General features: G+C 41.1%; 1 protein-coding gene and 1 long non-coding RNA gene across 5 annotated transcripts; one reads left to right on the top strand and one right to left on the bottom strand.

Moving 5' to 3' along the window:
* Positions 1-47,856: 47,856 nt before the first annotated feature.
* Positions 47,857-282,682, bottom strand: NCAM1 (neural cell adhesion molecule 1). Of its 4 annotated transcripts, XM_069948731.1 has the most exons (19): positions 282,174-282,682; positions 126,875-126,949; positions 126,506-126,715; positions 125,484-125,627; positions 125,151-125,288; positions 124,141-124,258; positions 122,071-122,234; positions 121,510-121,652; positions 95,576-95,726; positions 91,708-91,892; positions 90,925-91,021; positions 90,622-90,792; positions 89,630-89,761; positions 71,624-71,748; positions 70,154-70,334; positions 55,134-55,341; positions 53,449-53,565; positions 52,059-52,805; positions 47,857-49,713 (listed from the first exon to the last, which is right to left on the bottom strand). In XM_069948731.1, exons 1-19 carry the CDS (start codon positions 282,292-282,294, stop codon positions 49,593-49,595), a joined length of 3,348 nt encoding a protein of 1,115 aa, XP_069804832.1. In that variant the 5' UTR covers positions 282,295-282,682; the 3' UTR covers positions 47,857-49,592. The 4 variants fall into 4 exon arrangements, with proteins under 4 accessions (XP_069804832.1, XP_069804833.1, XP_069804834.1 ...); XM_069948732.1 differs by lacking the exon at positions 52,059-52,805 and having other exon boundaries at positions 282,174-282,669; XM_069948733.1 differs by lacking the exons at positions 47,857-49,713; positions 52,059-52,805; positions 53,449-53,565; positions 55,134-55,341 and adding an exon at positions 63,516-64,218 and having other exon boundaries at positions 282,174-282,672.
* LOC138770112 (uncharacterized) lies at positions 173,369-196,232 on the top strand. The gene is made up of 3 exons (XR_011359398.1): positions 173,369-173,454; positions 194,005-194,127; positions 195,971-196,232. It is a non-coding gene; the product is annotated as an uncharacterized lncRNA (long non-coding RNA).
* Positions 282,683-288,358: the final 5,676 nt, after the last annotated feature.

The raw sequence follows: 288,358 nt of genomic DNA, 5'->3' as shown, positions 1-288,358 counted from the left end.
TTATATTTCCTGTCAATCAGTTTTTCGACACTCCTTACAGGGTTCATTAATGGCGATAGCTGCACAACCCTGACCTATGTGAGAAAAGTTTATTGATGTGCACAGTTGGTACTTCCCAAAAAGCCTTTCATAACCATCCATTTTTATTGCCCATATACTTCCATAAGTTTTTACAAGATAAAGCACATCTAATCCAGTCTATTAAAAAGGCAAGTACTATGGTGAGTTATTGTGAAAGTTTCCCCACTGTTAAGGGGATGTATTCTACTCTGTACAAGTTAAGTTATTTTCTTTCATCTCTTCAAGGCTCCTCCATTGGGAGTCATAAATGTACAGTTCTGGGAAATAATATAAGAGCACTCAATCCTCCAAATGTATTATTAAACCAGGGTGAGGACTTTTAGCAGGTTTGCTACTTTATGAGGAAATGTTTCACCTAGGATATTAGAAAGAACAAAAAATGTATTTTCTTAAGGGGGGTACCACCATGATTGGTGTCGGTGGAGTAAACAGACACCTATGCACAAGGCCAGAAATAAAACTCTTAAATTCTAAACAGCCCCTTTTGAATTCAGTTGAAAAAACCCTAAGGCTACATACACACCTTCCATAGTTCTGTCCATAGCTACAGAGGTGCATCTATAGTTGTCTGCAATGCACAGACCCTGGACCTGACACTTTTCTTTGCAGCATGGATCACAGCCCTGTAATACGTACTGACATGTGAACAGGGCTATTCAAACTAATGGCTCCGTAGTCTGTCCACGATTGTGGATCTGCAATTATGGACAGAACTACGGTATGTATAAAAGCAGCCTTAATGTCAGTGACTTACCTTCCCTGGCCCCAGCGGCATTACTGGCAGGGCCCGGAGCGCTGCCTCCACTCACAGGGGCGCATCTCGTCAGCAACACGCATAGCATGCCCTATACCCTGTGTACCGTCTACGGAGCCGTGGTGCAGGTAACGTCATAGTTACTTAATGGCGTCCCAGGTTACCAGGGACACTGCGGGGTGTACCATCGCCTGCAACTCCGCGTAACTGCAACTGTACTGCATTAGTTTAACCCTTGACTGGCATGTGTCTCTGCGAGTCAGGATTACCATGTGCATACATGTACTGTCAGTAATCAGGGGCCCAATCCAATCAGCTGTGGACTAGACCCTTGGTATCATATCAGGAGCGTAGCTAGGGGTTCAGCCTAGGGGGGGGGCGAGTGAGTCTCAGTGGGCCCCCAACCGATTAGGTTTCCCATAGGGAACCTCATCAGACAACACTGCTTTCCAAATAATAAAAGGAATATTATGCTACATTATTCATAGTGAATAAGGACTGAGAGCAGGAAAAATACTCTCTACATCTCACATATAGAACCACATATATAAGAGTATAAGATACTGGTGGACCACACTATACTGAGTATAAAATACTGGAACACTGGAGGACCACACTATAAGATACTGGAAATTTGGAGGACCACACTATAAGATACTGGGACGCTGGAGGACCACACTATGAGATACTGGGACGCTGGAGGACCACACTATAAGATACTGGGACGCTGGAGGACCACACTATAAGATACTGGGACGATGGAGGACCACACTATAAGATACTGGGACGCTGGAGGACCACACTATGAGATACTGGGACGCTGGAGGACCAAACTATGAGATACTGGGACGCTGGAGGACCACACTATGAGATACTGGGACGCTGGAAGACCACACTATAAGATACTGGGACGCTGGAGGACCACACTATAAGATACTGGGACGCTGGAGGACCACACTATAAGATACTGGGACGCTGGAGGACCACACTTTAAGATACTGGGATGCTGGAGGACCACACTATAAGATACTGGGACGCTGGAGGACCACACTATAAGATACTGGGACGCTGGAGGACCACACTATAAGATACTGGGACGCTGGAGTACCACACTATAAGATACTGGGACGCTGGAGGACCACACTATAAGATACTGGGAAGCAGGGTGGCCTCTAACTGGCTGAGGTAGAGTTAATATCCCACTTGCTATAGAGCTCCTCTCTCCTCTTGCCCTGTACAATCTTGAAGTAACAGGGTTAATAGCACACCAGCGGCCTGCATTGGGGGTGGGGCTTGTGAAAACGGGGCAGGGCTTATCGGCACATTATACGGCCCCTTCAACTATGAACACAGCCTATCTCCCCTCTTCCCCCACCCCTGTAGGCCCCCCTGACCAGTATGTGCCCCCTCTATGCTGTGCAAGATCCCACCTCTCCTCTGTCCAGTGCCCCCTACTCACCTCTCCTCCGCTCCCAGAAGCTCTTCTCCTGGCCAGTCCTCAGCTCGCCCTCTTCTATCTTCCGGTGCAGGCAGACTGACATACAGGCTGCCTGCACAGGAAGAATGGGTCTCTGTCCCACCGTGCCGTCCTTTAGCTGTGCGTGCGTCTTAAAGGCGTACGCTCAGCTAAAGCTCACTATTCCGGGAGGCTAATATCACCCTGCCACCCAGACCAACCGACCTCTATCAGTGGGCCCCCAGCCTTGGTGGGCCCAGGAGTGGCCGCCCCCTTTGCCCCTCCCTATTTTCTGACCTTTGCTCTGTCCCTGACTTTGCTTGTATTCCGCTTGCCCTGACCTTATTGCTCTGAATTTTAACTATGATTTGTTACTCCGATTTTGTACTTTTGCAGGCCGCAAAAGACTCATTCTTTTGCGCTTGTCCGTCTGTCAGTGTTTTGTGTACCACCTCATACCAGCGCAGGGACCGTCCTCGTGGTTGTCCACCGCCATCAAGGGCTGTTAGTGGGAAGTAGGCAGGGACAGTGTGTGGGAACCGCTTAGGGCTCACTGTCCATGTCTTCCCATCTATTCACCCGTGCCACTGACCTGAGCTAATAAAATAGCCAGCAGGGAACATAGGACTATGTAGGGGTATGTATATATATATATATATATATATATATATATATATATATATATGAGACCAGGGGTCTGGTTCAGAGCTGATCCCTGACAGTACATACATGCACATGGTAACCCAGACTGCCAGAGGCACCTGCCAGTCAAGGAGTAAACCAGGGATGGGGCACCTTTGGCCCTCCAGCTGTTGCAAAACTACAATTCCCATCATGCCTGGACAGCCAAAACTTACCGCTGGAGCCAGGGAAGGTAATTCACTGACACTTTTTCTACAGCCGTTACTTGGCCGTGGTTTAGCATGTTTTGGTGGCTGTCATGGCAATGCCGGCCGTTGGAACATTATACTAGTACAAAAGAGGTGGAACGGTTATAAAACTTTTCGATGTGTGTTAGTTAAGAGGGAAAAAAAAGCGCTGGAGTTGTCTTTTTAAAAAGGCCCGTTGAATGTAATGCAAAAGAGGGTGAAAGGACGGTAAATTTAATAAACTGTTCGTGAACAATTTAAAATAACGGCTGCTGTTTGCGGCCAAAATTACAGATGCAAATTAATGACACAATCATTCATTTGATGGCCGCTGCAAACAGCGGGTGTTATTTTATACATTGTATGAACCAACAGCCCTTGTTTCATTGAAGACGTTTGTTATTTTAGATTCAAATGGTGGCCGTTATTTTCCAGTGTGTGAGCTTGGCCAAAGGCTGTGTTGACATAAAGCATTTTGTACATATGGTTCATTCCTTTGCCAAGACGAGATATAAAACTTCAATAAATCTGGAGTACCAGTACTATGGATGTGTCCTTACTATAAATAACAGTTTCATTATATAGATACAAATCTTATCCTAAACACAAGCTGTGACCTTTACCCCCTCCCCCTTCTATAAATTGAAGTCTATGGATTATAGAGGCCATAAAGGTCATAATAATGTACAGAGCCCATGTGTTCTTAAGTAGCTCCATACTAGAGAGTAAATCTTCATACCCATGTAGCTGAGATAATTTCAAGTGTCCTCTTCTTGCCCTACATGTTTCTGAGATTTACAGCTCTAGATTGTACAACCCATAAATGCTTTAGTAGATTACGGTGTGATATACTTATAGCCTTCTCTTATAAACTTCATTTTATCTTCATGGGTCAGGGTTATCATCGTTGCTTCCATCTAAATGGAATATGTTCTTACCAGAATATCTGAGGGGTAACCCATATCTACTTAAAGGAACTCATACAAAGTGCTATGATTGTTTTAGTTTGGCGTTTGTATGCTTAGCCATACACCATCCCTTTAAGTCTTTAGATATAGCAATGACCTCGGCCTTTACCACGAGCATGGCCGACTATTTTCAATTAAGATGAACACTTTCTGGTCAATATTGCAATTTATTCTTTCTATATATGAAAGAATAAAATGGTGTAAGACCAAACAACTCCTCCCATTGGGCACAGCTACTGGGGTACCTTCTTAACATGATGCCTGGTCTGTGCTATCTCTCTCTCTCTCTGCAGTCTCCATCCTTCTGTTCCCAGGGGGGAACTTAGACTCAGAGTGACCCCCAGCCAAACCATTTAGTGGCATAGCAGTTCCATATCCAATGTCTATTTGTTTGTTCATGCCATAGACCCTGCTGGCAATCATAGTTACATAATTAAGAAGGTTGAAAAAGACAAGAGTCCATCAAGTACACTCTATAACCCTACTATGTTAATCCAGAGGAAGGCAAAAACCCTCATGAGGCGGATGCCAATTGCCCCATCACAGGAAGAAAGAGTCTTTCCCGATCCCAATTTGGCAATCAGAATAATCCCTGGATGAACGTCCTAAATCCCTGCATGAACATCCTACTTTTGGTACAAGATTTATACAAAGAAATACAGGACCAGAAGGCCCATCAGAACATCCTGCTGTGATCTATAAATGCCATTATTGCCACCTGGATGTCATGTTTCCACCTACACCAATACTTAAAGTGTACCTGTCATTATAATTTTCAAAATCTAAATCAACAGTAGATGTGAACAAGTTTGCAATACACATTCTTGCAATATAGATACAACTTACCAGAAATCCAGGTCCAGTCTCCTGAAGGCAGATTTTCTGACTTGTGCTGGTTAAAAAAAAAAACATACTAAACACAGGAATTCCGGCCAGTACAGAGAGTCACGGCTCAATGTGTCCATCAATCACATGACTGCCTTCTCTCTGTGAGCGTTTAGATGGCCTGGGACACACAGGACTTCCTGTTTTCTGACTGTTTCCTGTTTTTGAGTAAAGAAAGAGTCAGAAAACAGGAAGTGCCGTGTTTTCCACGATAACTAAAAAAATAATGAATGTAAATTGCAAACTTGCTTTATATCACATCTACTGTTGATTTAGATTCTGAAAGTTATAACGATAGTTACACTTTAAAAATAGAGATAAGCAAATCTACAGTAGGAATGAAGTGAAACGTTTCGTTCCCATGTGCATTCTGCTCATCAGGTTGCGGGCTTTGAAGTATGTTCCGCTCCCTGATGCTCCTCCCCAGGTACTGGAAAAAGATGGATCCAGTCCTGGGAAACTTCTCCCAGTTCAAAGCCCGCAGCCTGATGAGCAGAATCTTAATAGGAACTAAACGTTTTTTCTTCATTTCTACCATAGCTTAGCTCATCTCTACTTAGGAATCCATTAGGCCCTTCTGTACCTCAATATGCCCTCATTTCACATTATAGACTTTACCGACAACCACTTTAATATGGTTTATATTGCCCAATAAGTTAGGGGTGTAGCTTTAGTAATTATATCCTGGCCCTCGTGCCTTATGAAAGACAAAGCCCTTCTGTCCCATAAAAGAGATCAGCATTGTAAATGTCACATGGCAGGTGTTGGTGGCTTACTTATAGATCTTGCATTGGGGCCCAGTTTCCCCAAATTACTTATTTGGTATCAATTCTAATTTTTAGTCCGGGTCATGTGTGCAGATTTCCATCCTTTAGGATACCCAACAGCTGGAGGGACCATCATTTTACATCACGTACCGGTATTTTTCTCCTTCTTGTAGTAACTTTTTGCACTTGTTTAAACCTTGTCACATTTAGTAACTTACATGTTAAAGTTTATTATTTAACAAATCAAGTAAGAAAATAAGTAATGTTTTCTGCCATTGTTACATAATGAGAAGAGGCTACAAATGTTTCTAAACAACGATTTTATTACTCCGAGGTGTTGCCAAATATATAAATGGAAATGCATTATTATTATTATTATTATTATTATTATTATTATTTTACTGCAAGCCGCAAGAGTTATAAGGATGGGCATAGCAGTTATCTTACTCATTATAACTCTCAGTACAGCTTTATGTGATATTGCATGTATCCTGTCTTGATTATGAATGTTCAGCGATTGCTCTGTGCTTGTTTGCAGAAGTTCAATTTCAGATGATGCTAATGTTACTAGATAAACATAAAACTATAAAACACGGAAGACAGTGTATAAATAATTCATACTAAATGGAATAAATCATGGTGCAGTTTTTATAAAATCATGATTTAAAGGGGGTTTCCAAGATTTTATAATTGATGGTCTATCCCCCATGATAACATCTTATTGCTGTGGTAGTGCAGTGCAATCACAGACTTGCTGTTGAACAAAGCCAATGCACCCAGATGTACAGTGTGAATGGAGCTGGAAACCTCAACTTTGTTAGCTGTCTAGTGGCTGTGCCAGGCTACAGCAGCTCAGATCACTTTCACTTCACGGTAGTAACCCAGCATCAACATTACATAATAAACAGGGCCTAGGCTTCCAGCTCCTTTTACCATATACATCCAAGCACAGTGCCTCTGCTGAACTAGGGAGAGTGTCAGAAGCAGGGTCCTTGCTAATACTGATATACTGATGGCCTCTCCTGAGCATAGTCAAAAAAGGTTCTTTATAGGGCCTTTCCGGATAAGTAAAATAGATGTTCAGTAATCCCCCCCCCCTTCCTCCTGGAGACTAACAATCTGTTCCATACTTATTACCTTATCAGTCTCCTTCCCTGAGTTCTGACTGTTCTCCCTTCTGTTTAGGACACAGAAAACGGTTTGTATATTCCTCTCCGTCCTGCCACTGAACTTCCTCCCCTTTCCTCCCTCCATCCCTCCCTTAGAGGACGCTCTCATGACTAGTGTCCCTGGCCAGCTGTCTCTTTACTCTGTGATGCCAGCCACCCCTCTACATGGTCAAGTTGCCGATGACCTCACTGTGAATAACTCTCCCAGGGCCAGCAGGCATCACAGAGTACAGAGACAGTCAGGAATGCAGGTCATGTGAGTGTCCACGAAGGGAGGGGGAAGAGGAAGTTCAGCAGCAGGATGAAGAGAAAAGGTGAAAAACAGTTTGAGCGTAAGGAAGCACAGTCAGAACTCAGGGGCGGACACTGATAAGGTAATAACCAGGTCAGGTTGCAGGTCTCCAGAAGGGGGATTATTGAACATCTTTTTTTTTTTTTTTAACCGAATAGCCTCTTTAAATTCTGTGAAGGGGGTCCTTCTTAGGTCCGACTTGTTAATACAAAACATCAGACAAATGTTTAATCAGGGAATCTAGAGACTAAGTCAACATCTTGAACTCTTGGTCATATTCCTCAAACCCTTCTTGAATATTTTTTTTTACCAGTGTATTATCTTACTAAAATATGCCACTGTCATTAGAGAAATCTACTGCCATATAGGAGAGGACCTGATTGGCCACAATATTCAGGTAGTTAAAGGGGTACTTCAGCGGGGGGGCACTTTTGTGCTGGGACCAGGGAAAAAGGTGGCCTAGGGAAAAGACGTCCACTCACCTCCCCGGTTCCAGCGACGGGTCCCGCATTGCGGCGCTCCGCTCCGCTCAGGAGGCGGGATCTGAGTCATAGTTCTATGACTAAGGGCTGAGTGCCAGAAACGCGTCAGATCGTGCCTTGTACATATTTTTGGATTTGTGACATGGATTTTAAAATGACAAAATAAAGCTATGTTTTTTACTCTTGAAAGTGCCGACCACTACTCTTTTCCATTGTCTGCTGCTGTTGAGGATTTGGATGCCTCTAGGTCATAGCACTAGCCAGGTGAGCTGAATGAACTTTCTTTGCTATTGCATATACATCCAAGAGAGCCACAGGCACCTGGACATCTGTAGTATACCAGAGCGTAATCCCTGTGGCAGGGCTGAGGATGGCACCTGTCCACAAGTGTTTTACTGTATATTTTAGGAGTTAATATGTTTTATATTAAACTGTTATGTGTATTTCTCTGTACCAGTGTAACTGGCAGGCAGAGAATGGGTTACATGCTTATCACTGCACACCACACAACAGCAACACCTACTGTCCTTAGTGTGAACTGCTTCAGTCAGTGTTGTAAGCTTAGAAAGTCCTAGCAAGTGGGCAGGGTATGCAAATAGGCCCCCTATATAAGGTTGGCAGTTGCAGTGTTTAGCTGAGACAAGTGACTAGCTGCTGAGGGAACAACATCACCTCATGAGAGACCATCACCACAGAGCAAAGCTGCTAAGTGGAACAATAGAGATTACAAACAGAGCAGTCTAAGAAAACAGCTGGAGGTGAGAGGAAAAGAGAGAGACTTTGTGAGACAGTTTGTCAGGTGCCCCCTCAGTCAGTAGGAATCCTAAAGACCGACACCCTAAGTGGACGGACTTGGCTGTAAAAGGGAGCAGAGTTAATGTAGGCCTCTGCACCCATCTTCCTGAATTCGAGGGGTAAGATTTACTAGGACCCCTGGATACCTCTGGGACCCGAAAGTTGTGGCCTAAGGCCCGGCCCAGTAACCTAAGCAGGAAGCTCCCTAGCTGACAGGGAGGGAAAGACAGATGCAAGCACCATTGGGGAAGAGGTCCACAGGATCACAGTGCCCACCAGCGTCCCACACGTACTGACAGACCAGGATCTGAGGCAGATCATCTCTCCACACACCACCAGACTCTCCACAAGCGCAGTAACCCAGCCAAAGCTGTCAGTATTCACCGCTGTATGCCAAAAGACTGTAAAACCACCTGAAAGTCTACCAGTAAAGGAGTTATTGTTACACTGCCTCCCTCCTTGTCTCCCTGTTGTTCTGGTTATCTGCACCACACCACCATCAAGGGCCATTGTGGCGGACAGCAGTATTTGGGGTTGGCCCCGGGGGAACTACAGGTCCACATTATTGACCACCTTACACACAGGTGCAGCCCCCCTACAGGAACCTCTGCAGAAGCCCACAGAAGAGAGAGAGAACTCAGGGAAGCGCCAGAGGGTCCCCCTGTACCTGCAGAAGCCCTCGCGCCCACCTGTGACCGTGACAAGATCCAGCCATCCTGCAGATATAGCACACCCTCATTCTGCAGCCCTTGGTGCGTCCCCTTACTGAGGAGCTCAGTGCCACACTCAGGAGAGACTACTACCACCATCAGCCTCTCCTCATTCCCCTCGCTCTCTTCCAAGTACACCGGCACGCTGCACATCCACATCATGTCTAGGAAAATGAGATTCCCCAGACTAGGTCACCATCTTCCATTTCTTCAGGGTCCACTGTTTCTTTTTCTTCCTGTTAAATCTATTTCTAGCTTAGGCTCAAAAACTTCAGTGGCATTTTTCCACTAAAAACTGCCATGTATCACAGCATCCTTAAATGGGGTTGTCGGGGAAAAATGAATATTTGACCAGGCTGCCGTGGCTGCAGGGGACATGTCCATAAAATATTTTTACCTGTCCCGTTCCCTGCATCTACCAGTTCCCGGGCTGTCTACTCTGCACCATTGCCTGCATTTCATAACATTCATGGCATTACGCTCCCACAGGAAATGGCCACTCAGCATAGACTCTATACTGAGTGTCCGCTTCCTATGGGAGCGCAACGTCATCAGATATTCTGAAAACACATGCAGCTGTTCAGAACTGGCCACCTGGGATCCAGTAGCAGGAGGGGACAGGAAAGGTAAGCATATATCACAGACATGTCCCCAGCAGCCAGTGGCATAGCTACCATGGAGGCAGACCACCCAACTTCTACGGGGCCCATGTGGCAGGGCCCCCCCAGCTATACATAGTCTGCCTCCTTGGTAGCTTGGTACCAAACACTGCTGATGTTTGGTAGTAGAGTTGAGGAGTGCGTCTCTGGCTGGAGCAAACAACTACAAATCTGAACAGCGAAAAGAGACTGCTCTACAAGAGCGGATTAAGTGATAGAGCCACGGAGGTGACATACGGCTTCCATATTGCCAGAGTGGGCAGCACTTATCTAGGTAAGCAATTTTGTATTGCAACCTCTTTAAAGATTTCTCCTTCTTGGACAAAATGATGTCCTTTTATATAGAAATTGGTTCAAATTATTTTATATTTTTATACATTGTTTTTTTTAATGTTAAAAAAAGTATGCATTGAGCTACTAAGCACCATGGCCTTAAAAGGTGGAAATTCCCTGACAAATTTATTTCCATTCAAAGCCTGAAAAGTCAGCGGTAAATGCTATGAACCCTAATATCCCCTTCAGCTCATGTCACGCTCATAGGGATCCAGCAAATTCACAAATGTAAGAAATCTATGAAATAATACTTCAATACTTGCAACTAACTCTTAACAAAGTGCTGGAAGGAAACTCCATAACATAATAATCCAAATCTCCATGGGAATAATAAACCGATTCAGTAATCAGAAACCGGTATTGTATTTTCCGGCGTATGATTTTTCGCCAAGAAAAAGTAAATTTGAATTAAAATGAGATTTCTGGAGTAAGATTATATATACCAGTTTCTCATATACTTGTGAGCACAATAAAAAAAAATCTGATTCTTAAAGATACATAAGCAATATTTCATGATTTAATGTGATTTTTTTCTACAGATTAAAAAGTCCTGTGGTTAGGAATAATAACCTGGACAGTGTGGACTTCAAAGTGAAGATGAGTCAGTATCCAGCAAATTGCATGGGGTTCCATCTCTTTCTTTTTCAAGCTGGTTTCCATCTATTACTTGACAAATACAGACCATTGTAATTCCAGCAAGCAAGTCTTAGCGGCTGCAATTCTCATTAGAAGCACAGGGGCTCAGCAGTTATTTGCAATTTCTTTTATGTACCATTTCTTTAACATAAAAAAAAAATGTAAATAGAGTTTTAACAGTATTTAACCCTCACTGTGAACGCTGCAAATGTAAAATATGCTCAGTGCCAGAACTGCCGATACTTGGTCACATCACATTACTAAAAAAATTTAATGAAAAGTCATCAAAAGTCCCATCTAGACCAAAATAATATCAATACAAACTACAGATCACTGTGCAAATGCCAAGCCCTCATACAGACAGATAAAAATGATAGCGGTCAGAATATGGATAAACAAAGACATTTGTTTAACCCCTTAATGACCGCGGGCGTACATTTACGCCCTCACTGCCTGAGACTTAACGCAGGAGGACATAAATGTATGCCCTGGCGCAGTCCCGGGCTATGGAGCGGGCTCACGAGCTGAGCCTGCCCCATAGTGGGTGAGGACCGGCTGCTATCTGCAGCCAGGCCTTAACCCTCAATGGCAGGCCGCCACGATTGCGGCGTTTAAGTATAGGTGACCAAAGCATCTCTGGTCACTTAGCGATCGGGACCCCCGCAGCTGTTGGAGGTCCTCTTCTTACCTCCGTGCAGTCTTCTGATCAGTGTTCTGATTCAGCCTGCCACAGGCAGGCTGAATCAGAAGATCACAGATAACACTGATCCCTGCAATGCTATGGCTTAGCAGGGATCAGTGTATGTAATCCAATATATGTAAGTGATTAGAGATGAGCGAACCTGGAGCATGCTCGAGTCGATCCGAACCCGAACTTTCGGCATTTGATTAGCAGTGGCTGCTGAAGTTGGATAAAGCCCTAAGGCTATGTGGAAAACATGGATATAGTCATTGGCTGTATCCATGTTTTCCAGACAACCTTAGAGCTTTATCCAACTTCAGCAGCTCCCGCTAATCAAATGCCGAACGTTCGGGTTCGGATGGACTTGAACCCGAACTTGGTTCGCTCATCTCTATAAGTGATAGTTCCCTAAGGGAACTATAAAAGTGAAAATAAATTAATAAATAAAAGTTTTACAAAATGCCCCAAAGTCCCTCCCCCAATAAAAATGTAAATCACACCCCCTTCCCATTTCATACATACAACACATAACACACACGTAATAAAGTTAATTAACATATTATATACCGTAGCGTGCATAAACGTCTGATCTATTAAAATAAAACAATACTTTTCCCGCACGGTGAACAGCATGAACAAAAAGCGATTAAAAATACGCAGATTGCTTTTTTTAATGACCTTTTATGTATAAAAAAAAAATTATAAAAAGCAATCAATATGTTTGAGCTAGAAAAAAATGTTACTAATAAAAACTAGAGAGCATGACGCAAAAAATTATGCCCCATACGACCCCGTAAGTGAAAAAATAAGTGCGCTATGGGAGTTTAAACAGGACCAGTTTAAATATGCCTATTTGCAAAAATTTTTTTTTTACTGCTAATAAAAATAGTAAAACGTTAGAAAACCTAGTAAACCTGCCTATCGCCATGTTCAGAACGACCTACAGAATAAAGGAAAAATGCCAGTTTTACCGTAAAGTGCATTACGTAAACATGGAACCCCCCCAAAATTTGCGGAATCGAATTCACCCCATAAATGATATTTTGGGGGTTCCTTCATTCATTTTATGGCAGATTGAAAGATGCCATTACAAAGTACAGTTGCTCCTGAAAAAAACAAGCCCTCACATGGCCCTGTAGGTGGAAAAATGAAAGCGTTATGGGTGTTAGAAGGTGAGGAGGAAAAAACAAAAATGCAAAAGTGATAATTGGCCCCGTCCTTAAGGCCATTTCAGGCTCTGTCCTTAAGGGGTTAAAGTCATACTGTCACCCTGTGTGCTTTTATTATTGTTAGACAGTGTCTCTAAGGTGGTGCTTAGAGTCTATTGAACCGCCTCTTCCTACCTTATCACAGGACAAGCGTGACTTATGGCACTGGACTGAGATAGAGAGAGGGGGCTCAATGGACGCTAAGCACCGCCTTAGTGACACTGTCCGCAGATGAACTGAAGCGATTTTAGAGCATAAAGAAGACACAGAAAAGTTTTATAACATCATGTATGAACTGTGCAGCACTTAAATAGGTATTCCAGGAAATGTGGGTGGTGCGACCCCTGAACCCCCCGGCGATCTCCATATCCGACCCTGCCAGCTCTGTTATGAATAGAGCCCCGGGTTGGCACGTGACCCGCGTCTCTATTTATTTCTGTGGAACGACGGAAAGGGCCGAGAACATCGCTCTTCTGGCGTACTCGGCTCTTTCCATCGCTAAATAGGAATAAATAGAGGGTCCAACTGCACCGGTAGGCTAGATGGTGGTAAACCACACCGATGCACGCCAGAAGGTCATCAATCCTAGTAGCTGGCCATAAGAACATCAAATGAAGGTATAATCCGACAGCATCCAAGGTAGAGTTTCAAAGGCTTTATTAGCACATCAGGTACATGTAGCTACATGTACCTGAAAGTACTGTCCAGGAAGATAGAACACTCAGGTCACCTTCACTATTGCTCCTTTAAGAGACAACGGGCAGCTGTATCACACGATCAGCAGCTTGGATCCAAGCAAGTAAAGGGTCCATTTAAAGAACAATTTACTTTTGATTTTTTTTATGAATTTGAAGAAATGGCTTCGTTTTATAATCAGAAGTATTTGTTAGCCCATCTAAGCTGACATAAAAAATAACTATATTTTTACATAACAATCTGGTGTTAGAGTCTGGAGACAACTCTGCCTGCGGGACAAACGGCGAATCTGAAGACATATGCCAGCAGGTACTGTTAGGCCATTTTAACTCTGAAACTTGCAGCATTGAAAATGCAATTTTAGAATATGATTCCTTCTGTGACCAACTATAGGATGAGTAATATATTTACAAAGTTGTGATGTAATTCTATATATAAATTGTAACATGTGGCTTAAAGCAAAAAAAAAAAAAAAAAAAAAAAAAAAACAAACAACATATATATGCTTTAATTTAATTTTGGATAAAACAAAACCAAAATCTAGAAATCTAGAGTGACTTCCCAGTCCCATCCATGAACTGATTTCTATTACAGTAAGGGCAGAATGATTAAATGGCTCATATCATTAGAAAAAAAATAACTTTTGACATGTCATACAGATATACCAAAAGTTTTGATCGGTCAGGAGCTGAGTGTTTAGACTGCAACAGTGGGCCAGGAGCAGTATATGCTTAGCCTGTTCTCTGTATCACATGACCGAGATGGCCACATAATGTAAGTCTATGTTCCGTCTTGCTCACACAGACATGGAGCAGGAAGAGGGGCACATAAACTGGTGTCGGAAAGTTATACAGATTAGCAACTTTTAACATTTAAAATTCTCCAGTCTCCCAGTATTTATCAGCTGCTGTATGTCCTGCAGGAAGTGTGGTATTCTTTTCAGTCTACAGAATATGCGCAGAGCGGCGTCCGCTTAAATTTCCGCCTGTTCCATAGACTTTGAGACTTTGTCAATTCTTTGGGCGGATGGCGGAATACTCCAGCAAGTATCATTGAGTCTATGGGAAGGGTGGAACTTCAAGCGGAGGCCGCGCGAGGGAATCCGCTTGAGTCTCCGTGCATATTCCGTAGTGGGAACATACCCTAACACAGTGCTCTATGCTGCTGTCTGTAACAGAAGTGTCCAAAGCAGAAGAGATTTTCTATGGGACTTTGCTACCGCACGTGCTCTGGGCAGCTCCTGACAGGCTGATCTCATTGCTTTGAGAGGTTTGGAAATCTGTACCTGGCTGCACATCACCCTGTGGAATGGCGATAGGCAACCGAAAAATGAAGGAAGTAAAGGGCCACACAAAAGATTCAGTGGTCATATGAGCAGCCTTGTCAGACAGATAACTGTGTAAGAGCCTCCTTAAACGAGTGCTGATCTTCTTGACCAGCACACCTATCTGGCAGCAGTCTGCCTGTCGAATACAACTTTAAGGCTGGCATCACACTGCCTTAAAATCTGCCTTTTTTTGCAAAAACACCAGTGGCCAGATGTTAGCTCAAGGTCAATAAAAGTTTGTGATTTGCCTTACACACATGGTCTTTTTTGGGGTGGAATTTTCTCTCTCCTTTCTGGTGTTTTTGAGGCTTTGAGGCAGTTTTTCCAATATGCAGTATGCTGAGGGTGTGGCTTTTTTTTTTTTTTTTTGGCAAACTGGCGTTTTTTCTTCCATAGACTTTTGTTCTGGCATTTTTGTCACCTTTTGTGAAACCTTGTGGTCCAGCAACAAGGTTATGTGACGTCAGAGGAAAAAAAATATCAGCACACTAAAATGCCTAAACGACAAAATAGATCAATCTCACGTAAAGTCAAAGAAGCCAGAAAATATGCAAATGCATGGGGAAAAAAAAGCATTGACAGTTTTTCTGGCTTTTTTTTTGGAGACCTGAAAAACGCCACAGAAAAAGGATGTGTGAGGGCACCCAAAGGGTTTTGTACATGGCTTTTTTTTTATATATAAAAAATGCAGAAGACAAAAACCATGGATCATGTATGGCACGTTTTTCCTGCAAGAACAGTTTGACTATTGTTAGCTCAGAGTCAATAAAACGCGAGGTAGCTTTTGTGTTTTTGTCACCTAGCTTGTACCATTTTCCCCATTTATGGTGCGTTCACACCTACAGGATCTGCAGCAGATCTGCAGCAGATTTGATGCTGTGTTCAGTTATTTAAATGAAATCTGCTGCAGAAAATCAGCTGCAGATCCTGTAGGTGTGAACGCACCATTAAAATAGGAAAATAGTTGGAAAAAACACTTTATAAAAAGCATGTTTGACAGTGTTTGACAACTAAAAGAAAAAAAAATTTACTCATAAGTAATGTCCTGGAGAAAAATAGCACCAAAATTTTTATGGCCAAAAAAAAAAGGCTATGCAAAAAGTATGTATTAAGCCTTAAAGTTGGAAAAAAGTAGGAAAAAGGCAAAACAGAAGAAATAGGAAAGTAGAAAATCAAACAACATAGAGATGAAAAACAACTTGTTTTCTTTCCCATTTTGCTTTCCTTGTGCGGTAATATCATCTCTGGACTCTGAACAACAGGTAATAGAATATTCATGACTGCTGGATGATGGTTATATTTATATGACACAAATTACCCTGACATTTTCCTTGTTTGATGCAAGTGCTAATTTCATTTACATTACAGGGAAAGAGCTTATGGCAGTAGGTGTGAGCGGTGTGAGAGCGGTGTGCGAGAGCGGCTGACGGCTCCCTCTGATGGATGAGAGAGGAAATAATTAGCAGGTAAAGGAATAGCTCATAGAGAACTACAATAACAACTGTGCCCACCGTCCGAGCACATGCAGCTGCAGAGACATGGCACACGTGGTCCTATATAAAAGAAGCCTAAGGCTCCTAACAAACACTTATTTTGTTTGGCATTTGGGGGCTAAAAAACACTGCAAAAATGTTTGTTTTCTCTGGAAATACTGTGTATTAGTATAGGCAATTTTTTTTTGCGTGCCATTTTTTCACTTGCGTTTCTCACCAAAAAAACACCAACTTACATATACAAGTGCAATTTTTCAGTCTTTATTGTAAACTATGGCGTCTACAGGAGGACAAATGCTACAAAATCAGGGGGATAAAAGCCAAAACCGGAGCAAGCTGCAATTTTGAATAACGTCTACTAAGTCAAAAAATAAAAAAAAAAAGCCTAAAAAAAATGCTGCTACAGAAAGAGCAGACAGAGAGTGATCGCAGTAGGTGCTGCAAGCTTAGCGATTGTGCTCACAGACAATAGTCAGCAGTGAAATGAGATGTCCTGCATTATCTTTGGGTGGAAAACTAGGCAGGAGTGCTGTTGGAAGGGGTAATGCAGGGTGGGAGGACGGTGATGAAGAGCTTAAGGAAATTCTGGGAATTGTAGTCCTGAACGACTTCTCAACCAAGAAGTACTGAACTAAGACCCCAAAATAAATGGATTTATGGTGGTTTCCGAACTAGGGCAGACAGGTAAGCAATAGAGATGAGCGAACCTCGAGCATGCTCGAGTCGATCCGAACCCAAACTTTCGGAATTTGATTAGCGGTGGCTGCTGAACTTGGATAAAGCCCTAAGGCTATGTGGAAATCATGGATATAGTCATTGGCTGTATCCATGTTTTCCAGACAACCTTAGAGCTTTATCCAAGTTCAGCAGCCCCAGCTAATCAAATACCGAACGTTCGGGTTCGGATCGACTCGAACCCGAACCCGGTTCGCTCATATCTAGTAAGCAATGATATATGCTTCAGCAGTAGGCATGATTTGTTTTTTGCCTGATGTCCATATAACCCTTTAAACGGACTCTGTCACCTTAAACCCAACCTTATCAAATTCCTAAACTAAAGTCATCTGTAGGATAAAGGATGCTGATTCCAAATCTATAATTTGTAACTGTCTATTCCTTTGTATTTCCTTGTTGTAAGCCTACACACTGGGCATGTTGCTGCATAGAGAGGACTACTTAGCTTAAGAATATAATGGAGAGGACTGCTTAGACTCCTTCATTTGTGGCTTATAGTAAAGGAATGAAAGAACATAAAAAGATATACATTGCAGATATAGAATCAGCGTTGTATACTCTACTGATGTAAAATCTACTGATTAAGTTAAGTTTAGTGGGTGTTTTGGAGGTTACAGATTCCCTTTAACCTCTTAACGATGCATGACGGGTATACCCGTTATGCGGCCATTAAGGGTAAACAGAGAGGGCTCCCGGCGTGAGCCCTCTCTGCAGCGCGCGGTCCCCGGTTGCTATGTGCAGCCAGGGACCGCGTGTATTAGCCGGCGCGGCTGATCGCCGCGGCCGGCTAATTAATCATTCAAATGCAGCTGTCAAAGCTGACAGCTGCATTTGAACAGTGAATGTGGCCCCTTTCCCTGGTGTCTAGTGGGGGATCTCCCCCCCGCGATGCGATCGCGGCGGGGAGATCCGTTGTACTGAGCCGGCCGGGGCTCAGCGTCGCTCCGACGCTGTTCCCGGATCGGCAATCTATTTAGATGGTCTGCAGCAGACCATTATAATAGAGCCATGATCTGATGGATCATTGCTCTATTATATACACAGGATTGATCTCAATGGGAGATCAGTTCTGTGTATATAGAAGTCCCCCAGGGGGCTTCATATTACTGTAAGGGAAAGTAAAAAAAAGTGTTTTTATTAATAAAAAGCCCCCTCCCCTAATAAAAGTCTGAATCACCCCCCTTTTCCCATTTTAAAAATAAAAATAAATAAACAAATAAATAAACAAACATTTTTGGTATCGCCGCGTGCGTAATCGCCCGAACTATTAATTAATCACATCACTGATCTCGCACGGTAAATGGCGTAAGCGCAAAAAAATCCCAAAGTGCAAAATTGCACATTTTCGGTCGCATCAAATCCAGAAAAATTGTAATAAAAAGTGATCAAAAAGTCGCATATGCGCAATCAAGGTACCGATAGAAAGAACACATCATGGCGCAAAAAATGACACCTTACTCAGCCCCATAGGCCAAAGGATAAAAGCGCTATAAGCCTGGGAATGGAGCGATTTTAAGGAACATATATTTGTTAACAATGGTTTTAATTTTTTACGGGCCATCAGATAAAATAAAAGTTATACATGTTATATATCGTTTTAATCGTAACGACTTTAGAAACATATATAACAAGTAAGTTTTTCCATAGGACACACGGCGTAAAAATGAAGCCCCCCCCCAAAAGAAAAATAATTGCGTTTTTTTTTTCAATTTCACTGCGTATATAATTTTTTTCTGGTTTCGCAGCATATTTTATGGAAAAATTCAGCCTTTCATTGCGAAGTACAATTAGTGACGCAAAAAAAAGGGCTCATGTGGGTCTGTAGGTGTAAAAATGCAAGTGCTATGGCCCTTTAAGCACAAGGAGGAAAAAACGAAAACGCAAAACGAAAGTTAGCCCGGTCCTTAAAGGGTTAAGTATACTCTGTAAGAAAGCAGCTATGTTCTTCTTATTCTAACTACCCCTGAAGATGACACTTTAATCTCTCCGTTTATGTGGCTCCTCATGGTAACTACAGTACCTACTGTACACCGTGACTCCACCAGTTTAATGCCGGGGTGGTCATTATATTCACCTGACAAACCTATTGAACAGTGGAAATACAGTGGAAAGTCGTGTGTTCTCTTCTTGTGTCATTCCTTTTTTTCCGATCTGTTCATGCATATGTGACTTTTTTTTTTTTTTTTAAATCACATAAAGTATTTGGTCAAAACAAGGAGTGGAACCGGCAGAGAAAGACTATAATGGAAACCGGTATATCTTTTTCTGAGGTTTGGACACATAAATATCCCAGATCAAGAAAAAGAGACAGTATCAATATATTCTACAATGCTGCCACCTAGTGACTATTTATAAAACTGCATGGTGTTTGTAGTAATTTTAGTATGGATACTAGTTTATATGAAAATATTACTTCATATGCACATTCAGGGCCGCCATCAGGAATTTCGGGGCCCCATACAACCAAAGTGTCTGGGCCCCCCACATTAATAGAAAAAAATTGTGTGTTCGCCCCACGCCTTGCTGGGAGGTATAATTTGGTTCCAATCAATTCTAGAGAACTGGCTCATATACTCCATTTTCCCCAGTGGCTTAAAATGTAACCTCTGTTATACAGTTATAAAATTGTAGAAACTAAATGTGAACAAGGTGCAATTCAAACAGACACTTACTTGTATAGCTGCCTCTTGTGCTCTGTATGCAGTGCATTATATTCACCCTTGCAACGTACAATTTATAGCGTGTCTACAAGCCCAGCGGGGCTCATTATGATGGAGACTAAAACTTATACAAGAGTGGGGTAGGGGTTCCCCTGTATTCAGAATGCTGTTGAGTACTAGGCAATGCCCCGTGTGGGGTTACTGAATTTCGAGGGTCTGGGGGGGCTGTTTGATTTGTATATGTTCACCAATATCCCCCCCCCCCCCCCCGGTATGCTCACTAACATAGAATATGTTGATAAGGCTAATATAATGAGGCTGTTCCATGTTAGTGAGCATATACAAATCCCACCCACCCCCAGGCAGACTAGTTTAGCTCACCCAAGCCAGTGATAGCGAATACATGGCGATGAGAACGCTTTCTAGGAGATCCTGTTTGTGCAGCAGAGGTGTCTTTATCCTTCTCTGCATAGACCCTCGAAATTCAATAATCCTAGACGGGGCATTGCCTAGTACTCAACAGCATTCTGAATACAGGGGAACCCCTACCCCACTATTGTATAAGTTTTAGTCTCCATCATAATGAGCCCCGCTGGGCTTGTAGACACGCTATAAATTGTACGTTGCAAGGGTGATTATAATGCACTGCATATAGAGCACAAGAGGCAGCTATACAAGTAAGTGTCTATTTGAATTGCACCTTGTTCACATTTAGGTTCTACAATTTTATAACTGTATAACAGAGGTTACATTTTAAGCCACTGGGGAAAATGGGATATATGAGCCAGTTCTCTAGAATTGATCTCACACACAGACACCAGCACACATGTATACAGACACCAGCACACATGTATACAGACACCAGCACACATGTATACAGACACCAGCACACATGTATACAGACATACAGACACCATCACACATGTATACAGACATACAGACACCAGCACACATGTATACAGACATACAGACACCAGCACACATGTATACAGACATACAGACACCAGCACACCAGGGCACGATGAAGTTTGAACTTCTGCAACCTGGAGAAATCACCTGATATCACCTGCAGTCCTATGTAACACCACATAACACAGTGATATCTCTGAGTATAGATCATGTAGTAGATGTCACCTGCAGTCCTATGTAACAGCACAGATAACACAGTGATATCCCTCTGAGTACAGATAATATAGATGTCACCTGCAGTCCTATGTAACACCACAGATAACACAGTGATATCTCTGAGTACAGATAATGTAGTAGTCACCTGCAGTCCTATGTAACACAACAGATAACACAGTGATATCTCTAAATACAGATAATGTAGTAGCTGTCACCTCGGGGCGCCCCTACTAAATGATGTTCTACAAAATAAGAAAAGTGTCATACAGTGACTCACAGGTGACGTCTTCTTTGATCTGAGGCATCACTTTCCCTTTTCCTCTCCATCCGGCCCAGACCTCCATGATGATTCCTTCCAGATACGTTTCATCCCCTTAGAACCTGCGAGACAAACAATTTAGGCTCCGCACATTTCTAGCAACTTCCTTTCCTTTCTCCCCCTGTAGGCTCCCATAGTAACTGCGCTGTGTGGGATGCCCCCTGTATGTAGGATCCCCTGCTGTGCCCCCTGTATGTAGGATCCCCTGCTGTGCCCCCTGTATGTAGGATTCCCAGCTGTGCCCCCATGAGCTAATAATGCCCCCAGAGGTGGCCCCCATGAACTAATAATGCCCCCAGAGGTACCCCCATGCACTAATAATGCCCCCAGAGATGCCCCCATGAGTTAATAATGCCCCCAGAGGTGCCCCCATGAACTAATAATGCCCCCAGAGGTGCCCCCATATACTAATTATTCCCCCAGAGGTGCCCCCATGAGCTAATAATGCCCCCAGAGGTGCCCCCATATACTAATAATGCCCCCAGAGGTGCCCCCATGAACTAATAATGCCCCCAGAGGTGCCCCCCATATACTAATAATGCCCCCAGAGGTGCGCCCATACACTAATAATGCCCCCAGAGGTGCCCCCATATACTAATAATGCCCCCAGAGGTGCCCCCATATACTAATAATGCCCCCAGAGGTGCCCCCATATACTAATAATGCCCCCAGAGGTGCCCCCATAAACTAATAATGCCCCCAGAGGTGCCCCCCATGTACTAATAATGCCCCCAGAGGTGCCCCCCATAAACTAATAATGCCCCCAGAGGTGCCCCCATATACTAATAATGCCCCCAGAGGTGCCCCCATACACTAATAATGCCCCCAGAGGTGCCCCCATATACTAATAATGCCCCCAGAGGTGCCCCCATACACTAATAATGCCCCCAGAGGTGCCCCCCATATACTAATAATGCCCCAAGAGGTGCCCCCCATATACTAATAATGCCCCCAGAGGTGCCCCCATATACTAATAATGCCCCCAGAGGTGCCCCCATATACTAATAATGCCCCCAGAGGTGCCCCCATATACTAATAATGCCCCCAGAGGTGCCCCCATATACTAATAATGCCCCCAGAGGTGCCCCCATACACTAATAATGCCCCCAGAGGTGCCCCCCATATACTAATAATGCCCTCAGAGGTGCCCCCATATACTAATAATGCCCCCAGAGGTGCCCCCATACACTAATAATGCCCCCAGAGGTGCCCCCATATACTAATAATGCCCCCAGAGGTGCCCCCATACACTAATAATGCCCCCAGAGGTGCCCCCATATACTAATAATGCCCCCAGAGGTGCCCCCCATACACTAATAACGCCCCCAGAGGTGCCCCTAAAAAAAAAAAACATCCTACTCACCTAATCCGCGCTGTGCAGGCAGCATCTTCCTCCTCCTCTTCGGGCTCCATCTTGCGAGCCGCAGGGACGGGACTTCCGGCAGACGTGATGACGTCACATCATCACGCCTGCCGGAGGGGCACATGATCACGGCCCGGCCTCCCATAGGCTGCTGGTATGAAGTTCTGGCAGCCTATGGGAAAGAATACAGGAGGAGGACGCTGACAGGTCCTTCTCCTGTATTCTGATCGCTTTAATGTTCCGCCCGCTGTGCGGGCGGAACATTAAAGCGATCAGTGCATCCCGAGAAGCTGCGTGGCCGCAGCTTCTCGGGATGCTCAAAAACAGGTGGCAAGGGGGGGGCCGTGCGGACCCCCCTAGCGTAGCGGACGGGGGGCGGGGGGCGGCGGGCCCGCCGGGCCCCCCCCCCCCCGTGTCTCTTAGGGTCCGGGCCCCATACGGCAGTACCACTTGTACTGCCCTATCGGCGGCCCTGTGCACATTAGGCAGGTATGTGCCCTTGCCGTGGCCTGGGGTTGCTAGTTGGTAACAGCAGTGGGCTTTCTGGTGTTTTAGTTGGGCACTTGTCATGGTGGGTGGGAGTGGTGATACCCATCCCTGGACACATTGGCACTGGGCCTTGTAAGGGTAGCACAATTGTGGGTGCAGATGCGACGGGGTAATAAGCACAGAGACCAGAACTTAACCAGAATGGCATTTACTTGAAAAACTCTTCAGTGCAATACAGTGATAGGAAAATGAGTGCAAAAGATAAATACAGTATAGGATATAACAGTGTCCTTTATCTTAGTGGATAACATGGAAGCTGTAGCTGGGGGGCTTGAAGTATAGATAGTAGGTTATAGTAGTGTAGTTGAGTTGAGTAGGTTAGAAAGTGTAGCTGAATTGAGTTGGCTAGGGGGCTGTCTTGGGGCCTTGCCTATGTAGTGCAGTACTCTGCCAGGATGACTTGTAGTGTGATTTGTATAAGACAAGACTCTCGAACTTACGGTTGGAGATACGTAGATAAAAAGAAGACCGCCTTCTGCCAAACCAACCCAGCAAGGGTCAGGTTTGGTAGTACGATGCCCAGGCTTGAACAACTGGGTGAAGCTAACCTCTCAGGATTAGAGTTGATCGAACCTCGGAAAATCCTAGGTTTAATCGAACTCAAACATTCCCGGACCTTGCGCATTAGATTGCTCGATGTCTTCACGGTCCGTGCGGAAGGAGGAGAGTGCCCGGTAACCGCCTGAAATTCGGGATTCAGCCTAGGTAATAGGCTGAATCCCACAATTCCAGGCGGTCCCCCGGCACTCTCCTCCTTCCCCACGGACCGGGAAGGCATCGGGAATCAAATGCGGAAGGTTCGGGAATGTTCGATCGAACCTAGGATTATCCGAGGTTCGATCAACTCTACTCAAGATTACCTGAGTAGACCAAACAAGATTCAATGGAGTACTTTGGCTTATGGTATTTGCTCCCATGCAGACTAATCCTTACTTTTGGGATAGTCCTGACTAGCTGAAGAATTCCTGGGGTAGGCAAGGTTGAACCCAGGTTACAGTTACCCCATCTCTGGGTTTAGCAGTGCATAGTAGTTTTCTCTCGGTGTCTCCTAAAAACTGTGCCTCTGTGTCTCATACAGAAGACGACCATACCAGGGTCCTTGCCTAAGCCAAGCCTGGCTATAGACTGCAGCAGCAACTCTCTCTTTGTATCTCCTTCACTGCAGAGAGCTGAACAAAAGACCCCCACACACCCACCCACTCACACACCAGAAACTAACTCTCTTATATAGGGGTGACGAGACAAACCTCCTATTGGTGGGTAAAGTTCTAGAAGAGGCGAGGTGTAAGAGTGTGATAGGTGCAGAAGTGTGAGGCGAACAAGATGTTGATTGGAAAACACATAACAGTGAAGAGCGTTAACCCTCAGCATACCTTCAGCTGTACCAACAGACAGGGAGAGTGAGACACCAAGTGGTGATGGTGCTGAAAGGAGTTGACACCTGACAGAGTTACCTTTGGACAGGTAAATACAGGACTTAGTGGCACACCTGTACTGGGAAACTACACCTTTTCTTCCTATCTTGATGCATTGCCCTTGCAGCATACATACTTACTGGTATCAAGGACAGATTATTAGGTGTTAAAATTCTTGGCACAGACTTGGACCCACAGGCTTCTTACTCGTATAATTCAGCATTTGTTGAATCAGCTGATGGCTGCAGATTCTGTCGGGTCTCATGTGAGGTATTGTTTTACATATCGCTACTCACCACAGTTCAGAATATTACATCGCGAGGTAAGATCTGCCAACTGTGCAAATAATACGATGACAAATAGTCCCCACAGCCTTTAAAACAAAGCAATTTTAGAATCTCTGCCTGCGCATGAGGGAGCGTGTCTGCAATAAGCAGAAGTCAAACACAGTACGATTAATGGGACCGGCTGGATTATCGGATGTTCTGGATTATTGGATGCTATTGCATAGCTTTAGGCTCGGTGGTGATGCAATGCTATACATTACAACGCTTTTATATAGAAAGAGAGGTTACAGGTGACTAATGCAAGGTCCAACCGCGTCCGACTTTATTCTATGGGAAAACGTGAAGGTCATGGTTACAGCAGTCCAGCAATATTGCTGTGACTTAAGGGCAATGTCATGTCATCGGACCCTAACCTTAATCAGAGGAGCCTTGGAATTCATTACATATACCTGCATGTATTGTCCGCTTAGCGTGAGGCTGAGGACTACAGTACGTGATGTGCACAGAATACTCAATGTAAATATCCCTTCTCCCTTATGTATATAATTGCGTTACAGATGCAAGCTGAACAATATGCAATATTAGATATATGTCTGTTTCCCAATTTGTGCAAGCCTTATCTTTTGCTGGGGTGGTCACATGACCCATAGCGATAAAGCATGCCAATGCTTCAGGCACAGATGGGTGGCAAAAGATTTGGAGCCTTTTTACTATCACATTTTTCAGCTGCCAGTTTAGTTGCCTTATTAACATCGCAGAAACCTTCTTAAAGTGTACCTGTCACGTAAAAAAAGAAAAAACATTTGACATGTCACACATGCATGTAAAAAAATGTGATTGGTCACGGGGCAGGGATGTCAAATTCAGGCCCTCCAGCTGTTGCAAATCTACAATTCCCATCATGCCTGGACAGCCAAAGGCTAAAGGGGTTGTCCAGCGGGAAAAAAAAAATCTTTCAAATCAGCTGGCATCAGAAAGTTATATAGATTTGTAATTTACTTCTATTTAAAAGTCTCAAGTCTTCCCATACTTATAAGCTGCTGTATGTCCTGAAGGAAGTGTTGTTTATTTACATTCAGAAACAGTGCTCTCTGCTGACATCTCTGGCCGAGTCAGGAACTGTCCAGAGCAGCAGCAAATCCCCATAGAAAACCTCTCCTGCACAGGACAGTTCCTGACTCGGCCAGAGATGTCAGCAGAGAGCACTGTTTCTGAATGTAAATAAACAACACTTCCTGCAGGACATACAGCAGCTTGTAAGTAAGGGAAGACTTGGGATTTTTAAATAGAAGTAAATTACAAATCTATATAACTTTCTGACACCAGTTTATTTGAAAGAATTTTTTTTTCGATGGACAACCCCTTTAAGCTTTGGCTGTCCAGGCATGATGGGATTTGTAGTTTTGTAACAGCTGAAGGGCCTGAGTTTGACACCTGTGGTCTAGGGTATTCAGACCACCACTGATCGCTAGATGAAGCTGGAAGAAGAACACAGTTGAGCTATTCAGGCCCCTATAAATCTAGTGATTGGTGGTAATTTGAAATAACAGACACCAACTGATCAAAACTTTGGACATTTCTTTGGAGTTTTTTTTTTTATGTGACACTTTAAGGAAGCCTGATAGGTGTCCAGGTGTCACTGTCAGTTATATACACATCTTATTATATCTGATAACATACTCAGCCCTACTACATCTCTGACTATTGTAAGACCATCAGACTACATATACAGTTCTAGCTGAGTAAATACTTCATATGCTTAACAATGGCACCATCTAGTGGAGAAATGAAATAATTACATTGCAGAATTTCCTATCAAGTTGTTTTCAGGATTACAGCCAGTCAGTCACAGCAGAGAATTAATCATGCCATCATTATCACATGATTAAATAAATCTAGATAGATATATACTGAACGCTATAGACAGAAGTGACAATGGCAATGCTATTGAGGGAATACGATGAGAGACTTTCTACAGTTATCATTCTCTGTCTCTTATCCCTTGCTGCTCCACTATAGTGAAGTAACATGTGATAGTAAAGAATAAGAAATATTATGTATTAAACGTAATATAACATAATTTTAAACACAAAGGATACAACTCACAGATATGGCGTCCTTATGACTGCACCATGGGCTAACAATGCCCTCCTTACTGACATATAGAATTTAAAGGGGTTGTCCAGCGAAAAACCTTTTCTTTCAAATAAACTGATATCAAAAGGTTATATAGATTTGTAAGTTACTTCTATTAAAAAATCTCAAGTCTTCCCATACTTATCAGCTACTGTATGTCCTGCAGGAAATGTTGTTTTATTTTCAGTATGACACAGTGCTCTCTGCTGACACCTCTGGCCAAGACAGAAACTCTCAGTTTTCTATAAATCCCCATAGAAAACCTCTCCTGGTCTGGACATTTCCTGTCTCGGCCAGAGATGTCAGCAGAGAGCACTGTGTCAGACTAAAAATAAAACATAATTTCCTGCAGGATATACAGCAGCTAATAAGTATGGGAAAACTTGAGATTTTTTAATAGAAGTAAATTACAAATCTATATAACTTTCCGACACCAGTTGATTTGAAAGAAAAAAAATTTGGCTGGACAACCCCTTTAAGCAGGAATCTCTACGGTATTAAGGGTCGAAACCTGTTTGCAAAGTGAAATTGATTTTGCTCTCTGAATCAGTTGATCAGCATTTGTATTTCCCTCTTGTGATGAATGACGCTGGGTCACTAGAGGTGATTCCCCACCTTACAATATCTTCCAATGACAAGATGTTTAATTTACACTGGTCTTTGTACATTATCTTGACACCACACTGCCAGAAACACTGCTGATCTGTGGCACATGTCATTAATGGCATTGATGGGAAGAGCCAACCATTGCATTCATTTCACAGTAAATAGGTGCATCACACTGCAGAGAAGTAGCACTAATAAATGGACACTACAGGATTACTATGTGGTTGTCTAGTGGAGCTTCCCTACTATACATTATACTGTTTTATTTTCTGCACCATATGACATTTGCTCCCCTGCTCCACTGTGTTGCCACCTGTACTGCATGTACTGCCCTACTAGTTACCTGTATCCTTTAGTTTGTGCTGCATATACTCCACTGCTTCCCACCTGTGCTATACGTAATGTGCTGCTCTACACCTGCCCTATATGTCAGGCACTATGCTCTATCTGAACTGGATGTACTGTACTGCTCTATACCAGTATTATATTTACTTCTCTATTTACTTACCTATACTGCAATACTACCCGTACTGCATGTACTTTACTGCCCTCTACCTGTTAAATGTACTGTACTGCTCTTTACTGGTGTTGAGTAGAAATGAGCAAACCGGCTGTGGTTCGGGTTCGTATGAACCTGAACTCTCGGATTCTGATTCCCGCTGACTGTCCGCTCCGTGGAGAGGGTGGATACAGCCTGAGGACCGCCTGGAAAACTGGGATACAGCCATAGCCATATGCTGTAATGCAGTTTTCCAGGTGGTCCTCAGGCTGTATCCACCCTTTCCACGGAGCGGGCAGACAGCGGGAATCAGAAGCCGAGAGTTCAGATTCCTACAAAACCGAACCTCGGCCGGTTCGCTCATCTCTAGTGTTGAGCGAGCACTAAAATGCTTATAACACGTATCAAGCATTTTTTAAATAACAAACCCTCTTGAAATCAATGGGAGACTTGTTCATAAGTCCCTTGAAGGGATGTTTCAACTAAAATTACAACCAAAAAAGGCAACATGTTACTGCAAGACACATTAGAACTCCGGCGGTATACCTTCAATTGGCAGCATACTGTCAATTGAAGGTATACCGCCAGAGTTTTAATGTGTCTTGCAGTACCATATTGCATTTTTTGTTCTAATTTTAATATATTTAGTTTACACATCCCTTCAAGAGAGGAAATATAAGAAATCAAAAAGGAAAAATGCAATCTGGCATACAGCAGGAGTTCTAATGTGTCTTGCAGTACTCTGCCCAGCATGGTGCTCGATAGAGCATGATAGCTCAACACTACTCTTTACTACATATCTGCATATACTATTAAGTTATATAGTTTTACCTGTACAGCACCTACTTTACTGCTCATTACCTGTGCTACATATACTTTACTGCTCTCTGCCTGTACTATACTGTATGTACTGCACTGCTTTCTACCTGTACTACATGCACTGCACTGTTCTCTACCTGTACTCCAAGAATTGTACTGCTTTTTTTCTATACTACATGTACTGCTTTGTCCCTTTACTATATGTACTGCCCTGCTCTCTACCTGTACACTCTGCTTAAGAAAACACTGACCCAGTTTGATTTAATTTAGTCCAACAACCCATTCCTTCTTTACTTTCTTTCCCAAAGAGGCTCATCAACAATGTCCCCAGGATAATTGATATTACCCATAATCACCATTGTACCAGCCTGTGCTTGCTCCATTTTCTTGTGCAGCAATGATCCAAATGAGCGCTGGTGTGCAGCTATAGGATATGGCACTCTAGGACCATTATCAGAAGTGCATGTTATTATTAATAGAACAGAAATCACTCCAAAAATCTGCCCCGCTGTTCACCTGATCAGGCATTGGATTTAGAAAGATTATAAATGGCTACTGTAGCTATGCTGCCTTACTGAATAAACCCTAACATTAACTATATGTGACAACATCCACTGTCACCACTTTTCAGCCAACTTCTCTCTTTCTGCCTCACAGCACTATGCAACATCTTAAAGGGGTAGACACACGTCAGCTGGTTTGTGCATATTCTTTGCTTGCATGGATGATTTCCTTACTTTTCATCGTTCCCTCTCTTAGGTCAGCTAGGATTACGACTATATTCAAGAATGTAAAATGCCAGAGTAATACTAGAGACCATTATATGTCAGCTTCTATTTCTTTCATCACGTTCCCAGTGGTTCACAAGTTTACATACTGTACATGGGGTTTGCATTTGGCAGTATTGCCTTTCTATTGTCTTACTTTAAAAAAATATATATTATATTCATATAATTCTCCTTATATTGTCATCTATGTATTTTGTAAAGTGCACCAGTCCCACCTGCACCAAAGCACTCCTAAACTCTCCGCCACCGAATTCCGCCTGCCTCAGTCTCACACAGTGTGTCAATGGGAGGGCTCGAGCGCCTCCGTTGCCGTCGCTCTCCGCTAAAAGAATTGATCTCCGTGTGAACTGGTCCTTATATTCTTTTTCGCCGACATCTTCATTAGTCATAGAGAGAAAAAGGAAGTGGTTTCAACAGGTGCTCCTGTCCAGCTTTAGTGTTACCATCAGGATCACACCATCCGGCAGACACCAAGGGTAGATAAGTAGATAAATTAATTAGGGATGGTCCGAACCTGCCGAGGTTCGGGTTCGTATGACCCGAGCGGGCGGATACAGCGGGAGGAACACCTGGAAAACTGGGATACAGCCTATGGCTATGGCTGTATCCTAGTTTTCCAGGCGGTCCTCCCGCTGGATCCGCCCGCTGCACGGAGCGGGCAGACAGCGGGAATCATTACCGAGGGTTCGGGTTCGTACGAACCCAAACCGAACTCGGTTCGGACCATCCCTAAAATTAATTCTTTATTTGCAGATGAAGTGTTTCAAAAGTGAACTACCTTCTTCCTCAGATCTGAGTAGTGTGGCGGAATTGCATAGTACTGCAATGAAACTCCAACATGTGTGAACATAGCTCTAATTTCACTGGACAATTAGTGAAGTTGCAGTCCTTGTCTGCTCAGGTGTAGGCTGGAGAGGCTGGTCAGAGATAGTAATTCACTCAGGGGAGTGGCAGAAACAGCCAAGCCACCTGTTACATCAGATGATATTGCTTTTTTTATGGGAGAGAGAAGCTGGGGGTCAATATAATTTTTGTAGTACCTCTATTTTTTATTTTCTGGGTTGAAGTGCAGAAAAGCCACTGACTAGAGATGAGCGAGTAGTGAAATATTCGACTTTTGAGAATTCGAATGGAATAGACACCGAGATTCGACTATTCGAACGAATATATTCGATCCCATTATAGTCTATGGGAAAAAAAATTCTCGGCACTTGGAAATCAAAATTTGACCACTTGGAGGTCACCAACTCCCCCATGAAACCTCCCTAAACGATGCGAACACCTCCGGAGTGACACTGGGACATTAGAGGGAGCATGCCTGGGTGCACCCAACACCCCAAAATCGCAGTATAATGCCACTCTCCCCATTTGCGAAGGAAAAATATTTGCAAACACTTTACGGCAATGTTCACACATTTCGTCCGTATTTCTTGCGCAGCGTTACATACATGATTCCAATGTGCGTCTGTAGAGCTTCATGTTATCATGCTGTACGAACATTACTAGAACAGTATGTATGACGTGCCTTTTTTGTGGGCTACTGGAACAATATGTATATAATATATATATATATATATATATATAAATATATACGTATATATTTTACTGGGCTACTGGCACAATAGGTATCACTTGCCTTTTACTCGGCTACTGGCACACTAGGTAAAAGGTTAACGTGCCCTTAGTGGGCTAAACCAGGGACACTGTAAGTCACTTGTACACACAGGGTACTGGAATGAATACAGCTGATGCTGCTGTTATATCATCTATTTCTTAGCACTGAGAAGTGCTTTGGATGCAGACTCCAGAGATGACTTTTTCGCTGGATCTTAGCCCTGAAAAGGACTTTTGGGTTCTGTAGTAATCCTGCCTGACCAAATTGCTATTAAAACCTATCTCTCCCTGCTCAAGGAATTCTCCCTGACTAGGTTGAAAGCGCATCTGCGGTCGAGAGGCGGAAGTCAAGTCTTAAATATTTAAGGTCATGTGTTTTAGCCATCCAATGAGGGTAGACGCTGTTTTCGCGCTGCGTGCGTACTGCCAGGGTCCCTCATGGCCACCCTGCGTCGTGATTGGATTAAAGAAAGCGCCAAGTGCAATGGGAAGGCTTTCTAATGTTTGCCGCGTGTTCGACACACTACTCGATTGTATTCGAATCTTTCGAATACCGCAATATTCGATCGAATACCTACTCTATCGAATTGTATTCGGTCATCTCTACCACTGACATGAGGACTATTTGTAATAAAATTTTATTAAAAAGATACGTATCTTGGGGCGATAGTTTCGATACTGATATCAAAATTTTGATACTAATTTTGATTTGATACCCCTGGAGTACCCCTTTACTGAATGCCATTCATTCATCTCTTATCTGCTGGACCAAGTGCTGTGTGCTTTCAAATGTAAGTGCTTGTTTTCTAGAGTATATACGGTATGAACAACAGATTACTAAAAGCAGTATGTCTGTCCCTATATTGGGGCAGCATAACTAAATTGACAGGTTCTCTTTAAATGTTTGTAATTTATGCTTTAAACCTTATGATATTCCATGAACTGGGCCGTCCAGGTCATTGGCCATGTATAACCACACGTCTGTATATCTATTCTTGTTCCTTAAATTTGCGCACAAAGCTGATCCCCATATCACAACTGTCTTTAAAGGCTGTCACCGCCAAAACACCCACTAAACTTAAGTTATCAGTAGATTATACATCAGTAGAATATACAACGCTGATTCTATATCTGCAATGTATATCTTTCTATGTTCTTGAATTCCTTTACTATAAGCCACAAATGAAGTACAGTAATACCTCGGTTTTTGAACGCTTTGGAACTTGAACTGTTTGGTATTCGAAGCAATCAATCAGAAGTAGTGTTTGGAATTCGAACTTTGCTCGGTTTTCAAACGTTTTTCGAGCGTTTTTGCGAGCGTGGATGGTGGGTTGTACCTGGCGAGTTAAGCAGTGGTGAGGCTTCACATACAGTACAGTGCTGTATAAGACTGCTGGAGTGCATATACAGTGCAGTAGTAGTACAGGCAGTGCACCACCATCTCCCATACATTACAGTGCTTGGATGGGGGGGGGGGACGCTATACAGTAAAGGATGGGTGAGGAGTTGGTGACTACTGTACTATAATTGCTGGTTCTGATGAACATTTCTTATGTTTAATGTCCTGTACAGTATAGTGCTGTTCTGTACTGTACTGTAGTGATTATACTGAGCACTTATCAGTGTAATAAATGAGTATTGTAGGTAATTATTGGTGGCAGCTGGAACCAATTAATCACATTTACATTATTTCCTATGGGAAGACACTGCTTGGTTCTCAAACTGCCTTCCGGAACCAATTAAGTTCGAGAACCGAGGTACCACTGTAGTCTAAGAAGTCCTCTCCATTATATTCTTGAGCTGAGTAGTCCTCTCTGTGCAGCAACATGCCCAGTGTGTAGGCTTACAGCAGTGAAATACAAAGGAGTAGAAAGCTACAAAAAACAGATTTGGAACCAGCATCCTTCATCCTACTTACAGATAACTTTAGTTTATGATTTTGAGGAGGGTGGGTTGGAGGTGACAGAGTCACTTTAAGGTCAGAACAGCATAATTCCTTCAACTCCTAACCCTGCTGGACACTGTGGGCCCACACTCCTGTCCTCCGACCTCACTATGACCCCAAAACTTTATTTTAATACCATTTGGCAATAATTTCTCATCATTTAGTTTTACTTTGGAGTAGTTTGTCCTTCTATGTAATCTTGCTTCTATTAATGATTAACGGGCTGGATGAATTAACAGAGAGAAGTAATGAAGGTAACATCCTGACAAGTACAAGCTTAATATGAAACTTTATAGCCTTGCATCAACTCGTGAAGATATGATTTTAATTAAGGTGGAGGGTAATGGCTTCATATATTTCTGTCACAGTTTATCTTCTTATATTAACTAAGTGTCCTAAAATATTGATACAGACTAATTTATTTTGCTTCTCATTAAGCGTCATTAGCAGGATGGTAATTTAACTCAATGAAATGTTCTTAAAGGTATTTGCCCCTGTTTTCATCATAGAACATGGAAATTTACCTAATACCCCAGGATGAAATGCGTTGTATAAACATATTCTGCGTATCTTTCCGGTGGGTCCATAAGGAGTTTCAAGATAAACTGTCAATTTGTCCACTAAAGTACATTCCCAAAAGGCTAAGTTGACATCATGATTTTGCTATCCATTTAATGTATCCGTTGTCAGAAACCAGGCCACGTGCTCGTCTCTCCACACTGCCGGAGCGCGTGGCCGACTCTCTGGCAGCGCAGATGGTGTCCCTGGTGACGGGGTCCTTATCAGCCGGCCAGGTTGCTGGGGGTGCATCCGCGCTTTTCTATGATATTGCTGCACCCGGGGCCTCAACTACAGCCTGTTGGCATCAGGTGTGAGTTGTTTGTAATTAAGCCGACTGACGGCTGTTACCGCCAGTCAGTTGCTGGACTTGATCTAAGCTGGGGCTTCTGGTCCCATATGTATCCTGCACTTTTGTTCATGCCTTGCCTAGTTTACTAGTATATCTTGACCTAGCATTATTCCTGCATTGCAATTCTGGTTATCTGACTTCTACCTCTTGACTATTTGACTACCCCCTCTGATTTTGTATTGTACTGCGCCACTCTTGTGTTATTTACTTGGACCTCTTACATTGCCTTATTGTGTGTGTTTGTCTTGTTCTGTTCTGTTCTGTGTTGCACTTAGTAAAGATCAGAGTTTGATGCCAAGGGGTCCTGAGGAAAGTAGGTAGGGACAGCGGGGCAGGTGCCAGCTTTAAGGCTCACCTGTCCTTGTTTCATCCTGTCCCTGATTTCTAACATCCATTCTATAAAAAAAGGATGCAAAAACGGATGGTAAAAACAAATGCTGTTGTATGCCATACGTTTCTATCCATTTTCGATTGACTTATAAACAATGCATTTTGTAATGTACACAAAAATGTGGTTGTCCATGTTTACCTGTACTTTTTCTAAAATGGATACAGTGAGACAGAAAATCATATTGTGAACCTAGCCTAAGGTAACTCAAGAACAACTTGGAAGAGATCCTTCTGACAACAGTGTTTTTTTTTTTTATATATATATCATTGAAAAGTATACCCACACATGAGGTTATATCTGACTGTATATTATATGTCATTTTTGACCTCTGACCTACGGAACTGAGAAGTTCTCCCCTTGCTTTTCCCTCTTTCGTTCTTACAACAGCACTTGATCAATAGAGGATTATGATATTCCTTCAAGGTAGAAATCCATCACAGAGTGTAACAAAAGATGATAGTTGTTCCTAGTCCGCTACGTGTAAAATTTTGTGTAAAAATGGAAAGTTGATAAAAGGAAAACATAAAGGCACAATAATAGAAAACAAAATATGCCTTGAAAATAGAAAATGAAAATGAATACAAATAAAAACAGTTAAGGTTCAATAGTTGTGAGCTGGAGTTACTGTTTGTGAAATTGGCTAAATAAACATGGATTTACATACAGAAAAGTAGAAAAGAAAATAGAAAAAAAAAACGACCATACAAAGAAGAAAACAAGGTTAGGCCATGTTCACACAACATGAAACACCGTCTGTTTTGTGACCCTAAGGTCAATAGGAGTTACGTAAATTGCATAACTCCCAATGCTTCATCTGTTTTTAGTTTCCAACCACCTCCAGTGGCAACAAACAGTCCTGAGAGAGCCAGGAAAGTATTATTAAACTATAATAGTTATAATAATTAAACTATATTATTAAATCATTTAATCAGAAAATAGGTCTGGTGATGATGAAGTCATTGTTTACATAATAATTATTTTCATTATATAGCACAATTTATTCTGCAGCCATATTGCCAAGCTATTTTTAGCAGCATTTAGTAATATGCTTTACTGGAAGCCACAAGGACATAGACAACAATAGACAAGACCTGTCCCTCTGACATGAACGGGAAACATTACTGTGCATACTCTAGCATGCTTTTACTTATGACCTCAGACTGAGCAGGAAGTCTCAGCTTAGCTTTAGGTCTAGTGGTGAGAATGGAAATTGCAAGATTTTAATATACTGTATATTTTATACAGATCAAAATAGTACAATTTACTATCTATGCTGCCAACTCTGTCTAGAGGGGTAAAGGTTTTCTATGGCGATTTGCTACTACTCTGGGCAGTTCACGTCATAGACAGAGGTGACAGCAGAAAGCAATGCGTCAGACTGGAAGTACTTCCTCCTGGACATACAACAGTTGATAACTATTGGATAACTTTGATAAATAGAAGCAAATTACAAATCTATACATTATAATTATAAATCAAACAATTTACTTTTTTTTTCCTTTGGAGTACCCCTTTAAGGGCCAGACTGCAATGCACTCCTAGGAAATACAGCTGCTTCCTGGTCACATGATCACAATGGGGCCCACGCACAGAAAGTGAAGAGACCAGAGCTGCAGAGAGGTGAATAAATAATGCTGTCAAAATGTTGTGGTATGTATTATTCCAGGAAATTTTTTGTAATTTCATGGGATAAGTCCTTCATATGATGTATATATTACCTGCCTTCTAAGGGTGGGTTCACACTACGTTTTTGCAATCCGATTTTTTCGTCCATTTTTTGCAAAATGGATAGAAAAACGGATGCAAGTGTGTGCATCCGTTTTTCCATTGACTTCCATTATACAAAAAAAAAAAATGGATCAAAACAGATCCGTTTTTTTCGATGGACAAAAAACGTGGTCGATCCGTTTTGATCCATTTTTTTTTATAATGAAAGTCAATGGAAAAATGGATGCACACACTTGCATCCGTTTTTTGCAAAAAACTGATGAAAAAAACGGATTGAAGAAATGTAGTGTGAACCCAGCCTAACCATATCCCATTCATGTACTAACCTAGTCTACACTACAGTAAAAACACTAGTAAAATATCAAAATTGGTGTATGCCTTTTTCTTTGGGGGGATAAAAAAAACCTGTGACCGTATGTTAGCAGAAACTAGTGAGGAAAAATTAAAAGCAACAGACCAAGGCTGGGTTTATTTTATTTTTTTTGTATAAACAAGTTTCACATTTGTTTTACTGTTTATTTTTTATTTAACTTTTAATATACTTGTTGGGGAGTAGTTTTCCACATTCTGCTTTTATAATTTTTCGTGACATTTTCCTTGTTTACAGCTTGACAATTTGAACGTGTGTTTTTTAACTTACTTTCTTAACATAAATGTGAAGCACATATGGTTTGATCTTTGGATGTATTTGGAGGATAACTGGCAGGTGAAATTATTTAAAATGTCAAATGTTCATCGTGTCCTTTTAACAAAAATAAAAACTCAGAATATTGCCGGCAAAAGTGATATCAGCTTGGGGTAAAAAAATATGTTTGAAAAAATGTTTGCCATAAATGCATTGCGTTTAAAGTATCTAACCTGCTGATAGCTCCTTAAAATGCACAGGGCGCAGAAGATCAAGGTTCATTTCTTACCTCCATCCTCTGCACCGTTCCACAATATTAAGAGTTTAATCCATATACAAATATGTTACTTTGGTGCACTAGGGGTGGGGCTACCATCAACCTGCCTACCCCTGCTAATAAATATCAGCAGATCATTCCATACAGGGGTGGATCAGTGCACTGCGGCGGTAGTTCCATCCCACTGCACCAAAATGACATATTTGCATTTATTAAACTCTTAATATCATGAAACAGTACAGAGGATGAAGTTATTGTGCCCCTTGTCGTGACTTTGAGAACGCTAGCAAGGGAAGTGAAACATGTTAGTCGATACGGACATCACTTTTTAATTACTGCATTTCAACTTCATAGTGTGTTACAGCACAGAGACAGACCAACAGATATGGGACAAGGCGGGGGCATATACCAAATTGCCCATACAAGCAGAATTAACAGGAAATACTGTACACCACTGATTAGACTGTAAGGTGAAAGATGCAGAGTTTTCTGTTTGGGTTATACCACTAATAAGGCACTTTTAAGCTAAATTAACCCTTTGAGGACCAGGCCCAAAATGACCCAGTGGACCGTGCAAATTTTGATCTTAGTGTTTTCGTTTTTTCCTCCTCCCCTTCTAAGAGCTCTAGCACTTTCAGTTTTCTATCTACAAGCCATGTAAGTGCTTGTTTTTTACAGGAATAGTTGTACTGTGTAATGGCGTCTTTCATTTTACCATAACATGTATGATGGAATTCCAAATATATTATTTATGAAGATATAAATTGGTGAAATCGTAAAAAAAAAATGCAATATGGTAACGTTTAGGGGGTTCCTGTGTCTACGTAATACACTATATGGTAAAAGCGACATGATACAATTATTCTATAGGTCAGCCCGAACACAACCATATGCAGGTTATACAGATTCTCTAATGTTATATATTTTTTAAATGAAATCCTTTTTTTCGGCAATTAATTATAAATAAAATGGGCCTATTGTGACGCTTATAACAGTTTTATTTTTTCACCTACGGGGCTGTATGGGGTGTCATTTTTTCCGCCATGATCTCTAGTTTTTAGTAATACCATATTTGTGAAGATCGGACGTTTTGATCACTTTTTATTAATGTTTTTTTATATATAATGTAACATAAAATCGGTAATCCGCGCACTTTTTTCCCTCTTTTTGTGTACGCCGTTTACCGGTCGCAATGACGCTTGTTATATTTTAATAGATTGGACAATTACAAACGCTACGGTATACTATATGTTTATTTGTTTATTTATTTTTATATGTTTTCTTTATATAATGGGAAAGGGGGGTGATTTCAACTTTTATTGGGGGAGGGGTTTTGGGGTAGTGTGTTAGTGTTTTTAACTTTTTTTTTTTTACACATTTGAAGTCCCTTTGGGGGACTTGTACATACACTAGTGTGATTTCTACACTGATGATTGCTATGCCATAGGCATAGCATTGATCAGTGTTATCGGCGATCTGCTCATTGAGCCTGCCTGTGCAGGCTTAGTGCAGCAGATCGCCGATCGGACCGCACGGAGGCAGGTGAGAGACCTCCGGCGGTCTGTTTTGCTGATCGGGACCCCCGCAGTCACACTGCGGGGGTCCCGATCGGTAAGTGACAGGGGACTCCCCCTGTCACTTACACTTAATGCGCGATCGCTGCAGCGTGTCATTACCGGTGAGGTCCCGGCTGCTGATTGCAGCCGGCCCCCACCTGCTATGAAGCGCGCTCTGCTCCGGAGCACGCTTCATAGTGGGAGAAACACCCAGGGCGTACAGTTACGCCCTAGGTCGTCTGGGGACAGACTTCCATGGCGTAACTATACGCCCTGGGTCGTCTAAGGGTTAATAGAAGTTTTATTTCAAAACCTTCAGGTAAATTTGGGTATTACACTGAGGTACTACCTCAGTCAAAGCTATTTATGTCTATGCATAATCACTAGAGATGAGCGAACCGGGTTCGGGTTTGAGTCGATCCGAACCCGAACGTTCGGTATTTGATTAGCTGGAACTTGGATTAAGCTCTAAGGTTGTCAGGAAAACATGGATACAGCCAATGACTATATCCATGATTTCCACATAGCCTTAGGGCTTTATCCAACTTCAGCAGCCACCGCTAATCAAATGCCGAAAGTTCGGGTTCAGATCGACTCGAGCATGCTCGAGGTTCGCTCATCTCTAATAACCACCTTTAAAGCGACTCTGTACCCACTTTTGCCCCCGCCCCAATTACCTATACCTTCTTGTAGCTGCAAAGCAGTTCTTTCAGATGGTATCTTTGTCCACGCTTGTTGTTCTTTCCTAAAGGCGAAAATAAGACTTGAGTTGAGGTGCAGTCATGCCCTAGAGCGCTCAAGCCCAAGGCCAGTGCCACCTTTGTGGTGGTTTTTCAGTCTCCCCGTCTCCCGTACCGCCCTCTGTCCGCCGCAGTTCTGTGTAATTGTGCCTGCGCCATCTCCTGACCCCCTCGGTGCCAATGCAATGACGTAGTGCCATCCCCGCCCCGTGTTCCTGGTGCTTATGGCCTTCCCCGTCTTTACTGCCTGTCACGCCCTTGCCCCCTTTCCCCCCATACCATGGTGCCTCCGCTCCAGGATCCAGGAATCAGCTGTCCCACTATCCTGGTGCATCATTGCGCCTGCGCAGATGAATCCTGGGTCCTGGAGCGGAGGCCACGCCTCTAGGGCACGGTTGCATCTTAACTAAAGTCTTATTTTTGCCCTCAGGAAAGAACAACAAGCGTGGACAAAGGTACCATCTGAAAGAACTGCTCTGCAGTGACAAGAAGGTATAAGTAGTTTGGGGGGCAAAAGTGGGTACAGAGTCGCTTTTTTATATCATAAGACCCGTGATTGAGTTGAAAATTGGCTGAGGGGATGAATTTATATGGTGGTTTTGGTGATCTCCATACAGGGCCCATCTTTTTCCTAGGTCCTTCCCTGGAGGAATATTTGGCTAGTCACGTGTTTTAAGACTCGTAACTGGTACTGTCACAATTTATCATAATTTTGCAAAATTGTACCATTTTTTAAACCAAAATTTAAATAATTTCTGTTAAATTGCACAAATTACCCCAATTTTATAAAATTGAAGTGAGAACATGATTATATTGTGCATTTAATGCAGCAGTATGCGCTGATACGCAGGGGCAGTGAGGCACAAGTGCAAATTTTCTCTACATAACAGCACATGTGCTCTTATAAAGAGGTATGTGGGTGGGGAGACATGAAGAAGTGAGGCTGCAGGTCAGTGTCATGGCTGTGAGGTGGCTGAAGATACCTGTGCACGGGCTAGCAGGGAAAAAGACAGTGACATGATGTATTATGAGTGCAGAAAAAAAGGAGGTGGGAAGGGGAGTGCAAAAAGGGCGAGGTAGAAAGACGATAGTTGTGGCCCACCTCCGCCTGTGTGAACCCAAACTGCATTGAAGGACAATCTCACCTATAGAGTCCCTAGAGCAAAGAACCCCTGGATCTCACCCGGAGTCAGTGTCTCTCAGCAAGGCATAGTACTCTGGTATCCATCCATGCATCCTTAGTCTTTGTGAATGTCATTAAGTGAAGTCAAGGAGCAAGGAAGTGAGGTCTTTTATAAGCATGAGGTCATTTACCTTGGAGACCACACCCACAGAGAAATGGAAGGAGGCACTGCTTTCTTCCAATATAATGGAATACCGGCCTGTACAGCCATAAACAGAAAGCGTGTATTTTGTAACCCCAAAGTTTGTTGCTGCACAATTAACCATAAAACTCGTACTTTATTTCATTTCCATGGGTAAAATCTTGTCCACACAAGAATACACGATAGACCAGAAAGTCCCTGGGTGTTGCCTGCACTTCATTTTAGCCAGGGCCAAGGTAAATGGTGTACATGGACGAGATAGCATTAATATGGTTGAGCAGCTTTTCTTTGGCTCTGCTGAGTATTTTGTACCAAGCCTCCTGATAGCCCGATATGGATGGCTTGTGTACCAGCATGAACACTCTGTCCCATTGCAATTGGGTAAATGTGAGATTCAGGTTCGCTTCTAACTTAGTCAGGTGGCAAGATCAACAAGTATGTTAGCAATAAGAAAGGTCTTAGTAGGCCCATGTCCAGGCATACAGATTCAAAGGATGTCCTGGAGGACCGATATGAAGGAGACAACAAGGTGTGCAGATAATGTTGCATTCGATAATGAGTAATTCGTCAAAGACCCAGAGTGGAGGGATCAGTCATGTCACCCAGTGCAGTTGTTGAGAGTCACTCAGAACCTGTGTGGTATATGCCTATGCAAAACTTGTCCACTCTGGACCAAGCTAAGAAAATAAGATCCTCCATCCCTGAAGGGAAAGCAGGATTCCCTAGGAATGGGAAACTGGAGGATTGGTGTGGCAAGAGATAGGAAATGCTGGTTAAAAAAATGCTTAAAGTCAGACCTATAGTGGGATGGGAATGTAGAGAGGGTAAATTAGCTGGATGTAGCCACGGCTCTACTGCATAATTTTATATTTAATCCAGGATAACCCCATTAACTAAAAACAAGATTTCTAAGTTTGTTGTTGTACCACTATGAAAACTAATTTTATTCAACCACCAGTCAACTTTGCTTTTCAAATACAGATGGAACATAACTTACGTGTCAATACTGGGTTTCTTATTGCAGTGTTAATGGAAAGTTGTTCAATGTTAAAGAGTAACTGTCATGTTTTTTTTATTGCAGAAATCAGTAGTATAAGCGATTTTAAGAAACTCTGTAATAGGTTTTATCAGCCAAAAAAGCCTCTTTCTGTATTTAAGAAGCAATCTCCCAGCCTCCCCCCCTGACTTCTTATCTGTGCATTATCAGGCAAACACGTCTTCATTACAGAGAAGCCAGTGAAGACGGGCTCTGCTCTCTCCATTGTAAGCCTATGAAGGGGGGAGGGGCTGAGGGAGATGAGGGAGCAGGAAGAGGTGACATGAAGGTCAGCTGTTTGTAGACTCTCTGGGCAGCTAAAACGCTAAATTCAGGTGTCAGAAAGGTCAGTGCTTATCTATGAACTTACTGACAGAAGATTGCAGGGTGGTGTGCTGTGCAGAAATCCTCCGTGCTCAGTCACTCCTAACAGCCCCTCCCCTCTCCATAGCCACATAATGGAGACAGAAATCCTGCTTCATTTGATGTGAGGGGGAGACTGGGAGATTGCTTTTTCAGTACAGAAGGAAACTCCTTTAGTACATAAAACCTATTACAGAGTTAGTTAAAATCGCTTGTACTGTTGATATTTAATGTTTTCAGAAAAATGACCCTGAAATGACAGTTACGCTTTAAGTTTCATCGACTTGTAGAAAACTACTTTAGTAACATGGACTCCATTATTGCTACTTGTATATATTGCTACTTGTTGATGACATTCTCAAAAAATCTAGACCTAGAATGTCACATGATACTACTAAATAAGCATGATGGCTTTCATATGTAAAGCTACTTTAAGGGTCACAAACATGAACTACTTTATCCTACTGAATAGTTCAAAGAAGTTTGTCAACTGACAATTCATCTGCATCTTAGGAAATTCGACACAAAACGAGAAAAGAATCACGAGAACTTGTTCATTTTTTGTAACTTTTATTGAACACAAGTATTTTGACAGAATGCAAAGTTCTCCGTTAGTACTCAGTATTTACAGCAGTGAGAATGGGAATAAAGTTGGTAGTCAATGATTCACTTGGTAAAAAGTTTTTTTCTTTAACAAGAGAGAAGGCCCCAGAAGTAGGGAATATTGGGTAGGGATGTGAATGGAGGCATCTGAACTGCCAACAATTGCCCAACAAAAAACATGGGTTTAACCCAGGTGTCATATACAAAACGTCTCAACTTAAATCTCAAACCCAGCTATGAGGGTACGCATTTTGTCATCACAGAAAAACAGAAGAACGATTGACTAACCAAAGGATGCAAGGCAAGCTTGCTCTCCTCTGCAGATAAATATACAGTGCCTAACATTAGAATAATACATAGGTACTCATACATGACAAGTGTGTATATACTCTTGGTCCCTAAAACCAGTGTCAAGATTCCAATTCTAGTGCTTACATTTTATGACCCAAGGCTCAGCTTAAACATTCAGTGTCTCATTTCCTATACTTGGTCATACAAAAAAAATAACTTTTTTTTTGTCAGAACTGTATAACCTTTTCAGATTTTGTGAAGATCTTCTGTTTTTTTTTTCCTAGGCAATATATGGCACTCCAACAGCTGCCTAACTACACACCCCAATATGTTTTATTAGACTTTTATTTATTACACTTGGAGCAAATAGTGTTGTACTAGTCGTTTTGTTAAATACACTAAGAACTAATCTCATCTGTAACCTCTACTGTAGATCCGTGCTTCTTCCTTGGTACTAATGAAGTTCCTTACAAACTGGTTAGACGTTCCCCTGAAGAAAGCAATGGCAAGAACTGTAGGGAATTAGGTATAGGGTTCCCCAGTGGGGAAAAACATTCCTAGGGGTTACTAGTCTACATGACTGCCCACATCTTTGCAATGTTGTGGGACATGTAATGTTACTTCCTTAGGAGAACATGAAGAACATAACATAATTAAAGCCTATAGACCCTACTTGGCATTGAGTGTTAAGCAAATCCCTCCATTTTCATCCCTATAAGCATAAGTGAAAAAGCAAAAAAAAAAAAGAGAGAAATAAACAAACAGTAATAAACACATAGCATTGTGACAAGACCTTTTTTCACAGTTTAAATTTACTTAGCGTTGTTCACTTTCCAGATGCAATCATAGAAAAAAAAAAGAAATAAAAAATGACTATTATATTTTAACCAAATGTTCATTCACTGTTAAAGGCATGGAAACACACTGAAGCAGAACTTTGTCATCTTGACATGTGAAGGATTCACCAGGATTTGCGACTTTAAAAGTCTTCTAGGCCGTAATTCCCACCGACTATTGTTCCACCACCAGAACTAGACTTTTTTAATGCTTTTATTTATTTCTTTTTAAATTCTGATACTATGACAAAAAACACATTTCACACTAATATTCACGCGTTTACTGTGCACAAGCTGACAGCAAAATGGGAAAAGGGGTTTCCTTGTCGTTATTTTAATACAAATTTTAGTTTTTTTTATTTTATTTTTTTTTTCCAATTTTTTTTCCTTACCAAAGATAATTTGAAACAAAATGAAAGTACATAGTATGAATCAAACATACTCAAATTGTTTATATTTAGAGATAAGCAAATATCGAGCATGCTCGAATTTGTCCGAACCTGAGCGTTCGGCATTTGATTACTGGTGGCTGCTGAACTTGGATAAAGCCCTAAGGTTGTCTGGAAAACATGGATACAGCCTATGACTATATCCATGTTTTTCACATAGCTTTAGGGCTTTATCTAACTTCAGCAGCCACCGCTAATCAAATGCTGAACGCTTGGGTTCGCACGAACTCGAGCATGCTCGATATTTGCTCATCTCTATAGTATGAAAAAAGGTGTATCTGAAATGTTTTCAGCATTGTTGTAAAAGTAGTATGAAGGAAAAAAAAAAGAATAAAATTGGATATTCAAGTTTATAGGACTATATGAGTGAGCTGGCACTAAATGAAAAAAATATTTTGGCAGATATAATGCATAAAATGGTTTGTGTGGTTTTTGAATCGTCATAAACAGATGGGGTGGCAAAGTAGGACTTCCCCTCGCGTTTCTCACACACCTCTCGTATACAAAGTATCCATGCAAGTTTTGTAAAACAAACACAGTAACTTTCTGCACTCACTTTGAACAAGAATACAAAATAATTAAAGACTCTCTCATCACAGAATACCCCCCTTTAACTTCAGTGTCGATGGCAAACAGCTCATTTTACCATGGAAGGCTATGTACCCCCAATGTTAAAACAAGGGTAAATAACGGCTGTTAAAAGTTATCATGATATCTGTTGTTTTGTAATAACAGCCGTCATTTGCCTTAATTTTTACATTGTGGGAGCAAAGCCGAAAGCTATGCAGTTCCTCTACAGTGAGAATGTAGCGTTACATGGACAGACTGGATCTACCAGAGTGAGAGTTGCCAAGGAGGTCCCAAGTTGCAGAAATTGCCCATGCGCCTTAGTTTGAAAGAGGTTATTGTACAATTTAATTCCTTCTGTAATGCTGATCCAAAGCCAATGCAGACTTTAACATTCACTGCACTGTCCTCAAAAACATCAATAGTTAGAAAATACTTATTGTAAATAGTATTTTCTATTGAAAAGAAGGATATTGTCTGTTGAGTTTCCCGTATTTGTAAGGTACAGGATTCAATCTCACTTTCAAGTGATAGAAACATAAAGAATGTCTTTATACAAGGGTCATCTTCATGGTGAACATTCATATAACGCAGCCATATTAGTAAATAATACAACCATAGTGCACCTCTTTCGTATTACATTGGTTGCATAAGCTGTGTATAGCATGTATAAGCTAGCCATTAAAAATCATTGTCTTGACCTATAATTTTTGGGTTACTTAAAGTGTATGCAGAACCCCAACATCTTATACTTATCAGGGCATATAAAGGCAAGTGTGACTCAACAAAAATGGGGTCCTCCTCCTGGACCATGCAACCACAATTAGGGACACAAGACTGCCAATAAAATTTGTGTCCAACTTTTTTATTCGATTCAGAAGGTTGCTCTCCTGTTCCCTTATTTCTGTTGGAATCCAGTGGATGAGGAATCTAAGTTCATGGGAAAATAGAAGAGGTGGATATAGGAGCTTACCTTACTATCCAAACAACTGTACATGACAAAATTATCTGGATTTAAAAGTGGAATTTTTACGTTGAATGTTGAGCTGTGTGATTATTTGGACTTTTCATTAGTAAAATTAGACAGGATCAAGTCTATTGTAAACATCCATTTCCCCTCAAAATATCTCATTGCAAAGCACGCATGCTAATTATCTAATATATATTTATATATACCATTGACTATTTAAAATAAAATGCAGATACACAAACCCTCGAAAAAAGCAAATGTTGAAATGTAAAATGATGAGAAAAACAAACAATAAAATGTAAACTTGGAGAATAAAATATAAAAGATTATCTAACAAAATGTGCATGTCAATACTGCAAATTGAAATATAACAGAAAAGCAAAAATATACATTTGGCATCCTAAATAAGGAAACAGAAAATATACAAATCCCCAAAATGATTCTGTGCAATGCTGAGATGAAGAGAATGTGTGACCATAAGGTTCACATTCACAGAATAGCTAAATCTCCGCAAGCCAACTCTCTAAGTTGAAACTTTTGGGTATTTTTTAATTACTATCTATACTTGCTTCACAACGGAACCGCTGCTCACACCCAGAGATGGTAGCAAGTATGTGAGCCGAAATTATACTTCTGAAAGAAGTCTACTGAAGGCAATGAAGGTATAGAGACTATGGCCCAAATTGATCAATATTTGTATTATAGAAGATGGTATAAACTGCACAGAACAACCAATCACAGCTTAGTTTTTATTTTCACCAAAACTGAAAACTAGCCTGTGATTGGTTGCTTTGGTAAGTTTACATCGGCTTCTATTATACACACATTGATGACACGTTATAGCCTTGTCTTCATAACTGTTTTTAAAGTTATGGCTTTGTCCACAATATATGAACCATCAATGGGTGTCAGTGGTTCCATCATAAGCAAAGAGAAGTACATTTTTGACAGTTGTAGAAGTTTGAAATCTGGATACAATGGCTAATCATATGAAGAAATTGAATACTATCACTCAAAGAGGTTGATAAGCACTGTCATACAGCATGAACTATAGAAAATATAACATATGTGCAAAATGATGGACCCAAAAACAACTGAACAGTTTTTGTATTTTATACACACATCATATTTATACAATAGTACCATTACCAATGGGAAATAATTACAAAGACTTGTCTTTCATTGACCGGTTGGTTTTAAACTGCTGAATCATCAAAAACAATTTTCTGGAAACCAAAGACATAGTCAAGGTTCATATCTGAAATCCAAAATGCCTGATTCTTCTTCCGAGAGTCAAGAGGCTCCCTAACATATTAGACAGACGACTGGTACTGCCTAAATTGGTGGGTTCGGCCAGCTTTTTTTCTAATATGTATGTGGACTTTAGTACTAAACAGAGGTATAGCATGTCTATACCTTGAACTGACGAAATGGCTTCACCTCTATGGTTGAAAAGCAAGTCCATGTGAACAGTACTGACTTTGACCAATGCAATTCTTCTTCAGGTACTGCATTAACAAAAACTGAACCATGGAACATAAATGTCGGGGCTTAAATATAACTTTAAATGGTGTGCTCCATTCTTTATTTAACATCACAGTAAAATATTTTACTTTTTGTTAATAGAGTATCCTATGTGGCTGGGGTGAAGATGCAGAAGTTTAAGTTAACTTTGGATTTAGGAAAGAGGTTTAGACAATGTAGAGGTGTTTCCATCAACGGCATGAATTTGACTTAAGCTTCTATGGTTTTACTCATCCAATAATACAACACAGCACAATAACCTAACTAACGTGACTGATGGCAAAACCAATGTTGGTATACCTGTGGTTCAGATAAGCTGTTCTTTTATAAGAAGATAGATGTTTTGCATTTAAAAAAAAATATTGTTCCTTTGCAGTTGTCATTTGTGGGTTAGGAGCCAATGGTGTCAGGTGAAAAGTATGGGGAGATTAATTAAAGGGTGTAAAATATAGACTGGTGTAAACTGCCCACAGCAACCAATCACAGCTCACCTTTCATTTTACCAGAGCTGGAAGCTGAGCTGTGATTGGTTGCTGTGGGCACTTTACACCAGTGTATATTTTACACCCTTTGATAAATCTGGGTCTATGTTATTACTTTACTCCACTTACTGCCTTGGTGGTACCAATGATATTCGTGAATCCATTATTGATTTCAGGAATGTTCTTTCAGTCAACAAAATGACTGCCTTATTTAATGATGTCTTAAAATACTGCTTTAGAAATTTCCTATGGAGCCACTACACCGCTATTGTGTATGTTTATATGGAAAAAAGCGCGTTTTGAAGCAGTCATATCTAATACAGCAACAATATTGGTGCTAGAGTGCATACACAAACACTTTGCATGTGAGATATATTGTTACTGGGATGTACAAAAACACATTTCAACCCCAAACATTTGACATACACATCCGTTAAAGACACATCCAAACCATACAGAATTATGAAGAGCAAAGATTGGCTGGATTATGCCAGACTCGAGGTCCTTCATCAGTGGTGAGATCATATACACAGAAGAAAATATATTGGATTACACTGTTTGGGGTCTATGACCACAGCAACAGATCATTGTCCATAGTCCATTCTGTACACTGCAAATCCTGATTTCTCAACCATGCTTAACATCATTATCAGATTGTAAGGGCTACTTTTCTGGTCAGGCTTCAAAGTAAGAACCAAAACGTTCTATCTTTCTCCTATGAACAGTCTACTTTTTTCAACTGGTTTGACATAAAACTAGTGTAGGCACCAAACCAGGGCCTGTTGTGTATTTGCCACCCATTCTATATACATTATACCACTAGCCCCTTTATTTCTAGCCTGAGTGTTCCCACACGATGCATGTTATTCATGACGCCCAACATGCTGGACATCAATCCTTTCTTGCGACTTTTTAGAAAATGCCCACCATCATTTATTATAACCAAGTATAAGGCATTGTTGCTTTCTATTGGATAAAGCTCAAATAATGATGATCGGGTACAGCTAGAAACAATATCTGGGACATCTTTCTGTCAACTCTGAAGAAATGAGACAAGAAATTAACCATACACAATTAAGCCATCAAGCAATTTTGTTTCAACCATGTACTATTAATAACCATTCAGTTAATATAATAGGGTGAAAGACTTTAAGACACATACAGATTACTTTCCATCTTCTCCAATTTTATTTTCCTATACAGTGGTAAAATGTGACAGCCAACATGTAAACTTTCTCACTGCCAGCCATGCAAGTAGAACCGGCTTCTACAACTCAAAAGACCAAATGTTCAGGGAAAAACTTACAAAAACTTTTCACATGGTGTATTACTTAAGAACAGAATTAGGCTCTTAAGGGTTGCGAGTCCTTGACATAGACAACCCAGATTGATAAAGGCCTTAACATAGCTACATGCATTGTTCTTAACTGTCTAAACCTTTCCCCTTTCCTGCATGATAAATAACTGGGGAATAGTAATTTTAATTCGGGACATCGCATGGGAAATCTCAATGAAATGCTCCCACCAGGCTTTGTTCATAAAGAGTGTGTACACAAGAGATGAACCTTTTCTACAGTCTCACAAAACAAACAGGTTTTCATAAAAGAAAAAAAAAAAAAATAACGAAACAAAAGTAATAATAATTATAACAACAAAGGCCAAGATTTGAGAGGAATGATGACGTGTTTGTGTGTATGAACCTCACTCTGTAAATGGCGAGCATGAGGCTCTTCAAACATTATTTTTAGTATCCACTTTCCCCTTCCCATGTAACACACCCGCACCCTCTAGGAGGAATCATGCTTTACTCTCGCTTGCATTTGTTTGAGTGGCTTCATTAGGAACTGTTTTCACTTCTGCAGGGGTGCTCTTGCTGTCTGATTCCTCTGGCTTGGAGTTCTCTTCTACAGGGGCCTTCCTGCGAACAGATAAACAACTGTATATGAGATCAGCAAGAAGGCATGGCATCAGTAAATATTACATGTGATCGTTCACTAAGTCACAACATTTGTTGAGAGATTACACTTAAATGGGCAGTCGTAGAGTAGAGTAGAGTAGAGTCTTCTCTTTTCCATGGGCTGTGTTTGGTATTACACCTCAATGTCACTCAAAGGGGTTATCCGGCTTTGTAAAAGTGAAGGCCTATACCCAGAATGGGCCATCAAAATTAGATCGGTAAGGTCTGATCTAAGGGGCAATGGTGCTTGCTCACAACGTCTTTAGTGTTAACTGCTGCTTTCACCTGCAACAACATATCTGTACTACCAGCGGTACAAGGTACTGCAGCATTCAAGTGAACCTAGAATTGCACCACTGCAGCAAAGGGGAAGGCAACACCGATCCCTGCTGATCTAATATTCATGGATTCCTGAGCCATCGATTTTTCAAAGCTGGTTAACCAATCTAAATATGGCAGAAGTTAACCACCTGACATAGCCCATGCACAAGAGAGCCGCTGCTTCTATCTCTGACAACCCCTTTAAGGGTAGCTTCACACGTACCGTATCGCAGCAGATTTGATGGTGCGGATCTGCAGCAGATCTGGTCTAAATAACTGAACAAAGCATCAAATCTGCTGCGGATCCTGTACGTGTGAACGCACCCTACACAGGCTCAAACATCAGCAGATTCCATTTGAATGTGTTGTTCATTGCGTTGGCAATCTGCCCCTGTTGGTGCTAGGAGATGTCTAGTTTTACATCACAGTGTGACTCAATATTCCCTGACCATATCAGCAGGCAGAACATTTTATCAGGTGGAGACTAACCAATTCACACCTGGAAAAATAAATCATAATGCACCCCTGACATACGCAACGTAAAAAGCGTAGCGCACACCAGCTGGCAAGGCGGGGACGAGGTGTGGCCCCCTCCTGCACCAGATTTTAGCATGATTTTTGCCCGCTCACAGGCGTAAATCGTGATACAAATCTACACCTGCTTCGGAGAGCAGGGACGACCAGCTTTAATAAGAGGCATAGTCTTGATAGATGTACCCCCAAATATAGTGTAATCCCCAAAAGCTTGACTTGCAGTCTCCGCTGATTTTTTTCTTCATCGTCATCACCATCTTCTGCAGTTTTGTTTACTACTGCAGCCATTGGTTGAAGATCACAATGATCATAAACTGGTATAATTTTCTTTAGCAAAGTTGCAAGACTTCATTGCCTGTTTTAATGGTTGTTGTTTTTTTTTTTTTTTTTTTTTTTTTTTTTTTTAATTTAACAAAATGCAACATTAAGGTAGGAATAGTGGTGGCAGAACAAGAGGTTAAAAAAAGGTTAAAACAGAAGGTTTTTTTCATAGCACTTCTTTCCACAATATTCATCTCCTCCAGAAGGAAGAAAGCAGTCTCTCTAGCACCAACAATAGGTTGCTTTTTTTTTTTTTTTTTTGTAGCTACAGCTATTACTGGTGAATAAAGTAATATTAATAAACCGGTAGAATAATTAGTTGTGCTATTTTCTCACACACTTCCTTACAGTTTAAGATCTCTGCTCGCCGTCTTTCTATAAGAAGTTTACATTGCTGACTTCTGGAGAATGAAAATCTGTCCTAGTCGTGTGATGGTCATAGAGGTGAATAGCTTTTTACAAGACAACATTCTGATAATCTAATACCCATTAAACAGAAGTCAATATAACCTAAGGGCAATAGGTGCCATTGTTAGATATCTGTTTAGTGGATCTGTCACCCATGAGATATAATGGCCTCCTTTTAAAGGATACTCCATCATAAGCTATGTGAGAGCTCCCATTTTGTCATTTTTAATGGATGCCATACAAAGGAACACACAAAGCTTTCCATAAAGTGAACATACATTTAGATCATCACGTGACCTAGACACAGAAGTTTACCGGTAAGTATGTAATGAAGGTTCCCAATGAACCAAAATGGAAAGTAATACATTCAGAAGTCAGTATCTACTTCCTACTTTGTATTAATCCTTTATTTAGATTGTTGAAAGGAATACTTGGAATTTGGTTTTGATATATCTTAGGGAGGGCATTGACTGCTAACTAAAATATATTTAAGGGATACAGGAGCTGAAATGAAATATTCAATTTTAGGCTATGTTTCCCCCCCAAACTCATTTGTCAAATCATTAGCAAGAATTGGGATTGGAGTAGTACAAGATCCACGTTAGGAAACAATTGCAACATGTTTAGCTAGTGTTAGAGAAGACAAGCACAACTTAAGAGCACAACACAGCAAAATGACAACACAAGACACAACAAACAAAGAGGATTAAGAGAGGCCATACTCGGTGTTGGATGAAGCAGGCGGTACAGAGGTGTCTGTAGTGGAAGAAGCCAGCTCAGGAGCTTTCCCACTAGCCACAGCGGCAGAAGAAGAAGTTCCAAGAGCTGCAAAAACATCCTTTGCAAGGTCAATGTCTGGAGTCTTGAAGGTCCCCCCATCAATTTGAAAGTCCTCACCCTGGGCGGGTTTTGTGTTGCTGAGGGAGGCTGCCTCATTCTTGGTAGCCTCCGTTGGACTTTTCACTGTGCTGGGTTGTACTGCTTCCTTTTCTGGGCTTTTGGTGGCGGATGCTGCCTGCTTTACTTGTTCGGGAGTAGCTGGGGGGCTTGTGGTACTGGCTGGGACTGTCGCTGGAGGCTTAGCAGTGGCTTTGGGAACCTCAGCTGCAGTGGTGGCAGAACTGGGATTCAAAACTCCACCTTGACTGGCTGCAGCATTAACTGAATTGTTAGAAGTCGGGGTATCACTTAGATCTACTAGAGGGGCAACCTTTGGAGAAGCGGCAGGAGCAGGTGAAGGGGCAGCAGGTGCCTCTGCTTTGGAGGGAGTTGCCTGCGCAGACTGTGTTGAGGTTGAGTCAGGAGCAGAACTGGGTGGAGGGGCAGTGCTAGAAGTGAGGGTGGTGGTTTCACTTGTGGGACTGTTTTGAGCAGTGGCAAAGGTTTCTGTGATAGTATCAGAGTTAGTGGTGACAGTGGTGACAGATGGCAGCATATCCTCAACGGTAGCTGTGGTATCGGCTGGATGCCTGCGAATAGCATAGGAGCAGAGAGAAAGAAAGTAGACAATGAAGAAAACATGTGGCAGATACCCGAGAGAGTAAACCAGACAATCGCATGCACATTACACACACACACACACACACACACACACACACACACAAAACAGTATAGTAACACTGAAGTGATTATTACTAGATTTAGACAGGTCAATACTGTTAATAGCCAGACTGAAGAAAGGCAAGATGGGAAAAGAAAGAGGAGATCTATTAGCTCAGGTTAGTTGGCATCCCTGAGGGTATTCCTTCCCTGTTAAGTTTTGGGGTGTAGTAGCTGTATACTTTAAATAGCATTACCCTATTGTGAAAATGGTGCTCACAATAGTGAAAAATAGTAAAAAATAAAATAAAATTTTTTATATATATATATATATATATATATATATATATATATATGATAAAAATGCCACAATTTTTAAATTGTGTTACTATAATTAAAAAAAAAAGTTTGACTTGACGGTCAGGTTCCACCTCACATTTCTAAAAGTTCCTCTTTGAGAATATAAAAGAAATTATTATGATTTTCTTCTGCACTAGTTTTCATACATCAGATGAGGAAGGGTATAATAATATGGTTCTATTCTGCCTCTAAAACATGACTGTTCCCACATACTCAGGTCCTGTTAGTGGAGTGGTCTCATTGGGTTCTGTCTGGTTGCTTCCATCATTGTTTGGTGTCCTCTCTTCTTCTGTTCGTACCTCAACAATGGGTTCTTTAGACTCATCTTTTCTGTATAGAGAAACCACACATTACATTATTAGCTCAAACACGAGAAACAAAAGCAGCATCAATAAACTAATTTTAGGACTAAGAGAAATTAGTAATTATAGTTGTAGTAATAATGTGCCCTCGGCAAGCTTGTGTCCAGCAGTGGAAGAGCTGTATGAGATGTAACCTAACTTAAACAAGACAAGTTGACAGGGCCTTTACATGGCTAGTTTAGTCACATGGCCCTTTGTTGCAATTAGCCATACATGCCCTATCACACGGGAAGATGTGCGTACAACGGCCAGTGATTTTTCAGCAAGTCATGTTGGCCCGATCAGCCGATGAATAAGCATTTGGATGCCCTTTATAAACCAGACTGAAAAGTTGTATGTATTCCAAGGATGGCCATTCAGTGAGTGGTCTGTTGCATCATACCCCAGCAAAATGAACTTTTTCCTAAGGTCTTGGGGACCGAACTAACCATGATGAACAGACTATCAGACGGTTCTCAGATTAAAGGACAATCACCTGGCCATATATATAAACTATCTGGCAGCCAAACCTTTAAACCACCTACAGTCCCAACTCAGACACACAAAGAAGGCCACCATTTCCAAAAGATAAAAATTTACTTTATTTAACCGGTGTGGTTAACAGCAAAGTGGTAGTGAGTAAACACACATAACACTCAACTGATGCCGATGCATTTCAGCCATGTCCGGCCCTTAGTAATGACGTATGAATTCATCAGAGCCGAACTGTGTGCCCACAAAACATCGGCCTTAGTTAAAGGAAAACTAAAAGCAGGTTTATAGGCTCCAACCTGCTGTTATGTTTCCATACCGCATGAGACACCTAGCTGTAACCACACCTGTTAAATAAAGCCAAGGTTTAGAGATGAGCGAACCTCGAGCATGCTCGAGTCCATCGGAACCCGAACTTTCGGCATTTGATTAGCGGTGGCTGCTGCAGTTGGATAAAGCCATAAGGCTATGTGGAAAACATGGATATAGTCATTGGCTGTATCCATGTTTTTCCAGACAAGTTAAGCAGCCCCCGCTAATCAAATGCCGGTTCGCTCATCTCTACCAAGGTTCATTTTCTGGAGATGCTGGACATCTTAGCTTGCCTGCAATGCAACATTTTGTCTGCACCTCTGTGCACTCATATGGCTGCAATAGTGAGCTGGATATACAGCGTTTATGTATTTGCAGCTCCAACTCCCCCATAAAAATATACACTGGAATTTATTAAGCATATAAATTTACTAACACTGTGAGAGGTATTACTATTAAACACCTCCAAAATACACCATAACCAATGCTTGCCCTGGTAAGACAGTCTTTTCACAAGCATATTGGATTGACTGCCAATTCCACCCAACCTTCATTTGCAAGCTGCTGTTCAATTCACACCCAAGGTCAGTGGTGTCATACTTTTATTTAGCTAAAATCAAAATTAAAGGCACCCTTTAAGATATAAATGGCACTACTATAATGTTTTCCAGCTTTTACAAATAAACCTACTGAGATATAAGTGAAATAATACATTTTCTATATAATGAATACAGCCATAAATGGTGTACTTACGAAAATGCTGCCTTTCCTTCTTCAATGTCTTTGCCTTTGGCACCTGGGCCAGCCTTCCCACAGAAATTGACAGCAATACACATGAGCAGACCGCATTTGTTAAGGAAGTAGCATGTGACATCCACCGCGACCAACAGAAGAACAAAGACCACGATGAGGATGCCTACAATGGCTCCGGTACCCAAACCAGAAGTAGTACTTGTGGTGGCTTTAGAAACAAAAAAAAGTGGAGACTGTGGTTAGATATGTTTATTCAAAGGAGTTATAATGCCAAATACAGCAGATGTTACGCTTCCACAAACTTTGCAGCAAATGCTTTTATATGACGTTTAGTGCTGGCTTTAATGGACTTCTCATCATAATATGTTTAACTGAAGTTGAAGGCTTAACCTAAGGGCATTACTCTTGTCAGAAGAGAAAAATAAGTCAAAACCACATTATCATAATTTGTTGAAACTCTTTAGTTAACTGAAGAGCATAAGGCTGGGAGAGACAATAAATCCTGCTCAATATGTATGTGTTATAAGCTATACTCATGATTCCAGAACTCATAGAAATTATTTTGAGCAAAAGAACCACTTTAAGTTGCTCTAACCTGGACACAGAAGTGGACTTACCATTAAGGCAGTGTATAAGGACTCATGGTCGATAGTTGTGTCAATAGAGTCATATGTCATATACGAGGTCTAATGCTTCTAAAAACGATTTTAATAGCAGAGCATAGGCATATTATAATTATGGTTGGGAAGATGTGCTCGTGACCATTACCACTCAGGGGCCAAGATCACTTTTTGAACTGGGGTGGAGGAGTGACAACTGAGCTCACTTATTTTATTGTCATCACATCTACCATCCAGCAATTTCCCTCTGGACCCACTCTTTGGAGGTATTATAGCCTTTATTCCCTCAAAGTCAGTAGAGAAAACTCCGACTTGAATTATTAAATCCCAGTCATGTTCTATAGCTTCTCATTGGAAGCTTGAAAAGAAAGCTGCCTCCAAAAGATGTCATCATATAGCTGATGTGCATATCCTTCTTCCCAGAATTCCATGTTTAACATGAATGGTCGCTAGGTCTCCACATATCCTTATCAAAAAGAAGCATCACACTATTGGACATGAACACACAATTATATAATGTCTAGAGATGAGCGAACCTCGAGCATGCTCGAGTCCATCCGAACCCGAACTTTCGGCATTCGATTAGCGGTGGCTGCTGAAGTTGGATAAATCCCTAAGGCTATGTGGAAAACATGGATATAGTCATTGGCTGTATCCATGTTTTCCAGACAACCTTAGAGCTTTATCCAAGTTCAGCAGCCCCCGCTAATCAAATACCTAACGTTCGGGTTCGGATGGACTCGAACCCGAACCCGGTTTGCTCATATCTAATAATGTCCCCTGATTAGTAATGTAAAGTGAAACTCCAGTGTATCTTATACTGGCTACTGAATCAGTAAAATATAAAAACGATCTATCATATTTACAGAATGTATTTGTTACCTATTAACTGAATGCAAAACAAATAAGATCATAAACAATTAAAGTACTCAAACTGACTGGTTAAATATGCTCTTTGTTTGTAATGTTCTTATGGCTGCACTGGGTTTAAATAGCATTTTCTTATGAAAGATTGTGAGAATTTTTTTTCAACAATGTTTTTACTGCAATACATATACCATACACTATGCAAACTCAGAAATAGTGTTCATCAAAGTGAACCTGTTAGCTGAATATGCTGCCCTAAGTATAAGAGGAGCATCTTACAGCTACAGGCCCATATTCCCAGTAGCTACCAAAAATACAAAAATATATACGTTAAATATGGCTATAAGGAGCACTGGAAGAATATAGTGCATTTATAGCCATGAGTGTGGTGTATTCTTGAGGGGGGCATTGCCCTCTCCCTTCTGGGTGGTGATTGACAGGCTACAGCGTATACAATCATAAGTCACCTCTAAGTCACCTGGATCTGTAGGTCTGCTGTATTATTTCAGTCTTCCTATTAAACATGCAATTTTTGGGGGCTATTTTGGCTACAGACCTGTACCTGTGATAGGCTGCTCTTAGAACACATAGCTGACAAATCCTTTGAAAACTTGAATAATATCCTACAGTTTTGTGTAAGCTGCTATATTTTCCTATGGTTACAGCCTACAAATAAATGCTGCGTCCTATAGTCATGCAGCTACCCCTCTGCTACATTTTTAAAAAACAGAAGGGAGTAACACACGACTGCAGAAGCAGATGACATATGTCAGAACACAAAAATGTAGCATTAGGCTATGTTCCCACAAACGGTAAAACTAAGGGAACATAGCCTTAAAAAAGAAGTCCCACCAGATTTAAAAAAGGGCAGAAGACAGGGGGGTGCAGGGTAATAATAACCTATACTGACCCATCCCCATGCCTCCGTTGCGTCTTTCCAGGGTCCCGGTGACCACAGCCAGAAGTAATTTTTTGCTGGAAAATGGGTACATCACGTACCTTGCTGTTCCAGCTGCAACATCATGGCCCAGCCGAGCATCATGCTCCGAGGGTGTCCTGTCCCAGTCACTGGCTGAGCTGGCAATCACTAATCTGGGTACATGACTTTGCAGCTAAAAGAGCTGAATGTCACCAGTGGCTGTAAATGGGACCTGGGAGCAGCTTTATGGGGCTCGAGAATGACTTCCTGACTTTTTAAATTTGGTGGGACTTCTCCTTTAAGCTAGGTTCACACACAGAGTAAAATACAGTAAAATAAAAGCTGAATACAACCATAGTTTTGAGTAAAAATAAGGCGAAGTGTGAATAGATGAAAAAAGTGTCTGTATTTTGTAAAAGTAGGTGGTAAATAAGGAGCATGATCATTATTTGGACAGTCCTAATCAATGACAGCTGGTATTCTATACAGTGTGTACACTGCTGGCCATTTTCCCACTGACTTCAATGGAGCGCATTATAAGGCTATGTTCACATTAATTTTTTTTTATAAAAAAAAACAAAAACTGATGTTTTGAAAATAACCGTTGTTTAACAATGACGGCTATCAATAATGTTCATGATCATTACTGATTGCCATCAATATGAAACAAAGGCCGTTTTTTTTGCTTAAAAAACACAATGTGTGAAAATATGTCATTTTATGGTGTGTGAACATATAGTAGCCTTAACTTACCAAACAAAGATGGTCTAATTTACAGTTATTATAAATTATTATTCATACATATTTATTAGGTCACCCTCTATTGTCTTTCTTCTAAGTTAAGTAACTGCCTTACACTGGTTGCTATAGTTAAAGGAGAAGTCTGGCCATACCAAACGTTTTGTCAGGTGGCAGGGGAAAAAATAACCATAATTGATTTCTTACCTCTCCCTGTGCCCACGATGTGCCGCCTGAATGACCCCGGGACCCCCAGCTGGAAGGCATTTTCACTCCGAGTCGTGATAACGTCACAACGTCAGGGGAAAATGCCCATCCCGTGACTGCAGCGTCCCGTTCTAGTCACTGACTGGCTGAGCAGGCTGTCAATCAGTTGGGTCATGATGTCAGCTGAGCAGAAGATCCGGGGGTCCTGAATCCATTGCTTCGAGAGGCACGGGAAAAGGTAAGTTAGCATTGCTTATTATGTTCCTCCTTGTGCCCTTGCTGTTTGGTATAAAATGCTTGTGGCTGAACTTCTCCTTTAAATTTACTGTCATCTAAGATCCCCAAGTGCTTTTCCACGTCAGTTTTACCTAGCCCTTCCATACTTACAATGGGCTAGTAGAACCATCATGTGATTAAAACAACACTTTTTGATAACTGTTTACTTGCCTTATAATGCAGCCACAAAATCCATGTTTAAAAAAAAAAATGCAGAATATTTTGCAACAAATAAGCTTTATGTTGTAATTGACTATCCATCATAACATTTTTATTGTCCCATATGCATAATGAAAATTATATTTTAGAGGAAAGCTCTTATGATGGTAAAACATTGTTCTCAGGTCATGCTTCTGTGATATCTCAGGTGAAAGTAGAGGTTGGAGATCACACCAGAAAAATATTCCTGAACTACAGATTATATTCAACTAGCAATTCTGTAGGGAAGGCATCATTTATATGGCATGGAAACACCTAAGGATCTTACTACAACTTGTACCGGCTTGTACGTTACCAGCTTTAGGCATGTGGGCATGTGAGTATCGGAGTAGAAGTGGGCCCCCTGTGTAAGCTTCAATAGATTTAAAGTGCCTGCTAATCTTTTCTATTTGCAGGCTCATGTCCTTCACCGTGTACTCACACCGTTACTGATCTATAGTTGGGCCCCGCTTCAGATAAAAAGGAAACAGCAGAAAGCACTCCAACATGCAATGTTTTGTAGCTGTAATTTTCGAACAAGCTGGAGACTGGAAATTCTATAGGACAACAGATCTAGTTCCACAGATAAAAAGTGTACAGACCATGTATCATGACCAACAAAAGAAATGATTAAAAAAAACAATCCACACTCCTTATCTTTTTTTTTTTTTTTTTCTAGAATTTTATTAATAGGAAATTCTCCACCAGTGAAATTAACTGTACAAGAGATACAAGTATATGGCTTTTGGCTTCGTTCAATGTTATACATACATGCTCCATCCATTCCTTTTAAAAAATATCACTCATAAACAAATCCTTTCAGCAAGCAGAAGAATGGACAAGCCAAGATACAGCAAAGAAGCAGAGAAAGTGTTAAGGTGAAGCTGGGAACATCCTATGCAATGCATGTTATCACGTAACTAAAGCTGCGTCAACTAAAAAGATGTGCTGATGTTCATCCCTTCCGAAGACCAGATCATGAAAAGATATGTATAGACAACAACAGTGACAACATACATTGAGAATTACAAGGGCTAATACCCATTACTAATGCACAAGGGTTTTTGATGATACAAACTCCTACAGAGATATGGAGCCACAACATTCCCTGAACATCTCTAAAGATTTAGTATACAGGGAGCTAAATGTATCTGGTAACTTTTATTTCACCTTTATGGTTGTTGTGTTTGTTGAGCAGCCTCATGGAAGGGAAATTATATCTCTAGTTCTAGAAAAAAGGCTGGTATTAAAGGAGGAGGGGGTCACATGACGATTGCAAAAGGGTAGCTGCCAGTTACTTTTTTTTTAACTTTATATATAATCATAAATCGGCACCACAATGTCCTTATGAGCCCATTAAATACCTATAATAAACCCATTGTTGTACATTCATTGACTATGCTCTTGGTTCTTGGCTGAGAAATGATATGGTGCATGGAGATTAGGAAAATAATCAACCAAAAAGTAGCCTTACATTTAACACTGGGATGAATATGTAAATGTAGAAGAGGTGAAATATTTATATCTGTTTCTTTTAGTTCATTTATTTTGAACTGTTCACTTCTACTTTCTCAGTTTACTTTGGGCTTAAATTTTATTATCCTAAAATTATTAAAAGGGATTATCCCAAAATCCCCTATCCACAGGATGGGGAAACTAGCTGATTGTTGGGGGTCTATCTAGCTGATCTTTGTATCTCTTCTTTTGATACATTCACATAAATGTCTTGAAATTTTCATTGCAGTGTTCAATACAGAATGTAACTAACAGGGTTATCAAATAAAAAATCATCAACATAATTATACAATATCATCTCATACATTTTACAAAACAATGTCTTTCTATCATTGTTACTACATATGTCTATTACCTTTACACAGTTGCCTGCAAAAATAAGGGTTGAGCGGGAGTGTGATAGTTGGCACACTGGGTATGGGGTACATAATGTGCTTAGTTTAGGCTGAAATCTGATATACTTTAATAGTAATTTTAACCCATGCCCTACAAGTAAAGGTAGAAGTCTACTATGTGAGACGAATGTTTCTGAGATACTTTGTAAGAGCAACCTAACTAGGAACCAGTAAAACTTGTGAGTCATCAGGCACTAGCGGTACATTATTCACGAATATCCAGTTTATCATGGCTCTGAGATTGCGCTGGTTCCTAATAAATTTTTAGTCTGTACAGTGATAATTAGTGTTACAGCCTTGGTATTGACTTGCTTTACAATATGTACATAATAGAAAGTAAATTATACAGTGACCAAATTAAGAAGTTCTTCTGATGTTTACTGAATAAATTTATCTTTGTGACTGCATGGCATCATGGCTGTGTCAGGTATTGCCATTTATTCCTTTTCAAGTGAGTGAGACTGATGTGCAATACTAGACAGAACCCATGAATAAAAGTGTTGGAAAAAAATAAAATATCTAAAAACTGTTGTTGCTACTGACTCAGCCATTTGCTGTGAACATGTTATACATGGTATTTTGTAACATTTTTAAAACACATGTCTATCTGTCGATCTAAAACATGATAATAAATTTTAAAGGAACTGCCATGGGTCAGCCAACAACCCCTATTTGGCATCTTTTCAGGGAGTGGAATATCTACAGGTTAACTAGACCTCCATCCTGAAAGATCTCTATTCTGTCATGTTAACATTGAAAATATTACTGAAATGAGGGAGGCAAAGAGTGGAAAAGGTGAGAATTCCTCAAAGAGAATGCATAAAATACTAGTTTAAAATTTCAGCAAATTATTTCATTCTAAGTACCCTGAACTATATCAATACCCTTGATTTAGGGGTATATTATAATCAACATGATATGGCAGAAACAATAAAATCTATATAATTTATGCAATGCTGTGTTATGTGCCTCCCATAGGAATGATGTATACAGTGGCTGTTTCTTTAACATTTTAATGTACGATGTGTGTGAACGACATTTTCATAGGTACTAGTTCAACCCACAAAACTAGGTCTACAATGCAAACAACTCATGTGCACGCTACAGCTAGAAGATAACTGGTGGGTTGTGATGTGATCTGGAAGGAGTAGTCCCATGAGAAGCATTCAGTCCTGCTCTCGGGCTCACAGTGCAATATGGGTTCTTTGCTTGGTGATGTGGTGGGTGCAACCTATTATTTGTGGCTATTACTACCTAGACTTCTTACAGGCAAAGTCCTGTAGGAGCTTGTTTGGAGTGGTGTCCTTTTATGCATCTAGATTTAGGAGGCTGTGAGTAAACAGTGCCGACCACTATATTCTCTACTACTAAAAAGTTAGTAACTATAGGGTGACATGATTTTTGTTAAACATTTTCACTAATCTCTAAAGGGTGAAACAAAAAGCCATGCGACTCAAATCCCACTACCATTGCATTGTTCCTATTACACTTTTGCATTGGACTGCACACAGCACAACTTGATCTCTTGCTCAAGCCTTGGATATTCATTGAAACAGCTATTACATTTCCTAAGAAATATCTGTACAATTCAGAAAGAAAAAATGGCACTTTCCAAATAAGTTTGCCATACATTGGTTTATGTGTGCAATGTGCCTCTGTATCTTTAGAGGATGGCAATTCATCAAATTTAAACATAATGTAACACTTTTGGTGGACATTAATGTGTTACTTTCTATCTAATAAAAAGACATTTCAAAAGTTTTGATGAATCAGGGTCTGGGTATTCATTAAAAAGACACACTCGGGTGAGGACTTCGCTTCCCATCTTGCTGCAAGAGATAGATACCACAGTCTCCTGCAAATCAGAAAGAGCAACAAGCCAGGAAAAGGACCGCATCATCCGGCTTCTTCTTGCAATTGGTGGGAGTCTGAACACCAAGACCCTGACTAATCAAACCTTTTAAGGTGTCTCTAAGAAGTGTCAAAAGTTTTCTTAAATGATACGTAATATTTTAACTCCTCGTTTTCTTTGTCTACACAGAATGGACAGCACACAATATTACTTAATTTTAAAGGGGCTGTCCAGAATGAGAAAGTGTCTGCTTTTCCCCCTAGTCTTGGCTATACACAATGCCTTGAATTTCAGGCTAGCACCATTCATATAATTGGGATCAATCACCAGTACCAGACTTATCCCATTAAAAGGAGTGGCACCATTTTTCAAATCCAAGACAATCCCTTTAAGGTCACTATAGTCAGACTATATGTTTTATTAACATAAGCCTGCTTGTTTAGGCTATGTTTATTCGTTTTGCTGCGTTTAACGTACAAAAAACGTGGTCAACCACATTTTGTGTATGTAAAAAAAGGGATCGGTTTTGATCCTTTTAATAATGTAAGGCCCCGTTCCCACTGAGCAAAACTAGCGGAATTCCACGGTGGAATTGTCCGCCGCGGAATGCCGTTAGCCTCCCGCTCATAATGGGAGTCTATGGGAGGTGCGCGCTCCTGCTCTGTCCGCGCTGAAGAATGAACGTGTTTATTCTCCAGTGCGGACAGGGCAGGAGCGCGCGCCTCCCATAGACTCCCATTATGAGCGGGAGGCTAACGGCATTCCGCGGCGGACAATTCCGCTAGTTTTGCTCAGTGGGAACGGGGCCTTAGTCAATAGGAACCGAATTCTGCGGTATGGTGTATAGCAGTATCTGTTTTTACCATCAATTTTCACTTTTAACTCATATGTTAAGCGGACAAACAAAAAAAACACTTTGTGAAGCTAGCTTTAGTCTTAGTCAAGAGAGCTCATAGTAATGGGATTTACAGATGATCCACACCATTGTAAAAGTGCCTTAAAAGCATTCATATGGATGCACTATTTGATATGCTCCCACACTGACATGTTCCCCATTTGCTTCTTAAAGGAAAATAAATAAAATGAACTGAGGTGACCTTATTTGAGGTTTATTAAATACTAAAAGGTTGCCCCAATTTCCCCTAACCATATTCTACTAAGATACCAGTTGCCCCTTAATTCAGTAAGACATCTCCATCCACTGACAGTGTATCTCCACCTACTAAGGCCACCCTTCCATTCAACGGTGACTACATTTTGGTGGAGGACATGAGTTAGAAATGAGTTTAATTCCAAAATTCTCTATACTTAAAAATAAATGTAGAAAATGAAATCTCAGACACATGACATGGGGTTGCTTAAATGGCTGCTTCTCTCTGGATGAGAGAAACATCTAAAGGAGCAAAGTAAAAAGTAGTTTAAGAGAAAAGTACAGTCACAAATAAGGCGAGCAAAGCTGCGGAGGTGGATGACACAGTATAGTTCCCGATATTGGCTGCTGATGTAATGATTCCAAGGGAAGAGGTTGTTGGCGAGAATAATTGGTGCATGTAGAAGAATGGATGTCCAGGGGTGGTTGAAGTGACATATAACAGACAAGGGAGAATTTGGGGACAGAGGAAGGAGGTGGGAAAAATCATAGGAAAAAGAGGAAGGAAAAAGAAAGAAAGAGAAAACAGATAAGAAAATGAACAGGTTCACAAATACAGAGAAAAAAATGTAGCAAAACTCAGCATAGCCAAACAAGAAAAAAAAAAAAAAATGGCGGCTGTTAAAGGAATTGCATTGTTACTGAGGCAAGCCAAAAGCAGAAGCTGTTAGCAGCAAATTAGAGCTCACACAGGAAATAAGCGCAAGACACCAGAGCAAGAAACAGGTAAAAAAATATATATATATATGCGCAATGAGAAAAATGTGAGCAACAACCCCAAAGGACAAGTATGCTTAACAATAAGTAAGGAGAGATCAGTGTCTTGAACAATGCTGTTCTTCAATACAAATATAGCTGATGTATACGTTCCTTAGATGTCCTCTTCCACAATGTCTTAAATATCGCTGAAAATAAGTTCCTGATTAAAGATCAGGGAACTTGCCGAAAGTCTTGGACTGCATCCACCTTCTCCAGACAGTGGGATTCAAATACCGATTGTGCAAAACTAAAACTTCGGCAAGTTCGCTCATCCCTATTTCTGAATTGACCTCTTTCCCAATGACTTGAATGTATTGTCTCTTGAAGACAACCCCTATTAAGATGAGGCCAGCCCAGTGATCAGCTATAGCGACCACATTACATGTCGCTGAGGAAATCTAGTATGCCATGGTGGGCACACAGACAGGATCCCAAATGAAGGAACCCAAATCTTTCTCACCTAAATACACCCTTTTAGTATTACTATATATTAACTTTCAGTTTCTTAGTAATCTTGGTTTAACCGAAACTTTATCAAATAGTATGCCAATACAGTGCAAAGAGATGATTGCCACCAAGCTTTTAAAATACCCCGAAGAATTGTGCGTTATTATGTAGCGTTGCATCAAACCCCTACTCTCCATTTGGATAATTGTTTTTTTTCTTCTTCTTTTTTTTTTTACTGCAATTTTGTTTTTTAACGTCTACAGGAAAGAAGGCTAAAATGTACCATCAATCCTACACAGCTTGTAAAGTCAATACCAAAGAATACAGAAATTTAGATGTTTTGAAAAGCCATCAAGAGATGACAGAACAATTGATGAATGTGAAACTGCTACTAAGAAATGGATCAGGGATGTTTTAGGAGATAACATCACATCTATATATTACTCTTTTCAACTGATATTCTAAGTATTATTTAAAACTTAAGTAGTCATGGTTACACAATGAAGTATCCATGTAAACTAGCAAAGCACATACAGTGCTTACACTTCCTAAATGGGGTATTCCATAAGTGTCTGTAGTGGTTTCTCTAACAGAGGAAAGGCTGTTTGTCTGAAATGGCCGTCACTACAGGGCACACACTCGATCCCTATGTCATACTCTCCCTGCATTAGGATGAATATAGAAAAAAAAATCTTTATGCTATACCTGCGGTGAATGCTGGACTTATTCTCTTGTGGACATAAACTTTTTAATATGTTTTTCTAAAATTCAGTACTTAAAGGGAAACTAGAACATGCTGATATGTCTCTATAGCGCACAGGAAGTTAAAAATGAAGGTAAGTTTCCTATCTTTATCCCCAGAGCTGTTTTCGTATACTTTTCTAGTTAAATCCATATGCTAATGAGGTGGATTGGTGCATTAAGGGGTGGGACTACCACTCTCAGTACACCCCTTTTAATTAATATTGGGATGGCGTTCTGCAGTTATGTCACCCTGGTGCTCATTACTGCAGAGTGCAGGATGAATATTCATTAGAATGGATGAGCCTCCTGGGGCAAATCGGTGCACTGAGGAAGATGGCCCGCCCCCAGTGCATCAAATCACCTTATTAGCATATGGATTAAAGTACAAAAACACTGTGCTGAGGATGAAGGTAAGAAAGGAGACCCTTCTAACCAAAAAACACTGAACAAATCATTTAAGCTTTAGCTTTAGGGAATGTGGCTTTAGCAGAAGGGTTTATGTTAAAGGAGAAGTCCAGCAAAAATTATTATTAAAGTATTGTATTGCCCTCTAAAAGTTATACAAATCACCAATAGACACTTATTACAGGAAATGCTTATATAGTGGTTTTTTCTCTAAACTTACTACTGCATCAAGGCTTCACTTCCTGGATAAAATGGTGATGTCACGACCCGACTCCCAGAGCTGTGCGGGCTGTGGCAGGGGGATGCTCAGTGTCCCTCCAGTGCCCTGTGTCCCTCAGTGTCCACCTGCCATTATCCTCTCCAGCAGCCACAGCCCGCACAGCTCTGGGAGGCGGGTCGTGACATCACCATGTTTTCCAGGAAGTGAAGCCTTGATGCAGTAGTAAGTTCAGGGAAAAAAGACTTATATATTGGTGATTTGTATAACTTTTAGAGGGCAATACAATACTTTAACGATAATTTTCACTGGACTTCCCCTTTAAGGTTAAGCTTATGTTTATACACATCTTAACTATGGATATTGAAGGTGTTAATCTACGTATTTTATGTATGGTGTCCCTATGGGATAAGCACAGCATTCACTGGAAGAAGCAATCTGCAGCACTGGCTCTTGGGAAATTAATTTTAATAGTGAATGTATTAGGGAGTTAAACCATGAATAATGTTCTTTTATTTTACCCTTATTTGTATACTTCCAGAGAAACCCTTTATAATAATACAACAGAACTGAAAGCATCCCTGCTAAATATCAATCTAGAAGACAGAAAATATGTCAGGCTATCGCTACATAGTAATTGCGGAAAAGTCTTGTTCAGCATTTACTGCTGCCTGTTTTTTGCAGGGAGCAATGGATATTCTTTTTCACTCCCGGTAATGTGAATAGCTCATCTCCAAGGAAGCAGGCAACATGTATATCACTATTTAGAGAAATCAACAGAAGGTATTCTCTATCAACGGAAGAAAGAAAAGTACTATTCCATTCAGTAATTTATTCTACAAATGGGCTGGGAGCATAGATAGCAGAAAAGTACATTGCAATTCAGCTACAGGTACCAATACAGCCTTCTGAACATAGATTGAATACATTGGTCTATAAGAGGAAATCACATTAAGACCACCAATTCTAACGCATACAAGATATATGGAACATTTGTCTAGCTTTCCAAAACCATGACAGTATAACATAGCATCTGGTGTATAAAATGTTGTAGAATATAGACTGAATGAAGCACCATGCAGAATCCAAAATGCAGTACGACTCCTGATGTGGCTCACTAATACCAAACGTGGCCCGCAGACACTATAAAACCCATAATTAACCAGTCAAAGCCACCAACCTCCTATGTCTAAAACCACTTACAGTATATATTAACAAACTCAAAGGCCCAAACTACACAATAACAGTGTTGTGTTAACTATGAGCTCAATAATAAATAAAAAAAACACGAACATCAAAGACAAAATTCTCACTTTTTGTAAATCTCAAAAATGTAGGAGGAGGTTGAGTTAACAAACATACTGCATATTGGTGGACATCCAATCTGTCACTACGGTGAGACCAGCAAAAATTAACCTATTAACAAGGCAGGATACTCCCACCTGTGTAGGCCTCTTCCAGCCCTGGTACCTGAAGTCACTGCATCTATACAGCATGGTGCCCACCACATGCCTAGTTGGGTAGCAGTGATCTAATCTAGTTAAAAGTAGTGATTCTATGTTGTACCCTGCCTATGATGATGATTACACCATTTGACTTTACTGTCCACAGGCACAGGTCTCCTATATCAAGGACTAATACTTTTTTGTCTGTTTTTTGTTAAATACTTTTACTTTTATTCTAGTTGGGATCTAAAGTTTGACCTCCCCATCTTGCCTAATGGCAAGGGGCTTAGACCCACAGCACTATCCATAAATCATCCATTCAGCATTCATCAATCACTGGCTATGCATGTGCCTCAACCACAACCACAACCTCAACCACAATCATTAATTTAGTAGATTTATGGTCACTTTATTCTAGACTCCACACTACATATCCAGGTGTGTACCCCCCCCCCCCATGAAAGATCCCCATAGTTGTTTTCTTAAACAATCAGGCTCTATTTTCCTGGGTGCTAGAATATACTGACCCTAAAACCATGAAGAAAAATAACTTTGTTCTGGTTGTTATATACCCCATCTGCACATTTAAGCCGGTCACTCTCTATCAGGTAGACAATTTTATTTTCCACATGGAAATTAAAAAAACTTTTTTTATTCCTAAAAGTAAAGAAAATGCCATGCAGAGGGTCCCTTTTGGAAACGCAAGCACAGTATACAGTATAACCTGTTGGTTTATCCGACATGCACAACATTACCAAAGCATAAAAGCGTATAACAAGGACTCAAAACTCAAGACAAACCATTAGCTTCCTACATACTTGGGACATGCTAGCATCATGTAGTTTAATTCTCCTAAATCGCTTCTGTAATTTAAGAACATTTTTTACATGTCATAGAGACTTCTAAAAAGTTTATATTGATTGGGGTCTAGTGTTCAGACTTCTGTGATTGCTAAAACCAGCTGGAAGATTCTCTCCTCGTCTCGCTGTGTAAGATGCATTGTATAGTAAGTCTATGGAGCCATTTCCTTCCATCTGGAAGGAGGAGAGCCGCAAGCCCATGCCTGGCTTCTTCCAGCAATCAGTGGGGGCCTAAATGCCCAAACCAAAACCAAAGAAAACTTTTGGCATGTCTCCATATATCAAAAGATTTTTTTTTAAATAACAGCAATACTTGAAAATTCAGCCAAGTAACATTTTAGTACAATGAAAAAAGGCTAGACTGTCTTAGTAGTGCATTTAAGAAATGGGCTTAAAGAGAATCTGTCTTAGTAAATACTTGTATTCCCCATGAAATAATAATTCTGGAACATACTTACTTACCGCTCTGTGATGTGCCATTATTTTATTATCTTTAATAGAAATGTATGGCTGAATGAACAACTGGGTGTTACCACTTGTGGGGTGTATACCTACAAAGTTTGACACTGTCAGCTCGGACTGGATAATATCAGACAGTGTAGGGACTGGTAACACCCTGTTAGTTATGCATTTCTAGTAAGAATAACAGGAAAGGCACATTAACAGGCTATAAATATAGGTCATCCAAAATTCTTAGTTTGTGGGCATTGCATGTATTAGCTTAAATAGAAAGGCCAGGGATGGTGTTAGGTCCTGTTTAAGTATTTATTCTATTATTCCTCCAGAATACATGTAAATAAATTGGCAAATGGGTGTAACCATGGGGTAGGGTGTGTCCCTACATAGTCTGGCACTGTCCGCACTGACTGGACTAAGAAATATAAGACTGTATAGGAATATACCCTAATAAAAGGGCATGTTGTCACCTAGCTGTAAAGTTCTACAGAAAAAAAAAGCTCCAGGGTAGTTTTTTCTTTAAAAAAAAAAATGTAAACACAGTTTTCAATTTATTCCCCCATTTCCAGAAGGAGTAAAATAGGAATAGCATCATGAAGAGTACTAAAAAAAGATACTCCAGAATTGTTATTTTATGGTAAAGGCAAGGAAATGGGGAACAATTCAGGAAACCTTACTTACAGAGTACTTACAAGACATTTACAAACATCAACAAAACCCACAAGCAATTTAGTGTCACTCCGTAGTAATGTTTGCAACATAGTCACGTTCAGCCTACTGCATCAAGACAAGGTCCAGGCACAACACAAGCTGTGCATGCAAGACCAGTTGTGGTGGTTGGTTATAAGCAAGCAGCTGGTCAGGGGCATATTCAAGCACGTTAGCTAGAAAGCAGCAATCTTGCGTTAATGGTTAAGCAGAAAGGAGAGGCAATAAGGCATAAAAGGTACCTGGAATGACTGTGGGCTTTGTGGTGGTCCTGAAGTTGAAGCGAGCATCCTTTGACTTCCCTTGTTGGTTCTCAGCTACAACCACCACCTCGTATTCAGCATTCCAATCTAATGAACGGAGCATAATGTGATCGCTGTCGGATGATATCTTCATTTCGGGTTTCCAGTCCACTGAATTTTTCTAGGAAATAAGCATCGACCAATGGTTGACAGTCGGCCTCAGGCACATTACATAGTAATGCCAAATTTTACAAACTATCAAGGTACATAAAAGGTGATTTATGAAACCTTGTGTAAAGAAATAGTGGAGCAGTTGTCCCTAGTCATTTAAAAAAAATAAAAAGTAGCAAACTGGATGCTATGGGTAACTGCTCTGTATTTACTTTGCAGATGGTTCGGTGAATCTCTTCCACAACATGATACATGAGGAACACCTACTCAATAATGGATTGGTCTTTTTTGTGCCAATCACAGTTTGCTGATGTTAGGGCACAGATTCCACAAGATAGCAAACATCCTCCATACGCAATTCGACCCATGCTTGCTGCAGCAGCTTGATCAGCTAGTGCACCTTTTTCTTATGAGTGGGAGCAAACCTCACAGCCTATTCTTGCTTATCACAAAAATATTGTTGTTCCCCGCCCACTGTTTGTGCTATTACATGGACAGGCAGCAAGTGGGGAGCAGCGGGAGGGGCTGCCTGAACATACCATAGATCATTTGGGCAGCCCATTGTAGTAATGGCGATCCTATTACATTGAGTGACACACAGCAGACTTAACGAGAGACCATGATCAGCACAGTCATGCATGTCAGCTGATCATGGCCTTTCAACGTGTGGTATTACACTAAACAATTATTGACCTGAAAGGCCGGTTATCGGCCAAGTAATGCTAATAATTATTTAGTGTAATAGGGCCTTAAGAGTGGATGACAGACAGACAAAAGGAGGGAAGATACTTAATAACAGTAAAACAAAGCATCTTTGTCTGATAAGATATATTACAAAGTTATATTCTCTTTAACTATCAATGCAAAGTTTTCTGAAAAAAACTGTGTCTATTTAAATTCAATTACTGTGGATTTACCAACCACAACTTCTAGAAGTTTGTTCCAAGCACCTACTATTATTTCAGTAAAATAATATTTTCTCCTGTTACTTCCCCTACTAATCTTATATGGATAAAAAAAATTTTTTTTAATGAACTGCTACTATGTAATTCCTTTACTGTAACACTTATTGTTTTGCGTATTCCACCGTTCATCCCTTGTCCTTCACTATCAGTCCCTGTTACACATGTTCAGGTTAAGAGACTATTTAAAAAAACTGTTCCAACCCTGATGGCTCCCTAGAGCACCTCTTTTATTCTATTAAAACATAGCACTTAATCAGTTAAAAATAATTACTCCCACAGGAAGCTTTGCTATAAAAAAAAAAAAAAAAAGTCACTTCATAGTGAGTGTACTTACAGCTTTGTAGCGGACCAGGTAGTGGCGGATAGGAGAGCCACCATCATCTTGCTTGATGAGGACAACTTTAAATGAGTTTCCATCTTCTCCAACACGACCTGTCAGCTTTGGAGCACTTGGTTCTCCTGGAAAGAATTAGTGTTTCTCACAGTTAAATGATTGCTGACAGAACTTGAATAACTAACAGAAAGGAACTGGAAGCTTTGTGCTGTACACAGCCCAGAACTTGCATTAAAGGGGTAGTGCGGCGGTAAAGAATTATTCACAGAATAACACACATTACAAAGTTACACAACTTTGTAATGTATGTAATGTCTGTGAATGGCCCCCTTCCCCATGTCCCACCACCCCCACGTGTACCCGTAAGTGTGGTGCGCTATACATACCTGTCACGTGCTGACCCCGTCTCCGATCTTCAGTCAGTGACGTCTTCTTCGGACGGCGAACAGCTCCGACTGTCCCGAATGCCGGCCGCCCTCCGCAGCGGCATCCGATGCTCAGCCGCAACTGGCTGAGCATAACTGTGCTCAGCCATTCGCGGCTAAGCACAGTTATGACGCGGCATAGGGGGGACGGCGGCAGCGATTTGGCCGGCTGGCCGAAGATAACGTTTGGCACAAGATGGAGGACATGCGCGACACAGATCAGGTAATGTATAATGCACCAACACTTCCGGGTACACGGGTAGGGGTGGGACACGGGGAAGGGGGCCATTCTCAGACATAACATACATTACAAAGTTGTATAAAGTTGTGTTATTCTGTGAATAATTCTTTACCGCCACACTACCCCTTTAAGGTGAATGCAGGTAAGATCACTTTTAAAGTTGTTAAACGAAGTAGCTTACAGGTTGAAAACAACCCAACTAAACACACTAATAAGAAAAAACACAGGAAATATTTTTGCCATGGGACTAATAAATTCACAAGATATAGTATATGGTAGGTGCGCTGTAACAGCACAATTTAAAGGGAACCTGTCACCCCCCGTGCCGGGGTGACAGGCTCCCGACCCCCCGTTAGAGCCCCCTATACTCACCTAATCCCGCCGGGTCCCGCTTCTGGAGGTGGTCGGGTGATGAAGATCTCAGCCGCTGCAGAGAGATGAGTCCAACACCCATAGAGAATGACAGGAGAGTCCAGCACTCAGTCATTCTCTATGAGCGTTGGACTCATCTCTCAGCGCGCGCGCCGGGCTGCAGAGGCTGAGATCTTCATCACCCGACCACCTCCAGAAGCGGGACCCGGCGGGATTAGGTAAGTATAGGGGGCTCTAACGGGGGGTCGGGAGCCTGTCACCCCGGCACGGGGGGGTGACAGGTTCCCTTTAAGGCTGGGTTCACACACAGTATATTTCAGGCAGTATTGTGGTCCTCATAGCAACCAAAACCAGGAGTGGATTGAAAGCACAGAAAGGCTCTGTTCACATAATGTTGTAATTGAGTGGATGGCCGTCATTTAAAGGGAAACTCCGGATAAGAGAAACTTGTTTTCTATTAAAAGTACATTAAAAGTTATATAGATATGTCTATACAATGTATTACCGTATCTATACGGTTCTGCCACACTGGTAGCTGACAGAAATCCAGGAATTGAAAAAATATGGCCTCTGTGCGGATCCACATTGTCTCTTGCTCCCACTGTTCTCCCACCTTAGGAGACAAATCTTCCATGCCTCTGTCTCACACTGTGTGTGTTTGCTAGACACAGGCTAATGATGCAGAGAGGGGGCAGGGCGTAATTTAACATCTCTGACCGGCCAGAAGAAGGTGTTTCAGCTTCGCTGATTGTGTAAAAGTCTACAGAGAAATTAGGGCTATGTTCACACATGTTGGAGTGTCATTGCAGTACTGCAGCAAATGATGCAGTAACACAATTAGATAATGCTAAACAGCAGAGAGGATAAGAGCCAGCACTGCCAATCCCTCCTGCACAAAAAACAAGGCATAAACAGTATATCCCATGTAAGATAATAACGGATAAAGTCCTTTTTGTGGGAATCAACTTCAAAGATAAAAGATGCTTGATCATAATATGTGCGTGGAGATATAAAGAAAAAGAAAATAATTAAAAAAGTTCTTTGCTTTATTCCAATATCAGCATTACAGGTAGAGAATACAGTGTGCTGTGCGGGTGGGACCACAATGAAATTATAAAGTACTGCAAATAATTCAGTAACAGAATGAAACTGCAATGTGCGAACACAACCTAGATGTTCTGCAACAGCTTTGGGCGGGGAAGAGGCAGTGTGGGGCACTGTGATAGAACAGCTGAGGGAAAGCATTGCATTCTGGAACCTGTAGTACTGTGTATAACTGATAAACCAGGAAGTGCAGAAACACAAAACAGAACAAAGACCCCCCCACAGCAAATGGATTTTTGGTAGTTTCAAAACTGGGATAGATAGGTAAGTATTGTTATATGCTTCTGCAGAAGGTTCTTTTTTTTTTTTACCTCTACCCAGAGTTTCCCTTTAATGGCAAATATTTGCTGTTATCTTAAAACAACGGCCGTTGTATTGAAATAATGGTAATTATTTACCGTATATATCGCGGCCATCCACTCAATTACAACATAATGTGAACAGAGCCTTTCTGTGTTTTTAATCCACTCCTGGTTTTGGTTGCTATAAGGACCTGACATGAGGACCAAATACTGCCTGAAATATACTGTGTGTGAACCCAGCCTAACTTCACACTACGTATATTTCAGTCAGTATATTTTAGTCAGTATTGCAACCAAAACCAGGAGTGGATTAAAAACACAGAAAGGATCTGTTCACACAATGTTGAAATTGAGTGGATGGCCGCCATATAACAGTAAATAACGGCCATTATTTCAATATAACAGCCGTTGTTCTAAAATAACAGCAAATATTTGCCATTAAATGGCGGCCATCCACTCAATTTCAACATTGTGTGAACAGAGCCTTTCTGTGTTTTTAATCGACTCCTGGTTTTGGTTGCAATACTGACTGAAATATATGTAGTGTGAACGCAGCCTAAGGCTGGGTTCACACACTGTATACTTCAGGCAGTATTTGGTCCTCAAGTCAGGTCCTCATAGCAACCAAAACCAGGAGTGGATTGAAAACACAGAAAGGCTCTGTTCACACAATGTTGAAATTGAGTGGATGGCCGTCATATAACGGTAAATAACTGCCATCATTTCAATATAACAGCCGTTGTTTTAAAATAACAGCAAAAATTTGCCATTAAATGACGGCCATCCACTCAATTACAACATCATGTGAACATAGCCTTTCTGTGTTTTCAATCCACTCCTGGTTTTGGTTGCTATACAGCCTCACAAATACAGCCTCAAATATACATAGTGTGAACCCAGCCTAAAGGGGTATGCGACTCAAACATTTTGATATGTTTGATATGTTGGTGCCCATGGTGACACTAACAATTTATTTCATACTTGTGATTCTCTATTCAGTCTCCCTCTCCCAGTTCTAAACTGTTGCTTTCTGCTGAAGACACAAAAATCTTTGTGTGAGCCCTTCTCTCTCTCTCCCCTCCCTTCTGAGACGGCTGATGTAAAAAGTCCCAGACTGGCTGTATCAGCAACATTGTAGCTTCTTTGTAATGCTAGGAAGGATAATCTGACGTAAAGTTGCTAATGAACTCACAGTGATTAATCCTCCAAGCATAGCAAAGAAGCTACATTGTTGCAGATAAAGTCAGGGACTTGTTTACATCACCTGTCTCAAAAGGGAGGGAGGAGGAGGGGGGGACAGAGAGAAAAGCTCACACACAGATTTTTGTGTCTTCAGCAGAAAACAACAGCTCAGAACTGGGAGAGGAATTGTCGGTCTCACCATGGTCAGCAACATATAAAAAGTTATGCTTAAATGGAATACCCCTTTAAGCGCTGAACACACACAAAAAAATAATAATAACTGGACAAGGACTATATTGTCTTTATACAAAATAGTAGGTTGGCATGTAATATTCTAAAAACTTACTATAGGTATTATTTGACCATAGGGATTATTTTGAAAACTTTATTAGAAATACACATGTATTTTATTTTCTATCACTAATGGTCTATGTTACACTAGTAGTATTATGTATTAGATATTAATTTAAAAAAAATATATAGTTTATACAATGTCATTGGTTAATTATTGCATCTATTCAAGTAAGTTTTCTACAAAAAACATAGGTTGTTAATCTGCTGAAAACTGACTTATGCAATGCAATTAAACTCTTTAGAACAAAGGTAAGTTCCACAATAAACACAAGGCTATATTCACATAATGGTGAGTGAGATATTGTTATCCATATTGGTATTCAATAGCAAAAATAAAAAAGATTACCACGTCAAATAATATAAATGAAGAACAAAACTAGAGAAAATTAATATAGACAATAATAAGTAATAATTAATATCTTGCTCAATGAGTAGGTATATTGGTCCAGAAGACAAATCTGAGTATTACTATTGATCCAAAGGCATTAGTGCAAGCATTTTTTTCTGTATGAGTTTTGGTGTATTACACTGAATGGTGACTTTATTAGAGACACAAACATGTACAGAAGGCTATGGCATAAAGTGAAGTAAGGGGAGAGAGAGAACAGCCTCATAGGGAGCACCCACTAAGTGCTAAACTTGAAGCTCTACATGCAGCCCTATCAGATAGAAGTTTATAAAAATATAAAAGCAATACAAAAACTAGAGATGAGTGAACCTGGAGCATGCTGTAGTCGATCCGAACCCGAACTTTCAGCATTGATTAGCGGTGGCTGCTGAAGTTGGATAAAGCCCTAAGGCTATGTGGAAATCATGGATATAGTCATTGGCTGTATCCATGTTTTCCAGACAACCTTAGAGCTTTATCCAAGTTCAGCAGCCCCAGCTAATCAAATGCCGAACGTTCGGATCGACTCGAACCCGATTCGCTCATCTTTAATAGATACATATAATTTATTAATAAACTTCAGATTTATCTTCACCATTGCACCTACTCAGTGATAAATATATTCGTAGTCACTTGTCTATATCAATTTGTCTTTGTATCTGTTTGAATAATATTAAATAAAAAAAAAACATTTATATTCCTATTTTAAGTACAAATTAAAGTGTACCTGTCAAGACGGCCATATATATGACAAGTACACTTTAAGCAGGATTTCTAAATTCTTTATATGTCAATTCAATGACTATTTTTCCCCAGTTTTCAAAATCATCAAAAACTTGGACCTGTCCTTATTTGCCATATATATATATATATATATATATATATATATATATATAACTGACTATTTCCCTAATAGATTCTTATAAACCTTTTGAAGTGTTTACTTTGTACAGCACAAAGGCAGCTAAATGACCCTTAAATATTGATAAGAGCCTTAGTGGATAATCCACTGTTTCTACACGGATTAAAATCATAATTCTTATAAACTCCAATTTCATAAGTGGTCGCATTGGTACTTTAGTGTTCCATTTCCGAGGACTGAAGAAGAGTGGAGTTTTTATTATGGTGGAAAAAAAAAAAAAAAAGATGTACACTGCTCTCTACACGGAGATTACTCAACAAACGGGACCTGCCGATTTTAGGAAACAAACAAAAAAAAAAGTATGAAACTAAAACAAAAGCATAAAGAAATAAATGATCTGTAAACAAAAAAAAAGCAAACTAAAAATGCAGGGGGTTAGTGATGAATGCAGCTAATAAGAAAAGAGGATTAGTGAGGAGAGAGTTGAAGATTAGTCACTTGAAAATACATCTGGCATAGTCACTGAGGAAAAGAAAATCGTTACAGACGACGTGGTTAAGTGAAGGAGATGGAATTGACAGGCTGTTGTGAAATTCTGGTGACAATATCTTTGACTGGAAATAAATGGTGTCAAAACATGCACCCAGGCTTTACAGACGAGCACCGATTAGCATTGATAGGCAGGAGACATGCAACTTCATGCATCATGCATTAGGAAGAAAGGATCAAAACAACATGGCTTTCATTATCCCAGCTCCGTGTTTCCCACAGTCAAATAAGCTTTCATTTACTTCTTTGTGCCTTCATGCAACTTTAATAAAGTGCACAGCTTTCTTCTTTTTTTTTTTTTTTTTTACTATTATTGTATAAAATGTATTCAGTCCAGTAAGTAGCATTATTATTTTATTATCTGCTGGCTCTTGTATAGCACACTTGAATTCAGAGGACATCGTTGAAGTTGAATGAAGGCAAACACATGCCAATGTCATCTCAAGGTGAAAAATGTCACGAGGTTGCTTTTTTGATTATAGGTCATGTATTGTTGGACATACATTAGCCTGTGGTCAAGCAGCAAGATAGGTTCTCAATTAAGAAACACATGGTGATCAGACTGAATAAGATGCAAACAGGCGGAGAATAAGCATCCAGCTTCCTGATCAATGTAACCTCAAAGGCTTCTGTAGGCAACACCTGTCCTCACATTCTAATAAGGACAGTCAACGATTATCCCCCAACTCTTATTTTCCAATATGTTTACACTACTTATTATTTAGAGATTTACTACTGGGAATAGTGATGACTTTCAGCCCATACTTACTACAAGTACCATTAGTGTTTTGGCTCTTCTAGATATTAGGTGACCTAATTTTGAAAATGCTTTTAAGAACAGATCAATGTGTGATGAATCCATAATTTATGATCGACAACTTAAAGTACAGATTGTTTTTAACAATAACATGCCAGTTATCTTTGCCATAGGCTTTATTTTTCAGAATACAACTGAATGGTCAATATTTATGTCGTTTCTTATTGGAAGCTGGAATCTGCAAAAAAGCGATTAGTTAAAGTGAATCTTTTGGTTGTAGATCATGTAAGAAACCATGACTACTTCAGGTAAGGGGCAAAGGAATTAAGAACACTAGCGCAGGTTGGTGTATGGGCTGCAAGTCTGTTGGGACTGAACTAGCATTACACGGGTGACAGCAAAAGTAGAGTAAAGACAAATCAAACAGAGCAGGCGGTTTCTTTGTTCTTTCAATTTTACATGTACAGGTTAGTATTGCTGGTTTATTAGGATTAGTGATGCATCTAAAGTGAGAAATGCCACTGTTTGTGCAATGTGCTAAAAAAACATACTGTGCCTCAACAACCTAACATTTTTAGTTTTTCAGGTTAAGTTTTGTATACAAGTGTTGTTAAATATGTTTGTGTTATATAAAATTGTAAAATAATGCTATTTTAGAAACAGCGATGGGGTCTGAACTGCTCCCTGTTTTTTAATATAATGATTTGAAAAATATACTATGAATTAACACTGAAAATAGTATACCCTAAAGCATCTGGAACTGAACATAAAAACCACATATACTATTATTATTATTATTATTATTAACCGCATCACTGTCCATTGGTGGCTTTCATATAGCCAGACAAGGGGACATAGTCATAAATATTCTAGAACATGATGCTATTTATGTTACTTTGCAATTTTGCATTTCATGTTTTTTTGGCACATGATTTAGCACTTATTGTATAATTAAGAAATAGAAATACAATGCAGCATTCAATGCAATGAGACTGGAATGAATGATTTATTTGGTAACAGACTACACTGTAGTAGTCCATTGTATCTGCATGTCTCTGAAAAGGTGACATGTATTTCAAGCGTTACACCTGTTCAGTGGAGTATTATATTTTTATTTACTGAATGTTTTGCATAGTATTTTACTAAGACCTGGCTGTTTTCCTCAGTAGACACTTTACCGACCATAATAGACATCAGCAAATTGAATACTTAGATTGGTCCACATGAGGATTTCTTGGTTTGTTGTTAATAAGTGATAGGAGGAGCATTAAAGGGGTTGTTTGGGGATAGGGAAGTTTTATAGTTTGTGGGGCGTGTCTTGTCTGACAGCTCTTAGTCCCTGCTGCTTCCTGGGTCCTGTTACCTCACTGTCTCAGCAGGAAGTGCCTGCTCATCCAATCAATGACTGAGGTGTGACACCTCTGCAGCCAGGGTTGTCAGGACAACAAAATGACAGTAACCATGATGCAGCAGTGACAATTGGGGATCGGGAACCATCAGACAGGGAGCTGCAAGGGATCAGGGTCAAGTGAGTACAGCTTCTTTTAATCTCCTGTCCCCAGACAGACCCTTTAAGTTGCAATGTTTAAAAAAAAAAATGTTGCTGTGAAAATATATTATTTTCTTACAAAAGCCACTGCTATGACTAGTGGTAGCCTACACAGTTTGCTTCCTATCATATGACACCTATTATATTACCACTTCACCCTTCTGGGTAATTTATTCATTGGATTTACTTCCATGCAAAGCAATCACTTTACAACAGTGTTGAAATCTATTTGGTCTATCTATGTTTGGTGTGGGAAGGAACCTAGTAAAGTCGTAACTTTTTCCTAGAAAGAAAAGTGCTCCCGACTATGCTGCAAAACCAACCAGAACAAAGAATTTTACCTTCTGTTCACCAGCGAGGAGGACATCAGCAGCACCATGCAAGTCACATGACAATTCACATGATAGCACGCACATGATTGGTTGAAAGGAAAGTGGAGGGAGGTCACATGAAAAATATAAAAAGAACGTAAACGATGAGAGAAGGGGAAAAACATTTAAGGGCTAAATAAAGGGAAGGTAACATAAAACATTAGGTGACAAAAAGCTGGAAACATATAAAACAAAATTACAGCTGGAAATGGTAAGCGGTTCATTTTTGGAACATTTGGCAGGGAAAAAAAAATGCATTATTACGTTAATTACAATCACAGTAGGACATGATTATGTCTGCTGACACACTTAGGAGGACCAGGTTGGCAAAAAGCTGAAAGATAAAACATGTTAACAGTTGCCAAAGGAAAAGGGAGAAATATGTTACTATTATAGCGGTTAGCCTCATAGTTGTAGTTTATACCTGTAGAAGAAAATGCTGCTTTAATTGTAAGCTCTTTGGACCAGTAACAGTGGCAAAAACTTTTATTTGTATCAGAAATAAGCATAGCGCACAGTGTCTCCAGGCACTTGAGGATTACTTGGCTATGCTAGATGTAAGCTGTAATAAAGTGGCAGAAAAACGTAAAAAAAAACAAAACTATATATTTATTTATGCCAGTACAGGTTGGCTAAAGGAGAGAAAATTGTTAATTCAGGAAAAGCTTATTGGGTCAAAGACAAAGTGATATATAATTTTTTTTGCTTTATTTGTGGTATGATAAAATGAGGTAATGCTTGAAGATGGCAGGACACAGAAGTGATGTAGAAGCAAAAGAAAATAATCCATGCCAAGATCCAAGAATACTTCCCGAAGTGGTCAGTGGAGTACCTCTTTCAGTACATTGTTTTCTTGACTTTAGGTCCCTCATTCCATAAAATCAAGCTCTGTTTTAGCTATATGACCAAGGGGGAGTGAAACAAACAATAACCTGAACTCCCCTTCCTGGCTCCTGTGCTGACGTATCATACAGGTTCATGATGTTGAAGGCCCCCCAGCCAATCAGCGACTGCAACGTTTTCTTGTCTTAGCTGCTGACTGGCTGAAGAGAAGTGAGTTTATTGTTTTTAATCACACAACTCCTTGGGCATATACCTAAAAAAAAACTGCCAAAACTAAATGGGCACTGTCATTTAAAGTGAATGTACCATCATACAATGTAATTTTTATATATATTTTTGGACATCATGCACCGTAGGCACTGTAGGCGGGCCTAGCGTCCCCCAGTGTAACAATATCCCCTCCCTTTGGTGATGCTTTCCTGCTTGATTCTAATGAAGGCACACCACCGAGGGTAAAGGATATCATTACACTGAGGGGCATAGAGTAGGGTCAGTGCACAAGAAGAAAACGCAGCCGAATGAAAGAACGAGTGCAGCATTTTGAAAAAGGGACTGCTTCACCAGTATCACCATGCTGGGGCAGACACGGTAATATAAAAAAAAAAAACATTGTGAGATGGTACATTTGCTTTAAATAAAAGCTTAATGGGCTCTGTCCTGGCTCAGCGTCATGTGACCAGGATGGACACATTTAAGTCTATCTGACCATCCTGGTTTTATAGACAGAGCAGGGAGAGTAGCTGGCATTTTCCCACTTATTCTTATAAGACAGATTCTCTAGTAGCTTAAGGACTGAGGTTCTTCCCATAGTCTACCAGTAAACCATAAGCTTGTATTTGAACTATCCTAGTCTTTTCTTCATTGTGCACTTATGTGCCATACTTATATATAATTTGTAATGTACATGGTAAAACACATTATAACAAAGATTATTAAAGGCTCTCTATACACTTTAATAAAAAGTCGGCCAACTCTGATGGTTTTGCTGGACCAGACAAACACTCTAATGTGTATGGGGATTTCTCAACTCAACCTTGAGTAGGGGAACAGAATGGTCCTGAGGTTGGACTTAACTACCTGGCCATTTGTTTTCCGGGAGATTAGGTGAAGTTTAACTTCCCTCATTTGTAATACATGAACATTTGCCTAACGTTTATGTGTATTGAGTAAACAGAAGAGATAGCTGAATGGGATTTGTCATATAACACTTATAGAAAATGTATGAGCACCTTAATGGACCTTGTGAACTCTATAATAATGATGTACTTATCAACTGACACCAGACCATATACATTTTAGAATATAAAGAAATTCACAATTCTTTCAAATGACATGGAATTCTGGGGGAATATGACTTATTGATGAACTATAACACAAATAGAAGTTATAGCCTGTTGGCCAACAAAGAGGCAAGGGCTCAGATTTCTTATAGTGTCTACGTAAAGGGAAATTTAGCATCATACTGCTTCTACTAAAATCAAAGAGTTTTCCTCATAATACAAGGACATTATGGCTCCTTGCATGATATTCACCCCGTATTGCTCATTTACATTTGACTTGATTTAAGGGAGGCTTCAGTGAGCTAGTAACCGCACCTACTCGGTTTTAATAACTGTTGTATGCATGTTGTAACCCTCTCTGTCTGAGAACAGTGATACCAAATCCATTACTACAATAGCATTACTAACACATTATGAATTTTTTGGGGGTGAAATTACTCATGAAATAGGCATTGCAAAGTCCCCGGGCCCCCGTTTTTATGATTTTAGACACATTAAAAACAATAACTATTAAGTAAAACTTCAAATGAATTTTCCTCTTAATCAAACTTTAAGCATTGCACATCCTAATTTCGTAACATCTGTAACACCATGTCTTCACCCTCATGCAGCTAAGATCAATCACAACAGTCCCAGTTGTCTGCCCTATATCTTCACACCAATGCTGAACAGAACACTCCATGCGTAGCTCACTATACGGTTCAATGGGCTCATTATAACACAAGCATATCGTAAGATCTAGAGATGAGCGAACCGGGTTCGGGTTCGAGTCCATCCGAACCCGAACGATCAGCATTTGATTAGTGGCGGCTGCTGAGCTTGGATAAAGCTCTAAGGTTGTCTGGAAAACATGGATACAGCCAATGACTATATCCATGTTTTCCACATGGATATGGACATACATCTCTAGTAAGATCCTAATAACTCACTAACTAGTAGAGATAACAAAACGGGGTAACTAGCAAGACTAGAAGATCAGAAACTCAGAACGAAGAAGTCATGCTGAGGGTTTTATTAGTAGTACGTTTTTTATGTTTCTACATTGCTATAATTTTTCTCGGCAAGCTCTTGCAGTTAGTTAATTCTCACAAGCACAACAGCAACAAGGATTAACTGGGTTAACAATACTGGGCCTTGTAGTATCTTAAAGGGGTATTCTCATTTCACAAGTTATCCCCTATCAACAGGAGAGGGGAAAAGTAGCTGATCAGTGATGGTATGACCACTGGGACCCCCACCCATGTAGAGAATGCAGGAAACTTGAACACCCAAAAGAATGTTGCAGAAGTGCAAAAGGCAAGTGCAGCGCAAGACTCATTTTCTAAGGGGCTTCTGAGCACTGACTGACCACCTAAATTCAATTTGTATTTATGTATAAGTTTATGTATAAAGTTTAAACTGCTCAGCTTACTGCAAGCCCTTACAGACAGGGTCCTCGCTCCCAATGTACCAGTCTGTCATTTACCTTATTCATAAAGTTTTTTTCTCAATTTTCTGTCATATTATGTGTGTTAGCCCCTTGGTCATATGTACTACACTCAAGGGCACCTTAAAAATAAATAATAATAAAATACTAAATTAGAAAAGGGCTCTGGTACCAAAGCTACATTGTGACCCAGGAGCTTGAAGTCTCCTTTTATGTAAGCGATAAAGTACTCAGAAGGCCAACACTAGTTTCCAGTATGCAAGTACATGAAACATTATTAGATAATACTGATGCATGCACACAGCAAACAGCCCACCTTCACGACCCTCTACTCACTAGAATAATCAGTTGTGCTGGCAGGCGGCAATGTTCCTAGAAGAATACAAGAGTCTTGAACCCCATTGTAACTGAATGCATGAACTTTATTTACATGTTATTAGACTCTTTACCTTTTATAGTTATTAACCCTTTGAGGACCAGGCCCAAAATAACCCAGTGGACCGCGCAAATTTTGATCTTTGTGCTTTCGTTTTTCCCTCCTCCCCTTCTAAGAGCTCTAGCACTTTCAGTTTTCTATCTACAAGGCCATGTAAGGGGTTGTTTGTTACAGGAATAGTTGTACTGTGTAATGGCGTCTTTCATTCTACCATAACATGTATGATGGAATCCCAAATATATTATTTATGAAGATATAAATAGGTGAAATCGAAAAAAAAGAATGCAATATGGTAATGTTGGGGGGGGTTCCTGTGTCTACGTAATGCACTATATGGTAAAAGCGACATGATACTATTACTCTAAAGGTCAGCCCGAACACAACTATGTGCAGGTTACACAGATTCTCTAATGTTATATATATATTTTTTTAATGAAATCCTTTTTTTGGCAATTAATTATTAATAAAATGGGCCTATTGTGACGCTTATAATAGTTTTATTTTTTCACCTACGGGGCTGTATGGGGTGTCATTTTTTCCGCTATGATCTCTAGTTTTTATTAATACCATATTTGTGAAGATCGGACGTTTTGATCACTTTTTATAATTTTTTTTTTAGATATAATATAACATAAAATCGGTAATCCGCGCACTTTTTTTCCTCTTTTCGTCTACGTCGTTCACAATGACGCTTGTTATATTTTAATAGATTGGACAATTACGCACGCTACGGTATATTATATGTTTATTTATTTATTTTTATATGTTTTATTTATATAATGGGAAAGGGGGGTGATTTAAACTTTTATTGGGGGAGGGGTTTTGGGGTAGTGTGTTAGTGATTTTAACTTTTTTTTTATACATTTTAAGTCCCTTTGGGGGACTTGAACATACAGTACTTTTATTTTCTACACTGATCATTGCTATGCCATAGGCACAGCATTGATCAGTGTTATCGGCGCTCTGCTCATTGAGCCTGCCTGTGCAGGCTTAGTAAACAGATCGCCGATCGGACTGCACGGAGGCAGGTGAGAGACCTCCTGCGGTCCGTTTTAACGATTAACGGTTTAAAGAGTCGTCTGGGCACAGAGGTCCTAGATCTTCTAGGGGTTAATTCATTTTTTTTTTTTTTAGTGTTCTATATTTTTTTTGATCTTCACCCTTTAACTGCACAAACCAAATCTCTGGGAATTTACAGAGGGCCCTATTACACAGCACGACAATCTGCCAAACCGAAAGATTATCGACCCATGTAATAAAGACAATGATCTGCCAAAGAAACTAATGGTAGTTGCTTAAATGCTCTTAAAGATCTGAGGAATGCTGAGGAATATGAAAGGAAAATAATAAACCTAACACTTTCCTGTCCAGTCTCTGGAACGACAGGCCACTCAACCAATCACTGGCCACTGCACTGTCCCGCCTGCTTGAGAGAGGCTACTTGTTTCAGGCAAAACTCAGCATACATGTGAATAAGCTCCAAAAACTCCACTGTGGGGAGTTGGCAGAAGGTAGAAGGACACCAGGGAGCGTGGACAGGTAAGTATAAAGTTTATTATTTTGCACTTTTAAGGCAAGAGCTGCACAATTATTGACCAGTGTAACAGGCACAGTAGCAAGCGCTGATCTAGCAGATCGGTGCTCGCTTAGGCTCCGTTCCCACTGAGCAAAGGTAGCGGAATTCCGCGACGGAATTGTCCGCCGCGGAATGCCGTTAGCCTCCCGCTCATAATGGGACTCTATGGGAGGCGCGCGCTCCTGCCCTGTCCGCGCTGAAGAATGAACATGTTCATTCTTCAGCGCGTATAGAGCAGCAGCGCGCGCCTCCCATAGACTCCCATTATGAGCGGGAGGCTAACGGCATTCAGCGGCGGACAATTCCGTCGCGGAATTCCGCTAGCTTTGCTCAGTGGGAACGGGACCTTACACTAGTCACGGGGCTGTGTACAGTGTACAGATATAGGCCACTGCTACAGTAGAGGGAAAGTTGTCTACATATACAGTATCTCCTTGTAGATACCAATGTACACATCAGCATATGATCTCTTGCACAATAACTGAATCGCTAGTTGTCAAGGACTGAGACTTTTCATGACATTAGTCTTTTTTTATTTTTTATTTAAATAATTGTAATGTTGTTTTCTCCAGACCAAAGGCTATACACTGGCTTGTATTCCACTGTGGAGAGCAGCAGTAACATTCGAGGTATTCTTAAAAAAAACATCAATGATTATTCTGACAAAGCAGCAGAGCTTGTGTCATTTATCACTCAGCCTGGTATCAATGAATAAAAAGTTATTATGTACTTATAAACAAGTCTTGCTTATTCATTCATTCATTTATTAAAAAAAAGTTAAAAAATACACACACTTTTTTATTTAACCTTTTCATGACCATGGGTCATTGATACCTCAATGCCGAGGTCGTTTTTGGACTTCAGTTTATGGGATGATAATGATCCCATAAGCTGAAGTCCCTAGTTCTGCCCCCTCTCCTCTATCCCCTGCCAATGTTAGAAGCCTGTAACAACAGCAGGGGAGAGAGGGGAGGGGGCAGAGCTCGGCAACCTCAGGCAACCATGGCTACCATCGGGGATCACATCGCAGAGCCCTGATGGTTATTAGACAGGGAATTCTCCCTCCGTAGAGGGAGAATTCTCTGTCTGAAGCCCTATAGATGCTGCAGTCGTGCCAACCACAGTATCTTCAGGGTTAGCTTCCAGCATCTGAGCTCGGCTATAACTAAAAAGCCAGGACCCGCCGTGGATAACACAGCGGCAGCTTCTGTGCCTGTGTAATCCTGCATCGTAAATTAACATTGTTGCAGCATCGGGCATAGGCTGAAGCGATGTTATTTTACAGGAGGGGGTTAATCTGGCAACAAAATAAAGCAAAAGGAAGGGGGGGAAATTTAAGGGTCCAAGGGGCCTATTGACGGCTTTGGTTACTGCAGCATTGTTTCTACAGGCTTGCAGTTACTGGCTGGAGATGCTCTATTGCTTGCACTGGTATTTAGAGGAACAATCCACCAGGGTAAGGGGAAAGCAGGTTTATAGAGTTCACAGTGTTTAAGTAAGAACTTCACATGCATAAGACCGAACAATAATAAACCTGTGCAACAATAACAATAACTGTGCAAAATAAACTTTCTATTTTTGAAATGAAACAAAGAGTGCCAAGTTGGCCTCTATAACTATCTATCTATCACCTATCACTGCTTGGTGAATATCCATAAAACAGACTTCTTTCCTCATCTATAAAGCTGACAATGTCCTACAACATGAGGGAATATAGCTCAGTTTATGTGTGCCATGATCCGAAAAAAAGAAAAAAAAAGCCTTTGACTCAAACTGAGACTGACTCAAGTCATCTTAAATTGTTTACTGGAGTAAGACATCATAAATCTCAGTTCTCTGTAGGAGGCTTTTTTTATTCTTTACGTGAAGTTTGGATGCAGCCACATTGTTCATTGATCAGGACTTACAAAGGCCCTGGAAGGAGAGCTGTCTACACCTTTCTTGTATGGAATCAATGGCTTCTCTGCTTTGGAGATGGCAAAGAAAACCTCGAGCCAGAACCCTCCTGTAGTGACTACTCCTGTGGCAGGAAAAGACTGTCCTTTTCTAATAGATCAAAGGGAAAACTTCAAAGATGGTAACTCACACCAGCCACTTCTGTAGTGAACGCTGCCCTTGCATGGCTCTGTAGGAACTGCAGCTTTCCTAGGTCATTACCCTGGCTAATGCCTGCACTAAAGTAACTGTACTTAGTCTGAAATGTAAGTCCACGGGAGTAATGTTTGTCAAATTTATTAAGTAATGCACATGTCTTAAGAAATTTTCCACATCTGTGACTGTCTCTGCATCAACATTTTAAAGGGGTATTCCATGCTCAGAAAAAAAAAATAGAAAGGGACTCTCACTGCTGCTTCCTGGTTCCTGTAACAAATTGACTTTGCAGGCACTGCCTGGTCAGCCAGTTACTGTCTAAGACGTCTCTTCTTCTGTCAGAAGCTGTTAATTTGGGTTGAATTATCACAAGAACCAGCAGTGAGTAGATGAATCTGGCAACATCAGAGCGTCAGCTCTTTAGCTTCTTCTTTTTTTTTACCCTGGGGCTGAAATAACCCTTTAAATGTACACCAGCCAGTCAATTTCTGATACAAACATAATACAGTTTCTAACATAAGTTATAGTAAATCCATTGGGCTGTGGAAGACCATGACCCTCCAACCCCTACCCCAAAGTATCCATTTTAAGAATATGACCTGGTTCACCACAGTTTGGAACTGCAAAGCTATAGTGACTCAAGTCTAGTGACTCAATGAGTCAACTCTTGGTCCCAGAAATTATAATACACATATTCATGGGATCTGTAAAGGCTGTTACTTTCATGAAGTCTCCATCAAGCAGAACCTTCTAGGAAAATCTACCCATACAGAATATACATTTTTATCATGATCCCAAATTGTAGTTTGTTTATTTTTAAAAAAAATCTATGAATAAATATATTTTTGGTGGCAATGTTCTTTCACTATCCTCTGTTGACCTCTGAATAACAAATATTAACACTCTCCCAAACTATAGTCCCTTTCCTTACCAAACACTGTAGTAAAAATCAATTGTATGCACATAAACCCCTCAATGGCATTGCATGTCAAGCTCTCCTAAACCTTGGCAGCAAGTGTGCAACAAGAAGAGCCAGATTCAGAGATGCAATGGATGTCATGGAAAGAAAGAGAGAGATTGCAAAGAGGCACTTACGTGGACGTGAAAAATCTGTGGTATTCCAAAGGGTGGCAGACAGATGGAAAAGAGAGAGATGGTTCGAAATAAAAGAGAATGCAAGTGAGATGGAGCCAAAGAGACAACAGAAGAAAGGATGAACTTAAAGCAAATATGTCAACACACAATGTAATGGAATCAGATGAATATGAGACCCACACAATATAAAAATCATTGTGTTTATGCCAACAGTTAACGTCGCTCATGGCACCAAGGGACATTTGTAAGAAAAGTCTGAACTTAAATATGTGTAAAAATTTGTGTTGAAATTAAAAAAACAGGAAACACCCAAAATTTTTCTGAAAACTAACATTTCAAGGTGGATTATAGAAAATTACCAGAATTACACGGGATACTATTTAATGTGCTTACTCGGCTAAACCCCCTCCCAAGATTACCAAAAGTGAAAAGTGAACTGTTTTCATTCAATTGCATGAAAAATTATAAATGTTAAAGGGTTTTCTCGCCTAATCCTACACACCTCCTAAAAGATCAAGAGGGGCAGCAGTGATGAGTTTTTTAATGCTCCCCTACAATAAGTGATATCTAACGTATACAAATCTTTACCCATATTTTAGGCTTTTCCGATCATATATTAAATTAGCTTTTCATCATTACACAATCCATAGCATCAACATCACAGAGTACATACATTTAGCATTTGTAATACTTTTGATTTTATACTCGATCTCATTGAATATAATGCACTGTTGTTTAGAGATAAGATCGGTGGTAATACACACACATTTAGCACATTACTATAAGGCTCCAAATTTACTTACGGACTGGCTGAGTCACAAATGAAAAAGTTCTTGATGCATCTCCAATCCCTTTGCCATTGATAGCTGACAGTCTTACAACATAGGATGTCTCAGGCCTAAGACCTCCGATTGTGATTGAGCTCTCTGAACTTTCTGCAAACACAAAACATTAAGAACGTTGACTAATAATTATTATTTAGGACATTACTGTAACAATATCAGGGAATAGGAAACATGAAAGCTTATGGCAGTGGTTTTGCTGCTACCATTTGTTTGTGCCTTGTTTGAAGTGAAATTTTGTTGCCTCTTATCGACTACCGTCTCAAATGGGGGGTTACTACTTTCAATAGCAGCAGCAGTATAAGGAAACAAGTCATAGTAGCGTGTTATAGTAGCAACAGCACTCCCCCAAAGAGTTGGGTGGCACAGGTCACCGTGAGTGTAAGCTTTAAAACATTACGCTGAAAGTTCACAATTACAGATGAGCGCAACTCAAGCATGCTCAAGTCCGATCGCTTGGAACTTAAATACCGGTGGCTGAAAAAGTTGGATGCAGACCTAGGGCTGCCTCGAAAACATGGATACAGCCATAGGCCAATTTCTTCAACCACCAGTATTCAAATGCCAAACAATTGTACTCAAGGATCCTCAAGTTGCGCTCTTTAATCATGCTACGTTAAGTAGCTAGAACTACATGAAATACAGATCCCATTTAAGGGTTTTACATTATGCTCTGGCTGTGTTTATAATGCAATCCATAGGTAGATGGGCATATATATATATATATATATAAAAGACCATTAGGGTCACAACAAACGATAAATACAAATTGAACTTATTTTATAATGTATCAATGTAATTCATGCACAACATTCAACAATCTTAACAATTTAACAATGCGTGGGTTTCCTCCGGGTACTATGGTTTTCTCCCACACCCAAAGACATACAGATAGGTGAAGTGCTACGGAATCTGTGTGCGCTATACAAGTAAAAAAAAAAGCATTAGATTACCATCCTGGGCACTAAAGTTAGAGGTTTGCCATGTCTCTGCCCCTGTAGGTTTCCATTCTGCCTTGTATTTGAGGATGGGTACTCCACCAGTTGAGTCTGGTTCTTCAAATTCAACCATAGCAGTGCTCGAGTAGGACTCCACCCTGACGATGGTTGGTGATGAAGGGGTTTCTGACAAAGCACAATAAAATAAGTAGTTAATAAGAAGAAAGGCAGAATTAAAGTCCTCCATAATCTTATAAATTGTTATTGGGAGGCCTCAGTCCACTTGGACCCCCAAATATTTCTCAGGTTGTTACTCACCGGCTTGTACAAGAATGAACTCAGAAGACTCCTGTCCAACACTGTTGACTGCGGTGCAATTGTAGTTTCCAAAATCACTTTCCGAGTCAGGGTTTATCTGTTGATGAAAGATATTTACTTCAGAATCTGTCTACACAACAGATGAATACCATGAATTATAAAATATTATTCTATCTTCGGCACAGAAACATCTTCATTTATGAAACCAGAAATTTACTTTGTATATTTTATTTCCCTAAAAATTTCAAATCACCAGTTAATCCAGTATCATCTGTCAAATCATTAGAATCCCCTACCCAATTTCTGTATTGTATTGTGCTGTATTGGAACATAAAAGCTCAACAATATGGCGGACATTGACTGTGCCTAATGGACCACAATGACCCCCCTGGGTTTACATCATGGTTTTAGATATAAAATACAATAGAATGGTGCATGCTTCGCTATGTTGTCATGTATTTTGATGTAACCTCTAATCCAAACATGAATGAAGGCTTCAATAGAAGGGTCTGTTTAAACTTGCATCATGGTTTCCGATCAAAATGGAAACCATGATGCATTGCTGGATCCATTACACCAAAATATCTTATAATAGGGTCCATGCCATGCATACTGCACTCTTCTTCTAGTTAGGTGTTACAAAGACTGTAAAAGAGGCTCTAAACGAAGCCTCCAATGCTAATGTGAATGGACCCAGAGAAACTTCAGGACTTTCAGAACATCCAGTAAGAGCAGTCATGGCAGATATATTCCTCTTCAGATGATTTGGTAATATATTAGTACCTCAAGGCTGCTGGCAAATTGAGTATTGTAGATCTTGATGTTGGAAGAGTTAGAACTTGGCAGAAGTTGTCCATCCCTCAGCCAGGACACTTTTGCGGTAGGATAGGCGAGGACTTCACAGGTAATGTTAACAGGATTTCCTTCCCAGGTATAAATAACCACTGGGCCTTTAATTTTTGGAGCATCTAAAAAAGTAAGGATAGTATTCTCATTAATACTCATATAAAATAAGAAATAAGAGGTATGCCACTATTATAAAGTTTTTTTTAAACTACAGTTGCAACTATTACTATATATTATAGCTTCCCAAGTTACACTACACTACACTACGCTACACTAAAGGAATTTGTACTTCTTGTTCCCAAGCTACATGTGGGCTGTGTTTTCCCAAGTTTAAATGCTATAGAGTGTCAATCACACTGATCAATGTAATTAAATAGCAATACAGTATCTAATTTATGCTTCTGAAAGTCCCCTAAGAGACCTGAAAAGTGTAAAAAAAAATAAAAATAAATAAATAATAAATAAATGAATATATAAATTCTTAAAATATATTCAATCTTTCCCTTTGTGTACTGTGAATGAATGACCAGAATACAATCCTCCATTAATTACATAATAGGTGACTGCATTTTTAACTCTGTGTCCCCAGAAACTGAAGGAACAGCAGCTCTGGAGCAAACTGCTGCTTTAAAAGAATGGTAAGGGTCCTTTTACATGACCTGATCTTTGGCCGCAAACGTTTGCAGTAACTTTACAGGGCACAATTAGATGCACAGCCGGGCTAAACGAACGTTCCCTGCATCGTTCGTACAGCCATTTAAATACTTTGCGATCGGCTGTACATGCCCTGTTTACAAAGGGAGAGGTGTGAACAATAGCAATAAGTTTTTGGCTCCGCGCAAAAGATGCTATCAGCCAATGAGTGGGCATTTTCCCGCTCATCTGCTGATTACTTTTACACAGGCTGATTATCGTCTGAATTAGCTTTTTAAGAAACGCTTAGTCATACATGACAATTAATAAATAGGTATCTGTAAGGTTTAATAACTTGGGTGGAGAGGCAATATAAATACATAGTGTGCCCCAAAACATGATAGGAGGAGAGTAAAAGAGGTACACACTGCTCCCCTGGATGTTGTCTTTACAAGTTTCAATATAAAAACACTTTTATTCTATAAGCTTTCTTACTTTTCCCATCTTTAATTTAACCACCCGCTCATTCTGAGCAGCAGCATGAAACAAAATCAAAGTTCAGCAGTGCAGAAAGTACAGAGCGCTCCCACAGCATGAATGTGCATTAAAATTAGACCTATTGTTTACAATACATATTCATGCTCAGTAAAAGTTCCCTCATGATCCGACCTCATTGGGTATACTCTGAATCTTCCATTGTTCTGTACTATACACCTGGCAAAACGATAATGGATACAATTGTGCCCCTACGTTTAGATTTTATAGGATGACCTTAGAAGGTTTCAAAAACAAGCGGAAAGAGAGATTGGCTGTTTGCCATGGGTGCAGATTTTCTAATACATGTAATGAAGGGCACATCATTTTGACTGCATAGTGCCCCACTACCCCCACCAACTAACCATGCGAGGAAGAGCAGAGCAACCCCAGATGCTTGGGTTGCTCAGCCCGGGGATCCCAAAATGGAAACCACAGCATGGTAAGCCACTGAAAACATGTGAACCAGATGCAAAATAATGTTGGCCCCAAATGGTTTTGCCACAATAAAGCCTGTATTAGTGTGCATTTATATTAAACTCCTACTATAGCATCTGGATGAACTTCTGATGAATTCTTGGAGCTTTATTGTGGTGGCAATGTTTGGGACCAAAATTCTTCTGAATCTGGTTCCCATGACATAAAGTGATGGCATATCCTATTGCTTTATGAGTTGGAAATACCAATTTAGGCTACGTTCACGCATCATAATTTTTCTATTTATTATGGCCGTTGTTGCAAGTTGCAACATCAGCCGTGATTAATTAAAAATTTACATTGCACTGCACTGACATGTCAGTTTTGTGCGGCCGCTATTCATTGAATAGCAGCCGCACAACACTGACGGTTCAAACAACTGTGGCTACAGCTAGACTTTACAATGTCGGCTATAGGTAATTGGTATGCGGGCACACACAAATGTGCCCGCATCCCAATTCTAAAGAAATTAAGTTCATCTGGCCGGTACTGCACAGAATGTCCGGTGTCATACATAGTTTGAACCCGGCTTTAGGCTATGTTCACACTATGTATGAGACCGGCCGTTCCATGACCCCGCGCCCGCATCAGAGCTTCCCATAGCCCACAGTGAAGCAAGCGCCCGGAGCCGCTAGCTTCACTGCGTGAACTGATAGGACCTGTCATTTTTTTTCGGCGCCGCACGGGATCCCGGCCAGAGCGTATACGATGTGTGTATGCTCCGGCCGGGATCCCATTGAAAATAGACTATGTCACACACCGCAAAACTACATCCGTAGTTCTGCGGCGAGAAATACAGCTGTAGTTTTACGTAGTGTGAACATAGCCCAAGAGTGCATCCACACGTACAGGATCCGCAGCAGATTTGATGGCGCAGATTTGATGCTGTGTTCAGCTATTTAGATACATGCGGATCTGCACCATCAAATCCGCTGCAATATGGTATGTGTGAAGCTATCCTTAAAGGGAACCTGTCAACAATCATCTTCGACAGTGGCCTCTCTGCTTGTCGATCATCCCCGTCTGGCTAGTTGCCGCCCCTCTCCCAGCCTCGCGCGGCATGATACATCTTCTTTTTCACCTTTATAAAGCCTATGCTGCAGCCGCGAGGTATACTCCATGAGGTGCATAGTAGATCTATACTGTGCAGCTGGGAACCACATCAGCACAATATTGCAGATTGGTTCCCTTTAAAGGGGTTATCCAGCGAAAAACTTTTTCTTTCAAATCAACTGGTGTCAGAAAGTTATATAGATTTGTCATTTACTTCTATTTAAAAAATCTCATGTCTTCCCATACTTCTTAGCTACTATATGTCCTGCAGAAATGTTTTATTTTCAGCCAGACACAGTGCTCTCTGCTGACATCTCTGGCCGAGACAGGAATTGTCCAGGGCAGGAGAGGTTTTCTATGGGGATTTGCTGCTGCTCTGGACAGTTCCTGTCACTGACAGAGATGTCAGCAGAGAGCACTGTGTCAGACTGAAAATAAAACAACATTTCCTGCATGATATATAGTAGCTAAGAAGTATACGAAGACTTGAGATTTTAAAATAGAAGTAAATTACAAATCTATATAACTTTCTGACACCAGTTAATTTGAAAGAAAAATATTTTTGCTGGATAACCCAGCAAAGAACACCAGAAACCAGGCAATGATGTAAAACTATATACAAAGATGAAGTTCTTCTCTAAAAAGGTTTCCCATTAAAAAAAACTCAGTAATAAACCGATTTCCACAGGACAGGCCTCAGAACCCCCTAAGAGGTTGTCCTCATAAGGATCACTTTGAAGGGGTGCAAAGAACTGGAGCATAAAACAGATGTTAAAAATAGAGATGAGCGAATTTAAGTTTGGGTTTGCAAAAATCCGAATGCTTAGACTCCTGGTGGCTGGAGAAGATGGATGCAACCCCAGGACTGCCTTGAAAAACTGGAGCAGCCAAAGGAGACCTATGGCTGTACCGATGTTCCCCAGGCAGCACTAGAGCTGCATCCATCTTCTTCAACCACCGGGAGTCAAATGACAAGAGTTCAAGGTTTCACAAACCCAAACTTACTGTAAATTCACTTATATCTAATTAAAAGAACACTACAGAGAGAAACCTTGTCATGATGGGGAAAAAAGTACATTCTTTGTAGTTAAAAACCAAAAAGTCTTACACTGCACTTCGAAGTACATGGCTTGTGTGTCCTGGCCGATGGTGTTGCTGGCAACGCAGAAGTATTCTCCAGCATCGGTGTACTGAATGTCCTTCAAGGTGAGAGAAGACATCCTGATGTGTCCCTGAACTTCAATACGCCCATCCAAGGTCTAAAGAAAAGAGGAAAAAAAGAAACATATCAGAACACCAGAACATTTACTAAAAATCAAACTTTACTGTCCCAGGCCTAAGGAAAGCTTACTAATAGCTTTGATCCATCTTATGCTGGGAAACCAAAGGTCCCTGATCTTAAATTTGGCAACATTACCAAATGATTAAAAGCATATAATTCCTAATTGACATGAGTATAATTTAACAACTATCCATTTCATTGAAGTCATTTTTTGGCATAAGCTACTGTAATATTTGGAGCTTTGCTCAATAGCATGACCCCTGATAGGCTATCATGGCTCGGGGCTGCACTGCTCTCTATGTTCTCACAGATTGATAATTGATGATAGTTTTCACTGTGTGTTAGAGAAATGGTACCATGACTGATTTATTTATTTTCAAGCATTGATAAACGTTGGACATTTCCCCAATGTAAACCAGGTTTTCCAACTTCTTAACCAATTTATAGATCTTTTGAAAAGCCCCTCAAAGAAGTTGTCTCAAGACATCTGTTTCTTGAAATCAAAGAAGTGTTGAGTTCCAGCTCATGGTTCCCCTGAAAAAATTACTTTTGAGCTTTTGTTCACACACCATCAAAATGACAGTCATTTTTATTGGATGAATGTTATTTAACAAGAAATTATTTTATAACAACGGCCATTATTTGTCGTTAAATATAAAAATGGTCATCATTTTGATGGTGTGTAAACATAGCCTTGGCCATAATTCTGGCGAGCTTAATCAGATAAATGGTTAACCGACCTGATCTCCTGCAGGTTTTTTTTTTTCCATGCCGCCCATCCCGCTCATCCGACACCCAGCGGCGCCAACTCTAAACAGCCGCCGCACACATGCCACAGGGGACACTGCCGCCAGCAAGTGACCAAACACCTGCCTATTATCCTGGAGGATAAAGTCTAAAGTCTCATCGATGAAGAGTCCTCCCCCCGACCCTTTCCTGGTGTGGGGGTCATATACATGCAGACATGTGCATCATTGTTATTGGGAAAGACAGAATTTTAGGTGCAAAAGATTTGATGATGGTTCTGATAGGAACCACTTTGCCCACCAGTCTGGAGCTGCTCAGAACAACACCCTGGGAGCAGTATCTGTGGTGCGCTTACTTCACCACTCTGGGGAGGAAGGGGATAAAAGAGGCTCTCTCCACAATTATGGGGGGGGAAGGGAAGAAGGACCCCATTGACACTTCTGTTCATATTGGCTCCTGATATGTCAATTTTCTATAGACCAGGTTATTACTGTCGTATTTTGGAGCCAAATATACCACTGTAGTCTCCAAATTCTAACAGAAAATAACCACAAATTTGAGCAGCTGGCAGCAGCTCTTTGGTGGTCCTTACATCGGGGATACCTCCAGCCCTGCTATATAGGGTTGTAGATGTGGTTATGTCTGGCAAAAGCGTCCCCCAAATGGGGAGCAGACGTTGGCATCGGGGAGGTCAGAGGAGTCCAGCACTGAAAAAAACAATTCAGCAGTCTGCCACGCCCAAATGGGTGTGTCTTACAAAATGGGAGTGGCTGATAAAAGGGACATTGTATAATATTTGTTTAATAATCATAATCAAGGTTACATGGTCAGTTAATTGTGATCTCGATTTAGCTCATAATCGCCCAGCCCTAGTCAACTTATTTTTTCTAGAAACAATATCAGTAGTATCAATCTTGTCTGGTATTTCAACTCATTCCTATTCACTAGAACTGGCCATATATGTTTTCAATATTTGGTACAATAGTTGTTAGTTACGATCGTTACTACAGTCGTTTACTCCTTCTGATCCCAGCAAAAGAAGGAACGAAGTGCACATACACGGCAGATTAGTGAATATTTAGCAAACATATAGTGAACAATTAGTAAACGATTAACGATTTTATGGTCGGCTTAAAAGATGGGATCAAAGACACAAGAATGATTGTTCGATCGATACACACTAAATGATTATTGTTTAAAATCGAACAAAATAAGGATTTTTCATACGATAATCGTCCCGTCTAATAGTGCCCTTACTCTGTATTTACCTTATTTGTTCGCAATTCATTCATATCACAAGAGATTACATACAAAATTCGCTAAAATGAGCATACAATGTAATCTAATCTGAATAATCTGGTGTTATTTTGGATAATGTGGACAGCAGGTTTACCGAACAATGTTTTATCTCCATCATCATTGTAGTCACAGTCCAAGCAACGATATATTGCCTCTATAAAACCTTGTGCCATTATAAAGCTATATTTGTTATGTAACCTGCAAATTGTTAGTATAAAAAAAACAGGAAAGGTAAGGTAACAAATGGGCAAATGGAGAGGAATATCGCCTCAGCGTACGTCAACATGGTGACTTTCCATACTTCCAATAATTTTACTAAAAGGATATGGGGATTTTGGGGTATATACTGGCTTAGTAGCAGAGCAGTATGCTGACGTATGGTAAACCATATGTTACTTATGCCATGTTCATTAAGTTCTATGGATAGCACACAGTGCACTAGTGACTATATTCAGTATACGTAACTCAATAACCCCAGCAAGACTACGTTTAATTGTCCACTGGCGTGCCTTTCTCCTGAGTGTAAGACCTTTCAATAATCTTGTCATTTGCTGTTTGTGCCACAACAATATAGCTTATGTAAAGAAAGGTCAAGGTTTTGTGAATACATGAAGTACTTATAGAAACCATTGTTAGGATCTTTACTAGAGTTCATTGAACTTCTGGAAAATGGAAATAACCCAATGGAAAGCCAACTTTCCAAACTCAATGGTTGATGACCACACTAAGGGAAATAATATACTCTATATGAGACATATTGTGGCCAATCCCATTTTTAAAAAGGCCAATAATTCACCTCAATGCCAAACTTCATTTATAGTGTATTACTGCAGGCTATAATATTTGACGCATACGGCAGTAATCTCCCGTAATTAAGATGTGGAGAGATATGATGTGTTCCTGACTGGTCAACCTGCTTCGCCTCTAACCAGTTCTAATTACAACATCCTGATGCTATAAAGGTGCCGTCAACAGGCAAATGACTGTAAACAATTTAACAATTTAATCTAATTATACCTTAAACTAATGTCCTGAAACCATTCGGAAATGGAAAGCAATTGCAAATTACATTTTTATGGTCTCCTGAATTGGGGAGTAATTGACAGTCATATGTTCTCTTTCCTTTAAGTGTCTTCTGAGTTTATAATAAAAGCAAAGCAGATCCCAGCGAAAAAAAATGTAGCCGGATGTATAACTGCACAACCTCAGATTTATAGTCTCAATACAGGATGAAACCTCCGCAGTAATGAATCCTCTGTCCACATACATGCAGAGAGACAAACTGGATGAGTCTTCCTAACACTAGAGTCAAAGACTTCTCAGAACGCATGCCGTTTAAAGTTTCAATTTATTTTCATAGCACCAAGCTTCTTCTTAGTGTCAAAATAACAGAAATGAGGCGTAAGGCTATGGGCCCTATTTATTTGTCAATAGGGACTATTGGGAACTGGTTGGATATGTTGTAAAGCATTATGGTGTGTGTTATCAACACAAACCATGTTGTCAGATGGGATGTGTGTGACTTCATAATACATCATAACTTGCACCAGAGATGCCACATAGCCATTGATGTCACTTGTCACCCAACACGAAGGCCCCCAAGCCCTTTAGACAAAAGTGGGAAGAACCTATAATCTCAAAGGAGCAGTCAAAAGTGTTTCATGGCCTCCAGACTCGCCCCAACAGATCATGGGGGGGGGATAGGTTGGGAATGTTGGATTTCAACTGCTCAACCCTATTTTTCTTAGAAATAAGCTATTGCCGAAGACGTTCCGGAGCAGCTTACCCCGACTCTCCCTGAGCTGGACCCGAGACCGGCTCACAGCTACTAAACGTTAGGTGTCAGTATGTCCATAACAACTGACTGAACTTTATACAGTACACATACATGTGAATGTTATTATCACTTTAGTCTTGTAATAACTAACACCATGTTATTCTGTATTTATTCTATTACAGATTGGTCTTTGGAGAATTATACAATTTCTCAAAATCTAGCAAACCCCCCCAAAAAATATTTAAGTATACTTAAGGATACTTAGTAGACTCTACTCTTCTCTCCAGAGCAGTTTTTTTTTTCTTTTTTTTTTTGCGTTCTGTTACTTGCGCATTCTCCCAAGTTCAGACATATGACTGTATTAGAGAGGACCTTTTGGGTTTGTTTAAAGGGAACCTGTAACTCTGAAAATGCTATCTTATGGCAAGATGTTAAAGAACAGGAGGTGCTGTGCAGATTGATATAAAGTTTAGTAACAATTACAATTATCTGCCAATGTGCCAATCTGATGCTTAAAGGAGCACCCCATATGTAGTATGTTTTTAATTTAACTGGTGTCAGAAAAATATGCGGATTAGTAAATTACTTTTGTTTAAAAATATGGAGCCTCTAAGTACTTATCAGCTGCTGTATGTCTTCCACTCTGACACAGTGGTCTCTACTGACATCTCTGTCCGTGACAGGAACAGTCCAGAACAGGAGAGGTTTTCTATGGGGATTTGCTACTGATCTGGACAGTTCCTGTCACAGAAAGAGGTGGCACCAGAGAGCCCCTATTTTAGAATTCTGAACTTATCAAACTCTATAAGATGCTGATAACAGTTTGAACTAAATGTGCAATGGGACAGGTTTTTTTTTAATTAAAGTATTCACATATTGAGTAATGATGAACTCTATAAATGTACTTACCTGCAACTCTGCTGCCAAAAATAGTCATTGTATGAAATGTAACCAGCTGCATAGCTGTTATAGGATCCGTTTTTCATTGAATCAAAGTAAATCGATCCTTTTTTTTTTTTTCCTTAATGTATTGTACACAAAGAAGCGGTTGAACATGTTTTTCTATACATTTACGCACTGAGGCCAGGTTCAGACTATGTAACTGTGCGGCTGTATTTGCGGCTGTAATTGTGCGGCGGTATTTTTGGTGGTTCATGCGTACGCTGGAAAGTATAGGATATACGGCTGCACAGTGCACACTATGTATGAATCTACGGCCCTATCGTAAACGGACCCGTAAAAAATGAACAAGACCATTGTTTGCGGCTGGAAACGCGGCCGTGGATTGACAGGCGGTCCGTACGGAGTAGTTAATATATTAAATTAATAAAACACATTTTCTTTGTAATAAAGTCCCTTTCGTTGGTCAATAATTTAATTCTAACTAATCCATAATTTTGCAATTAAATATACTGTTAAAATAAATATATATATATAAATAAATGTATATTTATATATATATTTATTTTTTGACAGTATATTTAATTGCACAATGATGGATTCGTTAGAATTAAATTATTGAACAACGAAACTGAATTTATTTCATCGAAAATTTGTTTTATTAATTAAATATTAATTAGTACAGGAAGCTCCATAAGCCGTTAATTCATATTGCCAGCAATAGAGCATTCTGTACTAATCATCACTTTACTTTAATGAAAACATCAAATGTTTCTTCTAATTATGTTATCACAATAGCATTATTAGAAGAAACATTTAGAATTATATGTGCGCTCAGCTGATTGGCTGATCAGCTGAGCGCACATATAATTAGCGGGTCCGCAGCACAGTGACTTCATTGCGCTGCGGACCAGCGAAGAGGACACATCGGGTTGAGTATAGAGCTCTCCCCACCCCCTCCCCAGCACTGCACCCCTCCCAGCAAGGAAGGGGGGGGTCAGTTAACCCCTTCCTTGCTGGGATGGGTGCAGTCTGACATCAGTCTGGCCCCCAAGGGGTTAAGGGGGATGCAATACATCCTCCCTTAACCCCTTGGGGGCCAGACTGTAAGCAGCGATCTGTAAAGATGCTGCATACTGTAAGGTGCACAACACCGCTCACAATGATGGGTGTTGTGCTCCTGTTTGTGTGTTTTTTGTGTGTTTCTCCCTTTTTGTTTTTCAGATATCGGTATCCTGGGGATTACATCGGATTCCGTGGACTACGTCGATGACCAGCGTTTTTTTTTTTTTATAATAAAATGGTCAATGAGGGGTGTGGGGGTGTTTTTATTTGAATAAAAAAAAATTTTTAACTTGTGTCTTGTCTTTATTTCTTTACTTTATAGACTTAGTAGTGGAAGCCGTCTAATAGACGGAATCCATTACTAAGTTGGGGCCTAGTGTTAGCCGGTATAAAATGGCTAACACTAACCCCCTATTATTACCCCAGTACCCAATGCCACCAGGGGTACTGGGAAGAGCCGGGTGCCAGTGGTCCCGGAGCGTCAAAATTGGCGCTCCTGGACCGGGCGGTAGCAGGCTGGTAAGATTTAGGCTGGGGAGGGCCTAAACCAATGGCTCTTCCCACCCTGGTGTTACCAGGCTGCTGTCGTTTGGTTTTTAACCCGGCTAGTTATAAAAATAGGGGGGACCCTATGCGTTTTTTTTAAATTATTTATTTATTTAAAAAAAAAAAACGCATAGGGTCCCCCCTATTTTTATAACCAGCCGGGTTAAAAACCAAACGACAGCAGCCTGGTAACACCAGGGTGGGAAGAGCCATTGGTTTAGGCCCTCCCCAGCCTAAATCTTACCAGCCTCCTGCCGCCTGGTCCAGGAGCGCCAATTTTGACGCTCCGGGACCACTGGCACCCGACTCTTCCCAGTACCCCTGGTGGCATTGGGTACTGGGGTAATAATAGGGGGTTAGTGTTAGCCATTTTATACCGGCTAACACTAGGCCCCAACCTAGTAATGGATTCCGTCTATTAGACGGCTTCAGCTACTAAGTCTATAAAGTAAAGAAATAAAGACAAGACACAAGTTAAAAAATTTTTTATTCAAATAAAAACAACCCCACACCCCTCATTGACCATTTTATTTAAAAAAAAAAAAAAAAAAAAACGCTGGTCATCGACGTAGTCCACGGAATCCGACGGAATCCCCAGGATACCGATATCTGAAATACAAAAAGGGAGAAACACACAAAAAACACACAAACAGGAGCACAACACCCATCATTGTGAGCAGTGTTGTGCACCTTACAGTATGCAGCATCTTTACAGATTGCTGCTTACAGTCTGGCCCCCAAGGGGTTAAGGGAGGATGTATTGCATCCCCCTTAACCCCTTGGGGGCCAGACTGATGTCAGACTGCACCCATCCCAGCAAGGAAGGGGTTAACTGACCCCCCCTTCCTTGCTGGGAGGGGTGCAGTGCTGGGGAGGGGGTGGGGAGAGCTCTATACTCAACCCGATGTGTCCTCTTCGCTGGTCCGCAGCGCAATGAAGTCACTGTGCTGCGGACCGGCTCATTATATGTGCGCTCAGCCAATCAGCCAATCAGCTGAGCGCACATATAATTCTAAATGTTTCTTCTAATAATGCTATTGTGATAACATAATTAGAAGAAACATTTGATGTTTTCATTAAAGTAAAGTGATGATTAGTACAGAAAGCTCTTTTGCCGGCAATATGAATTAACAGCTTATAGAGCTTCCTGTACTAATTAATATTTAATTAATAAAACACATTTTCGATTAAATAAATTCAGTTTCGTTGTTCAATAATTTAATTCTAACGAATCCATCATTTTGCAATTAAATATACTGTCAAAAAATAAATATATATATAAATATACATTTATTTATATATATATTTATTTTAACAGTATATTTAATTGCAAAATGATGGATTACTTTAAATTTAATTATTGAACAACGAAAGGGACTTTATTACAACGAAAATGTGTTTTATTATTTTTATAGATTAACCATGAGAGACATCGGCATTAGTGCAGAGGATCGCAAACCCCCGTAATAGCGATTCATGTAAACTGTGTTCCCTGCTTTCCCAGATGCATCCAGAGGTGTTTGCATCACTTTCTTAAGATTTTATTTGTTATTTTTAGTTGAACCAGATTTCCAAGTAAATGACCGTATGTTTTGAGCCGCATGTCTATTTTTTCCCACGGCCGTAGTTTCATCCGCACATTTACAGCCGCATAAAAAATACAGCCGCACAGTTACATAGTGTGAACCTAGCCTGAAACTGAAACTACAACTAATCCTGGAAACTTGAAGAGGGACTATCAGCAGGTTAGAAGAATCTAACCAGCTAATAACCCCCTATATCGCAGGACGCGCAAAGGATGACAGTACAGTATGTCTCTTACCTTCCTCTTCGGCACCATTACCAAGCAGTTAATCATTTACTGGGGCACCATAAGGAGCACTGCCCCGCCCCCATAGTGCAGATCCACCCCTGGGCAGGCCAGATCAATTATATGGGTGCGGGAGGTGCTCCTAACGGTGCCCAAGTGCTTACCGGACAGAGGAGTAATAGACTAACTGCACCAGAATGGCGCCAAGGAGGAAGGTAAGAGACATACTTGAATTGCTCCCATTTCTAATGTAAAATAGTTAGCTAAGTTAGGGGAAGAAGTGAATACAAGTTCCCTGTATTACAGTAGCTCTCCCAGTGCTGACAGCACAAGAAATGATGTCTATAATAGAATAACAGTAAGTGACACATGATGGGGGTGCATAAAGCCTTGCAAAACGTATACAGTCACCTGTTAGCTAAACAGTAATTGGATTGACAGCTATCTTCCCCAGACCTTTGGTTAAGGGGAGAAGGCTATTGCCAGACACCTCTGACAGCAACTTAGTCATGGCATGCCGGAATCCAAAATGCTGAATAACTGTACCAAGAAGGAGCAGATTGACTTCCCCGTGGCTTCATCTCACTAATACAAAAAACTTTTACAAGGAAGCAATTCAGATACCAAATTAAACTAACTAGTTTAGTGTTTGTTACATGAAATAGTGAGTCTAACACTGGAACTAAATGCTTTCTTTGCAGCAACTAGATAGTAATTTGTAGTAGTAGGTTATGGACTATGACAAGGAGAAACAAGCTGGGTTGGTGCAAGCTTGGTTAATGTCTAAATACATTTTACATCTGATATAAAAGGAGTTATATAGGATTAAAAAGGAACAGCTACTTTCTTGCAAAAACAGCGCAATCCCTGTCTCCAGGGTGTATGTGGAATTGCAATTCAGTTCTATTCACTTCAATGGAACTGAGCAGCAAAACTGAAGGCAGGAGAGGTGCTATTTTTCTAAGCCTGGGCAACCCCAATGGTTGCATTTATTTATTAACATTCACAGGTATATGCAGATGTTCTAGAAACAAAATTGAGGTTTTCTATGTAAATTTTAGTGTTTTCTTTGTATTGTTTTTGTTTTTAACAACCATGGCAAAGATTATGGAATTATCACATTTAGATTATGTTTCAGGTGATTCCATAATTTATTCCTTTGCTTGATCTGGAAAAACATAGGCCATTATTAGTAATCATTTCCTTTCACGTGTTTAATCAATGTTTCACAAAGCCAGAATGCCCAGTTATTGGAAGCATTGGGGGGCATTTATTAAGTTCAGCATTTGTCGCGCCAGCAGCCCCCGCAGCGCAATGGCTTGCAGAATTTATGTATGGGCGTAATGCCTCTACTAAAGATGAGCGAACCGGGTTCGGGTTCGAGTCGATCCGAACCCGAACGCTCGGTATTTGATTAGCTGGGGCTGCTGAAGTTGGATAAAGCTCTAAGGTTGTCTGGAAAACATGGATACAGCCAATGACTATATCCATGTTTCCACATAGCCTTAGGGCTTTATCCAAGTTCAGCAGCCACCGCTAATCAAATGCAGAAAGTTCGGGTTCGGATCGACTCAAACATGCTCGAGGTTCGCTCATCTGTGCGCACAAATTGAAGCTTACAACCTATGCCAGCTGTGAGCTGGTGTAGGTTTTACTGACATCTTTCCGGCGTAAAAATGTTAAAATGCATGCTGAGGCCATGTCTCCTCCACGTGCAACCCCCCCAATTCAGCCCACCCCTCTGGCCCAAGCGGTGCAGAAGGACCCGATGCAAATAAAATATTTATAAAACCAGCGTCTGCAAATATATGTACGGGCATCAGGCTCATCAGCGCCATAAAATGTTATTTTAGCCAGATAATAAATGTACCCCATTGTTTTTTGTATTTGCCACAAATAAAGTAAGCTTATAATTTTTTCCAAGGGTTGCAGACCAAAAAGACCTAAAACATGACATTAATGAAAAGGAAATGTAGTCTTTATACTGTATGCATCAGGAAGTATACCCAGAAAAACAGGGAACAATTTTGATCAAATTGTAAGGAAATTGTAAAGAAAAATGCTAAAAAAAGGACCGCCAAATTTCCAATTATTAAAAAACATACTAAAAGCTAAAACAGCCCCCCCCCATATCATGTGATGATTGGAAACGGCCCCTTTAACCCATGAAAAACAGGAGAGGGCAGAGAGAGTAGTCTTGGCATCTATATAAGCAAACAGTAGAATAATAAATGAGAAGGCCCGATAGCTACACATAACACCTCTGATGAAGAACTTAGTACCTATTAGAACCTGCAGGACTTTGTGGAAACACCATATTTTAGCACAGGGTACTAGGTGGAATCTTAGGTTGCAGAACAACATCTGCATTTACTTTTGCTGTTATTGCCTGGCTCATGTGCAGTGGAGTACATAGAATATGGAAGCAAAATGGAAACCATTATGGTGCTGGGTTTGGCTAGCCAGGACAAAATGGCCTGGTGTATGGCCTTGTGTCCCTCCTATACATTCTTTCTATGATCTTTGACTCAATAGACCCCACCATCATTTGTTAACATGGGGGTTCCAGTGAAAGGGAGTCTTGCAAGTTCCTGTCACCTAGTGGGAATTGACAGGAAGGTTCTCTCGCTTCAAGGACCCTAAGGCTATTCTTTATACAGGATTTCTCTAGATTCTTCCGTAAAGTATGATTCTTAATGGACTCCCAGTATGAGTGAATAAAACTGGTGTTTAAGTGTTACAGGATATGCAGTATTACCTCTGATCACATGTTCCCCTATGGTGTCCTGTATGGCTGCCATATGAGTTCTGAATAGAGATGAGAGAACCTCAAGTATCAGTGGTTCGCTCATCTCTACTTTTGAATGTAAAAAAGTCAACCTTGACAAAAAGGAGTGAAAAAAAGCACTTACGGTAAAATACCAGTACGAAGGTTTTTAACAAATCCATAAACACAGACACAATTTTTTAGTCTCCAATGGGTAAGGGGAAAATCAGAACTCATGTGGCAGCCAATGGAGCATAACACGACTCTCATATAGAGAATGAACACAAACACCTCCATGGGCAAAAATAGGTGGAAATGCTGGTATGAAAAAATGGACAGGATAACATTACAGCAATAATATAGTCATTTGTCCTAATATTATTTTAGTAACTTAATTTATGGCATAGATTTAGAATATGACAAGTGTCCTACTTAATGCTGACTTGTGTTTATTAGCCCCGATAATTTGTGCGCACAATAACCACTTGCTATATGTACCCCGTACGGTTGTTTGATTCAGATAGGAAAGTAAAAAAAACACAGGGAATAATGGACATTTCAATAATTCAGAAAGTCTCGTAAATGTCCTGGTGAGTGCTATGAATTATGTAAGCTGAACAAACCTATTTAAAAAATCATAAACCCTACAACATTGAGGGAGGATTTTATGTGTGTGCTGTGGGATAACTGGGCCACAGTTTTATGAAGTCAATCTATTTTTAAAGGACTCGATATTTATTAAGAGGCTGTTATCATCTACCGGTGTGAACGTGGACATCAGGCGTCTTGGGGTTTTTATGTTACAGTATAGTATTGTGATGTCTTTGTTCTGTTAACCCTTTGTCTTCTATTTGCCAAATATATCGTTTACGTAGTGATACAAGATCACTTTTATTATTATATATATGAAAAGTTGACCTGTTTGGTTTCCTGATAGGCCTGTTTTGGTAAATACTTGCATTCTATATGACGGACCATCTTTTCTTAGAGATCTGCTGTTCCTCTGCTATTCCTCCATCAAATGTATGTCTACAGTGACAATTGAGAATTTCCTCTTGTCCACAGGGTGTGTCCTTACAACCTGACACCATCAGTACTGACTGTACAGCATTGGAGTATGTAGGGACACTCTCCTATGACAAAGAACATAGAAATACCCAGTTGTCAATTTATTTGCACAATTCCAGGAGGCTTTGATATTGCATGGCATGATGCAGAGTAACAAAAGGTATACTACAATTGATATTTATGTGGAGTACAAATCATATATTACTACTGACATGCTATACATTACTAGGTTTAGCCAGAAACAACTACTAGGTTCGGTGTTGCAGCTGTGGGAATGGTAGTGTAACCAGGAACTGCACAGCAAAACCTCATATGGTTTACTGCAATTTTTATGCAATTTTTTAAAGCAAAAGAAAAAAGCCCATTAGGCATACCTAATGATGGAATGGGTGGGGAGGAGGAACGGAGAGGCAGTGCAAGTCTAATGCACAGACACTCTAGGCCATGCCAATTTGACACAGGGCTGCAAGTTTAAAAGTTGTTTTTTAGGACAATAACTGCATCACCTGCCGAACGGACCCCAGGACAGATCTTGGATTAAAAGCAGCTATCTGTAGGTACAAGTGGTTAGGAGGGGGCAGATTGTGGGTACAGAGTTGCTTTAAGGTACAGGTGAAGGACATGAACTGCCATGGCTGCAGTGCCTGCGAACCCAGCCCTATACTCCACAGCTGAATGATTATTGTATCGCTTGCATACAGCAGCTTGTAGATGGCAGTGATCGCGGTTTGTTCTACAAACTGCCTTTTATCCATACTGACCATTCACAACTGGTTCAACAATAATGCTAAACAATCCTAAATGCACATGAAACCCCCAATACAGTGATACAGGGCCTAATACTTGATGTGCTGAATGGATCCTAACTAGAGTTGAGCAAACTTCAAGTCCGTAGGCTATATCCATGTTTTCCAGGACTCCCTAGGGCTGCATTCAACTTTAGCCACCACAACTAATCAAATGCTGCATGCTCGGGTTCAGAGGCTCAACTCTAATCATAACAGATGAGCAGCATTCAGTTCCAGGCTACACTATGATGTTCTGCAACTGTTAAAACATCAAATAGCCACATAGTGACATATCTTGTCAAAGACTAAGGCTTTGAAGACTACCAAGATATGACCAAAAGCCATTGACATAACCCTATATAGTCCCATAAGTGAAGACAGCATCTATCGTCATATTTCCCTTCATATATTGTACTCGTCAGCCAGAAGTTTTCCAGAAAAGAAGCTGAACAGATCAAGAGCTTTTTCTGCAGAGCCTGCCCAGCTCCCCTATAGCTTATCCGATAGATGAACAAAAATATTTTAATAGTTAAGGCTGGGTTCACACTACGTATATTTCAGTCAGTATTGTGGTCCTCATATTGCAACCAAAACCAGGAGTGGATTAGAAACACAGAAAGGATCTGTTCACACAATGTTGAAATTGAGTGGATGGCCACCATATAACAGTAAATAACTGCCATTATTTCAATAAAACACCCATTGTTTTAAAATAACAGCAAATATTTGCCATTAAATGGCGGCCATCCACTCAATTTCATCATTGTGTGAACAGATCCTTTCTGTGTTTTTAATCCACTCCTGGTTTTGGTTGCAATATGAGGACCACAATACTAACTGAAATATACGTAGTGTGAACCCAGCCTCCAAATGTATATTAGGATAAGATAATATAAAAGATATGATGTCCTCTTTTATGGTGTTTTCTTCTTAAGAAATTCATTTCTAGTATGGCCTAAATAAGGGGCTCACCAAATGGGTGTCCTTTAATAAGATATTGTATGACTACAAGGATGCAACACTATTGATGCTTTACCATACTATGGTTTCACTGAAAAGAAAATGGAGGCGTTTGCTTGGTGGATTACCCATAGATAACAATTTTTTAAGGGATGCACAAGCTGCGGTAGAGGAGATGACATGTACCCTGTCAATTCATCCTGCATGAAAAGCAGATGATACTAGCATAAGGTGTCACCATCGCCTGAACTACAAGTTACATCATGTCCTAGAGTAAAATGATTATATGAAACATACAACAATCATTGTTTGTACTTTTACAGCAACAAGATGAGTATTCTTACAATTTGTGGAGAGACTGTAAACTCCATTTTATTAATAGGGATCAACGACAAGAGAACTCATGGTATATACCATACTGTACATTTCCTTTAATTCAGAACCTCAGTAAACCTGGCACTAGTTTGTGCAATTGTCAGAAGGCTGGAGGACGGAGATAAGCTCTGACTTTGAAAACGAGATGCTTTCATGAAGGCAAATTTTATGGCAGACGTATTTTATTTTGGCCTGCATGCTAATGTTCATAGGGCAGCTTGGTTGCTTAAGATTTCCATCTATTCCTATGATAAAATGCCGGTTTAAAGGAAATATATAGTTAGTATTCTGTCCAGTTCACAAAAACATTCTTAAAGGGGAACTCTTGGGAAATCTAAAAATCCAAGGTCGGCAAGGAGGAACATAATAAAGAAGTTATACTTGCCTGTTCCGTGCCTCCCGCAACACAGGGTCACCAGTTAACACCGGGTTCCAGTCTCTCCTGGCTTCCTGCATCGTCACATTCCAGAGGGAAGTACCTGCTCAGCCAGTGAGTGACTGCAGCGATGCCCCGCTCAGTCACTCAGCCAGGACATTGCAGGAGTGACAGTTGAAGAAGGCTAGCGAGGCACAGTAACAGGTAAGTATAGATTCTTTATTAAGTTGCCCCCACCTCCTTTCGGCCCTGTATTTTTACATTTCCCCAGAGTTCTCCTTTGAGGTATCCTTATGGCTTAGTCCAAATTTACAAGATTTCTTTAATATACAGCGTCACAAACAGCTAAGAACACAAATAGGTGGCCATGTTATAATGAACAAGCCAAAACATCAGACCCGTCCCAATGTAAGATCATTACTATCCCAGTAATGGTTGTTTATGTTTAATATCTGCATTGTCCTAAATGAAAAAACTCGTAAAGCCGTAACAGTAGCAGTAAATCACTGAGCACCACTAACCTACATTACTGAGGCTGACCACATACTAAAATAATAAAAATTCAACCTATCAATTCACCTTGAAGCACCTTAGGCCTGATGGATAAAGAGTTTAGTGAATTGATGGGCTCAATAAACCACCTTTCAAAATGATCACTGTTCAGGGGTGCCATGGACATGATACTAATTTGAATGCGTTTTTATTAAATATTGGGGAAAAAATTACTTTTTTCCCTTAAACTTGTAAAACCAACCAAGCTTGTTTGAGTGTTGTTATAATAATAATATAATAGTCTCTACGGGTCATCTACAGCTATCCTTTCATCACTATGGACATGGGTTACGTTAGGCAGCGTGGTTCTGGAGCAAAACTAAGGGTTAGGTATCTCATTCTCTGAGTACAGCATTTCACAGCTAATAGGTTTTATACCTCTTGTTTGTAAGTCCGAGTCCACGAAGCCTGGAGAGAACAGATATAAAAACACAACAAACACAGAAAGCAATAAAACATTTTTTGTGGTTATTGTATGTGTGGAATTATGCTATAGTCAGCTGTCCGTGCAGTGCATGCAGTTACGTGAATTGCTTGGGTGAGTTCTTAGCAACCTGGGGCCCTCTGGCAGACAGCGGACCACAATCCCAGCATGGGATGCCAAATTGTACACGATGGGGCATGCTGGGATATGCTGTTACGCAGCTGCCGGAGGGCATCGGGATGCAATCATTTGGTTGAAGGTTATGGCACATTTTCTCAACACAACAATAACTTAATCTCACATGAATGGAGAACAATTAAAAGCAGCAGTACTCTGAAGTATTCATATAGCAACTGTAAAAAAAATATATATGACTATATTGCAATGCACTCATAAAGGTTTCTCAAAAACTCCTACCCTGGCACAAAAGTGAGCGGATTTACCTTTAATGTGTCAAGGTATTTGTGGTGCTTTTACAGAAAGTGCACATCATAACCATATCAGCTTTTATTCAAGGGCTCGTTCAGCTCCTTTTTATCCCTGAAGTGAAGTTGATCATGGGAGATCATGCTGCTAGGACCTACTGTGATCATCTGTGATCACTAGGTATTCATAGTGTAATGCTTGTTTTCCCTTCATGATGCCCTTTTAAATCGACTGGAATCCCAGTCCTCCAGAGCAGAAAGACAAGTCTGACCTTGCTCTCTTTCTTATAGGAATGGATCTTATATTATCTTACTATCTATCCAAATTAAATTAAATTTTCTAAAGATGAGTGCGACTTGAGCATGCTCATGACCGATTGTTCGTCATTTGAATATCGGGAGCTGACGAAGTTGGATGCAGCTCTAAAGCTACATCCAAATTCATCAGCCACCTGTACTCAAATGCCAAATGGTTGGTCTCGAGCATGCTCAAGTAGCACTTATCTCTAAATTTCTGTAATACTATGATAAACCAAGATTTGACCAGTTGGTAGGCATATTTCAGCAGCATGGCATATACACAATGTAAAGCTAGGTGAATTATGGTTTTGGTGTTATTAGTTTTAAAAAATAGCCAACTTTGGAAATGGTCCATAGATGTTTAGGTAATAGAGGGTTAACTCTGGTCATTCAAGCATGTATGAGACCTAACAATGTAACGGTCCAGAAAGGACTACTATAATACTATTACTTTAATGAACTAGAGAGTGTGATATTGCAAACAGGCATATCCCCATTTTCAATTCTATAGTAACAGGATTCCAAAGTCAGTGAAGACATTTCCATACTGACAGTACTGCTGCTTTATCAGATGTTTCACCTAATCCATTCACTGCTAGGCGGCGGTGAATGGGTTACGATCACAGAGGTAAAACCTGTATGGTAGCACCCATGATGGAGAAACATTTCACGCTTGAACATGCACACCCAAGCAGTTATTGGTCACATACACACAGTGGAGTTCAATGTAGACAAGGATGGCACATCGTTCCACATTACATGCAGGAAATGCAATGGATTGTCATTACTACCTAAAATTTATATAATTTAAAAAATGTAAAAAAAAAGTCTACAAAGTAGTTAAGTAGGCAGAAATTCTTACCAGATCTAATAAAGGTAAAAAAAAAAAAAAAAAAAAATAGTGTTCACAAATTTACCAAAAATAGCACACTTTCTGAGCTTAGGGCTAAAACCACAAGCTTTTCTCCTGACGTATAGCTGGCTGCACTCTATGGACTGTTTACACTTGCTCATTATCGTCTCCTTTGAGATTCTTTGTGCTTCCCTTTGTGGAGCAATGTGATAGCTTGGCAGGAAAGAACAAACTACCCTGGTTTAAAGCTGATCAGGGGAATTAACATTTTTTTTCTGGCTGCGCTCTGTCCCATTCTGACACTTCCGTAGCCATAGACCTCAAACTGCCAAGTGTTGAAAGAAAGAGACTTTTTAGTTCAACATAAGAAAAGCTATACAAATTGCATAGCTAACACCACCTAAACATGCATACCTGGCTAAGGCTAGGTTCACACTGCGTTTTCAGCATCCGTTTAACGGATCCGTTTTTTTTAACGTCCAGAAAAATAGGGTCACCAACGTTTTTTGGTCCGTTTTGGTCCGCCAAAAAAAACGGATCCGTTTTTTTTTATAATGGAAGTCAATGGAAAAACGGATGCACACAAATGAATCCGTTTTTTGCAATCCGTTTTTCATGCGTTTTTTTGCAAAAAAACGGATGCGTTAAACGGATGCTGAAAACGCAGTGTGAACCTAGCCTAAGCCTCCATATTTATAAGAGAGGAGACAAGCCACTGCTAGATGCTTTTACCAGTGCCAGATCTCCAATAAAAGAAACGGATTAGGCACGTTGGAACATATCTGACATGTTGCCCGATCCTGGTTTCCTGTGGCATCCAATCAAATGTCTCCAATCACTGGAAATCTGTTCCAATAGATCTATGGCCTAAAACAAATAGTTTCCAAACTAACCCATTCCATTATCTCTCTAGCACCAAAACAATTGCCTCTAACGTGAAAATCATTCAAAGGGCTTCAATAATCCTGTTTTAAACTAAAGTATGTCTCACAAGTAAAACCTGCTATGGTTTTGCTCCTAGTCATGTAGGTGTTCTGTATTTTGAATATAAGGCCCATTCATATCACTTCCACATACTGCCAGTATGCATAGGCAACCCATTATAAACGTTTTGACGACTCATACCGGATCATGTTCCTGGCTAGCCCATAGACTTTAAAAGGAGGGTGTCATCAGAAAATGACCTACTGTTTAAATCAGATTTATGTTAAACTTTTTTTATAAGAATTTTTAGTGATGTGTTTTAAAATTTCCCAGTTTATACCTATATTGTAAAAAAGTGCTGACATCTTCAGTTTCATCAAGAAGAGGTGGTTGAGAAGAGATGTCTAAAGCACTACAGCAAAATGTGACATCAAGTAAATAGAGTTTTTAGTAGAAGAAGCTCACAGCTCAGCCTCCCCCTTCCTGTGTAATGACCTCTTTAATGGTCACAATGTACGCCCAATAACCTATCCTGTTCATGTCAATTGAACAGTTCCTATCCATTGTTGCCTTTATCCATGGGGCTTGCTGTAAAACCTTACTCTAAATGCTGGCAAAATGGCTTAGGAAAGATGGCTGCCCCCATAATAATGTACAAAAACATGTTTTAGCATATTTGGTAGTTTTAAATTAAAATAACAGCCGTTGCTGCACAAATTACATGTTACTTTTTTTTATTTAGCGGACATTATTTTTACATTGACAGCAGTTATTATGAAAGATGGACGTCATGAACTTTGGCTTTAAGGAGAAAAAAAATAGTTATACATTTCCTTTAATGGACCAAAGCAAAGTCAAATAGTGGCAACATTTGATCTACCATGTATGGGATCTGAATTAGGCTATGTTCACACAACGTTTCTTTCAGCTCCGTTTAAAATTACGTCCTTTATTTTGAGTCTAAAATAACGGACGTTTTTCGAAGCCTGGCATCCCCTTAGTGCAATGACGGGTGTTTGCACATTATCTTAGTTTGGGGTTACTTATTGCCCTTTGGCTGTGGCTTAATTGAAAAATCTGTTGAATTTAGTATTAAAAACGGAGAAAGATTGGTGACAATAGAAGAACTGTGTGTGAACAACTAATATAAAACGTCCGCTATTTGCAAAAAAACGTCCGAAAATAATGTTCATGTTTATTATTTTGTCGTCCGCGGCAAAAACGTCCGTTTTCCAATGTTTAATGTGCATAGGACGTCCGTCTTCCTATTGACTTCAGTTAAGTCAGTTAAATTGCTGCAAAAACGGACGTTTCGGAAATCGGATGTTTTTTCTCCATTTTTGACGTTGTGTGAACATAGCCTTAAACTGAATTAAAATTTCAGTATTAGGATATGTGCAGATTATTAAAGTCAATGGGCCAGTATTTATTAGTAAGCGCTTTTAAAAGGTCGACAATGTATACCTGCAATGTGTGGCCAAAACGCGATGTGAATGGCCCCTAACACTGAATAATGCTATCTGATGGTGTGCAGGAAAAACACTGGAAAAAAAAACTAAAACACTGCCAAGATATCTTAGCAGCAAATCTGCTCTCTACTTTTCTTATCCCTGTTTTGTGCTTGACTTTTATGGATAATTTTAATATAGCACTGTTCAAAATTCTTTTTCTGCATTTTTGCTGCATGCCGGGATATACAAGAGCATCACTGTCAGATGTCCTGGATAACAGGTTGGGGGTGGTTTGGAGGCCTACATCCTCCTGAGTTTCCCTATTATATAAACAAATAGATCCTCTTTAATATGTGTGCTCCTACCAATAGGTTTAAAAGCCTAATAACACCACTTATGTTACAATAATGCACTTCATACATGTCCCGGCTTACACTGCCCAGACTCTGAATCATCTCTCAGCAAAAACAGGAACTAATCTTCATTCTTATGAAAAGGGCTTTTTCTGCAGGAAGCATCTTAGCAGTTAGAAGCAGTTGAATGCCTTCATAACTAATTATAATTCTGCTGTAATTTTGGGGCCTGTGGCTGATTATAACAGCGCTTTGTTCTGTAGGGGCCGTGCTACCCCAAGCGTTTAACAACAAATGCTGTAATGTGGAAGACCGATAGAAGAAAAATGAGGATGAATATTTATGCTTTGACAAATGCCATTGGAAGCTGGCAGAAAATAGTTATGCAAAATTCTGTTGACTGGAATATTACACTTTAAAAAGAAATATATAAATAAATAAATGAAGAAAGAAAAAAAAAATACATAATAGATCAAAGTAAAGCTTCACCAGTAATTTTCTTTTCTAAACCAGACAAATATTTATTGATTTTTATTTAAATGTACTGTTATAATTTTCTTTAGTCTGTGAGACAAGCTACTGTATTCGAAAACCTGGTGACCTATTTTCTCAAGTATCCAATGGCAATAGTCATAGGCAGAGTAAAAAAAAACAAAAAAAAAAAACAATGACAGCTCTCATTGGATTCAAACTAAATGCTTGAAAGAATGACTCTGTCTGTAACTGACTGATAACTAAAAAAATAAATAATAATAATAATAATAATAATAATAATAAACAAATTAAAAAAAAAAGAAAAACTAATCCTCTCTAACAGATTTTTTTTTTTAATTTATTGTTTTTAATTTGGAGTTTAGAGTAGGGCTCCCCAAACAAGAATACTAGAGACGGATTATGCCTCTCGAATTACTGAACAAGGCCGTATACTTATTTTTCAAATTTTTAGGTCAAATTTCCCCTTGCTCAACTAATGTTCTCTTTATCTCATCGTACAAATCTTGTTTTATTATTAGAAGGTGGAAATTGGCCATATGCATTAGATAAAAGTAGCTGGATGGTTGAGCAACCACCTTTTTGCCAATGGAGCCATATACATTTAAGTTAATACTGACAATTCCTGCTGTTCCAACAATCACACAGGGAACGCTCTGCCAATGTTTGTGGGTGAAAGATTTTCCCTGAGCAAAAATTTTTTTGTTTGACTGTCAAGACAAATAATTTAAAATGGTTAATTTAATGTCTTTGTTCAACTAAAATGATCATGTGTTGCTGAATTTCACCCACTGAATGATCATTTTGCTCGAAACAATGCACAAAGGAATCTGGACCAGTCATTGGACAGACATCATTCTTTGCAAACCTCTGGTTAAATCCCCCAAAGAGAGCTGAGAAAATGTCATGGAGTATTGGATAATAGAATGAGGTTGTCTTTGTCCCCAGGGCCATCTTCTTTTTGAAGAGTTCAGCTAAATGGTAAGTGATTAGCAAATATTAAACACGTGCAGTTACAGGTTGACATGTTTGATGGGTCAGCCACTCCGAAAAAAACAGTACGAAACAAGACAACCAAACACGTACACTGCACTGAGACAGAGAAGCCGGAACTAGACCCGACATAATAAAATCAGGATGTGGAATTGTGCTTGTCCTTGGGTAGTACATTGGTATCTTTCTATTCGGGGAAACTTCTACATGGACAACGTTAATATGTTTTCCGTATATAAAAATCCTCCAACACCAATCATTTTTAATCAACCGTTTAACAAAATATAAAGACAAGCCAATAAGCTTTATAATGTCTAACACCAATGTAATTAACCATCTAAGGTGTCTTCTTAAGGGTGCACAGATATAAATACAAGAAATGTCTATTTCTTTCTTCTTTTGTGATATTTTGGGTACTGTAAAAGATAATAATAAGCCAGGGTATATCTTTAATACTATGAAAAACTTTTTATACGACTTCTTTGAAGGATCCCTTTAAGTTTGGTAGGTGGAAGACTGACCTACTATTTTTATTTTTTTCTTAATTTTTTTTGCTACTACTTTATCCATTATTATTATTTTTTTTTTTTACATTGCATTATCTCTAGGAACTTACTTAGTGATAAACCTGTTGATCATGTCTATATATCCATTTCAAAACCATCTACAGTACCGTATTTGATCTACAATACAACCAGAATATTATTTTAGCCTAATGTGCTCTGGGTATTTTACAGTTTAACAGTTTTCTGAGGATGATAACCTCAATTCATATCCCCTATTAGGGTATAAAGACATCATAGCTGGAGTCCCAGTATCAAAAGATCCTCTAAAAGAGCAGCACCCGCCCTGATGGATCTGTTGGGTCTGTACATGTGAAAGACTAGTATTCCATTGCAGAAGAATGGACGACCTTAGTATGTGAGTATTTCCTATGACATAAAAATGTATGTAAATAACACGTCATTAAATTTTATAACTCCAGAGGCTCTGAGGTATGGAAAATAGGTTACACGATACCTATTGAAATAAAAGTACATAACTAGCAAGATTTATTATTAGTACAAAGTGTAAATTAGAGTCGTTTTCTATAGCAACCAATCGGATTCAATCTTCCTAACTACTCCACTTTTCCATTGGACCATCTCTGGTAAACCTTTCCCACTTGGTCCTTACAGTAAACGCCACTCTTTTCAACTATTCTATGCCTTGGCTAACTAGACTTTCGTATAACACTCCAATAGTGCACTCACTATGCCGTAATAAACAGATCTCCTGATGATTTTTTATATTTTTCTTGAGCTCTAACTAGCCGTCACCGTTAGATCTGTAAATTGCAGTACCACTTGTCACCACATACTTTGCATTATGAATGTATATAACAGCGCCCCTGGGCCTAAGATGGATGAGATTTCAGCTATAATTATCCCTCAAAATATCAGCCCTGTTGCCAACTCCAGGTATCCTAATAGAAAGAGGCTTACTTTTCCTGGAATATCGGCTAGTAAAACAGCAATGCATTCACCTTGTAGTGAGAACAGGCAACACTAGCCATGACGACAGCTCCGAAATAAGTATTTATGGCTCTGAAATAAAATTTGTGCTAATACTTTATACAGGTGTGAGCTAAAACACAAGGGACTATAAAGTGAAAGACCAAAGACAGTAACTTAAGCAGAACACAGAGCAACAAGCACTGTATATATCTCATAGGAACAGCGTTCTGCCCCACAATTACACCTGACACGTTGTCAGGAAAACAATGCCAGACAGGAGAGGTGAGAGTATCAAAAATAGTCAGCAGTTTTGCAGATTTGCATGGAATCTGAGGAGTCTTCCAGCTTTCTGATTTTGTCTCCTTTTATGCTACTTTGTTCATTGGGATGTATGGTACAGTTTAAAGGGGAATTCTACCATCAGGAAATTCAAGGCACAAGTGTCCTTTTGTACACGGTGGGTATCTGTGCGTCTAAACAGCTCTTCCTAAGAGATCATAGTCTCTACAGGTAGAGTTTCCCTTTAAGGCAAACTGCTGTAAAACAAGTGCCATGCCACTTTATTAGATGAGACTAAACCATTTACTACAAGCAGTTGATAAGGCATGAACGACGTCTCCATTTTCTTAGAGTAGTTCAATGATGACAAGTATAGGGAAGCTATAAATAAGAATAACAGGGAAGTACAGGGAAGATAAAGAATCTACTGGAAGCAAGGACAAAACTACTGATTATTTTTGCCTTTGTCACAGTGACAATCCATCCGCACACAACTGCTGTGGTGCTTTCAGTGTATACTTACATTTGTTTGCGCAAACAAATGGCGGCCATTGAAGGACACCAAGCTCATATCGCTCCATTCTCAGTCCAGCGTTCAGACACCAGCTTTCCCCTCCTAAGACCCAGTGATGATGTCACTGCACACTGATTTAATGTCATTGGACAGACCCAGATATGATGTCACTGCACGCTGCCTTATTGTCATTGGTTCTCATTACATAATATAAGCCTCAGGAAGGTGTCAGATGCATAATATTTAGGCCCTTTTTATAGTACATAGTACATAATTATTTGCCATAAAATGAGACTATAAAACTGCTGTAAAAAAATGGAGGACCAATAGCTGGTACTAAAACAACTTTGGAGTCCAGTATTTTGGAATATAGCATTATAATCTGGCATACTGGCATAGAACCAGTATAGCTGGGGGTTTCCATGGCTGTTGGTGTCAGAAATAAAGCAATCCAAACATTGCTTTACTTTGTAATGCTCAGGCTTCTGTGTATACTACTGTCTAGCAATATAGGCCTTGAGGATCTTACCTATTGCTATTATTTTTACTATAGGATACGGACATCTCAGGAATGTATTTTTTAACTACTGAATTGTACTTATTTAGATGTAAAAATATTTCCCCATAGGTTTTTGCTCCTTTTCTCTTCTGCAGCCTTCATGTCTTCCATACACTGCAGGCTGCTCTGTCCCGTTCTACAGTGCTGATACTAGAACCCACAGATATATTTTGATAAACACCCTGTCCTCCATACATATTGTTCTGTCTGGGGGAGTTCTGCACAACTTGGTAATGTCGTGCTGATACTAGATTTGATCATACATCAACTTGAAAGATCATTCAGAAGACAGAGGAGCTGGAGACCGGGTCAGTTGGATTGATATCACTGTGAATTAGGGATGGTCCGAACCTGGTTCGGACGGGGTTCGTACGAACCCGAACCCTCCGCAATGATTACCGCTGTCTGCCCACTCCGTGCAGCGGGCGGATCCAGCGGGAGGAACGCCTGGAAAACTGGGATACATGCGTTCCTCCCGCTGTATCCGCCCGCTGCACGGAGCAGGCAGACAGCGAGAATCTGATGCCGAGCGTTTGGGTTCAGCCGAACCCGAACCTCGGCGGGTTCAGACCATCCCTACTGTGAATGCAATCTGCACAATATGTGAAAACATGCAGGCTGCAGAGGAAAAACTAAGCAAAATCTTTTATAAAACACTAAATGAAATATATTTAAAGCGTAACTGTCATATTTTTTTTTTATTGCAGAAATCTGTAGTATAAGCGAGTTTAAGAAACTCTGTAATAGGTTTTATCAACCAAAAAAGCCTCCTTCTGTACTCAAGAAGCAATCTCCCAGCCTCCCCCCCTGACTTCTTATCTGTGCATTATCAGGCAAACACGTCTTCATTACAGAGAAGCCAGTAAAGACGGGTTCTGCTCTCTCCATTGTAAGCCTATGAAGGGGGGAGGGGCTGAGGGAGATGAGGGAGCAGGAAGAGGTGACATGAAGGTCAGCTGTTTGTAGACTGCCTGTGCACCTAAACCGCAGGATTCTGGGGTCAGAAAGGTCAGTGCTTATCTATGAACTTACTGAGAGAAGATTGCAGGGTGTTGTGCTTTGCAAGACTGCTCTGTGCTCAGTCACTCCTAACAGCCCCTCCCCTCTCCATAGCCACATAATGGAGACAGAAATCCTGCTTCATCTGATGTGAGGGGGGAGGCTGGGAGATTGCTTTTTCAGTCCAGAAGGAAACTCTTTTGGTTTATAAAACCTATTACAGAGTTTCTTAAAATCACTTGTACTATTGATATTTAATGTTTTCAAAAAAATTACCCTGAAATGACAGTTACGCTTTAATTACACCAAAATAAGTACAAAGCCATAAAATAATGCCTTTAAGTATATTCATGTTAGCCTAATATGTCAATGTTTCTATGCTACCCTATGTAACAGAGAGAAGGAGAGAGGTTGATCTTGGAGGTACATAGTTTTCTATGACTAAATTCAGTTTATTATGGTAAATAGAGAGTAAATACAATCCTTCAAAATAATAAAATCAACATCCAAACATTCCAGAGGCTGTAGTAATAATATCCAAGCACTTGCTTGTTCTTCTCAGAATTATTTCATCCTGCAAATCAGTTGTCATCCAGTGACATCATAAGCCAGAAGTCCAGTGACATCACAAATCAGCGCCCCATGGGAAATAATCAAGATAACCATACCTTGTCCTCCTCACTGATGTTGCGTGTGGCTGTTCTCCAAGTGATGCTGGGCAGAGGATCTCCTGATGCCTCACAGGTCAGGGTGATCTCATTATCCAGCTCCACGGCAGTCTTGTTTTCAACATAGGTAATCTTAGGCTTGGCTAAAAGGGACACACAATATTTTTTATAAATAGAAAAAATATACAATTTTACATTTTAAGCATAAACAGGACGAGAGGACATTTTACATTTTGAGAGCTCGACATTTGTGGACCCTTAATTTCCAAATGATTCCCAGTTTACAACTGTCCCCTACTCTAATGTCCATTCACACCTGCCAACATGCTTTTGCACTTAATAGCGTTATCCCAATGTTACAAGGCTGATGTAAACTATAAGTCACTTGTATACCTGACAGCAAAACATACAGAATTTGTTTTCTCTAGACTAGGGGAAGGCTCACCTAACAACAAAGAACTAGACCTTTCTCCGAGACCCTTGGTCTTATAAGCCATTTAAAAAATCAGGTCCAAAAAAATATTTGCCAGCTAAAGCTTATGCAGAATAATGTATTCTCACCATAGACCTTGAGAAGAATAATGGCCTCACTGTCACCAGCTTTATTTTCGGCAATACAGTTATATTCGGCCTCGTCATCCTTTTCGATTCCATGAATGGTCATCTCTGACATGTCATCACTAAAGGAGTATTTGTCATCTCCATCCTCTATAGTTTCTCCTCTCCTGTAGCAGGAAAAAAAAAAAAAGTTATTGCTAAGTATGTAAACTGGAAACTTTACTGTTGATTTACAGACCAATAAACATTCATAGGAACTCTCTTTCCCGATAAATAAAAAGGTCAGCGATCAGCCAGAGAATGAGAAAAGGCTTCTTTTTTTGGCCAATTGCATCTTCTGGGTGGCCAATAAAACCATCATTATTGACCTCAGATCATCCTGTGAAAACAGGATGCGTGGTCAATAATAATAAATTTAAAGGGTCACATGAGTGATTCAGCGATCGTCCACTAAGCCTGGCCATGCCCATAGTTAACACATTGGAAGGCTCTTTAGATAAGTGTTGATCAAAGAGATTGGCACTTGATATACTATCCCTGTCAATCTTAAAGGTCCATTAGCCTAATATGTCAACACCTACTATGCAGATAAATGTGTTTCTACAGTTACATACTACAAAAGCTGTGCTTGATCAATTACCCATGGTTACCCAAGTGTGGAGAAAAATAGGTCTGCATAGAATCTGTGGACATAAAGACCTTTTCATTCAAGACTTTTTGCAATGATGGTATAGAGAGCCTAAAGATGAGAGATCCTTGAGTGCAGCATTTGACCGGTGGCTCAAGAAGTTGGATACAGCCCAAGGGAGTTGTGGAAGACATGGATACAGCTTTCAACTGAATCCAACTTCTTCAACCACAGGTAACCATACAGTGCATGTTCGGGTTAACTTATCTGTAATAGAAAGGTAAACAAATTGAAAAGCCTTGAACAGCAACTAAAGATATAAATATGTTACCTATGCAAAGCTCACCTAGAAAGCAGATGTTTTTTCAGGCTTCCATAAGAGTGGCATAGTGTAAGGGCCCTATTCCACAGTAACGATAATCGGCCGTATCGGCCCCATTTGGCCTGATTCGGCCGATTATCGTTCGGTGAAATAGAGAGAACGATCAGCCGATGATCGTGTCATCGGCTGATCGTTCATTTAGGGCCAGACCTAAAATCATCGTTCCCCCACCACGCATCGCTAAAGTTAAATAGCGGTGCGCGGCGGGCGACCGACGATTTGACAAGCAGCAGCAATACATTACCTGTCCAGGCTTCTTCTCCGCGCTGTCTTCATCCCCGGGTCCCGCGCACTCTATCTTCAGAATGGCCGGTCAGCTGACGGAGCGCTCAGCCAATCACAGGCCGGGACCGCCGCGGCCTGTGATTGGCTGAGTGTGGCCTGTCAGCTGACCGGCCATTCTGAAGATAGAGAGCGCGGGACCCGGGGATGAAGACAGCGCGGAGAAGCCTGGAAAGGTAATGTATTGCTGCTGCTTGTCAAATCGCTAACCATGTCCTTGCAGCCCTCTCTCAACGATCATCGGGCCGTGGAATAGGCCCAGTAAACGAGCGGCGATCTAGCAGATCGCCGCTCGTTTACATCGTTGATCGGGCCCTCCTCGGCCCGTGGAATAGGACCCTAAGGATGCTATTACACAAAGCGATTATAGGCTGTATTTGGCCAATTACTAGCCACTCCGGCCGAGTAATAGCTCATGTTGTAAAACAACAATCAGCCGACATGCATGATGCTGGCTGATCACTGGTTTACTACAGGAAGCAATATCCGTTGATGCAACGGTCTACTGGCTGTTGCTCTGATAGCGATGGTCTGCTGGCTGCCGCTATCTCCAATGGGTTGCTCCTCCCTGCTCTTACCCACTCGCTGTCAGCATATGTAATAGCACCAACAGCGAGCCGGGAATGAGTAGCAAGCAAGCGCTGACCTGACAGGTTGGCGCTCACTTGCTCCTCCAGATCGGGCCGTGTAATAGATCCCTAATTTTAGGATATGATGTGCCCCTGTGTGAGCTTCTTGGCATATGTCATTACCATGCGAATCACATTCAGTCATTACTTACTTTGTCCAGCTAATTTCAGGCTCAGGAAATCCATCAGCCTCGCAGCTTACAGTCACTGACTCTCCCATGCTGGCAGTGGCATTGACAGTCTGTTGTCTGGCTCGCACAGTTGGTGGAACTTTAGAGGAAAAAAAAAAGACATGTGGATCATGATTTTTATGTATACTAGATGATAACTGTGCTAGGTTCCAGTCCCAGCTGTTACTGCCACAAGAACCCAATTCTGGCTAGATATTTGTAGAATTATATGTCAGCATTTAAAATGAACATATGACAATGGTTCATGGTTTATATATACCCAGAACTTTAGTATAACAACATGAATGAACAAGCTCTAGATTTCAGGTTTTTACACCAACACCAGTAAAGAAGGGGTTTCTTTACTGTAAGAGCATTAAGACGAATGAACTATCTGCTAGAGAAAGTTGGTATGGTAAATGAATTTAACAAAAAAAAGTTCAAAGGGGGCCTAGATTCCCAAGAATATTACAAGTCATAGTTAGTAATTGTCTGATTGATCGTTGATCCAGGACTCATACAAGTTTTCACTTATTCTAACCCAACATTGCATTGCAAGACAATAGGCTGAACTGGATGGACTTAAAGGGGTTATCCATCTTAGAAAAAAACTTTATAAGGGCCCAAAGCCCATGTAAAACACTTAGCGATCAGTCAAAGAATGAGGACTCTGAGAACCGCACACTAGTGCTCTCTATTATGTGTGTGGGCTCATTCAGTAGTCCTCAATATTTATGAGCATCAGCACATTAGTGAGCTCTGCCCACCGACCACTGATTGGCAGTTGTTTATCTATACATATCTATTGTGTATATATATCCTGTGTATAGGCAGATAACTGTCAATCAGAATAATGTAAGTAATGCACTGTAATGTTTAGCCTTTCCGTCACTAGTTTATGCTGCACTCATTTAAGGCAGTGTAAACCTAGTTACAAAATTCCCTTTAAAAACATCAAAGTGTAGAAAAATTTAAAGGTGGATTAGCCTCACCATTGACTATGACTTGAATATCTTTGAAGTTAATCTCTCCTCGTGCCAGGATCCGGCCCTCACATCGGTATGTCCCTTCATCAGTTCTCTTAATGCCTCGAATTTGTAGATAATTATTGGACAGCATATTAAAGCGAACTGTGAAGAAAAAAAATACAAATATCAATGCTTCAAAGACTATAGAAGTAAATTTGGGCGAAGTTAAAGGCCGTCACACCAATATGTCTACACATAAAAGATGTAAACAGCGAGTACTCTAATATTATATTGTATATATAATATACAGTGTGATGCCATATATTGCATTCTTTAATTCATACCCTAATTTCTTACCATCCTTCTTGAACTGCACATCTCTGCCTTTGTGCTTCCAGATGATGACCGAGGGCATTGAGCTTGAGACATCACAAATGATAACGGCGTCTGTCCCTTCAGTGAACTCCTGAGGGGTGGGTGCATTCTTAAAGGTCAGCTTCTCTGTAAAAAAAAAAAAAAAGAGAGAGAGAGAGACGCATATTAGGAACCTAGACAGACAATTTTTAAGACCCAGTGTATCTTACGTGACCTGCCTTGTGGGGCCTATTTTCACTGTATGGCGCAATGTTACATTTAGAGCTTGAAGAGGATCTGTCAGCGAGCCTCATATGTCTATTTCAGTAAATCTTAATATTGCTCATGTAATAACATAGGTGGACCACCTTTTATCACAGTGTCAGCACTCCCCTAGACATCTTTTCCTGGAGAAATCAGTCTCTAGGGGTCTCAAGTGATTACAGAGGTGGAATTCACTACAAAGGGGTTGTGAGAGATTCCCAATACATTATGCTGTCACAGCTGTGGTGGCATCTCGTGCTCCGGGCCGCCACTGCACCCATTCCCCTGCCAAGTGTTCTCAGCAGATGCCGGAGCCCACAAGCTGTTACTTCGCGCAACCCCCTCCCCCCTGAGGCCTCACCTGTCCACACTCCTGCTCCATCCTGCACTGGTCATTGAGCAGGTCCCCATCTCCTAGGGCGTGCTCTTAATAGCTCATGCAGATTTAAAGGGGCAGTAGGCCATTAATTGGCTGCATGCATCAACCACTTCCCTATAAATCCTTGCCCCTTTCCTGACCCCGCCGTTGGAGCCTCTGCATTGCTACCCTAGCATTGTGGTTCCAGCTTTAATGCCTGTGACTCCAGGTTCTGGTCTGTGAGTCCTGCCTCAGCTTCCTGCTTTGTTCCTGCCTGCTGTTCTGTCTACATGGTTAATTGCATTTACTATACCCCCTCTAATATGCCACGGTGGAAGTGCTGTTCAACTTATTATCTCATTCTCTACTTTTATTTCTTCAGAGAATAATTAGGAAATCTTACGATATATCTGGAGTGTGACAGTGCTTTCCGACCGCCCCTCTTCTTCGCTGGTGGCGATGCATTTGTAAGTCCCGGCATCCTGAATGCTGGCATTGTATATGGTAAGTGTCGATGAATAGTCGTCACTTTTCACTACCGAAATCTGCTGTTGGTTGTTTAATCGCTCACCGCTTGGAGATTCCCAGTAGATCTCATTTGCTTCACCAATTACTAAAGGACAAAATAAATAAATAAATAAATAAATAAATAAAACAGGAAAAGAGTATGGGTAAAGACAAACATAAAATAGCAAAACAAAACATAAAATTATAGCTAAAAAGTTAAATGTAGTTATATTTATTCTTTCAAATGCAAAATTTAATTAATCACCTTGACATAAGAAGAATTTGGATTCTCCAAGGCCTATTTCTCCTTGATCAGGGACAATGGTAACTTCTAGAGCTGCTGTGAATAGAAACAATAAAAGGAGGATATTATCGTCACACTTCAGTTTTAGATAATAAAAAAATACAAAATAGTGAGCTGTATGTAGAATGAAAAAATATAAATGAGACAGAAAAGATTCTATCCAGCACATTAACTCTTGATCAATAATGTGTACAGTCTCCACAGAAAGTTCGGGCTGTAGATTCATGTCTAGTATTGTACAGTATATTTTTTTTACACAATTTGTTTTAGCTTTAGGTTTAAAAAAAGCTTAAAATATGTGAAAGAAATTTAATAATTAGATGCATGTTTGCTATTTTTTGCCCTAGGTTAGAAAGGTTTATGGAGAATGCACTTACCAGCTTTCTGATTTGGATAAATATGTTAAAGAGGACCTTTAGGCAACCCTCAAAATTTTACTACCATAAAATAGCTTACGGTGTCCTGAATACAAACCTTTTTAAGTTTCTTCATACGCTTCTTCTGTTCCCAAGAAATGTGGGTTTATAATTTTACAGACAACTTAGTTAATAGTCAAACCGGCAAGAACTTAATTTAAATGATGGGATTTAATATAAGATGATGGGCGCAATTAGAGTCAGCAGGTGTGAATGTTTTACATTGAAGGGTGTGTCTAATACACAACCCCAGACTGTATAGTCCCACCAATCGCCAATCACACCAGTCACCAGTTAAATAAAAATTAAATTCACGCCCATCTGTTAACTGAATTGTGAAACAGATAAATTATGAACCCACATATCGTAGGAGCAGAAGGGCATATCAAGAAACTGTAAAAAGTGTGCAAGCAGGGCACCCCAAGCTATTTATTGATAAAAACATCTGATTATTTTGGATTGTATACAGGGCCTCTTTAAGGCTAAGTTCAGATTTGCAACAACACCCGTAATTAATAGAAAATTTATGCTGCTTTGCAGTCAATGGAATCCCGGACGGAGTGTATACACAGAGTATACACTCCGGCCAGGATCCCTAAAAGGGAATGAGAAAGTAAACAGATTTGATTGCCGCATCTTCCCCTTTTGCATTTGTCAGTCATATTCACATAGACCTTATACACTGCCATTTGTCAGGACCCTGAACATAGCTGTGTTAACTGCATTTATCTGTGATAAACAAAGAACAAGCTGGTAATCGAATGTTTCCTTTCCTTGACTTTGTCCAAGGGTCAAGGGTCATAAATGTGTCAATAAATTAAATTCACTAAGAATGGCTGTAGTCCATCTATGTCAGTTCTTTACCCATGGGGACGACCCTGCCAAACAGTGACACATACTGTAGATTTATAAAGTTAGGATTTTTTTTCTGTGATCAAAATTACATCTATAAATACGTTATCTTGCCCAATGCTATTTTGTTCATTTACTTAAAAGAAACATAAGAACATTTGCAGAGAATTCATATGATCTTCACTCAGCGCCATCTTTTACAAACAAGGAAGGCAAGAACAATCTTTTCAATTTCCCTATGCCACGCTTCAAATCTCAGAAAAATTATCTGACAACTAAAACGAGAGTGCCCTTGTGTCACGATACATACTTTCTGATATGCGATGAATAGAAGCCTCATGTTGAAGATGGGGAGACTATATGAATTTTAGCCAAGTGATCAAGAATCCCCTCAACAATAAAAGACTATGAGCAAAAAAGCAAATTGGAAAATCAAAATGATTTAAGTGGTTCACGGAGAGTCATTCGGCAGAAGTGACTCTGAGCCGGGTCACCTTTTGCGACTCGTCTACATCTAATTTAATGAAAGTGTACTTCTTCCTGTCCTTCTCTGTATAGTGAGGTGAAAGTGTTACCAAGTACAATTACAAAGGCACTTTTATATTAGCGCACAATGTGGCTTAAAAGAGAAAATGGAAAAAGGTTTAATTCGGCGGCATTTATATTCCCAGAGTTATTTTCTGCAATCACATTTAAGTTGGAGATAAAAAGCAATATAAAATAATATTTAGATTATCAACAATGGAACCATTATCCTTATCTGCTCTGCTTACTCATCTACTGTATCCACTTTTTTCTGATAATCCAGTCCAAACAAAGGTAAAGTATACTCAGGGGAAGGCCAAGTCTAAATGCAGATAGATAGTGGTCTGCACTGAAAAGCAACAGTCCAAGGGTATATTTAAATTGCTGCAAATAGCAATGCCAAACAATTATTATGTTTTGTCTCATGATGGCAACCTCTTTCCTTACGCCATAGTAGGACTTATAGGCACCATAAACGGGAACCAGAATGAAATGAAACAGGCCTGGCTCTGGCACACTGCACCGAGGAAATGTATACCAGACATGAGTTCCACAATATTATTATGCTTGTTAAAGTATCGCCATGGTCCGGGGTCTGATCTTTGAACCCCCCCGCCGATCTCCGTATCAGGTCCCTGGCTTCTCTATTATTATGAATAGAGCCGCGGGTACGGCATGTGACCCACAGCTCTATTTATTCCTGTGGAGCCGATGAAAGGAGCCGAGTACTGTACATCTTTCCGCCACTCCATAGGAATGAATAGAGAGGCAGGTCATGTGCCGTACCCGCAGCTTTTTTCATAATACAGAAGTCGGGGACCCAATGCGGAGATTGGTGGGGGGTACAGAGGTCGTAGCCCCCGTGTTCTCTTACTTTTTCTTGGATTACCCCTTTAACTTATCCATCGCATCCTGTGACCTTCACCCATAAATATGTAAGAATGGAGGTCCCATGACACATTGTCTATTTACAGAAGACCATTGTAACCCCAAAGCCAGCACAGATAGTAAAAAAAGTAGCAGTATAATGAAATTCAGCAAAGCATATGCTACACTAGTAACTACATTCTAAAAGAAGGGAACTAAATTATCTAAACAACTTTCAAACTCCATGAAGTTTTTGTTTTGGTGGATTCAACCCCCATAGCCCCACTACAACAGGGTAGTAGTGTTAACCAATCAGCCACCATGCCAGCTAGGTTATTCCCAAATAGGTTGAGTGATCTAAAAAAAAAATTGTACTTCTATTATTTTTTATAATTTCTAAACTCCCCTTAGGCCTCTAAACTTTTTATTAGAATAGGAAGATAATATGGTAGATCAAATGAAAATAATAAGCAATCTTATAAACAGAAAATCGATGAATATTCTCAATGTGATTTTGTCATCCACAGAAAGAGGCTGTGTAAGGCTATGTTCACACAACGTCATAGTTTAGTAAAGAACAGACGCTGATTGCAATTGCCTCAGCGTCCGTTCCTTACTGCAGGGGCGGCATTGCATTGAAGTCAATGCAATGCCGCCCGCTGTGTTCAGACATCGTTCTTCTAACGCCTGATCTTTAGAACGGGCATTAGAATAATGTGCCTGTACTTTATTTCCAGATGCTGTTCACTGAACAGTGGCCGGAAACATCAGCTGTTCACACAACGCAGTGTGCAGCGCGGCCCCACATTGCGTTGGAGTGAATGGCTAATTGATTTGCGGGCACAGCGGCCGGTGAACGCAAATCAATTGGGAAAAAAGAACGTTCCTGCAGCTAAAACGGAAGTATCGGCTGCAGGAACGGGCTGAGCGCAGCCCGCCGGCCGGCTGTTAAACGTTGTGTGAACATAGCATAACACTGGATAGCATTGTTTTTGGCTTTGCAAAAGTGCCTGATTAGTTAACCCTCAGAGGATCGGGCCAATTTAAATTTTAGCATTTTCGTTTTTTCCTCCTTCTGCTTAAAAGGCCATAGGGCTTGCCTTTTTTCACTTAGAAACCCACATGAGCCCTTATTTTTTGCGCCACTAATTGTACTTTGCAATGACAGGCTGAATTTTTTCATAAAGTTAACTGCAAAACCAGAAAAAAATTCAATGTGGTGAAATTGAAAAAAAAATAAAAAACACACACACATTTCTTTTGTTTAGTTTTTTTTTTGTTTTTACGCAGCTCACCCTGGGATAAAACTGACTTGTTATATATGTTCCTCAAGTCGTTACAATTACAACGATATCTAACATGTATAACTTTCATTGTATCTAATGGCCTGTAAAAAATTCAAACCATTGTTAACAAATATATGTTCCTTAAAATCGCTCTATTCCCAGGCTTATAACCAGGGCTGTGGAGTCGGTAAGCCGCAGCTCCGACTCCTAAATTTTATCAGGACCGACTCCCGACTCCTTCATAAATAGCTGGTCATATACCAGGGAAGTTATTTATCACACTGGCTCAGCAGCTTCTCCCTAATGTCCTACATGATCCTGGGGCGACTTCTGAGGGAATAAGGAAACATATAAATCAGCTTCTCCTATGTGTGCAGTGGATGCAGCCAGTCTCCAGCCTCCATGTCCTGAACAACTCAGAACTAGATTAGAAGGAGCAGGTGGTCTTTTCCTGCTGACAATCTTCTATGTTTCTAACTAAATATTCACCATACTTAAAGAAACACTGCTAACAATGCCAGATACCTGTAATATAAAGGTCACACATAGTGATATACAGGGGGTCACACATAGTGATAGAGAGGGGTCACACATAGTGATATAGAGAGGGGTCACATATAGTGATATAGAGGTCACACAGTGATATAGAAGGTCACTGTGGGGGCACGCAATAGCATGCACACACACACATACAGCCTGCTGCAGCCATAGCACACATACACACAGCCTGCTGCAGCCATAGCACGCACACAGCCTGCTGTAGTCATAGCACACACACAGCCTACTACAGCCATAGTGCACGCGCACACACACACACACACACACACACACACAGCTGCAGCCATTGAACACTGAAGAAAAACACACAATCTTCTCCCAGAGAGAAAACACCACACTGAGGACAGAGGTTACTGCTACACTACTTATGTCTTCTCCTCCTTCTCTATATTACACAGGGTATCTTCATATTACACTGCTGCTCATATACCGTCATCCAGCATCCAGGAAGAGAACAGCACAGATCTCCCCCCACACAATGGACTCTTCCAGCTCAGAAACAAACTGCCAAATAGTGACTGACAACTTTTCCATGACTACCCTTATGTAATAAGGCCAGTGTCCTATTACTGATATATTCCCCGACCACCCTTATCTAATAGGGCCAGTGTCCTTTTACTGATATATATTCCCCGACCACCCTTATGTAATAGGGCCAGTGTCCTATTACTGATATATTTCCCGACCACCCTTATCTAATAGGGCCAGTGTCCTATTACTGATATATTCACCGACCACCCTTATGTAATAGGGCCAGTGTCCTATTACTGATATATTCCCCGACCACCCTCATGTAATAGGGACAGTGTCCTATTACTGATATATTCCCTGACCACCCTTATCTAATAGGGCCAGTGTCGTATTACTGATATATTCCCCGACCACCCTTATGTAATAGGGACAGTGTCCTATTAGAATGTTGCTCATAATATATATTCATGAGCAAAACTTGTAAAATTTGTATAAAAATTCAGTTCTACATTTTTAAAAGATTTTTTTTAAGGTGGAGTTGGAGTTGGTGTATTTTTTTCTGACTCCGACTCCAGCCAAAGCTAGCTCAGACACCAACTCCGACTCCGACTGCAGCCAAAACTAGCTCAGACTCCGACTCCACGACTCCGACTCTACAGCCCTGCTGGGGCAGTGTGAGGTGTCATTTTTTGCGTCATAATGTGTTCTTTCTATCGGTACCTTGATTGCGCATATGCGACTTTTTGATCGCTTTTTATTTAATTTTTTCTGGATTTGATGCAACCAAAAATGCGCAATTTTGCATTTTTTTTTTTTTTTTTTTACGCTTACACTGTTTACCGTGCGAGATCAGGAATATGATAAATTAATAGTTACGCACGTGGTGATAACAAACATGTTTATTTATTTATTTATTATTATTTATAACATGGGAAAAGGGGGGTGATTCAAACTTTTATTAGGGGAGGGGGCTTTTTATTAATAACAACACTTTTATTTTTACTTTTACACTTATACTAGAAGCCCCCCTGGGGGACTTATAGTATAAGTACACTGATCTCTCATTGAGATCTGTCCTGTATACTAATACAGGATAGATCGATGAGATAGGCACTTTGATTGCTTCCGGCTCGAGTGGCGAGCCGGGATCAGCGCCATTACGGCACTGAGCCCGGCGGCAGCAGGATGTGTGGATCGTTCCTCCGGGACAACGTCCTGGAGGGGCGATCCACCCCACTAGACATCAGGGAACGGCAGCATCAAGTAATCGGATGCAGCTGTCAACTTTGACAGCTGCATACGATTACTTTATTAGAGGGCACGGCAATCGGACCGTGCCCGCTAATAGCCGCGGTCCCGGGCTACATGCCGGACCCGGGGCTGCAGTGGTTCAGAGCACAGCCGCTGCGCGGCCCTGCTCTGATCACACGTAGGCGGCCCTGGACGTACAGGTACATCCAGGGTCGCCTAAGGGTTAAAGGAGAAGTCTCACCAAAGTTAAAAATCTCAGACTGGCAAGGGGTGCGGGAACATAATAAAAAAACATACTTACCCATCCCTGTGCTCCTTCAGTGCTGATTTACTGAACCTTTCCAGCTGCAATACAACGTACCCTGCTGATTGACTCACTGCGTTCGATGACTGGGGCTGGACCAGCTAAGTGGGCAATCCCTCACTCAAGCCATGACATTGAAGCTGGAGGAGCAGAGTATGTGACATACCCAACCGCTTGCAAAAAATTACATCTGGCAGCTGCGGGTGAGAGTGATGTGATAGGGCTACTTGGATGGGTAAGTGTGCTTTCTTTATTATGTTCCTTAACCCCCCAGCCTGCCTGAGATTTTTAACTTTGGTAAGACTTCTCCTTTAAAGGGGTTTCCCAGGTATGAACATTTTTCTTTTTATAAATGCCCTTGAGTGTTGTCAAAATAATATTAATAAAAATAACCAATACTCACCTGCACTGATCCCCTGCTGCTGTTGTTCTGCAAATGTCTGTCCCTCCCTTCTTCACCCTGCTTTCATGTACATCTGACCCCACAGGAACTGTACTTGGCCAATCACTGGGCCCGTAAGTGGTTGAGTGATCAGTTCCTGTAAGTTCATGGTGTCATCGGTAGCAGGAAGAAGCTTAGAGGACTGAGCAACAATAGGGGATCAGGGCAAGTGAGTATGAATTTTTTTTTTTTTTTTGGAAGCACCTGGGGTCATTTCTAGAGAAGGATTTGGATGCACTTGTAGATCATAGACTAAAATAAATCATGCAGTGCCGTTTCAACCGTTTACTTTGTAACATGAAACATAGTTATTCTTTAAATGTCAACTACTGTAACTGTAATTTTAGGAAACCTATATGAGCAACAGTTTGGTTCAACATTTTCTTTTTTTCTTTTCTAACAAAAGGGAACAAAACGTAATAATGTACACTTTCCGAGGACAAATCCAACCCGAAGACCTCTGAACTGAATAGGCATGGGATAGATGTTACAGCAGGTAGTGGAAGAAAAGGTCGTAGTGATACAAAATGACTCATCAGCAGGATCTAACTAGAAGGGAAAGGATTTATAAGTGCACAGCGCGATGAACGCAGTGTCAGCTGGTGACGCTCCCCCTTAGGTCTGAATAATGGGGATCACCATGGTGATGGAACATTGAGTTAAAGGTTCTGTGTCTGTTCTGCCTCTCTGATCTCATCTCGAGCTGACTGCAAGTAATTAAGGTTGTACCCTGTGGGATGCTGCCGAAATGACAATATCATACAAACATGGCTCCTGGGCCCTCAGATCATTGCAGGAGAAGTCATTATATGTTACTGGTGACTCCTCATCCTGAAATTTTCTATTCTTACATGCATTGTAAAAACACTCCTTCATCTTGCCAGAAATGCATCAGCCAGGCTGGTGTCACACGAAATGAAAAGATATTATCATTATCTGTATTAAAGTCTGGGATAAACTTGTGTGAGTAATGTCATCTGTGGTTATCAGATTAGATAGATGAGTACAGGTAAATTTAATTATAGGGAGAAGGTGGAAAAGGAGGAGTATAATGGAGGAGTCTGATAGAGACAAGCTGTCTGGGTCCTGTCATTTTAATGGCATGTCAAAGTATTAACTGTTTGTGGTGTGCAAAGAAAATGGAAAAATCTTACAAAATATTAGGAAATGACTGAAAAAAAAAATAAACCTATATATACCTATATAATAACTTGTACTACTGTGTAGTTACTGTGTAACTACTAATGTTAAGAGTCTATGGGGAGATATACTATTATGAGTTCCAGTCTGCTAAAAATCATCTACAGTGAAGAGAAAATAAAATGAAATATCTTTTATGTGGATGGGAAAAGATTACATTGATGACGTCCATCACCTTGGATCACCCAAGATTTCTAGAATGATTGAAGCATTTGCCTCTGAGAATTCTCAGGCTGGAAATCCAACAACAGCTCAAGGTCCAGTCAAATCAATACTTTGAAATTTTTATTGAATCCTGTAGCCATCAAAGTCTTTGAGCAGTGCTAAAGGAGCTTGAATTCTCCGAAGGGCTGTTAGATGTCCCGAAGCAATGTATGGACTGTGTATGTTGTTCTCATGTCTGACAAGCTGGTGAATAGCTGTGCCCAGACAACATACGAACAGGTAATTCACGCATTGGTCATCATGTTACTGGCATATATACAGGGACTTGCATGTAGACCCCATATACCTCTTCCGTCAGTTGGCACTATGTTTAATCGGAATTGGGTGTGAATCTGAGAGACAGCAGAAGCCAAGAACAACAGCAAGGATGAAGCTGTACAGAGACCTGTGAGCAACTAACCAAAAATCAGTCTGTCGTTTAAAAGACGGTGTCTTATCTTGAAAACCATCCTACTCCACGGAGCGACGGCAGCAGATCGCGGCTATCACAGTCGTTTGTCTTACAACATGTTGAAAGACAAACGAAAGCAACGATCAGCCAACATCATTCATGTAGGCTGATTGTTGCCTTCTATTACACAGGACGATTATTGGCCGTAACGCCCGATATTGGCCGATAATCATTCCATGTAATAGGGCCTTTAGTTCCCTCTTGGTTTTAACCCTCTATTCCACTCGAGCAGCCGAAGTTCAGCTTCTGTATCCCAGAGGCTGCAAGGATGCTTCCACAAGTTTGGTCCTGGTGTCAGTAGAGGATGGCCTAGGGGACCAGATGGTACCGGTGCATGGCACCAGGAGGGTTACACAATTAGGTATAGCCAGGAGTTTGGGTCAAGCACAGGAGAATAGGCACAGTAAAACAGAATCAGACTGGAGACACAGCTGGTTACAGGCAAGGAGGTCAATAATAGGAGAGGTTGAGTGGGATGGGGGAATAATGCACAGACCTAAACCAGAGGATGGACACAGGTCAATATACACTGGGATGGAAATGGACACTGGGAACCACAACAACACTCCCGTAGGTTTGCAAAGTGGGCTACAAGGCTGGAACCAAAGGGAGAGGAAAGTGACTAGAAGTTGGTGAGAACCAAAGACCATTGTTATATACAGTAATTGAACATTATACTACCCAACCCTTCACCTTCCACATGCACCCAATAGCCTACCGATTCTTACAAAACCACTTTGTTATGTAAAACTGGTGACCTGGGATTTTGCCAATGTGATCTTTATTAAACTCAATGGACCTGCTGTGAGTATTTTTTTCTAATAGCTCAACATATACTGGCAATGTACAAGAAAAAAGTGGTGTGAACAGGGCCTCATACACTACTCTTTAAAATCAATAGCTATGACAGTTTTTCCTAGAAAAAGTAAAGGGTTATTTAATTTAATCTGAAAGTAATTCTATCTCTAGGTATAAATAGTGTATCTTATGTATAATACTGTCTTTTGGTTCAATTTTTTTTTTTTTTTTTTTTAGAAAGGCCAGGAAATAATTCTGCTCTATCACTATGACAACAGAATGTCAGCTACAGAAGAGGTTCACCTTGATGGTTTTTATGATGCCTGATGAGAAAATACTTCTACTACATGGAAAACGACAAGGAGGTCAAGCCAAGTGGCTGAAGGACTAATACTTCTGATAAGCCTGACCTTCCTAACATCACCCCTATCCATCAAAAAACAAAAGTATTATTTTTTTGCTCTTATATAATGAATTGGACAAAAAGTTAAGATTGTGAACACGTCAGAGCTTTATCATCCTGCTCATCACCGTAGCTCTGATATCTACGTGTGTGGTCACCATGTTTACTAATCCATCCTTATTCTAATCAAATTGTTGTATGCTCATGTTAAACATCCAATCTATTGTGTGTAGGGGGGAAGCGTGCACTCCGTATCACTCTTTAAAAAGACTGCCGTAAGCATTTAATTGAAGTTCTGGGAAAAGGAAAGAAAATTCAATTATTCAGCTATTTTTTTCTGTTAAAAGTAAGTTCTTGACCGAAGGACAATTAAAGCTGATAAGATCAGGCAGGCAATCCCAGGGAGCACCGACTAATTTGAAAGTTACTTTGCCACTCTCCTACTAAAAAAGCAACCTGTAGAAAGGCGATCGATGCCAGGACAATGGGTCAAATCTCTGCAGCAATGTGATTGATTAGTTAATGAGTTACTTGAGACAAGTCTCCAAAAACACAAGCGGATCATTTGTGATGTTCCTGACTTAATTACCCTACGGTAAACTCTGCTAGTAGTGCTGGTTGGGAAGCGCTTTTTGTGGTCAATCTTTAGCAAAGAAATTAGGAATATTAATATGCAAACTTAAAGGAGTTATATACAGCGTTAGAAAAACATAGCCAATTTCTTCCAGAAACAACCTGACTCTGTCTCCAGTTCAGGTGTGGTTTGCAATTAAGCTCCATTCACGTCAATGGAACAGAGTTTCAAAACCCCACCCAAACTGGAGACAGGAGTAGTGCTGTCTCTGGAAGAAAGTGGCCATGTTTTTCTAATGCTGGATAACCCCTTTAGCCAGTATCTACCTTCTAACACCACCGTTTTTAAGGCCTACCCCTAACTTGGGTGTACACGAGGAGTGAGACCTTACCCCCACACTCTGTAATCCGCAGAAGCTACGGAGTGTGAAGCTGCGTGGTGGACTCGCAATCTCCCAGCATCATGTATCACTATGATGCCGGGAATGCCAAAAGTGTTCAAAACTTCACGGTACTGTACTGACACAACTGTGCAGCTGTGTCAGTATAATCCCACGAAAATGTAAACACTTTCTCTGCTCCCACTATCATATGATACATGATGCCGTGAGGTCTGCAAGTTCACTGTGCAGCTTCATACTCCGTAGCTTGCATAGATCATGGGAAAAAGGCTTAACACTATTTCTAGCCACCATATAACTATATCTCTATAGTGTACCCTCGGAAGACATATTATAGTGCAAGGAGGAGACTTGTACTTTGACCCAAGTACCACAAGGTGTTCGGTTGAGTATAGAGCAGTGCTGAGCAACCTGATGCTCGATTGAGAGCTATGCTCGCTCAACACTACTGATGACTCATGGTTAAGGCTGCATGACAAGATTTCTTTAAGTTAATACATAAGTTGCATGCACCCCCAAATGGTCCTGCAAATAACATGCCCATATATCGCTTCATTGATGGAACAATAAAAAAAGTTATGGGTCTTGGAATGCAACAATGAAAAAAAAAAAAAAAAAAAAAAAACGACGGTATTTAGTCAGCAAAAAAATCAGTTGGCCATAAAAGAACCTATAAATTATTTATACTGCTGTTTCCATACCGACCCACTTCAATTATGCTGCACAGTGAATCGCACAAAATTAAAATACAAAAAAAAACGATGATTACATTGTGTTTTTACCATTCCTCCCCACAGAATGAGTATAAGGTTAATCAATAAGTTATGTATTGAAAAATACCACTTATCCCACTAAAAGCAAGCCAGTATACAGCTACAAAAATGGAAAAATAAAAATGTTATGGCTTTGGGAATGCAACAATAAAAAAAAAAAAAAAAAAACAACTGGTTGACAGGGTTATCCAGTGGCATAAGATAATTGTGCATTTACTTTGCAATAGTTTATACTACAACAACACTGTAATGAAAGCTGTGGAACTAAAAAAAAGAGAGAAGGAAGATCACAAGGTATAAGTCATGCCCACAAACTGGGAGATAAAGCGCATGTCTGCTGATTCTGTTAATATCAAACTTTGTTAATGGGTCAGATCACTGCTTGAATTAAAGCTCACTGGAGCCCCTTACTGGCATATCTATCTTTATCATTTGAACATTATGTAAAACGAAGCTACTGTACCTGTAGTGTCCTTAAAAAAAAAAGTCTAAAAGTCCAAAAAAAAAGTGTCTACCCACATGCTAACTACTTATCTCAATGTTTTACATTTTTTATTAGAAACCCTTGAAGAGGACCCGTCAAAGGTAAAATAGGGGTGTAAATAAGTCCATGGCTAGATAATGCTAATTATCAGGATTCCAGACATAACTTTTTCTATTTCAAAAGCCTTTTCCACTGGCAAAATATAACCTTTTTTATAAATAAAGTTAAAGTCCCTGTCCCCTGTCCCTACCTACTTGCCTCAAACGGCCCTAGGCAACCACGAAGGCGGTTCCTACTCTGGTATAGGTGTAACACAGAACGAGACAGACGAACAAACACAAAGGGAGAGTTAAACAAGCCAAAGTCCAAACCAAACGGGCAACACAGTAAAGAATCAGTAAACAATCGGATAGTCAAAGGTCAGGTGGGAGGTCATATAACAGGTCGAGCAAGCAGAGGAATTAGGAACGGGGATCGCAAGAGTTGACAGGGGGAGCTGGGATCAGGGTGTGAATCTTAATAGCCAGCGATAAGAGACTGGCTCATTCTTTTATGAGGACCATTGGACTGACGCTCTGATCCTCAAGGTTCCAAACAGGCAGAGAAAAACGTCAATCAAAAAGACTTGCTCAGCTGCAGCAATCAAGTCTAGCAGAGCTCAGTGTAACTCCTGCATTGCCGGAAGCAAGCGGGTGTGTCACACAAAAGCAAAAACCAGGTCCAGTTCACAACAGGCTACCTTCCTGACACTGTTATACGATGAGTTCATGCCCCTTTAAGTTAAAATATAAAAGCTGTTCATTACTGGTGTTCGAATACAGTACAGATCTCTCAAGGACAAGGGTGGTTTCTAAGGAAACTTCTGACAGAGTTTCAATTTCAGAAAAATCAGAGACAGCAAAATGTGATTTCATTAGACAAAGAGAGAGGTTTCACAGTTCTGGAGCTTCCCTGCTAAATCCAACATGAGAAAGATTTATAGGTGGAAGTGACAGGGCTTTGTGAGTGTGCAAGCGACCCGCAAATGAGATCTTTATATAGGTGACCTCCGGGCGCTGATGTCTGGGAAAGAAATAAAGCATACACCATGACTTTGGGGTAAAACAATATACATTGGAATACTTGGAACATTTCACAATGAAATATGTCAGGCACCGGAGATGACCAGCATGGATGAGACTGATAGCGGCAATTATAAATGATCAGTGATGCACGGTGGGCCAGCCGCTCCTCTTTGTACGCCATACCACTCGGATATAATTACAGCTTAAATTAAGCTGTGTGAATCATAAATGATGCCATGGATTTGGATCCAAAACGTGCAGATTTAGGCACACTTCTAGCCATTATACAACTGTAATTGCTCTACAACTTTCACTTATTACCATGCCAACCATTATCCTTCCATTGCTATTTTTTCCTCAAGATATTTTCTGTCCTTTTACTGTCTACTGAGATGTGGGATAATGAAAACTACCGCTGGTGAATTCACAATGAAGACATTCACTTGACATACAAAAGCAATTTCAAAAATTCTCCTTGAACCTTGCCAGCTATGTTTTCTTGAATTCTTGCCATGATTTGCATATGGTAAATTACCGCTACGTGAGGATAAGAAAATTGTGATTTGACAACCATCTTGGAGAACTGCAAACTGCCAAGACAGTTGATATTTGACCATTGAGATTAAGGAAGGGAATAGGCTAGATCAATGTTTCTCGACTCCAGTCCACGACATGAGTTGAGAAACACTGGGCTAGAAGGTCTGAGCGTTATTTTAAAAATCTTGGCAGTGGTCAACACTGTTGTCTTGCTTGGGTTCAAATCTAACCAAATTTACACTAGATATTCTGGTTTCCTTCCACGTTTCAGAAATGTACACATAAAATAATTTGAAAATTAGAGGTCAGAGTGATGAATGTGAAGAACAGCCATTTCTAAACAGTGCTGCAAAATGCATGGCTAAAATATACAAATTGATATGATTTGCCTTTGGCCTTAAAGGGAATCTGTCAGCCATAATTCACATTCCAAACTTTTGACACTGTTAGATAGCTGTTAGGTCAATGAGACACATGGTACCTTTTATATATCTGCCTGCGCTCCCCGTATGTAGAAAAATGCTTTTATCCTACAGAATGAAGGGTCACTTCCACTCTAGATTCTTGAGCGTGAGGTACACGGGAGTGTGGCAGCGATACTTCTGCATGGTAGTTAAGCTACGAATGATTAAGGTAATTGTATCTAGAGCCATTAATGTTGTTTTACCCCTCTATTATGAGTTTATGTGTACAGCTGATAATGTATGACATATGTTGTGGATAGTTCGGCGTGTAGACCGGAAGTCCCCTTTAATAGGATCTGGGTTTTTGAGTATTTAAACAGTGTTCTGTGTACCTGTCTTCATTACTTGAGAAAGGCCCCCATGTAATAGGAGGCTAAATACGCGTTACACCATTTATTTATATACATCACCCCGACTTCTTGATTACCTGCGCCCCTTTATGAGGACCGTACCTTCCCTCAGGTCCGGTGAGGGTATTGGATTCTTATCTCATTTCACTGTTCTCGGTGGATTACCTCAGTTGGCTGCGGTGATACAGATATATGTGCAATAGAGTTGTGCCTATTGTCATTGCACAACTTTACCAGGTGAATGCATTTTGTGGTGGAGCACTCCCCTGCTGTTTATATTAGCCGCACTACACGCCCCCCCCCCCCCCCTTTCTTTATAGAATGAAGGGTCAAAGAGGTGTTCCTGAGCTCCTGAAGTACCGCAGGCTATAACGCCTTCTTGCTCCCCCTCCCATCCCTTACCCTGCTTGGGACTCAACTTCCAGGTGGCAATCAAGCTGACAGATTCCCTTTAAATACTCTAGAACTATCAACTAATGTACTGTTTCTCAACTTTAGGGCACAAATACCCCAAATAGTTCACAGACTGAGGATATCCCACAGACAGAAAGACATAGACAAACACTATATCACCTGTGCAAAACCCAGGAAATTCTGAAAATAGACAGGTGGGTGTTGTGGATGTGCTGCTGACAGAAAATGATTTGGGGAATAAAACTCGTTTTTCTCCGATATAAAGCTTTTGCAGCAGCTGCGGCCGGTATGTGCTGTGGCTGCTGCAGGAGCTTTATACAGCGCTCAATTGGGCTGATAGGTTCCCTTTAAGGAGTGTGGATAAGCCACCTAAGCCCTTCTGGGCATTTTCAAAATTTTTTGGTTGGTTCATCTAACTTTGAATCTGTTTATCAACCATAATCTCAGTTTTATTACTGTATGCCTTTTCTAAGAAGAACAACCTTTTAAGTGTTTGCAAAGTCAAACCCACACCAGCCACGGTCAAACACCAGCCCTGGTTATAAGCGCCAATGTAATATTATCATACATACAGCAGGCATTCCATGTACTGTACTGTACGTGTGTCTCTATCGCTAGTAATAACGACACCATTAACAACCCCTTCTATTATTTTTTTACTAAAACAACCTGAATTCTAGAACGCCTCACCCCGCAGGCTGTCGCTATGGGATGTGAATGCCAATTTACTGTTCCCTGTTAGAAGCCAATAACAAGGCTATGCTGACTGTAATTTTCCTCATTACTGATAGGAAGTCCGCAAATCTTCCTGCCCCCATGATCTCTACTCCATAGCACCTTTCTTCATCTGACAACCCCGACATTTACATACATTTGTGTGGGAGATACTAGCAGCTCATTTAATAAGGCGCACATCTAAAGGCATAGCAGTCGAGGCAAAGTGCTCATTTAACTTTAATACATTCTCTAGCTTCTATAAAGATCAATGAACGTGCTGTCGTATTAATGAAACAAGCAACAGTCGAATTATACAAGACGTATAAATTAACATTTATGTATCCACATTATTTTGGCTTGCCGTTTATACATCCCGCTTTCCCCCATACAATTTCCTGTTCAATATTAATTGTACTCTTTAATCTTTTTCATCCGTCTATCCCTTCTGCTTTGCGATGTGCAGCATGCAGAAGTAACATTCATTTACAATGTTTTCCTGGGATTTTTTTTTATCTGTGGCTGCTTTTCCTTTGTTTCACCACCAGGGGGCAGCATTGAAACGCTTACATTTTTGCATTTTTATGTTTAACATGGTGAAGGCTAAGAGAAATCTGCAGTAATACAGTTGTGCTACTGTGGGAAGCCGAAACAGGGGAAAAGAAGCAGCTCTAGTCACATCCATTCACACACACGAAAAAAACATGTCTGCCGAAATAGGGAATTTTGCATGCAGTACATGCTATTTCATAGCTATCAGTGGACTGGCATTTAACTAAAGACATTCTAGAATTATCTAAATGTAGTTTGTTGATCACATAGAATAGTGTAAATGCTCAGCTACAGCCTCTCCCAGTTCTGACCACCATCTTTACAGGCCATTGTATTAGGATGTTTGTTCATCTACTGTAGCTTTCAGCCATCAACTATCACATGGGGAAATCGATAGTCAAATCTTCCTTTTTGCACATTATGCTTTGCAGCATCCCATTAAATAGTGTTAAGTGGTAGCAGTCTGTAGTGTTAACTAAGAAGGCCGGGTCCTTAGCTGGTTTCTTTATGCCTATTACTAGAGATGAGTGCAACCCAAGCATGCTCGATTCCGATTTTGTGGCTTATGGCTGTATCTATGTTTTCTAGGACTTACTGGGGCTGCATCCAACTTCTTAAGCCACCAGTATTCAAATGCAGACCCATGAGACTCTAGCATGCCGAAGTTGCGCTCATCTCTACCTATTACCTTTTAGCACTGTAGGGCATAGAAAACCAGGAATATTCATGTATATATGGAATAGGGTGAAACACATCTATAAAAGACCACCTCGTTTAGAGAAGATCACCCCCTTATCAAGACCAGACCTTGTGTGACGGATTTATTGTTCACCATGCATTATGTATAGAATCTTTGATAATAGGGATGATCGAACAGGGCCGAGGTTCAGGTTCATATGAACCCGAACCATCGGCATTTGACTCCCGCTGCCTTCCTGTACCGCCTGGAAAACAGAGATACAGCCTATTACCTAGGCTGTATATCTGTTTTCCAGGCTATTACCTAGGCTGTATCCCTGTTTTTCAGGCGGTAATCGGGCTGTCTCCACCTTCCCCACAGAACGGGAAGGCAGCAGGAGACAAATGCTGATGGTTTGGGTTCATGCGAACCTTAACCTCGGCCCTGTTCGATCATCTCTATTTGATAAGACCGCCACATTGAAGACAACTTAACAATGCAATTTTGGAAGGTCTTCTAAAAGAAGTTTCACTTAACATGAAAAGAAATCTCCCTACTTAGCCATTCACACGGCAGCAGAGATTGCAGAGAGAACAGGAGCGCTGAAGACATCTACTCAACTACTCAACGGGGGGAGTAGACGAGTAGTTATCTTCTGTGCTCCTGTTCTATCTGTGATCTACCCGCTGGCGGCGGCATGGGGGTGGGTTGGGGTACGGCTGCATTTCTATTGGGGGATCTGTGCCTTGATCCTCCTCCAGCCATCGTGGCGCCGATCGCGGTACAGATCATGTGAATAAGGCTTAACTCAACATAGAGGTTTTACTGGAATGTATACATTTATTATTTATTTTACCAATATTGGAACAAATTACCAATGGAAAACCATTTGGATGATAACAGCAGAAAAATTGGGTATGGCAATGACTAAACACTGGTAATTTTTTTTTAATGGTGGAACAAACATCTATTGGTCTAAAACAATATGTTCTTCAACAAGGAACCATGTGTGCCTATAGCAAAAGAGTTATCGTCTTGATTGTTTGACCACAGGGATGACATATTCATTGTGCTAATAATCAAATAAAATGGCCAATTCCATTTGCTGCTATTTTCTACTTTACATGTCGATGGTATAGAATTATAAGAAGAATAAAAAAAATAGTCTACTTCCCTCAAAGGGGAGATTCTGGTGGCATCACAAACATTGGCATCTCTAGTAATATCAATGGGTGAATATGTTTCATAGACCTCTAAATGATCTTGCGGAATCTCATCTACGAACTGCAACTTCTAAATACAAAGTCTCCCTAAATCCATATAAATCCAATAAATAAGAGGATCGCTAATAGAAAGTGGAGAATATCATGGGGCAGAGTGAGATATTTCATCCAGTGATATCAGCCTCATAGGAAAAGAGGTGTTATCGGGATGATTATATAGCTATAATCTATAGCTATTCCCTTCCAGCTGCCAAGGTGCTGCAAATCACAAGGATGCTGTAGATCTTCAGGATGCTTCAAGGAAACCTAATCGCATATTTAACAATCCCTTCTTGTCAAGGGCATCTGCAGCATTTTTGGATCGTACTGTTCACCAAATTTTCGCTGAAGGTAACAGTTTCTACTTCTCCATGTACACTGTAACACATATACAGGGGGTCTTTTACATATTGTACAATGCCTTTAAGTAAAGTGGCCATGCATTATAAGGCTATGTTCACACTACGGAAGTTCCATGGAAATCACGGCCGTTGTTTCAACAGCCGTGATTTCCACGAAACTTACGTAGTGCTGCAGGCTGAAGGGATCCCAGCCGGAGTGTATACACATGGTATACACTCCGGCCGGGATCCCTAGTGGCACCGTGGAAAACTGACATGTCAGTTTTCTGAGGCCACTATTCAGTGAATAGTGGCCACAGAAAACCCTGTCAGTGCACACTATGGAGCGAGCAGCTCCGGCCGCATGCTCCATTGTGTGCTGTGGGGAGTTCTGATGCGGGCGCGCATGGATGCGACCACAACAGAACTCTGCGGCGCTAAAGATCATTCGGCCGTGACTGCAGTACCGGCCGGGATGATCTTTTCAGAGACTGGCCGTTTCGTGACCGTCACAGAACGGCCGGTCTCATAAGTTGTGTGAACATAGCCTAACAGTTGAGACAATGGGATGGATACAGACAGGTCAAAATAAGTTTGGAGGATAGAAAATTTGGACTGCAAATGGACCAGGAATAAAGAAATTTCTAGACATTAAAGATATCTATTAACAGATATAGCACAAGAATGTAAGAATACGTCCTGGTCTAGATTTTGCTTTTGAATTCTACTTTCTTGAGGTGTTTGCTGACTTAAAGGGCTTTGCAGAGTTAATTTTACTTGTCTCCTATCCACAGGATTGAGGACAAGTATGAGATCACGGGGACCCTGACCTCTGGGTCCCCCAGGATTTCTAGAATGACACCCGACTGTTTTAAATGGAGCCATGGATCAGTGCAGGACCCACAGCTCCATTCATTCACTATATAGCCGACTGCCAATAGACATATATTATGATTTCTTTCCATTAATCCAGATCAATGAAGAATGATGACACTGTTCAATTGCCTTACAAAATTGCCAAGTCATTGTTTAACCCAATGAAACTTGCCAACAACAGTGCAAATGAAATGTAGAACTGTAGAGTACACATATGGCACTATGGTGGCTTTATTGCACTTGGCAAACTCTAACGAGAATGCAACATAATCCAGTTAGTAAAGCAGAGTTTAATTAAGTTTTCTGGGCCAGAATTACCTACTCTAAGGCTATAAAAACCTTTTTTAGAAAAACGGTCTGGAAGTAGCCTTGAAAGATATTTCAATCAAAGTGGAAAGAAGTCCTGGACGTGATAACACAAAGTTGCCTGAAGGTGAAAAAGTAAGTAAGACCTGAATGCAATTAACCCACTGAAGAAGACACAGCATTCCCTGGAATTATAAGAAGCTTACATATTAGCCCGGTAACACAGATGACTTTGGCTTATCACATTTTTGACAGGCACAACTGTGAAACCTAAACTTGCAAAACATAAAAAAGTGAAGACTTGAGGTGTGAGAAAGGAGTGCCAGAGGAACCAAGTCACTAACTGTGAATGTACAAGCAGTTACTCTGCTAGATCTATGAATTCTCTCATTGTAAGACAACACAAATTTATGGTCTATCTTAAGAAGTTAAAGAACACTTAAAGTGAATCTGTTACTAGGTTTATGCTGCCTAAAAGTAGGGCACGTAAACTAGTGACAGAAATTCTGAACAAATCGGTGTATTACTTACATTATTCTGTTCAGCCGTTCTAATATGCAGAAGAATGCGATTCTTGCCGCACCCCTCCCCCGCCCTCCAGCTGCTGAATGACAGTTGAATGCCCATACACAGCATGGATAGATAACGCCAATCAGAAGCTGGTAGTTCTAATTTTCTGCTGCTCATGAATGTCCAGGACTACTGGGCTCACTCTTATAATGGAGAGGACTACCTATTGTCCATGTTATTCAGGAGGATATCCCCAAATCAAATTGGTTTGTGAAGTTTGCAAATTTTACTGTAAAAATTAGTGAACATTGCAAACCAAATTTTTTTAAAGATTTGCTCTTTTCTAGTAATGAATGTATTCCTTGGCTCTCTATGGCTATGTTCACACATAACATTTAATTAGCGTTAATTTGCACTATTTTGCCATGAATTGCACAATTTGATCAAAAACAGCAATATTTTTTGCAGTAATATTGATGGAGGTGCAGCAAAAGGCTATGTCCACACAACGTTTTTTCAGCTCCGTTTAAAATTACATCCGTCATTTTGAGTCTAAAATAACGGACGTTATTTAGCTGTCTAGCCTTCTCTTAGTGCAATGACGGCTGCTGGTACATTATTCTAGTTTGGAGTTACTAATTGGCCTTTGGGGTGCGGCTTAATTAAAAAGTTCTTTTGAATTTAATAGTAAAAACGGAGAAAGAACGGTGAGAAAAGAAAAATTGTGTGTAAACAGATAATAAAAAACGTCCAAAAATAATGATCATGATAATTATTTTGACGTCCGCGGTAAAAGTGTCCTTCATTCAATACATTGTGTGCATTGGACGTCCGTCTTTCCATTGACTTCAATGCATTGCCATTGCAGCCAGTTAAATCGCTGCAAAAACAGATGTTATTTTAAATAGCAAAATTGGACACCTTTTCCCTATTTTTTAAGGTTGTGTGAACATAGCCAAATAGTGATATTTTACCACAATTAAGCGCTATGTGTGAATATAGCCTATGAGGGCCTAAGATGCTTGATGAATTACATTGCATTCATTGCTTGTCACAATCTCTGGATGCCCAGACTGCCCACACAATAAATTTAGAGGTCGCACCTCTGACCTCCTACAATCTATAAATATGTTTTGGTTAGAAATGTTGTATATATCTCATTAGTCTTTTATTTTCCGCCATATTTTTGAGGTTTTGATTTGACCTTGGGTTTCAGGGATGGGGGAGAGTGGTGGCAAGTTTGTAGGTGGAGTATTTGGATGCATGTTGGTTTGTTGCGATGTCCAGATATCTTATCTGAACATGGAACTTTTCTTCCCCTTTACAGCTTCTAATTATTTTACTTTTTAAATTTCTTTCTTTTTATATTTTTAATTACTTTTGTGCCTAATTAGCTTGCCTGTGTGCAACTTTTTTAATTTGTATTTATTTATACAAAATGTTAAATTAATTTAAAAAATTCTACCTATCTAGTTGAGAACTAGATGCATATATTCAAAAACTGAAAGAAAAAAAAAAAAGGTGAAATATTCCCATCAGCTGCAGTTCTAATACATGGATTTTGGTAGTGTGCAAGTGTGCATACCATTCAAGTCAATGTCAGGAACCATTATGGAAAATAATTTGTTTGATTACTAAATGAGCCACAGACTGGGCCTCCTAATTGGGTTGTTCCCTGTTTTTGTTCAACCACTTCTAGAATGGAATGTGTGGGAGTCCTGCCATGAGCGAAGCTATTCTCTTAGGTGAAGGTTTGACAGTCAGCGCAAATACCCTTTTATTTAATTTTACAAAATGCCACCAGATATTATATCAGAAGTGTCAAATGGATACAAATAAAGGAGTTGTAAAAAAATAAATAAAAAAAATTGCAGCTTGTAGAAAGAAAAATGTAAATGAAATATATAAACTATTTAATACCTACTGTCTGATGTTAAGGATGGCGTTGTTTGCAGGGAAAATTGCATTGAAATCAATGCACAACGGCCGGAAATAATTGACACGCTCATTATTTTGGCGGCCGTGTGAAACAACAACGGCTGTTGTTCAATACATTCAAAACAGTTGTTTGCATTGACTTCAATGCAAATAATTTCATTATGAAAAGAACAGCCATTGTTTTACTAGAAAACAACGCCTTTTCTTGTCATAAAATGTACGTTGTGTGAACATAGCCTATGGCTGTATCCATGTTTTCCAGGATTCCCTAGGGCATCATTCAATTTCTACAGCCAATGGGAATCAATGGTGAGCGTTCACGTTCAGAGAACGTGGCCGAAACCGAACATTTGGCAGTCTTGAAACATAGGTTTTGTTACAGCAGTCATATATACTCAAGCTTTTCCATACACTGGCCCGCCTGCCCCCAGTAGGACGAAACCCCCTCCCCTCTGTGACACAGCTACAATGCCTGGTCCCCTTTCCCCTTAATGAATTGGTGTGGGAGAGTGAGGTGACCACCATACACAAGAGACAGTCAGTGCCACTGAAATTTTGGATGACTTTTCTTCTATGTGTATGGAAGGCCTAAACAGTCAGAATATTAACCCTATAAATAAGGGCATATGCCTCATCTAAAATATGTGTTTGCAATAAAAGTGATGTTCCCATGTTCTGCACAGCTAAATCTCCAGATATTTCCTTCTAAATGTTCAAGGTTGTTCAATAAAAATAACAGATTTGAACTTGTATTTAAAGAGAATCTGTCAGCATTCAGACACCACCTGAGTTACTGACAGTGTTATATAGGTCATAACAACCTATTCAAAATGGTACCTATAGCCTGACAGTGTTATATAGGTCATAACAACCTATTCAAAATGGTACCTATAGCCTATCCATCCATGTAGCAGAAAATGTGCAATCTTGGGGTATGTGCACACTGAGGAAAAGGCGGGAAATTCAGCCTGAAATTCAGCTTGAAATTCCTCCCGTAAAATATGTACAGAGCAAAGTCCCATTGTGTTCAATGGGTTTTCTGCTCTGTTGTTCACACTGCAGAATTTTCTGCTGTAGATCTGCTAGAGGAATCCTATAGAAGTCAATGGGGGGCTTAAATTCTGCTTGAATTCTGCCTGAAAACTTTCAGCTACAATTCCTCGAGAATTGCTCAGTGTGCAAATACCGTTAGTGTGACCAAGTGTCAAAGAGAAGTGACGACTCTGCAGCTTTGCCGCTCTCTGTTATGCCTCCTTCTTGGTTTCTTCACTTTCCCCCTTTTGAATAATAATTTCATATTGGTCTCTAGTTTCCGCACCGCTGATGGCGTACACATCCTGTTCTTAATTCATTCAAGCACTGTAGCAAGGAAGAGCAGTGCGCACACATTGACCAAAGTAAGCTTGACTGCTCAGTGCACATGCGCACGTGAGCGTCGTCAGCAGTGCGAGAACTGGAGACCGATATGAAACTATTATTCAAAAGAAGGAGAGAGGAGGCACCAAGGAGGAGGCATGACAGAGCGCGCCATGGCCGGAGAGCCGCAACTCCTCACTGACACTTGGTCACACCAAGATTGCACATTTTTAGCAATATGGACGGATAAGCTACAGGTACCATGTTGAATAGGGTGCTGTGTTCTATATAACACTGTCGGACTGTGTCCGAGTGTTGACAGATTACCTTTAAAGTGTCACGTGACATAGAGCCGGGAAAGGTATGCGCTTAGCGCAGTCTTCTCGTGATCAAGACCGATCAAAACTTTTTAGATGTTTCAAAAGTTTTTCCAAATGTCAGCGAAACTTTCAAGAAATCAATAATTTTACATAAAGAATAATGATGTTTCACGATTTGAGGGGAAAATCTTGATTTGCAGGCAGAGTAGACTGTAGAAAGCTACACTTGTCTATAGCTCTATGGATAGCTCTACAGATGTTTATAGAGGGCTATTTACACCTTATTGCCATTCCGTTCTCATAGAAACACTTCAGCTATCTCCTGGGAACTAAAGAGTGGACACAGGGGGGGATAGCTGAGAGGTGAAATATAACCTTTTAAATTCACAGTGTAGTACTTCACATGGCAATATTCTGTAAAAATGTTCTCAGTTGTAAAAGAAAGGGGAAAAGAGACACGGAAATCATAAGAGAAAGTTCTACGATCAAGCCAAAATTGGTAGACAAATAGGTTTATCACTAATGGGGAACAGTCTTATGCATTGTGCGATATCTACTGTATGACTATAAGGCAGAAATGATAAAAAAAAATGTCCCCAGTCGATACATGTTAAAGGCAAAAGAGCTTAAGGTGGCCATGACCTTCGATTGTTCGTCTGACAGTTACCTCTACCCGTTCTCCCCATACACAGGCAGTGGCAAATGTCCCTGTGTTCTCTACAGGGAGTGGTGGGCCACAGCCAGGCTGCTCTGGCTGCAGCTTATCTCTCAGAGAAAAAAGGGGTCAGGCAGTGATTTTCAATTATGCCCCAACCCCTATTCCCACCGACATCATCTGTCGGTAGGCTGTCAGGGGAGACCCATAAACCTTATACTGATGGACATACTCAACTGATAAAAATCTGCAAGCTTATTCGACTACCTAAGTTGGCTGGCTAAAGGTATTAAATACTAAGGACTTTCAAATTTTTAATTAGAGAGATATCGGTCCTTTTAAAAGAGTGCTTAATTTAAAGGACAACTCCGGCGAAAAAATTTTTTGGCTTATTTAACACACATTACAAAGTTATATAACTTTGTAATGTGGTTAAATACCCGGTCTGGCCCCCTTCCCCCACTTTCCGACCCCCGACCCCCCACCCCGGAAGTTAAAGAATATATACATTACCTATTACGGTCGTCACGGTCCTCTTCTCTGGTGTCGGGTGATGTCAGAGCTGGGGGCGGTCCGGGTCTTCTTCCTCCTCGGCGTCTTCATTGAGAGTGAATGGGAGAGAAAAGGCTGCTGGTGCACATGCGCACCAGCAGCCTTTTCATTGGCTGGAGCGCATCACATGGCTTCCAGCTTGCTCAGCCCTGATTGGCTGAGCTTGCTGGAAGCCATGTGATGCGCTCCAGCCAATGAAAAGGCTGCCGGTGCGCAAGCGCGCTGGCAGCCTTTTCTCTCTCATGGACCCGGAAGAAGGAGACATCGCTGGACGGCGGACGCAGGTGACGGTGAGGCGGACGGCGGCCGAATGGAGTGGCGATCGTCACCGGAGGGATGGTGAGTATGGTGTCTGTGTGTGTCTGTGTTTTTTTTTTTTTTTGGGGGGGTCCCGCCGGAGTTGTCCTTTAAGACCGACATACTCGTAAATCCCCCCCAAGAGTTTAAAAGGATCCATAATATCCTTTCAATGGGCCAATGAAGGAAACCCCTCTACTCTGTGGGCATTGAGGCAGCCACGATGTCCGCTTCCAAACACACTGATAGAGAAGCTGGGACTGTGTCTCACAGTCAGACTGCAAGCAGTCCACGCTAAGGCAGGCTACATACCAAGCCATACTAGAGTCACATTAAATAACAATCTTCTAATATAATCTAATTATTGAAAAATCTATTTAGCCTTGGGCGCATTCCAATAATAACAGGCACGTGTGAATAATTTTCTAGATCAGCTTGGTTGCCCTGCAGACTATTATCACACTATATATTTCCCTTTTAATTCCGTAAGTTGCTTTGTCATATGATATAGATTAGGTTTATATAATGTGAACAATAGCGGTGGTGCTTACAATGTCTCCATTATTGTCTACTGAGGGCATGGGCTGTCATAAATAGATTAAACACTGATATAATAAATATAATGATGTCTGAGACCTCTTCATACCGGCAGCGCCTCCGTCTCATGGGACAGTAACTAGTTTGATAAAAAAGCAATATTTCTGCTTTAATGGACAAATCCCTAACACACTGAAGAAATCAACAAATAAATCAATGTGGTTTTTGATGAAGCCAAAGGATCTAGAGTGTTAAAAGCTTTGAAATGCGTTGGAACCATAGAGTGATGTTGGTGAATAGAATGGAGATCGATGCTTGGAGCAGGTTCTAGTTTTTTCATTTATACTGTAATCCATTGTGCATCTGCTAGATTAAAGGTGCTGTGTACATAGCAGGCATCGGTGAAGCCCTCATTATGATCATATGTCACGCAGGGGGCGGCCAGTAAGTACATAGGATCGATGACTTATTTGGTAGCGTTCATATTTATCTCCATCGAAGTGATTGTTCAAGTGCTAAACGTAATATTCTTTATTAATGTTGTATATAGAAGCCTTTATAGGCATAATCAATGAATGGCCAAAATTAAAGGACAACTGAAACTAGAGGTTCTTAGAGGGTTTGGCCACTTTTTACAATTACTTTAGGTAAGGGACCCTTTTACCTAAAGTAATTGTAAAAAGTGGCCAAACCCTCTAAGAACCTCTAGTTTCAGTATTCCATAAATGTATTCAATCAAAAACACTGTATATTACATTTGCATACACAGCCATCGTAATTCCAATGGAGTGTCCAGCAGGGGCACACTATATATAGAAGTCAATGGTACTCATTGACTTCTATATATAGTGCGCCCCTGCTGGTCACTCCGTTGTAATTACACCCCCGATTCGTGAGGTCACGGTTTTTTAGAGAATCTGAAGTCTCCCTGATCTACTAAATTAAGGGAAATAGCCCTATATGTGCATTTCCCATAATTAATGTACATTAGAAATTTGTCTAACTTTCCATAAGTAATAACATATTAAAAAATAGTTTTGGCCGGAGTTGTCCTTTAACTTAATTTACTAAACAAAAATGTATTCTTTTTCTAAAATATTAGTCCCCGAGGATCCCACACAAGAATTTTCCAGTGCCAGAACCTGCAGTCACTCACACCCTGAAGCCAGTAAATAAAATGCATAATTTACATGTTATTGATGGATCTAATTGGAAATACTTAGTAAACAAACCATGTGGTTCCATGTTATACTACGTAGTGGAAACAGGATAGGTCCCAGGGGGGAAAATGTCACAAATAAGGATCTGTACTCCCATGATAAAGGAAGCACTAGACCCTACTGTAAACTGTACAATGTTCTACCTGGCTAGCACATAGCTGGTCAGGCACCAGGGACCGTATCGGTGTGGGAGCTGGTGATTTAATGAACATCATGGAAGAATATTCAGCTGCAAACCTTGTCCCACCCTGTTTTAAAGAGGCACTTGAGGTTCATCACACTACTAAAAATGTAATGACCCGCTGTTGAGTCAGACAGCTATTAGCCGATGACACATGAGGACTTTTCATGCTCGAATGTGTTCAGCTCAGCAATATTTACGGCTTCTGGTAAGACCCAACATTTGCATATCTTCGATTGCTTCTTACTTTCTGGCTCATGCATCACCTCCCATCAGCTCTCCTCCGATTACTATGGAAAGCTGGTGCTCAGCTGATACACACCATTTAAAGCTCTCACATGAACAGATCTCATCTGTCATGGTCCTTAGGAACCTGAGCAGACTTAATCTTGCCACTGTGCACCCCTCACCAACAATTAAATATTCGGAGTGAGATCCTCTTATTGCACATGGCAGCATGAAAAGCTTGTGAAGATCAGAAGAGAAGACCTCTTAATTCTGTAGTGACATGCTAAGGGGAGCTGTCAGAGAAGAGCTTTGGGAGAGTCTAGATAATTCATCAATCATTGCTAAAGGAAGGCAAAAAAAAAGTTGTATCATGTAATCCTTATATTAATATCTGTATGTTAGTCATATTTAACAATAAGTAATAGTTATAAGGAGGTGGTTATTAAAAGTAATGAGGCATCACTGTCTCTCACTACAATGGAGTGCTCCAAAACAGTTTTCTTCCATCTCATAAAATGACCTGACATTGCTAGGATACGTCATCACTTTATGATGGGTGAGAATCTGAGTCTCAGGACCACAGCCGATCAGAAGAATGAAGTTGATGCAACTTAATTAAGTTTTTCTTTTGTGTAGTGGGGTTGGAAATATAGTTGGCTGAAATCCCAACTAGAGTGTGCAGCCTCTTAAAGCATGTACACTAGACAGGAAGTGTACATGAAAAGAACAGAGCAGACAGTTTGTATAAGATGTAGAAGGAAAAGTATGAAACATCACAGAAAGGTTGTAAACTAACTCTATTTACCAATATATGTTCATTTATTAGACAGCTGATTTTATAACCAGAATACCCCTTTAACTTCAATGAAGCTGGAATGTCGCTCCCTGCACAGCAAAGTGGCCGGGAGAACTGTAAAGGGTAAAACAGTTACATAGTTACATGGTTAATACGGATGAAAAAAGACACATGTCCATCAAGTTCAACCAAGGAGGGGATGGATGCAGGGAAGGGGGGGGGGGGTATACAAGGAGGGGATGGATACAGGGAAGGGGGTAATACAAGGAGGGGATGGATACAGGGAAGGGGGTAATACAAGGAGGGGATGGATACAGGGAAGGGGGTAATACAAGGAGGGGATGGATACAGGGAGGGGGGTAATACAAGGAGGGGATGGATACAGGGAAGGGGGGGGGGTATACAAGGAGGGGATGGATACAGGAAAGGGGGTAATACAAGGAGGGGATGGATACAGGGAAGGGGGTAATATAAGGAGGGGATGGATACAGGGAAGGGGGTAATACAAGGAGGGGATGGATACAGGGAAGGGGAAGGGGTATACAAGGAGGGGATGGATACAGGGAAGGGGGATATACAAGGAGGGGATGCATACAGGGAAGGGGGATATACAAGGAGGGGATGCATACACGGAAGGGGGATATACAAGGAGGGGATGGAAACAGGGAAGTGGGTATACGAGAAGGGGATGGATACAGGGAAGGGGGTTACACAAGGAGGGGATGGAAACAGGGAAGAGGGTTATACAAGGAGGGGATGGATACAGGGAAGGGGGTAATACAAGGAGGGGATGGAAACAGGGAAGAGGGTTATACAAGGAGGGGATGGAAACAGGGAAGGGGGGTATACAAGGAGGGGATGGAAACAGGGAAGAGGGTTATACAAGGAGGGGATGGAAACAGGGAAGGGGGGTATACAAGGAGGGGATGGAAACAGGGAAGAGGGTTATACAAGGAGGGGATGGAAACAGGGAAGGGGGGTATACAAGGAGGGGATGGAAACAGGGAAGAGGGTTATACAAGGAGGGGATGGAAACAGGGAAGGGGGGTATACAAGGAGGGGATGGAAACAGGGAAGAGGGTTATACAAGGAGGGGATGGATACAGGGAAGGGGGTAATACAAGGAGGGGATGGATACAGGGAAGGGGGTAATAAAAGGAGGGGATGGAAACAGGGAAGGGGGGTATACAAGGAGGGGATGGAAACAGGGAAGGGGGTTATACAAGGAGGGGATGGAAACAGGGAAGGGGGTATACAAGGAGGGGATAGATACAGGGAAGGGGGTAAACAAGGCTTGTCGCCTCCGGAGATTGAACCTTTTTTTTCTCCAGGCGGGTTTAAAGAGTTTATCCAGGATTAGGAAAAACATAGCTACTTTCTTGCAAAAAAACAGCACCATCTCTGTCCTCAGGCTGTGTGTGGCATTACAATACAGCTCTGTTCACTTCACAGGAACTGCAAAAACACACTGAGCACATGAGTGGTGCTGTTTCTGGAAGAAAGTAGCTATGGTTTTGTACCTGTGATTAACCCCTTTAAGCGGATGCAATGATGCATGCTTACAATAGGGGGAGGGGGTCACTTTAGTCTTCAATTGTTAACAATTCTATGTAGTTCTAGCAACAGTATATCAGTAAATAAACAAAATAATAGGTGATAGAAAAGTGTGTTTCAGAGAACACAATATGAGATGTCACCATTTATCTGCTCCCGGTTCCTTAGTTTACAGAATCGGCGCGGCTACTGTCTTTGTGTGACACGGCGCTTTGCCAAGCATGAAGCTAAATTGTTCTCTTATTATATTACACTGGCAGCTATGCGGAGGAATGGATTCAGGAGCTGCTATACAGACACTTTAGTGAGATATGATGATTGCTAGGTAAACCATCTGTGTTAGGAATATGCACTGCTTTCTGTGTACTGTAGATTTGGCTTCATAAAAAGCAGTTACAGGCAATCAGGTGAGGTCATAAAACATAAAAAATGAGCAATCTGTGCACTACAAATATCCTGCCCTATCAATGAGTCAGTCTGCAAAAGCCATAAAGTCAGGCCAGTGACTAATGTACGGTATTTAGAGGTGAAATGCTGGGAAGGAATATGGAAAACTAACATTCCGGCTTGTATCTTTTATTTTTTTCATTCTCAGTAAAGTGATCTTGGGACCATTTTAACAATACCGTTGGGAAGGGTGATGATGCGGTGTATTAGAGCTCAACAGTGGAGATACATAGTGCCGATTACTAAGCAGATATTGATTAATCGGAGCCGATACTCATTGTTACCAACAGATGCAGTGAATTCTTTGACTGCTTTTATCTTAAAGGGATTGTCCATGCACACCTTCCTGTCCATTTGGTGTCAAGAGATGCAAGTGCATGCAAGTAAACTGAGTTTTGCCACTGTAACCATGCAGTTCCCAGGATGCACCCATTCCCAGTTTTTAGCAGTGGATAAACTAGTCTCATGGCACTTCCTGGTGACTGTCTAGACAAGCACATGATATTTATTCTGTGAAACTGGGAGCTCATTCACCAAGTCCAGCTCTTGTCTCTGCTGGGATCCAATCCCATTACAATGGGAGAGCAGATCACACACACAGCTCTGTGTACGACTCCACTTTTGGAAACCTAGACACAGGATATGTTACGCATGAATAACAATTTATAACAATTGAAAGTAAATTTACGAATATCCTGCAAGGAATCATCAAATTCCCCAAAGTTGTAGGAACAGAATACCCCTGTGGCTGATGGAAGTGATTCTGATAATAAAACAGGATCATTTCTGCAGAATTGTCACCTAAAATAATGTCCATTGGAGTTCTGAAAGTAGTAGGCTGCTTAAAGGGGCTATCACGCCTTAGAACATATGTCTGCTTCCTTCTAGAAACAACGCCACTCTTGTCCTCAGTTTGGTTGTGGTTTAGTTTTGCATCTCAGTTATCTATTGAAGTGAATGGAACTGAGTTGTAATATCACACACAAACTGAGGACAGGGGGATGCTAATTGTGCAAAAAACTAGCTCTGCTTTCTATAAGGCTGGACAATCCCTTTAAAAATAGCAGAAAAAAGGACGAAAGAAATGCATATGGCCTTACCTTTTATACGGTTAGGTTAGGCTTGTTTACCCCCTGTCTGAACCTTGACATGCACCAACACACGCTGTGTATATAGGGCTAATCTTGCCTAGAAGCATTGCTCGACACAGCATATAGTGGCACATAGCAGAGATCTCTCAATATAGCCTCCTTCACAATACTCTGACACATGCAGACCAATTCCTTAGCAATAAATCAAACTAATGCTAAATAGCAGTGATCTGCAACCTATGGCTCTCCAGTGGGTGCGAACTTAGAACTGCCAGCATGACTGCACAGGCGATGTCTGGCCGGGCTAAGAGTCGTAATTCCGGAACACCCTGAGAGCTGCAGTTTGGCGTTCACAGCTACTGTATAAGACAACAAAAAAGTGAGCGCTATGTTTGAAGTCTGAAAATTAGATTATGTTCATACATCATTCTTTTCCAAAACAGACGTTTTAAAGCTCCAAAAACAAAGAAAAAAACTGCCTCATTTTGCTATTGAACATATAGCAAAATAATTTTTATGGTTGTGAAATTAAGTAGATGGTTATACTTTTGGTCATCTTTTTTTAGGACTGTATTTCTTCTCTGAAAATAAACAACCGTTTTTCATGCATGAAAAGACTTGCTCAAATTTTTCAGCCAATTTTGCAAGAAAAATGTCCACTTTTTTTAAAGGGAACAAATCAGCACCATTGTGCGGATATGGTTCCCAGCAGCACAGTATAGATCTACTGTGCAGCTCATGCAGCATACTTGCCACGGCTGCAGTGGTACCTTTAAGAGGGTGAAAAAAGTTTTATTATGCTGTGCAAGGCTGGGAAAGGGGTGGCAACTAGTAATCTGGGCAGTGAGCCGCCCGTGACTAGTCACAGCTCTATGCCTGTCAGCGCATAGTGCAGGGATGATTGACAGGCAGAGAGGCCACTAACCAGTCTCTGCCTGTCAATCATCCCTGCACTGGGCACTGACAGACAGAGAGACTAGTCACAGATTACTAGTTGCCGCCCCTCACCTTTCATCGCACGCTGGAATTAAACATGGTTTTCCCCCTTTATAAAGCTACTGCTGCAGCCGCAGCTGGTACTGTGCTGCTGGAAACCATATCAGCCCAATTATGCTGTTAAGTTCCCTTTAAGGTTGAACATACGGCCAAAAAAAAACACACTTTCACACTGGAGTATTTTAGACAGTATTTCGAGTGGGTACAAAATATTGAGATGCTAATCTTTACATTATATGGTTTATGTTCCAATTCTGGTTTAGACCAAACTTTTATTGAGAGACAGCGGCCTACATCAAGGTACCACAAGAGTTAAGATCCTTTAATTATGGCCGAGAAGCAAGAAGAGGGGCATAAAATATTCAGATCTAATGCATTGCTTGCTCATAACTGGCTTAGCTTAACTCGGGATGATTAATCAATTATTTACTTAGGGTAGACCATTCCTCTGTCATATAAATTACATTTAATACCGATCCATTACTCTCCATTATGAAGGTGCAGTTATGACTTCCTGGTTTGCTGGTGAATGGCATTAATATCAATGTGTATATGAAAAGCATAGGGTACCGTCGCTGCATTCTCACGTAGCTTTTGTTCCCTTTTCCTGGAAAATTACACAGCGGGGAACGGCTTATTCCACCCTGCCAATCATAACATAGTAACAGCTCCCATACTGTAAATGGGTCAACACATCGCCTGCTACAAAGCTCCTGCGCATTTCACATTTTCCCAGTTATTTGCTGCTGTAGGTGTAGGTTAAACCATTTCAGGCGATGAAAAGCTGTGGTTTAAGTGGGTTAAACCATGTTGCGAAAAAGAGGCTGCAAGCGTCCTATGTAGGTCAGCGATTTGCTGCCAGCAGGATGCACACGGAGGGGCTGCAGCCGGCCGGATACAGAGTGAGCCATGCAGTGCTGGAATGGCTGGGATGCATGCACTCATGGAGGAGATGAAGAAACTGCATTAACAGCAATACCTTAATATGTTATCAAATGAATCACTTCCATTAGCAGCAGCAGCAGGAGTGATGTGAATACAGAGCAGCCGAGGGAATATAAATTACACTAACAGACTGAGGCCGGGCTCACGAGGAGATCGCATATATGATGTGATTATTGCTACAGCTTTATTTTAGGAAACCGTTCTGGGAAATAGTCATAGAATATGTATTACTGTTTCTATGAAGAACCACATGTACAAACTGCACCTGTTTTATCTGTTCATTGAATAATTTATTGTTTTTGTGGGTTGTTTTTTTTTTTTTTTGCTAAAAAAGAACAAACAGCACCACCTAATCCAAGTTTATTATTGCATCCTTTTGGCGAGTTGCAATATAACACGCAGCCTATAGACAACAATGGCATTTCTAGGGGGGGAAATGGTTTCTAAGCTAATACAGGTAAATGTGGAAAGACAAATACCGTCCAATATATGTGTACATATACCGTCCAATATATGTGCCTTATAATAAGACTACAACTAGTTGCCGGGGGGGAAAAAACTGTTCAGAAAAAAAATGCTACATCACTTACTGTATGTATGGAGGTATCCTCCTCTAGAGTAATCCCTTATAAAGAAGAATACCAATAAAAACACCCCACAAAGGACCACACAGTGTCTGCGTCTCCATAGTACAGGACAGGGGAGAGGCTTCATGTGCCGCTGTTTAGCCTCTTTTGAAGGGACAGTCCCTACTTTTGATTCTGTACCTCTTTGCTCCTTAAACAGGTACTCTGGAGAAAATGTTTTATTTATTTATTTCTTTAATTAACTGGTGGCAGAAACTTACACAGACTTGTAAATAATTTCTATTTAAAAATTTCACGCCTTCGAGTACTCATCAGCTGCTGTACGTCCTGCAGGAGGTGGAGTTTTCTTTCTAGTCTGACAGTGCTCTCTGCTGCCACCTCTGTCTGTGTCAAGAACTGTCCAGAGCAGCATAGATTTTCTATGAGAATCTGCTACAACTCTGGACAGCTCCTGACACGGACAGAGGTGGCAGCAAAGAGCACTGTGTCAGAATGGAAAGAATTCACCACTTCCTGCAGGACATACAGCAGCTGGAATACTTGATATTTTTTTATGTAAAAGTAATTTACAAATCTGTATAACTTTCTGACACCTTGATCTGGAGTACTCCTTTAAATGTTCCTCTCTTTGACCTGGGAGATAGATTGGAATTAATAAACTATGCATATTGCTCCAAAGCCCGTCTAGCTCCTATCTGTTTATTAGATACCAACTTCCATATTATTTCATTATCTGGTGTAATCTGATTCTTAACAATGGTTATATTGAGATGAATAGTGTGATCAATGTTTTTGTGTTGGTATATGATAAGTATTTTAGATGACCTGTATTCATTCTTTTAGACATGTTCTTTCAAGATGGATTGAAGCTTGTAACCAGAACTCTAAAAATATGACTTCTACTGACTGCTGGGATCACAGCTTTCATTGTGGCTAAATATCCACCAGAAGAAAACATAGACCAGCAAACAAAATCCAGATATAATATAACCCCACATGTGCTACAGTATATGTGCTGTAAAGCTGCTTCTAAAAGGAAATCTGTCACATGGAAAAATGCAGTCCAATCTGAAAGCAGCAAGCTATAGAGCAGGAGGAGCTGAGTAGAATGATATATAGTTCTATAGCAAAAAAATTTTAACTTGCTATTTATTAATTTAAATTTCAGCTCATTCTGGGCTATGTAGTCAGGTGGGTGGTTGGTCTTCCTCACTTGACCACCCACATGACTGTTTAGTCCTGAATGAGCAGATGTTTACATAAGGAAATGTCAAATTGTCCTGGAACTTTTCCTTGAAAGCTATATGCCAATCTGCTCAGCTTTTACTGCTCTGTAACATGATGCCTACAAACTGAACTGCATTCTCAAAGAGACATATTTCCTTTAACACTGCTTTAAGGAACTATTCTGGACACTAAAACATTTTTATGCATTGTTGTGGCCACAAAGAAAAAAACAAAACAAAAAAAACACTTACCTAACATGTTTCCATAGGGGTCCCCTGTGACATCTCCAGGTCCCCCCCCCCTCTGGCCACTGCTCACCTCAGCAGTGACAGCCCACACAGCCAATCACTGACTGAGGCAAGACAACACTGTGGCCAGTCATTGGCTGATTTAGTTTTGGACACATTGGAGAACCCTGAAGACCTCACAGGAGGATCTCAAAGGGGGGTATGGCAAGTGAGGAAGGGTTTTTACTATTTTCTTTGCAGCCCCAGAAATACTGTATATTTTTTAAAAGGTTAGTGTCTGGAATTCCTCTTTAACAATAGAAAAAGCCAGAAAAATAAATAAAGCTAAAGTAAAACCGAATAGTATCTCTTACCTTAAAATTTTCAATAACATTTTCGATACATAGGACAAGGCGAGTGAAGAAAAGGTAGAATGAGAGGGAGACAAAAAAGAAAAGAAATTGTTGTTAGTTATTTACTGTAATATGATCATTATTTATCAACTACATAAAGTTTCATTATAGTAATAACTGAAAGGGTGTTTCCTATGTGGACAAAATCTACATGGTGGTACAATAATGCAATATTAATGTGCCTCCCACAAAACCACTTTAAATAGAAGAAACAATGTTTTGAATACAAAAGCGGAGCAGTTATTGATTACCGTAGACTAATTATAGCAATCGTTTTTTCCTTTCCTTAACTGAATATGCTAAAGAGAAAGACTCTGGAACCTCATAAATATGGTGTAATTATTGAGGCTACACCTGATGATACATGGGCTGTCAGGAAGCTCTGCACCTGCGTAGTCACGACAAGAACTAATTACAAACCCTGGTTATCCATATATAACCATCATCCAGATTTATGCGCTTCATGCGATAGGATTATCTTTTGTACATAGGATTTTATTCTTTACAAGCCTGCTCATTTAGGAAGGGGAAGGACAGGGGCTCTGTGGTCAGAATTTGTTGCTTTTCAGTACTGGGATCTTGGGGGCCAACGTGATATGTGCTGATCAGTGAGATTAGCATTCGTTTGCAGATCCCTTACAAGGCTCAACCAATCAGATGGCCAGGCTGCACAAATGAACGCTGGATTGTTCGTTCAGCCTATTGACTTCTTTAAGTCGACTGCACATTCCCTTTACTTTACTTTTTTTTTATTTTCCACACTTGAGCTGGACACACAACCTCTCAAAAAACAAATAATTCCCAAATATCCTTTTATACTTTATCTATATAAAGTATTACTGTCATTTAAAAAAAATACCTGACATGTTAGAGCCACAAAAATAGTTTCAGAGCAATTTTCCATTAAGTTCATGTCAATTCTTTAAGCGGAGAGTGGCGGAAGCCTCCCACAGAGACAGTGCGTAACACAGAGGCAGACGGGATTACGAATTCCACCGCTTTTACTCAGACAGGCCCAAAGTACCGAGACCCCCACAGAACACTAGATGGTAGCGTATGATAGCGTGCCTTACTCCCCAGTCTGGCAATAGATCTGACTTACTGCAGGAATGGGGTTCCATAGACTTTAGTAAGACTGATCATCGAGCTGGAGAGGGAGCTGGTACCACACACTCCTCCCAGCTATGTCTCGAAATTAAGTGGTGGGGGTGGGGGCTTAGCACTAAGATCCCGACTCACATTCTAAAAAGATGTTGTTGTTTTTTTTATTACAGTAAAGCCTGTCAATACCTCGATTGTGATTGCTGTGACAAAGACCATTCCTAGATTTTCCTTGGTTGTCTCCTTTTATCCCTCCCCCTTTTCAATCAACTATAATTGTCCTTTACAATGAATGTGCAAAAAATGTGCACAAGTCCACGTGTCTTCTAATCACATATTATGTCAAGTGGCCAACTGCTCGGTTTGAGGACAAAAATGGAAAAATAGGGGGGGGGAAATGTTAACATTGACCTTTGATGCACATTAGAGATGAACACAATTCAAGCATGTTCAAATCTGATCCAACTTCTTCAGCCACCGGTTTTCAAATGCTGAACGATCGGAGTCGAGCATGCTAATGCTCTAATGCACATTCTCTCTGTTTCTAGGCTACATCACCCATATTTAGCTAAGGTGCCCATGCACACTCCATATCGGTAGTCCATAAATATGCATTTATTTTTAATAGTAGGTAGTGAGATTTCCATAAATCTTTGTTGTTGGGTTATTTCTTAAGCGAACAAAAGGATTGAGCGTTGAAATCCACCATGAAAAATCCTTCTCTCCTTTGTCATCATCTGAGAAAGTCGAGAAGCCAACATAAATACACCGACTTTTCTCAAACGTGTATAGGGGGCTTTTTGCAACAGAAAAGATTTACGTTATGTTTACGCTTGACCACTCATCGATATTTACAGTCTTTGAGACGTTCCACGTGGATTGGTTATCTAATGAGTTTTCTGCTCAGCTGTTTCCTTTGTGCTTCCTCTACTTCAGTGTGACAAAATCCGCGATTAATGATATTAAGTGCTGACTTGGCACGAAACAGGTTATATTAAATGTAACCCAGTTCTCGATGACACAGCTAATTTATCCAAGATCAAATAAACGTATGGTAACTGAGCCCTAAACCTATATAGTAAAAGCAAGTTCACAACAAACTCCTACTTGGAAATAATTGCTTCTGTCCAGTCCGCTGGGTCTACGTGCCAGTATATCAGCCTAGATACACTAAATCCTGACTCAAAGGTCAGCCTGACACCAAGGCACTCATTTCCTCTTCTCGAGTTGCCACCTTGGGAAAGAGATGCTCTTAATGAAGCGTGGAAGACTGATACACAGTAGAGAGCACATTGAAAAAACAATAATTTATAGAAGAAACCTGAAGATCCTCCACTCCTTCGTGTTTTGTATGTCGGCTATGTTCTCGGTGCGTGCACTAGAGGGATGGGGACAGATGTCTGCACCCCATAAAATTAGCATGTGTTTATTTCTGTGACGGTTTGGGCTGATCACATGGCCTGTCTATTAATCTAGATTCCTGCTGGTCCTTCCTCTAATTACAGGCTTCCCGATTATTGCCTGTGGGCTCCCGGAACATAGAACAGCTGTAGTAATGGAATGTTACCAAGCAAAATTCTAATCCAGACTCCGCACAGTCGCTCAGAGCAATCTACACTTAGTAATACTCAGAAGGGCATAATGCATCTACTTTGACCACAAATATAATATCGCAAAAAGTTATTAAAAACTGAGGGCTTGGTGGCTAGATCTATTTTTTAATTATTATATCATATTACAGCTATCAAGCGAGGAGGCTCCAGCTCCAAAGCATTCCTTTGCACTAGTACAGTAGGACATCTCTGTCTTCCTTCCCATTAGACCATGCAGCTGTCACTAGGATAAATTATACCCCAGACAGCTGCATGTTTTAGGGCGGCAGGCAAGCGGTCTACATGTGGTATTACATTCTAAAGCTCAGAACTGATTTATACAAACATATACTATGAAGCACCATATATGAGCGAGGGAATGAATATAGAAAAATTACTGGTGACAACCATGCCCTTATTATAGAGAAAATAGTAAAAGTCACCAATACAATATAAATATGAAGGCAGCAGAGGTTTGGAAACCATGGCTGAGCACAGATCCTATACATTAAAATGAATGGCCGTCCATGTAAAAATTGAAGTTGTTTGACCTTTACAGTGGGAGCTGGTCTTAAAAGGTATCTTTCAGGAGCTGTAACCCATTGTGCTATGCAGGCAGGGTTCTCAAACAGGTAGGCCCGTCTCCATGGGCCCCATTGCTTTAGTAGAGTATATTGACAAGAACTGTCTTCTTGAGATACAAAGGTATGTAACCCTTTAAGTCCAATATGTAACTGTACCCAAAATGTAAGTAAATGTAAGTAAAATGTAACTGTACCCAAAAAGATAGAACAGTAAAAGTGACCCTTATGCCAGTTCAGTTCAACATCTCATTGTCCCATGCTGACAGCCAGGCAAAACCTTTAATAGTATACTGTATAGTCACTGGCTAAATTGTATTCTTTAATAGTGTGATCATATAAACAGGCCTTCCTCCAGGTGTCATCTTTATCTATTAGAACAATGGGTGCAAAAAACACTAGAGGGGGGAATATGAGTAATGAGTCCGGTGATCTCCTAATGCTCAGATGTAGAAATCAGTAGTGACTGCTGGAGAACAAATGCAGCATTACATGGCACCCAGCCTTTGCAGAAACCAGCGGGACAGAACTACTCTTTATAAGGACCCTCCACACTGGCTAAAAACTGGGGATCTCACTTTTTTTTTTATCCTTATGTCCTAACAGTAGGTATCCAAGGGTGCTGTCTCTTTAGAGCTTTGCACTATTGTACTGCCCTACATATCCAAAGTGGCTTCTAAAAAGAAGCCACATACTGTACACGTTTGTATGGTGCCTCACATGCATGTTGCAGGTTATTAGATGCATGGACCATTATCCAGCATGGACTGATTCCTACACAATAACCTGGATTGCTTCAGCAGAGAGAGAGGACTAACTCTAGAAACTAGCTGCCTATCCGCTGTGATCTATAATAAATAAAAGCTTATGGCCTGACATCAACAACAGACAGTTCAGAGCCAAGCGTAATTCAATAATGGCTATGCCTTGCTCCTTCTTTTCGTGGACTCACAATTTATTCCATACATCAGTTCACCTGGAATGAAATCACACGACCTAATAATAAATTATTCTGCTCGCCTCTTCAGCTGAGCCAGATAACAGACACAGGGAGACGGGCTGAGATAGATGGACAGGTCCTGTGAGAGGACAGAGGCTGCGCTACGCAAGGTCAATTTCAAAGAACTCGACATAAGATTGGAGAAGATGACATAAGATGACAGAGAAGTCAAGTGTTCTATATAACCACCCAAAGTATAACGGACATATACCACTACCACCCCCAGCATCCTTTCACAAGGATTATATACACCTCAGCCATGCAAAAATGTTCAGATTATGTGACATTGATTCCTCTTCAAGCATTCAGCTACGAAGCCCTATGCAAATTTCCTCTGTAGTTATGGAGGGACATCAGATTTGGCACGCCTAAACTAGCTATAAATTGTGATAAATGCACTGGTACAGCCGTGATCCTTTTCTTAAATAAATAAATAAATAAATTAATTAAATAATAAATAAAAAACCTACTACAATTATAGTTTTGGAGCTATCTATCAGTAAAATACTAAATATATATATATATATATATATAGAGAGAGAGAGAGAGAGAGAGAGAGAGAGAGAGAGAGAGAGTGAGTTTTAAGCGTGCCCTGAAGACCCATCTCTTCAGGCATGCTTATAACATTTCGTAATCTCGTCTCCCTTTGCTATCCTTTCTCCATCCTCTCTATAACTTCTTTGGTGCTAGTTACACTGTCCTTGTTATCTGAGCTTAGAAAACGGCTTGTGACTGGCTTTCCCAGTCACCTATTGGCGCTTAGAGATTCTATGTACAATGATTGGAACATTGACAAATAAAGCACTTGTTGCCTCTCGTGTTACTCCCAGTCATCGTAGTCTGTAAGCTCTTGAGAGCAGGTCACTAATTCGGTATTTTAATTTATTCATTGTATAACTTAATATATAACCTGTAATGTATTTATATATTTAAATAAGCGCTGCGGAATCTGTTGGTGCTATACAAATAAATATATATATATATATATATATATATATATAAAATCAACTTATGGGCTCACATACAATTCTCATCATGCCTGAAAAGCCTAAGCCAAAGCTTTGGCTCTCCAGGCATGATAGGAATTGCAGTTTGTCAACACCTAAAGGTTCACGGTTCAAAAAAAAGGACCACGGCACTGGCTTCCCGCAATGGTGCCGTTCTATTCATGTGCAACACTTAAGGCGAATGTACTGAAGGTAAGTTTGCTATAATAATAGAGTACAGGATCTGCAGATCACCCAGTTAGACTTCAGTGAACAGGCTGCTATTTATAGCAAACTTCAGTCTATAGAGCAGCAGACTTTGGCTCTTTGTGGGCAGGCTAAGAGGGAAGCCTTAAGCGTAAGAGCAAGTGGAAGATATGTTACCTATAACTGGAACACTTCCATACAAATACTGTGTTTTTTCTAAAATAAGGCCTAGTTTTATTTTACAGGCTTTTTGGAGTAGGCTTAAAATATAGCCCTTCTACAAAAGTAAACCCTAGTTAGTCAGCTGACTAGATCCCTGACACTGGGCACTGAGCATCAGCCAATCAGTGCCAGATTTCTTATGGGAGGCAGGAGTAGTAAGAAGATGCACAGTACGGGACATTGGATATGGGTGGGGGGAGAGGGTAGGTGGGCCAACAGAGGGAGGAGAGAGGAGTAAAGTATGGAGGCCTAATTACAAAGGAAAATAAGACCTATATATCTTGAAGAAAAACACTGCGGCACTCCAACAGATGAAATTTAAAAAAGACAAAATAAAACCTGCACCCAAAATTAAGACCATTTTAAAGCAGTGCCATGGCCTTAATATTATACCAAAACATTGCATTTTGGGTGCAATAAGTGTTCTTTTTATTTATTTCATCTGCTGGAGTGCCGCTGTGTTTTTCTTGGATATATTACAGCACTTGTGTGTGCTTATCGCTGGCACACACACCACTGATTTTTTATTTTTTTTTAATATCTAGCTATCTTCCACACTGTACTAGAATATGTATTAAAAAAGAGTATGTCTTGGGAGCTATGACTGCTGGCGGAGGGTGGTGTTTGTTGTCGCCATGCAAGTGTCTATAGAAACCAACATATAGATTCTCTCCACACAGAAGTAAAGATACATCCATTTACAGGAAATCAATACCTAGACAGAGGATGGGAGGGGGTCGCAGTGTAACTTAGCAACAGGTTTCCACATCTAGTTCTTAAGTGTGTCACTTGTTACTGTATGCAACTAATTTATGCAATAGAGTGTGTATCAGGTTGGTGCTACACCTAGATCTTGTGAGACCAACTTATCACACTGCTGAATATTTCACATAGTTTTCACAGCTATGAATCTGTAGCGATGAACGGCTGTTGTAGGCGCAGCAGAAGACAGGGAAGACCTCTAAAAATGTAGGGACACCACCAGCCCATGTATAGTCAGTGAGTCTCTTCACTTTGGCATTGCCGAATTTGGCCATTTTAACAAATGACCATAAAAACTAATAGAGATCTATAATATTAATTGCCACTGTCAGGAGCCGGTGTCCGCTGATGCTCCTGCAGACGTTTACGGAAGCGGCAGAGGGCCCTACTGGTTGCAGAGACGCGCGGACTGCATCCCTAGGAACCAGCCCCGCTGCTATGAGGAAGTGCCAATGGCGTCCCTGGTTACCACCGCCGTGCCGGAGGCTGCATCACTTCCTGGCTGCGTCGCTCAGCTGCTTCCATTTTATGTTATGCTGACTTGCAGGTGTCACTGCCAGTCAGCTCAGGTTATGTGGGAGGAGCTGAAAACTTTGCCCCAATCAGGATCTGGGGTCGGGATTCCAGTTCCTATATACTACTTCCCCCACCATCTCTAAGTTGGCGTTACATTGGTTGCCTTTTTTTTTTTTTTTTTTTTTTGGCTTAGATTCTTTGACCTTCCCTCTGCCTTCTGACTTTGTAGCCCGACTGTTGCTAACCCGGTTTGCTGACTTTACCTTTATTGTGTATTGTTAGCCCTGTCCTTGTCTTGTGCGTCGCGCCTAACCACAGTACAGTAGTTGCAGTCTTCAGTTTGTGGCCTTACACTGTCCTTGTGTCGGATTGTCACTGACCACTCATTCCGGCCATGTTACCTTATGGTAAATATTTTATTTTGCAATATTAGAAAATTATAGAATGGAATACACCCATATCATTGTATAAAGCCTATATAGAATTTCTATCTGCCTATACACTCTGTACGGACGTCTCAGAGCCCTACTGATCAAAAAATCTGAAATGTCAGAAAATTTCCAAAATGATGGTTATCCTTTAACATCCTTTTAAAGAGACATCTAAGCCCTGCCACAGGAAACACCTCTGTAAAGGTCCCAAAACAACCTCAAGGAATCCAGGCCTGGGCAGGGTTTTCATAACTCCCACCACTTTTGCAGCCTGGATTGTTAATACATAAGATCGGACCCAGTCATTACTGAGCCAGCTCAATATAGTCTATAGGAATAAAATAAGTTCAGTCTCTGTAGAGCAAAGCTCTTTGGCAAATATGTCAAGAATGGAAATACCACCGTATTACTGCTGCCACAGCATTTAATATATGACTTATGAAAAGCAAAGTTTTCTAGGGCAGGCGAGCAAAGGATATTATAAAGGAACTACCCGAACCTCCGGCAGCACAGAACACTGACAGGCTTCCTTATCACAATGATCAATGGTCACTCTACGCGGCGGTGCCGAATCACAGACATAGTCATAACTTCAGCCGCAAAATGGGCTCCAAGTCAGTAGGGTGGTCCCTGTCGGCTTGCTTAATAAATCCCTATACACAAACAGGGAAGATGTCAGCCAGGGCTAGAAGACTGTCCCAGTGACTCAGAGCCCCTTTCCTGGCCGAAGTTACTGATTCTAAAACAGCACAGCCATTAAGGTGAATCATAGATGGTTGTGATATGGGATATTGTCATTATTCTGCTGTCAATATATCATACTACCCATGGTTTGGACAGCATGAAATTAGTGACAGGTTCCCTTTAATGCTACACTGTTTATCAGTACCACTATATACAGTCTCTCTGGGGGCCAATTTAACATTTAGTGCCCTGCCATGAACGGCCATTAAACAACAGAAATCCCAATTCTATGATCCAATATACAGTACATGACCTAGTGCACCCTATATTGCCAGACCTGTAACAGTCAAACATCTCCTATGATAACCATGGTGAAGGACAAGAAGATGCCTTCTAAATGCCATTGACTGAGCACATTGGTTGCATTTGGCTTCAGCCATTTGTTTCCTTACTTTGTCAAAGTCTAGTGGGGAGACACAAATGTAGAAGAAGCCATCAATCACTGCTGTAGAAGCAGCAGCAGGACCCAAGAGGACAGGGGTGGTGCTGTTTGTGCAGGAAGGTAGCTGTGCTTTTTCTAATCCTGGACAACTACTTTAGGATTTAAATTTCACCAGATGATGAAATAATATGGAAAATAAAATTTTGTAGCAATATAGAATGTTTATTCACCCAAATCTATTTCCTAGGTCAAAAAGATTTAAAGTATACCTGTCGTTTCATGTTCACCCGCCGGTACAAGTCCCCACCCCCAGCAACAACGGACGTAATTTATACAGCACACACGTTGTATGTGAAGCATAGAATCATAGTCGGAGTGTATACACATGGTATACACTCCGGCCCGGATCCCTAGCGGCGCCGCAAAAAAACTGACATGTCAGCTTTCTGCGGCCGCTATGCATTGAATAGTGGGCGCAGAAAACCTGTCAGTGCACACAATGGAGCGCGGCATCGGCCGCACACTCCATTTCGAACAGCAGGGAATTTGGATGTGGGCGCACACTGATGCGCCCGCATCCGAATTCAGCGGCAGTAAAGATCAGGATGATCTTATATGACACCAGCTAGGTCACGGAATGGTCGATTTTTTACAAAGTGGGAACATGACCTAACAGTTAATAAGAAACAATGTAAACAGTTCCCCCTGGTGTTAGAATGTATAGGCTAGGTTAAAAACACATTATGGCCAAAATATATAATTAAAATATATTACAAAAGTGTCAGTAAGTCCAGGATCTATTTTTTTTTTTTTTTATTATAATGACAGGTACTCTTAGGAGCAAAGAGGGACAGAGTAACTTGGGTTAAAAGTAGAAACTGACCCTCCAAAAGAGGCACACCTGTGATGCATGGTCTTGTAACTATCATTTTATGAGATTCTAGATTGTCTTTTATTTGTCACTAGAAACAAATGGTGGACAACCAGATTTTTGGGACTATTGCATCAATACCAGGTGCACAACCTACCACTTTTTTTTTCACCCTCTACACTAAGGGCCCTATTACAGGGGATGATTATCGTTTGAAAAATCATTATATTGTTGGAATTTAAACGATAATCGTTCTGTGTAATTGCAGGCAGCGATCGAAAAATCGTTCGTATGTCGTTGATCGTTAACCTAAAATTATTGTTAATCGTTTGCTGTAATTCCACATTCGTTCGCTCAAGTTCCGCATTTTTTCACTAATCGTTCAGTGTAATTGCACATTGTTGATTGTTTTGCTGGGACCAGAAGGAATAAACGATCATAGTAACGATCGCAATAACGATCATAGCAACGATTGTAACTAACGACCATCGTTCTGTGTAATATGGTGACCGATTTCAGGTTAATGATAAACAATCTCGTTTGCGATCGTTTATTGTTAGTCGTTAATCGTTAAAAATCGCTTTGTGTAATAGGACCCTAAATTTGTTCTGTTCTGCAGGCCAGATCGTAGGATTGTCTTACACCTAATAATAATGATAATAATAATAATAATAATAATAATAATAATAATAATAATATCAATATCTGGACTATTGGAATGTTATTGGGATACATACCCGTAGACACTATAATATAGCATAGCTGTGTTGCACTTGGTAACCAGTGTAATACGGGGACACACTGGTCGCTATGAGCAACACAACTATTCGATAAGAATTATAAATCCTCGGATGTAATTAATAGTGAACATCGGCGACACCGTAAGCACATTTTCCCCCTCTTCTTAATTTTTTCTCCCTTTTCAGCCATGCACCTGGCTCTTCTCTTTGTGGGTTGAATTAGCATCTGAAAACAGTGGTGAACCTCACAGATGCAAAGTGTAGACAATAAACACCCTGTGCGCGTCCTGGGGATACACAAACAGCTTTCCTTTTGTTCGCTCCACCACCAGCCTGCCCATTGTTATTCACCAGGCCTCTGCGGCTTTCTTGTTGCCATGGCAACTCACCAGCATCCTCCCATCAGAGAAGAACGAGGTCTCAGCCATAAACCGGCTGCATCATAAAAGCAGCAGGGAGGACCGAGACCTGGGAGCGTCTTCATTATAAGGTCCTTTGGTTTTAATAGCGTTTCTTTTTTAATTGCCTGCTTATGGCGGCTGAGTTATTTTAACGGCTTTGCTGGGAAGACGAAGAAATGGCGGTTTACAGTGAGCGCAGCCCCCGCCCTGTACTGCACCTTAACACGAGACAATCTCCAATATAATAATATTGCACAATGTAAACGCACACATCTGAATTTCATGTGGAGAACAATTATACTCATTGTTATTATCTAATAAGCAATTAGAGAACTGCAGGCGGAAAGCTAGACGCGTCCTAATGATAATCACTGGTGACTTTCTCCAAGGTTACATGTAAAATGGCTACTTTAGCTTTGTAATGGTAATTCGGATTGCTCTGCAGACACCGTGTCAGGCTCTCCTATACAACATCAGTCACTAGTGTCACTAGTGGGTAAAGATTGGAATAAATAGATATTGGGCGCCTTGGACATGCATAATAAGGGTTTCCGAGCCTATAGCCAATTCTAATCAGCATAGACTAAGCAAAAATAATATGACAGTATACTAATAGGGGTGCAACAAGAGAAATCCTCCTTACTGGATAAGTAATGTGAGAATAAGCGTCAATTCCTTTTCTTTAACTACCGTATTTTCCGGTATATGAGATGACTAGGCGTATAAGACGACCCCCAACTTTTCCAGTTAAAATAGAGAGTTTGGTATATAATCGTCGTATAAGACTACCCCTCTCCCACCAAACACCAAATTAATAAAAAACATCAGAAAGCAGTGAGATCTGAGAGGCAGAGAAGGAGGTACAGTAATACCGATAGGATACAAGGGCAGGCCAGACAGGTGAAAGAGGTGTGTTATTCTGGGAACAGTGCCACTCTACCGTAACGCTTTTTTCCATACCCCGGGCGCCTGCAGCTTGCTCTTACCATCATACCGTAAAACTTATTACATAGGACGATGAAGGCTCGATCAATACTGTAATTGATCTGCTAGATCGGCGCTCGTTTATTGGGCCTATTACATGGCCCGATAATCGATTAGCAAGGGCTGTCGGGACCATCACGGCCAGGGTTTGCCTGAGCAGCCTGTCAGCTCAGACAGGCCGCTCTGAAGCTGCAGTGCGCGGTGCCAGGATGCATACAGAGTGCAGGAGAAGACCAGGAGCGTGGTTACGTAAAGTATTAACTGTCTGGGCAATTGTCAGCCATCGGCCATGCATCACTATAACAAGTAGCGATGCGCAGTCTGGATTTTAAGTCTGGACCTATAGAAACAATCAACTGATCGCAGTCTCTGTTACACGGAGCGATAACCAATCTGTGTAATAGGACTCTTACAAAGTTACACTTACACCTCTGTGACAGACTATCACATCATGACGGTGTGCATGAGCAAATCCCTACAGCTGATGTTCTGCTATTGACATTCCTGAATCCTGTGATATGTTGACTCTACAGAAACTAGCTGATCGGCTAGTCACTAGCCAAGGCCAAGGTCACTATTGTACTCAGCGTTTGGTTGACCGCTGTTCACTGATTGGGTGGGTGGGACCTCCGTGAGTCTCAGATGCAGCCGGAGTGCGGACCAGTAAAAGTATGCTCCGGGTGGTGGCTGGTTAAGGGGGCTGGCATTTACATACTTGCAGCAGGATGACAATGACAAGGAAGGTATCCACTGCGGATACGGTACGTGTGAACCCACCCTTAAAGGGGTTATTGGATAAACACTACTTGCATAGTTAGCAATTGTTCTAGCGATCTAGAGTGGTGATGACTGCAAGGAGAAAAGTTAGGGTCTTCCCAAGCATTTTCTGGGTGTTCATGACAGTTCTGGGAGTGGCCCAAAGGCAAGGTATGAATATCTTGGGATTATGTCCTTGACAGAAGGCAAAATGCTTATTACTGGGAGCCCCACTGCAGGGACCCAAAGCAATCAACTGTTATTTGGCAGTAAATGTTTAATTTCCCAGTAGCACCACAACAGGGGAAATAAAGCATTACACAATGCCAACTCAATCTATGCATTGTCTGTGTAATGCAGGATGGGTCCTCCAGAGAGTGTGTTAGCCGAAGAGGCTGACATTGCCCTGTGTAATAGGGCCAGGAAATAACAAACACTCATTCGTTGACTAATCATGGTAATTTTTACCTATTAAAAAAAATTCTTGCTCATCAACTGCCCATATCTCTCCTCATATGTCTCTCCATATAATAGAGGATGCGCAGCTGATCAGTAATGGCACAAAGGGCCTCTTGAATGATCCAGTGATCATTCATGTGGTACTTCCCAGGGCGATGCTCGAGCCCTGTTATATGTTCTGTAAATAAGAGTTTCAGGTCATCTAATGGGGCCATAACTCTCCACTGTGGGGATCGCACTATTAACTCAGAATTGCTTTGCAAGGTATATGGCAAGGGTTATCTAAACTGGTAACCCCTTTGATCAGTTTTTAAACAATGGGGCATACATGAAGGAGGGCCACAACTATGGAACTTACGATGCACAGCAATACATATAATGTTATTAGTTTAGGGCTATCTACACATATATGGCTCTTCCGATGTGACATTTTAGCGAGAGTACTAACGCACATTTTAACATAACACCTCACGGCACACAGTTGTTACCCAATTACCTACACCCTAACAGTAGGAACAATTTGGGCCCCAATCATGCACAATCCCTATATTGAGTTTACTAGTTAAATAAGGATAATGGCCTTATAAAGGGATATGTAATATGTGGAAACATTAAAGCGACTCTGTACCCACAATCTGACCCCCCAAACCACTTGTACCTTCGGATAGCTTCTTTTAATCCAAGATCTGTCCTGGGGTCCGTTCGGCAGGTGATGCAGTTATTGTCCTAATAACAACTTTTGATCCTACAGCGCTGTGTCTAAAGGCCGGGGCTTACATTTGTATATGCATTATCTGGCACAACCTCTCCGTCCTTCCTCCCCACCCTCCTCATCATTAGGAATGATCCAGGAACATTTACTGCTGTTTGAGCTTTGCACAGGTGTCTTAACGATCCAGCCCATGTTCATTATACACACAGGTGGGAAATAGGAAGCAATCTGCCTGGAGCATTCCTAATGATGAGGAGGGTGGGGAGGAGGGACAGAGAGGTTGTGCCAGCCTAATGCATATACAAATGTAAGCCCCAGTCGTTAGACACAGCGCTGCCGGATTAAGTTATTTTTATGACAATAACTGCATCCCCTGCCGAACGGACCCCAGGACAGATCTTAGATTAAAAGCAGCTATCTGAAGGTGCAAGTGGTTTGGGGGGTCAGATTGTGGGTACAGAGTCGCTTTGAAAGGAAAATCCCACCATGAACTGCCATCTGATGTGTAAATCGGATTTGCAATGTTGGTGTTCTTAGTGAGGTTGATGTGGTAGTTATAATCGATGTGTAGATAGTAGGTAATTGAGAAGGGACAAAGGTCCCAAATCTAACTTACCATTAGAAGATTATACAAACAACAGGATTATCATTAGCACATATTCTACAGTATATAATTTTAGGCTGTACTTCAATCACATCCTCAGAAGACTCTTTGATCTGAATTATTTAGATCTAAAGGATTCAGTTTTCCTGTAAGAAGATCAGCCCTGAACTGGAAATGAGATTTCGCCAGCGCCTGAAATACACTGCGGCTCCCGGTAACACGTTTAGTTTAGGAAAGTAATGAAAGGACTGCAATGCACCGTACATTCATTTAGCAAACTTGCCTCCTTCTCCTGATATGTTGCTTCTTCCCCCGCACTGTTGTCAATCCCCACTCTGCTCTAAAAGCAGTGGTTGGACTGCATGTCTGCCCGTCTCAATAATGGGTTCATCATAGACATTCTAGTTTATGAGCTGACATAACTACAGTAAAAACTGCCAGTTATATAGACAGTTTTATGGTAACTCAAATATTTTTTTTTTTTAAAAGGACGGAAAAAAGTACTCAAAATGTCATTTTTTATTCTCCCACAGAGGAAAAATATTCTATTTATTGTCATAATAATGTTAAAGCTACTGCAGATCAATAAACTGATATAATGTAAGCCAATGGAAGTCTGAATTTCTTGATGCCCACTAAAGCCTGAAATTCAGCTTGCGCATGTATGTAAGTAAGCCAGTCCTAACCCCTAAAGTCTTACACATAAAGAGGTTGTGTATGATTAGGCCGGGTTGCACTATAGCTTTCTCTGAAGGGTGGTTGGATCAGGTTCTAAAATGTCACCTCTTTTTCTGCACTGTTCTCCCTCTCTGATTGACATCAATGAAAGATGAGTTTGTGAAACTGCTATGGTTTTTTGACCTGAAATTCAGCATGGTTTCCACATTAAAGTCCATGTAGATTTTACTAGTGTGCAGATGCGATACTCTTAGATCGCTTTCCTCCGGAAATAGAACCACATATGTCCACAATTTGAGGCTGAACGTTGGTACGAGACCCAATATGAGGGCAGATGGGGCATTATCTGTGCTCTTTTTCTAACCCTGTATAACTCTTTTAAGAAGAACCTGTCAAATTGAAAATGCACTCTGATATGCAGGCAGCATGTTATAAAGTCTTTTATATTTCTCATATATTAAGATCAAGTAGTACAGTAGACACTCCTAATCTGTGATCGACTGTTCTTTGTGAATAAGTGCGCCTGTAGAATGCTGCCAATCACTGAATAGGACCACCCACTTGACTACCTAGCTTATAACAAGCAGAAGTAATGATTGGTCCATGTCAAGGGCCTTAATAATAGAGAGGATTAACTGCACTTGCTAAAGTCTTCTCCAGCTACAGGTAGTATACTTTGCACTCAGTAATGTCCAGAAATTAGCTTGCAGTTGACTGTATATTGAAGGCCATGTTTTGCAGATTGTATTGGCCGACCAAATAGTAAAAAAAAAGAAAAAAAAAAGAAAAGCAAATTATTTTCATAGACTTTATCCCGTTTAAAGCCAGTTTTTCAAGTCGACTAGCACTGCGTGTGTTCCTCCATTTCATTTCAGTATGTAAGATTACATCACGTAACATGACATTTTCACACCGTGATATGGAAACAGCAGTAAGTGGATGGAAATCTCAATATGCAGGGTATAATTTGGTTTGTCGTTTAAAACTAAAGTGTGATTTAATTCCTAACGTACAAAGGTTTAACAGATGACAAGCTAAAGGGAAAAATGGACAAATGAAATCACCCAGGCTCTCGTGGTAACAATGCCTAAAAATATACCCATAAAAATATCTGCAAATGCTTCAAAATCAGTAATGACAAACTCCCGAAAGTTCGGATTCGGCAACATTTGTCCCAACCCAAAGGCCATTTGATTCCTGACAGCTGGAGAAGCTGGATGCCACCCTAGCACTGTCAGGAAAACCTGAATACAGCCATAGGCTGTATCCATGTTTTCCAGGACGCCCTAGGGCGGCATCTGACTTCTCCATACGCTGGGAGTCAAATGCCAAGCGCTCGGGTTAGGACGACCATTGCCAAACCTGAACTTTTGGCAAGTTTGCTCATTAATAATAACACTTTTATTTGTATTGCACTAACTAATTCCGCAGCACTTTACAAAGTTTGTCAATTTTGGTCCCTGTTCCCATTAGGGCTCACAATCTAAAATCACATATCTGTATGCTTTTGGGTGTGGGAGGAAAACAAAGTACCCAAAGGAAACCCACGCAAACAAGGAGAGAACATACAAACTCTTTGCAGATGTTACAAACACTATTCACAATGTGTTACTGCTGGCCATAGGAAATCAAAATTGGGAAAAAATAAAAAATAAAATAGAGCCTAGGTTCTATCTGGTGAAAAGGCAAAAACAAAATTGTTCAGTTTTACTAAAACTGTCCAGTTCCTAGAAAGGGTTCCCTAGAACTCATAAGCTGCAAAACCTATTGATTTTAGTCTATGTTCCCACTATGTAAACATGATGGCCATCATTTTAGCGTCAAATGACAGCCCTCTATCGGTCATTATCAAAAGATGGCCCTCCAAAAAGATGACTGCAAAATACTGTTGTGGGAACATAGCATTATAGTTAGGATGACAAATTCAACGTCAAAAACCTCAAAGATATTTACTAAGAAAATTGTAGAAGATTATAGAATGCTACACCCACACATATATCAATCTTTTTTTAGCAGTGGCAAAAACCTGTTAAGGGTCCCTCACCCACCACCATAATAAGACTGGGAACAAGTGGTCTACATGAATGTCTGCCTCTGTTTGGACTGCAATAATGTATGGGATGAGATATTTTTGTGGCTATTCTATAAAGATACATGCAAATGGTTTCAAGTACTATGCATACAACCAGACAAAATGTCCAATATAGTTTATTATTTTAAAAGTAATCAGTAAACCAGTAGGCTAGGTCACTATTACAATAGCTTATATGATAATCATCTGATATATCTATAATCTAGTCAAAATATCACTTTAAAGAATCTTAAGAGAAACAGTTTTCTTCCTACTACTGTATTATAGTCAGGACATGACTATGACTTTTATCCAGCACACCTGTCATCATGTTTCATACCTTTTACAACGTTCTAACACTTTTACTTACATGCCAACACAATACGATACTGGAGCCAAGTGCTTCTAGCTGCTAATACAGCATTTGCTGGGCATTCACTATTCTGGACCAGATAGAAACATTAAAGATTGCAACACTAACATTTTTTACTATGCCCTACCTGTTGTGCCGGAGCTTAGTGTTCCTTCCTCGTTGACCATCAAAACAATTCTAAATCACTTTAAATTATCTCCAAGGTTGGCACTGAAACAATGCTAAAAGCTTCCTATTGTACACAGGGTAGAGGGTATTTGACTTTCAAAGCAAGAGATTTTTCACAAATGGCCTTATGTTGCAGTCATGCTTTAGCAGCCAAGAAAAGTTCCATTTAGAGACCTTGTTACAAGCATCAGCCGACTCTCCAAGGTGAAAGACACCATTTGTCGTTAGCACCAAAAATAACAGAGGCCTGAAATTCATTTATCATCATAGGAAGAGACATATGGATATAATAATTCCTGAATACAGGGGGGAACATTTTGTGCACTGTTCAATGAAGCTACTGGGGTGCCACTCACACATGTGCAACACATACACATTCTATTCAGTAAAATCTGTTCCTGTAAATAGAAAACTGCCACTCACTGCCTATATATGCCATATAGTGCAATGGCAGAGAGATTGGTACAGATTTTTATTGGTTAGGACATGCCATTCGTATCTAAAGGCCCTATTACACCGAGCAATTATCGTTATAAAAATTTGCTATAACGATCAAAAATGAGCGATTATCCGCCAGTGTAATAACACCCAAGATCAAACAACGAACGAAAAATCTTTCATTTTTGTCTTCCAACGTGTTAAAAAATTAACGTTGGTAGTTCACCTACCGTTCGCATATCTGTTCGCGTAAGTCATTCGCCAATAAAACATGTTGTGTGAGTTATCCTGAGGAACGATTAGAGACCATATAACAACGTGAATGTAATAACCTCAGAATCGTTTGCCACAAAATCACTCGTTTTCACTAGCGATCAATAGCACAGACTTTAGTGTCCTAAATTGTCACAACACTAATTTGTAGCTGGAGAGCTGAAGGTTCCCCATCCCTGCTCTAGAGGAAGAAAAGATGACTAGTGGACCCTACTCACCCCAACTCCTTTTTCTTTCGTACTTGTAATAGACAACACACTGCTCCACACTGATGAGAGACAACACCCCAAAACAGCTGAATGTGGATGGTTAACTAGCCTTGGTTTTTCCCTTGTCATTACATTGACTTATAGGGCTACTTAATATGGTGGTTTTGGTGGTTTCCTTACAGGAGCAACCTCTTGGCTGGGTCCTTCCTGGAGGGATATCTAGCTAGTCCTGTGTTTCCAGACTCTTCAATGAGGCTTGATGGAGTCCTCTTTTACATATTGTAAAAGACAACAGTAAACAATTATGGCAACATGAGACTGAAGTACACAACCATCAAAGACAACACTGCCCTTTCTTGAGAGCAGATGGCTATTGGAGGTGGTATTCGCTACTACAGTAGATGAAAATCACCATGAATTTGTGATGCACCTAATAGAAGTAAGATTTCCAGCCAGAAGACTGTCCACTTCTTGCTAGAAACAATGAAATACCTACGGGGGTCTTGAACTGTGCCATTTTAAACAGTGTATAAATTAGAGCAGTTTGGTGACAGTCCAATACATTTTATAGCTAATACTAACAACATTTCTAAGACAGAACAAAAAAAAACCCTACTAATCTGCCAACCATGAAAACGTTACACTTCAATGCACAGTATTGTGTAGCACAGAATAAAAAGGGAGGGTATGTTACAAAATATTAACATAAAGTCTTCCTCCTTGGATGTAATTTCAACGTACAACATATCTTCAGTATTTTATATAATAAATTACATTATATATGGAAAAAAAAGTTTAACTCCGGCTCTGGCAGACATGGCATATAGGAAGTAATGGCTTTAATATATAATGTCGTACTGAGGTCTAATAAGCCTCATACAAAGAATCTCACTAAACCTTGAAGGATTAGCACTCAACCTTATTAAATTCCTTCACTGTTTCTTATATAAAAGGGCAGCGGAATTAATTTCTAGTTGGTATCATGCAAGACAAAAGTTCAGAAATGTATTAAATTTAGTGGGATCGGCTCTGTGTATTATTAGGATCTACAATGAGCAATGATCAAAATACATTACTCTCGGACACAGCAAAATGAAATAATTATTATCCCAGGAAAGATTTCTATGGCAACTACCTATAGCTGACGTAGTCGCTCAGCAATAAATTGTCAGTCTCACTTAGAGGGTGCTAACATGGTGCTCCTGGGTACAAAAACCCATCCTTGTGTTGCTCTCTAATGATGAGTTTACTGTTCATTCCTTTGCACCTTGTATGACCTGTGGATCAAGGGCCAACCGGAAATTCTTAATTAGTGAAGAAAACACCAGAAGAAATTACTTTAATGATGGCCTATTTCAGCAATATTATCAAAAGGAATTTCCATTGGGACTGCACAGACTACAGTATTATGACGCTGTGCAGACTCCAAGAAATCTTTGGCACCCTACTTTACTGTAAATCCATATAACTCAAGTCTTATAAAGAGGTTTTTCCATATTACAGATTTTACTCTCTAAGAAACATCTCCATAATATTGCAATGAACAGAATCCCCATTTCTACATTTTGTAAGAGTATGTCAAGAGAATGTCCACATTGTGAGATCAGACACTGATGTTTGATGATGATGAGAAGACCTTGCTCCAAATCTCTGTTCTGCTTTATCGCAAAGTTTTTTGATGGAGTCCAGATCAGAACTCTATGCAGCCAGTCAAGTTCTTCCACACCAAGCTCCCCCAACTACGCCTTTATGGATCCCACTTTGTGCAATGGGGTACAGTCATGCTGAAACAGAATAGGGACGAACCCAAACTCTCCCCTCAAAGTCAGAAGTATACTATCGTCCAAAGTGTCTTGGTATGCTGAAGCGTTAAGCTTTTACTTGAACTAAGTAGCCTAGGCAACTTCTGAAAGGCAACCCCATAGGAATATCCCTTCTCCACCAAATTTTATGTACAGTTGATCATAGATTATCTAGGAGGGAAGAAATTTCATGAACTGACGTGTTGCATTGGTGGCTCCTATTGCAGTACCAGACTGGGATTCAGTCAGCTCTTTAGAAAAAAACATTTGTGCACAAATGTTTGTAAAGGCAGAATGCAATGGCTGGTGCTTGATTTTATACACCTGTGGCACTGGGACTGGGATTGACAGCTGAGGTTCAATATGTTTTTCTATAATGTGCTATAAATGATCAATGTTGACTTCAGCTGCTATATATGCTATAGTGCTAAACTGTACATGGCCCCTTGGATCGACGTTCATGATCATCCCCAGTATAATCATTATTGTATTTCTGCGTATGACAGACACTAAACTGGTTAATGTTTTATACAGATAAACCGCTATCATATTATATCTTATTTTTTCTACAATAGGTCATCCACCTTGATTCTTGATGGATTATAAGGTTAATTAATTTTTTTTTCCAAAGCCTTTGGAGTTCCGAATTACATGACCAGCAGATTTTTCATCTGTCACTGACCTATTTTGCATTATGTTCTTGGTAGTAAGCAGTAATTTTACCAGACACAATAGAAAGATCAATCACCTCCATTGTCCTGTACACAGCGTGATGTGCACCTACAAGGCCTTAGCATTAGCAGACAGGATGCTCAAATCTTGTGCCTACAGCTTCCAAATCCCCTGCAAACAACAGGGATCCTTGTCTCTCTTACATTTTAATCTACTTCAAGAAGTGCTCAGCACTACAGCTTGTGCTGAGGACCAGACCACCACTGCAATCCGGATAGGTGTATATTAATTACCACACAGAAAACTTATCCAAAATTGCGCCTGACAGGGTGACAAGTGCACATGAAGAGGCGTATTATTCCACACAGTGCATATGCGGACCTGTATAAATGTAAAACACAGTTTAACAACTGCATATCAAACAAAGTTGCCGATGGCATAGTCATGTCTGCTGGTGCTCCCTAGCATTATGAAAACCATCTAAATGCATGCAACAGAACAGATTAGGTTCACAATATGACTGTGCTTTCTAAGGGACAGTTCACACAGAGTAAAACTGTCGGAATTGCGCGGCGGAACTCTCCGCCAGCCTCTGTGTCATACAGGCAATCTATGGAAGGGTCGCACGCCTCCTCTCTCCACTCCTCTCCATTGACATTTCAATTCTTCTGAGCGGAGAGAGGAGGCTCACAAGCCTCCCATAGACTGCCTATATGACACAGAGGCTGGCCAGTTTTTACACAGGCCCCGTTTACTTGGCCATGACTATTTTCTTACAGAAACAGCACCTCTAAATTTGGCTGTGGGTTTTGCAGCTTAGTTCCACTGAAGTGAATGGAGCTGAATTGTAATACCACACACACAGCCTGAAGACAATGGTGGTGCTGTTTTTTTTTGTTTTTTTTTTCTAGAAAATAGTAGTGGTTTTTTTCCCTAATTCTAGATAACCCCTTTTAGTATACAGTCATTTTGCGGGTACACCAAGAGGTAGGTAAGAATACCCTTCTGATGTAAATGGAACATAATACAATCTTTGCACAAGAAAGTGTCATTTTACAGACAGGACAAACTAAGCCCACTATTTTACAAATTATATTTATTTGCTATTAAAATTCCCATTTTTCTTTGCTATTTCTTCCTCCTAAACGACTTGTCTTAAAATAAGGTATTGATCCATACGTGATGCAAACGTTAGAAAAGTGGCTGGGAGCTGGCGAGTGTCCTGTGACTGCTGTTAATGTGAGACGTCTTTCTGCTATAATGCAGAATGCATGTAGCAATGTCAGATAGGATAGGTGCCATTTACAGCTCAGAGTGGAGTATTGATCTCTGTAACGGATGTAGATTGGCTTTAAAACGGCAGTAAAAATAATATGGGTAAATGTAATTAAACTACAGGAAAAGACAGTGACTCATTTTAAAGTGCAGCTATTATTGCGTTTTAAATAGGAGAGATAAAGTAATAAGAAATGGAATCCCCCACCAACTACAATTTAGTGGCTTTCCACTGCTTCCAGCTGCTCACTCAATGGCCTTAAGACCCTATTACACCAAACAATTATTGGCTGTATTCGGCCGATTATCACCTGTTACGGCCGATAATCGCTTAGTGTAATAACTACTGTTAAAAGCTGACAATCAGCCGACATACACGATGTCGGCTGATCCTTGTCTTTCAAGACGTTTTTAACGATAATAACGGTCTGCTGGCCATTGCTCCGTGCAATAAACCGCCGCTATCTCCTATAGGCTCCGTGGACGATCTTAAGATCACCCCTCCCGCACCTTCCCGCGGCCCGCTCGTACCTGCTTACTGTCTACGTGTGTAATAGCTCCGGCAGCGAACAGGGAACGAGGAGCAAGCCAGCTCTGATATGACAGGTTGGCGCTCACTTGCTTCTCAACATCGGCCCTTGTAATACTTTACTTTCTGATCTTGAATCATGCTGAGCTCTTGATTTACATACATTGTCCTATTTTCATCATACTTCCCTTATAATAGGGTGATCATAGGGTGTCCTGTGGCTGGAACCCAATGGAATCAGCTGTTATCTATGGGATAACCTGGCAGCACGCAATCATATTCCCAACAGTGCCACCACAGGAAAGATGGAGTACTACAAAATGGCTACTAAAGTCAGTAACCTATAGGTGCAACACACAGAAAATGTAAATCCTCCAGGGCAAGATGGGATCTTTGTAACTGCCCAGCAGTGGCAATGGTTAAAGATCCAGAATGATAGTTCACAATCTATTAGCTCTGTATCCTTTAATGGAGTTTCTTAACCAAGCAACTAATACCTTTTTCTTTTGGATAATTATATATAAAGTTCATCTGTTTGTTGGCATATCCACTGTAACATAATTCTGCAAACTTCTGAATAAAATATTACTGAGAATTCTGCATGCGGATAAAAACCGACAAAGTGTCTCTGTTATTGTGTCATGTAATTGTTCTCAAGCCTAATTGCATCTAATTTGCAGCACATTGAAAGAAAAACGTTTGCCATTATGATACTTCACTTAAGAGAAAGAAACGGAGGAGGTAAGGTGACGGACTGATAAAATTACATGACAAAAGAGGGGTTTTTTTTGGCATGCAATTCAGTAATGCTCCTATACTGGCAAATATGGATGCTAAGGTTTAGTGTCAGGACGTTAGGTGGAGGTTGGTAGTAGCTGCATTCCCTCCTTGCCGTGTAATCTTCTTCTGCTACAAAGTTTATACAGTTGATGGCATCAGTGTTACTTTTTGCCAGGGCAATAGATCTATAGTATGCCAGGTTTTTATGCGTGGTGTGTGTTTCTTTCACGACTGCTGATGGGTCCACTATTCTGCCCTACAAAATGTTCTGGGGGCATCTGGACCCAAGAAAGAAACCTGGTAGTCTAGCATCCCATCAGCACTGTAAAAATAACCCATTGAGAATTTTAGGCTTTATTTACCTGTTGCAAACCTGGTGCTGATCTAGCCCTGTATCTAAATATCCTCACCAAGAGGGGTCTGGTTTGTGGGCATTTCCACCCAGGCCACTTGACCTACAATCAGCCCCACAATCTTGTATGAGCCTAATCAATGTATTTTTAAGTTATATAAATGACAGTAAGGACACAGCATATGATTAAAAAACATATAGGCCCCCATTCGATCCTGCAACAGCTGCTGCACCAATGCCCCTGGTCTGCCACAGCTCTCTGCTTTTTCAAGGTTCCTGTGACGCTCCAACCCCCTTGGACTGACCCGCTGAGACAATCACTCATTGGCTAACTGGGCCAGTTCTTGTGGGGTCAGAACATCACAGGAGCCTGGAAGAAGCAGAGACATGGGGCATCAGCAGAAGCTTCCAATATGGTACTCCCAGCTCCCTGCTATCTGGTTTCTCTGTGGTCTCTGTTCTTATTTTCTCTTCAGCTAATGGCTGCAAACAAAAAAAAAAAAAGGGAAAACAAACATGGTTATAAAAATAAATTAAACAATTGATGCCGCTGTGAATCCATTCACACTCGAAACAGAGGCACAGTAATATGTCTGGTTGGTAGTGTCTAAAGTGGTGTTGTTAAGGTTGAGTTCACACATAGTCACTATTTAGTCCTTATTTTGCTCAGTAATTACAGTTAAAAATCGGGAGTGGGTCCAAAAAACATAATAACATGCAAATCCTCCCATTATAGTTGTTTTTCTGTGTTGGTTCCACTGCCGGCTTTGGCTAAACAACACTGACCAAAATGAGAGACAAAAAACTATGTGTAAAGCCCCCCCCCCCCCTTTTTGGACTTTCATGATGGATATATATACACCTGCCTCCTCCTGGGGGTATCCCTCTAAAATGTACTGTACATAAACAGGAAGTTAGCGCTGGGAAGCAGAAGGCTTGAGCCGCCCCTGCTTCCTGCACAACTCCTCACACATGGCGAGCTGCCATAAAAAAGATGGTTGCTCTGGGTGCAAACTTATTACACGGGTTTCCTTCCTTCCTTTGTTTACAAGGCTGTAGTGATGACATGCCACTATACACACCATCAAGGCCAGTGATTGAGTATATAGGGGCACAGCATTGTCGGTATAACCTGTAAAGAAGTAACATCCACCGAAGGATATTGGCCACATCTCTCCATTTGTACAGCTTTTCAGAACTTGTACATTTTGTACATTTTAACATAATGATCCCTGAGGACTATTATACCGGTAAGTAAGTAGTACAATTCTCTAGATGCAGTCAAGTTGAGTTTCACATCATATAGTCACAGCCTGTAGGGTTACTATATTTTAGCACAAATGAGGGAACTCTGAATTTGACCCTGCAGCACTAACATGAAGACATAGCTTATCATTAGTGTGATACAAAACCCATAATTCTCCCCGAGGTGAAATCCAGAATCCATTTTAGTGTGTTAACAGAAAACCAAAGGCGCTTCAGCCCTGGTATAGACATTTTTTAGAGAACATATGCTACCTGCATGTGATGTTAGATCAATAAACCCCAATGTGTCCGTCAGTAAGCATCCAGCTAATTATTCTCACCCAAAGCCAGGCACATACTGTTTAACGTTGTGCACAGAAGAAATTGCAGAAAAACAACCTTGAGCAATGTAACCATAAAATGTAGAGATTCCGATACTGTTCTGCACATTCTATCCGCTCACAAATCTGAGCATTGGCCCAGAAATCTAGTTGTATGTTAATTACTGTCTGCTTACAGACGTAGCACTGGCAGCAAAATGCTCAGAACTACTCGGGTTTGGCAACATTTTCCGAACCTGAACGCTCAGCTTTTAACTCCCGGTGGCAGGAGAAATTGGATTCTGCTCTAGGGGTGCCAGGAAAACATGCATACAGCCTATGACTGTAACCATGTTTTCCAGGGTTCCCTAGGGCGGCATCCAACTTCTCCCACCACCAGGAGTCAAATGTTAAGCACTTAAGGCCAGAGAAAGTTGCCGAACTCAAACAGTTTGGTAAATTTACTTAACACTACTCAGGACTGAACATGTGATATTTATTATCTATCCACAGGAAATATGATAAGTTGTTCATTGAGACCCAATCAACAGAATGGGTCCCAGAGACCCCTGTTCTTCTACACTGTTTAATGTCATTTGTAGGACACTTTCATACGGCATTTATTACTCAGTATTCTGCATTTGTCAGCCAAATCTTGGAATAGAATCATTGAAAGAAATATTATTGACATATTGTACTTCTTCCTTGTTCTAGAACCACAGAAATTCTGATATTTCAAAGAGACTCATTCCAGTCTTAGCAAATGGCAACAAATCAATAGTGATTGATCAATGCAGTCACCAGCTGATCATGAAGGTCCCAGAGCAGGGACTAGAGAGTGACAGGGTCATGGCACCTTCAGCATTTTCTTACTTCTCCCATCTAGGTGCTTAGCAGAGAAAAGCCCTATTACCTATACTGACACAGTGCTGGAGAGAGACTAGCTCTGAAGAATCTTGAAGAGGCCTTGCCCCTTTGGTTGGACTTCCATAGTTAGAAACGAAGGAAACATTTCTTAGTATTTTGAATATTGCAAGTTTACTGTTAGAAAGCAGAAAGAAATAACATAATATAAGTGTCGAATAATAGTTCTATTTGCTCTATGCCTGTATATTAAGTGATGCACAAACCACTGTTCAAGTGGGGTAATACAAGAACATGGTATAGATGATTTTTAATAACATCTGTAAGAAGGGATGGGATCCTGTTACCTACTTCTCAGAATAGGTATCCATTAAGTGGTAGTTTTGATATCCATACTTGATCCCTAGTTCCAACGTCTCGGCACAAGGAGTCTGAATATATAAAATCACCTTCTCAGTTACATCAGGATGACCGTATCGCACAGCAAGGCTCCTGACACTTCTAACCATTAACATCATATTCAATTCTTTTTAATTGTATTTTTATTAGATGTTTTCAAAATAAAAATAAAAAAAGACCGGCAGTGACAGTAAAAAAAAATACAAACGAGCGAGGTGAGGGGGTTCGATAGCATCCAAAGACAAGAATTTGAGGTAAACAGAAGAAATATATTCTTATTTTATCTGCTAGAAGCAATATACTAAATACCAAACAAGGATTTTACTTTGATTGATATACTGTAAAATGTTAAGGGTGGATAAAGACAATAAAAGAATGTTCGTGGGCAAAAATACAACCAGTAAAAAAGGGGAAATAAGGAAAACCACAAGAAGTCTCAGGATGCTTGCAGAATTCAATGTCTCATACAGACCAGATTGTGCTTAAAGAGTCCACCTGGTAAGTACCAGAGGGTAAGTGGTGGGGGACCAGTAACGTGATTTCTGCATTTTTGTGATAAAACAATTATGCCCCAAAGACAACCTCTTTCATAAAGGAGATGGAAAAGACTGTTTCAGCCAGTTTCTGGCTACTAGGCACCTTGCTGCGTATATGACGAAGCATCCTGGCAGTCATACTTCCCAATGGTGTTAGAAAAATATTAAAAGTAATGGTCACCTTTGAAATGGAAAAATTATTTTACATATATACAGTATGTTAGTGGTTACACAGAGATAGAAAATTATCAGTTTATATAGGCTGTGTTCACACTACGTATGTTTCAGTCAGTATTGTGGTTCTCATATTGCAACCAAAACCAGGAGTGGATTAAAAACACAGAAAGGCTCTGTTCACACAATGTTGAAATTAAGTGGTTGGCCGCCATTTCATGGCAAATATTTGCTGTTATTTTAGAACAACGGCTGTTATATTGAAATAATGGCAGTTATTTATTGTTATATGGCGGCCATCCACTCAATTTCATCATTGTGTGGACAGAGCCTTTCTGTGTTTTTAATCCACTCCTGGTTTTGGTTGCAATATGAGGACCACAATACTGACTGAAATATACGTAGTGTGAACCCAGCCTTAATCTGCAATATTCATCCCTTTGCACTCACTGATATTTTGTCTGCCGCCACCTTTTCCTCCTGTGGCTTTGTCCATCCCAGTAAGACATACTGGATGTGAGCGTCACATGTTCACGAGTCTAGACTTTGCTGTGGTTTCTCAGTTTGCCCTACAGACTAGCACACAGTCTATGTGATTCTTTGTAGAAAACTGCCCTGTATGTATGCTCTCCCCTCTCACCATACTTTGTCCTGCTATGTACAACTCCTTCCCCATTCCCACTTTCTTGTCTCCAACGGGAAGGGAAAAGAGAAGCAGAAGGTCGCTTATCTTAGTGTTCAAAAATCTGGGTTACAAACCCCCTGATTACTCCTAACCTTCAACAACAATCCAGAATATCAGTATTGTGTCTATCTGTATAACGCATAAGCTATATTTCCTGGATGTAAATTACAGTGCTCACACCTGAAGCCATAATCATGTAAATCTAACCCTCCCTTAATAGATGACAGACACAGAAAATATTCTAATTCTACAATGCCATGTGCTCCATTCTTACACAATGCTCAAGGCATTTGCTAGAAATGATACGCCTGCCATCATCTTAACCAGGGATGTGATCGGCGCAGAAAGCCTTGGCATCCATTACATATCAGTAATGCATCTGTTCTCTTCATCCTCTCTAAGTGCATTTACTGTATGATATTAGGCATATTAAGCTTCAGAAAGTAAAGGACTTCCTGACTGTGATTTCATTTCAGCCACTACAATGAAACTGACCCAAAGGAGGAGATATCAATAATTAATACCTAAGGGAAGGAACAGACCTGCGTCACAAAAGGACCATGGAGGAAAACATTGTGCAGCTACACAGAGAATAAAGGCATAAATAGCACTGACAGCAAGTCCCCTTATTCTGATTTCAAAAAAAGTGAAAATTACAAAAAGTTTAAAGAGAAAATTACAAATTAGTTCAGGTTACTAATCAATTACATAAACTATGGGGGACAATTATTAAATGGCGGAGAAGCCATTCTTTGGTGCAGATGGTCCCAATGTTCATAAATATATTAGCAAAAGCTTGTTTTGCAAATATTCTATTCGCATCTGGCTCTTTTGCCCATGTGGGTGGGAATAGGGCGTAACAGGGGTGCGGCCTCTGTGAGCGCCACATTTAACATTTTTCCACAGGAAAAATGTCAGTGAACCCTGACAAGAGCTCTGAGCTGGCGTAGGCTTCAGTTTGTGCACATGGAGGGGGCACTGCGCCTCTACATAAATCCTGCCAACCTCTACGCAGCGGGGCCATTTTTAAGCCTGGTGGAAAATATCTGCACTTGTCCCCCTTATGAGCGTAAATAGAAAGCTATTTGTAATGGAAAAAACTAATGGTGTGTTTACACAGAGAGATTTATCTGACAGATTTGTCAAGCCAAAGCCAGGAATGGATTTGAAAAGAGGAGAGATTCTAGTCTTGCCTTTATGACTCGTTCCCTGTTTATAGTCTGTTTCTGGCTTTGGCTTCAAAGATCTGTCACATAAATATCTCTGTGTAAACGCACCATCAGGGCTTTATGTAGCAGGAACAGGGACCACCCAATGGATGAGCGCCAACTAATAGCTTTTTCTAACCTGTCAAAAAATGTTTTAAAAAAAACCCTCGTCCCATATAATCCCATGTAATAGGGCACATGCAGCCAATGAATAATGGCACAATAATAGGCTCAGTAAATAAGCACCACTATACAAGGTCAGTTCTTGTTTAGAGGCCGTGTATATAATAAGGTCCTAAGACTAGAGATGAGCGAACCTGGAGCATGCTCAAGTCCATCCGAACCCGAACTTTCTGCATTTGATTAGCGGTGGCGGCTGAACTTGGATAAAGCCCTAAGGCTATGAGGAAATCATGGATATAGTCATTGGATATAGTCATATAGTCCATGTTTTCCAGACAACCTTAGAGCTTTATCCAACTTCAGCAGCCCCCGCTAATCAAATACCGAACGATCGGAATGGGATGGACTCGAACCCGAACCCGGTTTGCTCATCTCTACCTAAGACACCAGGAAACATGAGAAGGCAGCATGGTACTGCTCATAAAACTAATGCAGAGTGCAAGCCGTATACATTGCAAATGTCAGGCAGCTACAGCCAAAGCATTTGGATCATGGGTTGCATGAAAAGATTATGAGAAACATTATGAGAACAAATGTATGCCTCTTTACAAATCATTGCTTAAACTGAACGGCCACAGAGGACTTGATCATATGCTCTGGTGGCTTACATTATTGATGACATGTTATATACACAAACCAATGTCAATTTGGATATCATAACATCTATACTCTGATCAGCAAAGGTTTGCTGATTCTTGACTTATTTCCCTTCCTTTATGAGTTTAATGTGGGTCTAAAGGTAAAAAGCTTGGGGATCCCTGGCCTAGGGCATTAATATGCAATAAATACATAAATGTCATTTCTAAAAATAAACAGGATAATGATGTTGTAAAGTGAGGAAAGCAGCTGCTGTGCACAGAGATGAGATGGCCCTGAAGACTGACAGGGAGGCCTAGTGACCGTTTGGGGTCCTTTTAGAAGGGGCAATTACCACAGCCGTAACCGTGCGCTGATCAGCAAGATTGGTGCTGGCTTGCAGGGCCTTTACACGGCACAAGTAACTGAGTGCCTGGGCTGCACGAACGAACCCTGTTTCACTTCTGTTCACACAGCGAGATGTGCAGTCAATAAACAATAATTTACAGGGCTGCATTTTCACGCTCCTCGGCTGATTGCTGACACTTTTACATGGGCCGATTATAATAATATATGATAATATATAATTATAATATATAATAATAATAATTATTGGCTGAATGATTGTTTTGAGTTTAAAAGGGCTGACAGAATCCAATGCCATAGCAGGCCTCTTTGGATAGTAGCTTTGGACAGTATTTGTTAGCTGGACCCCCTTCTGATCAGCCGGATCCAGTAGCCAGTGTTCAATTCCCCATGCAACACAACCACAGGGAGAACTTCACCAATGAAATCAAAGGGATGTCGATATAATAAATGGACGTGTTAGGTCCTCCAGCGCAAGAGACCCTCATGCATTTATACAGCTGTATGGACAGGCTAGTTAATAGGTGAACGAACTGAATTTTCCAAAGCTATTTCTAAACCAGACTATCCCTTACAATGATGTATATTGAACTTACATCACATCATAGTTATATGCTACTTAAAGGACAACTCCGGCAGGATGGAAAGGGGGGGACCGGGGCCACACAGCTTATTTACACACATTACAAAGTTATATAACTTTGTAATGTGTGTTAAATAAGCAAAAAAAGAAAATCGCCGGAGTTGTCCTTTAAATCAAACTTACTTTTCGGCTTAGTTTAACCTCAGTGACTAGCCTCAGTAACCCCCCTTTTTTTTAACTCGCGCCTCTCTCAGATGTTAATTACACTTTGTGATTTGCTTATTTTCCTATTTCTTAATGCACAAACTTCAAGGGTTCAAACATTTTGTAGGATATTGAACATTTTTCCCATTTCTTTCCTGCAGTTCTACATTATCATCTCCTTGGGTGGTGTCAGCGTTTGCCGAGAGAAGAAAAGAAACAAACATATGAAAATGCAGGACTATTAGTAATGTATCCTAGAAAGCCAGCTTTCTACCTTCTCACAGGTTTATTGTTCTTCTGATTACACTGAAATAAAAAAAAAGATGATAATTACACCCCATACACAGTCACCCCGCAGCTGTAGAGACTTCAAACACGGCGCTGAAATCCTCCAATCCTGATTAGTATACTGGAAAGGAAGCGTTCACAGGTATCCGGGATCTGACAGATAGAGCCGCACTAATTGCAGCTTTCTTTTATGTGAAGCTCACAGGATATAAAGGGGCTGTTGTCTATTATTTTACCTAGAAGTTTTCATCTTTTTCTACTTCTACTGGATGTGATGTAAACAGACGAACGGATGTTTAGAGTAGTCTAAGTGTTCTCGAAAAAAAAGGGTTCTGAGAACATAAAGATTTAGATTCAAATATATCCATATGAACGGCAAGATAAAAGTATACACATAAAAAACTAAAACTGTAATTCAGAACCCAATGGTATAAAAAAGTTGTACTCCGCTGCCCCTCTTGTGACCTTTCGGACAGTGCCTGGTCCCGCTAAGAAGCACTGCATACACACAATAATCATTCAATCCTCCGATCACTTGCCTTAAGAGGGTGACCTGCCTCAGCTGTGATTCCCTGGCCAGGCATTACCTGTGTGTTCAGGGTGAGACACTCATATTCAGCACTTTGGTAACTTCTGGTAATACAGGCAGTAATCTAATAATTTTCAGGGATTGCACACACTCGCTGCTCAATAAAAGTCAGACTCGATTGGAAGAGAGGCAGATGAGTACAGCTTTTTCATACCTCAAATACTCCAAAATGGTCTTATATCTGTAGGATATGTAATTTATGTCCCATTGGCAGTGATACAAATGATCTAACACCTGGCCATGTTGTCCTATATAGGGTCCACTCAGCTGTCTCCCAAGGCTCCATGGTTAGTCAATTATAGTCACTGGTCAACCAGGAAACTACCTGGAAAACACCAAGCACAGCCATCTGCAGACAACATGGCAGCACATTGCTTTCCTGAACCCTTACACTATATCATGGGTCTCCAAACTGCAGCCCTCCAGCTGTTGCAATACTACATTCCCCATCATGCCTGGACAGCCAAATCCAAATTGTGGTTTTGCAACAACTGTAGGGACGCAGTTTGGAGAGCCAAGCACTATTTTCTAGTTGACCCTCTGCTAACTGGACATTTGTGGCGTATTCTGGCAAAATATCATAAGACAACCTCCCAACATTATGGGCTGGAGCTGGAGAGATTCTCTGAGTTTGGGGGGGGGGGGGGGGGGGGGGGCAACACAGAACTGCCACTGTCTGTAGTCTTTGTTTGGTATTGTTTCCGTAAATTTTTGACTGTTGTCTTATCATTGAAAACTATAGTTGGCCCTTGGGCATCTGGTGGTCAAAGCCAAAGTTAAGTTTTACTTAAAGTAAGTAAATGTTGAGTAAAACGTTTCCTCCCCTGTCCGGACCTTTGTCTGTTCTCTAGGAATCAAAAAATTAAGTAGTTTGCAAGAAATGGCAAACCAATAAGTAATCATCATTAGGATTTGTGCTGTCAAGTTGATTATGACTTCTGGGGACCTTATGAATAGTATGAGTTTTTATGATATATATATAATTTTCCTTTAAGATACCATACAGTACTGTATCTTTATTGTTCAGCTTTGATATATTATTTATAACCTCATATAATAAATATATACTGAGCATGTCATACACCAGAAAGCTCCACAGAAAACAGCTGAGTCTAGTAGTAGGTTTATTAATAAGTGTTGGAACCATCTGGAGAGCTCAGGCCCATGCACTGATCAAAAGAAAGGATAGAAAAATCTATAAGAAGTTGTATTATATTATCGCTAATCACATGTTGTATCTGCCAGCATAGAAAACACAAGAGAGTTTCTGCTTCATCAGCAACTGTTCTACCATAGATGTCCTTCAGATACGAGTCCCAGGACATGCCTCAATTTTCCCGGTGATTGGAGAAGGCACGCCGCCCCACAGCTGTACAGATCTGGAATAACCTAGATGACAACATTCTGAGAACATTCTCATAAGCAACTGGTTGATATATAAAAGGCGGATTACATTCTTATCTTTATCATGGTTGGATTTTTGTGTATGAAGCCTACTAAGCTGACAGGAAGAACTGGGCAACTGACTACACCTAATTTCTAGGATACTTTTAAAACCACAAAAGAACAATAAAACTAACCAATATTATTTATCAGTGTAGGTTTCTAGTATTTAAAACTGAATTGTATAATATGAGCTCTTAAAGTGACTGTACCACCAGGCCCGGGCTGAGGCACTGGGAGGAAACCCTAGCCCCTATGATAGGGTTTCTTTGATTCTAATGGAGTCACGTCATGGAGGGGCTGGGGTTTTTCCTACTGTGGGTGGGTCGGCCCGCCTCCAGTACTTCAGCCTGGGCCTGGTGGTACAGTCACTTTAAAGGGGGTATTATTTCAGTGCCCCATATTGGTGGAGCACTATATGATGTTTCTACATAAGCTATTATGCTACTATTATCTTGGCACTAAATGGCAGTGTGGAAATAGCTAAAATTAACAGAACAATTATATAAAAATAGTGTTGGGGCTACTTTTGTTGTTGATATTGTTTCTTTCTTATTCTAGTCATCCTATTGTAGTCCTGATATACAAGCACAGATGGCATGGCATAACTTTAAAGGGTTATTCAGGATGAGAAAAGCATGGTTGCCTTTTCTCCAGTAACAGCCCCACTCTTGTCCTCAGTTTCTATGTGGTATTGCAGCTTAATTCCACTGAAGTGAATAGAACAGGGATAACCCTTTTAAAGCTATGGATATGCACTGTTCTTGAAAAGGAAGTATCGTAACACAGGGTTGGCCACATTTTGGTTATGTTTATCCAAGAGGGACCATTAAGAAGACTCATAGCAACCGGGTAATAAAATCTAAACTTTATGAATGAAAATTTGAGAAAGACATCTGTTAAGCCCTTGAATAAATCTTTTCAGGTTATTTACTACTTAATATGTGATCAATAAAGAGGACACTTCATTGGGCTGTATTATGAGCACTGTTCTATTATACATATGCAAGACTTATTACCTACGTAAGTCAAAGAAAACCCGGCAAGCTATCTAATAGAGGCTTCAAGATATCTGCTGCATTCAGAGAGTTAATATCCCTGCCTGCTTGCAAACCATGTCGCATTCAGAATATGTTGTTGCTAAGTAATAGACTTGCCCTGAGGCTAGCCCTTTTGTATCGCGGGTAACAGATGAAATTGTCAGGGCAGAGCGGCCTCATTGTCTCCATACTGTTTTTTTCTAGTAGAGAACTCTCATAAATACAGTGTGTATGTGAAAAGGACAAGTAGCTAAGGGGTTATCACAAGCATCCCGCAAGCTGCTCACACTAAAACACGGCGCAGCACATTTTCAGTAACTTAGTATTTCAACTTTGTAAAAAAAAAAAAGTGATTTTTATCAATCTTCTTATATTTCTTTTGACTATAATTGTCCAACCATATGCTTGTGATGACTAGATATTTTCTAGTTTTGTAGATTTGTATCAAATCCATCCAGAAAATAAATATAAACAATATAGCTGTTTTGATTTCAAACGTTTCCATTATTTTTTTGTCTACAACTTAAACAGAACTATGCATCACCATGGCAACAGACTACAAGCAAACCCTCTGCAGTCTGATCTTGCAGTCATACTTTCATTTGCTCACTCTTCTTACTAACCTAACTGTACAATGTCTGTAGTCTATCACCATGTCAACGCATAGTTCTGCAGAGTAGCTGAAAACACAAAGAAAGAATACAGTCCATAACCATTGTTCTAAATATTAGTAGTTCTCTGCCACAAGAGAAATGTACTAGACTCTACAGAACATTATGTTCATCCTCAGGGTCCCTAATGCTATCAGTACATAACAGGTTAGAATCTTATAACCTGTTGTTAGCATCCATTTAAACATGTGAGTATAGCCCTTTTTTCTTAACACATATACATTGAGACAGAGAGAAAGAAAGAGTTTAATTTATAATGTAAATGCCATCATAAAAGGCTGGTAAATGCCACCTCTTGCTATTATTTGCTGCTAGGTTTTATTTTGCTAGCAAAGTATACAACCGGCAGATCCTTTGTACTTTACAAATAAATATGTTTGGCATGCTCAAAAATATGTAAAAAAAAATCCCATAAAAGCTATGAATTCAATAGGTACAAAAGTAAAAAAACAAAACAAATGTAACAACTTTTGTAGAATAAACTGTTCTACACAAAGAATATTCAGGCCCAAGGTAAAGGGCTGCACCGTGATATCTGGAATGTTTGGGAACGGCAGAAGGTTAGCTTTTTATTCTGCTTTTAACGCATCCAAAATGCTATAAAACCAAAACAAAAGGTAAAATGGATCTAGACTGAAAATAGAAGTAATGTAGACTTAGTAAACAATCACATACACAGGTACACTGCTTCTACAAGGCTGGGCCGCTCTTCACCTCCAGCCTGCTTAATGCTACAGCCCTTATGGAATAAATAGGAGACCAAAGAGCTCTTTGCTACTAGGGACCAAGGTTGTGTCTGCAGAGTCAGGCGTAGCGTCTGGTGAAACAGATGTTTCTATAGATAAACCGTTAGGACCAAGGACACACAAGAGAATAGTCAGGTAGCCGAGGTCAGAACCAGAAGGGCACAAATAAATCAAATTAGCAGGCAAAGAACTGAAATAGAGTTTAATCCAGAGTCAGAAAGACAGAGTAATATAAAATGATAATAAAAAGTTCACAGAATATAGGTAAAGAACCAGAAAGCACTAAAGGGGTAATCTAGCATTAGATAATTATTTATATAATGCTGCCCTATTAGAAAAGATAATAAATATCTTATGCTTACCTCTCTACGCTCCACCGATGTCCTGCTGCTGTGTCTCCGGTGTCCCCTGCTAACTGCAGCCACCGTCACTTTTGAGACTAACTACTCTCGGCAACTAGAGCCTGCTTAGCCAATCAGTGACTGAGACAGGACAGCGCCGCGCCCAGTGATTGGCAGAGCAGGTTGTGACTCCCGAGAAGAGTTTGGCTTTATATATAAAATTTTCTAATGCCGGATAACCACTTTAAAGCATCACAGGCAATGACAGTTAGTCAGTGCCTGACCTTAATCTACTGCCCTGGATACCAAGCCAGAGTCATTGGCTTTGCGTCCCTTAGTGTGCATTGGCCAAGCCGCCCTGCTCCCTGTCCCACCACACAGAACTGCTAATAGGAGAGAGGGCAGAAACCAATGGAGCTCTGTAAGTTCTTGAAAGCAAAACTTTGACAAACTAACTTTTTGAAAAAGTGGCATCTAATGAACAACATTGTAAGATGCTAGAATTTGCCCAGCCTTGGGTGTCTATCGCCGAGTACACATTTCATTGAAATAAAGAGGCAATATAAAAAAAAATAAAACTTCTAAAGGTTCCAATTTAAAGCCTGCAGTAATTCAACTGCATTGCTTAAAACCAGACTATATAATTATGGGCTATTTTTCTCTTTGATACATATCTTGGCTTCTGCCTGAATCATGAGGAATTTTTGGCCTTGACCAGAACAACAGCCAGAATCAGCAACCCCAAGCACAATAACTCATCTGTTCAGGAGTGATCCTGGTGACGCTGGTCAGTGTGGAATATTTTCTGCTGTGCACTGCGATGTCACATTGCACCAGAAGCTCCATGACACATTCAGTTTGACCCAGTTAGAAAGAAACTAAATATACAATGATATATTGTTCTAATCCGTAACAACGCATTTAAGATATTAGGCTTTACAAGATGGGTATCTATAAGAAGCATCAACATGTGCAACGTACTCCAGACTATAACGTCATAGCCTATGGGTCATGCTCTAGTACATGATACAAAGTAATTTAGAATGGCTTTCCATAACTATCTCTTAAAAATTGTTATTTGATGTGGCTTACTTTTTTTCTCCATTTTTTTTATCATCATTGTCAAGAGATCAAAATTTGCAAACTTGTCATTATTACCATCAAATTCAAAGATTTTTGCATGCATAATCTGAGGTTTGACGTGTCTTTGATTTAGAGATATAGAATCGATATAAAAGTGTACCTGTCAACGCATCCGCTGACCTGATTGGTGGTGAGTTACTCTCTGTAGCCAGAAGTTCAGGTATCCATGATATGAACATGCTGAGACTGTAAGGCTCCGTGCACACGGAACTAAAGTGTCGGAATTCGAATGCCGCCAGCCTCCATGTCATAATGACACTCTATGGGAGGCTTGCGCACCTCCTCTCTCCGCGCTGAAGAATGAACATGCTCATTCTTTAGCGCAGAGAGAGGAGGAGGCACGTGAGCCTCCCATAGACTATCATTATGACAGGGAGGCTGGTGGCTTTCTGCGGCGGAGAATTCTGCCACTTTTGCTCAGTGTGAACGGAGCCTTATGCGAATTAACTGCCGGCTGGATCAGCGGAAGTGCTGACAGGTACACTTTACATTGTTATTTTGCAATGAATATTTAGTAACAAGGAATATAAGTAAATTGGGCCAAAGCGTACACAATATCCACAGGGTGGTACAGTTGAAAGATTTATGCAGATTTGTTTCTTAAACAGGATTTTGGACCATTGAATTTCTCTACAACCCAGTAAGAACTTACCAATCAAAAAACGTTATTTTTTTTTTTACACTAAATAATGGTTGGCTGTGCAGGGACCCTCACTAATCTTTAGCATGAAAGAGAATTAAAGTGGTTATCCTAGGATTAAAAATTGTGCCCCCCATTTTTGTAATTGTGAGAAGTCCCAACATTCAGAGCCCATTGAACAGCTACTGGGAATTTTGGGGCGACCATTTAAACATTTAGAGATTTTCCCATTATTCTTGAGACTGGCAAAGGTGTAATCATTTTATTATAAATTGGTATACCACAACATGATGGTATATAGTAGAAAAAAGGCAGTGGATTGTGGGCTGATCTTCAGCTTATACAATATTGCTTAAAATGGGGTAGACAAACATTTCACAAGTTTTAAACAAGTGCTGTAAACATATTGGTAGAGTTGGCTCAATGTTATGTAGCAGTATACAAGTGCCTACTGAGCGTGCTCACCAGAATGATTGAGGGGGTTAATCCATGTAAATCGGACAACCTCAGAATGGAAAAATATTTTCTGGGGTTCCTTCACAGTAAATATGTTAGGAATTGCTAACCTAAAGTTTAATGTTCAAATTTAAATTGACAACGCCAGGACCATTTCCTGTGAAAGGTGGCGTTTTATGGAGAAGGAATTAACTTGGAAAGGCAAGAACAAATTGTTACCAGATAATTCACTACTAAAATGTATCATGTGCAACCACAACGGCATAAATATTTTCCGCTTGGCTTCTCTTATAAGTTCCTTTCCAATATTAATTTGACTTGTAGAATCCCTGACACATTCTTTGTTACAGATGTGGTGTAAAATAGAACTGCCATTCAGTGCTAGGCATTTTACATTTCAAAACAATTCTCAGAGGTGGCATTCTCAATAAGTTGTCTTCAAGGAAATGATGGCTTTAGGTGGATTACTGCACCATACTGAGGACAATTATAATTACCAGTAATGTATACATAGTAATAGACAATGATGATGCATAGTTGACAGGTTGTAGGCAGTGTTGAGCAAACTTGCTAAAAGTTTGGGTTAGGCAACATTAGCCATGGTTACAGCCAAAGGTTATGTTAACACAACATATGCTTTACATAAATCACGGCCGTTGTTGCAATTTGCAACAATGGCCGTGATTAATGCAAAAGATACGTTGTATTGAATGAATGGAGTCCCGGCCAGTGTGTTGGGGCAACAATACAAGGTGCATGACTTCCCACTGACAGATGATGTCAGTGGAGAGAAGGGTGAGAAACACTGGATTTTTGCCGCCCAACCTTTTTGTTTTGAGAGGAATAAGCTAGCACCACCCCTGCCCAAAGGAAAAGTGTGAATGTCTGGCCATGCCTAATGTACACGAGGCTGGGAGAAGTAACTCAACAAAATTATTCATCCAACAGTCATTGACAGCGTATGGGCATCCTAATGGTCCTTATAGACTGTCAATAACTGATGGCTGAACCATCATTCAGCTGTCATACATCTCTACCGTCTGGCCCACTTTCTCCCCACACACAGGAAAGTTCTGCACGGCCAAGCAATCTTGTGTTTTCTATGGGGAGGAGAGGGTTAAGCCAAAGCCCAAGCCCTGGTTTGCTCTCTCCAAGAACAAAAAGGTTGGATGGTGATTTACCATCATCTGTCGGTGGACATACGCCGTATACCAATGGCCAACAAAAGTCTAAGGTGTATGGGGACCTTCTCTCTCAACACATATCATAGTTCCCTTACCCTAGGCATATCAATGCTAGACATACTCTATATCCTTGTCCATCTATATCTGCTTGAAAAACACATCTATAACAATTTGTATATATACCATCCATAAATATGTGTACTAGTGCAGGGAGAACTAGTACATGACATGCCACATAGTGCATGGTACACATTAAAATCAATGTACTGCACTGAAGTGCTGGGTCTTTGCAGTTCTCTCAACTCCAAGTCATGGAGGTCCCAAATGAGGAACTCCAAGTCACAATACCCTTACATATGCCCTTTAATTTAAAGACTCTATAAAGTAAATGTCCCACCCAACAGCTGTAAACAGAAGTGTTGCTGAATTCATGCCATCAGCCCGTTCTCCTCAAGTGAGTGAACATACTGGATGCACACAAGACCACTGGGATTCGGTGTTGTTGCCAGCCTGCCATCGTATTAGGGCCAATGCTTAGCGAACACTGCAGCTACAAATTATTTATGAGGGAGTCTGATATTTGTAAGAATAAAAACTTTAAAGAATATAATAAGAATCAGTATGATGAGCCATAGTTTAGATATCTGAAGGGAAGCCTTAATACACGCAATGCTATGCATTATTGCTGCAAGACGAAGTGCTTTTGTCTACTGAAAATACATTGTTCTTGATCCCATTAAATGGGTCACTAATAGCGTAAGTAATAATCCATGCACTCCAACGATACCAAGAACGCCAAGTGAATTAATCTGCCAATAACAGATGCAATGCATTTCCCAGACGCTGGTATTATAATTTGGGGAAGCGTCGGTGTGTGAGAGGCGACACTTTACACGCTATGTCCACCGCAGCTGCTTTAAATATTTTAATCTTGCAGACTGAATAGCATTTGTTTCTCCTACAGCAGATAACACATAGCTATTCACATATAGGGATATCCTGTGCAATTTTGTGTGGGAAGTAAGAATTCCATGTTGCTGCCTCACTACCGGCCTGCTCTGTAACACTCTACATCTCAGTATCATGGGTTACTAGCAATGCCAGGCCAGCCAATAAATAGGCAGTGTCATCTTGCTGAAAGATCTGAGCAGTGTGAAAGGTGTCTTAGCACCATGGAAGGCATTGGCATCCGCTCAATTAGAATAAAAATCCAAAGTAAATCATCACCAATCACAATGTATTTTAACCATCAATAAATATAGATTAATATTTTCAAAAATATAGAAAAAATCACTTTAAAATGATTAAATTTTTCTCTTATTTTTAGTGAAAGAAGCCTTTTTTTAAAATCTATAGTGACACGTGCAATTTTTGTTCCATTTAATTTACGCAAAAGGCTATGTTACCACTTCGGGAACATATCAGGGAAGGCGGCCGTCTCATAACATACACGGACGCTAATAATGATCAATTCAAGCGAATGCAGCCATTCTCATGATCTGAGCCGTGACCCCCACAGCGAAATAATAGGACATGTCCTAGTGCGGATCGCAGCACGGATCCCTCAATGTGTATACCCCCACCCCGGCACCTGCCTGGCAGCAGAGATGACAGGAGCGCACATACCACCACCACATTATGTGCTTCTGTTATCTCTGCTGCTGGGCGGCTTGGAGGCTGCACTTCTATTAGGGGATCTGTGCCGCCATCCTCCTCTGGTCATCGTGGCGCAGAACACGGCACAGTGAATGGGGCCTAAGGTCCAACTAAGGTCTAGTTCACACACATTTCTATAAAGCATTTTGGTGCATATTAGCTGTCAAAAATATGCAGTGTGTGTTCTTTTATTTTCAATGAAAATACATATCAGTCCGTACTGTGGCATATTTTTGGACAATACATAGGAATAAGTGACATATCAATAGTGTCTAAAACTGTGACAACATATGCAGTTAAAAAAAGGGGAAAATACATTGTAGAAATTGTAGGTCACCCTTCAGAATTTCTCCCACATATTTTAGGAGGCAAAAAAAAAAATTTTTTTTACCTGCAGAATCAAATGACAATAAGGGGTTCCATGTTATTAAAAGAGAACACTGCCCGAGCTCAGATAGTGTACAACATCATCATCCCATATCACTGGTAAATCTGCCATTACATAAACAAGACATCTAAGTTATAGGACACAATCACACAGCCTCCTCAATACTGTGGAAGTTCACACCTCAGAATGTATGAATTCTAAGAATTGAACAATATATCAAGGGGATTTTATAAGAGCTATGAGCTCCACTTGTGCTGCACATAGAAGGAATCACATTATTTTTCTATGCATTTCTTAGCAATATTGAGGTTTTAATGTAAAATTCATGAAGTTCCAATATCATTACCAATGCAAATGTAGGAACGCTTCATGCCTTGAAGCAATCTATGTGCACATTAATTTCCCTTGTGGTGAGAGACCTGTCTCTACTTCTTTACCTAACAGGCATCCAGAGGACGACCCACTGAAAGGTCACCAGTGGCCTCTTTCTTGATGAAGCCTCCGGTACAATGTAGCGTTTAAGTATTCTCCAGACCCTCCGCACCCGCACACTTCACATGCATAATCTATATTTTTATTCTGAATTGTTTCGAAATACATTAGCAGTAGCAGATCGGCCTATGTAGAATTCAGCTTTCCCGTATCTGAAACTTTTTTAAAAATTACAAATGTATTCCTTATTTATGTTTTAACAATAGGTTTCGGCTTTAATATCTAGTAAAACTGAACTAGTAATACTGATTTTAAACTCCTATGTGCTTAGGCCTACATCTGAATGAGGCCTGATAATACCTCCATTACTTAGGAATAAAGGGGGAAGGATGGAAATTTAAAAGGGGAAGTCTGGCCAAAACAAAAAATACATTGCAGAAGGGGGGGGTGCAGAAACATAATAAAGAATCAATCCAAACCCGTCACTGAGCCCCCGCCACGCTTCAACACCAGCCTCCCAACCGCTACTGGGCTCCAGTTTCTCCTGGGTCCTGCTGGCGCCACAACAGCGGGGAGGGCCTGCTTAGTCAGTCAGTGACTGCAGCAGTGTCGAACCCGTCACTGACTGGCTGAGCGGGCATTCCTTAGCCAGTTGTGACTTGGCAGGAGCAGAAGCTGCAGGAGGCCATCGGAGGTCCGGGAGCGATAATGCAGTGCTGTGGTAGCACGGGGACAAGGTCTGCACCCCTCTGTCTGCTATGTATTTTTCTTGCTGGACTCTGCACGATAAGGGGGAGGAGAAGTGGTCTCCTCCTGCGCCTGATTTATCATTATTTATGCAATGCCAGATATCTACACCTGGTCCTGATCAGGTGTACATTTCTGTGCTCACCATGAGGCTGGCGCAGGTCTCGCCAGACTTACATAGCGTGCGACGCACAGCAGACTGCATAAGGGCAAGGTTATTTAAGACTGGTGTATGAGTACACGGCTCTTAATAAATGTCCCCCATAGTGCAGACCCTTTGCCATTTATTCTCCTGAGATAGGAAGTCCCCTTGATCTAACCAAATGAGATGAAGTTGTTTGTTCGGTCTTAAAGGGGTTATCCAGTGCTACAAAAACATGGCCACTTTTTCCCCTACTGTTGTCTCCAGTTCAGGTGCGGTTTGCAATTAAGCTCCTTTTACTTCAATGAAACTGAGTTTCAAACCCCCACCCAAACTGGAGACAACAGTAGGGGGGAAGTGGCCATGTTTTTGTAGCGCTGGATAACCCCTTTAAACATATGCCTTAATGTCATGCACTGGCTTTTACTAGGCATGGATCTATAATAATCAGCTGAAGAGCAAAAACTCTACATTAAAAGAGCTACATTCATGCACAGGCCATTTTCTAATCACTCTAAAGCTTCTAGACTTGTATTAACTCTGCAAATAACCTGCAATAGGAGGTTTTATGCCAAGCAAAGGGCTAAAATCATCCCACAGTGAACACGGCAGGGGAGCTCTATTTAAGTAATACTAGAAGATAACACATGAACCAATCACTTCAATTGCCATTGCGTTTTCAACAAAAGTCAAGGTACTTTTGCTGCCATTTAACCAATAAAACCGCTGTTTTCCTACCAAGGGAGAATCATCTACAATATGTCAAGACGGAGCTCTCAATTCATCTAGTGAAAACTGCTGATTTCAAACCATACCCCCTGATGAATCTGAAGTGACATCCAGCACGTAAAATAGAGTCATTCAGCCAAGGAAGCATCTAGGTTTCAATAAGTCGTAAACTGGAGACTAACTTTTTTTTTTTTATCTGACAGGGTTTCCAGGATTAAGAAAATAATGGCTTGTGTGTTTTACATACTCAGCACCATGACTGTCCTGGATTTTAACCAAAAATTATAAATTGCCCTCAAATAATTGGAGTTTGTCAATAACATATTGGTTCCTTTTTTTGCTATTATGTGTTTGTCATGTTCTATCTGTAAAAATAGAAAACATTTTGCAATCATTGCTGAGGTTTTGAGATAAAGACATCACTCCTATCCATATGTCCTACAATTATTGGGAACCTGTGGCCGCCTCGCTGTTTCAAAACTACAATTTCCATCATGCCTGGACACCTAAAGCTTTGCTATGTTAGTTTTGCAACAGCTGGAGGGCCACAGGTTCCTCATCCCTGTATTAAGGCATATGGACAGCAAAGAGGGGGTGCTCCCTTCCCCAAACACTTTCTATGACCCATTTTATTTTATTTTTTATTTTTTTGCTTTCGCAAAACTGACCAACTGAAGAGAAAATGTAGCATATACAAGCCAGGTATGGGTCATAGAAAACACTTTCTATGACCCATACCTGGCTTGTATACGCTACATTTTCCCTTCAGTTGGTCAGTTTTGCAAAAGCGGGGAAAAAAAAAAAACACACAAAAAACAAAATTTTGCTAAATTAGATATGCTAAATGTTCTGGCAAACAGCTATGTAAAATAAACAGCAATAAAACTAAATATCTGTACTGTGTTAGAGAGAGCTGGAACAGATGGAATATGATTGTTTAGTCAAATTTAGTGCCTCAGCAATGTGCCCTGAAACCCACACTCGGTCCTCGGTTAAAGAAAAAAAAAATTGTTGCAGACCATATGACTATCCACACGTCTGTCCACTCTGGAGTATTGACACATTTGAATCCAATACTGATGCAGTGAACAAAATTACCACTACCCTGGCCAAAGTGTTAGATGATTTCTTATATACAATGTCTTATATATAATCTCCTCTACATGTCCAAGGAGCCCAGCCAAGTCAGGCTCTAAGATATCTGGCTGTAAGATAACTGGCTGAAGCAGGAGCCTCCCCCCATTGCTGTATCTGCAGCAAGACAAGAAGATTGTTAATCCTGCACCTTGTCTAAGGGTGGTATTCCACTGGCAGATGGGGCCTGATAAACGAGCGCCGATCTGCTAGATCGGCGCTCGTTTACTGGGCCTATTCCACGGCCCTGATTATCGTTAAACAAGGGCTGCAAGGACATCGTTATCGATGTCCTTGCAGCTCTTGCTTAACTAGTATACATTACCTATTCATGGTGCAGGGCTCCTCTTCTCCTGCTTCTCCAGGGTCCCAAGCGCTCCTCCAGCTTCAGGGCGGCCTGTGTCAGCTGACAGGCCGCTCAGCCAATCACTGGCCGGGACCGCCGCGGCCTGTGTATAATGTATATCATCAGTCGCCGGCCGCGCACCACTTACTGCGTACCGGTACGCGGTCGGCACCCGAAAAATATAGGTCCGGACCTATATCAACGATCAGCCGATGACAACGATCATCGGCTGATTGTTGTCTCTAGTCCATTGAGCGATATTTGGCCGAATTCGGCCGATTATCGCTCCGTGGAATAGGGCCCTAAGCCCTGCCTTTTTTTAATCACTCCCCAGCCAAAGGTGGAGCAGATCATCAGAAGTTTAACCCCTGTGTTTTCAGAGGGGATTCCTTTGTTTCAGCACCATACAGTAAATATTTCTTGTTGCATTTTATCATACGTGTCTAGGTTTAGTGTTTTCTGCAAGTAAAGGCCCACTAAACATAAACACTGAGGCTTATAAGAAAAACATCTTATGCCACGTTATGTGCACAGATGTTTCTAAAAATTTTCAGAATGAGAGACATATGAGATAAAGCAGTTTTTATGGGGGTAGAAAAAACCCTATAGATCCCATTGCGGAACATTATCCTAAGCCTGAAACCGTTGCTTGCAGGAAACAGTAGCATGCATGTAACTGCACAGAAAATGTAAGGACATGGAAATAACAAGGGCACATCGCTGATCAGACTAAGGGCCCTTTTTCATACAGCTATAATCGGCAAAATAAGGCCGACTCGGATGATTATTGCTCCGTGTAATAGAGACAACGATCAGCAAATGAAACGATCATCGGTGGATCGATGTTTTAGGTTTGGACCTAAAATCATCGGCCGCACATCACTACGTGTAATAGTGATGCGCGGTTGACAGCTAACGATTGCCCAAACACCTGGTACCTTAACTTTCAGCACTCCCGGTCTCAGGCGCTTAAGCACTGCTGCTGCTGGGACTGGGTAGCTGCGGAGCACAGGAGAGAAGACCGAGGAGAGGTAGGGTATCAGGTGTTTGGGCAAGGGCTAACGATATCCATACAGCCCTTACTGCCTGATCATTTGGCCATCTAAAAGGTCCAGTAAACGAGCGCCAATCTAGCAGTTTCTACTAAAATGATTGTGCAGTAGTCACCAAAAAAATAAAAAAATAAATAGAATTTTGAGAGACTTGTCAAAAGTTTTGATCAGTCTGGGTCTGAGCGATTAGACGGCGACCGATCGTGAGAATGAGGCCGATCTCAGCACAGTGTCACGTAACAAAACGGCCCCATAATATAACTCTATGGGCACTTCTTTTTCACTGACACAGAGCCTTTCCCCACTCATTCTGTTGATCTGGGTCTGAATATTCCAGTTGCGTTCTATTTACTGAGTAACAGGGCTACTACCTCCAATTGGCAGCACCAGTGAACAAGCTCTCTGCTCTCTGGAAGAGGTCTACTTTGTACATTGTTTCCCAGTGGAGCACTGCCTGTAAGACGTCATGCACCTTTTGGAAACTTTACTTGAAGGACATACATACGGGAAAAATATGAACCTAGAAGAAGGCTGCAAATGGAATATTAATCTAAAAATTAATGACGGAATAAAGACTGCAGACTTAAACTAAGTGCAACACTTCATGATAACCACTAACATATGTAAAAATATTATTCCCCATTTCATTACCAATTGGATTTACTAAGGTGCTGGTTTACCTATGTTTTGGGAGGAAAATGCCCAATTACTAAAGTTCCAGATATGTTTTTTTACTAACTACTATATTTTGTTTTTATATTTTTCACACTTCCTAAATGTCAGCTATATCTATGATGACCTAGCCAAAGCCGAATTAGAACAGAATGAAAAGTCATTAGTGATATAGATGTGGTAATTAGCATATTGCTGTAAACTGAATGTTTTTTTTAGTTCTTTGACCTAATGTTTTAGCCAGAGAATGTCTTTCAAAACAGTTCCTTCCAGACTCCGCTAATCTGACTGTGGATGAGGTCATAGCCATGTCCTCCTGGTGCCTGGAAATAAAACCTAGTCTATTACTCCACACACAAGGCAAGCCAAAACCAACCTTCCTCTTCTCCTTGTAAGGAAGTCATTGTCTAGGTCCAATATTACTAATTTACAGCACACAGCTAGCCAAGGCACATGCTCAAGTGTTTAGGATTACATATGTCTAGCCTGCACAGGTTTACAGTTCTTAAAGTAATTCAACACTAATATAAAGATGGGAATGCTTGTAGAAAATAGAAGCTGTGTGTTTTATTTATTACATAATGAATAGGTAACATGTTGTACATTGGACTAATACATTTATCATGGCTAAGTAAGAAAAAAATATATATATTTTAATGGAGTTATGTATGAATGTAGAAAGTAAGAAAAGTGATCAAAGGGGTTGGTCAACTTTTTGCAGTTCCAGGTTCACACGCTGTAAAACCCCGTCTGTTCTTTGACCCGGCCGGGTCACAGAACGGCCAGTGTCAGTGAGGATCATTTTGGCTCGTACTGCAGTACCGGCCGGATGAACTTCATTTCGGCTGAATTGGGATGCGGGCACATCCGTGTGCGCCTGCATCCCAACTCACCATTGCACACAATGGAAAGGGCGACCGGAGCGAACTTTCCATTGTGTGAGCTGTCAGTCCTGTGTGCCCACTATTCAATGAAACTGACATGACAGGTCTCGCAATCCTGGCCGGAGGATATACTATGTGTATACACTCCGGATGGGATTTCATTCATTCAATGGAACGCACCTTGTGAGTTAATCACGTCTGTTATTGCAATTTGCATTAATGGCCGTGATTAATTAAAAAAAATGTTGTGTGAACATAGCCTAAAAGACAAACAGAGTACTGGTGATAAAATGATCACCACCCAAATCCTCATCCTTGTGTGCACCCAAATGGATCTATAAGATGGTGTTCTATTGCTACCATGAACAATTAACCCCTGTGGATGAGAGAAAAATTTACATGGTGGAAAAAAAAACCTTACCTGCCATTACGGCCACTGTTGGATTAGCAGTGAAGTCCACTCAGCGCCCAGAAGTTTGGGTATCCATGGCTACAAACTCGCCGAGACCGTAATGTGTGCAACCCCTACTGAATCACAAAGAAGGTCGCACGCACGCAAGTCTCGGCATGGTTTGTAGCCATAAATATCCGAACTTTCGGGCACAGAGAGGAATTCACTGTTGGTTCAGCAGCGGCTGTACTGAAAGGTACACTTTATGGTCAGAACTCTTGTAATTGTTACAAATTGTCTGCAAATAGTCCCTTCATATATCAACATTAAGGTTATGCAATAGTAGAGGTAATGCACTAGTTTTAGGGTAAAGTTATTGGTCCATATGTAAGAAGTATAGTAGACCAGTCAGTGGAAACATCCTTTTTCACCTTCCTCAAGTACTGACTCTTATTTTAGCTTTAGACCCCTGGGCCTTATAGACACTGCAATTTTATCTGAAAGAAAGGGGCCATAGAATCTGGGTCTGGAATTACAAATTGAAAGACCCTTGAGATGTTCAAGAAAATATAAAGCAGATATGATGTTCTAAGAAAACTCTGTATGAAAGAGGGGAACAACTCTAAAGAACACAGCTCATTTGTCACGTCTCATGTGTCACAGTGATATGTCAGGAGTTTTGTTCATTCCACTTGCTGAGACCTCCACCAATTGTTAAACGAAGGGGCCAGGGTCTTTGAGATTTTCTATGACTCTTTTCACAGAAGAAAAGATCAGAAATGAGAGGGCACTATTTTCATCTAAGTTCTTCTGCCCCTTTGTGTCACTTAGTGGTGGAAGCCTCCAGCACCCAGACTCCTACTGATCAATAACTTCTGTAGCATCACTAGGACTTTCGAAACATTTGTCTAATGGATGGGAATCCTTTAAAAACTAGGTCATAGTTAGTACATAGCAAATAGTCATAATGAAATAAGGAAAAAGTAATGTCCTGAATGCATTTAAGGGAACTAATCCGCATGGCTGTGACTGATATGGTTCCCAGCTGCACAGTATAGATCTACTGTGCAGCTTCCGAGGCTACCAGCTGTGTCTGTGGCGGGTGCTTTAAATCGGGGGAAAAGTTGTTTTGTTCCGGTGTGGGAGGCCGGGAGAGGGGCGGCAACTAGTCATCTGGGCAGGGAGCCACTTGTGACTAGTCACAGCTCTCTCCCTGTAAGCACACTCTGCGGGGATGATTGACAGCTGGAGAGGCCACTAACGGGTCTCTCTGATTGTCAATCATCCCCGCAGAGCGCGCCTACAGGGAGAGAGCTGTGACTAGTCCCCGCCCATATAACTAGTTCTCCGAGCCTAGCGCAGGAATAAAATTATTTTTTCCCCGACATAAAGCTACCGCTGCAGCCATGGTTGGTAGCCTCAGGGAGCTGCACAGCAGATCTATACTGTGCAGCTGGGAACCATATCAGCACAATCGTTCTGATTAGTTCTATTTAATATATGAGTGCTGACCTTTTTCTGGTTTTGTAACACATGGTGAGTGTCTCTAACGTTTCCACCCATTCCTCTACTGTTATACAGCATTGATTCTCCATTTTTTAATATATACATACATAACCTTAAACTTTTCTATCATATTTCTTAAATTGGCCCAATACATGTAAGGTGCAGCCAATATATTACAATGATTGGTACATATTGTGCCCATTCTCAAATCTTGGCACATTTCATTAACTATGAGACACAATGCATCACAAAACAGAACCCACATGCTTTGCTTCAGTTCCCACAATGATTCCGCTCCCTCCTGCATCTGCTCTTTACTATAAACCATGTTCCCCAGCAATGAGGTAGTGTTTGGCTGCAGGTTCATTCAAGGGAACATCAGGAGGTCATTTACTACCCAATGTTACTTTCCTCCCGGACCAGACTCTGCTCTGCAAACATTTTGTTCATGTCCCTTTCGTATTAGGCTTTGAAAATATAATGAAAACCAGGCACTTGGAAATGGAAATCATCTTACCTTTTTTTCAGTGATTAATACCAGAAGCCGTATTGGCAATATTGAGGTAACCGAGTGGATTGAAAGACAAGAGGGGAGGGAGAGAGAAAGAGAAGACCAGATCAGATTTGTACTGAGCAGTATAATTCATAATACACATACGGCACTTTTATTCCAAGACGGAGAAAATATTTTGGACAAGAGCAGGAGATATTAGCAATTCTTCAAATACTATACAGAATCATACCAATAAGCAAGAATTATAACACAATCCTGTGAGAGCATGAGAGTCCATGATATGAGATGAGATGCATGAGAGTCCCTCAAGTATCCACTCTCCTAGTGGTCAAAGTCATCACAACCCATGTGCTCATGAATGGCCATCCTCCATGTAGCATCCACATCCCACAGTCATCCCAGCCCCCATGTAGTGTCCACCTCTCCATTTACTATATACCCCCAGTCATCACAGCTCTTAAAAAATAATCCACTACTCTTTCCAGTCCATAGAGCCCCCATGTACTAGCCACTTCCTTGCCCACCACTCAAGCCCCCCCCCCCCATCTATTCCCCTTCCCCGGTATTTGAGCCCCCAATTTACTATTTATTCCCATGGAAGCCCCATGTAGCACTAATCCCCGATCATTACAACCTAACCCCCCCCTTCCCTCCGATACTGTACACTCCCCTCCCAAAGCATTAGAGCCCCCGTGTACTATACCATCAACTCCCCGTCATCACAAACCTGCATGTATCAAATTTCCCAATTTCCCACCCCTATGTACTACAGTAGTCGTCACGGCCCCCATTCACCATCCATCCTTCCAGCCATGACAACTCACTACATACTATCACCTTCTCTAGTTATCAAAGCCGCCCACATACTACTCCTATACTCCTATATAAAATTAGCTACATTTATCACTCATCCCTGTCATACACTATTCATTAACAATTACAAATACTATACTGAAAGATAGGATATTCACACATCTCAACACAACAGGCATAACACACAGTAACTATAGGCTAGGCTAGGACAAGAGAGTGCGTAAAAGTTCTTTGAGTAGGAGGTGTCGAGGTGCGATAACATAATATGTACAATGATGTCAAGACTTTAAACAGGAAAGCAGTGTGATTTCACTGCATATGGCACCACCTGAAGTGACTGCTTGGTAGATGGTGATATTATATGTTTACCAATTTATTTGAATAGACCTGTAATTCCACATTCTCCCTACGGTGGCCACAGTAGAAAAAATGAGTGGCTACAAATGCTGAACCCATAGGGTCCTATTACACGGAGCAATTTTTAACGATTAAGATTGCAAACGTGATTGTTTATTTTTAACCTGAAATCGTTCACCATATTACACAGAACGATGGTCGTTAGTTACGATGGTTACTACGAACGTTATTGTGATCGTTTCTATGATCAATTACTCCTTCTGATCCCAGCAAAACGATGAACAATGTGCAATTACACTGAACAAATGCGGAACTTGAGCGAATGAATGAGAAATTACAGTGAACGATTAACGATAATTTTAGGTTCAGATCTAAATCAACGATCAATGACATACGAACGATTTTTCCATCGTTGCCTGCAATTACACATTCCGCCACATTTACTCAGTGTGAACATACCCTAAGAATGCTTTGTCCGCAACATACAAGTCCTTTAAAGCGTACCTTCCACTAGGACTCCAAAAGATCCTTTGTTAAGAATATGCCCCATGCACAGCAGTACTTATCAGCTGCTGTATCTCCTGCAGGAAGTGGTGTAGTATTTCCAGTCTGGAAGGAAAGGTTTTCTATGGGGATTTACTACTGCTCTAGACAATTCCTGACATGGACAGAGGTGGCAGCAGAGAGCCCTGTGTCAGACTGGAAAGAATACACCCCATCCTGCGGGACATACAGCAGCTGATAAATACTGGAAGACTGGAGTTTTTATTTATAGAAGTACATTGCAAATCTCAGACACTTGCTGGGACCAGGTGATCTGAAAGAATTTTTTGGGGGGTGAACTACCCCTTTAATAGGGATTGTGCAAGGAACCCCCAAATTGATTCTTTGCCATCAGCTATGTCTCCATGCTGAAGTGTGCAGCGGGCCATAGTGCCATAGTGACAGGTACCCTTTAAGGGAAAGCCGTATAATAAAGGTTTGTACTTGAACGATATATATAAAGATGTATTTATTTATTTATTTTGTAAAGGCAATTTGGAATTCAGTAAATAAAATTCCAAGACCTAGAAACTCATTATGGTGCGCAAATCAATATAAAATCATCAATAATTGACATTGTTTGTGACATTCATTTTTTTTAGGCCCGACGGCAATCTTCCACTCCTTTCTATATTTTAGTGGAATATAAAATCAGAGCTGTGGTGGCATTGCTTGGACTTGTGTGACACCTGAGGCACAAATAACAAACCGCAGAGAATCTGCAAGCTTGAGAGGATTGTTCTGAGACCGTGTCCGCAACCTATTATATGCGCTATACGGGCACCTATGAAGAATAGGCTGTAGGTTCGGAAACGCTGCATGCCTCGTGTATTTTAAATCAGCCGCAGTAAACCAAAGGCAATGTCGGACATGTCACATATTATTAGGAAGCTGTTCCGTCTTATATTATATATGGGGAACAATAAGCTATCTATCTATTGCCAGATAACATGTGTCTATGGATATTCTGCTGCCATCTTCTCCTAATAACATTGAGTGTAGTGCAATATATCATAATTATTAGAGTCGGATTCTAGTCGGACTATGCTGTCACTTACTGACTGACCATAGTGACCCCAATGATCTTCATTATATTGAATGATATGCATCACCATGGGTTGCTCTATGGAAAATGTAATATTACATGATATAATATCCATTTAGATGACTTGCACACTTGTCACTTATTTCCACAACTAAGCGAGGACGTTCACTACAGACATCTATCTATATACCAGGTTTAGCTGACACAGCCCATAGACATGAGTGACACCGATTCTGGGAAAATACATAAAACAAGTCCTTCTTTCTAATCTGTTCCACCCCTTTAAATAATGCAGAATATCATTGAGCGTTCACGGATTTAGGGAAACATATTCCCCATAAATCAGCATCCTGGCATTATTCTGCTTTCTACCTCAACAAAACAGTCTCACTTAATGCTCAATTTCCATCTCTTTTAAGTGACTTAACCCAGATTTCCAGTCTACAAATGACCCCATTAATCTGTTTTCGCTGTGTCCAGGAATAGCCGCAGTAACAAGCGTTTTCATGTCTTTGTGTTTCATAACTGCTCTGTCCCCTCCCCAAATTAATTTCGGTGCCAAAGAAAGAGGTCTTTGTGCATGTTAATCATCAGCCCCTGGCATCCAGAAGACCTCTACGTTTAGGAAGTTGTACTTCCACTCGGGGGTGAGGACTCTGCAAGACAAACCCTTCCATTGTATTCTCCTCATCGCACCAGCATCCCCAACATAATGCACGGACTACTTTCATGTTGATGAACTTGGGAGAGGAATCAGTTGGACACATTTTACACATGACCTACATTAATATAGACTGGAAAAAGTCAAAAGCTATGGTGCGTGCTATACAAAATAAATATGATAACCCGACTGTCAATTATAACAGTGGATTTTTTCCTGTACTAACAAAAAGGATTTGCTTCCCTAACTAGTTACAATACTGAGCTCTATATTTGCCTCATTATTAATTAGGTGATGTATGGACCAGAGCCACAGCTAGGCTTTATGTTGCTCCGAATGGGCCATTTCATCGCTATAGACCTGTAAATCTTGACCAAGGCAAAGGTGTATGTTGGCAATAGGGCCAGTTCACACAGAGTAAAAGAGGCGGGATTCCGCAACGGAACTCTCCGCCGTGGAATCCCGCCAACCTCCGTGTCAAACAGGCCTTTGCTGAATTCCACCTCTTTTACTCTGTGTTAGATGGCTCTTATCCAGTAATTTGGGGCACATGCCACAGCCACACCCCTGGTATGGACAATACTGTGAAAAAGATTTTTTTTCTAAAATTTACTCATTAAACAAGAAGTTAGCCTATGGCTGCATCAATGTTTTTCAGGACTACCTAGGGCTGCATCCAACTTCTTAAAGCAAATGTACCACTGGTACATCGCTTTTCCGATATTTGCATATATAGAGCGGCACTGAAGCCGCGTCATAGATGGGTGGGTTTCCTCCCACTGGCGTCATAGATGAGTGGGTTTCCTCCCACTGGCGTCATAGATGGGTGGGTTTCCTCCCACTGGCGTCATAGATGGGTGGGTTTCCTCCCACTGGCGTCATAGATGAGTGGGTTTCCTCCCACTGGCGTCATAGATGGGTGGGTTTCCTCCCACTGGCGTCATAGATGGGTGGGTTTCCTCGCACTGGGGGCAGGCTGGCCCACCTCCAGGGCTTAACCTCCGTCCGATGCCTGGGAATAGAATAGTACCGTAAGCAGGAACAGGGCTACTGTTAAAAAAAAAGGATCGCTGCACCAACACCCCCACCGCTCTATCCATGTAAATATCAGAAAGGTGATGTATCGGTGGTACATTCGCTTTAAGCCATCAGTATTCAAATGCAGAGCAAGCAGACTTGAGCATGCTGGAGTTGCGCTCATCTGTAAGTGCTGCTACTATTACATGCTAACCATTCAAATGGATGACTGGCATGGATGGCTAAGTAGTTCAAGGGAAAGCTTGTTAGTGTCTGTTTTCTGAGCAAGAGAACACCCTCAAGACCTTTAAAGGCCATATGCATGTGGGCTCTCCGAATGAGCAACTCCTATGCCATCTGTGGATAAAGGCAATGGTCTTCTATCATCTAAATATTTTCCTGAAGAATATAAAAATGACTGACCTCTTGCACCAATTTATAATGTGTCAGTATTTGTTTTAGTGTAGTAAGGTTAAATTTAATGTTACAATAGTATAAAATGTGGATACCCTGAAAACCTCATCAAACTTTAAAGCGAATATATCATCATATACATCCGCTTTAAGTGTTGCACATGAATAGAACGGCCTGACCATTGTGGTGTTGTATATGCCATGGAGAGGCTGAGTCTTTCAGAGTAGTTCTGTCTCATGGAGTAGTGACCCTTTATCTGTAATGTCCATTTGCCATGGTAAGGCATATGGGACAGGTATACAGCTACTGGTTTGGCTACCCGACCACAGTACATAGAAAACTTAAAAGAGTACAGTAATTAGTCAATTACGTATTTTTAATGATCACCCTAACGCATAAGGAATTAACCTTTACAGGAGGAAGTAAAAAATATGAATCTTTTATTAAACAACACAAAACAATACATAATTCTGTTACCAAAATGTTTCTCCTCCTGCACTTAACAGACTGCTCATCCCGTATCGCTAATTCTAACTTAAAGACCATTCAGCCACTGCTTAATTACAAACAATTTAGCTGTGCAGACATACATCAGATTTTCAATTATGGTGCGGAGACTTCCCAAAGATGTAATTTTACACCTAGAATACAGATTGGAACAATCCGCCTCTAACATGAAGCATTCCGCTTATTTGCTCAACTCTATTAAGATTGTTATTTTAATGGCAACACGATACTCAGATGGTCAGCTGATTCCAGCGAGGGGGACTGCAGGGAGCATACTGCAGGGAAATACCTAAGATTAGAGTATGCCAATGCTATAATAACTAGCAACAGAGTAATTTTGTTTACTAGTAGTACAGTATCCAGTAATCACAGTAAATTCTGTACGACTATGTGGTATAGTGTTTACAGAAGGCTCTATTAAGAGCAAGCACCCTGGTGCAAGAACCCCAAAACAGCTGTCTACAGATGGGGCACTTCTCTTTTTGGCTTCTTAAATCCACAGTCACGTTCTATGGCTTCTTATAATAGCTTAAAATGCACAAGTCTGGAGAACAAGGAAATGGCTGCACATCTCACCCATGTTTCATACTAAAGCTTATTAAGCTACATTAAAAACCAACAGCAGAAGTTAGTTTATAATTTGATCAAACCATTTTGCCTCATGTACCACGTGCAGGCCTTCTGATACACAATAGTTACCACCCCAACAATGGTGCAGTGTCGCTCAGTGACCACCACTATCACAAAGCCAGCGCTCACAGGGGGGAGCAGCCCAGCGGTCCAGCAACCCCAATGTCTTCCAAGCCCCCAGGGCCACTGCTAAAATGCTAGCTGAAAGGGAAAACTAAAGATGGCGTTAGAAAGCTGCCTTCCACTTCCTTCTTCCCATCCACAAAGATAAATCTATTAGGTGTACATGCATGTAACACCCCCCCCCCCATATTCATGAATAGATCTCCCTATGAACTATACAAACAGTATATATGTACAGTACATGCAGGAACCATTATTTTGACATAAAGACTAATTCAATTGTGCGTTCTGACTAAACAGTTTACTTAACACGTTGAGAGATACTAGTCAACATATGGACGATGATTTGCAGAAAGAACTTTATCCATATGCGTGTTTTCGTTTTCCTTCCTACGAGAATTCAAGGAGAATCTCCAACTTTGAGGATACTTTACCATATATAATAATGATATAAATTCAATACAAAATCATAATATACTAGCAAAACCATCAACAGGTTGAAATTCACATTACCTAAAGACAAATACAGCCACGGAAAGGTAATAAAAGGTACGGAAGGACAACAGCAACTAAGAGGACATTACAGAGCAGTACTGGGCAGTGTAAGCTATGAATTCAGGACAGGGTGGGCTATAATACTCACATACTCACAGTAAACACGTATGTTCTCTGCCCCTCCTTCCTCCTCCACCGCCCTTCAATTGACTTTTATAAGCAGTATGTTACCTCATTCTTTATTAGTCTGACGGTATGTGTGTGAAGGACACGTTTTTAAGATTGAATGATAAATTACGGGCAGATAAAGATAAAGGGAGAAAGATGCATGTTTGTCTGATAAGATACACTGCAGTGTTTCTTACATTTGCTTGAACAGACAGACGGTGCCTATTTAGATTTTTTTTTCTGGGGATGCCTTGTATTTTGAGGGCACAACTATAAATGTTGCCTGTATTTGGCTAACAGCATGAAAAGAGCCACGGAGTATCTAAGCTCCCCACTGCTGATCCTTTCTATTATCCTCACTTAACAAGACAATACATTAGCATTTAAAAAATCCTGCACTATAAGTAATGTGTTTCTGTGGCTTCCACTCAAGCAATTGACTTTTATCATGACCAAGAATGTCTATCTAAAAAAAAAAAATCATATTTTTATGCATTTGATTTGCCGCTGGTAAAGAACAATAAACAATAAAGTCAGTTGTGTATGCTCTTTTGGAGAAGGGTATCAGAGCACAGCAGATCCTACTGTCAAATCCGTTCCCCCTACGGAGCGAAATTTATCCTGAAACTAGGCCACTGTACAAGTGTCCATTAAGCTGCTTAATATAGGCAGAGAGTCTCATAAGTACCCCAATGGGCTCGTAAGCCTTCCAACGGACTGACAAAGCATGCTGTTCATTTTCGTTTTATAAAAGGACTCATTAAAGTCTATCCTATATATTTGCTGATGCTCTAGAAGTTTTGCTGCCGCTTTAATAAACTAACATTACAAATACGACCGACCTCAGCTTATTGCAAATAAATATTCTACATATCGGTTAAATCTGCCTGGCTGAGACATGCAATATGCAAAGGAAAAAACAAATTTTTTTCTGGATGGAAGCGCTGCAGTACGGCGAAGAAGCCAAGGGCTCACTGATCCTTTATTCTTGGGTTAACCAATCTTATAATCAGGGCATAGCTTAGAGATAATACAAGAGTATTACAAACGGGGTCGGTTCATACGTGGCGCCACTTATAACAATGAGTGCAAAGAATAAATGTAATAGTTTATTTTATTAAACAATTATACCCTGCACAGTCTAAAACCTTTTTATGTAGATATCAAGTCCATAAGGGCAGCAATCCAGCAGATAAAGATGGTGCCAGCAGTCAGGCCCTAGAGCCATGGTCCATAAAGTGACAAAAAAATAGGTAAAAAAAAAAAAAGCAGCACTCCAAGGTTTACAAAAGTGATAAATAAATGTGTAAAAATTGTTTGCATTATACAGATTTTTGGAACAAACTAGCGAAAAGAATTTACATTGGGCAACGCCTGACATGTGATGTGACTTATCAGAAAGATAATGCTGATCACTTATGGTACTTTTACACGGAGCGATAATTCGCCAGATCGCATCGTTAACGATTTTGAATGAACGATGTTTTTTTTATAACAATCAGCGCTTAGATGGAACCATACATCGTATGGAAAAATCGTTTTGCGATCGCTTAAGCCTATCTCACACATAGGTAAAATCGTTGAAAGACTGTTTACACTGAACGATCTGCGATTTTTTTGCGAACGATCAACGATGATTTGAGAACATGTTGAAAGATCAAAATGAACGATTTCTCGCTCGTCGCTTGATCGTTCGCTGCATTTACACGTATGATTATCGTTCGAATTCGATCGTTATTGTGCAAATTCGAACGATAAATCGTTCCGTGTAAAAGGAATATTACTCTCACAATCACATAGACATGGCGTCCAGCACCCTACTGCTACCCCTTGTTATGCTACACACACCTCTACTAAGGTAAGGAGAAGAGCTCCTCAGAACAAGCTCTGACAATTAATTTAGATTAAGACTTTTAAAGAATGTGATTTTCCAAAGAAAAGGTTTAATTTGTTTTTGTTACCCAAAGTTCTGTTCATTAAAATAAGAAATAAAAGCTGCCAAGTAACTTCTTGGCCCGTTCCTCGTCTGGAGGGGTAATGTGGGCTGGATTGTTTTTGCAAAAACTAGCATTGGCATGTATACTGCCTCTGATTATTCTTCACTTGTTCTAGAATCATTTGGCAAATTCTAATCAAATGAATATCTTTTATAATAAGGGCTAGCAGAGCCGTACCATGTAACCAGGGCCTGCCATGAATACCATGTGGACACACAAGATGTCTGCACTGTTTTAATTAAGTAGTGAAAATTACTAGATATGTTCATGGCATTCATGTTATACAAATGCAAAATATAAAAACATGCCTGAGTTCTAAGGTTCTGTTAACATCCGCATGATGGTTTCCATCATACACATTCAACAGCGGTCAATGGCTCCCATTTACAAAGGATCTGTAGAGCTTGCGGTGTAGGTGCCTAAGGCACCTTTTTTTTTGCGTGAGGCTTGACCTACAGTATATCACTGCTGATGCTGTATGATATCATATTGTGCCTCTCTATCCTTAAACTGAACCTGTCATTTTGAAAATGACATATATATATTTTTTTTTTATTATTATTATTATTATTATTATTATTTTTTTTTTTATTATTATTATTTTAAAAGATACTATACTCCCATGTTCACCCACCATTGTTGCTATAAGGTTCTTTATGCCAATGGGAACCACTTGCTGTATTACATGCAGCACGTTCTGGTGCCTGATAAGCCAACCACTGGCACAAGCGGGATACCAACGACGCTGCCGATTGGCTGAGCGGGAAGGTGCATACACCAACTTGCAACACAGAAAGTGCTGTGCAGCGGTGGGGGAGCTGAGAAGGTAAGTGTGTGTGTGTGTGGGGGGGGGGTTCACCTTCCTGAGCCTGTATATAAAATCCATGGAACACACTTCCATGCTTAAGTCCCTGCTCCCTTACTGGGCTTAGAAGTCCAGTGTCTGACAGCCTTCCCTATATAAACATGCATATAGCGTTTACTGTCAGTCACTAAGTAGACCCACCAATCGGACTTCTAAGGTCAATAAGAAGAGATTTCAATGAATGTGAATATATATATCTACAATCTCAGCTCCTCCTGCTCTTAAGCAAGATGTGACTGCTTACCCTATTTATAATACAATAAGCCTAAGATGTATAATACATTGTCATTGTACATACAGTAGGCGATACAGATTTTCACAGCAGGGCAGGCTTGTTGCAGACACTAAATCAGTTCCCTACCCATGAATGGGGTTCTTTCTGCAGAAAGACTATGGATTTGAGTAAACCTCATACAGGGTAATAGGACTGTCAAAGAAAATTCTGCAATCAAACTGCAGCAAGTGCCCAAAGGGCTGTTCCAGTGGTGATTTCAGTATGACATGGGAATGGGGATGAATATTAAAGCCTTCCATTGTGTTGTGATGGCTGTAAATCACTTCCTAGTGATGTTTTTTTTACTTAACATCCAGGACTGGCCTATTGGAGTCTTGTGTGATTCAATCTTACCCCACAATAAATCTTTGGGGAAGGGGCGAGTACTTTTCTAACCACACAATAATAACAAAAAAAACTTATAGCCACCATTTTAATACTGGCTGTGAGCTTCCATTTTTATAACAGCATAAATCCTCTTCTAATATCCTAATCCATAGAGAAAAAAATAAAACTCAGGGTTTGTAGGTTCAATATGATATAGTAAGACTTTTCCCATCTATAATAATAAAAACGAATGCCCTTAATCATTTCAATTTTCAGCATCAAAGGACCAACATGAGTTAATGTAGAAATAGAATTTCTTAATTTAGCTCCAACCGGCATAAAACTAGAGGTGTGAGATGTAGTTCTTTGTTATGAGGAGATGACTCATCTTGTCAGTATCATCTTTTATGTCTAACATAATTCATTATCATTGATAGGACAGAGGGTGGTATACTGAATGTAACAATGTCTATCGGTTCCTTGTCTCACCTTACAATGCCTGCATGTCTAGAGGAAGCAATGCACAACAGAACTTTCATCTGAATGCTTTCTACTTCATTTTATATAATGGGTCGTTGGTGCTTTCATCTGATGAATGCGGCCTACATTTCACTCCGTATAAAACCAGCTGAAGTATATATATACGATTAGATCCTTCCATGTAGCCAATAAAAGGGATTTGTACATATTATCCATCCGAGTGAAGTGCTTATTCATTGCACTTGTGTAACATGTCCCATGTTCCTCAACATGCTGCGTGTCCTTCTGGAAAATATATCTGTTGTCTTAAAGAGGTTTTCTGAGAAAAGTACCTTTATATTTCTAAATGCTATATGATGCATATAGCTTACAGAGCCTATTAAATGGCTAGATGATCTTGTAGCAAGGCATTGTAAACGACGTCCGTGTAGCCCTTGCTTATATAGATAGTAATAAGGTTATACTTACCTCTCTGTGCTCTTGGGTGTCTTTGTGGCTTTTCTCCGCTCACTGCAGCCGTTGTAGCTTCTGAATCAGTCTGTGCTGAGACGGGACAGTGCTGCAGCCAGTGATTGGCTGAGCTTTATGTCACTTCAGAGACGGCTTCATAAGTTTCAGTGGCAGCTGCAGTGAGTGGGGAAAAGGCAGCAGAACAGCAGGGGAGCCAGGGGAGGTAAGCATAATGTTTAATATTTTATCCACACTGTAAACAGCCGCATTGTGCGTCGTCATTAAACGGAGCGATACGCAGCTGTTGGCTGTTGATTTTTAAACTTGGTAAAGAAACAACAAACAGCCAATAATCAGCTTTCCGACTGATAGTTGTCTTTATTAAATGGAGCCATATCTGCACAAATCAGTCGGATTCGCCACATTATCGACTTAGAGGCACCTTAGCTACAAACACTGCATTATGTAATTAATCTTACTGCATGAAAACAATTTATACAAAATCCCGAGGTTCGATCATCTCCAATCAGGACCTGGTGTAACCAAGACTGTAACCCAGCTTTACAACTATTACTAAATTTAGTATTAATTGTATACAGTTGCTGCATTTCCTTTGTAAACCATTAGGCCTTAAGTGAGAAGTACTTAGTGCCGACACACTTCCCAATTAATACACAAGTCCCGGCTATCTTAAATGTTCCCGCTTTTAGAAAAAGGCATAGCCATGTCAAAACATGGTCATCTAATTCAAGGCACTGCTAGGGTGAATAAAGGTGATTGACAAGGGTAATCAGGATAACCATGTTATGTTATATAGGGTTAATTCATACATCACTGTCTGGGGACTAAGCAAGTATGAAAGGCCGAGGTGAACAGGGAAAATCTTAGAGGAAAGAAAAGTATAATACAACCCCTGGTATAATCATGAACACAGTCACACGTTAGGCTAACACATATTTCTCTTTCAATAAAGCTTGATCCATATCTGTAATATGAAAAGTGGGAGATCTTCCTGGGATTTGTCGCTGGAAGTTATGTCCCAGATAATAAATGAGACCCTGGAGAGGAGACTTGGAGACTGGATGATTCGAGGATCTTACTAGTTAGTTCCCAAAAGAGATAGGTTCGGCATTAGCACCATCTGTCTTACAGTATGCAAAGCAATACCCAAAGCTGAGGAACAAAAATACACAGACTGTCAGATACCTCCAGAAATATCACATATTGTTGAAAGGTTTTATGATTTATTTCATTTGTATCTTCACCCTCCCAAAGAACCTAACAGGCACTGGGCCCAATGCATTTACGGTCTTTAATTTGTTTTTTTTACAGCAGGCAATCCCAGTCCGTATGTACTACTAGTGAGGTCTCCCCTGCTTGGGACCACCGTCCTTGAACTTCTTCTATTCAATTGAAAGGCGTAGTTATAATTCTACATTTTCCCAGGTGTGGCTGCTTCAGGAAAAAAGTGTCACTGAATAATGGGTTTAGAGAAGCGGGACCCACTAGAGATACATAAGATATGGCGGCCATGGGAGCAGAATTAGCTCTAGACTTCCTGTTATTAATCCTACCGAGGGCCATTACTACCATTCTCTTCCCAGAAATGGCTGCATACATCATATACCATACATTAGTGACTATTTAAAGCGGACGTGTCATGATTTCGGGCATATCTTTTTTATGTCTATATTCCTCTCCATTCATAAGATAGAAGCTTGTTTATTAGTGGGGAAATTAGAATAAAGTGCCCAAGGGGTGTTCCCCAATACAACAAGAGCCCAACTGAGTGGATGTCAATCAAACAGAGGCATGGGATAGACATACCCGACCTTTGCCACGCTGGGGTACACCCTCTGGGCACTTGAGCCTTATTTACATATTTAGGCAGAATTCACACTACTAGTAAGACACTGGCCGTTCTGTGACCCGGCCGTGTCACAAAACGGCCGGTGTCAGTGAATTTCATCTCGGCTGGTACTGCAGTTTGAACTTCATTTCTTTAGAATTGGTATGTGGGCACATTCCGGTGTGTCCGCATTCCAATTACCCATAGCACACTATGTGAAGTGCAGCCGAAGCTGCACTTTACCTTGTCAGCTCTGTCAGTCTTGTGCGGCAGCTATTCAATGAATAGCGGCTGCACAAAACTGACACGTCAGTTTTTTCTGCGGCCGCAAGGAATCCAGAGTGTACACACTCCGACCGGGATTCCATTGGAATCTAATCTGCAATTTCATTAAATATTGACCGTGGTTACAAAACTCCAACTACGGCCATTGTTTAATGAAATTACATGCAGTGTAAACTTAGTGAAAAAGGCTTACTATTTTGCTGTTGGAGAGGATTTATAAACATACGCGTAAAGCCTATGTAACATGCACATGTGCAATAAACAGCACAGTACAATTTGTGGTACCAAATAGTAAAGGTGTATGTCTGCACTTTGATTAGATGACATAGTGGCAGAACATTATCTACAGGTATTAATGATACTCCTAAGCTTACACAGCAGGAACATGGGCTCAGTCGCCCCATTGCCTGGAATCTTTCCACATTCCAATTATTGCCGTCAATTTTGCTGACAATCTCTGCAATTGCTGCAGAAGTCCATGACCCCATCTTCCAACTCATCTCCTTGTGAAAATAAATTCAATGACTGTATTTTACCAGAAATTACAATTATCTTTATTGTGCATTCTGGCAAGCATAAATAAGAAAAGTGGCGCAATGAATAAACACGCCTTGGCCTGTCCTATCCTTTTAACGTTTGCCAGTAGCGTTGCATACAAAGAGAGAAATGACTTAGCAGATTTTCAAAAATAAAACACCACTGCCATCTGTAATTCGCCTTAGACTGGAAAGCGGCAGCGCGGAGGTAGCAGACAAAATATGTCAGTGCCTACTGGGTTTGTAATTCAGCCCATCAGGTTATCTATTAAATATCAGGGCAACATGCTAATATTCTTATTAACCTTTAAGTGAAAGCCCACCTATCATTTCTTTGTATTTTATAGAAATATGTAAAAGATTCAGATAATGTTGTATTTTTCTGATGCAAAGCCTCACATTTCCTGTATAGACATTGAGGAGCATCTATTATTCTTCTACAGCAAATTGTCATACAAAAGTTGTCAAATCTTGCACATCCCTTATTTTTTGAGGGAGAAAAGTTTAATTTCCAAAAACGTGTGATAAAACAACAGAACAGCGAAGTGTCCTAGAGATTGAATAGATCAGTGGTTGAGCGTGGGGTCTGCCACTCCATTTACTCAGGACACAGCTGACCGCCATTCTTAGGAGTGATGGGCGTCCCACCAGTCAGACCCCCTACTGATCAGTTAGTTATCCCCTATCCTCCGGATAGAGGATAGCCTTTAATCTAGGGATAAACCTATTAAGGAGCTTACTACATACTGTCTTATACATTCAATGCATACAATATGAAGACTACTTCTAAAATTACTTTTTTAAAAAAAATTTAAAGACAAACCCATAAAATCATCCACTGTTCCCAATATTCCAGTATTTGTTAGTTTTTCTGAAATGGTGACAACCCTTTCTATGCATATGACTGTTGCAGACAATGACCACAACGGTCTTATTGTATATGAGAAGCCACAAAATAGAGAAGTCATTAACAGCAATTTGGTGGGGGTCCGACTCTAAGCACCCCCATTGATCAGTGGATTGAAGGGGATTTGGATCTCCAGTGAGTACTACGGCCTCTTGTTTACCAGTCTATTTAAGGACAAGATAGATCCACGCATTCCATGTACAGCCAATTGTGATGCTGCATGTGAAGGAAATGATTCCTCGATACACGAGAGCTTCAGTTCTGCTACCTCTGCTTGGCATACCCATTACAGAGAAAGGGTTAACCTGGCAGGAAAGGTTATTAGTGGCTCAGTTCACTGGACAGAGCTTCATTAAGCTCATTACCAGAATGTTCCCTAGGTGAAGCAGAGTTAAGAGACAGCCTGTAAGGTCATTCGTCGGCGTTACTGACAGATGCACCCAGGAAACTTTTTTACCTACTTGCGCGATAACAAGCAGAGAACTTATAATGGTTTTACCCTTGTGCACGGGGAGAAAGTATAACACATTTCCAAGATATTACACATGCATCCCTAAAATAAACCAACACGTCTGCTGCTTAATTCACGCTTACATCATTGCCGAACAGAAATACATGCTGCATCTAATAGCTAGGTATGACACTGTAGAGCAGGGGTCTCAAACTCGCGGCCCGCGGGCCAACTGCGGCTCTCGGGACACTAGTTTGCGGCCCCCACCTCAATGGTAGCTTTCCTGTAAGTGCGGCCCTCATCAGCTGCTCAGCCGCGATTGGCTGAGCTTAACTTTATGCTCAGCCAGTCGCGGCTGAGCAGCTGATGACGCGGCAGAGGGGGGCCGGCATCAGGGACGGCTGCAGCTGTTCGGCCAGCCTCCCGAAGACGACGGAGAGGTCGGCGGCGGTGGTGGTGGGAGGGGAGGTGTGCGGCGGCGGTGCGTGGCAGGTGAGCAGTGCAGGGGCCTACAGCCGCCTAGCAGAGCCGCCGCCCCTAGCGTCCCTGCCGCACATGCAGCTCCCCGGTCTCTGGAGGAGGAAGCCGCGGGGACTTCAAGGTGATCGCATCGCTGCAAGTCCTTGGGCTGTTCAGCAGGGTCGGGGGATGCAGTGCAGACCCCCCTGCTTTACAGCCCCAGGAGCTGCAGCGATGCGATCACCTCACCCTGCAGTCCCCGCGGCCTCCTCCTCCAGAGATCGAGGAGCTGCATGTGCGGCTGAGAGGAGAGCACCGGTGCCGGGGGTGAGAGGAGGAGGAGGGGTGTGTGCCCAGCTCCCCCCAGTCCCCTCTCAGTGACCCCCAGCTCCCCCCAGTCCCCTGTGTCACCCCCCCAGTCCCCTCTCACAGACCCCCAGTCTCCTGTGTCACCCCCTGCTCCCCCAAGTCCCCTGTGTCACCCCCTTCTCCCCCCAGTCACCTCCCAGAGACCCCCAGTCCCCTTTGTCACCCCCAGTCCCCTTTTTCACCCCCATTCCCCTGTGTCACCCCCTGCTCCCCCCAGTCCCCTGTGTCACCCCCCAGCTCCCCTCTGTCACCCCCTGCTCCGCCCAGTCCCGTGTCACCCCCCTGCTCCCCCCAGTCCCCTGTGTCACCCCCCTGCTCCCCCCAGTCCCCTGTGTCACCATCTCCTCCCCTCAGTCCCCTGTGTCACCCCCCAGCTCCCCCCAGTCCCCTGTGTCACCCCCCAGTCCCCTTCTTGTGGAAAACCTGATGCGGCCCAGCCTCACCCAGACTCTACCTCCAGCGGCCCCCGGGTAAATTGAGTTTGAGACTCATACTGTAGAGCATGGCTTGTCTGGTATCTCCTATGAATTCATAGAGGACAAGCACAGTGTTGAAATATCATGTAAAAACATTTAGGTCTTTTGAGATCCAGTGTCCAGAACCCCCTTCCACCATAGCAGAGAGCCACTACAAAGAGTGTTTTGATCTTTGCCTTCTTCTTGTATAACTGTGGTTAAATGACCAACGCTAAATGCAGCCATTACCATGGCCATGCAGTTTGTTAATAGGAATTGGCAAAAAAAAAAAAAAAAATACTATATGGAGGCAAGGTTGTGTGTGTATGTGTGTTTCTTTTTGCATTTTAGATAGTGATGTATTTGTTGCAATATTTTATTGACAGTCTGCACCAGGTATAGAAGGTAAATACCATCACGGTACACATATAACACAGAAAACACCATGGCCTGTAAAGAATCACAGAGCATTATCATAATATACTGGGGCGAATACTTCAAAAGAAACACAGGCTATGGTATTTCAGTAAGAATATAACGTAACATAACAAAACCCCATCCTAGTCTTCCTCCGTTCCCAGAGTCCAACCAGCAGACTATAAACCAAATGAGTATGAAGGCCATATATGACCAGCGGGGATAACTTGGAATCTGATGTGGCCAGGAAAGGACCAGGCGAGCACACAACAGTAAGACGGCTAACATTCCAAGTGTACAACACTATTAACCATCTAGAAGTACATGGCAACTTACAGTTACAGTAAATAAGTACATGATGTGAACAGCAAGTGAACAAATTATGTATTTAAGCTGAGGGTGGCAAGAGTACCCTTTATATCTTCTGCAGATACCATGTCATGTCCCAGAATGGAGACATCATTTCTTTCTCAGCAGGAATAAGATAAGCGTAATGAAGGGTTGCTACCATTTTTGAAAAAAAAAAAAAGTTTAGTATATTGCCCTTTGTATGTAATGTGACCAGTTTCCCAAGAAGTAGTAAGTGTATCAAAGCATCTGGAATTTCAGAAATTGTGGGAGTCGTAGGCGTCAACCAGTGTCTCAGAATACATTTGATTACAGTCAGTAAAATAACATGCACTTGCTAAGAGTGCGCTACCACCTAGGAAGGGTCAAAGTAGGATTTAAGAATGTAATGAAATATATGGGGTAACAGGGACGTCTCTACGGTACAATTCCAGACTCAGCATTAGGGTGCCTTCACACGTACCGTATCGCTGTGAGTTTCTCGCACATAAATCCAATGGGATTTTTACATGCGAGTATTTTGATTTTCACATGATTTTCGCATGCGAGTTCAACACCACAAAAAAACGCAGCTACTTTTGTGCGGGTTTTCTGTGGGTTCGGTGCGATAAATACGCAGCGATACGGTACGTGTGAAGGCACCCTTATGGAGAATATGGAAATGTGCCTCTCTATAATTGTTGCTATAGATTTACATCCTGGAGGCCTATGAGGAGCTTAGAAGTAAGATCCACAGCCTGAAGTTCAGAGGCCCGGAGATTAAATGCATCCTCTGCAACTGGTCTATGAAGACAGAAGATAGTCGGCACTCTAAATGGGGTGCGGTGTTCTCCCTAGGCTGTATGCCTCTCTAGGAGCACGTGAGATTGATCCCCAGACCCAAGGGTATCCAAATGAAGAAAAAACATCACGATTCTCTCCAGCTCACTTAAAAAGCAATCTTTTCTTGAGAGCATTATGTTTAGTTTCACGATTTTGCAAGGTCCCGCGTGACCTGTATTTTGTTGTCATGCTCTGTGTTATGTTGTATAATTTCCTGTTTAATAAAATTTGTTTGGAAAAAAAAGCAAACTTTTATTCATATATTATTAAAAGGCCGACGCGTTTCGGGCTGGCTTGCCCTTAGTCGTGTCTTGTTTAGAGGCATGGCTAAGGGCAAGCCAGCCCGAAACGCGTCGGCCTTTTAATAATATATGAATAAAAGTTTGCTTTTTTTTCCAAATTTTATTAAACAGGAAATTATACAACATAACACAGAGCATGACAACAAAATACAGGTCACGCGGGACCTTGCAAAATCGTGAAACTAAACATAATGCTCTCAAGAAAAGATTGCTTTTTAAGTGAGCTGGAGAGAATCGTGATGGTTCATGCTCTGAAACTGTCTGTAAAGAAGTCTGGTATATGTCTGGAAGAGAATAAACCCTGTCTCATTGGCCACTGGTGAAAAGTTAGAAACCAAATATGTACAAAAGTTTACCAGTTGGTGATATGAAAAGACCTATAAAGAGGGTAGGCCTTGTTGGGCCTGTAGGTCCCTTATTGTTGCAATGTTTTTCTCTATCCATACTGAAAAAAATGGTGTTTTGTGGTCAGGGATGAAAGAGAAGAGAACACCTAGGTATCCATTTGGTAGTAGCAACCCAAATTTAGTGTGGTGCCGCCAGTTTTCTTTCTAGTGGATGATAGCTGGTACCCAAGCACCAGTGACTAGTTAACTTGAGACTAATAATGGCCTACACCTGGCATTATGTTAGTGCCTACACAAAGCGATAATTTGCCTAATCTATCGTTTAACGATTTTGAAGCAATGTTTTGGTTTTTATACTGATCAGCGTTTAGACGAATTGATCATTATTGAGATCGTTCTTAAGATCGCTTAAGCCCATCTCAAAAATAGGGTGAATCTTTGAAAGACTGTTTATACTAAGCGATCTTTGAATTTTTAACGATCGACCAACGACGATTTGAGAACATGTTGAAAGATCACAACAAAAGATTTCTCGCTCGTCGCTTCATCTTTCACTGTGTTTACACAAGCCGATTATCGCTCAAATGCGAACGTTATCGCGAAAATTCAAACGATAATCGTTCCGTGTAAATGCACCATTAGTCTCGACAGTGAATATCTAATAAATGCATTTTCACCTGCGCAGGTGCTCAAGAGAGAATGTAAAAAATCCCTACTTTGCAGTAGATATCACTGTGGTTTCAAAAGCAGACAACCCACCATCAGCCCTTAGCTAAGGATAATATATATATATAGGGTCCACAAGCTAATATGCACTGCTGTAAAGCATGCAGGTAAATATATGACCAGATCCATTAAAACCACTTCAGTTGTGTTCACTATGCATATTTGCAAAATAATATGTAGAATTTTTTTCCCAATAAAATTATTTTTATATGATGAAAGGATCACATCCATCTGACAGTGTAACTGTCCGCTAAACTGAATTATCCCCACTGTTCCCAGGATATATATTTCTGTGCATCATTCCTACATCATTGTGCTGGTCTCGTGAGATGGCTTTCTGTGCTTTGATAATGTAAGATAAGATCCAATTAAAATATATCTGACACTGGGAACAGCTGGTTCAGTGTTATCCATTAGATATAGCTGTAATGTGACATTGTGCCTGTCTCCAGACGGCACTGTCTCAGTTCACAGGCAAATGATCACCAATGGTGCAGATCACCTGCTATTTTTATGTAGAGAGAAAATACATTGATCTATTCCTACTTTAATAGACTGTGACAAATGCTGATACAATTTAAAGGTGGTGTCCACCTATTGTGGAAACCAATGTTTTATGGTTTTTATTTCCCATTATACTTCCTATACTTTAAAGCAATCCTGAAATTTAGCAGTTGCTATTCTGGTCACTGTGCCTAAATTAAGCTGAGACTTCCTGTTCTATGCAGATCATTTACCAGTTGTTTTGTCCTTATTAAAGGACAACTCCGGCATCGGGGGGGACACACACACTAACAGACACAGATCCTTTACTCACCATCCCTCCTGAGTCAATTGCCATTTGAAAATCCCTGTCAACCCCGTCCGCGTCTTCAGATCTTCTTCTTTTACTTCTGGGTTCCCATGGCATGAATGAGAGCAAAAAGGCTGCCGATGCGCATGCTGGATCGCATCACATGGCTTCTAGCTTGCTCAGCCAATCAAGCTGAGCAGGCTGGAAGCCATGTGATGCATTGCAGCTAATGAAAAGGCTGCTTGTGCGCACGCTCCCATTCATTCTAGGTGAAGCTGAAGAGGAAGACCAGCCGCTTGTAACGACTGTCACAAAATGGCGGCGACATTGTCACAAAATATAAATATATATATATAAATATATATATATATATATATATATATATATATATCTTTTTCTTTTTTCTTTTTTTTACTTTGGGGGGGGGAGAAACAGCTCCAGGCAGATGACTAACATACATTACAAAGTTATATAACTGTGTAATGTGTGTTAGTTAAGGGGGGACGCTGGAGTTGTCCTTTAACACAAACAGAAGTACAGGTGACACCAGTATGTAGATATAAGAACTGACTCGTGAGCCCATGCCTTAAAGGGATAGTCTGGGGAATGTTTTTATTTGTTTAGGTGGCAGTAAACATAAAAAGGGCCCTAATCTCTATGCATAGCACTTCCGGGATCAGGGTTGGTACAGGGTTTATCATTACTCTGAAATACTGTACCATTTCTAAGTGAATCATACACCGTCGTAATAAAACAACCCATGGTTTGGGAAGGATACAATTGATAACACCTTCCCCTTAATTTAAATGTATTCAAAATTCCCCTTTGTTTAATTTCTAAATACAATGTTGTAGCAGTTTGAGCTCCTGACACAGAGCTCCAAATGTTCAGCAAATACATCAAATTCAAAAACATGATTGCAGGATGTATAAGTTCCTACTCTAGTGTCAATATTATAACTGTATGCAGTAAACTTCTGAGCTCCACCTACTGGTGGCTGCATGTACCAGGTATCTTCAAAATGTAAACATAGCCATTCACATTAGGTTACCGTCTGTTGAACCGCGGGCCTTCTGACTTTCCTCTGAACATGATATTGGGGGAGAGTATAGTTAGGCAGCTGTAAATTAACATGTCTAATCCTTTTGCTCTCTGGATAGATAAGCTACCAGAGAAATATAACAACACTTCACCTCCTCTTTCCTCCCTTATAAAACAGATGTGTGCTTGCATATGTATTGTCGTTAGGAAGAGATAGCTGTTGACCAAACAAGCCTATGTCCGATATCTAGCTAAGGTGTATGGTCAGTTTAAGTCTATACATGGGATGTGTTTCTGGATTATTAAGAAATGAATGAGCACAGACTGTTGCACCTAAAAATAAAATTATGTTAATAGGAGCACAAACTGGGTGAATGCTCCAACCAAAAAATAATGTGACAAATCTATTTCCGTCAGCCCTGCTAATAAGACGTCATTGATCTGCAGTAAAAACTGTTTAATGAGGTTTTCTGTTCATCAGAAAATTATATAATTCCAACATAAATATTTGCCGAGCTAATATATAAGACAACTACACTTGCAACCATCTGTGCCGTATACATAAAAACAAAGCGGACGGCACATTGCTACAATGGGATTTATGGCAGACAATACTGAGAAATAAATTGAAAGCAGTATATTTTTGTGACTGATCGAATCTCAAGATGTCAAAGGCTTCAAAAATCTCTGTGTCTGATCTTTTAACCTCCCCACCTAGACACCATGCACGGCGCAGTTGCCTGTTTTATCTGTGCTCTCCTGGGAAACAGACAGAGGCCCAGCCTGAATCCTATTAGCTGGAGATGACAACATGATGTATAACATAACACTCTAATTCTAAAGCACAACTCCATAATGAATTAGACATGCCCCGTATGGGACCCACTTAGCTGGAGTGGAGGAAAGGCAGCAGGCGCATACAAGGAGGAGAGGGGGGTGCTGGGTAACAAAAGAATTTAAAAAAAAGGAAAGAAAGTGACAGAAATGCTGAACATGTTATCTATTGTTCCACCGTCTAAGCCGTAACATCTATTTTAGACTAGAGAAACCTATTTGAGAAGAGAAATATGTTTTCACGATTCTTTATTGTATTCACTGAGAAAAAGAAACAATGTTAAGCACATGTATACACAACTGATACAATTTACATGTGCTCATGAATACACAGAGAGGCAGCTTGTGCTTCAGAGCTGCTTTTTCTACTGTAACTGGGGACATGTACCGCCTAGATAGCTATTTACTAAGCGGCTGAGAACTGTCTTTGGTGACTTGGTCGCCCCCAACCTGAATACTAATGCGCACAGACACTTCTCTGTTGTCTCATCTCCATGTCGGTGGATTTAGGGGGATATGACACAAAAGGTGGCTCATTTACTGACAGTCCTACTGGCAAAATATAGGAATATTAGATCCAACCTGACATTTTTACCCCCTCACATCGTTCATCAGCAGGGAGTGTGCCCTGGGCGACATATACTGGCAAACTTATTGCACTGTGGGGTCTGCATTATTAACACCCTCATTGTATTTGACTCCCAGCCTTGTGATCATTCATGTATAACCACTGAGGTGTAATTGCAAGCTTTTACCTCTTGAGCTCTTGCATGATGACATGTTCCCTTTAAATACCTAAATTTAATAGGTAAATAAGTCAATAAATAATTCCATAATAAATAAGATGAAAACAATACAATATAAATATTACAAGAAAAAATCACCTAGGGGGACATTTATGAAGCCCGGCGTTTTTTACGCCAGGCTTACAAATGTCCCTGCAGCTCCGGAGCTCAAGGGATTTATGCCTCTGCATAAATTGCGAGCGCATGGAGCCCATCCGTGCGAAAATTTTGAAACTTACGTTGGTTTCAGTATCATTTTTTCGCGTGCTGCAACTCCCCCCTCTCCGACCCCTCTCCGACCCACTGGCGAAGGTGGCGCAGATGGGGCCGATGCGAAAAAAATATTCACAAAAATACCATTTGCGAATATTTTTACGTCCCATCTGCGCCGAAAAAAAAGTCATCTTCACCTTTTCATACATGTCCCCCCTTGTGTGGCATTTTGATGGCTGTAATTGTATATTTCCATGATGACAATGATTAATGAAGAGGATCAATCACCAACCTGCCCAAAAGCAAACAAAAGAAAGTATATATATATATATATATATATATATATATATATATATATATATTTATATATATTTATTTTGCTAACAATTTTCTCAAGTCTTGTGTTTTCCTAAGAAATTGGCGGCGGCATCTGTTCTTCCTGTGTTCTGCAACCTCTGTGATTTTACTCCAACTGTTCTTTAACCTGCGTCTGACCTTGAACAGGTGTGCGGGTTATTGAAAAACTGAGGGGTCAAACTGAGCAGGCGCAAGTCTTACTGAGAGAGTGGGGCTGGTGTGCGCCTCCGCCACATGCATCTGGTTCTCGCTAACTGCTCTGCATTCCTCCATAATATAACATTAAAATGTACACAGGGAAAGGTCTCCTAAGGTTGACAAGAAAAAGACTTCCTCTTCTGATTCTCTTTGTCTTTCACACTGCATTGAAAAAAAAAATCTAAAGGTTCCTGCACCGTTAACACTACGGTGATACAAGAGAGGCACACAATACATTTTATAATATGCTTAGGGTGTTATGATATGGTGACATTTATGCTTCAATTGGTCAAGGACCAAAAGAACAATAGAAATGTAATCCTAGAAGTAAGATTTAATGGAAAGAAAAGTATCACTAAATGGAGGAAGCCACTAGAGAACCCGACAGACACCATTATAGGTCAGTGGGGTCCTCTGGGCTTTGGTGGTACATCAGATTTGGCAATGCACTCTGACCTCCTCTTTGGGGTGAATACAGCAACATCCATCTACTGAGTCATTTCTGGTCTTCTACAGCGCTGTACAGTGATCATTTACACTCAGCCCCTGCCGCCAATGGGATTCACAAGATAATCTCTCCTATTTTACATACACACCATGGAAAATTTCATAAGAATTTTAATTACTCTAAAAATATCATCAGTATGTTTTTGAGGGAGGAACCTGAGAACCAAAGGACACACACAAATGCAACATATAGAGGGAGATTTATCAAACATGGTGTAAAGGGAAACTGGCTCAGTTGCCCCTAGCAACCAATCAGATTCCGCCTTACATTTTCCAAAGAGTCTGTGTGAAATGAAAACTGGAATCTGATTGGTTGCTAGGGGCAACTGAGCCAGTTTCACTTTACACCATGGTTGATAAATCTCCCCCATAGACTTCATGCAGCTTCCTGGTGTCTTTGATCTGATTTAAACCCAGGATGCCAGTGGTGTGAACCACAGAGCCAACCATGTTATAAAGAGAAGCCTTCTCAGAGCTTGAACCATCTTTGAACCTGTCTTTTCAGATAATTTTAGGATAATCATTATTACTGCCCATAGTAGCAGTGCCTTGAAGGGCATTATAGGAGAGTACTGAGAAGTCTAAGCTGTGAATAAAGCATATCATACTTACAATAAGGTGTTGTGTAATTTATATGCAGTTTCTGCAACTTTTGACCTTCAACCCACCTCCCCCTCTCATCTTCCTACTCACCCTTCCACTCTCTATAGGTTTGTATGGGCAGAATTTAAACCGACCCCCCCCCCCCCCTTTTTTTTTTTTTTTTTAAGAATGAAAGTTTAGGAGGTGATTGTGTTGGGGGGGGGGGGGGTGTTGGTTCAGAAAGAATCTTCATAAGTTTGAAATAAATCCCTTTTCCCTCATAAGATACATTAACATTCATAACAAAGGAGCCGAGGACCGATACAGAGATCGGCAGGGGAGAAGGAGGTCGGAGCCCTGAGATCTCTTACTTGTCCCCTATCTTGTGGACATCAAAAACATACTGATGATATTTTTAGGGTAATTAAATTTTTCATGGTGTATATGTAAAAAAGGAGAGGTCTTGCGCTGAGTGTAAATGATCACGGTACAGCGCTGTAGAAGACCAGAAATGACTCATTAGATGGATGTTGCTCTATTATTCACCCAAAAGAGGAGGTCAGAGTGCATTGCCAAATCTGATGTACCACTAAAGCCCAGAGGAGCCCACTGACCTATAATGGTTCTCTAGTGGTTTCCTCCATTTAGCAGTACTTTTCTTTCCATTAAACCATACATCTAGCATTCCATATCTATTGTTCTTTTAATCCTATGGATAGAGGACAAGTTTGCTTTGCCCAGACAACCTCTTTGTGTTTGCCTGTGCCACTGATCTATAAAAAAAAAAAAAAATAATCTGTTGGAAAGAAAGTGACCATTAAAGGGAACCTGTGACCCCCCATGCCGGGGTGAAGGCTGCCCGACCCCCTGCTAGAGCCCCAGATACTTACCCCATCTCGCCAAGTCCCGTTCCTGGAGCCGGTCCCAGGATTGAGATACCCTTGTCGGAAGCCCGGCGTGCGCACTGTTGAGATGAGTCCGACTCCCATAGAGAATGACGAGAGATGGGCGTCGGACTTCAGGCGGGGATATCTCCGTCCCGGGACCGGCTCCAGGAACGGGACTTGGCGAGATGGGGTAAGTATCCGGGGCTCTAGCGGGGGGGTCGGTCGGCCTTCACCCCGGCACGGGGGGTGAAAGGTTCCCTTTAAAGAGATACAAAAATAAAGAATATGTTTTATTCCTAAATCATGCATTCAACTACATAACTCTTCAGTGTTATTAATTAATACTGTCATACAGGGGCGTAGCTAGGATTCACGGGGCCCCATAGCAAAAAAATTCTGCTTTACTGCTGGTGCACTGATAACCCCTGACCTCTGCACGGAGCTCTGCCCATTTTCCTTCTTGATTGCCAGCTAGAGAACAGAGGTCAGAGGTTATCAGTGCAGTGAAGCAGAGATCTCTGTCTTCTGCTTGTTAAGCTTTTTTTGTGTTGCAGCATGTAAGTAAACATTGTGTCACTTACACACTGCAGTACATAAGGGGTTAAGCAGAAGGACACACGCTTTTACCTTCTCCCCTGGGCCCCTCTTCTGCACGGGCCCCATAGCAACTGCCTACCCTACCTCTACGGTAGCTATGCCACTGCTGTCATAAGCGTCTATGGATTAGCTGTACTAAACTGCAGTGGGGCTAACTAGCATTCAACTTCAAGAAATCCCAGTTTCAGCTTCTTATGAAATCCTTGTATCCATGTTTTCAACAGCGACTTGTAGACCTGCAGAACCCAGAGCTTCAAAACTTATATTTCCTGGAACTTTATTTAGAAATTATCTAAAACTTGGAATAAATCCGAGACTCCAGTAATCCAGGAATATGCTGGCACTAAGGACGACACAATAATGGGATTTAGCATCTATATATTTATTTTGTGTTGCTTTAAAGCACTGCTGGTATCTAAGCAGCTCTCCTAAAATAAGCCCAGGTATGATTATTAATAACAAACCGATGCTTTGTCTGTGAAACTGGAGCATGCAAACAGGGATTTCTGGAGAAGTCGGGTTATGTAATAAATCATTGCAGGGCCGCGCTAATTAATCGTCTACTGTTTAATGGAAATAATGCGTTATAGACTGCTTTACGTTAATGGGCTCTAGCTGCACCTTTTACAGCAAATGGTTTCTAAAGGGCATCTACATCCTGGAACGTTATGTCTATTAAATTAGCAGAGTTTTTAATTCACTGGGGAAAGAAATATTTTTCTAACATTTAAGGCCATTGTATGACATAAGTGCTGATCCTGTAAGGTATTCAGCCCAATGCAAAGGGTATATGATAATTGTATCTAAATACTAAGGGTACAGATATACACACACACACACGTATATTATATATAAACAACAACACACATTACAGCTTACACACACACACACACACACACACCACATATATATATATATATATATATATATATATATATATATATATATGTCATAATCATTGGAAACTGCAGGTCAAAGCCACAGGGACTATTTTGTCTCGTCTAGCTACTTCTTTCTTATGAAGCACCATGGGAATTATATGCTGGAAATTCACAATATTCAGCCAAATGTTCCCTAAAACACAATTAATTGTAACACAATTGGTGTGAGTAACATGTAGAGTTATACAACTTTGTAATGTATGTTATGTCTGTGAATGGCCCCCTTCCCCGTGTTTCCCCCCACCCACGCTAGACCCGGAAGTGTGGTGCATTATACTCACCGCATCTCGTGTCGTCCACGGTCTCTGATCGTCAGCAGTGACGTCTTCTTCGGGAGGCCAGCGGATCTTCCCGAGTGCCGGCCACCCTCTGCAGCGTCATCCGAAGCTCAGCCGCGATTGGCTGAGCATAACTGTGCTCAGCCAATCGCGGCTGAGCGGCTGATGATGCGGCCACGTGAAGATCCTCGTCATCCTCGATGACGCGACACTCGTGAAGATCCGCTGGCCTCCCGAAGAAGACGTCACTGCTGAGGATCGGAGACCGTGGTCGGCACGTGACAGGTAATGTATAGCGCACCACAATTCCGGGTACACGGGTGGGGGTGGTGGGACACGGGGAAGGGGGCCATTCACAGACATAACATACATTACAAAGTTGTATAACTTTGTAATGTGTGTTATTCTGTGAATAATTTTTTATCGCCGGACAACCCCTTTAAGCACTATACTTTATAGGCATTGTACAGTTATCACCCAACATGCAGTTATGTCTCACCTTGTCTACAGTAAGATCTGTTGGGAGGTTATGCAGGTGACACCTGGCATAACTTTCATACTGCCTGAACCACAAATCATGGGAGCGGTCCATGTTGGCTTCTCCCCGCCAGCCTTGATTGATAGACCGTTCTCTGTTTGGGTATACAGAGATGTAACACTCAAGTCTGATGTGACTGGCAGGAAGCCCCCGGGACTACCCTTACTACTGATGTGAGCAACATAAAAGTTATGACAGATTTCCTTTAAACGACCATTGGCAAATAGCCATCTTTTATTAGCCAACTTCCTCATTGCCACCAACATACTGTAGTCTTACTGTAGTCCGTCTGTGTGACATGTGAGCATATCGGCATGCTAATATCGGCATCATGTTCACTGATTTCAACAGACTGAACGAGGCCTACAAGTCGCAACATTTAAAGGGGTTACCAGCGTTACAAAACCATGGACACTCTCTTCCAGAGACAGCATGACTCTTGTCTCCAGTTTGGGTGCAGGTTTTGCAACTCAGTTCCATCAAAGTGAATAGAGCCTAATTGCAAACAACACCTGAACTGGAGACAAGAGTTGTGCTGTCTCTGGAAGAAAGTGGCCATGTTTTTCAAATGCTGGATAATCCCTTTAAGCCTCTTCCAATCACAGACATTTTTTTGTGAGATTAAAGAGCATGTTTTAATTTTTAATATGTTTTACAGACTTTAGAACCGCTGCCCAGGTATATATTGTGAATGTGATACCCTATGACATTGAATATACATCTTATATTGAATGCATTTTTAGCGGGATATACTTAAGCTTTAACATACAGTATCTAATATACTGTCCAACTCTATAATGTAAAAGGCCTTTATACCCAGGCTCATTGGGTAGATTAGAATACTTAAGAATAACCCACCAGAGTAAAAGGGCCAGATATCAGCCAATGAATAAGCCAATTCTCACTTGTCGGCTGCCTGGATCTTTTGGGCGGCCATTTAAATGATCACTATTGGCCGTATATCACCCAGTGCAGGTAGGTGGCAGAAATTAATTTAATGATTTGCACAATTAAAAAGATCAGTACACCCAATCAACTTGGTATTTAACAGAGGATCTGAAGGGGTCCCTGGGAATCCTCAGGATTTAGACTCCTGCAGTCACCTGCACACCCTCTGTAACTTCTAACCCCACCTGGTGGGACAATGGCCCATACGCTCAATGTGATCTCACTTGGCTACCATGTAAAAACCCACATATCACCGCTATGATAAGATATCCACACTGTCACAGCTGCTACAGCTATTGCCCCAGGCACCAGGACACAGGACCACTTCTGTTATTGTTTTTTGTTGCTGTTTTTTCGTGTTAATTTGGTTACTATTGTGAAGGTGCATGTATACTTGCTCACATAGGGGAGTTGACAGGAAACTATATTGTCGCCTGATGATTTCAACCTATAACATATACAGGCGAGTCCAACAGTCCATTGTGATAATAATTTTCTTTACTGTTGTAAGCCCTTTCTCTACTACTGGATGGACACACCCCTTCGAGACATCAGGACACATAGGCCTCCCTCCTCTCGCCCATGGACTCCTCTGAACTCTATACGCCATATACAAAAGTACACCCTCCTTTGCCGTGCACTCTCGTCCTCCCTTTTTCAGTCTGAGATGTAAGACTTGCAACCTGTTGTAACTGCAGATTTCATTTTTCTGTTGTAACATTACAAAACTGAATAAAATGTTTATAAAAAAAGCGCAGATCAACATGATCAACGTTCATTAATGGGGGGGGGGGGGGGGGGGGGGGGCATAAACCCATGTAAAAGGGCCCATCAGACCTGGCGACCTTCATGCCAATACATGACCTTAAGTAAACATATTATAATTTTCCCCTTTAACATTCCAAATTCTATACATGTATCCAAACGGAAGTGACTGTCTCCTTATATTTTCAGACTCAAAATCTGTGATCCTGCTCTTTTAAATTTAGCAATTTAGCACGATAGCTTAGGCAATTTCCAAACTTCTCTCAGAAGATAAATCTGTATTAAGTGCTCCTGTCATCTAGATGAATGAGATTCATTAACTGGCATCAACACGGGCCTTGGTCATACAACACCATAAAGGCTTGCTAACATTTTCTTCCCTTTTTCCCAACATATCTCACTTGCTAGGCCATAAAAACTAGACTACTATAATTATTGTGGTAAACAATGATGGAACTGCTAAAGGTGCTCACATGCATGTGGCCAAATACAATAATAATAACCTCATTTAGCTTCATCGAAGCCACACATATTGATCAATGGCTGCTAAAGCTGCAAACACCACAGAAAGCATAAATAATCCAACCTAATATTAGACCAAAACTATTTTAACCAATTGTAATTTGTCCCTATCCCGACCTACTTTCTAAAAGACATAATGGAAGTAATTTATGGACTCTTAGCACTCATGCTTCTGTAGTATTAAATAATTTATAGGTTACTCATGAATGCATCATCTAAAAGAAAAGATTTGAGACAACATCCCACAGTTTGGTTTAAAGGTTTTTTTCAGGATTCTTGAATAAATAATGTATGTTTCAGGGGGGGGGGGGGGGGGGGGGTCCAACTCGGGACTTTGCAATCATCAGAACTAAGAGCCTTTTACCATGGCCTAATAAGAGTCTGCAAAGAAGTGCAAATCAGCAAGACTGGTGCTCATTTCTAAAACCTTTATGAGACTCGAGCATTCATGTGGTCTATTAACTTCAATGACGCACATAAGATCAGGCGAGAAACAAAAGATTTCTCATTTGCTGACCAGTTCCTGGCTCTTTTACAATGGTGGATTATTGATTCCTGCCAATAATCGGCCTGTGCAAAAGGACCCTGGCATGCACTGCAGCATCTCCACTGTTTATCCATGCACAGAGATGTACATGTCACAGTGTGAGTGGATCAGTGAATGCAAACTACCAGCAGTGAATGGTCACTACATTGCTATCTGTTCAATAGTAACAGTGCACCTTCACAGTACATGGTTGTGGAATGGTTTACAATATGAACAACAAAGGCGCGGTTTCAATGGAAACTACATTTGGAGTGGGCAAAGTCAATATTTCATTATTTTATTCATGGACTGAAAGTGCATAAAAGATACTTTCTCCTATTAAAGGTGGTTATACTCCCTCACTACTGGGATATCAACAATCTGCCGCAATCGCTCAGCGCAATAGGAGCGGCGGGAGTTGACCGCCGCTATCTCCTATGGTCTCCCTGGATAATCTAAAGATCTTCCGGGGCGCCCCTCCAGCAGCTCCCCGCGCACCCCCCCCCCCCCCCCCCCCCCACACACACACACACTTACCCGCTTGCTGTTGGCGCGTGTATTAAGCGGGGAACAAGGAGAAGGTGAGCGCTGACCTGACACCTGACGTGTAATAGGGGCTTTACTGTCATATGAACGTGATAGGTCGCCTGATAGATATCTCTCCTGTTCTCCCCATGCACAGGAATATTTAGCACTTCTGAGTGTTTCTGTGTTCTCCATGGGGTATGGAGGATTAGGGCCCTATTCCATGGGCCGATTATCGTTCAGATTATCGTTAAGTCGTTCAAATCTAAGCGATAATCGTTCGGTTGAATAGCAGTTAACAATTAACAACCAAACGAGAAATTGTTGATCGCTTAATAAGACCGGGACCTATTTTTATCGTTGCTCGTTCGCAAATTGTTGGCATTGAATAACACGTTGTTCGCAGTAGTGACAAACGCAATAGCAAGAACGATCGCAAGACGACCGCAAGAACGATCATAAGTAACAATTTTTTCCATGTATATGGGAGAGCGATTTCAGATCTTTCGCACTAGCGGTCTTTTGAGATTGTTTATCGTTAACGATTATGCGAACCATAATCGTCCCGTGGAATAGGGCCCTTAGGCTGCTCTGGCAGCGGCTTATCTATACTGGAGCCCCATACACTCTATACTGATGGCCAATTATGGCTGCAAAAGGATACATTATATGGAGACCTTAAGTCCATGACATGTGACATAGTTGTGTGCTTAGTTACGTTGACTCACATAATTCCTCTTAAAGTTTACCTCCAGTGATTCTATCAGAAATGACTATTGAGCAGTATTGTGCATGACTGTGTCATTTCTGTTAAGTACATATATTATAGAATTTGGCACCGGAATCCAAGGAACCTTAAAGGGGTACTCCAGCAAAAAGCTTTTTCACAGTAATTGAAACACATTACAAAGTTATATAACTGTAATATGCTTCAATCACCTACCTGCCCCCCTTCCTTATATTTTTCTCCCTCAATCCCCAACCAGGAAGTGAGGTAACCTCAGTCTTACCTAATGACTGTTGACCCCAGGCTTTTCTGTGGTAGCCATTTTGTGACAATGAAATCATCAAGAGGGAGGGCCAGTCTCCCTTTGTCACATGACTCAGGTTGCTCAGCTCTGATTGGCTGAACAACCTGTAAGCCATCTAACAGTTTTACAGAGTGAGTGAGACATCACAGGAGACAAAGTACATCATGGGAAACCCCAAACCAGGAAATAAAGAAAAAATGAACCCAGCAAATGGAGCTTCAGGGACCTGCAAACAGCATGCAAACAGCGGGAAATTCAAACGGAGACAGATGGTAAATGTAAAAACTATTGGGACACCAAAATGATCAACTGAAAAACCTGGAAAACCTTTTAAAGAACAGAAGACTCATGTTGAAGACAAGCACGTCCCATCGATTCCTTTAGTATTGTTTCACTATTAAAAAAATAATAATAATTATATATATATATATATATATATATATATATATATATATATATAATATCTAGAGAAAAAGATAGAGGTCATATAAAGAAGGCTGATGACATAAGGTCTTCCTATGTATTACTCTGCACCCATGCAGTATTACAACAGAAAGGAATAGCACATTAATTTCAATGCACAAACCATAAGAGGACTCCAGAGACTGCAAATTAAGTCAAGCCAGCTGAGGTCGTCCCCATGGCTTCTATAAAAATTGCTGCTTTCATTGACTACATTCAGGGCTAGTCCGTAATGAACAACATCCTGGAGTAAACAACCCTGGCGCCATCCAAATCTGGTGTAATACACAAAGGTCCAACATCTCCCAGAAACCCACTATTACATTATAGCAGCGGTGTATATATGAGTGAGCTCCGACAACAGCCCATTGAATCTCCACCTAATAACAGACTACTGGTAATAACCCTTAATCCACTACAAACAAAGGATGTGGGGAGATTTTTTCCATCTCATTTCAATTGTAGAAACAAAGACTCATTAGTATTTCATTATGAAGCTAACAAGGTTAGAAAGGAACCAAAACAAAAGGCTAAAACCCAATATGAAATCTAAAAACTGAGTAAATAGTCAAACCTTCTTAAATATAATACATTGTAGCTCTAGCCAGCAACTATGAGCAGTATGCTTTGTGCTGTGGTGCTTTTATGTACTACTGAACCCTGCCTAGGGTCACTTTGTACAAGCACTAATAATATGCAAAAAAATAAGAACCATCTTGTATAGGAAAACACAAGGCTATATCACTGCAAGGAGTCCAGCTTATACTTATTATACTGTGGATCTAGTAAAAGACTAAAAGACTATATTAGGCTTTTACTGTTCACACTGTTATTCTCTTACTTTCATCTATATTTGCTGGGCATTGAATGACTTCCTCAGTGCACACTTGCCTGTCTCCATGCCTGATGTCGTATAGTATTCCGTTGTTTACAGCTCCTGCAGCAGCCACAGCACGTACCGGCCGTGGCTGCAGCAGTAGCTGTATACCGGAAAAAAAGGACTTTAATCCCCCGGGCATGTGACAGGCTACTGTGGTGAAGTAGTCATCTGGGTGGCTCCCCGCCCGTATGTAGTCACCGTGCTCTGCCTGTCAGCACGCTCCAAGGGATGATTGACAGGCGAAGAGGCCAGTAACGGACCTCTCTGCCTGTCATTCACCCTTATGACAGGCAAAGGGCGGTGACTAGACACGGGCGGGGAGCCACCCAGATGACTACTTCCCCGCCAATGCAGCCGGGTAAACAACTACTGCTGCAGCTTAGGCCGGTACGTGCCGTGCCTGATGCAGGAACTGTTCAGGGAACCATATCAGCCCAAATAAGCTGATTGGTTCCCTTTAAAGTAAAACTTTTTCTACTGGGTCTTCACTACACAAAAGGTAGATGAAGTGTCGGATCCTCGGGGTAGGCGGGGACCACAGGAGCCAGAATGACGGCGCTTCACGGCTTCAGGTTTAATGAAGTAAAACGATGAATTTTAATGGTCTCATAAACAACGCGTTTCGAGGCATAAATTGCCCCTTTGTCAAGTAGGAGAGACATGTCTTGTCATGTCTCTCCTACTTGACAAAGGGGCAATTTATGCCTTGAAACGCGTTGTTTACGTTATCACCCTATGGCGCCCTTTCCACTTTTTTTCACTACACAAAAGGAAGATGTTGCCTGGGATTCAACATAAAGACAAAAGCGAAGTCTTGGCCATTTGTTTCCTAATATTAAAATAAGTAGAAAATTAGTCTATTTTTGACCGATACAGAAGAATACATCTGGGCCACTATGTTATGCCTAGTGTAGGTGTAACTTATGTTCTTTGATATTTGTGTTGTGCCCCTCAGGCCATGTACACACAGTACCAGTCTATGAATATTAGGTTATATGGAACAATGCTCTGTGCAAACTCGTTTTAAACATAATAAAGGCCTTTCTGTCTATTAAATTATAATACTGTCTGAAATCCCATTCCCATTGTAACCAACACACACATTAGCACACACACTGAGGAATTCTCATTAGCAAATATTCATTTTATTTTTAAACTACATCCAGACCGACTTGCTTACAATTAGGTGCAAACAAACATATGCTGCAGCGCTTCAATGCAAGCTTACAACTCAACACAATTGAGAAAAATCCTGGTTAATTTATTATTAAACCCACAACAGCACAATATGGGGGGTATGTGGTTGCATCTACTAAACGTATAACCACTTATTATTACCTATATTGCCTACCATTAAAGGACAACTCCCGCGGGACCCCCCCCCCCCCCCAAAAAAAAAAAAAAAAAAACACAGACACACACAGACACCATACTCACCATCCCTCCGGTGACGATCGCCACTCCATTCGCCCGCCGTCCACCTCACCGTCACCGCCGTCCAGCGATGTCTCTGATTTCCGGGTCCTGGGGATGGAAAAGGCTGCCAGTGCGCTTGCGCACCGGCAGCCTTTTCATTGGCTGGAGCGCATCACATGGCTTCCAGCAACCTCAGCCAATCAGGGCTGACGAAGCTGGAAGCCATGTGATGCGCTCCAGCCAATGAAAAGGCTGCTGGTGCGCATGTGCACCAGCAGCCTTTTCCGTCCCATTCACTCTCTATGAAGACGCCGAGGAGGAAGAAGACCCGGACCGCCCCCCAGCTCTGACGTCGTCGTCACCAGATGCCGCCCGGGAGAAGAGGACCGTGACGATCTAAATAGGTAATGTATATATTCTTTAACTTCCGGGCGGGGGGTCGGGGGTCCGAAAGTGGGGGAAGGGGGCCAGACCGGGTATTTAACCACATTACAAAGTTATATAACTTTGTAATGTGTGTTAAATAAGCTAAAAAAAATTTTCGTGGAAGTTGTCCTTTAAAGATAGATAGATAGATAGGAAATAGATAGATAGACCAATATAACAAAAAAATAGTCAAAAGTAAGATTTGTTTGTAAGCACAATGCCAAAGAGTATCCATAAAGGCCAGGAAACCAAATCAATCAAGTAACCTTCTGCCTGTGAACGCATAGGCAGGCTTGTTTTTAAGGGATGGGTGAGCATATTGCTCCCCATCTGCCTTGCAGAAATTTTCGAAGTATCAAATTGGTTTTCCAGCTCTTGTTCTCAAACAACAGACCTGGCATCTGTCAACTCTCCCAAACGCCAGTTGTGACTAAACGTCTTGCTTTGAACATCCTAGCTAAGCGCAGGTTCCCTTTATAGCAGACACGGCTCGCAGGGGGGTTATTAAAATTGTTGTGTCCAGACGGATGCAGCTTAGCCTTTATGTCCTGTCTGGCGTGGAGGATTCTCACTCATCTATGACCAGTGGATGATTCCATCAGCTAATCTTGGCAAATAAAATCAGGCGGGTCAACATTAACCCTTTTACTTCAAAACCAAAGCATAAATATAAATAAAATATGTACACAATATAATAAATGATGTTACAGAACAACAAAAAAAACACACCGTAAATATGATGCAGCGTGCACAATTAGATGGATAAAGATACAAATCAAATCAAAAGATTGATATTTTGACAAATTCCTTCAGTTTCTCATTCTTGGGGATCTCTCATTCTATATTCATAGGTCTTTGTATACTTTAGTAGCATTTAGAAGTGTCCCATTCGGACCCACCTTTCACACCATAATGGGTCCAGGGGTCAAGCAGAAGTCAGCCCCATTTGGTGAATATGAAGACAATTACTTGCCGCTAGAGTTTGTTTCTCTAAGGATGATTTTGTATAGAGTGATAGCAATATAATGTATGATGCACATAAAGGTAACAATGTACAATACACTATACATAAAACCTATTACTTAGCTGAAAGCTGTTTGCAAAATTATAAAATCATGTTTTTCTTCTAAGCACACATGTTGTAGAAGCTGTGCTGAGTTGCAGTGTGCACGCCTCCTCCCTCCTTCACCCTCTCTGTGCGATTGATGTATGAGGCTCAGTGCTTGAAGCCAAGCTCTGTACATAAATCATGCAGGTTAAGGGAGAGGAAAGCAAATGTGTGCATGCAGCTGCTCAGCACAACTTCTACAACTAGTGTGCTTAGAAGAAAAACATGATTTTATAAAGTTGCAAACAGCCACTGGCTGTTGTTTTATCTCCCTATTACCTATCTGCCCGTGCCTGCAGCTCTGAGTATGGTATACAGCTGACAGATTTCATTTAAACAGTAGCAAGTCTAGGTGATTATCAGTGAAGCCCTAGCTGTGGTCGCTACTGTTTTCAATTCTCCTTGACACGTCTGTCGTTTCAGCTCAGTCGCCAAATGTGCCCTCTGCTAGGGCTGCAGAGCCTGACAAATCCATTTATAAGGCTGTAGCTGTCAGGCACTTTTTTTTCTAGATATTTCGCTTACTTAACTGGTGTCCCTGGTTTTCTTTCAATCCTATCCCAGAACGTCCACCCAATGTGTCCGATGTCGGTGGTCACACATGCTCAGTAGGTCTATCCCAATCACAGCCAGCGGTGTGCATGTTAGCCAAAAAGAACTGGTTCACTAGAAGAGTCTTCTTCTCACCAGCAGTACACATTAGGTGGATGTTCTGAGATGGGAATCTAAGGAAGAGAAGGAAGCATTGTAATATAAATTTGCATTGTAATATAAAAGCAACAGTGATGTCTATACCTGTTTTCAATTATTTCAAATGAAAATGTAATGTTTTGCTTAAGCTAATAGGGAAATAAAACAGAAATTGTGGACCAAACCCTTGAAATGTAAAGCTCTATCAGTGCCTTCAGGAAAGAGGAGGGAAATCCCTTGGCGGCAGTCACACCATGTCATTCTCCTGTCTGCTTTGTTAATATTAATAATAAAAATCATAATTTATCTTTACCATGATCGATACCCATTGCTCTTTTTTAACACCTGGCAATGCACTTTCATAATAGCAGCAGTGCCAGCTGTCAGAACATAGAATGCGGGTAAATGCTATTCACAGCACGTATAGTTCTTGCACTGTCAACAAAATTTTCTTCTGGGAATAAAATAAAAGCATGATTTCTTTGTTTTCTAGCTTGAATATTCAATCCCATTAGCAGCTTCACTCAAGCTTTCTTAATACCTTCAGTCAGCCAAAGGCAGAGCAACCCACTGAAGATTACAGCAGAAATAGAGAGAACACAGAACTTCAATAGCGTACAAAAAAAAAATGGTTGAATAGGCAAATGCATTAGCTTTAAATTCAATGAAATCCTTATTCTTTCTCAGGCAATTACAGATACAAGATTAACATAAGCAAATTGCTATAATTTAGTTTAATCATTAGATGTAAACAGCCACTGCTCTCATAAAGGTGGAGTAAAAGGCATTGTCCAGATTGACTGTCATCATTCTTCCCATAGTGTAATTGTTCATTTGGTAGAACACAACAAAATGCCAATCCACTAGAGTGATAAGGTCTATGTTCACACACCAGATTAAAATGGCTGCCACATATGTGCATGGGATGCGGTAGGGGAACCTTTAAGGATAAGCTGTAAGTGTACATGAGGAGTAGCACAGAGCACTAGGAAGGTTACACTACTTCCAGCATAGAAGTACTTCACTGCATTCTAGACCTTGCTGGGCTTCAGGCTGGGCCTAGTCATCAGGGTAGCTAAGAGGGCTATACCACCATTTCCTGCACACCAAAGAGCTAATCACTCCTTTCAGTGAAGAAGGTCTACGGGACTGAGAATATTCAATTAAGCTAAGAAGTTGGACGGGGGAAGGTCAAGGACAATATACCCCAACCTAGGGGTGTTTCCTTGGAATGGTCTAAGTTATTCCATTGTTTCAAGTCAGTGACGTGTTCTATTAGCATTAAAGTGTACTTATCATTTGTAAAAACGTTTGATATGTCCTTGAGAGATGGCAAATGTTTTGATCGGTCCCGGTTCAGCAAACTCCACTCCCGCTATATGTTTAAAAAAAAAAAAAAGAGTTAAGATCCATAGACTTAAGCCCATATTACACGGGGCGATCAACTGGAGCATGCTAGTGCCGACCTGTCAGGTCAGTGCTCACTTGCTCCTTGTTCCCCGCTCGCTGTCGGCGCTACCTAACATACCAAAAGCGAGCGGGCAAGTGCAGAAGGGGCCGCGGGGAGCTGCAGGGGACTCCCCGGACGATCTTTAGATATTCCACGGAGTGACGGCAGCAGATCATTGCTAGGCTGATGGTTTCTGTTGTCTTCTATTACACAAGGTGATAATTGGCCATAACGGCCGATAATCACTTTGTGTAATAGGGCCTTTACATTTTGCAGCACGGCCCTCTCCCCGCTTGTTCTCCTGATCAGTACGGGTCTGAACACTCTGACCCGGACAGATCTAAACTTTTGACGTGTCTCTATGATGTCAGTTTTTACAAACAACAGGTACACTTTAAAAAGGTATTTAAATGACAAAACCTATAATAAATAAGGTTATTTTACTATCTTTCTGTGGTTGTCATGCTTTCTTTCTGCTTCTAATGCAAACTGCCTACCTGCCTTTAATAACCTAACATTTTGTCTAGTAAGCATTAGGTAATGGACTTCCCATTCTTCCTCATCTAGGTCTGGCGGGCAGAGTTATGGTCAAGAAGGTGTATTGGGAGACAAGACAAATTCCCAAGTAGAGTGTACAACAGGAACAGGAAATCCAGTTTCACAGCTAATAACTCATCTCCTTGATCTCCTTACTGCCCTTCTTGGCTTTTTTTTTTAAAGCCACATAGCCTTTTAATGTCCAATAGCTGACTGTAAAAAGCTAGATGCATACTCCTAGTGATCCTCAGAGGTTACAGCAGTTAAACCCCTGTGTTGACACTGGTAGCATAACCTAGTAATGGTCACCACTAGAGATGAGCGAACCTCGAGCATGCTCGAGTCCATCCGAACGTTCGTCATTTGATTACCGGGGGTTCTGAAGTTGGATAAAGCCCTAAGGTTTTCTGGAAAACATGGATACAGCCAATGACTATATCCATGTTTTCCACATAGTCTTAGGGCTTTATCCAACTTCAGCAGCCACCGCTAATCAAATGCCGAATGTTCGGGTTCGGATGGACTCGAGCATGCTCGAGGTTCGCTCATCTCATAGTCACTACCATCCTTTACCGTGACACGTCTACAGAAATGTATGCTTCCAATACAGCAGTATCCCACAGTAGTGTAAGTGAACACATAATCCCAAAAATATTAAAAAGGTTACTGACATATACAAGAGATTTCTAGACTGCATAAAAGCAGCTTCATCCGTACCTAACAGTGTTTATACAGTGTTTCTATTATTACGGCATGATTTTACTTGTGTTATGAGTGCTTAGCACTGGACACAGCAAAGGAGACAGATCACCTCTTGGTGAACCCAAAGATAAGACCATAAACATCAGTGACTGGGGGGATATTGTTCCAGCCTTTTGATGTCTGGTATCAGTAATACAGATGCTAAGGCTATCATGTGGAACCAAAGCATATCAACCTAAGGGTATATTCTTCTAGAAATGTGTCACCAAGGCTCATTTACTCTAAAACATTTTGGTCCCTAAATATAGCATTTATACAACAACTGTTTCTCGGAATGCTCTGTCTTTTTCATTTGTCTCGTAGCAGTACTTATTACAGACACAGATGGTCAATATCTGCAATAGCAGGGCGTTTTTTTATTCTTTTACCCATTGTCATTATTGTTATTGTTCTCTATGGTGTAGAGTGCATAATGAATCAGTGCCATCTACCGGAGTTGTATGCATTCGATTTGTGCAAGATTTTACCAGTTTTTCTGTCTGCAGTGGAGTGAAACACATCACTGTTCAGATTTAAAGTTAGTTATTGCAAGACCATATGTGCAGTAAATAAATTTCTATGTCTAAGTAAAATGACCTTTATTAATAGGGATTACATTGTAACTTTTGAGGTAAAGATGCACCACTACTGCTATATGACCTGTAATTGGCCATTAGAGGCCAACCACTCTATTCATTCTTCACCTGGATGCAGCTGCCTTATCAGATGGGTTTGGGTGTCCCACTCTCCCCATTACCGCAGGTCCTGTAGGTGAACCCCTATTAACACTAGATAATTATATACTTATGGTACATCTGTTAGGGTATATACTTTAAATGCTTAAAGCAAATCTGTAGGCACCCCAATCCCCGCCCTCGGTCCTAATTCACTGAGATGAATACTAGTTTTATTCTTTTTGGAGACAAGGCTGCTACCCTCTTGATTGCCTATATTGTTTATTGCACACCCTCCACACTTTTACACTATATGTTTTTTCCGGTAATGTCAATTTTTATTGAAGACAATAAACAAACAATTTATTAAAAATAATGGATCAGCTGGGTGTCGGCACCACAGGCACCCCCACAAAATCAGCCATTTGGTGGCCGCAGTACACCGTAAACATAGCTGGAAGCTTACCTGTGTAAGAGCGGCTCGGGGATACTGTAGCCTTTAAGCGACTCTGTACCCACAATCTGACCCCCTTAAACCGTTTGTACTTTCGGATAGCTGCTTTTAAACCAAGATCTGTCCTGGGGTCCGTTCGGCAGGTGATGCAGTTATTGTCATAATAAAACAACTTTTAAACTTGCAGCCCTGTGCCAAACTGGCGTGGCCTAGAGTATCTATGCCCTAGGATTGCGACACCTCTCCGTGTCTCCTCCCTGCCCTCCTCATCATTCTTGGGAATGCCCCAAAAACAATTTCTCCTATTCATCACCTGTGTGAGCACTGCACATAAGCTGGATCGTTAAGGCACCTGTGTAGTGTTCAGGTGAGCAATAGAAAAAATCCTGCTCAGGGCACTCCTAGTAATGAGGAGGGCAGGGAGGAGGGACGGAGGGGTGGTGCAAGCCTAGGGGGGACATACACTGTAGGCATTTAAAAGTTGTATTTTAGGTCAATAACTGCATCACTTGCCGAACGGACCACAGGACAGATCTTGGAGTAAAAGCAGCTATCCAAAGGTACAAGCGGTTTGGGGGGCTCAGATTGTGGGTACAGAGTCGCTTTAGCTTCTATTAAACTGAATGGAGCGACCTGCTTCCAGCTTCATTTACAGGACATTGCAGTGACCAAACAGCTGATCGGTGGGGGTGTAAAGTATCGGCATCCAGCCGATCAATTATTTATAGCCTATCCTGTGGAAACCTCCTTTAGATTCCAAACCTTACTACATACAAACTGTACAAAACTAGTCCCACTTAAAAAAAAATTGCTTAGGCACAAAATCCAATAGGTCACAGCACTGTACGTTCATGCTCCTGCGCAGTAATGTCATTGCACCATGTGAGGCATAATAATATGTGCCACCAGCTTAACTGGATACTAAAGACTCACAGAAGATGAATGTCAATCCCTATTTTTCAGGCATGGATTTTTAGGGTTCTTTATACTATGGAGGTTTATTAATGAATCACACTGAGCTTCTATGTCCCTACCAGATTGTTTTTCCAACTCCCTTCAGTTCAAGAAACTGATATGGAAACTGCTTAATACAGCTTCTACTCTACATTTCTGGCAACTATCCCAGAAGAGATAAGTTATGTAGAATAATTGCTCTACAATTAATTGTCATGGTCTATTCGATATAAATACTTTATTCTATGCTGAAGCTTCTAAAATTCTATTGTTTCAAAAACAAAAAGTATCTCAGAGAAAAAAAACACCTCTTACTTATAATTCCTCAAGGGAGCAATTTAAGATATTTGTTTAAAATCAATAGGAGAGCCTATACTGTTTATCTGAGCATACTAACCATGGGCTGGAATATTCAGGCTTCTGGTAGAATTCTGCAAATCTTGACTTGGTGTTGTTTGTATATCATGTGCATAGTGAACTTTGTAGTCCTAGTTTGCATTGCACAGTCCTTACACCAAGCCCCAAATCCCTGCTGTCTGGAAGAAATACAGCAATGAGATGTCAAAAATGTTTGGTTGCAGGCAGACACTGGATTTGGAGAGTGCAAGGTTGGTGCACTGGGTACAGAGCTGGCACTAATGCACAGAAAAAGTTATGATGGTGCCCACATAAAATCCTAAGATTCCCATATTGTCACATGACAGCAGCAACCTATAGGCATCAACTTCATGTTACTTTTGCAGGAGTTTCATTACATTTTTATGCACAATGTGGGATACACATGATTGGTTTTTGTCACATCTTATGCACCTTTTACACCTATGCTGCCCAAGGCTAACACACCATGAATCAGCAACAGCTCTTAATAATTCTATATGACAAACTCACTCAGCAATATAACTGTGCATGCTCACAGCTATCCAAGGGATGAACATTTTTAGCAGCAAGATACCAGCTAGCATGAGCCTAGTTTTAAGCATCCTTTGTTGAACACATGAGTAGACTAAAGGTTGGCAGGCCTCAAATGTTTAAATGTATGTCACATCAAACATACATATCACATAATTTTGGTCCACACTACATCTTTGTCCCCTGATGGTCTCCTGGTACTGTAGCCCACACACACACACACATGCTAACCTGGCCCGGCGGCACAGTCCACCAGCATCCCTTCGTTCTCACAGCTCCCCAGTGCATAAGTGAAGTCACATGATCTGGGGAGCTGGAAGAATGGACGTCGGGGAACTGCGCAGGGCCTGGTGAGTATGTGGGAGAGCTCTTGTGGCTGGAGGTGCAATGCTGCCTCCGGCTACAAGAGAGACTGGCGGGGCAGAAAGCAGAGAGGTGCATGATATAACTGTGCAGACCCCCTTAGTGCAAAGGCCCCGTAGAAGTGGTGTAGTATGCCTCTATGGTAGCTACCCTACTGACTAACACTTTGAGCAGCAGTGTCCCTAATCCTGGCCAGCAGCTTGTCCACAAATGGTTGGCACCTCGGTATGGCTACTACTAAGAATAGAATTACTGAAGTGCTTCCCTATGCAGTGCTTCTCTAATCTCGTGTCTAAATTAAAGGGGTTTTCCAGCGAAAATATTTTTCTTTTAAATCAACTGGTGTCAAAAAGTTATATAGATTTGTAATTTACGTCTATAAAAAAAAAAAATCAAGTCTTCCCATACTTATTAGATGCTGTATGTCCTGCAGGAAATGTTTTATTTTCAGTCTGACACAGTGCTCTCTGCTGACATCTCTGGCCGAGACAGGAACTGTCTAGTCTAAGGTCTGCATTGATTTAGGGAGTCTGATATAATTTAAGGATTTTGCCTGGGGTCTGAATAAATTGAATCAGAATAAATTTTGGATCTGAAATCTGCAACATGTGAGCATACCCTAAGGGCTCTATTACAAGGCCTGACACCAGCTGCAACATGGTAAATCAGCACTCGTATAAAAAGAATATTACATGGCCCAACTAACATGTGTGGAGGGCGCTTTGCTTTTGTGATTATTCAGCCATATATTCCCTATTACACCCCAAGATGTCTGGCCAAGGAACAATGTTTTTTTTTAGCAAGTCAGAACAGCCAACATCAGCTGGTTACCGGATGCTGCATAGGACAATATCAACAAATAACAACTCCATGTAATAGGGCCCTAAAAACATTGCACTCAGCTTTTCTTCCATATTTATAAGTGTCCCTCTGTAGTTGCTTTACTTTAACCATATACACAAGATTTAAGTTTTGTTCATTCTCTCACTCTTCTATTACCGGGCCTGTTTGAGCAGAGAGGGGCAGAGAGCAGAGGCGCGCAACACATTACATTGAGACACTGATGCAGGCAGATTCCAAGCAGAATCCGTGGCAGGAACTCTGCTCGGAAATTCCACCTGTTTTCCTCAGTGTGAACAGGCCCTTAGGGAGTGAGATTAGCTGTGACCACATAGTTCACCACTCATTGCTGGCCTCTTCCCATGGGAATAAGAAATGGCAGATCCATTAAAAAGGAAAAAAAAAAGAAAAAGCTTTATGAACATGTTCCATTTGAAGGCTGTGTTTGCATAGCCCAAACCCTGCCCGACAAGACCATTGATCTTCTAGGTTACTGGACATATTAGATGGCTCGCTGTTGGGTGTAAAAGGCCATGCAAATGATCACTGGTTCGATGGTCCAGTCCTTGACATTTATTATTTGTCGGAAGCTAGAGATGAGCAGAACTGTAAGCATGCTCAAATTCGATTGTTTGGCATTTAAATATCGGTAGCTGAAGAAGTTGGATACAGTCCTGGATACAGCCTATGACAGATGCCGAACGATCTTATTCGAACCTGTTTGAGTTGCACTTATCTCTATCGGACGCACATCCCGTATTACACAGGGAGATGTGCGCTTGATAAACAAGGATTTTTTCCACGGGTTTAAACCAAACAAGGAGCTGACTAAAGGCCCTATTCCACCAACAGATCTGACGACAGATTATCTGCCAAAGATTTCAAGCCAAACCCAGGAGTGGATTGGAAAAGAGGAGAAATCCAGTCTTTCCTTTATGACTTGTACTCTGATTATAGTCTGTTCCTGGGTTGGGCTTCAAATCTTTGGCAGATCTGTCGTCAGATCTGTTGGTGGAATAGGGCCTTAAGGAATGTTTGCTTATTCGTCTGCTAATCACTGGGCCTATTACAAGAAGTGATTATTGCCTTTTCCGGTCAATAATCACCCCATGCAATAGAGCCTTTAGAGCCCTATTACACAGGACGAAAAATCGTTAAATCGTTCAAATTTAAACGATAAATGTAAGTGTAATTGCAGCCAATGATCGAAAGATCGTTCATGTCGTTGATCGTTGATTTAGATCTGAACCTAAAATTATCGTTAATCGTTCACAAATCGTTTGCTGTAATTCCACATTCGTTCGCTCAAGTTACGCATTTGTTAGCTAATCGTTCAGTGGAGCAAAATGATCATAGTAACAATCTCAATAACGATCGTTGTAACAATCGTAACTAACGATTATTCTGTGTAATATGGTGAACGATTTCAGGTTAATGATAAACAATCTCATTTGCAATCATTTATCGTTAGAAATCGCTTCATGTAATAGGACCCTTACTATAGTCTGTTCAAGGCTACCATTGACATTTTGTGATGCACTACTATCAAGAGGAGCCTGATAAAGCTATTCTTAGCCGTAATCCATTTATAGGGCTGAATTCCAAAACCACCAGTAGCACCGCCTCAGTCAACACGCAAACCAGATCCTTGTGTTCACTACAAAAATGCGGTGGATAAGATAAAGCCTTAATTTCAGATAAGAAGGCATGTTTTGTTCCGCATGCTGTTGCTTGCTACTGCTGGCACCATGCCCAATTATATAATAAATAACAGATGGGTTTTAGGCACAAAGACATTTCCAGATAAGTTTGAAGTACTGGAGCTGGAAAAAAAAACCACAGAAATAACTCATCCTGGTCGGTATAATTATTTATGTTTACAGATGTCAATATGCTGAGATCACCTGCTGAGCGCACACACGCATTTTATCCTGAGAGTGTCTATAGGAGGACGGTAATTAACAGCTCCTATCTGGAGACACAGCGGGTCAGATCTGTGCACAGGCTCTTCTCCCACTTTGTGCACTGCTCTAATTAATGTGGAGCGCCACGAGCCGCCTTACTGGCAAAACCCCGACTTTCATGAGGCAGGTGCCGCATAAAAAACGATGATGCGAAACTCAACTACATAGAAAAAGTTAAAAGTGAAATATCAAATGCATACAATACTAAAAGGCTGGTTTACACACAGCATTTTCTGTGGCATTTTTCATGTTCCCGAGCATGCTCAAAGTTTGCTCAACTCTACTGTCTAGCCTAGTCATTTTACACAGGCCGATTAACAGATGACAGGAATCCTTACAGCCAATAATTGGGCCGTGTAGAAGGCACAGCTAAATGATTGACAGTCTTGTAAATGTTCTGTAAACAAGCAATGATCTTACTGATCACATTAGCCCATGTAAAAGGGCCCTAAGTCTATACTGTGCAAGAATTAGATTGTTTTAGTAAATCTGGGCCGATGTTTTTGTTTTGTTTTGTTTTTTATTCAGGCCAATTTTCCCCCAAACTACAAGTGCAATTTTTCTATACCAAAAAAATAACTGCAAGAAAAGAAAAAAAAGTCGTTTGAATGGTAATTTACCCTTTTGCCAATTTTATGACCAATCCAAACCTTAGACATGTCTATCCAACAAGTCAAAACTTTTTTTTTCTTAAATGACAGGGTCACTTTAACCAATGAATCATAGAAAACAGGATCAAGGCTTGATAAGGTAAAATCCCCAAATGAACTGTACAAAGCTGCAGTATCAGGTGAATCATCACAAACCTGGGGCACGACAGTTCCTTAAAGGGGTAGTAAGGCGCTAAAAAATTATTCACAGAATAACACACATTACAAAGTTATCCAACTTTGTAATGTATGTTATGTCTGTGAATAGCTCCCTTCCCCGTGTCTCACCACCCCCACCCGTGTACCCGGAAGTGTGGTGCGCTAGACATTACCTGATCCATGTCGAGGGCCGTCCGCAATTTTGTGCCAAACGTCATCTTCGGACGGCCGAACCACTGCCACCCGTCCCCCCTCCGCTGTGTCAAAACTGTACTCAGCCGCGGCCGCGTCATCAGCTGCTCAGTTGCGATTGGCTGAGCACAGTTATGCTCAGCCAATCGCGGCTGAGCATCGAATGACGCTGCAGAGGGCGGCCGGCATTCGGAACAGACGGGGCTGTTCGCCGGCCGGCCGAAAAAGACGTCACTGAATGAAGATCGGAGACGGGTGTCGGCACGTGACAGGTGAGTATAGCGCACCACACTTCCGGGTACACGGGCGGGGGTGGTGGGACACGGGGAAGGGGGCCATTCACAGACATAACATACATTACAAAGTTGTATAACTTTGTAATGTGTGTTATTCTGTGAATAATTCTTTACCGCCGCACTCCCCCTTTAACCCTTAGAGGACCCGGCCAATTTCAATTTTTGCGTTTTCATTTTTTCCTCCTTGTGCTTAAAAGGCCAAAGCAGTTGCATTTTTTCACCTAGAAACCCACATGAGCCCTTATTTTTTGTGCCACTAATTGCAATTTGGAATGACAGGCTGATTTTTTTCATAAAGTACACTGCGAAACCAGAAAAAAAATCAAAGTGTGGTGAAATTGATGAAAAAAATGTTTTTTTTTCATTTTTATGCCGTTCGCCCTGGGGTAAAACTGACTTGTTATATATGTTCCTCAAGTCGTTATGATTACAAGGATATGTAACATGTATAACTTTCATTGTATCTGATGGCCTGTAAAAAATTCAAACCATTGTTAACCAATATATGTTTCTAAAATTCGCTCTAATCCCAGGATTATAGCGCTTTTATCCTTTGGTCTATGGGGCTGTGGGAGATGTCATTTTTTGCGCCATGAAGTGTTCTTTCTATCGGTACCTTGATTGCACATATGCGACTTTTTGATTGCTTTTTATTACAATTTTTCTGCGCAATTTTGCACTTACGCCATTTACCGGGATTTTTTTGCGTTTACACCATTTACCGTGCGAGATCGGGAACATGATAAATTAATAGTTCGGGCAATTACGCACGCGGCGATACCAAAGATGTTTATTTATTTTTATTTATAACATGGGAAAAGGGGGTGATTCTGACTTTTATTAGGGGAGGGGACTTTTTAATAATAATAACACTTTTATTTTTACTTTTACACCTATACTAGAAGCCCCCCTGGGGTTAGGGTTATTCCCCCTGGGGGGCTTCTAGTATAAGTGCACTGATCTCTCATTGAGATCTATGCTGCATAGATATGCAGCATAGATCGATGAGATAGGCACATCGATTGCTTCCGGCTGCTGCAGCCAGAAGCGATCGAGTGCCGAGCCGGGATCAGCGCCATTACGGCGCAGACCCCGGACGGGGTAAGATGTGTGGCTCGCTCCTCCGGGACACTAGACACCAGGGAATGGCTGCATCAAGTAATCGGATGCAGCTGTCAACTTTGACAGCTGCATCCGATTACTTTATTAGCGGGCACGGCGATCGGACCGTGCCCGCTAATAGCCACGGTCCCGGGCTATAAGTGGCACCCGGGGCCGTGGCGGTTCAGAGCGCGGCCCCGCTCTGAATGCATGGAGGCGGCCCTGGACGTACGGGTACGTCCAGGGTCGCCTAGGGGTTAATACTGCTGATCGCCACTGGACCTTGGATATAGTTCTTCCAATACAAAAATATTGATGGCTTATTCCAAGGATAGGCCCACCAGGCCCACATAGTCGCCTTAATGCGACTCTGTACCCATAATCTGACCACCCCCCCAAAACCGCTTGTACCTTCGGATAGCTGCTTTTAATCCAAGATCTGTCCTACGGTCTGTTCGGCAGGTGATGCAGTTATTGTCCTAAAAAAAATACTTTTTGAAGTATTTATATTTATATTTGAAGCCTGTGCCAATTGGGAGTATCTGTGCCCTAACATTGCACCACCCCTCCATCCCTCCTCCCCACTATCCTCATCATTAGGAATGCTCCAGGCAGATTGCCTCCAATTCCCCACCTTTTTAGCCCGGCACATGGGCTGGATCGTTAAGGACCTGTGCAATGTTTAGCATTGAGAAAATGTTTCATTGGCATTCCTAATGATGAAGAGGGTGCGGAGGAGGGATAGAGGGGGTGGTGCAAAGTTAGGGCACAGATACTCCCGTTGGGCACGGGCTTCAAATTTAAAAATATTTTTTTAGGACAATAACTGCATCACCTGCCGAACGGACCCCAGGACAGATCTTGGATTAAAAGCAGCTATCCAAAGGTACAAGCAGTTTGGGGAGTCACTTTAAGGCTCACAAACTAAAATTTGGCCCACCAGGACAAACCCATTCATTTATAAGTCAATTTTGGGTGAAAATAATTAGCATTCTAATTGCCAATAAAAAGTTAATGAAGAACTTTAGAAGAAGAAAATTACCAACTTTGTATTGTTGAAAATTGATAATCAGGGATAATTACCACGAGGAGTGGGTGAAACTGATCATTTCTTTTGTATGGATTTTTGCCAGATAATCTTTTATTATTTAGTGTCTTTTCAGCAAGTTTCTTAGCTGACAAGGAGAAAAATGCTCAGATCTTGGCTTACGTCCAACAGACTTCAAGTAATAGTTGTGCATAGAGGTGGCTAAGAGGGTCAATTTTGTTGGCTGGCAGAGGAAAAACAATTCCGATACTAAACTACTTAAAAGATTGAGGAAACTTGACAGTTAAAAGGACAGCTTAAATAGCCATTAACTACTGTACAGCAAAGATTAAGGTAAACTTGGGTAAGAATATTCATCCTAACTATGATGTCTAACATGTAAAAGGGTACTCCAGTAGCAGCAAATAGTTTAGAAATAAAACTAGCACCTCAAGACATACAGTAAAACATACTAATATAGTGTGTCACCAATAGTACTGGCTTCAAAATGTTTTTCTTTGATTTACCAGACAGGAAGGAAGTGCAGGCCCTTTATTTTCAAAGCGTATTGTCTCAAGCTCCCTGGCTCCTCCCTTCGACAACACATCATCCTCTGCTGTCTTGGGAGGTGTTGCTATATCTTGTCTTTTCGTCGATAACCAGGCACAACTCCAAATATTTTTAAAAACTATACCTGGTATAGGCCATAAATCATAGTCCCTGAAAATACCTTTAAGGCTATGTTCCCACACAGGTTTTTTGCTCCGTTTTTTGGTCAGTATTTTGCAACCAAAACCAGGTGTGGATTGAAAACACAAAAAGGCTATGCTCACACGCTGTTGAAATTGAGTGGATGGACGTCATTTAATGGCAAATAACAGCCATTATTTCAGAACAATGGCCATTGTTTTTAAATAATTACTGTATTTGCCAATAAGCAGTGGCCATCAACTTAATTTCAACAGTGTGTGAACATAGCCTTTCTGTGTTTTCAATCCACTCCTGGTTTTGCTTGCAAAATACTGACCAAAATACTGAGCAGAAATTCTGTGTGGAAACATAGCCTAAGGGCCAGTTCACACGGAGTAAAACAGGCAGAATTCCGCCAGCCTCCCACCAGTCTAAGGAAGGGCTCGCGCTCCTTCTCTCTCCGTGCCTCTCCGCTTGGAATAATTGACATATCAATTCTTCCGCATGGAGAGAGGAGGCACGAGCCGTACCATAGCCTGCCTGTATGACGTGGAATTCCGCCAGTTTTACTCTGAACTGGCCCTAAAACTGTTGTCCACACAAACATGTTTTAAGGGAGCTCAAGGTGGAAGGGGAAAAACACTTAAACCTACCTTCTGCCAAACCAATGTATGCCAATCCAAACTCTCACAGCTTATTGCTCTCCATCTAGACTGAATGGAAATGTTCATTCAACCAATCGCTGACCAAACTGGTAACCCGCCTCAGCCAGTGATTGGTTAAGAGGCTGTTTCCTATATGTCAGTTTAGAGAGTATGAAGTGCAGAGTATTATGGAGCAGCACCAGTGGGGCATCAGAAGCAGGCGAGTACACGTGTTTACAGTTCTTGCTGCAACCCAGAGCACTTTTAGGGTATAATCACATATGGGGTAACTGCTGTGGATTTGATGTGTAAACCAATATAAATAAATAGCAGAACACAGCATCAAATATGTAGCAGATACGCTATGTGTGACTATACCCTCAAACAAACAAAAAAATATTTATCTAAACCAACCCAGAAACAATTTTGAATAACAAAATAAATTTTTAATATGTTCAAAAGGCCAATGATCTTATGGAGGGATGAATTAAACACCAGGTTACTGTCCTCTGTAAAATGACTGAATATCATAATGCTAAAGGACTTATTCACATCATGACTGTGCTGTCCACGGCACGTATACATCACCAAGCTGTCAAAATGGGATGCTGATGTATATGTGCATGGACAGGCAAGGCGATATTGACTTTAATTGCCCGAAGGTAGTCAACTAGTGACTATGTTCGGGTCACTTGCTGTGCATATATACGTGTATTGACTTAAACTGGAAAAGAAGAGAACAGAAAACCTTTTTTAAAAGTTTCAACCATGTCTACCCCTTTCCTTCTTTACACCAGACTATACAAAACATAATTGGGATTATGTTTTGCTACATTAGATTCACTAACACAGTGTACACATTTTAGTAATAATCAATCAATTTTCAACCTGAACAATAGATTTTGTCAGTTTTCATTTCATTTGACCTTCCACATCACATCCATATTGACCTGCAGCTAAGAATGCACTTTTAGGACTGCCAAGAACAGTGGATTCTGTCAATCTAATATGCATGAGAGATGTACCGGAGATCTACAACAGTCACAGTAAAATGATGTGACCACAATGTTTCCCTATGGGGGTGAAATTGTGGACAATCACAAGAATTTGGACACTGAAGATCTCATGTCAATGAAAAGAAGAGAAAACAAAAGACACATAGGAGATTAGATACTGGTAAAAGCCAGGCTAATCAATCAGGAGACGTCACTGTACAGCTGATGTCAAGCTGTAAAAGAGTCCTCCTCCAGGAACTCGCCTGCAGTGATCATATTGAAACAACACACTCTGGCCAGGAATGCAGTGAACCAATAGGATTTACTTTTCCCTTGAACAGACACTGCACTAATTCTCTAGCATTCAGCTTTTTCCACTTGAATAGAATTACAAAAAAAACCTTTTATATCAACAATTGCAATTCCCCCCTGTTCTTTTCTTTTTTTTTTTTCTCAGGCGTACCATAGGTCCCCTCAGTGCACACACAATGCAAAACAGGAAAACCACTTTCACACACTAATTAATATGCAATGACGGCTTCCTTTTTACTTTTTCTTTTAGAGCAAGATTTGAAGGACCATCAAGCGGAATTGCCCAGGAGCAGCCCAGGGAATTTTATCACATTTATAAATATTTATATTAGTTTGTTAGTGTTTTATTAGCATTCCAGATGTGGGTGTGATATAAGCTGTTTACTATCTGATTCACTGTACCATGGGCATAGCAAGTAGGATTATCCACTAACCCACCCCACCGAACCACTAGTACCATCCATTTGATGAGTAAATCCTTACCGGTTGTGTCTTTTAAAATGTGCTTGGTGTCTTGGTTAGAGCAAAAAATTATCTTTTAATTAGGGATGAGCGCACCGGCTGAGGTTCGGGTTCGTATGAACCTGAACTATCGGCTTCTGATTCACGCTGTCTGCCCGCTCCGTGGAGAGGGTGGATACAACCTGAGGCCCGCCTGGAAAACTGGGATACAGCCTATGGCTATGCCTGTATCCGAGTTTTCCAGGCGGAACCCGAGCCTCGGCAGGTTCGCTCATTCCTACTTTTAACCTATAGCAGGCAAGTCAAACTGGTGTGGTCTAGAGTGTCTTTGCCCCAGGTCTGTGACGCCTCTCCTTTCTTCCTCCCCACCCTCCTCATTATTAGGAATGCCCCCTGGCAGGATTTCTGTCACTTGTCTAAACAGTACAGAGGTGCAGTTTAGATGAGCGATGAATAGAAATCCTGCCCAAAGGTGTTCCAAATGATGGGGAGGGTGGGGAATAAGAAAGGAGAGGCATCATAGACCTGGGCCAAAGACACTCTAGGCCACACCAGTTTAACAGGCCTGCTAAACAAGGCGCATTTTAAAAGACATGACCAGTAAGTATTTACTCTCATCACTTCTGGGATCCCCACTATCCTAAAAAAGAAGGCTGGGGTGGGGAAACATAAAAACGAGGTCATACCCACCTGTCCCAGCACCTGTGCAACACCGCATCCCGCTCCTGGACCCCAGCCAGCAGCCTTATTAGCTCCCCTCCAGCTACGTCATGACCCAGCTGAAGGATGCCTGCTCAGCCAGTGACTCTGGTGAGACACCGCTGCAGTCACTGATGCGGGCATGGGGAGAATTCAAAAATGCTGTATCGGTCTACTCTATGCATGACAGTGAATGTTTAAAGGGGTAGTGCACCAAAAAATTTTTTCTTTCAAATCAACTGCTGCCATGAAGTGCCAGAGATTTGTAATTTACTTCTATTAAAAAATCTCAAGCCTTCCAGTACTTATCAGCTGCTGTATGCCCAGCAGGAAGTGGTATTATTTCCAGTCTGGAGAGCAGGAGAGGTTTTCTATGGGGATTTGCTCCTTCTCTGAACAGTTCCTGACATGGGCAAAGGAAGCAACAGAGAGCACTGTGTCAGACAGGAAAGAAAACACCACTTCCTGCTGGACACACAGCAGCTGATAAGTACTGGAAGGCTTGAGATTTTTTAATAGAAGTAAAATACAAATCTCTGGCACTTCATGGCAGCAGTTGATTTAAAAGAAATTTTTTTTTGGTGCACTACCCCTTTAAGAGACCTGAGTTCCTCAATTCCTTACTGAGCTTCAGGAAAAAATCAGGATTTCCTGACAGTGATCAGTTTTTACATTCAGGAAACCATCAGTAGTGTCTTAAGGATTTTCTGATGCACATTAGGAAAGCATCAGAGCTTCCTGAACTCCCATAGACTTATATGGGGGCATCCGTTCAGAAAATCCTGAATAAAATAGGACATGCTCTATAATTTCCTGACCTATTTTCCAGAATGGACACACCTTCATGAAAAATCCTGAAGGATTTCAGTGTTCAATGCAACCTTATGGGTGAGGAAATCCTGACAGAAATTTCTGATAAGAAAAACGGACATATTTTCCTGAAATGTGAAGGCGACCTCAGTGCTATTGTAATGCTATTACGACCTAAGCAATACATTTTGCACCTTTCAAAAGTATACAGTAAGACTCCATGAAGTTTCAAATTAACTTCTACCATATAGCTTCTGCAGTTCATTACACATCTCATCCTTCCTTTTAAATGCAAAAACTAATTACATTCACCTATTCCGACTCATTCTGTTCAGTTTAGTGCATCCATAGTGTGTGTTCTAGGAAATTAATTTAGCAATTCCCAGAGAAAGTAACCATGATCTTCTTAAAAAAACTTAGCACTTATGAGCCGATACCACAATAGTAGCATTGTCAAATACACTACACAATAACTGAGCAAAGATGCCATGAGCAACCATGGAGCTGGAACAGGAAAAAATCCAATTGTTAATTCATTGTGACCACAGCTATTGTGTCTTAGTGTGGTCACTAATAATTATGCATCAGAACATGCAGAAGGTGGATCTAAGGGCAGGGGGGTAATGCATATTACTGTTATTAACAAGCGTGGTCCACACATCATATGACACCGGCCATTCTGTGACCCAGCCATGTCACAGAACGGCCGGTGTCAGTTAAGATTATCCTGGCTGGTACTGCCATACTTGCCGGATGATCTTCATTTCTGTTGAATTGGGATGCGGGCATACCCATGTGCACCCATTTTACCATTGAACACAATGGAGATTGCGGCCGGAGCCGCACTCTCCACTGTGTGACCTGTCAGGCTTGTGTGGCCGTTATTCAATGAATAGCGGCCGCACAAAACTGACATGTCAGTTTTTTGTGCGGCCGCTAGGGATCCCAGACGGAGTGTATACTATGTGCATACACTCCGGACGGGATTCCCTCTGACTGCAGTACAAGATAAGTTTTGTATTAATCACGGCAACAATGGCCGTGATTGACACAAAACTTACGTTGTGTGAACATAGCCTCAATAAGTTATCCCCTATGCACAGGGTAGGGAATAGCAAACTGAAATGTGAGAATCGAACCACTAGCACCTCCACGACCACAAGAATGGACCTAAAATGTCCCCTGAATAAATTAAGTGGGTGCACTGTGCATGCCAGGCCAGTGCTTCATACATTCCTTATGGGACTTCCATGCATTGCCAAGGTCAGCACTCTGCAATATTCAGTAAAGCCCTATAAAGAATGAATAGAGCACTGTCTATTAGAGATGAGCGAACCTCGAGCATGCTCAAGTCCATCCGAACCCAAACCTTCGGCATTTGATTAGCGGTGGCTGCTGAAGTTGGATAAATCCCTAAGGCTATGTGGAAATCATGGATATAGTCATTGGCTGTATCCATGTTTTCCAGACAACCTTAGAGCTTTATCCAAGTTCAGCAGCCCCCGCTAATCAAATGCCGAATGTTCGGGTTTGGATCGACTCGAACCCGGTTTGCTCATCTCTACTGTCTATACACACACACACACACCATGTGCTACATTCATTCCGGGGAACATTTTACATTCATTTTCATGATCCGTGGGGGTCACACAAAAATAGTTTAGCAAACAAAATTTGGCATTGAATATCTAAAGGGGATAGGACTGTTATAGGTGTACTCATATGCAAATATATAGTCTTCTTGGACTTGGATAGCCCTTCTACCTCTACAGCTGGCATATTATAAGAACCAAGTCACACCCAAATCTGTAGGTGTCTGTCAGTACAGCTGTGTAAAAACCACACAGACCAAGGGGCGCTGTCATTTTCCAGCAGATATCTTGTAATGATCTGGTTTATGCTGATGAGATCATTAAAGGCATTTTTTCCCAAACAAAAAACACTCAACAAATTGTCTGTTCATGACTCACTCACAGAGATTTCATCTAATGCTTCTGCGGTTTATGAATAATGCACTGTTTTCTCAGAAAGACAATGCTGTCCCCTGCAAAAATCTAGGAATTAGTTCCAAGGAGGATCATCAACTCCGGACAAAAATGTAAAATTAGTTACCATACGGTTCAATGTGTAATGCGTCAACCATTCCCGACGCCTTAGGCTGAATTCCGAAATTGCAGGTGGTACCCGGGCTGTCTCCCCCTTCCCCACGGGTCGGGAAGGCATCAGGAATCAAATGCGGAAGGTTCGACAAGGTTCGAGCTCTAATTATCAACTGTCAAAGCTAGAATACTGTATACAGGGACTTTTTTTTTCCTCTGGAGAACACCTTAAAAGAGCAGAATATCTATATCCAGAACTATATAAGGATAAATCCGCAGCACTACAATATAAGTGAAAAATAGAAAATGCATTTATTCCATCAAAATCATGCAATCACGCAGCAATTTTCAAGCATTTTCAAGCAAGTGCTTGAAAATAGCACCAAAATGTTGCATGATTTTAATGGAATAAATTCACCTTTTCTATTTTTCACTTATATTGGAGAGCTGCGGATTTATCCTTACATAGTTCTGGATATAGATATTCTGCTCTTTCAAGGAATTCTCAAGAGGGGAAAAAAGTCTCTCAAGTCTCCAGTACTTATCAGCTACTGTAAGTCCTGAAGGAAGTGGTGTATTCTTTCCAGTCTGACCCACTACTGCTTGCTGCCATCTCTGTCCATGTCAGTAACTGTCCAAAGCAGGAGAGGTTTTCTATAGGGATTTGCTGCTGCTCTGGACAGTTCTTGTGAGTTCTTCTTAAACACTTCAAGGCTGGGTTTACACAGGGTATGACACCGGTCATTCTGTGACTAAGCCGTGTCACAGAACGGCCGTTGTCAGTAAAGTTCACCCCGGACGGTACTGCAGTACCGGCCGTATGAACTTAATTTGTGCTGAATTGGGATGCGGGTGCATCCGTGTGCACCTGCATCCCAATTCACCATAGCACACAATGGAAAGTGCGGCTGAAGCCACACTCTCCATTGTGTGAACTGATAGGTTTGTGTGGCCACTATTCAATAAATAGCGGCCACAAAAAACTGACATGTCATGTTATGCTATGTGTATACACCCTGCCTAGAATTCCCTCTGACTTCTATGCAATGTATTTTTTTAATTAATCATGGCCATTGTTGCAATTTGCAACTACGGCCGTGATTATTACAAAAGATACGTTGTGTGAACATAGCCTAAACATGTGTAGGAACCCTACAAAACAGGCTGAAGCCTGATAAGTGGATACAGGTTTCTGTGTACAGTGCCACAAAATATGTTGTTGCTTTTAATACAATCGGTAAAAAAAACTTTTAAAAAAAGCTAGTAAACAAAACATTTATATTAATTCTGATGTGAATAGCTATCACTGTGCTTAAAAGTCTTATAATTTGTCTTATCATTTACGAATTAGCCATTATAAAGGGTGGAGAATTCTACTGTGTATTAACTGTGAGGAGTCTTGTGTGTATTATTACCGTCCATTGCCAAATCTAATTTGGTCATAACAATTCTATGTTGTGTCAAACAGCCATATTGATGGAAAGGAGCAATTTTACATAGATACAAAGTTTTACAAAGGAGCACTGACCCTAATCTACATAACAAATAAACAAGGACCTTTTGACATTCTTCCTCATTATACTTGCATCACAAGAGAGTACTTTGCTGGATAAAGGCCTTTTGTGATGCTGCTAAAGGGGGATGGTAAACTGCATCTTCCAATGTATTACTACAACTTAGTACTAGAGATCTGCAGCATGCCACCAATAGGAGGAGGGGTACCCTGAGTTGTGAAAGGGTTTTCCTTGCAAAACAGACTGATGGCCTATCCACATGCTAGGTCACTCATCAGTCTGGTGTTGGCACCCCATTGATCAACTGGATATCCTATCCAGTGTAAAGGTTATCAAGTGTTTTATCCTGGACAACCCCTTTAATAATAGTAACATCTAATTTTTGGGGTTCCTTTTTAAGATGGTGTTTAAATTAGTTATTTATATGCTACTGCTTGTGTCACCCTAATGAAAAAGTCCTTCTATTCAGTCAAATTGATATATATAACAAGTACAAACACAAACAAATCTGGATAAAAACAAAACCCTCTACCAGCATGGCTTCAGATCTTGGTGTAGGTCTGTGTTCCATTTTGGTACAGCCTTGGTCATCTTCATGTATATTGGTCCTCTTAATTCCACTTAAAGGGTATCTGTTAGCAACCAGACACTCACAGTGGTATGCTTTATGATGCATTTACACGGAACAATTATCGTTCAAATTTCCGTGATAATCGGCTTGTGTAAACACTGCGTATGATCAAGCGACGAGCGATAAATCGTTCATCGTGATCTTTCAACATGTTCTCAAATCGTAGTCGGTCGTTCACTGAAGATTAGCAGATCGCTTTGTCTAAAAAGTCGTTCAACGATTCACCCTGTGTGTGAGATGGGTTTAAGCGATCTTAAAACGATTGCAATAACGAATTTTACAAACGATATATCTTTCCGGCTAAACGCTGGTCGTTATAAAAAACACATTGTTACTTCGACTAGTTAATCGTTCTATTGGACGAATTATCGCTCCGTGTAAACGCAGCATTAGTTGGTCCTCTAGTCACAGAGTGGTTCTTAGAACTCTGATTTAGGGTGGTGTTAACAAGCATGTTATGTACATATGGCGCCTTGTAGCTTGGACTTGTGTGATGAGAAGAGGCACACCTGGTACCATACGTGCCTCTTGGCTAAACTAACGGTGTTTCAAATAACATATGGCACACTTTTTAACACTGTAAGATGTTAGAACAGTGCTCAGTCTGTGCTGTGATTCCTCCCTATTACCCAGCTATACACTGTGAATTTGTGCACCATGTGCTTTTGCAGCTTATCCACTTTGGACTCTCCATTTGACATGGTACTTACTAGATGCCATACTACAACATTCTCTATACTAAATATGGAAACCAAGGAGGCTCAGCTGATGCTCAATGAGGATTATCACAGCATACAGAAAAGAGAACAGGAGGAATCAAGTGTTCTAAACATAAGCCCCCGTTTACATCACGTTTGATGGCTTATCTGCAGTGTCTGCACAGACTTTTATAGACGAGTTACCAAACTTTTGTTGCGCTTTGGATGTACAAGTCTTTGCTTATACAGGGTATTCCAGTTGGAAGAAATTGTGACCTATTCACTAGATAGAAGATTACTGCCATATCATTTAAAATCTGACCTACTCCATACAAAGTCTATGGCACTGATGATGTTAGCCACGTAGGCAATCAGTGTCAGTGGGGTCCCAGGAATTGGATCCACACCAAATTAGCAGTAGTCCAATGGATAGGGGTAGAGATGAGCAAAACTCAGAAAGAATATGGTGTGAAAAATTATTATATCATTTGAATATAAGAGATAATCTTTCCATATTATGGTGAATTATTTCAGATCAGTCACAGAAGAGCTTGTGTGCAGTCAATCATCATTAATCGGAGAAAATGAAAAATCGATTCCCGAACCCTAAGTTTGGGTTCAGTATTCCCTGAACGCCTGGTATTGGACTCCTAGTGGCTGGAGAAGATGGTCACATCCCTAGAGCTGTCAAATCCTGAGCATTCAGGCTTTCCCTAACCTGTGCTTACAATAGTTTTGCCCATAGTTGCAAATAGGAATATTGGTTAGAAACAACTTGGTAGAACAGGATACTTTAATTACAATTTTATAAAACCTATAAAGCCTTAATAATTTAATATATTCAGTCTCCCTAAATGTACTCCCAAAGATAGAAAAGTTGGCCGTTAACTAGAAGACAATATACTAGGCCATGCTGGAGAGGCGTCACGCCAAGCTTACCACATACTGTTTCAGTCAACTTTCAACCACAGACCTAACAAAACCGCTATAATTTTTTTTTTTTTTACATAAACGTGGTTATCATATAAAGAAGAAAAGTCCCTGATGAAACACTGACATATTTGGCACAATGCGACAACCACAGCGATGATTAATGAGGACAATAAATACTTTGTTTCTGTGTACTTGAAAGAACATTAAACTTAGTAGCGTAGAAATTGCAATTGTAAGGACACATTCGTCTGTGTCAAATATATTCCGATTCTGAAAATGAATTGTTTCCTGTAATTATAGAATGAGTCTAAAATAACAAAAATTATGTCTTTTTCCCATAGTGCCAACATAGTCTGCTGCACTGTACAGTCGATGACGATGTTTCGGCCATGGGGATTGTAAGATCCCACGCTGCTCTCCGTACATTACCGCCGTGGACATTTGTCAACGTTCTGCCCTCATTAACTTAAACCAATTATTGTTTTTCCACTTGATACCAGCTGGGAATTGATTCTTTTATAACTTGCTGTATGCTGTAATGCCAATGAGGTAATGTCTATTTATGTCTACACATGCTAGAAACAGAGGCTTATAAATTATGAACAAGTTGCTATCTAGATTTTGCTTCCGACTATTACTCTTCAATGTAATTTGGCCACACACAATGTACATTTCAGCGAACATTACGGCCAAACAATGTTAGAACCAGAGTCATGTGGCTGTAGGTGCTATACATGCACACACACCCATAAGGCCAATCTTCTTAACACGCAGCATTTTCTATACTAACAGATCCCATCACACATGAATTCCCAGTGCTCTCAGTCTTGACACTCAGGTGCAGGTGTGATAAAACAATCCTTATCAGCACTATAAAAAAAAGAATGTATCTAATTTAAGAATATTGATATAAAGAGACAGAATATTACCAAGGGAAGTGGCCGTGGCAAAATTATAACATTGGTGAGACGTCATCTACCACTTTATTCAGTGAATTTGGTATCTACCTAAAGGGCCAGTCAAGCAAAAGGGTTTTATTAACCTTCCTAACACAAGCTTAGTATGGGTAAACAGATGCCCTGCCCCCTCCTTTTACTGGGCGCTTAGTTTTCCCAATAGGATATCACTTTTGCTTCCTGTTGCTCTCCAGTTTGACCAGCCAATTATTATAGTGTGGATGAACCAGAGGTCACTTACGTGACGTATCTCTGTGAGACTCTATGACACTCACTAAGCGAGAAGTTACCCCTGGTCCACACAGTGTGAATCAGCAAGGTGTCAGGGAATGGAAATAGTGTCATGGTGACAGGAAAAGAAAAGAGAGCACTTGGTAACAAGGGAAAGCAGGGCAGCTTTTACCCTCACCATGCTAATGCTGAAAAAAAAAGCTTTTTGTTGCAGTTACTTTAAGGGTATTTTTACATGTAGCGCTACTGGCTGCGACTAGTAATTGCACTCCTGAACTGCAGGCATGGCCTGAACTTCCCACTTAATGGTATATTTTCACTACAGAACAACACACACCCAAATTTCAAGCAGAGTCCGCCACGTGTCCGCCTGTCCCATAGACTTAATGATATTGCGAAGCTTAATCTGCCGCCCGCCCAGAGAATTGACATGTCGCTTGAAATTTGTGGGTGTGTTCCATAGTGGGTACATCCCAAAACTATGAGTGAATCTCAGCACACCAGTGGCTGTGGCTGGTCCTGGACTTGCCACTGTTTAAAACAGCAAGATGAGGCCCAGTCTGAAATTTAGAAAGATGATGGTTTAGCCGACAGTTCTTGAAGTTGTATGGTCGCATAGACTACTTCTTGTTGCTAACACTAAACTAAAAAAAATACTTTAAGCACATGGGTCCTTGGTAGAGATGAGGAAACCATGAGCACACTTGGGCTCATCCGAACCTGAACGCTCTGCATTTAATTAACAGTGGCTTAAAGGGGTTATATATAGCAAAACAAAAACATGACCACCTTCTTCCAGAAACAGCACCACTCTTGTCTCCAGTTCAGGTGTGGTTTGCAATTAAGCTCCATTCACTTCAATGGAATGGGAGTTACAAAACCCCACCCAAACTGGAGACAAGAGCGTTGCTGTCTCTGGAAGAAAGTGGCTATGTTCTTGTAGTGCTAAATAACCCCTTTAAAAAGTTGAATGCAGCCCTAGGGAGTCCTGGCAAACATGGGTATATATCCTATGGCTGTATCCATGTTTTCCAGGCAGCCTTAGAGCTGCATCCAACTTCTTCAACTTCTTATTAAATGCAGAGCAGAGTTTGGGTTTGGACGAACCCCAGTGTGCTCAAGGTTGTCTCATCTCTAGTCTTTAAAGGGGTTATCCAGCGCTACAAAAACTTGGCCACTTTTCCCCCTACTGTTGTCTCCAGTTCAGGTGCTGTTTGCAATTAAGCTCCATTTACTTCAATGGAACTGAGTTTCAAAACCCCACCCAATCTGGAGACAACAGTAGGGGAAAAGTGGCCATGTTTTTGTAGCGCTGGATAACCCCTTTAAGGTATATTTAAGTGTGGCAATCATACTGCAATTTGGTAATAGCATGCTACACTGCAGCTAATCTAAGTGAATGAGGACGCCATTTATGAGAACAGACAGTGGCCAGGCAACTCATGTCGTAAATATTGACACCATGTAGCCAGTCAAAATTCTTGACCCTTTACAACAGCTGCCAATAACCTCACAGTGGTTTTTATTTTTCTGGATCATCAGAGCAGGAAAACTACAGTATATATTGACACTAATAAACCTGCACAAGTTTTATCCTCACTAGGGAAGCTAGTAACTATAGAGAAACCCCTTCTATTGTACTGTAAACCAGCGGGAAGTTTTATCAATGACCTGCTGCCTAACTAAAATATTTACATTGAAATGAGGATTTGGAATATTAAGATGAAACACAGGAAAATAAACATACTTTCATCATACACTGACTTGTTTTCTTTAAAGTGAACCCCAAGGGACAGGGTTTGCTGTGTCTGTAGCTCATTTTTCCACAACTCCCTGCAGACAGATTGTAGCAGGTGCTGAAGCCTCAGCCCATCCTCCTCTTCTCCCCGATCAATCCCTCCTGTCTTTTTTACAAACCTTTCAAACCTTTTATTTATAATATGTATATATTTTTTTTTCTTTACAATTATTTGCGTGTCGGCAGAATATAACAACTGGCTCTATTTTGGTGTTCTTTATAGAGCAAACAACAATTAGATAAATGTTTTTTACAGATAACTCACACAATACCAGTTACAATTAATAGATCCAGATGCTCAGCTCAGGTCTACATAATCTACACCTCATCTAGCCCTATTTTTTCACAGATGCCCTTTGCCTAAAACGCAGAGGAACAAAAAAGAAAAAAAAAGCCATCTGCTTGCCCTATAAATCACCTCTGAAAAGTCCTAAAGTATTGTAATAAACACAAGGGTAAATGAAGGCATTGTTATGCAAGGGTAACTACTCGTAGGGAGGGAGCAAAAGGTCAAAACTGTTGCAGAATACAATACATTCAAATCCATTATGCACAACCTTTATTCTTCACTCTCTTCTCTGCTACTCCAGCCCTGCCTAAAAGCTGCCCATATACGTTAGTAACATTATAATAACTATTGGAGTATCATGAGTCTATGGATGCAAGGCCAAGTCACACATGTGGATCTGATGTAGATTCTTGTGCTGAATCAAGACAAATACCATCGGCGCTGATAATCCGCAACAGAAACTGACTAGAATGTGTCAACTTCAGCGAGGAAAATGTATATGGGTGAAATCTATAAATAGATCATGTATATTGGCGGGTCATGATTTATTGTTAGCTAAAACCCCACTATTCTTAAAGGGGTACTCCAAGCTGAGGTTATTTTTAGGGTATGGTCGGGATCACTTACTGTACCTCCCCGGTTCAAGCGCCGGGTCCTGGATCGCGCTGCCCCGTTCTTACGTCCAGCGGCCGCTTCCTGGTCTGAGCTTCGGCTTGAGACGTGACGTCTCAAGGCAGCTCAGCCATTCAGCCGTCGTAGCGGAGTCCCGTCTCAAGCCGCAACTCAGACCAGGAAGTGGCCGCGGGACAGAGGAGCAGGGCGGTACGATCCGGGACCAGGCGCTGGAAACGGGGAGGTAAGTGACCAGCGGTCTCTATATCCACCCCTTCCCCCGCCATACCCTAAAAATAACCCCAGCCCGGAGTACCTCTTCAATGCTAACGTGAATAATGACATTGGTGAATATAGCCCAATACCCATTCCACTGTAGGCTCTTTCTAAATATACTAGCAGATGCTACTGATATTGCCACTAGGAGGCGCTATTTCTAATTGTATTCTTAATACAAACTAAGGCTCACACACAATATTTTTGTTCAGTAATTTTTAAACAAAACCAGGAGTGGCTATGTTCACACACACAGCGAAAATTGAGTGGACGTTGTTTTAAAATAACACAATTATTTGCCATTAAATGGCGGCCATACACTCAATTTTAACAGTGTGTGAACATATGCTTTCTGTATTTTCAATCCACTCCTGGTTTTGGTTGCAAAATACTGACCAAATTGGGTGACTGCACACAAAGCAAGTAGCACGTGTTCACATGTTGCAGCTTTAGGCAATGGTAAGCTGCTCATTTTAAAGGCCCATTTGTTACCATTACTTACCCACAGTTACGCCAAGAAACCATTTTTGGTGGACAGAAGAGAACGCTGAACAAGCTATCTGACCTGAGCAGATAAATGTTGTTTCAGTAGAAGGTATAATTTACTCACCTAAATTCTTATTCATTCAGAAATTAGGAGTCAAGTGGGCGGTCCTAATCAGTAACAGTTATTTTGGAATTTACACTCAAAGAAAGAGACTGTCAATCACTGATTAGGACACGCCCACTGGACTCCTAAGCTGAGAATAAACAGGAATGTAGGTAAATTAGTAAATTACACGTTCAGCTGTAACTTTCTGCACAATCTTATATCCATCTGCTCAGTTTGTCCTGCTATATAACATTCTGCTGCCAGACCTGACACCTTGTTCAGGGTGACAGGTTCCCATCAGGATACATCCCAGTCTGCCTCAAGTGAAAGCGGAGGAAGCCACGACAAAGAAGTGAACAGAGGGTGCCTGGTGACGGTACATTGATAAATATTAATGTCAATGGAGAGGCAGATTTTCTTGAGATTTCACAATGTTCTGGGTTTATAGCTCTATACAGGCCTAGGCATCACCATAGGAAGACACAACATGCGAAACCTGTATAATCCTATCCCACAGTCCTACTTTTTGCCATCTGTTCCCAAGTTTACGCTGACATACACTTAGCAGTATGGCTGGGTTCATGTTACATTTTGTCTTTACATTGAGACATACATATGAAATGTGTCCAATTCCAGACGGAGGCCATCTTCCCTGTGGTCTCCATCTGGACAGTATACCTCAGTTTATCACATACAGTAAGAAATAGAATAACGCAGAATACTGGGGTATTTCCAGTACAGATCCTGTAATAATAAAAAATAAACACATAGCTGTAAAACAAATTAAAGGGGACCTGTCACCCTGGCGGCCAGGGTAAAGCCTGCCCGACCACCGGTGGAGCCCCTTATACTTACCCCTTACTCCAAGTCCTGGTCTAGGACCCTGTCCCACGATCGAGAAATCCCCGTCGGAAGTGGTGCGTGCGCTCACCGGAGATGAGTATGACGCCCATAGAGAATGACTGGAGCACTCATTCTCTATGGGCGTCGGACTCATCTCTGGTAAGCGCGGAATTTCTCGGCGGCGGGACAGGGACTTCAAGAGGGGGATAAGTATAAGGGGCTCCACCGGGGGGTCGGGCAGGCTTCACTCCGGCAGCCGGGGTGACAGGTCCCCTTTAAGGAGAACCAGTCATAGCTTTCATGAACTGAACCATGAATCGCCTGTTCCTACTCCATCAGCCTAGACTCCTGGATCTCTCCCTGGGTATACTAATAAAGGCCGTCAGGGGAGGTAAAAGTCATTTGGGGCAGCATGAAAGTGATGACAGGTTTCCCTTAACATTCGGAAAGGGATCCATTATAAAAAGACTCTTCCAGACTAAATTTATTGATGGCCTATGCGTTAAAGGGAACCAATCAAGCCGAAATTGCCCCCATTGATAAGGAAGCGTGCTGGTACATCAGCCAGCACGCTTCCCAAACATCCCCCTGTCCCCTCCGTCCCCTCTTTTGTTAGCCCGTAATCTTACTTTTGTGATGTCCCGCGCCGTATGCTAATCAGCCCCAAGTAGTCAAGGTGGGCTGAACTAGTCAAGGTGGGCTGTACTAGTCACGGTCCTGGGCGCTGTAATCACGCCCAGAGCGGCGTGATTCAAAGACCTTTGCTCCGCCAACGTCATCTCTGGCCCGCGTTCACGTCGGCGGCGCGCCGCGTCTTTCGCATGCCGCGCATGCGCAGTACGGCGGGAGAAGACGCTGACGTACTGCGCGTGCGCGGTGTGCGGAAGACGTCGGCGGCGCTTGCGTTCCAACGCCGACGTCTTCCGCACGCCGCGCACGCGCAGTACGTCAGCGTCTTCTCCCGCCGTACTGCGCATGCGAAAGACGCGGCGCGCCGACGACGTGAGCGCGGGCCAGAGATGACGTCGGCGGAGCCAAGGTCTTTGAATCACGCCCCTCTGGGCGTGATTACAGCGCCCAGGACCGTGACTAGTACAGCCCACCTTGACTAGTTCAGCCCACCTTGACTACTTGGGGCTGATTAGCATACGGCGCGGGACATCACAAAAGTAAGATTACGGGCTAACAAAAGAGGGGACGGAGGGGACAGGGGGATGTTTGGGAAGCGTGCTGGCTGATGTACCAGCACGCTTCCTTATCAATGGGGGAAATTTCGGCGTGATTGGTTCCCTTTAAAATCTGATCAATGGAGTCTGATACATGCACTCCCATACATGCTGTTTTCCAGAGCTGTGGCACCTGAAAATTGAGTGGTAAGCACAGCGCCATACAATGTGTAGTGGCCGTGCTGGGTAACTGCAACTCAGCTCCCTCTGAATGGCGGGGTGGTGTATGGTGCTAATTCTGGTTCTGATTGGAGGGTTGCTGGGTGTCAGAGCCCCATCAATAAGATAATAATGGCCTATCCTGAGCCCATAAATAGAAAAATACCGGAGAACACCTTTACAGGGATTGTCCCAGCAAAAATAAATACTGTGACTAACAAGCACTTGCTGCTCTTTGTCTTCTCCTAGTCTCCCCTTATCTCCCAGTTCACAGTGTGAGCTCTGCCTTACATGTAGCGCAGTGATGGAAGTAGGGCAGTTCAGGGCCTATACATGTCTGTTGTCATGGAAACACATAGGTTTGCATTGGTGGTATATAAGTAATTATTTTAACCAAGACTAAGTTTTTAATATGGGGAATACGGTTATGAAGGTGGACATTGCCTGTGTCATCCATTTTATAGCAATGATATTTGTTCAGCACCTCATGGTTACCGCTTGCAGCAGTACCTGAGGTGAGCTCGGGCATGCGCGCCGCCTCCACGCGCTCAGGAGTCTCACACACAACGTTGTCCTGGCAGAAAATATTTTCCCGCCCATGGAGGTCACGGCTGATTGGCTGGAGAGCCGTAGACCAGGAGCGCATGCGCGCAGCCTCCACCCTGAGGGCGCGCACCGAGCTCGCACCAGCAGCAGCAACAGCACCACAATGCAGAGATCCGAGCACCGGCTGCATCGCGTCCCTCACAACCGAGTGTGTCCCTCCACACCCGGCCGTCATGTGGGGACCGTGCTGTGTGTGTGTGTATGAGGACGGCCAGTATATACGTGACAAACCAGTCAGTCACGTCTCTACTGTAAGATGCTCAAGCAAAAAATGGCCATGTACCGCAACAACGACGCGCTCCCATTCAATCCCCTCACACAGGCGCCATTTGTTCCACCATAACACTATCTACACATGAAAATAAACGCATGATAAACACGTTAGAAAACCCGTTGCGCCATTTGCCATGAAGCCCTAGCAGCAGCAGCATCCTCCTCTCCATCAGGGGCGTGGCCTCAGCCCTGACTGGATCATGCCATGACGCCCGTGTGCCCACAGAAAGCAATGGCGTGCGTGGACCTGGGCGCCCCCTCTGGTTCAAGTTGCGACAATTTCCACCAACTGCCGCCCAGCAATTCTTCAACAACAACAAGGCAACAAAAGTGGCCATTGCATGACAACCTCTGGCATCTCCTCTCTACCACAGCACTGCACTGTCTTGTATTGCATACACCAGTGCCATTGTTATAATAGGGGCACTGCTATGTATTGCTGGTGCCCACCCTATACATGAGCACACACACACATATATCCAATGGAAGCTGCAACCATCACCAACAACTGAGTGCATGTAGCTGGAGGGAGCTGGGTACCATCACCACCACAAACTTCCCATTCCCCAGTCATACAGTCACTGTGGGAGCCACCACAGCAAACACCCCCTCTTACTATATATATATTACAGCCAGGGCTCATTTCCAAGCCACATCACATAGACAAGCTGCATTTTTTTTTCCTCATGATGGATTTGCAAAAAAAAAAAAAAAAAAGATGTAAAATCCACTCATCCAGAAACAGTAGGCAATATATAAACTAGGAGGGGGCACACCAGCCAAAAAGATTTAGATATAATGTCGCCAACAATGCCCCCCTTGCCCATACCCACCCTCTGCTCTGGGCACTACATGTTTTGCATGCACAGTAAGTAAATGCATCACTAGCCAGGACATGACATACAAGTGCTGGGGATGGATGAGCCCTGCTATGTATGTATGTGCAATAGAAAAGAGCACACATATGGCTGCTGCAAAGATGGGCATCAATGTAACCATAAGGGAGGGGGGTAAAACAAAAGGGGGCATCAACCCCCCCACCCCAATTCCCCTGCATCTTCTTCCCCCCTAGATCCCTGCTAGAATAACATGAAAATCTAATGCCATTCCTATTGCAATCCTCTTGTCATACACAGAAGGGCATCAAAACAAAGAGCATCCTCCTCCTGCCCAATGTATGCAAAATAAAGAAGCAAATGCACCATAATACAAAATATATATAATATATATATATATATCATCAAATACCTGCAGCTCCAAGGAATAATAAAGTCCAGATGAGATCCTTAGTTTGCAGCATTGTAAATCTGCAGACAGAGGAATTTCTCCTGCTGCTCCTATTTGTTACAATGGGTCCAAAGATGAACATAGGCGTTTAAGATCCCCCTCCTTGTTGCAAAGGCTGTAAAAAAATTTTAAAAAATGGGGTCTTGATGCTTCTTTTTTTTTTCTTCAGATTGTGAGGATTTTTGCAAGGAATTCAGTTTTTTTTCCCTTCTTCTTCTTCTGTAGTGGATTGCCAGCTGCTCTGTAAGCTGTGTGCAGGCACTGATCAGAGAATGAGTGACAGTCTGAGCCTCAGCACAACCCCCAGCAAGCAGACCTGATCAATGCGCCCAGCCAGAAACTCCAACTTGGTGTCTGGATGCGAGAGAAAGAGACCAACAGCAGTATCCCTCCGCAGCCTCTGTACAAATATTACTGAGCATCCGCCAAGCACAAGGAGAGAGAGGGAGAGAGAGAGAGGGGCAGAGATAAGAGAGCAGATGCAGCTGCTGCCTGCAAAAGATGGAGCCGATTTACTTGCTACCTTTTGTGCTCAGGAAACAAATGTTACTGGAGGATCTGCACAAAAACTAAATGATTTTAAACTGAATTAAATGGATGTCATTTGATTGAGCTGCCAGGCTTATTGTGATAAAGCAGGGATGCCTAGCAGAAGGATATTGATCTTTGGCATAATGTAGCTTTCTCTTCTGTTGTCTTGGTGGCTGTGGCTTGAAGGGATGTTCATCATGTGGACCTAATATATTATGGAATTGCACTATAAGCGCATACATATATATATATATCAGCATTAGGTATATATAGTTGGATGCTGCGGGGATGGGGAACTCTTTGCAGCTTTTCCACCAAAATTAGATTTAAAAAGGTTGAGAGGAAAAGAAGAATGTTAGGGAATTGTATGTATGTTTTGGCGTTGTTTCACATGCACTTTTTTCTTTTGCTTTTTCAAAAAGCATTTTTATTGGGTGTTTTTGTGGCATTTTTTTCTTACACTTTCTTAAAGTGATACTGTCATCCTTCTAAGGGCTGTATTACACCAACAGATTATCTGGAATGGATTTGAAAAGGAGAAATCTCTGTCTTTCCTAAATTACCTGTTCTCTGTTTATAGTCCATTCCTGGTTTTGGCTTAAAAAAAAATTGTCAGATAATCTGTTGGTGTAAAAGGCCCGATGGGGGCCCGATAATACCAGTAAACGAGTGCCGATCTGCTAGATTGGCGCTCGTTTACTGGGCCTATTACACGGCCCGATAATCGTTTAACAAGGGCTGAAAAGACATTGTTACCGATGTCCTTGCAGCCCTTGCTTAAAATATATACAGGCTGCTCTGAAGCTAGAGCGCGCAGGACCCGGGGAGAAGCGGACCGCAGGAGCAGCCCTGGAGCGCGAATAGGTAAAGTATATCGTCAGTTGCCAGCCGCGCACCGCTATTGCACGTGGTGATGCGCGGTCGGCGCTCGACAAATATAGGTTCTAACCTATCTTTGTCATCGGCTGATCGTTGTATTTATTACACGGAGCGATAATCGGCCCGATTCGGCCGATTTATTCCGTGTAATAGTACCCTTACTGTATGTGCAGTTCTGTGCGGTGGACAGAGTCACCTAGGCGGAGCCTCGCAGCAGATGGGCCCCCTCGCTCCGCCTAGGTGACACTGTCTTCCGATAAAGTGATTTTATACAGAAAGAAGACACGGACAAGTGTTATACAGGTATATAGAGAATGTAAAACATCTACGCTTGTGGATGGTGTGGAGAACTGCACATAGAGTAAGGGGGTTGAGGGTATCACTTTAAGTCCTACAGTATAGAGAAACCTAGAGGAAAAATACCAGAAAATGTGATTAAAACACTAGCACAAGAGGTGTTAAATGGAAGCAATCAGCCCAATTGGGTTGCTTTGGTTCCCTGCAGCACTGTATAAAGCTCCTCTGCAGCTTGCTGCATGTATCGGTCGTGGGTGCAGCAGCAGCTTTATACCTGAGAAGTTCATTCCCCCTACGCATGGCAGGGAGAGGTGCGGCAGGTAGTCATCTGGGCTGCTACCCACCCTAGTTTAGTAACCACTCTCTCCCTGTCAGCGCGCTTGGTGGGGATGAGTGACAGGCAGAGAGCAAGATGACTACCTGCCGCACCTCTCCCTGCCGTGCGCTGGTGGACTAAACTTCATTTTCTAGGGTATAAAGCTGCTGCTGCACCCACGGCCGACACATGCCGCAAGCTGCAGAGGAGCTTTATACAGTGCTGCAGGGAACCAAAGCAACCCAATTGGTTCCCTTTTTAAAAAGCCACATAAACAACCCTTTGGCTTTAAATAGACACAATTGTTTTGTTTTTAATGGGAAATGTCCACATCATAATCAGCCCCAGAAAAACACACCGCAAATTCTGCACTGATTTTTTTTTTTCTTTTGCAGTGCAGTTTTTGCCTGTGTATACACTTTATAGATCCAATTTATGATACTCATGGTGAGTTCATACTGTTTCTGTGTGAGCTGATGATTTGTGATGATTATCCTCACAGATTCATATTAAAGGGAATCTGTTAGAGCAAGATTGTGCTCTAAGCCTAAGTGTCAAAGAGGTTGTGCTGAGCCACAAGATGCATGCCTCCTCCCTCCTCCACCCCTCCCTGATTTCCTTGGCTTCCAGCACGGAGCTGTATAAGTCAATCAATTAATGTAGGGAGGCATTGGGAGGGAGGAGGTGTGCATGTTGCAGCTCCGCACAGCCTCTATGACACAATTTAGAAACTTATGAAGGATCCAGCATCATATGGCTATTGGGGGAAAACAAGAGACGTGGGTTCCACACTGTTCAGATCGCAAAGGTCCCCATACACTTTGTACTCTGGTAAGCTGTCAGTATATGGTGTATGGGGCTGTGTCAAATGACCAACAACAGATGATGTCGGTGGTGATAGGCGTCAGATGGATAATTACTGCCCGAGCTCTTTGTTCTGGGAGAGATAAACTGCAGCCAGAGATCTCTGGCTGTAGCTTAACCCTCCCCATAGAAAACACAGGAATGCTCAGCCGTGCTGAAGGCCCCTGTGTAAGGAGAGGACAGGCAGCAGACAGGAGAGATAACTCCAGCTGGAAGCCTTTTTGCATATACTTGGAGATGGTTTGTTTTAAATAAAGGACACTTGCCTCCCTGGCTTCCGTGACACGCTCTGTCCTGCTGTTCGTCCGCTTCCGGGTCCTAGGGCCATGATGATGCAAGCCTTCCTAGCCAATCAGTGACAGAGGAGGGACACCTCTGCAACCACTGATTGACTGGGCGGGCCTGCATCATCACGGCCCTAGGGGAGGAAGTGGCTGAACAGCAGAACATAGTGTTTCAGATACACAGGAGCCAGGGAGTTAAGTGTCCTTTATTTTTTCTTAAACGCACCATCCGGAGCATATAGCAAAACCTCAAGCTTTCCAGTACTTAGCTGCTGTATGCCCTACGGGAAGTGGAGTGTTCTTTTAAGTCTAAGTGTTCTAAGCTGCCACCCTGGACATTATGGGCAGTCATAATGGTGTTGGCTTGTCCATCCCTCCTCAGGTAAATTTTGAAAGGGTTTCCTGCCACGCCAGCAAAATGATAGGTACCATTTAAGTTTGATTCTCACAGGCAACCAGTTTGGGAGACTTCCTAAAGAGCTGCAGTGACATACAGTAACTATAAAATACGACATGGAGAGAAAGGAGCGGCTGCACATCCTACCTATGGCTGATACCAATGCCGCTAGGCCTATTTTAAAAACCAACGCCAGGATGTTGGTATATAATTTGATCAAACCATATCGCCCCATGTACCACGTGCAGGTCCCCTAACTCACACGGGTCCCTAGGCTAACTCCACACTGTGTCGGTCAGCGACCGCAAACCCCGCAAAGCGTGCACATTCAGGGAAATGATAGGTACCATTTAAGTTTGATTCTCACAGGCAACCAGTTTGGGAGACTTCCTAAAGAGATGCAGTGACATACAGTAACTAAATGACTCAACACAGCATCAAATCCAGAGTGTACGTGTGAATGGGGAAAAAATGTCTCTCCAAAAGGTGCTGTAATATAAGGCACATGGACTCTTATACCATCTGCTTAGTTTTCTTTTGTTGGACCAGGGCTTAGAGCAGACAAGCCCAGATATCCACATTGATGCCACCAGCATGCTGGTAATCCAATAATCTACAAAAGATGTCCATTTCCTGGTCACAATAAATTCAGAGGAACAAAAGTGGAATCATTAGCTGAGTGCTTCCTTGCCCATGGTCTGCAGTGCTGAGGAGTTATACAGGTACCAATGGTGCGGGTCACCAGCACAGATTTTATTAGCTTCCATCTGCTAGGAATACAAGCTTTATACAAGCTCTATAGTGACCAGAAGCATGTGTGGTTACAATAGACTTCAGACTTAAAGGGGTAGTGCGGTGTAAAGCATTATTTCGCTAAATAACACACAATACAAAGTTAGACAACATTGTAATGAGTATTATTTAAGTGAATGGCCCCTTCACCATGTCAACCCCCCCCCCCCCCCTCTAGGCCCGGAAGTGTGATGCTGTATACTAACGGAATCACTGTCGACCCTGGCCGCCATCTTGGGACGATTACGTCATCTTCAGGAGGCTGGCCGGACCGCTCCACCCCTCCCTCATGCCGCCCCCCTCCAGCACGTCATCAGCTGCTCAGCCGCCATCGGCTGAGCATAACTATCGTCCCAAGATGGCTGCCAGGGTCCACAGTGATTCCTTAAGTATACAGCATCACACTTCTGGGTTTAGCGTGGGGTTGGGACATGGGGAAGGGGGCCATTCACTTCAATAACACACATTACAATGTTGTATAACTTTGTAATGTGTGTTATTTACTGAAATAATGCTTTACACCTCACTGCCCCTTTAACAAATCACCACTAGAATGGCCCTGCAATTTTACATACAGTGCCATAAAGCCCCCAGCAGTGATTCTGACCATATAACTAAGCGCTATCAGCTCTCCTCCTAGCCCCCAAAAAAGAACTTTTAAAATTTGCCGTGCCTCTCTGGGCGTAATTACAATTGCAGTGTCACGTGGTGGAACCATCCTGTAATCTTTTATGGACGCTCACATCATCGCTAGTCCAGATCCAAAACAGCGCACGGATTGGACGGTGGCGTAATGCACGTTTGGCCTAAAGATGATGTAGGCGAAACTTCCCGTAAGCCGTAACTACTTGCCGGAGAAGACCGTCCTGATGACCAGATAAAGGTAATTAGCATGCGGCATAGGAAATTTTAAAAGTTTCTTTTCATGGGGCTAGGAGGAGAGCTGGTAGTGATTAGTTATATGGTCCAAATCAGTGCTTTATAGCATTGGATGTAACACTGCAGGGGGGTTTTGACGGTGACTGGTTCACTTTAATAACATGGTTCCCACAAGTTACATTTATGTGGATTCCATTTTTTATTGTTATACTATTATTTTTATTTAATATTCTTTTTAAGCTAAGTAGCTCTAACATTATGTACAGTCACTGCTATTCTGTCTTTACTTTGCAGAACTTTTCTACAATAATTTCTGTAGTTTGGTCTATGGGAACTCTATTACAATATATCATTATTTATTATTCATAATAGATTCTGATGTATAGTCCTAAAAGAAACTATGGATAGCTTTGTGATTGTTTTTTTTTTTACCTTAAAGAACTTATGAAATAATGACGGTATACAGTCCTCTAAAAATGGCAATTTGTTAGTGGCAACCATTCATTCACTGAAATATCAGTCTAAGTGCCCTCACTACTCACCACATTTCCTATTTAGGAAGGTGGTCCTTGTCCAGGATGCATCCACATCATGTCAGAACGAAAGGTTTGCCAGCAGAACTTTGCCGAGAGCATCACATTCCCTCCCTCGGCTTGTCTTCTTCCCTCAGTGCATCATGGTGCCATCTCTTCACTAAGTGACCAACACAGTGTCCATCTACATGATATAGAAAACCTGATTCATCAGATCGGTCCACTTTCTTCCATTGCTCTTTGGTAGAGATGATGGAACAGCGCTGATGTTCAGGTTTGTACGAACTCGAACTATCGGTATTTGACTCCCGCAGACTTCCTGTTCCGTGGGGAAGGTGGAGACAACCCGAGTCCCACCTGGAAAACAGGAATAC

The sequence above is a fragment of the Dendropsophus ebraccatus genome, chromosome 12 (assembly GCF_027789765.1).
Source record: "Dendropsophus ebraccatus isolate aDenEbr1 chromosome 12, aDenEbr1.pat, whole genome shotgun sequence".
NCBI lineage: Eukaryota > Metazoa > Chordata > Amphibia > Anura > Hylidae > Dendropsophus > Dendropsophus ebraccatus.
The sequence above is the reverse complement of the archived record's forward strand: the minus strand, read 5'-3'. Positions and strand labels throughout refer to the sequence as shown.

Coding starts and splice junctions, on each gene's coding strand:
- NCAM1 (XM_069948731.1), bottom strand. CDS start 282,294: ATGTTCATCTTTGGACCCATTGTAACAAATAGGAGCAGCAGGAGAAAT. Junction 126,716..126,874: donor CAAATTCTTCTTATGTCAAG/GTGATTAATTAA, acceptor TTTGTCCTTTAG/TAATTGGTGAAGCAAATGAG. Junction 71,749..89,629: donor ATTTGTGACTCAGCCAGTCC/GTAAGTAAATTT, acceptor AATTCTTTCCAG/GAGAACCAAGTGCTCCAAAG.